Source organism: Struthio camelus, chromosome 3, assembly GCF_040807025.1.
Source record: "Struthio camelus isolate bStrCam1 chromosome 3, bStrCam1.hap1, whole genome shotgun sequence".
Lineage (NCBI taxonomy): Eukaryota > Metazoa > Chordata > Aves > Struthioniformes > Struthionidae > Struthio > Struthio camelus.
In genome coordinates this window covers 8495726-8740260 of record NC_090944.1, presented here as the reverse complement: position 1 = coordinate 8740260, position 244535 = coordinate 8495726, and the positions used below count along the sequence as shown (strand labels likewise).

General features: G+C 55.8%; 12 protein-coding genes and 1 long non-coding RNA gene across 24 annotated transcripts; 9 read left to right on the top strand and 4 right to left on the bottom strand.

Annotated features, from left to right (window-relative positions):
- Positions 1 to 1202: 1202 nt before the first annotated feature.
- Positions 1203 to 20167, top strand: EPHX2 (epoxide hydrolase 2). Of its 2 annotated transcripts, none has more exons than XM_068936704.1 (19): positions 1203 to 1410; positions 4311 to 4395; positions 4575 to 4734; positions 5795 to 5985; positions 6250 to 6372; positions 7435 to 7509; positions 7917 to 8012; positions 8376 to 8454; positions 10230 to 10264; positions 10769 to 10795; positions 15704 to 15789; positions 16059 to 16170; positions 16492 to 16566; positions 17424 to 17469; positions 17581 to 17683; positions 17999 to 18068; positions 18506 to 18586; positions 18981 to 19039; positions 19495 to 20167. In XM_068936704.1, exons 1-19 carry the CDS (start codon positions 1310 to 1312, stop codon positions 19577 to 19579), a joined length of 1689 nt encoding a protein of 562 aa, XP_068792805.1. In that variant the 5' UTR covers positions 1203 to 1309; the 3' UTR covers positions 19580 to 20167. The 2 variants fall into 2 exon arrangements, with proteins under 2 accessions (XP_068792805.1, XP_068792806.1); XM_068936705.1 differs by lacking the exon at positions 1203 to 1410 and adding an exon at positions 3749 to 3960.
- Positions 20168 to 22731: 2564 nt separating this feature from the next.
- LOC104154090 (L-gulonolactone oxidase) lies at positions 22732 to 41638 on the top strand. Its single transcript, XM_068936702.1, has 12 exons — positions 22732 to 23486; positions 24854 to 24955; positions 25640 to 25765; positions 27317 to 27411; positions 28534 to 28624; positions 29695 to 29880; positions 37905 to 38012; positions 38510 to 38586; positions 39350 to 39499; positions 39838 to 40002; positions 40701 to 40791; positions 41134 to 41638. Exons 1-12 carry the CDS (start codon positions 23484 to 23486, stop codon positions 41260 to 41262), a joined length of 1323 nt encoding a protein of 440 aa, XP_068792803.1. The 5' UTR covers positions 22732 to 23483; the 3' UTR covers positions 41263 to 41638.
- An 869-nt stretch (positions 41639 to 42507) lies between these two features.
- LOC104154091 (nuclear GTPase SLIP-GC) lies at positions 42508 to 63427 on the top strand. Its single transcript, XM_068936701.1, has 19 exons — positions 42508 to 42617; positions 42961 to 43130; positions 43688 to 43777; positions 44250 to 44364; positions 45044 to 45266; positions 45634 to 45840; positions 46419 to 46646; positions 47225 to 47400; positions 47821 to 47839; positions 49413 to 49502; positions 50011 to 50116; positions 51353 to 51486; positions 52246 to 52410; positions 54028 to 54185; positions 58801 to 58930; positions 59439 to 59547; positions 60357 to 60493; positions 61714 to 61804; positions 62174 to 63427. The coding sequence occupies exons 2-19, from the start codon at positions 43106 to 43108 to the stop codon at positions 62239 to 62241; spliced, it is 2271 nt and encodes a 756-aa protein (XP_068792802.1). The 5' UTR covers positions 42508 to 42617; positions 42961 to 43105; the 3' UTR covers positions 62242 to 63427.
- A 139-nt stretch (positions 63428 to 63566) lies between these two features.
- LOC104154092 (nuclear GTPase SLIP-GC) lies at positions 63567 to 75473 on the top strand. The gene is made up of 12 exons (XM_068936393.1): positions 63567 to 64953; positions 66649 to 66794; positions 68447 to 68539; positions 69076 to 69181; positions 69870 to 70092; positions 70460 to 70669; positions 70948 to 71172; positions 71751 to 71926; positions 72176 to 72233; positions 72619 to 72727; positions 73328 to 73464; positions 74514 to 75473. The coding sequence occupies exons 2-12, from the start codon at positions 66779 to 66781 to the stop codon at positions 74703 to 74705; spliced, it is 1545 nt and encodes a 514-aa protein (XP_068792494.1). The 5' UTR covers positions 63567 to 64953; positions 66649 to 66778; the 3' UTR covers positions 74706 to 75473.
- Positions 75474 to 77451: 1978 nt separating this feature from the next.
- SCARA5 (scavenger receptor class A member 5) lies at positions 77452 to 113975 on the top strand. 4 transcript variants are annotated; one of them, XM_068936697.1, is made up of 9 exons: positions 77452 to 77657; positions 79093 to 79211; positions 80464 to 80592; positions 85784 to 86458; positions 93037 to 93117; positions 96678 to 96776; positions 104355 to 104402; positions 112212 to 112406; positions 113451 to 113975. In XM_068936697.1, exons 2-9 carry the CDS (start codon positions 79100 to 79102, stop codon positions 113585 to 113587), a joined length of 1476 nt encoding a protein of 491 aa, XP_068792798.1. In that variant the 5' UTR covers positions 77452 to 77657; positions 79093 to 79099; the 3' UTR covers positions 113588 to 113975. The 4 variants fall into 4 exon arrangements, with proteins under 4 accessions (XP_068792798.1, XP_068792800.1, XP_068792799.1 ...); XM_068936699.1 differs by having other exon boundaries at positions 77462 to 77657; positions 112215 to 112406; positions 113451 to 113885; XM_068936698.1 differs by having other exon boundaries at positions 77462 to 77657; positions 79090 to 79211; positions 112215 to 112406; positions 113451 to 113885.
- Positions 113976 to 116053: 2078 nt separating this feature from the next.
- Positions 116054 to 127076, top strand: PBK (PDZ binding kinase). The gene is made up of 8 exons (XM_068936696.1): positions 116054 to 116163; positions 117431 to 117500; positions 118026 to 118116; positions 118852 to 118994; positions 120543 to 120712; positions 122202 to 122331; positions 124273 to 124449; positions 126383 to 127076. The coding sequence occupies exons 2-8, from the start codon at positions 117452 to 117454 to the stop codon at positions 126586 to 126588; spliced, it is 966 nt and encodes a 321-aa protein (XP_068792797.1). The 5' UTR covers positions 116054 to 116163; positions 117431 to 117451; the 3' UTR covers positions 126589 to 127076.
- On the bottom strand, positions 127067 to 148796 carry ESCO2 (establishment of sister chromatid cohesion N-acetyltransferase 2). 2 transcript variants are annotated; one of them, XM_068936694.1, is made up of 11 exons: positions 148719 to 148796; positions 145275 to 145343; positions 143006 to 144035; positions 140663 to 140756; positions 137581 to 137641; positions 133758 to 133887; positions 131898 to 132029; positions 131486 to 131575; positions 130264 to 130407; positions 129738 to 129919; positions 127067 to 128590 (listed from the first exon to the last, which is right to left on the bottom strand). In XM_068936694.1, exons 2-11 carry the CDS (start codon positions 145325 to 145327, stop codon positions 128428 to 128430), a joined length of 2079 nt encoding a protein of 692 aa, XP_068792795.1. In that variant the 5' UTR covers positions 145328 to 145343; positions 148719 to 148796; the 3' UTR covers positions 127067 to 128427. The 2 variants fall into 2 exon arrangements, with proteins under 2 accessions (XP_068792795.1, XP_009688591.2); XM_009690296.2 differs by lacking the exon at positions 148719 to 148796 and adding an exon at positions 145776 to 145853.
- Positions 148797 to 152454: 3658 nt separating this feature from the next.
- On the top strand, positions 152455 to 155848 carry LOC138066653 (uncharacterized). The gene is made up of 3 exons (XR_011139940.1): positions 152455 to 152562; positions 154330 to 154540; positions 155480 to 155848. It is a non-coding gene; the product is annotated as an uncharacterized lncRNA (long non-coding RNA).
- Positions 155849 to 157502: 1654 nt separating this feature from the next.
- CCDC25 (coiled-coil domain containing 25) lies at positions 157503 to 170621 on the top strand. Of its 4 annotated transcripts, XM_068936692.1 has the most exons (10): positions 157576 to 157713; positions 160051 to 160146; positions 160676 to 160723; positions 161614 to 161653; positions 164501 to 164552; positions 165088 to 165163; positions 165790 to 165893; positions 167056 to 167258; positions 168359 to 168404; positions 169683 to 170621. In XM_068936692.1, exons 3-10 carry the CDS (start codon positions 160702 to 160704, stop codon positions 169710 to 169712), a joined length of 573 nt encoding a protein of 190 aa, XP_068792793.1. In that variant the 5' UTR covers positions 157576 to 157713; positions 160051 to 160146; positions 160676 to 160701; the 3' UTR covers positions 169713 to 170621. The 4 variants fall into 4 exon arrangements, with proteins under 4 accessions (XP_068792791.1, XP_068792793.1, XP_068792792.1 ...); XM_068936690.1 differs by lacking the exon at positions 160051 to 160146 and having other exon boundaries at positions 157503 to 157713; XM_068936693.1 differs by lacking the exon at positions 160051 to 160146 and having other exon boundaries at positions 157578 to 157856.
- A 3376-nt stretch (positions 170622 to 173997) lies between these two features.
- SCARA3 (scavenger receptor class A member 3) lies at positions 173998 to 178380 on the bottom strand. 3 transcript variants are annotated; one of them, XM_068936688.1, is made up of 6 exons: positions 178302 to 178380; positions 177762 to 177824; positions 177548 to 177667; positions 176680 to 176778; positions 175063 to 176106; positions 173998 to 174713 (listed from the first exon to the last, which is right to left on the bottom strand). In XM_068936688.1, the coding sequence occupies exons 1-6, from the start codon at positions 178306 to 178308 to the stop codon at positions 174283 to 174285; spliced, it is 1764 nt and encodes a 587-aa protein (XP_068792789.1). In that variant the 5' UTR covers positions 178309 to 178380; the 3' UTR covers positions 173998 to 174282. The 3 variants fall into 3 exon arrangements, with proteins under 3 accessions (XP_068792789.1, XP_068792790.1, XP_068792788.1); XM_068936689.1 differs by having other exon boundaries at positions 177762 to 177900; positions 178302 to 178357; XM_068936687.1 differs by having other exon boundaries at positions 177762 to 177900; positions 178276 to 178321.
- A 5618-nt stretch (positions 178381 to 183998) lies between these two features.
- CLU (clusterin) lies at positions 183999 to 192516 on the top strand. Of its 2 annotated transcripts, none has more exons than XM_068936684.1 (9): positions 183999 to 184022; positions 187980 to 188101; positions 188790 to 188938; positions 189017 to 189187; positions 189279 to 189606; positions 189876 to 189989; positions 190126 to 190352; positions 191338 to 191519; positions 192331 to 192516. In XM_068936684.1, exons 2-9 carry the CDS (start codon positions 188017 to 188019, stop codon positions 192335 to 192337), a joined length of 1263 nt encoding a protein of 420 aa, XP_068792785.1. In that variant the 5' UTR covers positions 183999 to 184022; positions 187980 to 188016; the 3' UTR covers positions 192338 to 192516. The 2 variants fall into 2 exon arrangements, with proteins under 2 accessions (XP_068792785.1, XP_068792784.1); XM_068936683.1 differs by lacking the exon at positions 183999 to 184022 and adding an exon at positions 185468 to 185798.
- SLC35F6 (solute carrier family 35 member F6) lies at positions 192510 to 199013 on the bottom strand. Its single transcript, XM_068936685.1, has 6 exons — positions 198846 to 199013; positions 195819 to 195891; positions 194647 to 194818; positions 194132 to 194344; positions 193849 to 193959; positions 192510 to 193524 (listed from the first exon to the last, which is right to left on the bottom strand). The coding sequence occupies exons 1-6, from the start codon at positions 198920 to 198922 to the stop codon at positions 193043 to 193045; spliced, it is 1128 nt and encodes a 375-aa protein (XP_068792786.1). The 5' UTR covers positions 198923 to 199013; the 3' UTR covers positions 192510 to 193042.
- A 9171-nt stretch (positions 199014 to 208184) lies between these two features.
- Positions 208185 to 224771, bottom strand: KCNK3 (potassium two pore domain channel subfamily K member 3). The gene is made up of 2 exons (XM_068936682.1): positions 224452 to 224771; positions 208185 to 209438 (listed from the first exon to the last, which is right to left on the bottom strand). Exons 1-2 carry the CDS (start codon positions 224732 to 224734, stop codon positions 208528 to 208530), a joined length of 1194 nt encoding a protein of 397 aa, XP_068792783.1. The 5' UTR covers positions 224735 to 224771; the 3' UTR covers positions 208185 to 208527.
- Positions 224772 to 244535: the final 19764 nt, after the last annotated feature.

Below are 244535 nucleotides of genomic sequence, written 5' to 3'. Positions count from 1 at the left end.
GTGCATGCATTGTGTGAGTGCGTGCCTGTGTGCATGCCTCTGTGTATGCATTCATGTTATGTGCACGTGCATGTGTTGTGTGCGTGCATGTATGCGTTTGTGTTGTGTGCATGCATGCACGTGCGCTCTCATGTGTTGTGCGCGTGCATGTGTTGTGCACATGCATGTGTGTGTGCGTGTGGTGTGTGCATGCATGTGCACGTGCATGTGTTGTGTGTGTGTGGATGTGTGCATGCCTGTGTTGTGTGCATGCCTGCATGTGTGCACGCATGTGTTGTGTGCGTGCACATGTTGTGTGCATGCATTCATGTGTGTGTGTGCTCATGTGTTGTGCATGTGTGCGTGCGTATGTCGTGTGCATGCATGTGTGCGTGTGTGTGGTGTGTGCATGCATGTGTGCATGTGTTCTCTGTGCGCATGTGTTGTGTGCATGTGTGTGCATGCATTGCGTGCGTGTGTGCACGCCTGCACGCCTGTGTTGTGTGCATGCCTGCATGTGTACGTGCACGTTTTGTGTGCATGCACGTGTGCATGTGTTGTGTGCGTTCGTGCAGGTGTGCGTGCATGCATGCGCATGGCCCAATCCCTCGTGCATCCCTCTCCCATTTAGCTTTCAGCCTCACTGGAGGCTGCTCGATAGAGCAACAGCTTTCTCAAAAACAGTGAATTTCATGGAAAGCACCAGCTCAGCTGCCTCCAGGACCCCCGAGAACCCCCCCCAGGAGAAGGTTCGTGGGCAGGAGGGAGCGGCGACCAAGGCAGGCCTGGACGGGTCTGCTGGGAGCCAGGGGCGAATTTCGTTTTTATTGTAGAAATAGGCAGAAAGGAGGAAGAACGACCAGCCGGCCCCTCGTTAGCGGAGCGACGAAGCATGCCGATCGCGTTAGGGTGCTGCTGCATCCTGGCGTGCGGGCGGAGGGCACCGCAGGCGGCCAGGGGCTCACCAGAAATAGGGGAAAATGAGATTATGGGGGAAAAAAACTGCCAGGGTGGGCGGAGAGGCTGGGAGGTGGGGATGGAAATGGGGAGGGGTCCCACAACCCCTATATGTGGGGTCCGCGGGGCCGCGGCGGGAGCTGCTGGTGGGACCCAGGAGTCTGGAGGAGTGGGGTGCCTGCGAAGGGCAGCGGAGAGGACGGCTCTAGGACCCAGGGCGGCGAAATCGGGGCGGAGGGGCGTGGCCTCGTCCTGGGGGCGTGGCCCGCCGCCCTTGGGGGCGGGGCCGGCGGCGCGGCCGAGGGGCCGCGACGGCGGCGGTTCCCGGGGGTCACAGGTTCGAGTCCCGGTGTCGGTCCCGCTGCGGGCGGCCATGGCGCGGCGGGCCGTGCTGTTCGACCTGGGCGGCGTGCTCTTCGGGCCCAGCTTGCAGCACTTCTTGGGCTCCTGCGAGCGGGATTCCGCCCTGCCCAGGTACGGCCCGGCCCGGATTGCGCGGTCCGGTCCGGCGCGGCCCGGCCCGGCGCAGCAGGGCCTCACCGCCCGCCCGCGCGGTCGCTGGCCGCAGCCCCGCCGGAGACACGTGGGGACGAAGCGGCAATGCTGTGTGTGCGGTGGCCGCCCGCGCGGGTTGTGCTGGCCCGGCTGCCCCCCACGGCAGGGCTGGGACGGGGCGGAGGTGGGGGGGCAGCGACCCCGGGGGACATAGGGAGCCCGGGGGTGGGTCGGGGCTGCCGGCCTGGGGTCCGCGGCCTGGGGCGGGGGGGCAGGTTAAGGGGTGCAGGTCTGGGTGTGGGGTGCAGATTTGGGGGTGCAAGGCTGGGTGTGGGGTGCAGGTTGGGGGGACGCGGGGCAGATTGGGGGTGCAGGTCCTGGTGTGGGGTGCAGGTTAGTGGGGTGCAGGGCTGGGTGTGGGGTGCAGATTTGGGGGTGCAAGGCTGGGTGGGGGGTGCAGGTTGGGGGGGTGCAGGGCAGATTGGGGGGTGCAGGTCCTGGTGTGGGGTGCAGGTTGGGGGGGGAAAGGGTTGGGTGGAGGGTTCAGGTTAGCAGGGTGCAGGGCTGGGTGTGGGGTGCAGATATGGGTGTGGGGAGCAGGTTTCGGAGGTCAAGGGCAGGTTGGGGGGCGCAGGGCTGGGTGTGGGGTGCAGGTTGGGGGGTGCAGGGCTGGATTTAGGTGCAGGTTGGGGGGCGCAGGGCTGGGTGTGGGGTGCAGGTTGGGGGGTGCAGGGCTGGGTATGGGGTGCAGATTGGGGGGGTGCAGGTCTAGGTCTGGGGAGCAGGTTGGGGGGTGCAGATCTACATCGGGGTGCAGGGGGTGCAGGTTGGGGGGGTCGAGGGCTGGGTGTGGGGTGCAGGTTGGGGGGTGAAGGGCTGGGTATGGGGTGCAGATTGGGGGGGTGCAGGTCTAGGTCTGGGGTGCAGGTTGGGGGGTCGAGGGCTGGGTGTGGGGTGCAGGTTGGGGGGTGAAGGGCTGGGTATGGGGTGCAGATTGGGGGGGTGCAGGTCTAGGTCTGGGGTGCAGGTTGGGGGGTCGAGGGCTGGGTGTGGGGTGCAGGTTGGGGGGTGCAGGGCTGGGTGTGGGGTGCAGGTTGGGGGGTGCAGGGCTGGGTGTGGGGAGCACGTTGGGGGGTGCAGATCTGTGTCGGGGGTGCAGGTTGGGGAGATCGAGGGCTAAGTGTAGGGTGCAGGTTGGGGGGTGCAGGGCTGGGTATGGGGTGCAGATTGGGGGGGTGCAGGTCTAGGTCTGGGGTGCAGGTTGGGGGGGTTGAGGGCTGGGTGAGGGGTGCAGGTTGGATATCCAGGTCTAGGTCTGGGGTGCAGATTTGGGAGGTCCGGGCCTGAGTCTGGGGTACGCATTGGAGGGGTCCGAAGCCTGGCCGCAGGGTGCAGATTTGGGGGTCCCAGCCTGGGTTTGGCGCGGGGGTTGGCGGTCCCCTGCCAGGGTTTGGGGCTCGAGCTCCAGGCCTGGCTTTGGGGTGCAGGTTAGGGGGCTCCTGCACCCCATCCTTTCCAGGGGGCGTGGGGGGGCCAGGAGCGCCCTGCCGGCCCCTTTGCCAGCCCCCCCCGACGCACGTCGGGGGCGTTTAGTCCCTTCCCTTTATATATAATAATATACATATATATGCTATATAAATAATAATATAAAAATATATATTTTAATAGGCGCAGCTAGGAACTGGCTGCTTAAACTTGTTCTCAGCAGCCCGCGTTGGTTTTGGGGGCATCGCTCCCTAAAGCACATCCCTGGCCGGCCTCAAGCTGGGGACCCTGGTACCCGCTGAGCCGGTATTAGTGCATCCCGGGCTCTGATCGCCCTGGGGTTTTGGGGAAGCGGGTGCACGCCTGGCTTGTTTGGGCCGTCCGAGCAGACGATCCCCAGGTCCGGATCTCGGGGCTCTTGCAGGCGAACCGGGGAACGCTTTGCACCCGCGGCTCCGCCGGGGCCAGCTTGGGTGACTTGGCAGAGATGAAGCCAAGGAAGGAGTTAAAAAATAAATAAATAAAAATGCCGGAGGATATGGAGCGGATGGAGCAATAAATTCTTAGATTATCAGGCGATAAAACACTTTTTGCTTCGTGTTGTAAAAAAAGGCGACAACAATCTCGTTGGAACATGTAAAGCCGCTTTATTTTTAAACAAGCTGCGTTTCTGTCGACTTGGAGGAGTGCTTTGTGCTAACGCCAGTAACTATAATCTTGTTTTATTGCTGCCTGAGAATGCCTTCTGTGATCCTGTGATAGGGTGAATTATTTTTCCTTAGCTAGAGCCCACAAAATACCTTGCTCTTCGCTTTTTTTTTTTTCCCTCCCTCTGCCAAATCTCGCTGTTTGTGTATTTGAGAGGCTTCTGCAGAGCAAAGTAATTGGGCTGCCATAGGAAATAAATGGACAGAGCCGAGACAAACGTCTCCTGGTTCTTTTAATGAAGTGCTATGCTGAACTCTTACAACGAAGCCGGGAGCTGGGCTGACTTCTGCTGCTGGTGAGAAGTCCAGCCCTGACGCATGAAGCTAGACAGGAAAGGTACTGCTCCAACTAACAAGTTGTTAAATACCTATTTAAATAACAGCATTTTAAGGACTGTCTCATAGGCGTGGGTCTGCGCACCCATGCCTACATCCAGGAGGTGCAAGGGGTACTCCGTGCTCTTGGGCTCCCTCACCCCAGAAGGTGGAGGAGGTCCACCACCAGAAGGTGGGCACCGAAGCGCGGGCAGGAACGTGCACATGGTTAAAGCTTTTCAGAGCGGTGGCACGGTGCGGCGTCGGGCACTTCCTTCCTCCCCACCCGCCCGGCGGGCTTTGCGGGATACCCCTGCCTTCCCCGGGGCAGCAGCAGCCGCCCCGGCCAACCTCTCTGTCCTCGCTTTCTAGGAACTTCTTGCAAAAGGTGATGTTCGACGGCGGCACCGGCAGCCCGTACGCCAAGGTGATGAGGGGGCAGATCAGCTTGTCCCAGGTGAGAAGGCGGCTCGGGGAGAGCCCCGGTGGGGCCTCGCGAGCATGGCCCGCGTCTTGGATGGAGCTCGGACTCGGCCACAGCCGGGGAGGGAGCCGGGCACCCGGGGCGGTCTCTGCGCGCCTCGTTATTTTTAGGGTCGCCCGCTTCGTCCGAACGACTCTTTGTGTGTTTCCAAGCTGTTCGCGGAGCTGGAAGAGGGCTGCAGGAAGCACGCCGCCGCCTCGGGGGTCCCGCTCCCGAAGACGTTCTCCGTCACCCAGGCCTTTGAGAGCATGGCAGCCGAAGGGGAGATCAACGCGCCCCTCCTGCAGGCCGCGAGGGCGCTCCGGAGGAACGGTGGGTGGCTTTGGGAAAGGGATGCTGAAAAGCGGCCTCTCGCCTCCTGAGCGGGCACCGAGGGGTCCCGTCTTGGTCCCCCCCTTGGTGGTCCGCAATAATTCCCGCTCCGAGACCGAAATCTGTGCGCCTCCATGTTGCGATGCCCTCAAGTTTCCCGTGCTCCAGCGACTGGTACCGAATAAATCAGGCGTGTTGTCACCGAGCCAGCAATTAGCAGACCGTTGTAGCTATTCGCCACGCTCCGAATCCCGCGGGAGAGCGTCGACCAGCAGATAATACAGCCGCAGAGGAAGGGAGGCTAGTTCATTAACTGAGGCTAGAGCCGGGGCTCCTTGATGTGCACGAGCTCTGCCTCGCGCCCTGCCCATGCTGGGAAGGTTGAGCCCTTGTTCTCCTAGCAGAGCAAATTTGGACTAAGCACAAGAGCAAAAGCGAAAGAGATCTGCGTCCCACTTCACCTAAAACTAGAGGTTTGGTTTTCAGCAGCATCTCGAGTCTTGCTGATTTTTGCCCGCTCTGCGGCTAAAACCAGAGAGGCCAGGCAGGCAGACCGCAGTCTGGTGGTGCCTGTAGGTTGTTTGGGTGTTGGGGCTCTTGCTTTGTTAAAGCTGAGCTCTTCGCCCCGAAGCATGCAACCTCATCTGCTGTTTCCCTTTGAAGATCGCTGAGGACGATAACTTCTTAAAACGGCTCCCACTGGAGCTGCGTAGCGCGGCTGTTTGTGCCCTCCGCCGGCTGCTGTGTCCCCCCCCCGTCTGCAAGCTCATTGGGGCAATGAATGGATGAGAAGTCGTTCAGCTGTGTCCCGGCTCGCGCTGGGCATCCTCACCGCCTTGCCGGCCGCAGTGTCAGGGTCTGTGGTGCAAAACCGAGACTTGCAAGCTGGAGTCTTTAGGCTGAGAAGCTCTGAGCAAAGCATCTGCTTTTGCCCCAGAGAAATGAGAGGTGATATCAAACGCTCGCTTGAGAGCCAACGTGGGAAAAGCAGCAAGGTTTCTCCCAAACCCTCCCGCTATTAATAGCCCGCCAGCCTGTTCAATGCTCTGCCTCCTCCTAGGATTTAAGACCTGCGTCTTCACAAATAACTGGATTGATGACAGCGCTGGGAGGCTCTTCACGGCCACCTTGATGAATGTCTTGCGGAGACACTTTGACCTGGTCATCGAGTCGTGCCGAGTTGGAATGCAGAAGCCGGACCCGGAGATCTACACCTACGCGCTGGAGGCGCTGCAGGCAAAGCCGCAGGAGGTAGGGCCGCCACTCGCGCCGGCAGCGGGCAACGCCGGGGGATTTCAAGAAGGGGCTCTGGTTGGGCGCCCCAGCGGGCGCCTGGCTTCCGCTCCTCCCCGTGAAGGGGCTCCAGCCACCTGCCCTGAAAACGGCACGAGGGAGCCTCTCAAGCGTGAGAAGTTGTCACCCAAAGTCTTTAATCACCGTTGAAATGTCGCGGTGCAACCCAGCTGCAGCTCTTCCCGTGGATGCTGACCCCGATTCTCTCTGGCTTAACTCCAGGTGATCTTCCTGGATGACATTGGTGAGAACTTGAAGCCGGCCCGGCAAATGGGCATGGCCACCATCCTCGTCAGGGACACGGAAACCGTCCTGAAGGAACTGCAGGATCTCTCTGGAGTCCAGGCAGGTAGTGGGGATGGGTGCCCTGCTCCTGCCTGCCTCCTGTCCGCTGCTTTCCTGATGGGTGCCTCTTCACCTGCATCCTGTTCCTGGGGGGGTATCGGTTCTCCAAAGCCAGGAGCAATGACCTTAGAGTCTGCTTTATCGAGTTTGGGGAGGTTTTGTGTACCTTTGCGTGGCTGTAGCCAAGTAGAAAGGTGAGGAGGAACTGAACAAGTCCTTCTATAAACGTGGCCTTGCCTCCAAACCTGCTTCAGCATAGCAGAGGCAGCAGAGCTCGTCTCAGTATGTGGAAGAGCTGTAAGTATATCACAGCAGCTAGTAATCAGCCCAGAGCAGATCCCTGGTGTGAGTGGCTTGGCGATCGCTCCGCAACCTTTAGTCTCACTGTTCCTGGATGGACCAGGGAGATAAAAATACAAACACAGCATAAAACCGCTCGCTGCTTGCAAGCTGCTGCAACGTCAGTGAGATACAAAGTGCAGCACACGTGTGGGCTGTGTTTCCCCAGCGCAGCATTTCCAGGAGCTCCGGCGCTTTGGTGGCTGGGCGCACGCGGCAGCCGCGTGAGCGCAGGCTTGTTGCTGACCGATGCTCCGGCTGTTATCTAGGGCTCCCTGCCACCTGCCTCTCGTCCCTGCCTGTTGTTTTCTGCTTTATTGCTGTCCTGAAGGATCTTGGGTTGGTTGTTACTGCGTGTAACGTGAGGCAGCCCTGCCTCATGATTGGGCTTCTGGGTCTTGCCATGATATAGCGCTGCTGATGCAGGGCTTTCGGATAGGCACGGGTCCTCTGTGGCACCCGGAGCCAATGGGACTGGGACTCTGAACTAGCTGTAAACTCTGGCAAACCCTACCAGAACCCCGATAACCTCATCCTATGTGCAAGTGATGGCCTAGACCGGCTGGGTCACGTCCGTCGCAAAGGCACAGGCATCCCGGTGGAAGCAGGGTTTGCTCCGCAGGCAGAGAAGTCCTGCTCCGGTGCAAATATCATGCGCTTGCTGTGCTCCAGAGCAGGCGCGATGTTTGCCCTGCAATTCAGCTTGCTTTCTTTGCCCCGTAGCTTCTGGGCCAAGAAGAGATGCTGCCGACAGCCTGCGATCCGATCAACATAAGCCATGGATATGTGCCAATCAGGGTAGGGTGGAGGGAGCTGCCTTGGTGCTGGGCTGTTTGAGCGCTCTGGGGGGCGAGGGGTGAAGGAGCTGGGCATGAAGGGGAGGGTGTTGGGTCCCACGGGAGGATAATGCAGCAGGAGTTGGTTGAAAGTGCTGTTGGGTTGTCTACCCTCATGCACGGTCCTCTCTCTTCACGCGAGCTGCTCCCGGAGAGGTTGTGCAGAGCCATCCAATCGTTCACATGTTCCCCATCCCCTCTGGTGCCAAAATCTGCTGGTGTGGCTCGGGGGAGGCAGGAGCCACCAGCCGGCAGCGGGGTCACGGGCTCTCAAACCTTGTGGTTGAGCTATGTGCAAATGGTGGGTTGGGAGCGCGGGATTAAGCTGAGCTGTGTGCTGCTGCTAAGGGCTCTTTGTCCCCTCTCCAGCCCGGGGTCCAGCTGCACTTCGTGGAGATGGGGCAAGGCCCCGTCGTGTGCCTGTGTCACGGCTTTCCTGAATCCTGGCTCTCCTGGAGGTATCAGGTAAGGGGTGGTGTGATCCTCTGGCACGCTGGCTCCTCTCAAGGAACTGGCAGCGTGATGCCCTGCGAGTGCGAGGGAGAGGGGCTGGTGCCACGCAGCCGTTGCTCCCGTGCAGCCCTGGGATTTCCTGGGGTGCTCTTCCACCCTGGCTTGAGCTTTGAAGGACACGGGACACAGCCCTGGCATACTCCTCCCCGTGCTACATCCTCAGCAGCCCATGCTTGGGCTTAAAACCCTTTAGAGGACATCTGTTCTGGGCGTTACTAGTGCACTGTTATGTGGACAAAAGTAGCTAACTCTGGCTCAAGGGGAGAGGGAAGTCCTCGGGGTTGTGTTTTCTGAAGGTGCGCGTTGCTTTCCTAGATCCCTGCTTTGGCTGATGCTGGCTTCCGGGTCGTTGCTTTGGAGATGAAGGGCTACGGAGACTCCACGGCTCCGCCGGGTGAGTTGGGTCTGCCGTCTTCTCTGGGGTGTCTCCGCTGGGGAAAGGAAAAGGATGGGAAGATCTTCGCCAGGTGTCTCAGACCTGTTGCAGGCCTGGGCCATAGCTGGCAGTCAGGTGGCCAGGGTGAACGAGGAGATATTCGGGCTGAGTACGGAGAAGCTTTCTGTTAAGAGGACTGGAGGTGGAGGGCTGGCACAAGCTTTGCAAGGGAGATCACCCCGTCTTCTTGTAAATCCGGGGCGTTTAGATCAATGTAACGTACCGCAACGTGCTTCCTTCTGGTGAAGTGAATGGGGTGACGCAGTTTCTGTTCTGAGCCGAAGGCAAAACTTCGCTGTGAACTTCTGAGTCCCTTTGCTAACCCAGGGCTGCGGCATCTCTGTTTGCTCCAACTACACCCGCTCTGGTCTTGTCCTCTGCTGGTTCGAAGGGAGTTCATTCGGGAAGTCTCTCTGCTGCCTTGGGTGCATCCAGGGAGCAGCTGAGATTTTACCAGCCCTTGTGAATCTGGGAGGCTTCTGGCCTGAGACAGACCGTGACAAACCCTCTTGCGGCATCCAAATGAAGCATGTTTCGGTCCGGCTGTTTTGGCCGAGGCCCCGCTGTGACAAGCCTCTGGGGGCCGCCCGGGGTCAGGCCCTGGGTCTCTCGAGCAGAGCCGCGCAGCGCTGCTCGCCGGCTGGGCGGTGAGGTGCCTTCTCCGGAGGTGACCTCCGGAGATCCCCCAGCGAGTGGCGGCTCTGGGAGCCCGCGGGTGCGAGTCGCCCCTTCCCCGCTGGGTCCCGGCTCCGTCCCTTGCTCAGAGCCACGACGGGGTCACGGCGACGCTGACCCACGCTGTCCCTTTTGCAGCCTCCTCCCCTTCTGCTTTGCTTGAGGCTTTCGTGTGGCTCTGACCCAGCGGTCGAGAGTCCGCTCACGGCATCAGCCTTGCAGGCTGCAAGTACAAGCCTGGCTTTGCCGGAGGCTCAAGACCGCACCGTCAATCATGTAACGTCCAAGTCGCACGCCGCGGATTTCTTTTGTCCAAGTGGCTCCTCAGGCTTCGGGGCACTTGCGCATCACTCGGGCACTGAACCTCAGGGAGAAATGTCAGCGCTAAACAGCGATGGGGGCGGCTGCTTAAAGCCCTTTGGCTGGGGGCTCAGCCGTCCTTAGCGGACTACCCTTTCATTAGCTGTGCGGCGCTGTCAAGGACAAGACATTGGGCCGGGCTTGCTGGAGTGAGACAGGCACCCCAGAGCTAGCGGGTGGCTTTTGCAACGTGCCTGGCAAATGAGTTGTCTTGCACGCGACGGTCGTTTCCCGGGGTTGTCCCCAGAGCCCTGCTGTGTCTGCCTGTGCTCCAGCAAGACTGCACCGGACCGTGAGGAGCAGCTGAGTGCCCTGGTCGCAGGTTGACCTGGCGAGCAGCTTGTCCCATGGCTGCATGGTTGGGGAGCCACCTCCATCGAGCCACTGCTTCTCTCCTCTTCTCCCTCCTGCTTGCAGAGGGCTTTACCCCCAGCCAGGGCAGGTTTGCCTCCTTATGTTACCTTGCATGAGGGCAATCACTCGCGTCTCTGCAGTCTGAGTGAGTTTGATAGCATGGAAGCAGGGGGGAGTTGGGCACTTCCACCGATACCAGCAGTAGCATCCTCCGCTTATCTAGAGGTTAGATGTTACCTTAGGTGTGACTGGGGCAATAGGAGACAGTGAAGGCAATCTGGCAGTTTTAGCCTCTTTAGAAATGTATGAATGCTAAAGTGATGCAAATTATATCTTTCTTGCAGACATAAAGGAATATTCCCAGGAGGAAATATGCAAGGTGAGAAGCCGTGGCAGAATTACATGGCCAAAAGGCGTTGGTGCGTGTTGGGAAACTGGCTGGAGTCCCAGAGTGAAAGGCTTAGACCGTGCATCCCTGGGAGCGGTGGGAAAGGATTTGAGGGAAGGTGGGGGAGACGCAGGGGAAGCCTTTGGGCTGCTTTTATCCCTGGGCCAGGTAATTCGCCTAGCCCAGACAGCAGAATAAGTGCCGTTCTGCTAGAGCCGCGGTCCAGGGGAGGCTTGCAGGGTCTCCTGAGCAGGTGGTGCTTGGAGGATGAGTTGCCCCTATCCCGTTCCCTGAATCCCAGCCTGGCACCTTCCTTTCCATCCCTTCCCTTCCGCTCTATCCTAAAGGTGCCTGGCTCTGTGGTGTCCTGGGGAGGTGGAGGGGTCTGGGGCAGTGTGGGCGCCCTGGGCGTGCTGCAAAGGCAGTGTTGGGGCATGGCCCTGGAGAAGAGCTCTGTTTGACTCCTCCTTTCCTCTCTTCTCTTCCTTTGCACAGGATCTGGCAGTTTTCCTGGACAAACTGGTGAGGAATCCCCTGTGATCTGTCCTTCCCTCTTGCCAAGGTTTGGGTGCGCATCTTTGCCCGCCTGCCCTTACAGCTTGTTCCTTCCCCGCGTGAGGAGCAAGTGGTTAATGAAGCACTGCAAATTGGCTGCTTCATTCAGTGACCTGGCAATGTTCAGGGCAGAAGGAAATAGGAAGCAGATGCTCACTTTTCTCCTTTGCTTCCCTCCTGGATCCTATCCAGGTAGCAGCCCCCTTCTTTCCTTGCCACGTGGGTGTCGTTGGGGTCCGGCTTTGGTGGAGCAGATCCTAAGCTCTCTGATTCTGCATGCAGCAGAGATTTTATGGTAACTTTGGTCAAAAACCTTGATGTAACTACAGTTGTAGCACCAGCGCAGGTACTTAAGTCCTAGCATGTGTCTCTGTCACCTCACCTGCGTTTTTAAAGCCAAAATGCAATGAGTGCCATGTGTCTTTAATGTGGACACAGGCGTGCACAGAGGACTCCAGCTCAGGGTCCACCAGCTGGGAGGGCTCTTGGTACCTGGCAGCTGTGAACGGAGCAAAGCCGTGGCTTTCTGTTGGTCATAGATGGGATTTTCTAGGGTAGGGGTATTTGTACAGCTCAAGGTCCGTGGTGAGAACCACGCTAGGCATCCTTGGGAAGAGGCTACATTAGGTCCTGCACTGAGATGCCTTCTCAAGGATCTCCTGTCCTTGCTGAGGACAGGGAAATCAGCTGGCTAGGGCTATAGCTCGGTCGTGTTTTTGTAAACCAGCAAGATGTTTGCAGAGCAGGGAAGAAAGAAGGGGACTCTGAGCCAGTTCCTGGTGCTTCTAGATTGTGTGATGGGATTTTTTTTCCCCCCTCTTTTTGCATTTCTCTTGGACAAAATTGGATAGGAGTTCCCTGTCAGTTCATGGAGACAGAAAAGCTCTTCTGCTATTAGACAAATATCTGACGGCTGTGCATTGACTGCGCTCTGAACCGGTTGCATTGCTGTGCGTGTGCCTTCCTCCATGGGATCGTTGTCCCGAGCAGTCCGGCTGCAGGGACAACATGGCCCTGGTGATCTGTGTAGCTCTCTCGTCTCTCATCCCCTTTGAAAGCATGACTGTATAAAAGGCAGCTCCCAAGTGATTCGCAGAGCAGCTGCGGCAGACACGGGGATTAATTCTGTCTCTTGGCAAAGATCAAATCTGGTGTCGGTGCAGTGTCTGAGGCATCCTCTGTTGAAGGCCAGTACAGCTGCATTTGCATGAGAAATGGAGATGACGATCTCGATCTCTTCGCTCTTCCTCCAGCAATTATCCTATCGAGACCGCAACGAGCGCACGTGGCTTCTGGGGCTCCGGTTTGTAATTCACTGAAGCAGGGCTGGTTCCCAGGGGCTGGTGAAGAGGGCAAAGCGCAGAGGTGACCTGTGAAGTGAAGGGGAGGGGGTCAATGGGACGCGCCATCGGCGGCGTCCCGGGAACGGGACCCTCGCCACAAGTGTGTGCGGCCCTCGGTCCCCCCCCGCTGTCCCCCCCGGGGACTTGCAGCGATAGGACCTGGCACGCGCCGGGTGGCCCCTGCAGAGCGGAAAACGTGCCCGAGCCTCCTCCAGACCTGGCTGTTCAGCACTGGGGTGCAGCACTGAAACCACTGCTCCCCGTTGAGCACCTTGACCTGCAACATGTGAAGTCGGCACCCCGTTTCGCCCGGGCAGCGATGCCGCCGGCTTATCGGCGGCCGTTTGCAAGCCGGCGCGTTTCCGCAAGCCTCTGCCGCTCGCTGGGATGCGGTACCCGCTGGTGACCCCCATCCTAGCCCACGAGCTGGTGGCTTTAATAAAACCCGGGTTACACCCGGCTCGGTGGAGGCTGGCGGCTTCTTGTGGCGCGCTAGGAAGATGCCTCCCTGCGTGCGCCGGCTGCGTGCAACGCGGCATGGGGTGCTCAGCCCCGCTGCGCCCGTCTCTCTTATTGGGGTTTTAAATCTCGTGCCCTTTTTTTGGGTTTTTTTCCCCAGCACCGTGGTTTTTTTTCCCCCCCCCCTCTCCCCGCAGCCCCCTGATGAACGGGGCCATTGGGCAGCGAGCCAGATGACAAGGTCGACCGAGCACGTTGCATCCTTCCAGTTGCATCCTTCCACTGCCCCTTCCCCGGCCGTTCCTCTGCCTTTGACAGCATCATTAGGGCGGCTGCAAGCACCCGATTGATCTCTGCGCCTTTGCAAAGATGAAGGGCGTGCGATGCGGGGAGGGAGGAAAGCACTGCCAGCACATGCCAAGATCTGCAGGGTTTTTTTTTCCCCTTGCTACGTCGCGAAATGGCTTCCAAGGGAAGGAGTCCAGCTCTTAAAGATGGGCCCTTCAGAAAACGCTCTGCTACGCTTTAAAAAAAAAAAAAAACACAAAAACCCCCAAGAAACAACAACAGAAAAAAAAACCCTCTCAGACCTGGTTTGCCAAGGGCTGCTCGCTCAGCCAGTGTTTGTTCTTTTTGTGCTGACATCGGAGCCGGGCAAAACGTTTCCAGCCCTCCTCCTCCCTTGTTTGTGGTTGGAAACGGGACTTTTGGTGGCCTGAGCAAAGCGGTGATGGATTTGCGCGATGTTTTCAAGCGCGTGTGGGAGGGGCGGCGCGAAAACGGGCCGAGTTTGCCTTGCGTCTTCAAACAGAAGCAGCTCGGGGTGAAGGAGGCTCCGCTGGCGCAAAAGGTTTTCGCTCGGGAAACTCTTGACTTCGTAGAAAAGAAGAACGATGCCCGTCCGGTGAGGTAGCCTGGGGCTCTCCTGCCCAGTTATCCTGACAGCGAAAACGCTGCTTTCTTCCAGCTGAGACCAGCCTTGACGCCCACTCCCTGGCCGCATCCTGCCCGGTCGGCAAGGGAAGAGAGCCCCTGGGATCGCGTCTCTCCCTGGGCTCCTTCTCGGATGTTGTGCTGTGGGTACCCGTGCCGCTCGCGGAGAGATGCCTCCTGGGGCGGCACGGGCAGGCAAAGCTCTCCAAAGCCTCTCTGTTGGCTCTGGGTTGAGCCTGAAGGCACTGAATGGTGCTTAGGATGCCTTTTTTTTTTTCTTCAGGGATTTCCTCCTGGCTTGCTCTTAGCGATGACTTGAACCTCCCTACAAGTAGTTGCTTCGCTCCTAGTTGAGTTTGCCTGGGTTTTGTTTCTGTATCTGTTCTCATAGTGCCGCTCTGTACAAGATTAAAGATTTAAACCTCTCCTTGGTACCTGGCTTTCTCTCCCTGTTAGATGCTGGGACCACGTAATCAAGTCTTGTCTTGCTTCTCTTCTGGAGAAGCTGAGGAGATGAGACGCTGAGATCCCCGCGCGGCGCATCCTTCCCTTGTTGCCTGGACCGCAGGCGAGCGGCTGCGGCGCTGGGTTGCCCCAGGCTGCGTGGGCAGGAGGGTCCATCCCGCGGCGCCTGGGGGGCTCAGCCCCCGGCGGGTCCCGAGGGATGGGTGTCTGGTGGCAACATCGTAGGGTCTCTGAGGGCTTCCTTGGGGATATGGGTGCGTGAATTGTGGGTCCCGTTTCTCCTCGGGCGTGGGGAGAACATGCAGGGGCAGCCCTGGCTTGAAGGAGCCGGGGTGGCTGGTGAGAGCTCGTGGTGCGATGGGGGAAGCTGCTCCCCTGTGCCAGGTGCCCACATCTTCTTTATTCCTTGTGCCTTTTGAGATGTGACTCTGGGGACGGGTACAGCGCCGTGCGTGGCGAGGTTGGACTCCTCTGCGGGCGTGAGGACAGTCTCGGTGGCCAGTGGCTCCTGACCTCCTCCTTGAAGGACCAGCACTAGCATTGCAGACCAGCCTAGCTGGGGTGAGGGCTCTGATCTGGGACGTGTCTTGGGCATCTACGTGACCTCAGTGTGCCATAAACAGACTGTCCTGGACTTGGAGAAGGGACATCTCAGGCTTTTGCAGTGCTCCTCCTCGGTGCATCTGGACCAAGCATCCCACCAGGCTGCGCTGCTGCACCTCGTCCCCTTTCCCCTCGTGCTGCGTCGCCCGTCGAGCCAGGGCCTCGGGCAGTAGCATCCTGCTCGAGCACCTCAAAGCAGCAGGTGACGATAAGTCACCGTTCAGCTTCATCCTTTGGGGTCTCCCATGACATAGCCGAATTCACGGGGATGCAGCTGTGAGCGGGGGTGACGGGCTGGGTCCTCCAACAATTTTGGGAGAAGCCAGGTGGGCTCGTGGCTTTGAGAAGATGCTGGAGCCATTGGCTGCTGCATCAGACCCTCCTCTTCCCTGGTAGCTCCCATCCGGGACGTGGCTTAGCCACCAGCTCTGCTCCCGTCGGGGCTTCCCGACCCGGGAAAGACTAGGAAGTGCGCGACTGTCATTTTTGTTGTCTGTCCCCCCTTCGAAGGCGACGTTTGCTCGGAAAGAGCATCCGCAGGGAGGGGGACCACCGTGCCGGCTTTGCCCGCGGCCGGGGGGGCTCGGCACAAGGACGGAGCGGGGTCGGGCCGCTGCTCCACGGGGGACGGCTCGCCAAGCCGGGGACCCGAAACGTCCTTCCTTGCACGGGCCGTGATGCGTTAGCAGGATGGCAGGTTTTTGGCCCGCTCTAGCCCCGCTTAGACGCCCGGGCCCCGCGTCCGGACCTTCGGGTCGTGCGTCCCGAGAGCCGCCAGCGGTTGGTGCAGGAGCTTCTCCTGCGAGCCGGCCCGTGCCGGGGTGGGGGGGATTGTCCACCCGCCGGGCAAACAGTACCCGCGCCGGCTGCATCCCCGGGGAGAGGACCTGTCACGTTGACGCGGGGAAGACAGGCAGCTCTGCAGCCATCCATCCCCCGGTCCTCGAGAGGCCCCAGGTCCTCGAAACGGGTTCATCCGCTGCCTCCGTGGATGACGTCGAGACGCTCCGACTTTTTAATTTGAGGTCGGGGCGGGGGATACGGGAGCTGACGCCGCCTCTCGCCCCGGCAGGGCATCGCCCAGGCTGTGCTCGTCGGCCACGACTGGGGAGGCGCCGTGGCCTGGAACATGGCCCTCTTCTACCCGGAGAGAGTGAGGTGGGTCGCGAGCATCCCACGAGCATCGCGAGCTCCGCGTCCGTCTCCCTCCGAGGCCTCGCTGCCGCCCACTTTGCCCTATCCCGGCCTCGAGAAATTACAGGGACCGAATCCCCCGTCCCCGAGTTAACGCGGTCTTTTGCCCCAAACCCCACCGCAACCCGGGTCCCGCGAAGCCGACGGCACCACCCGGCTCGCTCGGGCGTCCCCGACCTCCGCGCGCGGCGTGTCTCCTCCGCGGGGCTCACTCGTGTCTCCGTGCGTCCTAGAGCCGTGGCTTCGCTGAATACCCCTTACCAGCCTGCGGACCCCAGCGTGGACATAGTGGAGAAGATGAGAAGCCTTCCCACCTTCGATTATCAGTTCTACTTCCAGGAGCTGGTGAGTCCTTGCTGCGCCGGGGCTCGGCTCTTTGCCTCCGCAGCAGCCGTAGCGAGGCGGACCAGTGCCTCAGTTTACCCGCGTGTTACGGAGGGACGCGAGCGCTCTTCCAGCCGAACGACGACTGCCTCGGGCAACGCTTAATTTAAATTACTGGTGCCTCCCGGCTGCGAGGCCCGAATGGGTTTCTCCCTCCCTGCTCGAGAGCTGGAGGGCACGTGGCGGAGGTCTGTGCCCAGCCCCTGTGCAGGACGCGGCCCTCGCGATGGGGTTGGCTCAGGACGAGCGTCGGCGACGCCTGCCGCGGTTCCCCTCTTGCAGGGCGTCGCGGAGGCAGAGCTCGAGAAGGACGTCGGCAGGACCCTGAAGGTCCTGATCCGCTCCGTCCGCCAGGAGGTAGGTGCGGGGCTGGGGCCGGCGATGGTGCAGGGCGTTGCGGCCTGGCAGGGAGGTGTAGACGGGCCAGCTGGGCAGGCAGGGTTTGAAGCTGGGGTGGGGGGCCAGGGACACCTGAGTGTTGGCAGCAAAGCCTGCATTTAGACAGCCACCAGTAGGGACCAGAGTGAACACATCCTTATGAGCGGCGCAGGCCCCACTCGCACCTATCCGGGACTCTTAGTTGAACGTGAGTGCGGACCCGTAAGACCGGGCAGAGGAGGAACAGCCCATCACCGTGAACAGCGCGTAGATTTTGCACTTTGAGCCCACGGCACCGCGTGGAAGGTGCTGCTGGGAGCGCACCGGGCCCTTGCTGCCCTTCCGCCCCGGTGGCGTCGCCTCTGCAAATCGCTTCATTAACCTCCTGCTCAGCCTGGAAACGTGAACGTGTCGCTTCAGGGTAAAAACCTTTGGAGTTTAAAATAACAGGGGCCGGGAGCCTGCAAGGCAAGCGCTCCGTCCCCGCAGGGGCTGGTTTTGCAATTCCCGCTTGGCTGCTCCGCGGCTCCGTGACCTGGGGCTGCCGGAGCCATGAGATTGCTGAAAATGGATGGTTTTTACATCTCTGAATCCAGAAATGCTCAGTGTGGGTTTCTGAGCTCCTTGGGCAGCCCAGGAAAGAGCCCGGCCAGGAGCCATAAGGCCCCGCAAGCTAGAGCCGGGCTCGCGCCCCGAGGGATTTCTCCCCTGGCCGCCGTGCCGCCCGGCGCGCCCTCGCTCTCTGCCCTGGGTTATCTGCTCCATCCTTGGCAGGGAGGGGATGGCTGGGGAGTTACGGATGTGCTGTTAATAGAGCTGCTTCCCTCTCCTCCCAGGACCGCCTGCCGCTCACCTTCAGCTTGCACGGCGTCCAGGAGCGAGGTAAGGGCGCGAGCCGCCAGGAGGGCAGAGCTTCGCAGCCCGCTGCAGCCGGCCGAGCTGGCAGCGGACCGTGCCGACAGCCCTGGACCTTTTTGCTGTCCCCTCTCGCAGGAGGGCTGCTGGTCGGCTTCCCAGAAAACCCTCCGGCGAGCCAGCTCCTCGGTGGCCCCACGCTGCAATATTACATCCAGCAGTTCAGAAAGTCCGGCTTTAGGTAAGAGCTCGGCTCCGGGCAGGAGCTGCAGTGCTGGTGGCGGGAGTGAAGTGGACCCAACTGGAGATACCCCCTGCAGAAGACACCCCAAACGCACCCACCCTTTCCTTCCTAAGCGCCCGCTGCCTCCAAAGCAGAGGCTCCGCCGCTCGCAGGGTCATCGCACGAGCGGCGTCCAGCCCGCGGCACGGGCTGAGGGAACCGCCAGCTGGGCGCGGAGCCGGCGCCGCGCCGCTCTCCCGCGGACGGCTGCGTGGTCTCCGCAGAGGTCCCCTTCCTCCAGCTCTTCATCTTTCTCCTCTCCCCGTTTCCTAGAGGACCGCTGAACTGGTACCGGAACATGCGACCCAACTGGCACTGGGCTCTCTCTGCCAAGGACAGGAAGGTAAGGGCTGCTCCTGCCCGCTCGCCGTCGCCCCGGGGCAAAGCTGAGCTCGCGTTGCCTCTTCCAGAGCCCTGGAGCACCCAGGCTGTGTCTGCACCAGTATGTTAAATAGAGCCAGGGCCTGGGTATGGTTAGGACGAGCCTTGCACGGGTGGGAGAGACGGGAACCTGGGGCCAGGAGAGCCGGGGCAGGAGGTGGGACTGTCCCTCCGGGTGTCCTCCTCCGTGCCAGCCCTGCCGAGCTGGGCGCAGGGCAGCTCCTCGCCAACGGCTCCGGAAACACCCTCCATCCCGGGGGGGAAATAGAGGCCCAGAGAGAGAAAACAGCCTTTCAGGCCAGGAAGGCCTCCAAGCGCATGGCGCGAGCGCAAAGGAGCGTTTGCAAACCCGTCACCTTCCTCTTCCCTTTCCCACGTTGCCGCCCGTCTGCCCCGCAGATCACGGTGCCAGCGCTGATGGTCACTGCTGGAAAGGATCCCGTCCTCCGTCCCAGCATGAGCAGAGGCATGGAGGAGTGGGTAAGCGAATATATTCCCAACTCAATAAAACTGCCCAAAGAGACCCCCGGCCCGGCCGCTGCGCCCTTGGCCGGTACAGCCTTGTCGGCATGTAGAGATGAGACACGACCGAGATGAGATGTCCCACCACGGGAAGATCTCCGGGGCTCTTCCCCGTGGCGGGTAGACGGAGCGATTCCTGCGGCCGCTCTTAGCCCGGGGCCGCGTTCAGCCTGGCTGCGGGCACGACGCTCGGCAAGGGGGAGAGGGCCGGTGTTTGCCTTCTCCACGGCTGCGCGCAGAGGTCAGGAGCTCCCGAATCGGCGAGGCGGAGGAGAGCTGCCTTCGCCCGAAGCCCGGCCCCGGGAGCGGGGCCCCGAATAACCTCCCTGCGCCCTCGCGCGTCGTTTCGTAGATCCCGCAGCTGAGCCGGGAGCACATCGAGGAGTGCGGACACTGGACGCAGATGGAGAGGTACCGGTACCCGTGCGCGCGGCTGGGGTGGGAAAAGTTGGGAGGAAAAAAAAAAAACACGGGTAAATGATCCTCCCGGATAAGGAGAGAGAATAAAATGCAACAGGGATGCTCTGTGCCGGGACGTTCGGAGCAGGGTTCGGCCCCTCGCAGGAGCGCCGTGCTGGGCCAGGGAGGCATCCGAGGGGTCGGCGAGGTGTTTCCCAGGGATGTCTGAGCTATCCCAGTGCTCCCTCAGCTGCGGCCGCGGTGGTCTGCAGCTCTCTCCCGGCCGCTTGCGGCCTGGGTGCTGAGCAGGACGCTTGGAGAGATGCAACCTAGGAGGTCATCTCCCCTCCCCGAACGGGGTGAAGCTGGCGTGGGTGAGCGCCACGGGTCCCGGGAGCAGCTCTGGAGGAGGAGACGGGGACAAGGCAGGGGCGCAATCTAACGCAAGGTTTGTGTTTTCCTCCCAGGCCGGCGACGCTCAACAGGATCCTCCTCGAGTGGCTGGAGAAGCTTCCCAACGGCACGTCCCTGCCGAAGATCTCCAGGCTCTGAACCGAGCCGGGCCGCAGCCGTGTCCCCCGCCAGCGCCAGCGGGGTGGCCAGAGCCCGGCCGTCACTGTCTGCGGTGTGGCTTCCTTCCGCCGGGGCTTTAATTTTGGCCTTTCGGGTTTTAATTTTGTAGATCGGTAGGTGGAAATCAGGGGTGGGCTGGATTGCGCCGCAGCGCCCCGACGAGCTCGGGCCGTTCCTCGCTCGGTGGGCTGTCGCGGCAGCTGCCGGCTCGCGGCCCCCTGCGCTGCCTGGCTGGGTTTCGGGGTGGAGGCTTTAATACGCTAATAACACTTGAATGCTGCCTTGGAAATCACTTGCTGCCTTTTTAACGCCCCAGAAAAGGCCTTTGAAAGGAGCTGCGCGGCAGCGCCGTCCGACGCGGGCAGAGGCTGGCGGGGAAGCTCGCCGAAGGCTGCTCTTATTTTTTTTTAAGGAGAGGCGGTCTGCGCCGTGCCTGCTCTATAAATCCCAACGCTCACCTTAAAGAGCAGGAAAAATTAATAGCCAGAAACCGTTACAGAGCGTAACGGAGGCTCAGCAGCTCTGAGCGGCAGAGGTTCTGGCGAAGAATAAATCCATCCGGACGAACCCGCTGGCTTTGCTGATGGGATGCCGCGAGGGCTGGGCGGGAGGCGGGTGCAGCGGCTGCACCGTCTGCGGGCCGCTCGTGCCCGTCGCCCCAGGGCTCGCCCTGCGGCCGGTGCCCGTAGCCGCTGTTTACCCCTTTCCAGCTGCGAAACAGCTGGATGGGATGCGGGGCGAGGGCAGGCCCTGGGGATGCGGCTGGTGGGCTGCAAACGCGGCGGCGGGGGGGGGGGGGGGGTTGAGCCGGCGTTTCCGAAGACGGAGGCGAGGCGGGTGGGGGGGGGGGGGTTAAAATTACGGCTTCGTTTGATTTGCACCGACGCTGGAGCGCGAAGGCCCAGCGGGAGCCTTCGGGGACCGCGCGCCCTGTGGGTAAGGAAGCAGCAAGCTGCCCATCCCCAGCTGGCTCAGCCCTAGCCGAAGCCTACCTGTGCTCACGGGTGCAACGAGTTCGCCCAGCCTCAGCCTCCCCCTCTCCCGTGGCAGCGGGTTTCTCCCTCGGGTCGGAGCCCCGGGGTGGGGGGGTTTGGGCCAGGGGTGCGATGAGCCTCCCCCACCCCCCAACCTTGGAAAGGGCTCGACCACGCGCCCTTAAACTTGCAGCGCGAGCCCCTCGGCAGAGCCGAAGGATGCTCGGTTGTTTCAGCCCTGCCGGGCTTCTCCGAGTGGCTCGAGGGGGCCGTGGGCAGCCGAACCGCCGGCAGCTTCCCCTCCCTCCCTTCTCTGCCCGACAAAGTCCTTCCTTCCTCCTTCCTTTGTTCGCTGTTCCCGGTTTCGGAGGGGAAGCAATTAACCCTGATAAAGAGAAAAAGAGAGATGGGGGCAAAAAAAAAAAAAAAAAAGCCCTCGGAGATGTAGAGGCGAGAAATAAAGAATAAAAGCTGCCCGTAATTTCATCCGTTTTATTTTTTTAAATAGAGAAGAAAGAACAAAAAAAAAAAAGAAAAAGAAAACCCCCAACCCTTCTGCTTGCTGCCTGGCAGGAGCCAGCGCTCAAACCGCTCCCGAGTGCCAGGCGGGCCCAGAGCTGGAGCCTCAGTTTCCCCATCCGCAGCCCCAGCGGTGCCATCGCTTGCCCCCCCCGAGACGCAGCCAGCCCTGGGCGCCGGGCGAAGAGGGGAGCCGAGATCTGCCGGGTCTCGCTCTGCGGCCGAGAGCTGGCCCAAAGGCGAAGCTGCAGGACCTGGCGCGAACTGCATGTTGCAATTCGTTTGGGAAGGCGTTGCGATTTGGGAACGCTTTGCATTTGGGGAACGCGTTGCAATGCGTTTGGGAAGGCGTTGTGATTTGGGAACGCACGTTGCGACCTGGGAACGCTTTGCATTTGGGGAAGGCGCCGTTGCAGTTTCGGCGTGCACTGACCACTTGTAGCCCAGATACGGCAGCGAGGTCGGCAGTTCCCACGGATTTCATGAAAATAGGCAATTGGAGAGAAACCCGGAGCAGGACCCCAGAGATGCTGCTGATACGAGGGCTGCGGGTGGCCCAGCTGTGTATAATGGCTTAATCACCCCAGAAAGCACATAAAGCCTCATTAGGCTGCTCATTAGCAGCCTGGGGACCTCAGAAAGCTCCTGGACTTGGTCCCATCAGCCAAGGGAAGAGATGGGAGCAGGCTGCAATTTCCCCTCCTGTTTGGGCTCTTTCCCCGGAGACCCGTGGCTACGCTGGGCGCGCAGGGTGGGTAGCCCCGTGACTTAAAGGCGTCCCTCCAAAATGCACTGGGGGAGCAGCAAACCCCCGTTGGCTGCATCCCGGGGCCTGGAGCCCTCTTCAGCCCTCCTTTCTCACCGCAGCCCATCCGGCCTCGGAAAAGCCGAGCGCAGGAGAGGGCCGCGTCCTCGAGCCGGCAGCTCTCCTGCGGGCGCTCGAGCGGTGTCGCTGGTTTAAGCCGCCTGCGGTCCGGCTTGCGGAGCTGTGAACCCCAGCGCTCATTAATGAGTAACCCCCTGGGCTGTACCTTGCCCTCCCCAGGGGTGTGAAAGCTGTCACGGGGGAGCAGGGCTTTTTTGGGGGAGATTTTGATGACCTTTGGGCTTGTTTGTGCAATATGCTGACCCTAAGCTCTTAGCTGGGAAGACACGGAGGTGTCCAAACCCGATAAGCTGGCCCTGTTGGCACCTTTCTGGGCTTGAAGGCATCTTGGGTGATTATTCATTAATTTGCTGCAATGCAGCTGGGAAAAGACCAGCAGGGTTTAAGGAGGGCTGTTGGATGTCAGCAGGCCAAGGAGCTTTGGAAGCGGCCGTGAAGACGGGTAGAAAAGCTGGCAGCAGTGCTGCTAGAGATGTAAGGTCCTTCCCCGGGCCACCAAACTCCTGCTCTGCCCTTAAGAAGCAACCACCTTGGTGCTCTTGGTGGCCCATCTGCAATGGCACGGCCAGCCCTCTGCGCCCAGGAGGCTTCCGGGTGTCCTCGAGGTGGCACCTCCCGGAGCTCCTGGGGGTCACCTTGCCCGCGTTAGCCGGCTCCGGAGGCAACATCGTTATCATCCCTTCCTTAACGAGGGACTGAGGAGGGGGTGGGCTCGCTTATCACCAAAGCGCAGCCACGGCGCGCTGCAGAGCTCTTGCAAATTGTTCCTCCTTGCCCGTCCTTCAGCTGAGATGGGAAGCGCAGAGCTGTTACCAGCCCCTTCACCCGGCCGGGTGGCTCCGGGCTCCGCAGCAGCGGCCGTGCATGGTCCCCTGTCCCCATCTGCCCCTTTGGGGGCAGGGGGAAAGTTTGGGGTTAAATTCCTCGCAGCACCGAGGAGCGCGTCAGGCTCGGTGCGTTTCCCCGCTGCCCGCGCTGGCATCCAGCGGCGTGCAAAGCCCTCCGGCTCCTGCTTGGCACGGGGCGCCGTGACGAGACATCCCGTGGTGAGAGGTCCCATCGCGGAGGCATCCCGTGAAACGGCGATGCTCGGGGGCCGTCGCCTCCCTGCGCCCTGCGGTGCCCAAACCCCCGTGGGCGCTGCCGAGTGTCACCCCTAGACCTGCTTCAGTGCCCGGCTCGCCTGGCACGTGCCGCCGTTTCGGGGTACCGGCTCCACGCAAGGAGCGGCCAAAGGCAGCGACTTCTTGCAGAGTTTGCAGCTTTCCCCCCCTCCCCCGAGATAAAAGCGGCATCCGGATCCCTTTCCGACCCCCCCCCCCCCGCCCCGAAGCCGGGAGCAAAGGGCTCAGCCCCTCTCCACCCCCGGAGGAGCGGGGCCGCTTGCAAGGCCCGCGGCCAAGGAGGGCTGTTATTCATTACCCATCCCGGGTTGGCCAAGGGGCTATTTGACCCGCACTGCAGGATCCGGCCAGGCCTTGCTCCGAGCCCCAGCACCGGCGGGATGGTGAGCAAAAGCACCGGGCAGGGAAACTCGAGAGCCGCCGGGTGGGAAGCAGGGTCCGGGGCGGGCGGGGGGACCGTCGGGCCGGGCAGGGGCTCTTGCGACTGTCGGCGTTTATGAAATAACCATTTTAGGAAAAGCCAAGGAAAAAAAAAAAAAAAAGGAAATTTTGGAAAAAATTTAGGAAAGCCCAAAAATTGCTGCTTTCAAATAAGGTCGGGCGCTGGCTTCTGAACAGGAATGTTTTCCAACCCGGAGAATTTTTGCTTTTACCAAGCAGCCATTTCTTTCCCTAATTTTTTTTTTTCCTTGCCTTTGTCATTCCCCCGCTACCCCCCTCCTCCCCAGCGCTTTCTGTCGGATAAACTGGTTTCGCTGCCTTTGTGTCCTGGGGCGCCGAGTGAAAGGCTGTGATTTAACCATGTTCATCGGGGTGGGGGGGGGGAAGGGATCCGTGTCGGGCAGCCAGCGAGGCAGCCCCGACCTCCCCCCTGCCCTGGGGGCTCCAAAGCTGCTGGTCTTTCCCTCCCCCCCCACCCCATCCCGGGCAGGGTGCTGAGGAAGGGGATCGAGCCGCTCCCCTCGCCCGCCCTGTGATGGGAGCCAGTGGGATGCAGGTCGGTGGGGAGCGCGTGGGAGCCGGACCTGCCTGGGGGCGGAGGGGATTGTTCACCCCCTGCTCTGGGGGCTCGGTGCCTCAATCCGTGCCAGGTCCTTCCTTGCCTCAAGCCCTACCCAGGAAATCCATCCCTTCACCCCAAAACCAAGGCCTTCCCAAATTTCCCCAGCGATGCCCCAAGGTAACTCTCACTCCTGCCCTGGGGTTCGGTTGGGGCCGGGCGCTTTGGCCCCTCCATGCCAGGCCTGGGGGCAGCAGCTTGGGTTGAGGGCTGAGGTTGGAGGGAGGTTGCAATCAGAGCCTCATGGTGAGGCCATCTGGGGACACTGGGTCAGGAGGCCGTGTCTGTGGGACACGGCCTAGGTATGGGTGCTGAGACGGGGGTCTGAGCAGAGACCAGAGCAGGGCAGAGGAGTCCGTGTGAGCTGAGAGGGCATGGTTAGACCCCAGCATATGAAGGAAGGGATGGGCTCTTTCCAGGAGATGTCTCACCCGGATCGGGGAATCTTCCCGCTTCTCCCTACTGACTTCAAAGAGAGCCCAAGCTCTCTTCCTCAGATGGAAACACCTCTGCTCTAGGGTTTAAAGAGGGAGAGATGAACCATCTGTGTCCATAAATGTCTAATCCCTTTGGAAATCTGGCTCTCCAAGGCTCCCTGGGGCAGTGGATTTGACAGACAAAAGATGGCCTGTGCAGAAAATCAGGGCAAGTGTTTCCTTTCCTCTGCTTTAACTCTTGTTTTTGACCTAGGTTCACGGCCAAGGAGGAGTCAAGTTCCAGAACTGGGCCAAGACTTATGGCTCCTCTCCAGAGCTGTACTTCCAGCCTACGTCAGTGGAGGAGATCCGAGAGGTAAGGCAGGCGTTTGAAGGAAACGAAGAGAAATTAGAAATCAAGAGAAAGAAAGGCCAGGAAGGGCTCTGCTGCTCCATCGCATTCAGTCTTGAAGACCAGTGATGACTACACCATCAGGCCTTCCCTCAGCCCCAGGATATGGTCCATCCTACCAAACCGCCTCTCAACAGGTGCTCTAGCAGATGTGTCAAACGTCTGAAAGGTGCAGAAAACCAACATCCCATCCCTGCGTTAGGGGCAGGGTTTAACCCAGGGAAATTTGGGCATCTCCAGGGAAATTCTGATGGTGCCTGGGAAGTTTCTTGCAAGTCCTGTGTCACTTCCGTCAGCCCTGGGGATGCTTTGGTCACTCAGGGGTGTCTCGGATGGGCATCACCTCTTCTGGGCTGATCCTAATGGCTGTGTTAGGAGATGTCTGGCCTCCAGCAGTGGTTTTAGCCCCAGGCGATGGGTGTAAAGCAGGTGCCAAAGATGGGTGGAATTTGTTATCCGCTTGAGACATTAGTCTCTCACGCTTGACTGCAGAAAGAGCCTGAGGGATTAGACAGGATTAATCACTAGAGGGCTAAAAGCCTGCAAGAGAAACCCAAGATCCCCAAGTCTCAGTCCCTCTGGCGCCTCCTTCAGCACACGGCTTTGAGAGGGATGCTGGGCATTCAGGGCCTTGTGTTGTCTCTGCAGATCCTGGATATGGCCAGGCAGAGGGCCAAGAGGGTGAAGGTGGTGGGGGGTGGCCACTCCCCTTCAGACATTGCCTGCACCGATGACTTCATGATCCAGATGGGGAAGATGAACAGGATCCTCAAGGTGAGCTCTGCTTCTGGAAACGCGGTGGCACTCCTGCCTGCGGCCACTGCAGACTGGGAGGCATTGCACCACCATCATCATAGCTGGAGTGGGGGAAGAAGGGACGGGGAGGCTTTCTTCTCCTCAGAGCCAGGGTTTTTCCCCAAACCAAATGCTGAAATGCTAGTGCAAGACTGGAGATTTATTTTTTCCCCTGTGCAAAAAGGATCGCTTTGGAAGTAGAGGGAGCAGCTATAAAAATGCAATGAAGTGATGTCTTGCCAGTGTGCGTTTGATGAGGAACATGGTCCATGTGGCCATAACCCACAGCCCCTGCCCCTCAGAGCAGAGTTTTTTAGGACAGGTGCTGGAGTGGAGCGTGGAGAGGAGAAGCAGTGGTAATGTTCCCCCTTGAGATGAAGGATCCTCTTGAGATGGGAAGAGATGGTGCCTGTCTTGAGGATCCTGTTTTTTCATCTCTGTAGATCCTACTGAGCTTAGTCTTTGCTGGTGTAGGTGGAAGGGCTTAACCTTTGCATGATGCCCTTATCACAGCATGGATGAAGAGGAGATATCTGGCAGGACTACCTTTCTCAGGATGCTCTGGGAAATGCAATGTGGCTTAATGCAAACATGCAAATGTGCCTTAAAGAACAGTGGCCTAGCAAAGGCCTGGCGGAGCGTTTCATGTGGATGTCCGTGGTCTGTGGTTTCTTCCTGTGTACAGTGGGAAATGTCCCCACGGCAGGGAGGAGAACTGGTCCATTCCAGTTTCCTATGCTTGACACTGTGCAGGAGAAAGCTCTTGCTGGTTGCCTTTGGATCGTATGCTAACCAGCTGGTGGAGAAGGAGAGCTGCTGGGAGTGAGGGGTTTTCTGGTGCCCTGGTTTGCATCCAGGGTGCGGGGAGAGACTGGGCCCTTACTGGGGCTGCACGGCTGGGCAGTTAAAAATGCACTGAGAGGACTGCCCGCGTGTTGTGTGTGTGGCTGTGCGCACACACACGTGTGTGCACACATGTTTGTGCATATGCATGCATGTGTTTTTTATGTAAGGTGCACTTGTATGCGTGTACGAACATGTGCATAGTGAAGATGAAGCGCTCCGGACTGCAGCAGTAAATCCTGAGAGCTAGGTCATTAATGGTAATTAACAGCAATAAGTGATTAAAGAACAGCTCCTTCCTTGACAGCTCTGTCTGTCAGAAGTGGGATGAATAGCTCCTGATGAGCAGCCCTTGCAGCAGGAGCTGACCAAAGTTGGCCAAGCAAGGCGAGGGGCAGAGCTTTGCTGGGGGAGCCTGTTCCCATCTCGCACGTTTGGTCCATTAGGAGAACGTGCAGCTCTTGCGTTGCATGATGTGCAGCGTACTGTGGATGTTAGCGATGTGCAGCGTACTGTGGAGACAGGTTAGGGTTGGAGAGGGGTGGCAGCTCCAGATGGAGCAATGCCGCACGGTGCCCAGCTCTCCTGGATAAATGTTATCTGCTGAGCAAATGCACTTGTGCATGGGCCTCTTCCCTGCTGAGCTCTGTGAACTTGCCCTCCCATTTTGCATCCGATCCTTGGCAGGTGGATAAGGAGAAGCAGCAAGTGACGGTGGAAGGTGGGATTTTCCTCTCGGATCTGAATGTCGAGCTGAGCAAGCACGGGCTGGCCCTGGCCAAGTGAGTGAGACGTGTCCCTGGGGCCCTTTCTTGGCTTTCCCCCGGTTGTCCACCATTGCCCCATGCTACGTGCTGGGACATGGCAACACACAAACGTTTGAGGAGCTTTTACTGCAAAATAGGGGTGTTAACTTCAGGATTTGGTCATTCACTGGGGGGGTGTGCAGACCACAGGTCAAAACCACCGGATGGGATAGCTGGTCCTGCCTCGGAGCCGGGGGCTGGGTGAGGGAGCCTTCATCCCTGTACCGACTCCACTGCACCCACCAGGCCGGTGCTTTTTTTGTCACAAATGAAAGCTTTGCTCTCCCTGGCCCTGGCCCTCCTCGGGATGCATTGCACGAGGCAGAGGCTGACAGCAGACAGCTCTTTATCTGGCAGTAAAAGCAGGCTGACGGCAGATGAAATCAGGCTCGAAATGAGTTTCTTTAATGGCAAAGGGTAATTAGCCACTGGAAAGAGTTAGCGAGAGGCGTGGGAGGGCCTTTGCTCAGCGTTGCTTTGGGATGCCTGTTGTCACTGGGGGTGGGAGTGACAGGCAGTGGGTCCCTGTGCTGTCCCCGAGCGGATCACAGCCTCCTGCAGCCTTGAACCCACCTGATCCTCCTTCACTGGGGGCATCTCCCAAGGGGCTCGGAGATGCATTTGGCAAGGGCTTTGCAAAGGGAACGGCAGCTGTGGAAGGAAGGCCTTTCTCGCACGCTTTCTCATATGTTTGCTCATCCCAGGGGAAAGAAACACTCTTTAATTGCAGGCTAGCTCAGTGCTACGTGTTCCTTGGTCATATGAGCGATCAGCTTGTTAGAGGCCTGGCCAAAGCTGGGATGAGGGTTTGGAAGGAGAAACCCTACCTGAGCAGGCAGCTCAGGGCACTTTGGGGTGAGCAGACGGGTTTACAGCAGAGAAATCTGCTGAGAAGGTTGCAACGGACACCGAAACCCCGTCTGGTTCAGGAAGTCTCTGAACATCTGCCGCTGGAAGCAGGAAGGGCATTGGAGCAAATTGCTCCGTTTGCTTCCACCTCCTGCCTTGCCCACGTGGCTGGAGAGTTGTCCCCCAGGTCGCCCCCGGTGCAGACCTCACGTAGCGGGATCCTCACCCAGCCCACTCGTCTGCCCGCAGCTTGGGTGCCGTTTCCGAGGTGGCAGCGGCCGGGGTGATCGGCACGGGGACCCACAACACCGGCATTGAGCACGGCATCCTCCCCACCCAGGTAAGGCCAGGACCACCGGGCTGCTCCTCGTCTTGGTGCAGGGATGCGTGTCGGGGTGCACATCGATGCATCGACCTCGGCGTCTGCCCTGCGAGGCAGATGTCCCAGCGCACGATCAAAATGCTGGGGCACCCGGCCCTGGGGTTGATGGAGGACCTCGGCCAGCCTGGCTTGCCCCACGTGCATGCTGGAAGCCACGTGCGGTCGTGCACCCCATGCAGCATTGCCAGTGCTTTATGCTCCTGCCTAACGCCAGCCCTTGGCCCCTTGGTTGCTGGCTGGATTAATCCCCGATGGGGAGTGAAGGGTCAGAGTAACCTGGGTCTGCTGATGTCTTGCAAAACTTCATCAGCCAGCCAAGGCGTTCCAGCCCCAAAACGCCTGTCCCTGGGCTTTTTGTCTTATAACCCGATGAATAGCCTCTGTATCAAAAGAAAACCATTTCTTCTCGTAACCGAGCTCCCCCTGAAACCAAATCTCTTTGGAGCTCAGGTCTGTTTTTAAATAGTTAAGAAAATCCTTCAATCTGAACTCAAATCCTGCATGGCGATTCCACTTATGACTACAGAGAAGTGAAAAAGTTTGGGGGAGATTTGCTTCTTTAATTGATGGCTCTTCCTAGCATCTACCAGAGAGAGAAGGATCCTTTTATGCTGGAAAATCCATGGTGGGAGGAGAGAGAGGGGCTGGTGGAGCCCAGCTCATCTGAAAGCCCCCTGTGATGCTGGTCATGGTGTCAGGGTCTCCCTGCTCAGCCCTCAACCCCATGGTTGGGGGTTGCAGGGACCCAGCGCAGCGTGGAAATGGGACCTGAGGCCCTTCCCAGCAGCAGGTTCAGAGGGGCCTGGGGTTTTCCAGCTGATTGCATTCCTCAGGGTGTGGGACATAGATCTGGAGTAACTCCTAAGAGGCATTCAAGATCAATTAGCACTGCCCTATTTTATACTCTTTTATACTTCTGTTTTTCCGATACTGTCTGATTTTTTTTTTCTCTGCATGAAGGGGAAAGAGAAGACAGTTCCCTGGCAGGGCATGCTCTTGGGGATGACGCTTTCCTCTCCTCTCGTCAGGTCGTGGCGTTGACACTGCTGACGGCTTCAGGGGAGATCCTGGAGTGCTCGGAGTCGGTCAACGCGGACGTCTTCCAGGCTGCCCGCCTGCACCTGGGCTGCCTGGGCGTCGTGCTCACGGTCACCTTCCAGTGCGTCCCCCAGTTCCACCTGCATGAGGTGGCCTTCCCATCCACCCTCACCGAGGTACCACCATGGCTTTTGAAGCCTCCTTGGGGAAAAGCAAAGTTCTCTGCAGGGCGAAATGGCCTGGGAAGGGGCTATACTTTGGTAGCAAATCCCACAAATGCCTGAGGGTTATAGTCCTTGTGCATCTCCACGGTGTCTTCCAGCTTGAGACCACATCTGTCCTTTAAGCTGGAAACGTCTCCTGGGTGACAAAGCAGAGAACTTTGCTTCTTGGGAAAGCCATTTTAATCTCCCACGGGTGGGAAGAGCATCTGCTGGGATCGGAGTGGCGCAGGGGGTAGGTGGGGAGGAGAAGCGCTTGTCGATGCCACCTCCTCGCCACGTTGGGCGGGTGGCAGGTTGGGACCCGCAGCTAGAGGTGCGTTGCGTGGTGCACCCGTGACGTGCTGAGGAGCGGAGCAAGGTTTGGGAGCGCAGCCCGTGTTGCGAGGCCACAGGCTGAAGGGACGGTGCTGGAGCCTCCGAGCTGCTGTGGAAGGTGTGATAGGGACGGTTGCTTGCAGAGAAGTGCGACAGGGCTCTTCCTCCAGGATGACGCAGGGCTGTGGTTATGGGTGCACCTGGGAGCTCGTGGCAGCCCTGTGGTGACTGGGTGCCAGGTCTGCATGGGTGCGCTAGCTCCGGAGAAGGTCGTGAACCTGAGTCTGCTTTAACCTCTGCAAAAGAGCAGGTGGGAACTCGGCACCTCACCTGGGCAGCAGAGGAGGTAGAAACACCTCTGCTGTGACCCCCCTCTGTGCACGGCCTGTGGGAGCGGGACACGAGGGAAGTCTGCAAGGAAAGGCACTGGAAAGAAAGCGGTTTTCTTCATTTGCCTGGTCGCTTTTGAGAACCGCAAGGCTGTGGTCTCTGTGAGAGGTCATATGCGTTCCCAGTTGCTTTCAGCACGGAGTCCGTCCCTGGGCAGGTCAGAGGGCTGGAGGTGAAGTGAAAACTCAGCTCTTTTCTTCTTGCCACCAAGTGTCTCACCCTTGAGCTGCTCCCAGGGTCCTCTCAAAGCTAGGTTGGATTGAGTGTGACTTTTTTTTTTTTTTTTTTTGCATTTCTCCAGATTGAGATGAGAGTAGCTGATTTTAGCGGCCCTGACTAGCCCCATTTCAGCGCTCGGTGCAGACCTGGAGCAGCTGAGGGTTGCAGGCTTCAGATGTACTTGGGAACACATTGAAGACTCTTTTATTTTCACCATGGGCTCCCGAGAGTGCTCCTTGAGCTGGGATGTGGTGGTGTCCCTTGGGAACATCCCCCTCTCCGTAACGAACAGCACAAGGGCTGTCCCTGCCCTGAGCCCCAGCCGTGCTGGCCGCAGCCGGGGGTTTCTTCCCCCATCTGAGGCCTGTCCAAACTGCCTCGGGGATGAGTCAGTGCTAAACTAAAGGGCAACATCCAGCTCAGGAGCTTAGATCCTCGGGTTGAGGGAGTTTGCTCTCAAAGGGAGTTGTGCCATCTCGCGGATAATCCTGTGTGGATGGTGCAGAATCGGCTCTGGGAGAGGCTCGGCACAGGTGTCCCATCAGAGCTGTTGCGCTCCCATCATGGGAAGCCCTGCAAGCAGCATTTCAGAGGTGGCTCTGCACCACCTGGGCCAGGTCACTGCAGAAGGGAAGGATGGGTCCGCTGAGCTGCAGGAGGCTCGTGGGGCCGAGGGGTCCGGCTGCTCCTCCGCAGGCTGGGCTGCAGGAGGCTGGAGAGCAGGTCCGCGCTCCGGCCTGGGGTGCAGCCGTTGCTGTTTCGGCTGTTGCCATTCACCGGATGGGAGTTTGTGGCAGGACCGCTCGTGTGGGCGCTCCTCATCCGCTGCACGAGAAGTCAGCCTGCAAAGCGCGGGTCGCCCGCACCTCGGCCGTGCCTTCCTGGCATTGTGTGCCAGCTGGCCAGGGCCCAGGCAGGGGAGAGGAAGGTGCTTTTGGTGGTTTCCAGATGGTGGCTTGACCCCGCTTTCGCTCCGAGTGCAGCCCGTGAGGACTAGCTGCGGCCCAGTCCTGAAAGCCCGGCTGGGCCCTTCCCAGCCGTTGGGCTGCATGAATTTCCCGCAGAGGGCAGCAGGAGTTCCCCAGCGTTGGTGGCGCGGCTGCCTCGCCGGTGATGGAGTGTGTTGCAGTTAGGGAAGGAATGGAAAGCGCCGTCTCCAGGCACTGGCAGAGCCGGTGCTGGAGCAGGAGCATGACCTCCTCGGCTCTGTTTCAGCTCCGGTTCGGGCTCGGGGTTGCCAAAGACGCCGGCTGGCTGGCAGGATGCCCTACATCCCCCTGCAGCGGCAGGGCTGGCTGCTGCTCGCCACGTGGCACCGACGCCTGTTTTGGGGGAGGTAAGCGGGACATCGTGCCCCGGAGGTTTTGCAATCTGGGCAGAAACGCCTGGGTTTGGCTCCTGATATATCAGCATGGGCCCATTTGTGGGATGTGGGATCCTTGCTTGCAGCACGGACTCCCGCTGTGCCACAGCGCTGCGCTTTGCACTTCCGGACGCTCATCCTGGAAAGCTCTGATGCCCTCGAGCACAGCTGGTGCCATCTTTGGGGAAGAGGTTGGCCTGCAAAACCCTGCTCTGGAGCTGCGTGGAGCCCTGCTTCAGTCGGCGATCAGATCAGAGAGTAACTGTGCTTGATTTCTTAATGGGAGAGAGTTTGGTCTCCTGAGCGATGGACTCTGCACGTGCAGCCTGGGCCAGAACCAGCTTCGTTGCCCCAATCAGGGAAACGCTGCCTGCAAAGCAGAAACTCGTTTGCAGCCGCCGCGGTCGGGAGTTGCTCTGGGCTCGAACCAGCCCCTGGGGTGTGCGATGCTCACGGTCCCGCAAGGCCTGTGATGGAGAGGCTGCCTTGCAGTTGCGCTTGCGTTGTCCATGGCCATCATATTCATCTGCTGGGGGCTGTCTCTGAACCATGCACCGAGGCACCAACACAATCAAGTTGCAGCTACTTAACGAGTTAGCAGGCGTCAGAGCTGCTGCGCTGCTCGCCCCATGCGCTGGCTCATAGCGGTGGAAAACGTCGGTGCAAAATGGATTAGCTGAAGCCTCCATCTGATCTCTGAGGCTTAACCTGGTGCTCGCAGAGGCTGGCAGCCTCTGCAGGCCAGCTGAGAGCTAGTAACTTGAGGTATTCATCACTAAGCCTAATGCAGATTTAATGTTACAGCTGGAGAAAATTGTCCCTGCTAGAAATCCAGGACTGGGCTGGCAAACTGGTGTGATGAAGCAAAAACGAGGAGATGACCGTGCTTGCTCTGGCCTGCGTTCCCAGTGCCTGTGCAGCTCCTGGAGGAGTGGAGCAGCAGCCTGCTGAGCAAGGCTGCTCCCACGAGCTGTGTCCTCTCCTGTGAGGTGCTGTCTCCCATCCTGTTGCCTCCTGTTCCTCGGCTAGTGGAGAGCCTGGCCTCTTCCAGTGACAGATGGGCCACCTAAAATAGTCCCTGAGCATCTTGTGCTCTTGGTAATGACTTGGTCCCGTTTTGTGAGTGAGGTCTGGGTGTTTTCCAGGATGCGCTGTCCTTCTCCCGGCATGAAGGTTGGGTTTAACTCTTTTTTGAGTTGAACTTGGGATGAACTGTGCTGAGGATGAGAATTGGTTTTATGCGTCACATATTTCAAGGGCTAGACTGAGTAAATCCCACATCAGGACCAATCCACAGAGATGCATTTGAGTAGCGTGGTGGAAAATTCCGTTTAAATTGGTCTTGCTTGTCTCTGTCTTGCTAAAGGTCCTTCTTGCCTAAACCAGGGTGTATGGTGTTAGTGACTTGCCTGATGTGGGACATGTCCAAGGGATGTGACTTCCTAAGGAGGGTCTCTGGCCTTCATAGATCAGGATCTTGTGTGGCTCTAAAGACTTCATATGCTGTCATCCCCTTGGTGAGTTCTCCACCTGTCCTGCTGTCCATCTTCTCCCAGTTGCCGCAGCCGCCACCACCTCCTCTTTGTGGCCATGTCCCTCCTGAAGTCCTGCATCTTGCATGTAGTCCACAAGACCTGAGATAGCTGATCACAGAGCAGGAGGATGGTGTGAGCTAGGCATGGGCTTCCCATGACCTCTTGGGATGGTAGAGGGGAATGGCTGAATTCCCTGAAAGAGGCATGAAACACCGTTCCTCGGGGTGGTGCATCTTCTTGGCTTTACAAGCCGAGATCTCCTCATGGCCAACAACGGGTGTGATCCAGATCCCTCAGAAAGCATTTCCAAGGCCCTGTGGGCATTTCTACAGAGCAGTTTTAAGGAACATGGCCTCTTTCTCCTGGGAACAACCCTGTCTCTGCTGTTATATAAACTCCTCTTAGCTGCTGGGTACATTTCCTTGGAGCCTGCTTACCCTCATGGTGCTAGGAAGTTGGATGGAGCAAGGAGTTTGCTCAGACACAGGCAGGAGCGTGGCCTTGCCACAGCCAGGCATAGCACAACTTCTCCTGCGCTGCTGCGTTATCCTGATGCGCGACACATGGGGAAGAGGGGACGGTTGTGGCATGCAAATGGAGACACCTCCACCTCTGGCATCACCACCAGCTGCCTTCCCTGCCCGTGCTGCAGCTTGGAGGAGCTGCTTGCCATGCTGGGTGCTGGGGTGTGAGGTGTCGCTAGTGGCCAAGGACTAGCGTGGCTGTCTTCTGCTCCTGAGCTTGGGAACCTCTGCCTAAAAATGGGCTGTGGTGATTTGGCTGCATACGCATCCAAGAGCCCAGAGCTAGGTTTCTGGATGGAGAAATTGAGGGATGGAGTCCAGCAGGAGGAAGAAACCAGTGGCAGTGAAAGCCAAACTCTCCTGGTGCCTGGATCTGCTGTCAACCGCTCTTCAACCATCTTTGTCTTCCTGCGAGCTTTGACATCTCTCGCTGTGCGTAACCTTAGTGGCACCATCATCTGTTATCTCAGGATTGGTCAGCGCTCCAGCTCTAGCAAAGCTTTGAGAAATGCTGCCCTTAATTTTTTTTTAAGGATTGAATTATTGAGTACCCCTTCAGGGTGACTTGAACCGGTGCGCATTTAATACAGTTCTGCCACGTCATCTTTCTAAGTCCTGATCTGAAGCAACCCAGAAGTCTTTGCATGGTGCTGTGGGTGGCTGTGCTGGCTGGGAAGGTGGACAAAGGTCTGGGCGAATTGCCTGACCCTGTTAGCGCATCTCTGCCTAGCTGCTGTCACCCCTTTACCCATACCAAGGGCTGCACCAGGCCAGTCCAAAGCTGTTGTACTTCAGGATCTTATTTTTCCTGGGAGGAGGGAAGAGAAGACACAGGACCGAGACAAACCTGGCCGGACATTTCTCTCCCAGACTACAGCGAGCTGCATTTAGGTGTTTCTGGATGCAGAGGTTGGCTCATGAGACATATTTTGCTTAGGAACTGCCCACTGGTTTTCTGACCCAGCTCGAGCTGTGGCTTCCTCTGTACCCCCTGGCAGGCAGGTCCCCAGTCGAGATGTGCCCTGAGGTAGGATCTGCCACCTCCTCGTGGCACTGATGGCCCCTAGGTCAGGTACTGAACCGCACAGCTCACATCCATCCCACCAGACTGCTTGGACCTTCACTGCATCCTCTGGCATCTCTCATGGGCCAGATCACTTGCCTGTTTGGTTTCTCCACGTATGCAAGGACTGTTTTGCCCTGTCCCTCAGGACTGCTAGGAGAGCGAAATGGGAATGCGCTCGATAAATATTTATGCCATTATCAATTCTTGGTTGTTGCCGCTCCTCGCCCCCTTCTTGATCTCAGGCTTTCATGTCGAGTGGCCCAGTGAGGCGGAAGAGAATAATGGCAAGGGAGCCGCTTGCTTGAAATATTTAAGCCCGAGTTATCTAAGACATTGCAAATAATATATGTGTGCGAGGAGCCAGGCGTGGATTTGCAGTTATATAAGATCTGCCTGCTTTTTTTCCTGGCCTTGTGATTGTCGTCTTCACTGGAAGAAAAAAAAAAAAAACTTAAGCTGTGCCAGCTGCTGGCGGTGCCCAGGAACGAGGCACGGGACGGAGAGGGTTCACTGAAGACGAGCGGGTTTTCGGTGGAGAAGTCGGAGCAGCGAGGAGCGTGCCTGCTCCCGCTCGCTTGCGTGGAGCACCCGGCGGCACGGGGGGACCGACGCTGGGCAAGCAACCAGTTTACGCTGGGGCTGGTGTAAATCAGCAGGGCTCCACATGCGAGGGACATGCCGCACATCCCCGGACCAGGTCAGACCGCAAGATGAGATGCTTCTTCCTCCGATTACCTTGCTGGCTGCCTAGTTTGCAGCTTGGGGCCTTTCTGCGCTGGAGGAGGTTTCTATAATAAGCAATAAGCCGGTGGGTTTCTCTTCCACTAAGTTATCAGATCTGCCTGTGAACCCACCTTAACGACTGGTGGGCGCTGAAGCATTTGGGGCGCCTTGCTTTGGGTCGGAGCTGACCGCTCGCCAGCCCTCGCCCAGGACGTCCCAGCGCCTAGGACGGACCCCGCGAGCCCCGTTTCCTCGAGGCTGAGAGGTTTCTGCCGCCTGACCTCTGCCTCCACTTCAGGCGCTTGGCGGTCAGTGGCCGACATCCCCCCGGGGCTCGCGGAGCCGGCTCGCCCGCTGCTGCCGGCCCCGTTAGCCCGTAGCAGGCTAGCAGCCAGCTGAAAATAAACCTATTGCAAGGATCAAGGGGATGCATTTAGCAACTTTTCTGGCCAAAAAAAATAGGCTGTCGTCAGAAAGGTTTTAGAGGTGGTTTCCTGGCTCTTTGGGAGCAGCAGGCACCAGGCCGCTCATGCTCATCAGTCACAGGCATCGCATTTCGCCTTCCCATCCCTTCCGCTTTAACAGGCGTTACGGCGCGAAGGTCTCGCCCTCGCGGGGGTCACAGCAAAACGCTCCATGCTAAAACAGCCCAACCTGGGGCTTAATAGCTCATTAAAACAAGGCTCTCAGACGACCCAGCTGAAAGCGGGCAGCTTCAGTCAAGGTCACCCTGATCTTCCCGGGGCGGCGTTGGAGGCTCTCTGTGCCCAGCGCGCGCTTCGCCTCCGTCGAGCAAACGTCCCAAAGGAAAGCTGCTGGGTTTTCTTTAAGCCTCCCTGCAAGGCTGCAGCAGATAGCTGCATGGCTCCTCTTTAAGGAGCTGCCTCTCTTAAAGCTCTTTTCTCTGTCTTTATGAATAATTTGGCAATTTTGCATTTCTCCCGAGAGGTTGGGGGCTTCTCTGGGACCCTGGTGCTTTTGGCAGTGCTGGAAGGAGATGGGAACCGAGCAAAGAAAAGATCTCAGAGCCTCGCTACCCAGCACAGACCCCTCTCGCTTCTGGATGGAGGGCTTTATAAATATATATACATATTTATATATAAGTGACAACGCACCTCAGCAAAGCCCAGGGCAGCATCCTCCATCACGGCTGCCGCAGTTCAGCTGAGTGCAGCGAGCGCATTGGGACTCTGCATATCTCCAAGGGGCACGTGAAGGCGTTGTGGGATCATGAGGACAGGGGCTGCTGCTGGGTGCTGGCTCCTCAGGGTTTGTGTCTCCAGGGTGCTCCATGCTTTCAGGCTCAGCAAGGCGTCCCAGCTCCATGCCCACGATTGCCTCAGGGCCCCGGATCGTTGATGGCTGGAGGAAGCCCAGGATGCCCGTTGTGGCCCTGGCTGTGCTGCTTCACGCTTGGGGTATTGCTCATGGAGCAGTGTTGGGCTGGCAGTGGTTTGACTGTGGTAGGACTTGGGGTCTGTGCTTGGCCATGGGGACGCCCTGTGTACCAGGTGCTGCATGAGTGGGGAGGAGCCAGCAGTGCCTGCAAGACAGAGGTCTCTGCTACAGCCTGCTGGAGGCAGAGGAGACCATGGACATGCCCCTTTCCCCTCCTTCCCAGGAGTTGAGTCTGTGGGTCTCTTATCTCCTTCCTGCCATGGCCAGGCTGCACTGACTCCCCTCCAAACCTGGGATCACCGAGATTGCAGATGATATCCCCAGCCCTGTTCCAGCACTGGCGATGCCCAGCTCCACAGTTGGCCTGGAGGCCTCCGAGGTGCCTCCCTGCCTGCTCTGAGGGGCCATTCGCTGACCAGCTGTGGTTTCTCGGGGTGTTTCAGGTGCTGGATCATCTCAACGACCACCTGAAGAGATCCAAATACTTCCGCTTCCTGTGGTTCCCGCATAGCGAGAACGTCAGCGTCATCTACCAGGACCCCACCAGCAAGGCAGGTCCCACTGGTCCCACGTCAGGAGAGAGAGGGGCCCATGCACAGAGCCCGGGTGTCCTTCCACAGCCAGTGCTTTGGGACACCAGGCAGGGCAAGGGCTGTTGGGGGGTGGTTGATCCTGCAAACAGCACTTGGGGCTGGACAGGAGTATCCCAGGGCTGAGCTGGGAGCGGCTCAATAGTCTGGAGGTCCTGGGAGGAGGGTGGCATTGCCAGCAGCTGGGCCTGCACCTTAGCTCTAAGCTCTCCGTATCCCCATCACAAAGCCTGTTCTCCAGTCCAGCACTGTGAGGTCTGCCCCTTCCTGGGACTGGATGTGGCCCCATTTGCCCATGGGAGATGGATTGGGTGGCCCTGGGATGCCCTTCTCCAAACCCCTGCTCCCAGCCCAGCCCTGCCCAGGTGCATGCTGCCCATCTCGGTGCCTGTTGGCAAGCGAGGTGAGGAAAGCTGCAGTTCCTGGTGATCGTCACCTTCCTCTGCTTGGCTTTGCAGCCTCCCTCTTCCTCTGCCAGCTGGTTTTGGGATTACGCCATTGGCTACTATTTGCTGGAGTTTCTGCTCTGGATCAGGTAGGACCAGGCTTGGGGGAGGAGAGGGTAGGGCAGGTTTGTCCAGGGTTGCAGGCCCTTTGCTGCCCAGCTCTGTTCCCTGCATCTCTATAACTCCTGTGCTGCTTCCCTTAATGCTGGGTGCCCTAAGCAGGGGAGGGAGAGGGGGGATGATGGCATGAGGGGACTTGTCCCCAGGTCATCCTACCCTTGGGGATGAAGGACTCATCTGTTCCCCTCCAGCAAGCTCCTCTGCAGAAGGGAGTGGGTTTTGGCTCGGGGATGATATCTGGGACTGCACTGCCCTCTCGTGTGCGCAGAGTGGGAGCAACATGGGTTTGCAGCAGAGCAAAGGAGCCTTTGGGAGATGGAGTTGGCTGCAGAGGTGTCTTGAGCCCTCCCCCACGTTACCGAGGCTGGGCTGGGAAGTAGGACCCCAGTGCCCCAGGAGAGCCCGGCTGGACTCGGTGAATATGGAAAGGGGGGGACATGGCTGCTTCGAACGCTGCTAAGGGCCTCGCCCCCAAGATGCTGAGAGTGTCTCTCAAGGGCACAGGTCCCAGATTTGGTTGCAGAGAGCACAGCGGCTCCCTGCAGAGCTGCAGGTCCCCCTGGGCTCCAGGACCCTGGTAGGGGGTCTCCCTGCTTTGCTTACAGCCCCCTGAAAGGGCATCTCCTGCCCAGCATCCCCGTGCTGTGGTTGGGCGCCTTGCAGCTCCCCCCCTGCCTGTGGCAATCCCACAGCTCCGGGGTCCGGCCTCACTTCCCGCTCTTTCCCCTGCAGCACCTTCGTGCCCAGCTTGGTGTGCTGGATCAACCGCTTCTTCTTCTGGCTCCTCTTCAGCTCCCGGGTGGAGAACGTTGCCGTCAGCTACAAGATTTTCAACTATGAGTGTCGCTTCAAGCAGCATGTTCAAGACTGGGCCATCCCCATGTAAATGGCTCTGCAGACCCTCCGCGTGCTCTGCCCCCGGGGCAGTGGCGAGGTCTCCATGCAAAGGAGTCTGGCTCGCTGGCACCATGCCAACCTGCAAGCCTAGCATGGGGACCTTCTGTGTCCTGTCGTAGGCTATCAGATCCAACCTCCATGGCATGTCTTGGGACTCTGTAAACCCAAGCAATGGGAGGGATTTGCTGGGACCTACCAAGCCAAACCCTGAATTAGCACCGGGTGGGGGATGAAGCTGGGGGGACAAGGAGGGCTCCAGCCCAGCAGCAGCTGGTCATGGCCATGCTAACATTAACCGGGGCTGGGGGGCTGTTCCTGGGCAGTGAGAAGACAAAGGAGGCCCTTCTGGAGCTGAAGGCCGCCCTGGAGAACAACCCGAAGATGGTGGCTCATTACCCTGTGGAGGTGCGCTTTGTGCAGGGAGATGAGATCTGGCTGAGCCCCTGCTTCCGGCGGGATAGCTGCTACATGAACATCATCATGTACCGGTAAGCCATGGTGCTGGGTGCTCAGGGGCTGCCCAGCTCTGTTCTGCTCCTCTCCTCCTCCCCTCCGGGTCGCACCCAGAGAGCCTGCAGCAGCACGTCCACAGCTCAGACACCGCAGCCGGCTCTTGGCTGGCACTGGGGAGCCAGATTCGATGAGCTCCTGCACAGTAGCTTCCTTGCCCTGCTTGGACATTTGCAGAGCCCTCAGCGGCCAGGCAGGACCTGGGCAGCAGGGGACAGGGTGGTCTTGGGGTGCCTTGGAGTGGACCTCCCCCCGTTTCTTACCTTGACGATTTTGCCCTGCTGCCCGCTGGCATTTCCTTGGTGAAGCTTGAGCCACTTCTGGTCCTGCCTGAGCCCTCAGGCCCTGCCTGCAATGTCCCCTTCCCTGTCCCTGCCCCAAAGCCTGACTGGCAGTCTCCACATGCTGCCTGAGTTCCTGGAGAGTCAAGCTCCTGGGAAGGGGTTACAGAGGGAGGACATGCACCTGGCTCTCCCTAAGGACAGCTCTTTGCCTGGCAAGAGGGTTTTGGGGTGCCAAGAGGGCTGGCTGAGTTCCCAGAGGGTTTCCATCCCCTGGTGCTGGTAAAAGAGGCAGTCCAGGTCCCCGATGGTCGCCTCGGAGCCCTTCTCCCCCAGGAGGGGAACATGGAAGAGGTTTTCCTGGTATGCGAATGGCTCCAACTAATGCCCTCCAGGCCCTACGGGAAGAACGTCCCCCGGCTCAACTACTGGCTCACCTACGAGGGCATCATGAAGAAGCACGGCGGGAGGCCGCATTGGGCAAAGGTATCCATGGCCCTGTTGCTCCCGGGGGAGAGGGACCTGGGGCTTGGGAAGGGGGTGGCTTCCCCCTCTCTGTCCAGGCTCGTCATCTGGGGAGGGGTCATCATCCACAGAGGGTCTGAGAAGGGCACCCACATCCACCTGCTCTCACTGTGCACCACCGGGGGTGCCTCAAGGAGATGGCCTGCAGCCCTGTGCACACAGGGTTTCACCTCTTTGCTAACCACCCTTGGCATGCAGATGAGGGCAAGAAGGTGCTTCCTGCGCCACGGGGCTGGGGGTGGGGGGGGGGGATCCAGGGCCAGCGGAGCTATGGGGAGCCCCTAGCTGGTTTCTCTACTGCAGGCACACACATGCACCCGGAAGGACTTTGAGACCATGTACCCGGCCTTCCCCAAGTTCTGCGCCGTCCGGGAGAAGCTGGATCCCACGGGAATGTTCCTGAACGCCTACCTGGAAAAGGTGTTTTACTGATGATGTGGGCAAGGGGCGAGGCAGGAGGTGGAGGAAAGACTAGCCCCATTAGCCCTGGTTCTCAGGACACATCAAAGTTCATGGTCCTCCATGGCTCCAAGGTGCTGCAGCCCCAGCTCTGTCCTTGTCCTTTGTTGCAGCCAGCAGCAAGAGCTGGCCCTGTGGAAGGGGCTTGGTCTGATCTCCAGGCTCTGGCAACTCAGCTGTCCCAGGTTTAATGCCAACAGGACCTCTGCAGGGCCTGGAAATAGCTCCTGGAGACCAGGTGCTCAGGTATGCTGTGTTCTTGTCCCCCCTGAGACCTGCGCAGGCCCACGCACCTCCTGTCCAAGCTGATACCTCAATAAAGACCTTTTCTCTGAGCAAAGTCAACCTGAATGTGTGTTCCTCGCCCACGCGTGTGTCCAAAGGAGGTCCCAGCCCCAGAGATGGGAGAAGGGAGCTGTTGTCTTGGCACAGCCCCAGTGCTGGGGTCGGGGTTAGGTATGGAGAGCTGAGCCCGTTGCACAGCCCTGGGGCTGGTGCCACCTGGGTCCTCAGAGGCCAGACCAGACTCCCCTTGCAGCAGCATGTGGGCAGATTTTGGGAGGAAGAGGCTGAGCAGAGATGGGCTCAGCCTGAGGACAGGGAGGTTCCAGCATCCCACCGTGGGTGTGCCTGAAAAAATAGCTCTTGCAAGGGTGCAAATGGGTGAGAAGGAGGCTCAGAGGAGCTGAGCCCACCACAGCACCCACAGGTTCCCAATGCTGGACCAGGCAAGGAAGGGCAGCCCCCACCCTGGCCCAAGCTGCTCCCTCCCAGCTCAACCTCATCCCAGCTCACGCTGGCATAAGGGGGGCCAGGCATGGGCAGACGGGCTGAGCAAACAGCCAGGACAGACAGACAGCAAGTTGATAACCCTTCTGGAGATACGCTTTGCTTTGCTGGGAGCTGAGTGGGAGGTGGGTGGCTCGGGGAAAGCAAAGTGCTGCCAGGTGGGAGAGATGGCACCGCAGCTCTTTCATCCCACGCTCCAGGTACCTTCTCCCCAGGGTTCCTGTTAGCTGGTGGGGTTTCTACCTTCCAGCCCTTGGAGTCGGGGGGGGGGGGGGGTGGAGACACTTGGAGAAATGCAAATCCAGGAGAAGCTCTCAAATCCAGGGAAGAGCCTGAAAACACAACCTGAAAGCAATCTAAAGAGAAAGGCTGGTGGTTGTTTAAAGAGATGGCTTGGAAGCTGGCAGCGGAAGTGCCTCCTTTGTCGGCTGCTCACCCATGTCTCCGAGGGAGGAGTCGTCTACACCCACCGAGCTTGCTGCTGGCTCTAGTTTCGTTTCTGCTCTATGGGCGTTGCCGGCATCTCCACAAACCTGAAGGTAAGAACTAGAAGCTGCTTTTAACCGTTGTGTTGCACGGTAGTTTTTGTTTAAAGATGAATTTTCCATGTGCTGTTAAGTCTACGTGACTTGTCAGTCTCTCTGTCTTTTCCTCTCTGGCTTTTGCCATTCTCATGCATTTAAAATCACGTACCAATGCAGAAAATGCAGCTCATCCTATTCCCAGGGATACTTTAAGGTGAAGCCATAGTGTCCTGCAAACAAGCTAGAAGCATAAAAATTCATAAAAAAATCTTGCTGTGAAGGATGTAGTGGTGACGTCCTTTTCAAAACAAGGCAAGCCCGACTGAAAAACGTCACTGTGCTCTTCTCTCTTCCCTAGGAGGAGCTTGCAATACTTCCATCTTTTATTTTTTTCCTGAAGCCACCGCCTTACCTTCTGATCTGCATACATCCCAGTTTCCAATAAGCAGCCACAACCCATCGCTCACTTAAAGCCACCCCTCGTTCGGGGTTAGTGTGTCCCGATGGCAGAAGGAGGACCAGAACAAGGTAAACGACAACTGCGTCCCGCCGCAAGTGCCCTGATGGAGCAGGGTGACCCGGCTGCTGTAATTTTGCATTCTTCAGTTTGCACCTGATGGAGAAGAGGCCCAGATTTTCACCATTAGCATCTGCTTTCCGAGCTCTGACATGTGACCTAGCTCCCCCCACCCCCTCTGTTTTTTATTGTTCTGAAATCAGTTTCAATTATGATTTGCTCATATAGTTTTGGTTCACCCTTGGGCAGAATTTAGGGCTTGGACCACGATGGCATTTTCTGTGCTTAAGGTAAAAGGGTGGTTTAAGCTGAAGCAAATAAAGGGAGTTTGGGGATCTCTTGCATAGCCTCCTGTGGGAAAGGATAGCAGACAGCAGGTTCAGTATGAGGCTTCCTGCTCTGAGCTCATCCATTTCAGGCCCCTGGGCTTTTGTTTCTAATAGTACCAGCTAAGAGGTAAGGTGTTTAAATGGATGCTTTCCCAGTCCCCTCAGGCATGAACTTTTGGGGTTATAAAACCTCTGGAGAGAATTAAAGTACTGATGAGATTTCCCCTTTCTCTGAAAAGGTAACAATGATAGTGCAATAGAAGAGACTCCCAGGAAAAAGAGAAAGTTCATCAATTCTCAAAATGTTGAAGATGAGGCTCTGAGGAACTGTGAGTATGCATAACTGCAGCTTTTGCTGACCCTGAGGAGCACATTTGGAATAAAAACTGTTCTGCACATAAATAAAGTGACCCAGGCTCAGCCATGGCTCGTGGGACAAAACCGGTCTGTGTGAGATGGTGCCAGCTTAAATTCACACACCTGCATCTGCACTTGCCATGGAAAGAAGTCATCAGCTTAGTGTTTTTCACACCCTTCTTGTTGCCCTCCCTTAAAAGGGTGAAACCGTCCTCTGAGCCTTGAGGCTCTTCTTTGCTGGTTTCCTGGCTACCAAACCGCCCCGCAGAACCAGCAGTTCTGGGGCTGTCCGTGTTGCGAATAGCATGCAGAGTGATCTGCTTGATGCTCATGAGCTGGGTTTTGGGGGCTCTCTTGTTGAGGGCTGCCTAGCTTGGGAGGTGCCACCCTAGGACACGGGGACATGGACGCAGCTCTGATCATACAACTGTGTCCTTCTTCCAGACAAGAAGAAACAGAAGGCCCTAAGGACCATTCTGGACCAGTCCTGTAGGAAGCTGTCAGAATTTCTCTCGCTGCATAGCGTGCCTGGGACAACAGATGGGTTTGGATATATCAAGTGAGTTGTCAGACAATTTTTTGCCAAAGGGCATCTTTTGATTCTTCTGTGGAAAGAGGTGGTCCAGAGTTTTTACCACGTTCATGAGCTTTTAAGCCATCCTATATTTGTAGGGAAGAAGAGAAAGTGCTAGGCTGGGTGAGCAGCAGATATTTCAGAAAAATGTTCAGGAGTCTTGACAGTTGTGAGACACTTCCGTTTTCAGGAAAGCTCATTCCCTCAACTGCATGGCCTGTGAATGTAATTATTTTCCCAGGTAGCAATCCTTGACACCCCAGGAAGCCGCTACTGCCCAAGGAGCACCTCTGAAAATCCAGATTCAATGGCACTCTCCTCCCTGGGCCCAAGCACAGATAGAGGTCCTGGGTGCAGCCTGTTCTGGCTTTGCAGAACTTGCTGGAAATCCTTTCCAAAGACAGTAAACTCCATTTCCTGTAGAGATGAAATGCCTGTTAGAAAGTGAACATTTATAGAGCCTTGCTATGAAAATGAAGCTGATATGATGTCCACTGAGTCCCTGGGAAGCTGTCTTTGAATTGGGTATGGAGCATATGTGGGATCCCACAGCTTCCAGCTGAAAGTCTCTTTTGTATCTATAACAAAATGTGCTTCACCTTTTTCAAATACACAGATCTGATGGAGTTATTTAAATGGCCCTTTCTTCTCTCTTCCTCCTCAGGAACCGCCTTACAGGCTTGAAGCCAAATGTTTTACAGGATCCGATTTATGTTGGTCTCTTTGGCAGCACTGGGGCTGGGAAAAGCACGTTACTGAATGCCATTATAGAGAAAAAATTCTTCTTGCCAGTGTCTGGAAGCAAAACCTGCACATCTTGTGTGGTGCATATCAACACAAGCCGCAGCAAATACCATGAAGCAAAAATTCACCTTCTGGATGATGAGGCAAGGATAATATTCATATTTTTGCCCTTGAAGGAGAAAGAAAGGAGGCTGAGTCTTAGAGGGCTTCTCCAGAGGGAAGTACAGCCTTCTGAAAGGGACTTGGGGGTGGGAGAGGATGTAACACCTGATGGCCAAAGTGTCCCTGAAGAAGTGTCCCTGAAGACACTGGCAGTAGTTCCCACTGCTTTAGGTGCACAAGGAGAGAAGCAATATAACTTCTTCCTTGCTCTTCTATCCCAAAGGCCCAAGACACCTCAGCTGTGCCTGTTGTGTTGGTTGTCTTGCAGCAATCTTGCTCAGGCCCCATCCTTCCCCTCCCTCTTCCCAGCACTCAAGCGGGTTGCCTCTTCTGTGTCTGTGCCAACAGGAGTGGAAGGATGAACTCAAGGCTCTGGTGGCACTTATGGAACTGGAGGAAAATAGTGAAAATGACAACGAAAGAGATGAGGCTGCTTTGAAGATCCGTGCGATCTATGGGAGAGGAGCTGAAACTAAGACTTATAGAGAGCTGTGTGGGGCGAAACCCGTCGTCAGTATTCCCTCTTCAAGATGTATCGTTTTCAAGGAACTGCAAGTGAGTAGTCTGTGCCTTTCTGGGCCAACATGACAACTCAGTTTGTATCCTTGCAAAAAACAGCCAGGGACCTTCTCAGTTACTTCTGTCTCAATTCCAGCAAGTGGGGGAAGTCTTTGGAGCTGGCCTCTCTCCGGGAAGGATACCCAGGCTGGTGAGGCAGGTTCCTCTCCAGATCCTGTTAAATTGAATCTTTCCAGTGTGTCTATCCCAGTGTGGGTGAGAAACAGCGCCGAGCAGATTCCTGAGGAAGGTGAATCCCGGGTGCCAGCTGATCTTGGGAGCCTCCTGTTGTCCACTGGGGGTGGGAAGTGATGTCTTTTCTCCATCTGTTTGTTGCATTCGTGAGGGACATCCTCCCTACTGGGAAGGGTGGGGATTCCTGGAGTTGCCCCACCAGTGTGGACAGTGAAGGACCCTGGGGAAGTCATTTCCCTTCTTCCTATTTTTGGGTCCACACTGGAGAAAGGGGGTTCTGAATGTCACAACCAGCCATGGAAGATCATCCTAGTTTTCCTGTTATCTCTGAGGTTCTTTGCTAAGAATGGGTATTTCTTTATTCCTCTGCTGTGTCCTAGGCAGAAGAGCTTTCTGAAAAATTGGACATGTATATTCGGGCTCAGAGCATCAGTGATGACACAGAATCAGAAACAAGTGAAGAAGACATAAAGATGCAACTTTGGCCATTAATCAGAAATGTGGAAGTGACTCTCCCAAGGTCGGATGTGATTCCAGAAGGTGTCATCTTCTTGGATATTCCAGGGGCAGGCGATTTCAATAGCAAAAGGGATGCAATGTGGAAAGAGGTGACTGGCAGGGTGTCCTGTGGGGCAGGTGGGAGTACTTGTTAGCTATGGCTGGGAGCTTTTAAAAGCTGCAGAGGTGTTACTGTCCCAGAAGAATAAGTGAGAGAGAGATTTAGACTCATCAGCAGTGCAGTGGGGAACAGGGAAGCCTTTTAGCAGAAGGCCCCGAATAGCATTTCAGTGTATATTGTAGTGCACACCTGAGCTGATGAGCTTTGCAGCTTAGATACGGTGGAGTTGCTCTATTTGTGGACAGCATCAAAGGCTTGTAGTGCTTCTCCTTTGGCAGCCTTGCAGGTGCTGATCCCATATTCATCCTTCTTCCTACCTGGTGTTAAGCTGCTGCCAAATGCTCCACAAGGGTGTCCAGTCCATCAGCTCCCATCAGCTGCAGTGCTAGGTTGTAGGAATTCATGATGGGAGGCTGAGGTCTCTGGCTGGAAGTACACTCCTGCAAAGGCTGCACATCCTTTTAATTCAACCGTTTACTGGCAATTGAAAATGTTTCTGGCATTTGTTCTTTGCTAATGTTTATATCTTTTCTTTCTGGCCCTCTCTTCCCCTACTGCCCCTTGCAGAACATCAACAAATGCTCTGTCATCTGGGTAGTCAGTTCTTTTGAACGTATTCAAGGAAAAAAAATCGATGAGAACCTGCTGAATGAAGGCATGAAGGCTTTCCAGTGTGGGATGTGCAGGGACATCGCCTTGGTGGCCACCAAGTCTGACTCGCTGGACCTAGAGGAATACAAGAGGTAATGAAACAAGCTATCCCTGAAGCTATCCCAGGGGTTGCTAGAGGTACTTCTGGATATTTATAATATACCCTGTGGCTGTCACTGACTCAGCTGTGTCCTGGGGGAGCTGTGTGTACCAGGGGTGCAGCTAGACTGGAAGAGGAGAAGGAGTGAATCTCCTGCTCTCTTGTGACAGTCTCTTATTGGCTTCAGGGCATAAGGTATCTGTGGATTGAGAAAAAGGGGTGTTCTTATAAAGCATTGAGTCCTGGATACGGCTGGAGCGGGGCTCGGGGTGGGTGATGCTGGTTCTGGCCTGACCTAGCATGATTGTGGATGTGGTATCTCAGCACTGTCCTCCTCCTCTTGTGCTTGCAGGAGTACAGTCTGCTAAAATGGTTCAAATGTGTAACTTTTGTTTTGTTTTCATCTTTTCAGGGAAAGAAAAAAAGGGCAGGTGAGTATTTTTTAGACTTAAGTTTTGAAGTGTGCAAAGGGCTTAACAAGGAATACTTTGCAAGAAGTATACAGATGGCAGGTCCCTGGTTTGTATTTCGAAGAAAGATGCGGGTCCTCCATATTTCAATAGATGCTATAAGATTAAATGGGAATTAAAAGATAAATTTTTTACCTGGGGGGTCTGAGGAAGACTTATATGCCCTGAATCTGTTCTGTATCAAAGGCTCGTGTGGGCACCCCTAAGGTTTTGGGTGATTAGGATGAAACCAGTTTGGCTCTCGAGTAAGTTTAAACAACAAAACAAAAGCCCTGGGTTTTCGGCATTTGGGGAATGAGTTGATCACCACCATGAGATGAGATGACCTCCAAGCAGGCACGCCTGGTAGTGGCCCAGGAGCTAGGAGGCTTTTTCCTCCCGACTTGTCTGTCATATGCCTGTGTCCTTGGGTGATTTCTGAGAGCCCTGTGCCTTCATTTCCGTGTCGGCAAAGCAGCAGCCGCGGATATGAAGTGACCCCTGCTTGCACAGCACTGAGAAATGCAAAATGCTAACGTTCAGAAAACCGAGCAGGGCTAGAGCAAGGTGGGGTGGACTCTTCCACGAGGTTTTCCTTTTCTATGTTTATTTAAGTGCGTTTACCTATATGGGCACAATCCCGACAGTCGTTCATTAATTTGTCCTCTGTACGCTACTACAAGTTTTTGTTTCCTGTATTGACAACTGTACCACAATAAGCTACTCAGCGTCCCAGAGAAGCCTGCTGCAGGGCTAGGAATATCGTGAGGTTTGATTCCTTGAGTATCATCTGCTTTAAATGAAGATCAGTCTTTCTACTTTTATGTTTAACTTTGAACTCTGAATGAGGGATCTGGAAGCTAAGATCAAGACAAGGCTTGGTTTAGTGTTCATCCCAGGAAGTACTTGGAGGACACCATAGCATTAGATTAGCTTTCTTCCAGGTTGCAATCTAAACCAACTGTTTACTAGCATTGTCCTTGATATTCCATATAAATTGATGCCCTAAGAAACCTGGGATAGTACTTTTAATTCAGAGAGCAAATCAAAAAACTGAAAAGAAGGTTGTGTAACTATGCCAAAGTGCCACAATGCCAGTATTTTCAGAGAGCCTGTATTTTATAGCATTGTGTTGATATGAGAACTTTTCCTGCTGTACCCCCTTGTTATCAGCCGGTCTGATAAATATATCTGAACAAAGGTTACAACATGACCTCGTCAGGGTCTATAAGTATTACCTGGGGAAGAGCTGGTTTGAGCTCGCATAAGCAGAGCCAGTGTGTTCAATATTAACAAGTTACTGGAGCAGTTTACAAGGAAGTGGAATGGATTCTTCATCCCTTAAAGTCCTTTAAGAAAACTGGGGAATTTTCCATATGATCTAATGCAACCTGAACAGAATTGATTGACTTGATGGAGAAACCAAAAACCCCATGCACTTCTTTGCCTTGTATTAGGGAGAAACCACGCTGGCTCTTTGGCCTTAAAAACTTAGGGATCTATTTAGCATGTTGGGAAATGCGAGTAATAATTCCTATTGCTTTCTCAAATGTAGAAGCCGATAACAAACGAACATGATGCCATCCTAGAAAGGAATGAAACTGTGAAGCAGGAGAAGAGTAAAGTGATGAAGAAACAGCTAGAGGTAAGGACTTGGAAAACCAGGACACGGTTGGCCTGTGCTGTGAATCTCCCCTTTTTAGATTTTGATGGCATGTCTGTAGCTCATTCTTGTAATATTCATTAATAAATGTTTTCCATGAAGTCTGGTCATTATCTAGCAGCTTCTGATTATGCCAGCCAGGCTCTCCTTTATCTCTCTGTTTGGGGCTGACTGGTCTTCCTAGTCATCTCCAGTTTGCTGCCATATGCAAGAAACCTAGAAAGTAATTTGATAACCAGGATGACCCTTGATTCAGAATTTGTTTCGTAAAAAGTAAGAACCCAAATCAACTCACTCTGCTGTAGGCAGAGAAGAAAGGAGCCCAGCAACACCAATGGGATCAGCTTTGAGCTGGCCCATGGCAGGAATGTATTTGCCCAAGAATGCACCAACAATTACTATATGCTAATTAATACATGAAAACACGTGCATCTGAGCTGTTGTGCCACTAGCAGATGGCACATATAAGCTTGGTACATGTGTGTTGCAGAAGAAACTTCCCAGTCACTCCGAAGTTCTGCAAAAGGCAGATCTGGTATACACAGTCAGCGCCCGGGAGTACTGGCAGGGGAGGACGCTCAGCAAAGAAGAAACAGGTGACGTTCAGGTTTTCTCTCTGCGCGAAGCATGCAGTTGCTCTCTGAACGCTTGCTGACCCAAGCTGACTGCGGAGGAGCTGGCGCGAATCCCCGGTCCTGATGGCTGGAACAGGGGCAGTTGGTTTGGTGGATGGCATGGGGCTGCATGGCCACGGTGAAGGGAGCAATGGTGGGACAGGGCGGTGGCAGGAGGAGGGAGGCAGTGAGGGCACAAGGTGCAGGAAGAGGCACGGGAATAATGTCCTGGCTTAGACAGGCCCTCAGGAATTACCTTTTTTTCCCCCCTCCTCCTCAAGTTTATTGATTAAAAGTATCAAACAGTACGGAGCCGACCCCCTGAGCACATCCTGGCCTTGCACCACCTTAATGATCCTTCCTTAGAGGTGGTGCATTGAGTTCTTCTCTTTCCCCAGTTTATAAACCAGCCAGTATGTGCCGTGTGGCATCTATAGCGTTCTTGTTCCTGGATCTGAAGAGAATACAATGCTAAATACCTTGCATTACACCTTGGCACTTAAAGTTATCAGCCATTTTTGGAATGGCATTAAAACAACATGAAGTGACTTTGACACAATAGCTTTTCCAAAAACCCTTCTGGTTCGGCATGAGTTTTTTTTTTCCCGTTCTTTCCTTTTTGGAGGAAAAAAAGAGGGTTCCCCACCACCACTTTCACTCAGCTCGATGCTGGAGCTATAATAGGGCCTATAATTATTCTAGTACCTTTTCATCCTAATATTGACTTTGACCTGGTCCTTCAGAACTAGGGTCTATTACTATAATAAAGCTGTGGACATCAGCATGTGCCTGCACTGGCTCTGTATTTTTCTAGTCCTTTGCTTATCTACAGAAAGATTTTTCAGTGCGTTTTCACTTAGCACAACCTCCTGTCCCCTGGGCGCCCTTGCAGTGCTGTGGAGCCAATCCAGGTGGAGGTGGCCCTGCATGTGCCCCCATGTCCGCACCCCGTGCTCTGACGGACCAGCATTGTGCCTGTGCGGCTACGTGCTGAACCAGTCCAGGGAACTGATGCAACTGAAGATGAATGCTTAATGCCTTTTCTGGACACCTAGGATGTCCCGTTGGCCTTCTCAGCGCACCCAAAGGGACTGCAAGCCACAGCGTGTGAAACGTGGGCCTCCCAGAGGTTCTGCGGGAGGAAAGAGTTTCCGTGGGGTTTTTAGGAGGAGTGTCACCCTCTTGCACTTCTAACTCTTCCTATTTGCATGGTTTCAGAGATCCCAAAGCTGAGGGAGTTCCTTCGGAACTTTTATGTATCAGAGAAGAGGAAGATGCTAAAGGATTATGCAAAAGAGACTTTGGTCATTTTTGCACTGATTCAGAATCTCAGCTCCAACCAAGACAAACAGGTTTGTCGAGAACGGCTTTAGCAAATACTATGATTTTTTTTCTTTGTTTGTTTTGAAATTGCTGGGCAGGCAATACTGGCTCCAGATAGGCCTTCCTCCTTCCTTATGCCTTTGAGCGTGCAAGGCATGCCATATGCTTCTAGCATGATGCATAAGGTATATTGCAGTGGGCAGACGAAGGTGCCGATGCATGGCTGCCCCAGACGGTTGCTTGAGTGCATTTCCTGTGCCCTTCCCAATGAGGAGTGTCATGGGCCATCCTTTAGCTCCCGGTGGTAGAGGGGAAGGGTTTTACCTAGGCGCTTCTGAGCAAAATCCCTGGAGCGGGGGAAGTGTCCGGGAACCTGCCATAGGATGCCAGTGAGGCAGCACTGCTTGCAGTGACTGAGCCAGAGTGCACCTAGCGTGAACTTGACTCCTGCACTGCATTCTGGGGATAGGAAAAGTCATGCAGGGGTGGAAAAAAAACACAAAATATTCCCAAACGCTGTGCTAGCAGGTTGCCTAAACAGCCCCTCTCTACAGCCGCCTCCTGCCAACCCAGGGTTTATGGCTCAGTAACGAGTTCAGGGGAAAATCTTTCCCAGAACTCCTGATATTACCCTTTTCATCACCCTGAGGGATTTATGGACATTGCTAATCTAAGCCTAACTTATCCTGTGCCTGCCTCACAATTTCTAGGTGGAAGAGAGGCAGGGATGTTTCTGTTGCTTCCAGCATGTGTTCAGTGACTTGTTCTCTCTTGTCCTTTCATTTCAGCATTTGCAAGTGAGAAAAAATGGCTTGAAAGACTTCATTATGGGGAAGATCAGTGAACTGGAGAAAGATATTGAGAAATGTTTTACACCTATGGAACAGCATCTCAGTGAAGGTGTAAATGAAGCAAAAAGGTCCTATGAGACAATTATTAGCACGTTCCTTAAAGTGAGTATAAAGCAGTTTATTTTGAATCTTAGAATAATTTAATTAGGAAAGGACCTCTGGGGGTCTGCCGTCCAACCTCCTGATGGGTAATGTCAAAGCTAGGTCTGGTTATCCAGGGCCTTGTCCAGTCAAGTCCTGAAATCTCCAAGGAGGAAGTGTCCACAACCTCTCTCAGCCTCTGTTCCAGTGTTTCCCTGCTCACATTGCAAAATTTTTGCTTATATGTAGCAGATATTTTCTTTCCTGAAACATGTGACCACTGTCTCTCATGCTTTTTCTGCATGCCTCTGAGAAGAGTCTGTCTCCTTCTCCTCTATAATGCACTTTAGGTAGTCATAGATATCAGCAAGATCCCCATCTTGGCCTTCTTCTCTCCAGGCTGTCAGGCCCTCCATGTACGTCACATTGCCCTATCTAAGAGATTTAATAGTGTCTTTCATTCTCTGGCCAGCAGCCCACTCTGCTAGCCATTCCTCCTCTGCTGCTTGCCAACTGCTGGTAAATCCTTTGAGATCAAGGAGTGACCGACCGGTGGGTGGACAATGCTCCCAATGTGTTTAGAGCGTCCTCGAAGCTTCCTGAACACTTGCTTGTTGTTTTACAGGCTAAGCTGGTGCATAACATGCACCAGAGCAGAGACTACTCAAATATAGCTAAGGACGAAGAGATGTGCTGGGCTGGGTGGCACTGGTGTCCTTCAGACAACCAACACAGTGGGATTTCTCTTTGATCCTGGCCATATGGAGAGAGGGGTAACACAGGAGACAGGGCACCTCTGTACGCCAGGGCAGACTCCCTTTGTGACCTTGGAGGATCACTAAGGGTCACACGCAGGCAGGGACACAGAAGGAATTGAAATGCTCTATTTCCAGCATTAGGTCCTCCAAAGCCCTGTTGGGTTGCTGCTCGCGGCTCAAGGCACTGTAGCTCAAGGAGAGATTTCCTGCCAGTGCTGAACATCTGCTGCTGCATGTGCTCGCCTTGTGCTTAAGCACCAGCAAGTCATGTTACTTTGTGTGTCTCAGTAGGAAGGCTCAGGTGGGTGGTAGCTGGCCTTTGCAGTGTCTCCACATCTGGAGACCGTGACTTGTTTTCTCCTTTCTGAACCGTCTGCAATTTGAAAAGGAAAAAGGGGAACATTCAAGGTTATGTGTCCTGGTGGTATGTTGCTGAGGTCTGGAGAGAGGCATGCGTTAAGACACAGCCCGGCGTCCTTAGTACAGGGCAGCTTTGTCAATATTGTTATGATGACTCTTCTACAATATGCTGAGATACGTGATGCTTCGTACACGTTGAATTGTAACCCTGCATGCTTAGGGAGGGCTTAGTTTCCACCACAAGGCCAGTTGCTAAACACCCGACTGTAAAATGCTCAAGATAACTTTTGCTCCTTCACAGACCTAGTTTGTAAACTTTGAGGACCGCAGCTACCCCCTGGGAGAGTGGATGAAAACCTCTTCCTTCCCTCCTTTTCGCTGATAGTTTTGCGCGACAGAGACCCAGAGTATGCAATGTCCAGCATGCTGCAGCTCCAATCTCCTGGCATTACTGTAGTGCAAATCACAATCAGGCATCTGTCCTATATGCATTTTATTCCTTGTGTTTCCTCTCCTGCAGCGAGACCATGGGTACCAAGGCTTTCACAGGACACTGAAAGCCGTGTGCCTGAAGAATGGTGTGTTTGCCTCCCGGATCTTTGACCGGATAGACATCAATGAATCTCTGGCTCAGCCCATCTATGACAAAATTGACGCGACTTTTGGACAAATATTCAGGTGAGAGACTCCCTTCCCTGCTTGAAATCAAACTGTGCAGGAAGGGGCCTTGAGGTGCCATAGTTCTTTCACTGTCCTGCAGCAAGACAGCTGAGTCCACCCCATTTCAGATAGACGTTTGTTTACCTAGTCTTATATGTCTCCAGTAATGGGTATCTCATGCTCTCCCTAGGTAACCCACTCTGGTGCTCCACAAACCCTTCTATTAGAAAACTTTTCCTAACGTCTAACTTTAATGTCCTGTTATGCAGGTTAAACACCTGACTTTTTGTTTTATTCCTGAGGGTTATCACAGAATGGTTTAGGTTGGAAGGGACCTCTGGAGATCATCTAGTCCAACCTCCCTGCTCAAGCAGGGACCTCTAGAGCATATTGCCCAGGATCACATCCAGACGGGTTTTGACTATCTCCAGCGAAGGAGACTCCACTACCTCTCTGGGCAACCTGCTCCAGTGCTCAGTCACCCACACAGGAAAGAAGTTTTTTTCTCAGGTTTAGGTGGAACTTCCTGTGGTTCAGTTTCTGCCTGTTGCCTCTTGTCCTGTTGCCGGGCATCACGGAGAAGAGTCTGGCCCCATTCTCTTGACACCCTCCCTTCACATACTTACACACTTTGATCAGATCGCCTCTCAGTCTTCTCTTCTCCAGGCTGAACAGGCCCAGCTCCCCCAGCCTTTCTTCAGAGGAGAGATGCTCCAGTCCCCTCATCAACTTTGTAGCCCTCCGCTGGACTCTCTCCAGGAGTGCCACGTCTCTCTTGTCCTGGGGAGCCCAGAACTGGACACAGGACTCCAGGTGAGGCCTCCCCAGGGCTGAGGAGAGGGGCAGGATCACCTCCCTCCACCCGCTGGCAACACTCTGCCTAATGCACCCCAGGATCCCATTGGCCTTCTTGGCCACAAGGGCGTGTTGCTGCCTCATGGTCACCTTGGTGTCCACCAGCACTCCCAGGTCCTTCTCTGCAGAGCTGCTTTCCAGCAGCTCAGCCCCCAGCCTGTCCTGGTACGTGTTGCTATTCCTGCCTAGGTGCAGGACCCTGCACTTGCCTTTGTGGAACTTCAGGAGGTTCCTCTCCGCCCACCTCTCCAGCCTGTCCAGGTCCCTCTGAACGGCAGCACAGTCTTCTGGTGTGCCAGCCCCTCCTCCCAGTTTAGTATCATCAGCAAACTTGCTGAGGGTGCACTCTGTCCCTTCCTCCAGGTCATTGATGAATACATTGAACAAGACTGGACCCAGGACTGAGCCCTGGGGGATACCACTAGCTACAGGCCTCCAACTTGACTCTGCGCCATTCACCACAGCCCTCTGAGCTTGGCCATCCAGCCAGTTCTCCATCCACCTCACTGTCCACTCATCTAGCCCACACTTCCTGAGTTTACCTAGGAGGATGTGATGGGAGACAGTGTCCAAAGCCTTGCTGAAGTCCAGGGAGACAACATCCACTGCTCTGCCCTCCTCTACCCAGCCAGTCATTCCATCTGAGAAGGCTGTCAGATTGGTCAAGCATGATTTCCCTTTGGTGAATCCATGCTGACTACTCCTGATCACCTTCTTGTCCTCCAGATGCTTAGTGAGGACCTCCAGGAGGAGCTGTTCCATCACCTTTCCCGGGATGGAGGTGAGGCTGACAGGCCTGTAGTTTCCTGGCTCCTCCTTCTTGCCCTTTTTGAAGACTGGGGTGACATTGGCTTTCTTCCAGTCCTCAGGCACCTGTCCTGATCTCCAGGACTTTTCCAAGAGGATGGAGAGTGGCCTAGCGATAACATCCGCCAGCTCCCTCAGCACTCGTGGGTGCATCCCATTGGGGCCCATGGATTTATGGATGTCAGGTTTGGACAAAAGATCTCTAACCTGATCCTCCTCAACCAAGGGAGAGTCTTCCTTTCTCCAGCCTTCCTCTCTTGTCCCCAGGGTCTGGAATTCCCGAGGGCTGGCCTTAGCAGCAAAGACTGAGGCAAAGGTGGCATTCAGCAACTCTGCCTTCTCTGTCTCCTTTGTTACCAGGGCACCCGCCCCATTCAGCAGCAGGCCCGCATTTTCCCTAGTCTTCCTCTTGCTATTGATGTATTTGAAGAAGCCCTTCTTGTTGTCTTTGACATCTCTTGCCAGATTTCATTCCAACTGGGCCTTAGCCTTCCTTGTCGCATCCCTACACACTCTGACAACGTCCCTGTATTCCTCCCAAATGGCCTGTCCCCTTTTCCACATTCTGTACACTTCCTTCTTCTGCTGGAGTTTTGCCAGGAGTTCCTTGCTCATCCATGCAGGTCTCCTGCCCGCTTTGCCGGACTTCTTCCTCAGAGGGATGCACTGCTTTTGAGCCTGGAGGAAGTGACGCTTGAATATTAACCAGCTTTCTTGGACCCCTCTTCCTTCTAGGGCCCTGTCCCATGAGGTTCCCCTGAGTAGGTCCCTGAAGAGGCCAAAGTTAGCTCTCCTGAAGTCCAGCGTTGCAATCCAACTCCTTGCCCTGCTCCCTCCTCGTAGGATCCTGAACTCCAGCATCTCATGGTCACTGCAGCCAAGGCTGCCCCCAGCCTTCACATCTCCAACTAGACCTTCTTTGTTTGTTAGTACAAGGTCTAGCAATGCACCTCTCCTCGTTGGCGTCTCCACCACCTGAGTCAAGAAATTATCATCAATGCTTTGCAGGAACCTCTTTGACTGTTTGTGCCTAGCTGTGCTGTCTTCCCAACAGATGTCAGGGTGGTTGAAGCCTCCCATGAGAACCAGGGCCTGTGATCGTGAGGCTACTTCCAGCTGTCTGTAAAAGGCCTCATCGATGACTTCTTCCTGATCAGGTGGCCTATGGTAAACCCCCACCACTGTGTCGCCCATGTTAGCCTGCCGTTTAATCCTTACCCATAGGCTCTCAACTTGCTCTTCGCCCACCCCGAGGCAGAGCTCCACACAAAGCTGCCTCCCTCACACAAAGAGCAACTCCACCACCTCACCTTCCTGGCCTGTCTTTCCGAAAAAGCATGTAGGCAATAGGCTAATGCTTTTTGCTTTTTGGAGGCCTTGGTTGCATTTGAAGACTCCACTATTTCCCCTCAGTCTTCTCATTTGAACAAGTCGTTTTTCTCTGGCTTTGCTTGTCATTTTTTTTCGTGACTTCTCATTGCTCTCATTGTCCATCTCTGGGTCGTCTCCAAGCTATCTGCAGCTCTTCCCCACGCAGAATTTGTTGCTCTGACGTATGGCTCTGGCTGGTACTGCCCAGTCCAGGACTGTCTGTCCTTTTTTTGCTTACTCTCATCTTTACAGGAATAGGGATTTGGCTGTGAGTGCCTTCCAAGGAGCTGTCAGGCTCTAGCTTCTCCTCAACAAGTCCTTTGGTGCCCATTGGGCTCTTTCCTCAGCCGCTGACTCTTCTGCTCCGCTGCAAAGGGACAGACCCTCGTTGAGACTGTGGCAGAGGGTCACTTTCTGGTTCTTTCATCACGGAGCTCTGTGCCGTATCTCAACGTCGTTATTTGTACCAGGGAGCAGGGGGAATCCCCTTTGCTAAGGAGCAGCTGGATGCAGCTAGTTCAGTTTGAGACATTTGCTAGCAAATTGCGCGCATGCAGACAGGCGCGAGCACGCAGAACAGAGTGAGGTCAAGGAGGAAATAGCAATAGGATTTAATAAGAAAACAGGACAGACCAGTGACCAGGCACTGGGCTTGTCCAAACAAGTGTATTCACCAGCAGCTGCTTGCGCTTGATCAGCCTCTTTTATCCACCCTTTTTTTCCCCTTTCCCATGTTCATTCTTCCCCATTCACCTTGATCCCACTCTTTCTCTGCCCCAAATAAATTACTAACCTCTAATTATGTTTTTCCTAAGGATCCCAATTTTGCTACTTGCACACCCAAACTTTGTACTTCCCGTATACATACGTATGGTATCTTGGTCTTATACGGTATTACTGATAGTATTACCTGGGCCCTGCCGGCCTTGTAAGACTCCCCCAAAGGTCCCCAAGATGCCCTTTCAGTTATCTGCGAGGTTTGACCGTCTCACATGTACCTCCCCCTTAACCACCCGTGAGACCCAGCCATCTCCCAGGGAGCCCAGTGACAGGACAAGAGGCAACAGGCAGAAACTGAACCACAGGAAGTTCCACCTAAACCTGAGAAAAAAACTTCTTTCCTGTGCGGGTGACTGAGCACTGGAGCAGGTTGCCCAGAGAGGTAGTGGAGTCTCCTTCGCTGGAGATAGTCAAAACCCGTCTGGATGTGATCCTGGGCAATATGCTCTAGAGGACCCAGGTTGAGCAGGGAGGTTGGACTAGATGATCTCCAGAGGTCCCTTCCAACCTCAACCGTTCTGTGTGATTGTGTGTGTGACATTCTGTGTGTCACAGCACCCCAAAACCTGGGGCATGTCACCTAGCGAGTGACTTCAAGAAGAGACAAGTCATTATGTCCAGCGTTTGCTCCTATTCAAACGAAAAAGTAATTAAGGTCACACCCTCAGTCTGGACTAGGTAAAGGCAAAAGAGGTTTACTGCTTCCAGGACCATGGAAATCACCCTGTTCTGCTTGCTTTGTCCCAGCCTGCGTTACCGCAGCCTCTCCCTCGCCTCCCCTTTTTCTCTGTCATCGTCAATTAATTTATCACCCTACCAGGATCCAAATGAGCACCCGGGCCATGCTGAAGGCCAGCTTGGTTGTGTTCAGATGTGCAGTGCAGCAGAGGCTGAAGGAAAGCGAGACGAAGAAATTGGTGACCTTCAGGTTCGAGTTCCTTGAGCAGGAGGTATGCTTGCATCGGGAGGGGATGCACCTGAAACGTGCATACTCAGATCCTCCAACCTGGGTGTGAGAGTTGTCCTGCTGCCCGGCCTGCCCCGGCCCCCAGCTTGGGGGACTCCCGCGAGGGGCTGTGCAAACAAGAACAAGCTATCGGAGAAGGGAAAGGAGGCGAGCGTAGTCTTTGTAGGACCTGTGGAGGTGATTAGCTCTGTTTCAAGATCCTGGGTGGGTGAGGAAGAGGCATATATGATCAGCTCCACCTTGTCTTTGGTAAGCATGGTATTCAGGAAGGTAGGGAGTTAATGCCTTGTTCTTAAATTGTGGCATAACCTCCCCGGCTGGACATCCTCCACGTTAACTCATGGAGGTGGTGATGCCCGTTGACACCATCATCTGCTGAATGCTGGACTTTAATCTCATAAAGACAATCTAAATTAGTCTTAGGAGGTTTTAGCTTAGATAATTTATGTGATTGAAGGGACAGTGGCAAACATCTGAAGTTATTCTTGCAGACAGACTTCATCATCAATGAGATTGAAAAAGTCATCCTCCAGAGGAAGGCAGATATTTATCACTCCCTGTCAGCATCCATTCAAAAGGACCTAACACCATATTATGAAGGTAGGACCAGTAACCTTTTTTTTTTTTTTTCATTTTGTACCGAAAGTTCTTTTGATTTTTATAAAACAGTTCTAACAGGGGCTCAGAAAAAGAATCCAGGCCTGCTTATTGAAAGTCTGGGAACAGAGATCAGAAAGATCATATGTTAGTTAATCATCAAGTCAGAGAGTTTTCTGAAGTCCAAAGAGGATCATGCTCAAATATGGACAATTAGCTGCCTAATTTATTCTAATTTGCTTATTCTTGTAAACTAAAGATTTTTTCTAGCATTTTTTTCATTCTTATTTATCTGTCTTTGAAGGAAGGAGCATGAAGGATGCTAAATTAAAAATCTCATGCATTTGTTACTGCCTTCCTTTTACATCAGTAGGTGGCATACTCAGAAGATGAAAAAGTAAAAAAAACAAAGTCCAGAAATCATTCCTGTTTCCTTTAGAAAGGCTCCTAAATTATTCCATCAGTGGATTCTGAAAATGGGCTGCTGGTCTTGACACCAATAGTTAGTCACACCTAACCCTGAGTAAGAAAGTGTCCTGGAGATGGATGATCTCCAATACAGCAGCATAAAATGCTATTTTAATGGCTCATCCTGAGCCTTCTGGAAACATTTATGGAGGCCGAGAGAAGGGCGATGGAGGGAAGTCAGCTCAGTTACTACACGTCACTGGCACTAGTAGAGCCAGCTGGGCCTCTTTCTGCAGAAGCCTGTGGCTTTCACCATTTTGCTTTCCCAAATCAAACCGCCAGCCCTTCTTCCCACGTCCATCTTGAGTCTGGACATCATTGTGACTGTTCTCACTTTACCACAGAGGCTGCTAAGATAAGAGGGTCACAAGCCTATCAAAGGATGCAAAATGTCATTAATCAGGGCCTAAAGAATGAGGTGGAAAGGGGAATGTTTGAAAAAGCAAAGGAGGACATGAAAAGCGAGCTTCAGAAACTGAAGGTAAGCCATGCATCTTCCTCTTTTAAGGGGGTTTCTTTACAGGACTGGAGAGTGCTTTGGAGATAGAGGACAGTATCCCAAAAAGGACTGTCTCATGCTAAGGCTTATGGCCAAAGATATTGGAAAATGCTGCCTGGGAAACTATCCGAAAGATATTTTGATTGCACCTGTGCTAGTAACCTGAACAGAGCCAGGGAAAGGAGTTGGGATGGATTTGAAGTCCATAGGATCCATAGGATCCTGGAAGAACGACTTTGACATCTTTGTGACTTGGGCCAAATTATCCTGCCGCAAACTGTCCGCGGGCAGGCTCAGGGCTTCGCACGGGCTCCCCTCCCAAGGGGCAGTCTGGATGGGCCCCCAGTTTGAGGAGGGAGTTTCACGCAGAGAGGCCACTGCCGCTGCCGATGCCCGCGTTGGTTTTGTGGCAGGAGTCACTTGAGACTTGTCTCTGGTGGCTCCCAGAGGCATTATTAATGTTATTAATCCGTAATGGCTGCTTATGGTTATGGTTGACCACCCTTAGTGCGAGGCACTAATTGCAGGTCTGAGCCCTGTCCTCAAGAGTCTGCATAGAAGTCCTAACTTGACCGGCAGTCATCAGCCATAACTGGTAACTACAGCACTCCTTTTCCCAAATTAATCCTCCTACTTACCACTGAATAAACACTTTAGAGTAGCAAATGCTAAAAGCTACCTTCTCCACACCTGAAGGCACTGCAGTCCTGGCAGGCAGTAATAGTTTTCTAGGCTAAGCAGTTTCCCAGGTGGCAGGTCATACTTTGGAGCTGCGGAGTCAAATCCTGCAAGGGCCAGTTCTGTCCTTCAGTGTTTTGGATTAGGTGCTCTGCTCCGCTCTGAAAAGTGGATATGGAAACATTTAGCCCTTCCTCTATCAGAACAGCCATGCTCCGTTTCTGAGCCGTTGACCGGCTCTGCAAAATGCCCTTTCATGCACATCCTGACTAGCAACAGCAAACAGCCCTTGCGGATGTGGACGGTAGTGGCCGCTGTGTAACCACACTGCTTTCGGCGGTCTGGGGAGTGTGTGGCGACGGAGCGGCCTGGGTGCGACCAACTGGGGCCACGGAGGAGCCCATCTGGGGCTATGGGGCTGGGGATGCCCCCATGGGAACCAGCTGGGGCTCTGCAGGGCTGCTGGGGTGAGGAGCCCAGAGCCCTGTCCCCTGCTGACGTGCTTGGCAATGTGGCGGCTGCAGGTGGAGATCACGAGGAAGCTGGAGAAGGACTTTTCCGACATGCTCAGCCTCGCCTTCTGTCCGTGGGACGCGCTAGACGGGAAGCTGCCGGGTACGATCCGAGTTCTGCCCTCTGGGGTGCCAGGGCTGGGTGGGAGATGCCTTCACCTGGGAGTGAGCCGGCTTGGGGGACAGAGGGTGTCATGGCCCAAAGGCAGCAGGGACCGTCCATGTCTATGACCTCCAAGGATAACACAAGCTACCTGTTCTGTGGGGGCCTATGGGATGGCAATGTGTTTGGTGATAGAGCAAATACCACCTGAACATCTTCACTTACAGTTTAAGACAGCTAAGCTTGTTCCCTAACAGCTGGATGGAGGCCTGTGCCATATTGCTATAGCGTAGGCAAGGCGAGTGAGAAGTTTATGATGAATATGCAGCACCTGTCCGGTTGTCTTTAAGGTACTCGTCTTTTTTGCAGGCTTGCAGCAGGAATTCTTCTTTGTCAACATGATAGACGAGGAGCTGCAGTCAGCTGAAGATGCTTAGAGTGCTATGGGGCTTGCCTCGAATGAATTGGTTTCATTATTCGTATTGGTGCCTGCCTTTCTTTACTCTGTGGGTTCGTAAGCAATCATTCTGGGTAAATTGCTTCCTCTTACAAAAGCATATCTAAGTGAAGCATTTTGCGTGAATTTTATGATGCCATTTTTTTAGCATGAATGTTTCTCACACGTAAATGTTGCCTTTGTTGTTGTACTCCTGGGTTAGAGCAGATGGGACTGATCGTACGCTCTGTGAGGGAGCTGCAGTCTGGCGGAGGCGATGCTACCACAGCTCCATGCCCCTGTGCAGCCTGTGGCGAGGCCAAGCGGGTATTCGTGGTAGGCGCACACGAAAACACACGTATGCAACACGCACCCATGCAGACGGCCGGCCGCACGGATAGAAACGCTCACCATTTGTGCAGATACGAGCAGCATGATGGCCTTGTCTTGCTCCCCTCTCTCACTGGTGAAGATGAAGGTCCATTAGTGGGATATATATAGGTATATAAAATGTGAATCCCTCCTTAGACACGCGATCTGTCCAGCAGCTGCCCGTGGATCCGCTTGTCTCCAGGCACCTCCTGCACAGACCCACACACGCAAACAGGACGCAGGCATCCCCAGGCCCAATGCTAGCTCCAGGAGCTGGCTTAGACCTCCTGGTCCAAGACTTCCTCACCCATGGAAATAGTTAGAAATGGGGTTTAACGAGAAGACAGGAGCAACTGTGCAGATCAGACTCAGGGCGTTTCCAGACAAGTGTAGTGACCCCCAATTGCTTATACCCAACCAGCACCTTTTATCTCTCTATCTTGCTATTTTCCCATTCTAGTTCCTTCCCTAAACCACCTTGGTCTCTCCCTTTCCCCACCTTTGGTTCCTCCCCTAAACATCTCATAGTGCATCTTGTGCAATCCCAAAATGCTCTTCCCTTGCATGCCACAGTACATCCCAGATGCCCCTGGGAGTAGGAGCGAGGTTGGGGTCTGCATGTCTCTGAAGGGTTATTGGGGCTGCCCCACTTGCTCCTGTGCCTCTGTGCGCCTCCGTGTGTGGGAGGACGAGCCTTTTATCGCATCACCTAGTGTGCTCATGTACCAAATATGTTCTGATTTTTCCCTGCCAGGCTTATAGCTCTTTTGATACTTTTGATTTTACTGATAGAATAAAAAAAAATGTAGAACGAACTTGCTTCTATTTCACATGTTCCTGTGAAAGCTGTACTTGGGTGTAACTGGCCCCAAAATTGCTGCTCGGGAGGTGCTTTGCCTCTGCGAAGTGAACTGAAGGAACGGGACGGTTGTGGAAATTGATGGCTGCAAAAAGCGGGCCCTGAAGGTACTCTCTTACCCCAGGGCTGAGGAGATGACCCATGAGAAAAAGCTGAGGAAGCTGGGCCTGTTCAGCCCAGAGAAGTCTTTTTTCACCACCTAACGGGGTTACAGAGAAGACGGAGCCATGCTCTCATTGGAGGTGTGGAAAGGAAGGACCGGGGGCAATAGGGACAAGCTACAGCTTGAAATGCTGGCTAGAAATAAGAAAAAAATATTTCCCATGAGAATGGTGCAGCCCTGGGACAGGGCCCAGGGAGGCTGTGGCATCTCCATCCTTGGAGACTTGCAGAACTCACTTGGACAACCTCATCAGACTTTGAAGCTAGTCTTGCTTGTAGCAGGAGGCTACAGACCTCCGGAGGTCCTTTCCAAACAAAAGTATTGTAGGATTCAATGTGTATTTGGCCTCTTCCTTTTTCATGTATTTTCTAGGCGCTCGCAAGCAACCTGAGCAACCACTCAGCGCCAGTTTGGTCATTTGAAACTGCAGAAAATGCAAGGATGCCTGCGGCAGGAGATGCACTCTGCGCCCTGCTCTGCTGGGAAGCAGTCTCAACCTTGACACGTTCCCCGCAGAGCTGAGAGCTGCTGCACGGAGTGCCCGCCACCACATCCTGTGGATTTTGAGAGCGTGGCTCGTGCTGCTAAGTGCAAGCTAGAAGATGGCTCAGAGAGTGGTGAAACACCACTTTGCAGAGCACAAAGCATTCAGAGCAAAAGGACGACAGGAGGTATTTTGCCTATGAGTCCTGGTTGGCTGCAGGAAAAGGACAGAAGCACCACAGCTGGGAGCTACTTTTATGTCTCAGAGCTCTCTGCCCCTGGTCTGGAGAGCGGCAGATGACAAACACAAATGGTGGTGTGCACACGGATACCGGATCTTCCTTGAGTCTGACTGTACCTACCCTTTCCTTTCAGAGGGAGGAACCAGTAGAGCGTTTTGCTCTACTCTGAGCTACTTTGCAGGGTGCAGCAACTTGGAGTGTTTCTCTTACCAGTTTCAGTGTGGTACGAAACTCGCTCTTAAGAAAAGGTGCAAAGGTGTCACCAGTTCTTCTACTAACAGAGATAATCACCGTCAAAATCAAAGGTGAAACCAAAGGAAGAGGAAGTAGGAAAGCTGGCTTGGTCCCAAAGAGGAGGGCAGGAAGTATGGGGAGGTCCTTTTGCAGTTGGTTTTGTTTCTTCATTTTTCTGAGACAAAAGAGTTAACTGGAAGTCGTAGTCACAAGATTTAAATACATTTATGTTTCTTTGAGAAGAAATAGTAACTTTTAAACAATTCTAGGGTAAGATTGAGACGAAGATTTTGTTAAGCTATTGATAGCTTCTTTGCTGTTTGAACACATCTAGATTTTGGAAGTCGTTGCGGAGCACAGGTGAGAAAAGCTGCTTATTCCCTTTCCCTGGGTTTCCACGGGAGCTTTCGGTGTCTTTGAAGTTGGTTTTTCCCTCGGATCCTTGCTGGTTTATGTGTACTGATGTTTTGCTGCGTCGATTTAAGTTCCAGCTGAAGTTTATCTGAGTTAGGTCAAGGGGCTGATTGAAGGAGGTCCATAAATTGTGATAACTGAGAAGGCAAATGCTCTGGCTTTGGGTTCTCAGCGCTGATGGAAACCGGGTCGTCTTTATCTTTCTGTTGTGCGGGCGGTTCAGACCGTGGCGGCGACCGCTCTGCTCAGGGGGCTCCCGCTGTCCCCAGCTGCAGAGGCTGGTCCCTGATTCCCAATCTGTTTATCTCCTGGGGGGAAAAACAGCGCCCAGCTGCTGGGGTCTCTCTGGGGGGATGCATGCCACGCCGAGACCCCATGGGGATCTGGGGAGAGTTGCTGCATTCCTGTTCCTCCTTCCACTCTCTCCCGAAGCAGCGTGGCCCCATGGCTGCAACAGCAACTGAGAGCCTGGAAAGACAGTGGGTGCCAAGAAAGGGGAAAATGCCATTTTTGATGAACGGCCTCGTTAGGAAAGCATTACAGGTTAAGCTTTAAGCCTCTTAAGTGTCTTTGAGGGTGTATTGGCAGATAATTAACCTGTGACTGGTGATTAACCTGTGGCTGAGCATCTGTGTCAAGTTCCTTATCTGAAACCCAGGGCGACTGCTGTACAAATAAATTTATAATTACAAATAAATTTATAATTACAAATAAATTTATAATTACAAATAAATTTATAATTACAAATAAATTTATAATTACAAATAAATTTATGATTACAAATAAATAACCAGTGCCAAGGCTGGTTATAGCTGATCACACTGGGACGCCATGCCCAAGCTGGGCATTGGGGGTGCCGGCCAGCACGCTCAACCCTCTCCCAAAGCCAGGGCAAGGGACCCTTTGGGAGAGGACACAGCTCAGCAGATTGACCATGGCCAGACAGGACCAGGTGGGCTCTGGCCAAAGAATATCCCTGGGCACACTTAATCTAGCCACAGGGCTGTGGCCTTAGAGCCCTTTCTAGGCTGCAATGATAGCTCTTGTGTAAGATGGGACCAAGTGAGGAACAAGCCTCCAGGAGCTGTTTTCACTCTCCTGGCTGCCTGCTTCCGGGTGGGGCTTTGCAGCATTTGGGGCTGACCGCCTTTGCACCTTGGCCAGAGGCAAGGTAGCCAAATTGCAAGGGGGCGTGCTTGGCCAGCACCCCGAGGGTGAGCTCTGCCCGCATCCCCGGGGTGGGCTCTGCAAGTATCCCAAGGGTGGGCTCTGCTTCCCTGGCAGCTCAGGAAGCTTGGCTGTATGTCTCCTGACACTCGACCAAGCTCTCTGTCCTGGTCCACATGTAGGAGCAAATCTTTTCAGGTTTTTCATCTCACAATGCTGAATGTGTTTCAGTTTACCATCCCTCCACCTCTGTGTGTAAGGCATCTTCTCTTTAAAGACCGTTGATATAGCTGTAGTAGGGAAGGGGAGCTGTACTAGTGGCTGCCTCAGAGAAGACGCTGTTGCGTGCCACAACCAGCTTTCAACCTGCCATCAAAGGGATGGACAGCATACACTTGTCACGCTCCCGTTCCTGAACCAAGATGCAAGTGAAATTGGCTAAAAAATGTTATAATTATCCTTTTTCTCTCTCAGGTGGTTTTTGGACACTGGCATCTTTGTCGGAGTTCTTATTGCTCATGCTCAGCACAGCCTGGTTGTGAAAAGCCAGGGAAGACCCAGGGCTGCAAGGACTCACCACAGGCTCTGCGACTCGTCTGTGGACATGGCAGAGGCCCAAGGTGAGAAGGTTTCCCTTACAGTCACCCCCTGTTTCTGCAAGTGTAGGAGAAGAGATTCCCCAAGTCACCCTCCAATTTACACCAGCTGGTATAAAATTATTCTGCTTTTACTTGCATGCAAATTTCTGAAAGAGAAAACTGCTCGTGTTTAGCCAGAAATCAGGACCTGTAGAGTCACGGTGTCTCTTTAAAGTGTATTTATGAAAAGAGGAATTAACCTTTCAGAGTTTCTCCACTTTGCGTAGCAATGAAACGGGGGCAAGCTGGGGATGGGATACTTGAGTGAGGGTTCCTCCCCTAGATATACCATTCATTTTGGGGAACTACCTTTGAGGCACAGTCTCTTTCAAAATTTGAAGCTTGATAATAGCAAAAAAAACCAAAGAAAAATAAAGGAGCCAATGGAAATTTCTCTAAAGTGACATGTAATAGATGTGCAGAAGAGTCATCCAGCAGGAAGGAGATGGGAAAAGCCTCAAGAATCCTGATGCTGTTTGTGCATAAATGTTACAAATAATTTTCACTTCCCTCCTGATTTTTAAGAATTTAGGACAAATTTTGTAGTTTTTCTTGGCAATGCAAAGTCTAAACCAATCTGTCCGTCTTTCTTCTGTAATGGAAGTTCAACTTATTATTCACTAAATCAACCCAGGAGGTAGGATTTTAAGAAAAAGCACCCACAACAGAAGACCACGGCTGATGCATGATGACACCTGCAGTACCGACATCCCGATCTGAGCTGGCCAGGGATTTTCATGGGAAATCTAGGTGTCGCGGTCAGTGTAGCCTCAGGCACAGTTCCTCTCGTCTGAAGTAGTTATCCAAAATTGATCAGATGAATCACATCCTAAATATGTCCATTTCTCCCCGCTCTCTGCAGTGGGCTCTTTGGGGGACTAGTTCAGGTGGAGACTTCTGTATTACATATGTTATCTGTTAGGTAAGATGTGTCCCGACCCCAGTGCCAGCAGGCTTGTGATCTATTTGCAGGCAGTGATAGCATGTCCATCACGCCCAGTCCTGCTCTTCTCTTTCTGCTTTTTCCTTAAACATCCAACACCGAACCCAGCCAGGAACAATTTGCTTGGCTAAACAGACCTTTGGGCTACTCCAAGGTTTGCTGTAGTCTCACCACTTGGCCAAAGGCAGTCCTCTGGGATTTTGGAGGCACGGATTCAGTTCCCAGGACTGCATCAAAGCCACTTGGGGAAAGTCAGGCAGGAGAAGACTTCCAAAGTGGAGAGTTTTCTCCATCAGTGCGTCGACGCTGTCCATATGAACAGCTGAGCCAGTCGCCTCCAGGTCCTGGGATATTCTGAGCAGGTCTAATCAGACTGGCCACCAGAGTTAAGAAGCCTCATGCTCTGAAATGCACCCCCACATGGATCAGGTGAGTCACCAGCATGATTTTATGCCTGGGGATGCCTAGGCCTCAAATGGTCAAATCCACAGGCACAGGATATGATCGTTGCCCCTATAAACCATTCCAACATCAAAGCAGGCTTCAGAGATTAACTTTTGACTGTTACTTAATGGTTACTCAGTGGTTACTTAATATTAAGCCTTAAGCCTAGGTTACTTAATATTAAGCCTTGTAACTCTTTTCATTTCTTGTGAGTATGATAATGAGGATGTCCTTTCAACATGAAAAGGTGCAGAAGGAGGAAATGCAGCTGAAATAGCTCGAAAGCGACCAAGAATACATCAGGCTTTCCAGGACGATGAGCAAAAGGTTCTCAAAAAGTGTGAGTATGAGAAGCCAAGAGTGCATGTTGGCACAGGGGCAGACAGAGACATCCCTAAACACCAGGTTTTGGAGAGAGACCATAGCCCTGCCTGCCACGGAGGGGAGGTCTGGGGCTTGAGCAGACTGAAGGCTGCAGCAGCTCCTATGGATGTGGCTGCAGCGACTGTGATGGTTTCTATGGAGAATCCTGTCCCTGGATCCCAGTTGAGCGATGTCTCTAAGCAGCAAGGAACATCACATACAGGTCCCCCATGCCAGCAGCAATTCATGTGTTTTGTTCCCCAGAAGAAGGGTCCCTTGGCCCTTGGTGCCCTCCCCAGCAAACTGCATCTGGTAGAAATATCATTGGGAACTTTACAAGTGGGAGTATGGGAACTTTACAAGTCAAAGTGGCTCACAGCTGCAAAAGCCTCTTCCTGAGGCCTGCTCATTGTGTGCTGGTGCAGCCTCTGTTTTCTTTGGAGACCTCCCACTCTTGGTCAGCTTCTGAGTGCCCCACTGCAGTCTGATCCTGTAACCACATCTCCTTCCTAGATGAAAAGATTGAGTCCACGGCCAGAAAAATTCTGAGCGCATCATATGAGAAGACATCCTTCCTGTTTTGGATGGATGAGGTGCCTGACCAACTGAGATATATCAGGTGAGTCTGCATCCAAAGTGATTTAGTCAAAACTGCCTTCACTGACATAGGACTTGGGCTATGAGTTGCGTCTAGCTCCAAGGTGCTGCTGTGCTTGAAGGGTTTGGAGGAAACTTGTTTCTGGAGAGAAAAATAAAGCAAGGAAGTACCTACTTGGATCACTGCAGAGGTATGCATCAAGCAGATTTTGCTCTCTGACAGCAGCCGTAGGGATTTCTGCCCCTTTCCATTGGGGAAATAAACTGACCGTCTTGTCATCCCTTGGAAATATCGGGGAAGACATTGGAGCCAGAGGGAGAATAGCACTCATCCTGAGAGCTGACTGCAGCATTGGCATCCTCCTGATGGTGCCAGTGCGATAGGACCTCCTGGCACACAAATGCAACAGGAGTTCCTGGCACTGAAGCCAGGGGTGAGCCAAGAGCTGCATGCGGTGTGGTGAGCATGGTGCCACGTCCTTACGGAGCTCACCGGGGCTTCTCCCACACTGGAACGGACTGGAGCAGGGTTTGGAGCAGGGAACCAAGGGAAAGGTAAATATAGCAGAGAGCAGGAGCTACGCTGCAGAAAAAGCTCCCCTGTGAGGCTGTTATTAATGGAGCAATTGCATTTACAAAGGAAAAAAACTCCCCCAATATTTGCATCTGCTACAGTGGTCTACATTTCTCCTTGCTTCCTTCCTCCTCAGAGACCGCTTTGACGCGCTCCAGGCAAAGTCTACCTTCAGCCCCATCCGCATCGGTCTCTTCGGCAGCACTGGCGCAGGGAAGAGCACGCTGCTGAACACCCTTCTGGACAGGAAGTTCTTTCTGCCGGTCTCTGGGACACGGACTTGCACCTCCTGCCAGGTTCAGATCAGTACCTGCAGGATTAAACACTATGAAGCGAACATTTTTCTTCTCTCAGAGGAGGTGAGGCAGGTTTCTCTGCAGGGTTGCCAGTAGGTTTCTAAGAGGACCCTCCAGAGGGAAGCTCTTCTTTGCAGCTGGCTTTTTGGCCACACTACTGAAGTATAGGGCAGGGCTAAGTCTTGTTGTGTTTGAGATGGCTGAAAGGAAGACAGGAGAAAGCCAAAGCTTTTTCCTTTCTGCTCCAGGCAGCTGGAATTGTCTGGAGCAGGGATTGCCGGACAGGACTGCAGGCAGAGGGTGCATTGCAGCCACCAGTGCTGCTTCTTCCTGTTGCTCCTCACAACTGAATCCCAGGGCCAAACCGCTCCTACTGTAGCAAGCCTGAGCTGTCCCGTTAAATAACACCCTCTTTGCTCCACTTTGGCAGGAATGGAAGGACGAGCTGAGCAATCTCTTTGTGCTTTTGGACCCTGAGAACAGAGGCAGTGAGAGCGACGATGACGTGGAGCACGCCATTCAGAAGCTGCAGGCTCTTTACGGGGAAGGAGCAGAGAGAAGAAGTTACGAAGAGCTGCTGAGAACCAAACCTGTGATTACCATTCCTTCCTCGAGATGTATCACTCTTAGAAAAGCAGAGGTAAGCGTACCTTTCCAGGCTAGGAAGGCCAGCAGTTTCTGCTTTTGGGTCCAAATATCTCCGACGCTGAAATAGTTGCGTCAGTTTTCCTTTGCGGCCCTTCCTGTGACTCTGTTTTGAAGACTCATCTCCCCACCAGTGCTGGAGGGTTTAGAATCGCCTTTCTAAGTATGGCAACACACTAGAGAAAAAGAAGAGGAAATGGCTTGTTCTTTTTAGCCTATTTGGGGGTTTTATCTCTCTATGGGGCAAAGATTAACCTATTTGTTGTGTCCCAGGCAGAGGAGCTCTCTAAGGAGCTGGACCCATATATCCGGAGCTGGGACCATGGAGAAGGGGACAGTGAGATGGAAGAAAGGAAAGAAAAGATGCGGCTCTGGCCACTGATCAAGCATGTGGAAGTGACTCTCCCGATATCAGAGCAGATTCCCGAAGGTGTTGTCTTTGTGGATATTCCAGGGACAGGAGATTCCAACAAGAAAAGGGATGAAATGTGGAAAGAGGTGACTGGCAAGTTATGCTGTGTGGGGAAAACACATTTGGGTGGGAAACACTTCCATATTTCCATGACTCTGTCTTAGAGGGAGACCCCAAAGAGACCATATGCATATGGCAAGGGAGAGAAGGCACAGGCTGAGCAGTTGGAGGCTGGATGCTCGCTCTGCAGGGATGGCACCCAACATGCTTCCCCACTCAACATCTTTGCTCCTACTACTTCTTCTGCAGAAGCATCCAAAGCCTCTCGTGCCATTCCCTGCTTGCCTTTGTCCAGGATGGGGAGGCCTGTCCAGGCTTGGAGTCGGCCACGTGCCTTGCTGGCCCTCCCGGCACTTGGCTGTTGCAACGTGTGCCAGCAGCACTGTCGGGGCGTCCGAGCTCAATGACCCCCAAGCACAGTCCCATGTGGAGGGAGGGATTCGCCGCCTCTGGGAGCCATGTCCCAAGTCCCAAGTCCAGCACCTGCACTGATGCTGCAGATGCTTTCCGCCTGTGCCTGGCGTTGCCCCCCCCGAGGCAGTGTCCTCACTGCTCGTGGTCTCCAACGTCTTTTTCCCATTTGTTTCTCCTGCTTTCACTCAAGAGTATCCTGGAGTGTTCATCCATCTGGATTATTGCTGATGTTGAACGTGTTTTCGGGGCCAGAGGACATGACACTGTGCTACAAGAGGCAATTAAAGCTTGCCAGGCTGGAAAGTGCAATGATATCGCCTTTGTGGTGACCAAGATAGATAACATGAATACTGAAGAATACCTGAGGTAAAGACTAGCTCCATTGTGCGTTCAGGACTGTAGAGATTTGCAGTGCATTGGCCTACCTCTTCCCCCAACGTACCACCTCCCTGGCTACTTTCCAAGCCATGTTTAACCCTGGTAGCTCCAGAAGCTCTCGGTGACATGAGCAGCAGGGGCATTAAGCCTGAGATCTTAGGGTTTAAACTGAGCTGCTGCTGCCATTTAAGATAGAAGATCCTGTTAAAGCTGTAATAGCTTCTGTGCATGGTCCAGGTTCCACAAGAACAGGCTGAAAAGTGGATGCTATTTGTCTGTGACAGGATCAGATCTTGTTAGTAGTCTCTCTTACCCACTCTGCATATGGAAAATGGCATTTTCACACCATGGTTGTTTCCCAGTGACATTTTATTGCGGGGCAGGAGGGAGAATTCCTGAGCTCTTGCAAGCTGAATCACTGCAGGCCATTTGGTCTGCTGGCTAGACACCGCTGCTCACGCGAATGGCTTTAGCTGTGCAGGTGCTGCCCCGTATCTCTCGCTTTTACCTGAACTCCAGTCTTAAAACTGCCTGCATGTGCCGTCTCAGTCCTGCCTACAACCGCTGGAGTAACCCAGGTGTTCAACCTGCTCTTGTGCTTCAAAGCGTTTGTTCAGATTCTGTTTGCAATAGAGAGTTTGAAGCGAAACGAGTAAACACTTTAACATGAATTCCTGCAGACGGACATCATCATGAAAGCCCTTGAAAGAGAAATTCTTTTGAAAAAGAAGACTATCTATGAGTCCCTTGCGCTGTCGATCCAAAGCAGCCTTTCGCCGCATTACGACGGTAGGACTGGTCTTCTAATTGATTCTGCATCTGACATCGTTAGTTCACGCTCTGGCCTTGGGAGATGTTTTCCTAGCTTTTGTACAGAGTCCCGTTACAGAAGGTTTCACAGTTGCACTAACTGGAAGGCAGGAAGGAGAATGTGTAAATTTGTGCCTTTGGGCGACACGTTCAGTGGGTCACAAATGTGTCACCAGGACACATGGCTATCGTTCCAAAACCTACTGCGCAGATTTGTTTTATTGTTGATGCTGTTGTCCCACCCTTTAATCATCAAACCACATAAGCTCATCACACATCTCTTGTGAATCAATTCACAAGAGAATGTTGCTTCGTCTCCACCCGCGTGAGGGGTTGGAGAGCGGAGCCCTTGCCCAAGGTTAAAAGCTTTAGAAGACCTATAGCTTAGCTTGAGTACAGCCTGAAGCTCTGAGGAAGAACTTAGCTTGAAGGTTTTGCTTGTGGGCAAAGGAATTTTTTAGGAGGGTGAAAGTTGCTTGGGAACAGGGGGCATGCTTGGGAACATAGACACCATTCCTGGCCCCTCTTTGCAAATCTGCTTTGAGCTAGTAACAGTGATGTTTCCCACCGTTGCAATAGAGGCAGCTAGGATATGCGGGAAGCAGGCATGCGAGAACATTAAAAACAAACTGAAGAAGTCCGTTGAGGAGGAGGTGGGCAAGGAAATGTTTGAGAAAGCAAAGGAGAAGATGAAGAGCCATTTCCAGGATCTGAAGGTAAGTGCTATTTCAAGAATTGCTGTTGTGAATCCAAGCCTATGTTAGCAGCATTGTGGTAGACAAATTGATGGATGGACAAGACTCTCGAGCCCTCTGCAGTCAATCCAGTGGACACTGCAGAGCATTTTTAATGCTCAGTGAAATTTTATGAATTACGCAGCACATAGCATCTGCCTAAGATTACAGAGTGAACGCGTTGAGTTGCAAGTTGTTGTGGGATGTCACAAAAATGGCGGTCTTTGGATATCTCAAGGAGAAAATGAATTCTTTGTCGGCTTCAGCTGTCTGGACTCGCTCCAGTTAGAGTTTATTCATGCTTCAATACAGCAATTTAAATCTGTTTCAGTTCTGAGAAAAGAAAACACCAGACTGAATTTGTCTGGATTCAGTTCCCTGGTTAGCCCCCAAACCAACTTCTGTGCTGTCTTAGTTAGCAAGCAAAATTTTAGATTTCCGGGCAGCAATTTCCTAGTTTGGTCCCTTTGTTTCCTGCTTTCTGACCTCATATGACCTCTTCCAACTCATCTCCGGCTATCTGGATTCACTCATATGGGTCACCACCTAATGGGTTCAAGCTTGGATCACACAAGACTCACAGTTATTCGAGTGACGCTCCTTTATGCCGGCCAAAGATCTGGCATGCCTACTTGACCAAAGAAGATGGACAGAGTAGGTAGGCTCACCTAAAAAAAGGTCTCATCTGCTCTGGGTATTGCACGAGACCAATTTGGACGCTCCCCAGCAAGCTGCTTGGGCGTGCAAACACCAAAGCTGTTACAACCTTGGCAATCCTGGCAGATAATAGCAGTGCAAAACAGTAATTCTTGGAGTTCAATGGCTTCAGGTGGTAAAAACGCCTGTGCTCTGTGTCTTGAGGAGATTGCACTTCTCATGTGAATTGACTTTGATAAAGTCCATTCGCTTCTGTGCCGCAGTCTGCACTGGGCTCTGTGGCTTTAAACAAGGCTTCTCTCTTAAAAAAACAAACAAACAAAAAAAAAACCCAAACATCAAAACGATACGTTCATCGTCTATGATGGCCACAGGTGCAGATGACCACAAAGCTGGAGAAGAACTTTTCCAGCACGCTCAGACTCGCCTTTTGTCCGTGGGACAGGACGTGCAGGAGGCTGCCAGGTACGGTCCGAGCTCTGCCCTCCGGGATGCCTGGGCTGGGAGGGAGAGCCCTTCGCCCGGGCGCGAGCGGCCGAGGATCAGTCCTGGAAAGAAGTGACTGAAGGAGTGGGTGAGCAGGGTCCTGAGCTTGGAAAGCCCTTCGGGGTGTGCTCGCGGCCTGTGCCGGGTCAAGGCCCGGAGATTCACTCTTAACGCCGGTCGTCGGAGGCTGCTAGGCTGCAGCTCAGGGATGATAACGATTCCCCACTGCTTATTCCTGAATACATAGGCATACATTAGCTGTCCCCACCCCTTGTACCGAAGCTTTTATTCCCTTTCTGTAAAAGCAAAAAGGCGGACAACCGAGTCTCTCTCATTTTGCTCTTCTCCTTGCAGTTTTTGAGCAAGAACGCCAAGAAATCGAGAGTTTGTGCAAAAATCTCTGACAGCCACACTGACTGCGAAGGCCTGCTGGAAGACTTCCCTTCCGTTTCTCTTCTTTTAAGCAAAGTTATTTTGGGCTTTTATCTTTAATTGCATTTAACTGATTGGTTCACCGCTTTTCTGTGTTGACCACCTTCTAAGCAAGAATTTTAAAGGCCTTGTGGATTGGACTCGGTAGCCGAAACGCCGGCCTATAAGGATCTGGAAGAGCTGAGGTCTCTTGTAGGTCCTGAGCTGCGTCCGCAGCCCCTGGTGAAGGGGCATATCCCCACGCTGGCCGTTGGGCTTGTAGTGGAGGTTCAGCCATAAGGTCTTGGGTGCCTTGCTGAAGATCTTCCAGGAAATGGCACAATATATAACATGTATCCCGGTTTAATTATACTAAATGTTAGTAGCAGCTTGTGCGTAGCTTTTATACTCGTCCTGAAATGTAATAAAATATTAAGCTCTTGGGCTATTTGACTGGTATTTTTTTCAAAATGTCTCAGGATGCAAAAGGGGTAATTGGACCGCTTGGCAGGGATTTTTCTTGTATTAAGAGGAATGCTTGGAAATATTCTATAATAACTGCTGTGGCCATGGTGCTGGGTGGGGGGCAGTGAGAGTGGGGTGCTCCGGGGAGGCAGGGCTGCAGCCCTGCCCCAGCTCTCCAGCCATCTGCCGGGCATGGCTGTGGGCTGAGACCTGGCCTGGCTGGTGCATCTGCTGGAGGTCCTCGGGGCAGAACCGGGGCCTTCCTCCCAGCTCTCTGGGCCATCCTCGTCCTCGTCCTCCTCCCCCCGCTGCCTGGGGCTGGGGGGACACTAGCGCGTGCAGATGCTCCGTGCCCAGGACTGCGTGACAATGGCGTCCCTGCAAGGCACAGCTCGGTGCTGTGCATTGCACCCAAGGTGCCCGAGCAGCGGAAAAGCCCTCTGCCGCGATGCTGACGTCCGTGCTCCATGCTGCTGGCGTGCCTCACCCCGGCATGATGTGCAAGGATCCTGCCCGGGAAAGGGAGCCCGGCATGATGTGCAAGGATCCTGCCCAGGAAAGGGAGCAGGCTGGAGTCCCGGGGCAGCAGCCGTGGCGTATTGCATCTTGCCTGCAGCACAGCTTTCCCCAAGGAGAAGGACTTGCAGTGCCGGGAGCTGGGCAAAACATCAGGATGATGCCGGCCCCGAAGTGCTCCCAGGCTGCAGAGGAGAGGAGGCTGCCAGGGTGTGCAGGGGGCTGGTGACGGCATGGAGAGCTTGCGCTGGCAGCCTAGCTAGGGGACTGGGCGCAGGTAAGTGCGAGGGCGCGAGCAGGGCGGTGGATGTGTCGTATTTCCCTTTGGGGGTACAACAGCCATACCTCTGTTTCCCGGTGCGCACAGCAGGGACAAGCAGCTCTCCCATCCCCGGAGCGGCGACTGCACCCCGGGGTGGGGGGGACGGGGCTGCGAAGTGAGCTGCAACAGGGCAGCAGAGGCGACGTGGGCTGTACACGAGCTCTTCCCCTCCAACCCGAGGCAGGATGCAGCAATCCCATGCCCATGTGGCTGGGTATGGGAGGAAAAAAATGGAAAAAAGGAGGGAAAAAGGGGGGGGAAAAAGTAAAAAAAGAAAAAGAAAAAAGGGGAAAGGGAAAAAAAGGGAAAAGGGAAAAGGGGAAAAAGTTAAAAAAGGGGGGGAAGGAAACAAGGCAAAAAGAGAAAAGGGAAAAAAGAAAAAAGAGGGAAAAGGAAAAAAGGGGGAAGGAAAATGGGGAGAAGAGAAAAAAGGGGGAAAAGGAGGGGGAAGGGGTGAAAAGGGGAAAAAAGGAGGGGGAAGGAAAAAAGGAAAAAAGGGGGAAGGGGGAAAAGAAAAAAGAGGAAAAAAGGGGGAAAAGAAAAAAGGGAAAAGGGAAAAAAGGCAAAAAGGGGGGAAGGGGAAAGAAAAAAGAGAAAAAAGGGAAAAAAATAAAAAAGGAAAAAAGAGGGAAAAAGGGGGAAAGGGGGAAAGGGAGAAAAAGAGAAAAAGGGGGATAAAAGGAAAAAGAGAAGAAAAAAAGGAGAAAAAAGAAAAAGGGAAAAAGGGGGACAAAAGGAAAAAGGAAAGGGAAAAAGGAGAAAAAGGAAAAAAGGAGAAAAAGGAAAAAAGGAGAAAAAGGAAAAAAGGAGAAAAAAGGAGAAAAAAGGAGAAGAAAGAAAAGAAGGAGAAAAGGAGAAAAAGGAGAAAAAAGGAGAAAAAGGAGAAAAAATAAGAAAAAAGGAAAAAAGGGGGGAGAAGGGGGAAAAAAGGGGGGAGGGAAAGGGGGAAAAAAGAGGGAGGAAAAAGCAAAAAAAAAAAAAAAAAAAGCCCTTTGGCCGCAACCGACGCCGCGCAAAGCGCCGCGGGGATGCTCCGCGCCGGGCTAAGCCCTGCCTGCCGCACGCCGCGGGGGGCGGAGGGGCCGGGCCAGCGGCGGGGCCGGGCCGGGCCGGGCCGGGCCGAGCCGAGCCGGGCCGGGCCGGCAGCAGAGGGCGTGCGGCTGCCGGCCCGCTGCCCCGCTGCCTACAAAAGGCTGCCGACGGGGCGCGCCGGCTGCGCGCAGCCTCGCCCGGCGGCTCGGTACCCCCATGGGTGCAGCCCGGCTCCTGAGCGAGGCCGGGGAAGGGCAGACGGCAGCGGCCCGGCCTCGCCCGGCAGGTAAGTCGCTCTGCAGCGGTGGTGGTGGTGGTGGTGGTGGTCGTGGCGTGCGGGGAAACTTCAGCAACGTTTCGCCGAGAAGGTCGCCGGCAGCGGAGCGGCACCGCTGGCTCCGGCTCGGCCAGGAAAGGAGCTGGAGAGGTGGGACGAGGGGATTCAGTGGGTGCTGCCACCCTGGGCAAGGCTGGGGTGGTCTGGAAGCGGGGGTCGGTTTGCCCCATCCGCCTGGGGATGGATGCCGAGGGGGCTGCCAGCTCCCCGCAGAGCATCCTCTCACCTGGGGTCCGCAATGGGGCGATGCCTCCCATCAGTGAGGTTGGACCCCCCCCTTCCCTGGTGTTTGCTGAGTGCTCCCAGATCTGCGAGCAGCTCCCTGTGGGTCTCCCCCTCCCCTCCAACCCCTGCATCCCGGGACCCCCCACCTCAGCTCCGCTACTCTGAGCGGGGCTGGCTTTAGCTGGGAGACGCAGAGACCCCGCTGACCGAGGGGGGCCAGCAGGGGCCGGGGGTCCCCGCAGAGCGCGTCTGCCGGGATGGGCCCACCCTGTGCGGAGCAGGCAGCGCGCCGCATCCAGATGTGCTAAGAGCGAGGGGCGGCCGTGGAGGGGCTCTCTGGCTGTGCTGCAGCCAGCTGGCAAAGGGTGTGCGTGACATGAGTTTGGGGAGTGCTCAGCAGATCCCACCTGGCAAGGCCAGCAGATGGGTTTTTTTTTTTTTTTAATTCCTTTCCATGCCGGAGCCCTACTGGAGTGAGGGAGCTGAGGGCTGATTCCCTGCAGGAGTCAGTGTTATGTTGCAAAACCTCAGTGATAGCAAGGGCATAACCTTGCCAGCATGACAGTATTCCCTAGAAGCAAGGCTGGTCCTGGACAGCCCGGTCCCTGGGGCCAGCTCAACTCCGATGTCCTTATCGGAGAGGCCGTGACAACAGGATCAAGCCCATGGCCTCCAAAGGGGAAGAGCTGGCTCATCTTAGGCTCAGTGTGCCGGGGGGTCAGGAGCACTTCTGGTGACGGTGGGGGAATGGACCAGGGAAGAGCTTGCATGCACAGACCGAGCCACAGCCCCCTTGTCCAGCCTTGGAGCAGGATAGACATCCGGGGCACACCCGGAGCAGGGAGCCAGCAGGCTGCTCATCAGCTGGGCATGCGGCCAAGGGCGGCTGGGTGGTGGGAGCCCTTCCCTGGCCCAAGAGCAAGGGGTCTGTGCTGGTGGTAAGCAGGTCCCAGGAGCAGCAGCTGGTGGCCCCCTTGGTCCCTCCAGACACATGCTGAGATGTGGCAGCCAGCTTTGCTGAGGGAGAGCAGAGGACTCCCTTGGTGGCCGGTCTGTCCTCTGCACCAGATAGCACTGGGCCAAGGCGCCCAAGCTGTGCACCACTCAGGATTAGACGGGATGTGCTCTGTCTCACGTGCCTGTTCCGCTTCGCCAGCAGCAGGAGGATGGAGAACAAGGCCATGTATCTTCACACCTTCAACGAGAGGGAGAACGGCTCCATCTTTGAGGAGCCCTTTGAGGGAAGGAACCTCTCCAAGCTGAACCTCTGCGAGGACGGTGAGTCCAGGTCCTCCCGCTTGGAGACGCTCGGTCCAGGGGGCTTCGAACGTGGAGGCGGGAACCTGGGGAGCTCTTGATGGGGAACCTGGGGGTTTCACGAGCAGAGACCGAGTGGCCCTTGTCTGCGAGGGGGACGAGGCAGGGCAGCTCAGGGACTCCCACGGCAGGCAGGTTTCTCCTCTCCTCTCGCACCCCTTTCTGCTCCGACCGGTGGCTGAGCACAGCCAGGGCACTGCGAGCCCCTCGGGGTGCCCCAGGTCTCATTCAGGTCTCATCCACTGACCGAGGATGTACTCCAGGGAAAGTTTCTTTAATTGTTAAGGGTTGATTTATTTTTTTTTTTCCCCCTTCATTTTGCCTCCTGGCTCTTGTCTGTGGTCCTGCCTGGAGATGGTCCCCCCCCAGCTTGCAGTGGGGATCGTAGCATCAGGGCTGCGCAGCCGGGCACAACTGGCCCTGGGTGCGTTTTTGCAGCTCTCAGCTGACCTCTACCTCCACCATGGACTTGCCGAGCACCTTCCCTTCGCTCTTGGCCCACAAAGGGCTGCCCGTGTTTTACCAGATCCAGGCTTGGTCCTGGCACGAGCTCTTGTAACATGGACGTGGAGCCTGGTGTCGAGCCCGGCTCGAGCTGGGCGCTCCTCCGCAGCCTTGCAGACCTGCATGGACCTCCATCTCCAGCCCCAACCCAGCCAGTGGGAGAGGCACAAGCCGGACCGGCTGTTCACCAGCCCCGGGCGGGTGGGGGGAACCGGGTGACGGGGAGGGAAATGTTTGCTTTTCCCCTTGGTTATGGGCTGGGCTGCTGCAAAAACCCTGCTCCGGCAACCGCGGTGCCTCCCGCTCTCCGGAGCGGAGAGGAGTGGGTGGTTCGAGGGCTCGGCGCCAGCTCCTCCCGGAGCCTCCCGGGACCCGCTCGAAGTGTTAATGTCAGAAAAATATCGCGGCTCCGCTCCTTGTGCAACCCTGGGCTCCAGCTGCTTGGCCAGCGACGGCAGACAGGGCCCAGGGGCACGCACGAGTCGCAGGAGCGCCCCGGCGTGGGGGTCATCTCTCCACGAAGGTCCCACCTTCTGCTTGGATCCTGCACGCGCTGGGAGAAACCGGAGTCCCGCTCGCAAGGCGGACGGTGTTTAAAAGCATGCAAGGTGGTTGGCGGGATTTCTTTAAGCCCAGCACCCTGCGCAGCGCCCGGGCTGGTGCGGGGTGGAGGGAAGATGCTTCCTGACCGCCCGCTCCCATCCCTCAGGTCCCGGCAGGAGGATGAAGGCGGCCGGACGCTGCGGTCGGTTGGGCTCCCTGGCGGCGCTGAAGTACGCCGTGGTGGGGCTCTACCTCCTCGTCTTCCTCATCCTCGTCGGAGTCTTCATCCTCGCAGGTAAGAGCCGAGGCGCGGGAGGAGACCCGGAGACCATCCCTGCTCCTCCCGGGCTCTTCAGCCATTTGAAGAGGCAGCAAAAAGCGGTTTTCTAGGTATTTACATGTATATATACACTAGAATATATATATTCTAGGCAATTTTCTGGACGTTGCCTTCTGCAGGCTTCGTAGGAGGCTGGCGGCCTCGACGCGCCACTCTTGGTGGCAGACGCGGCAATGCCACCTCCGCCTGCCTTTTGCCAGGGGCAGACTGAGCTTTCCGTGGGGTGGGGAAGGGCCCCAGCAGGTTGGCCGGCGTTGCGCGGCCTCTCCTTATTTCTTCCTTGTTTTGCATTGTTTGAGTGTTGTTGTTGGCCTGAGAAAAGCCCTGAGCGAGCGATGCCATGAATTGTGCAAAGAGCCCCCGGGGCCGACGCTCGTGTCCGGGCCCATCCGCAGCTGCTTGCCCAAAAGCAGCTCCAGCGAGAGCAACGACAAGATTTGTTTTTTTTTTTTTTCCGCCATCTGGAGGTGGCGAGGAGAGCTGGAGGCCCACGACCAGGGGCGTCCTCCTCCGAGGCCTCAGCCCCTGGAGCCCCATGACCGGCAGACTTGCAGCTTCTCTTGCTTCGATGAAAACCCCAGTAGGAAGTGCCCGGCTCTCCCAGTTACGGCTGAAAACCTTGGGGAAGAAAGCAGATATCGTTACTGCTTCTTATACGTCTGGGCCTTCAAGGCAGGCCCTGGGTTTGGCCATCGTTGCCACCCAAGGGCTGGAGGTGGCCTGGCCAAGCCGCCTGGGCGTCCCCTTCGCCGGAGACGGCGAGGGGCCGAGGAGCGGGAGCGAACCTCCAGCGTCGGCGGCGGCCGCTCGGCTTCGAGAGGCGCTGGAGGAACCTGCCGGCCGAGGAAAAGCAGCGCCGTCAAGGCGGTTCAAAGACGGTCAAGCGGAGGAGCAAAGGCTGGAGCGGGGCCAGGGCAGCCGGCCAGCCCCTCTCCTCCTGGAGGGCGATAGTCCTGCTGGAGGCATTTTCGCTTGGACGGGCCCCCCCTCCGCCCAGCTCTAGTTCTTTGCGTTGGCTTGCGCCGGCCCCGGCATCGCGGCCAGCGTCCCCGGCGCGGACGGAGCCAGGTCCTCGCCCCCAGCCCTGCGCTGAGCTCCACCCTGCCGGAGCGGCCCCTCGACACCGGTGCTTTTACCTGCTCGCGATGCTGTAAGAGGAGCATCCTTCCGTTGGTGGCCATCCTCATCTTCCACCCATCGGACCTGGCCTTGCCGCCAGCCCCAGATGTGGGGATGTCCAGGAGATCGCTTCCAGAACTGCTGGTTTTGGGCAGAGGACGATGTGAAGCTCCCCCCCCCCCCCACCAGCCACTTCCCCCGAGGAGGGGACTCGTCACCGGGGGCTCTGCCCTCTGCCGACGGCCACTTTGCCTCCGAGAGACGGAGATGCTGCACCAGGATGCCCGGGACCCGCCGGGAATCGCGCAGCTGCCTCCCCTCCTGCCTGCGGGGAATGGGGCGAACCCACAAAGCATGGACGCCTGTGCAAATGCGTGTGCAAATGCATGCACGGAAACGCGCGGGCGCGTGTGCAAATGCCCGAGCTTCCACGCACCCGTGCGCGCCTGCAAGTTTTGACCAGCGCCGTTCCCCAAGACCCAAGTGCCAGGCAGAGCCGTGCTCGCCCCGCCAGCCGCTGCATCCCCCCCACCACCCCAGTGCCTCCCAGTCCCGTGCTGGGCCAAAAGACAGCGTTTTGCAAGCTGCCAGTTTACTGGCGTTCCCTGGAGTGACCTTTAAAACCAGCTTCGCCTAATTATTTTCTTGTAATTATTTTCTTTATTTCCGTCAGTCCAAAACAGAAGCCGCTTCCGCCCTCCTGCCCACGCCCCCGCACCTCCGTCTCGCAAGAAGCGACGGCCAAAAGGGTCTTGCCGTGCTGTAACCCCGGGACCGCGCGTGTAGCCGAGCTGCTCACCGCGTCCCGAACGGCCTCTGCGGGAGGCTCGAAGCGCCTTGCCCGCCGCGGCGAGCCCCTCTCTCGCCGAAGCTCGCTCGCTTGGGGCAGAAACGGGGGCAAGAGCCTTTTTCACATCTGGACGAGCTCAAACCCCGGCTTGGCTGACTGGCGTCCGTTAGTCATCATCCCCTGCAAGGGTTTCGCAAATCCAGAAACCACCCTCGCCCCCCTGCAAGGAGCTTTCGACAGAGGCCGACCCAACTCGGTGCAGCTGTGACCGCCTGTGGTGCTATCGTATTCCTTCCAGTCTTGATTTTTTTTTTTTTCTTGCCATCAGTGGAAATTCCCGGGGCCTCCTCCCTGGCCTCGGCCACCCCCTCCTCTTTGGCTTAGTCTGCGCCCAAACGAAATTACCCCTTTCGGAAGCGACTTGCCCTGCCTGGGGTTCGGGCTAAGACCGGCAGCTGCATGTTTTATCATGAGCCGGTTGCTGATGCTTTAGTTCTCGCGCAAGACGCTTGTGCGTGCAGCCACTAATGCGCTGCCCTCTGCCCCTCTTGCATGCATGTGCATATATATACACACTGTATATATATATATATATATATATATAGTATATGTAGCATGTGCATATATATATATATTCAGTAACCTCAAGGGACTTCTCCTCCGTGTACTTGTCCAGCCTTCCTGCAGCGAGGAGTTCTGCAGCTTAAGCAGAGACCACGTGGAGAAACCACCTCCTTTGGTCTGCTCAGTTTTCTGGCTTCGTTTGCAGCCTGCTAGTGTTTTCGTGGTAAATCCATTGCTAGCTCTCCGCTCCAGGCCGCTCAGCGGGTTCGCAGCCCGCTCTTGCACCCTTGCTCCGGCAGCTCTTTCCCAGCCTTGAGGCTCTTTTCTCCGGGAAGCCCCCAGCGCAGAGCACGGGGCCACGGGGGAGGCTGCTGCAGTTAGGCGCAGCGAGCAGCAGCATGTGCATCTGCCCTTTGTGCATGTGTGTGTTTGTGTGTGTGTGTGCACATCTGTGCTGCGTGCGTGCATGCGTCGCATGCATCTGCTCCGTGCCTGCATGCCCGCGCGTGCCTGCTGTGTGCCTGCATGCACATGCGTGCGCGTGCCTGCATCTGTGCTGCATGCATGCGCGTGCGCACGGCTGTGCGGTGTGCGTGTGCACATGTGCCTGCGTCCCTGCTGTGTGCAGGCGTGTGCTGCGCCGCTCTGATCCCACGCGTGGGACCTCTGCCGTGCAAAGCGGGAGCCAGCGGATGGGGGGCAGGAGAGCTGTTACACGCGTGGGCGCACGCCGGCCGGCCGAGAAACGGAGGCGCTTTCGCTCCTTGAACGTCTTCCCGGGGTGTTTTTGGCCTTGGCTCGTGGGCTGCAGGGCCGGGGCTGGGCAGAGCGGAGCAGCGGGGATGCTGAGATGAAGCTGTCGGAGGGGATTTATGCGCATGGTGGGGGAACTCCACAGGCTTTGCAGATTACCGCAGCTGCCTGGGCCTTCCTGTCCCCAGCCCTGGTTTGTAGGACTGCCTTTTCTAGGTTGTTGTGGTGGCCGCCCGGGGCTGTTTCCCACCTCGGTTCGGTCGCAGGAAAGCCAGGGTTGCACGCCTGCGCCCAAGCGGCCGCCGCAGGCGCCCTGGCTCCGAAGGCCTGGAAGGAGCATCTTTGCGCCCCCTGCATCCACGCGGGATGGCGGCGGTGGTACCCGCACCCCAGCTGGGCTCGCGGCACCTTTTCTCCAGGTCTTTCCTTCCCAGGTGTTTCCTCCTTGGGTGACTCTGGACGAGTCCCTTGGCGTCTTTCTCGGCTCCCCTCGGCTTAAGAGGGCCAGGTGCCGTCACCCTTCCTCCGGCACGTCTGGCCGAGGTGTAAAAGCCCCCCGGGGCAAGGCTCTCCCGGCGCCACGGGTGCCTTTCCCTCCCGCTCTCACCGAAGAGCATCGCAGGGTACGGTCCACCCCTGCGGCATCGGCTCCGTCCCGTAAGCGCCCTCCCGGACACCCAGCACTGCCGCTGGTGCCGGCCCCGAGCCAGGCACCCTGGAGCGCGCTGCCGACCTCACGTGTGCCTGTCTTCTCTCGCTGTATGTTTTACTCCTGCGATCTTGATGCAAACCAAACGTCCTCGCCGGGCTTTCTCCCGCGTGGAGATTTGGGGGGGGGGGGCCGAGCCCATGGCACGGCGCCAGCCGAATCCCCAACCACAGCTCCAGGAATGACAGCGGGGTTTTTAGTCTTCTTCTTCCGGCGGGTTTGGGATGCGCTCCGCCTGCATCCCAGCCAGGCTCTGCGCCCTGCTCCCCCCCGGAATGAGACCGGCCACCCCCTGGTTTTGGCCATGCTGGGAGGGGGTGTGCAAGGGGAGGTGCAGCGCGGCGTCCTGCTGCCGTGCGGTCCTTCCCTTGTCCATGCATGCGGCTCCGGCGGCCAAAACCCACCGGGACGCATGATGGAGAACAGGGAGGTGGAGGGCACGGTGGGGTCGGGGGGGGGACAGCTGGAGCTCCCGAACTGGGGTGGGTTTGCTTCCTTGCCGGGCAGCCCCCCGCCTCCGCCGCCACGATATGGTGCTCAGGAGCTCACCACGGCTCCGCAAACCGCACCCGGAGCCACAGAGACCTGCTGAGTCGACCTGCTGGTGTTAATTACAGAGCAAAGGGCGCAGCTCAGGCTTAGGGCTAGCGGCCAGGGTGGGGAACCTGATTGTTAAGCAATTAAAATCTCAGTGGGTTTTTTAAAAAACAAAAAAAGGACCAAAAAGAGGAGTTTGAGCATGCAATTTTTAGGTCTGTTTTTAGGGAAGGGAAGTGGACACTCTGAGCAGCCAGCTAACTGAAGGCAAAGGCACGGTGAGGGCTTCGTAGCATCACACCCAGGTTCCTGGCCTGCCAGACCCCCTCTTCAAGGGCAAAGCCCTTCCTGCACGTGCAGAGCTACCCTGATATCCGGAGCTGTTGTGGGCCTTTATTGTCCCTCCTGAGCAAGGTACCCGCGTAGCCACCTCCTCCAACCCTCCCAGCAGCCCACCTCGTTCTCACAGATCGTAGTGCCTGCGGAGAAAACCATGGGGCCAAATAGGGACTGATGGGATACGCGAAAGACCTTTGGCTTTCATCTCCAAGCACCGAGGAACGGTGGGGATGTCCAAGTGCTCCTTGGGAGGAAAGAGGGTTGCATGTCTCAGCTGGGCCCTCCCATCTTCACGGGGCGGTTTCTGATGCTCCCTTCCTCTCTCTCCCTTGCAGTCTCCAGGCCGCAGACTTCCCCCGAGGACTTGAAGGTGCTGATGGGGAACGTGAACCACCTGAACGAGAGTTTCCGGGACATGCAGCTGAAGCTGCTGCACCTACCTCTGAAAGGGGATGTGATGGATCACATCTGGAGGCTCCAGGACCTCCTGCAGAACCACTCAGACTCCTTGTTCCTCATGACGGGATCACTGCAGAAGCTGGAAGGGCTTCTCTGGAGTCTGCAGACCCAGGCCAGCCAAACTGACAAGGCAGTGTCCAACCTCTGGGACAGCTTGACTCAGCAGAGTGACACAGCTCAGCAGGAGATGTACAAGCTCTCCGTGGAAGGCAATAGCAGTCGGCTGCTGCTCCAGCACCATGACCACCTCCTGACCCACCTCAGTAGCAGGGTGGAGAGCTTGAGTGACCAGGTGATGGCAGCAAGTGGGGCTGTGGACACCATGAACAGGACCTTCTCCTATGACGTGAACATCCACCACACCCGCATCCAGGACCTGCAGGTGCTGATCAGCAACGCCACCGAAGACGCCCGGCAGATGCGTCTCATCCACATAGCCATGGAAGAGCAACTGAAGCGTGAGCTGGCCATCCTCAACAACGTGACGGAAGACCTGCGGCTCAAGGACTGGGAGCACTCAGTCGCTCTGAAGAACATCTCCGTGATACGGGGTAAGCTGAGCACCCTCTTGTAAGCAGCTCCTTTGCTGGCGCGTGGCGCTGTCATGAGGAAGGGGATGTCCCCAGTACTTTGGGTGGTGATGGGTGCGTGCCCCATGGCATGCAGCTGCAGCTGATGGAGCGGTGGGAACCTTGGCTATTGCTGGAACAAGTGCTTCATTTCCCCTATCCTTATAGGCTTGGTATACCTGCCTAAACCCGAGTGTCCAGCATCACTTGAGATGCTATAGGGTAGCCCCCTTGCCTCCAGCTACTATCCTGAAAGGGCTGGATTTGTCCCAGACCTTTGTATCTACCTGTCCAATGGGGATGTCTCAGGTACTCTTGGGTGTATCAAACCCACTAAGCACCTACGTTTAGGTGTCTGCAATGTTTAGGTGTCTCCATCACCTTGGACTTTCTTTGTAGTGAGTGAGGCTCTAGTCTGTTAAGGAGTTAGGAAGGGGTGACATGTTAGGTGGTCCATCCAGATGTTTCCCAGTCCATATTAGGAGGAAATCTCCCAGGGTTCCCTCACTGATGCTAGGGAGAACTATGCCAGGTCCCACCTGAACATGAGGGTGAGCCAGATGTGAGTACGGCAGAAACAATGGGTTTTTTGACCTGCTTCAAACTGCAGTGATCAAGCAGAAGGCTATCCAGCAGGTATCCTCAGTCATCATCGATCACACCATTTGTTCTACCTCATCCTTTTTTTTTTCCATATTTTCACTCCCATGTTCTTCTCCTTTACCACCTGCAACCCTTCCCAAACAATCAGCCCATCCCTGTTAGCCCATTGTCCCTAGTTTTGCTGGTATCTTTTTTTTTGGAACTTATGACATGGTTGCCTTGGTAGTCCCCCCTTAGTCATCAATCTGCTAAGCACCTACTCCCCCCTTTTTTTTTTTATTACCTATAAGGACCAGCGGTTTCTCACATCATTATCTTGTTAGTTATCTTGTTAACTATATATGGTCAGGGTTAGCCATCTGCTTGGACATTATTTCCTCTTTGATATCAAGAATTTCTACCTGTTTCTCACATTACTCTCTTGTTAGTGTAGCCATACAGTTGGGATAGGCCATTTATCTGCGTACCTCAGCGTAGTCCATGCAGCGAGTGACTAGATTTCCTTGGGTACAGAGAGCTCTGAGGTGACCAGCTCAGATGGAGATATCTGCACTGGAGAGACCTGTGTCTGCTGTGATGGATCCCGGTCAAGTTGTCTGATGTGACTGGGAAGCAGCACAATCAGGGCCCCTCCATGCTAGGTGCTCCACAAAGGGACAGGTGCTTTTTGCCTCATTAGAGACTGAAGTAGACAAGGCAGATGTGGGACAGGGAGAGGAATGAGGCTGGAAAAATAAAATAGGTAGAACGGCCTCCGGAAGCCAACGACAGAGCGAAGGGAGCTACAGCCCGTAGGAGCAACCTGGCTCCATGGGACTGTGAGGAAGGGAAAGGGCTGGGCTCTTCAGGAAAAGGGCATCTGAACAGGGCTGTGATGGGAGCCCCCAAAATCGTGAGCATCCTTATGACTTATGGCACGAGGTCAAGGAGGCACCTGATGCAATGAGAGGAAGCAAGCCAAAGACAGGCTGAAGGAAGCCCTTTTCCATACGCTGCCTTTTTCACCTGGCTGGGACTCCTTCCTGCAGGACTTTGTGGAAGCCAGAAATTTGAGCGGGCTCAAAAGGGGCTAGACAAATTCGCGCAGGACACATTCAATGGCCTGGTCAGAGTGGCTTGGGAAGTCACTTTGATCTGACTCAGTGAGGTGGGGCAATACCAATCTATCCAGCTCACGGCTTCATCCGCTACCTGCCCAGGACCACCACATCCATCTCTGTGCCTCTGAGCCGCTGCGGGTTTTCCTCCCAGGAATGATGCCCCTGTGCTGGAAGCTGCATTTAGGACTCTGGAAACAGAGCAGTGACATGTCCCCACTGCAGTTTCAGACGCATCTAGGCTTGGCTGCATGCTGGGGGCCAGTTTCTGGCCTACTTCCAGGCTATTTGTTTGCACCTACAGCATAGCAATGAGACATTGCTCTGCTACCAAACCTCTGAGTCCAGGCAGACCTTTCTCAGGTGCTTCCACTTGAAACGCCACACAGGTCACGGAGGGGTGGACACCAAAGCACTGTCTACTGGGCCAGCTGTGGGCTGCATATCTTGAGCTGCAGCCTCTACCTTCACCCACATGGGCCACATGGAGCCCTCGGGCACCGGTAGGACCCTGGGATAATTTCCCCTGGTCCTTGGGGGACGTTTGCTGCCGATGCCAGGTTCAGAGCTGCTGGGGCCGCGCCACATCCAGACCCCCAACTGGTTTGCAACTTCAGATAAAGCCACAGGGGAAGTGGGACTCACGCTGCGACTCCCCAGCTCAGCTCCCCTAGGAGCGGTGACGGCCGTCCGTGCATCACAGTCTGACACCCGTGTGCCAGGGTGCTCCAATTAGCGCGGACAGAAAGCAAACCAAATCCCTCCGAATAGGCCAGCACCTGATTTATGAGTCACCGCTCTGACGCATTCCTGGCAGCCCCGACCTATGCTCGCTCTCCTTCCCTCTTTTTCCTCTCCTCGTCTTTTCTCCCTTTCCACTTGCTGTCGGCAGCGATGGGCTGGGCAGCTTTATTTTATAAATTTTATTATAATTTATGAGTCTTATGCCCATCTGGCAGACCTACCTTCCAGGAAGGGGCTTTATCCCCAGCTCCTCACGCTCCCGGCTGAGCCAGCTGTGCTCCCAGGCGGATTTGCATGGAGCAGGGAGGTGCGGGGCTGCCTGCCTGGGTGGTGCATTTCCCTCCCCAGAGGCTACCCTGGGCTCTGGCTTCTCAAGGACGTTTTTTGTGATGAAGTCTGCCCGGGGAGGTCTCGAGGATACAGGGACTGGGATTGCCTCCAGCAGAGGCGAGGGAGGACTCGGTGCATGTGTGTGGCTGGGGTCTCACCCCACCTCGCGGCCGGCCATGCCAAGCACCCCATGCGTCTCGGAGATGGCTTAGCCTCACGGCACAGAGTGGGATCTGGATCTTAAATAACCATGTCAGCAGGAGGGATGGTGCCCAAAATCCACCACGGCTCAAGCTGCCTGTCCGGAGCCACTTGCATAACTCACTGGGTGGGATGTGCTGGCTCGCACCGCGCAGCAGGTCTGGCGGGGTAATTGCAAAGTCCCATCTGGCCTTCAGAGCTCTGCGCTTCTCTAAAGTCCACGTCCCGCCTGTTTTGAAGGGCTTTTCTCCTGTGCTGCTCCCAAAGGAGCAGCAGCAAATGCGATGTGCAGCCCAGCCCAGTGCTGTCAGCGAAGTGAAGCCGGGGGTGCAGCTGGGCTGGTGTTTTCCAGCCCAGGGTGGGGTGGGGACCAGCTTGGCAAAGTGTCTGCAGTGCTGGTCACCTCTCCTTGTCTCCGAACTGCAGCCTCTCCCAACCGCCCCTCCCAGTGCTCCTCCGTCCTCATCCCGGCTTCTCCCAGCCAGGGGGTATAGCTAGGGATGGGACCATCTCTGCTTGCCTACGGCTCATCGAGCCACGCTGCTGTAGCCAAGAGGAGATGCTCTGATGGTTTATGGACCACAAAATAGCTTTTTGGCTCGGGTGCTTCCAAGTTTGCTGCCCTTGAGGCCCATAAAAGGGGCAGGCAGATCTCTGCTGCCTGTTCAGCTGTGTATACGCCGGAATAAGAGACAAGTCCAGCATGTCTCTTCCCTGGCTTTATTCTCCCAGTCCCCAGTGCTCTGGGAGCAGAAGAGGTTGGCAGTTACCCATACGCCCATCCTTGATGAAATCTAGTCCCTGTCTTAGGCTGTGCATGCCTCCCTGACACCCTGCGGGATGGTTTTCTGCCCTTCCTTGGGTTGCTTTGCAGGACAGAGGGGCGCAGAGCTAATGGGGCTCTGCAGGCAGCACTGGAGCAGCGTCTGCTCCCAGGCCACAGGCTCACCTTGATATTGGTCTGCAGTTTGGGGGGGGGGGGGGGGGGGGGCGACTGATGTTTTGCTCGTCAAACGAGACGGCGTCTCAGGAGAGAAAATCTGCAACCTGAGGTGGTTGGGGCTGATTTTAAGTAGGGAGGACAACTCCAAACCCCTGTGAGATGTGCCCAGGGCAGGCAGTTCCCACGTCCCTTCCTGGCGTTAATGGAAATGAGGTGGGGCCCTTGTGTGGGTTATTTGCCAGTGTGCCCATAAAATCGGAGCAGATGGAAGTCTTTGGGGCTGCCCCTGCTCAGGGGAGCTCAGCCCAGCCGTGCTGGAGCCAGCGTGTGTGGGAGCAAAGCATCTGGCGTCAGCAACTGCTCTGCTCCCGTCCTGTTGGTGTGGGACCCAGGGAAGTGAAGGGTGTTTAATCAGAAAGGATATTCAGGGCAACGTGAGGGTGACAAAGGAGGCTTTTTCTCTGAGATGTTTCCAGCATTGCTTTTAGTTTTGCTTGTGGCAGGGAAGCATCTGTTATGTTTAAGCAAGTGGCTTTTTACAGCCCAACCTTTGCTCTGCTGAGGTGGAGCCGGCAAAGGAAGAACTTGGCCCAAACCCAGGAGTACGCTTGGGTCCTGCAGAGTTTCCACTGCTCACCCTGGGGGACCTGGGGCCTCAGGGCTGGAGGTACCCAGGTAGCAAACCCTGATGTCACAGAGATGCCCCTGCCTTGATGCTCCTCTACAACCCGTTAAGCTCACTGTCACTTTATGAGGATATAACGCTAGTTTGACGGGCTCTGCTTTCTGTAATGCCCCGTAGGCTGGAATTAGTGGTATCATCTTTGAAATCTTTGTGAAATTCTGCATTAGCTCTTTATTTCAGATGGGATTGAGTGGTATGGGGCAGTCTGAACATATTCCCACATTGTTTCATTTTCTCTTTAACAAATTGGCATGATGAGAACTCCCTCTTGGCCTTTCAGGACACTGAAAATCAATAGCAGTACTTAACACCGTCTATTTATGTAATCATATGCTTCCTATAATTTATTTGTCTATCCATTCAGTTTTTCAGACTCCAAGGGGTGAGTAACACAGAGAGGCTGATTTGAGAAAGGGTGGTGTTAAGAGCTGTTGTGTAACACCCTTCTTTAATACTATGGGAATGAAAACTATTTTATTAGCAGTCGCAGCCGCTTTATGCAGCCCATACCTCGCCTGGCTCCTGCCCCACGGCCCCCTTTGACGTCGACTGAACGTTGAATTGAACGTTGCTGAACCTGTGCCGCTATTGACAGTTCTGCCAGTCCCACCCAGGGCCAAGTCGCCTTCCCTGCTGCGCGTTGTCCCTTTTGTTCCTATCCTAAAACGCCTCCTTATTGTACTTAACTCTGCTGGGTATCGATTGGTCTTAGCATCCTTTTGTTTCACTAACTGATTTTCCGCACCTCAGAGCATGAGACCTGCCACGCAGGGTCGCACCAGGGTGTCCCAAGCCCCACGTCCTCTCAGAGCCCAGAGATGGACATCTAGTCCATCCATCTTTCCAGCCTAGTCCATCTAGTCCAAGAGTAAAACCAGGGCAAGCTAACGCAAGATTTCCCGGTAGTCCTTTCGAGCCTCTGTCCATCTTCTGCTTGGGACATTTCCTGAGCCTGTTGTGGTTCATCTTCTTAGGAACCCACAGAGCACTGTTCTTAATTTCTGGATGATATTTGCAGTTCCTAATAAATCACTTATTAGGCTCACTAAGCCTCTCCCCTCTTCCTTTCCTGATTCTTTTGTATTATCACTTTGTCCATAACCCTGGCCAGTTGTTTGCTTTCTGCACAACTGTGAGTTTATGGCTTTTGGGATTTCTAGGAAAACAGTGTTTAAAAGTTTCCAATTATCACCCTGCCTTGGTAGGACAAAGACCAAATGACCCCTTAAGGCCTCTCCAAAGAGGCTGCTCCAGTGCTGCCCAATTGTCTATGATCCCATCAGTTATTTTTTCTAGTCAGATCCTGTCTTCCAATTGATTTAGTTCCTAATTGTTTTCAGCTTTGAGGAATTGGCCCTTTTCAAGCCGATGACTGTAACGCTATTATAGTTTGGACTTTCTGCTTGAATATACAGCCATGTCACAACGGTTTACACTGAAGCAACCCCCGATGGTTAGCTCTGTACTGGGTTGTTCTTAGCCAGCAGTGATGAGTTCTGCAATGCAAATCCCCTCCTAAAGGTTCATCTCAGTATTTCCAAAATGCATTTCCTTTTTCTCTAAGTAATGTCATTGGAAAAGTCACAATTTTTGGTTAAGAGGAAATTCCAAGAAACTGGAATTTCCTTTGGAGCCACGTTCAGGTGGAATCACAGGAACTGCAGGGTGAAGTTTTCTGGCATGCGAGACGGTAATTGAGAGAGTTCTTGGCCTTTAAAATGCACAGATCATGGAGCAGGGCTCCTGGCAAATTCCCTCTCTGTCACTTAGCTCCTCTGTGGTGGAGATTTGTGTTTATTAGAGGCTCCTAGATACCTGATAAACAATACAGACGGCAAAGGAGTCATCTCTGTGTGTGTGTGTGTGTGTGTGTGTGTGTGCGCGCGCGTGCGTGCATCTGCTGAATGGCTGCTCTGCAGGTGGAGAATCACTGAACTCTGTACCCGTTGTATTTCAGGGCCTCCAGGACCCAAAGGAGACCAAGGCAATGAAGGAATGGAAGGTGAACCTGGTCTTCCCGGCCTCCCTGGGCTGCGAGGTAAGGAACAACATGTCCAGAGAACAGAAAACTCAGCCAAGCTTGACCCAGAGTGCACAGTGTCAACAGGACCGTTCCCAGTGACTTCTCTAGGGTCCCAGTCTGACCCTTGGGACCTTGCTGGCACTGTACAAAGATTAAATAATGTTAGGGTGAACCTGCTGTCTCATCGCCTGCCAAATTGCTGGGGCTGTTCTTTGCCACAGATTCCTCTATCTCTTGGCCTCCTTTCACACTTCAGTGACTCAAATCATGATGAGTCCTCCACATCCCATAGACTGATCTGTCATCTGAGATCACCACATCTACCTTAAGCCTAGCTTATCTCTTTGCTAGCTATATTGCACCCAATTAGTTTCCCTGCATGCATGAGACTCGAGGTAATTTTCCAGAGCCTGCTGTCCTCTCTGGAAGCCCTTCTTCTCGTGGTAAGGGTGTAGGGTGGGTAGGACCCAGCTTGCAGTGCCTAGTCACAGCTCTGACACTGATTAGCTATGAGACCTTGGAAACTGCTCCCCGTTAGTAGGCTTGGGGGTATTAGTACCAATCCTCTCTGATATGGCATCCTGATGATCTTTGAAAGCTCTTAGGTCTTCTGGTCCCTGTTGTATCTCCTTGCATCATCCTGTTTCATTCCCTTCTTACATCCAAGATTCTCTCTTCCCTGTCCATGCTGACATCGTTTCCAATACTGCATGGCAGTCCTTCTCTTCCTCTGGCTACTTAGCAGCTGTCCCTTCCTGAAGTCCAATATTTGGAGGGTTTGAGTGATCCCATATCCCATAGGTTTCAGGAGGACCTTCAGGCCAGTGTGCACCCCCTGTTCCCACCACTAGCAGGGCGAATCTGTGGTGCTCAGTACCGCAATGCCTGGGCTGACCCAGTGCTGGGAATGAGACACCAAGCCTGGAGAGGCTTCTGCTTGGACCACACTGTCCCTTACTCGGGTGCAGAAATGCAAGTCTTCAGGGACAAAAGTCTCTCTCATCTTCCATCTTGTTCCCTTGGCCTCCTGCCTTCCCCCTGCATTACTGGAAGGACAGTGAGAGCTGTACAAGTCCATTAGCTGCCTGCAGGTTCCTTTGAAATAGCCACCCAGCAAAGGTTGATGTTTCTCAGAGCTGGAACTGGCCACAGCCCTGTGCTCACTCAAAGGGCCTTTAGGAGACACAAGGCTCCACACCAGCAGCTTGCAACCAAAGGTAGGGAAGAGAGACCGAGCACAGAGCCAGCCTGTGAGAGGGGACCCCAGGCATCGGCGAGGCTGGGAAAGCTGAGGCTTTGAGGGGTTTTGTAGGATACTTCTTCAATTTCAAGAATGCATTAGTTTTTTCTTCTTAATTCAAATCATTGTTTTTACCATAAATTCAGTTTAAGAAGCAACAAATCCCCATCCCCAGGAAAACATGTTTTTCTGGCTAACAAGAAACCTGTTCTGTCACATCAGAAAGAGCCAGGGGAAAAAGCCAGGATTCCCCTTCCGCTACGATGGCGCAGCCGAGGGCTCTGGCCAAGTGAACCCTGACCACAGATATTCTGGGCATGCCTGGCCCTCTGGATGCGTGCTCAGCTTGAGCCTGTTTCTAATTTTAAGCCAATCCTGGAACTACTGGGTTTACACCCAAGACACGGACATGGTGCAGAGCTTGCTGGAGGATCCCTCTTGGTGAAGACCTTCTGCAGTCTGGTGGCTTCTGTCCCCTACAGGCTCTTTCCTGTCAAGGTGACAGGATCCTTCCTATCTGGGATGTGGTGTCGCAGCCCTCCTTCTCCATCGTCTTACATCCTGGAGGAGAAATCTGCCTGCCTCTGGATCTGACCATCAACCTCATATCATGCCAGGGAATTAAACCATGGCAATCCCAGCAGGCAGCACCTTGGGGTGCCGTGGGGCAATGTCCCACCCTGGCACTAATTAATTAACCAGTGAAGATGTGACCTGGGATCACAAGGGGTGCTGGAGCTGGAGTGGGTGGGTTTGAGCCCCCACACCCCTGGATCCGAGCTGCCAATACTGGGCTGGCATTAAAACCACACATTTCTGGTGCTCCCTTTTCCCTCATTCCTAGGAGGATGGCAGGACTGGCCAAATTCAGCAAAGCCAGCCGGGAAACCCGATCGCTGTCTGAAAACCCTTGTCAGTGCTGGCTGCCCATGCTTATTTCACGGACAGCTATTTTTTTGCGTTGACAGATTCATGGATGTTTTTCTTGGGTGTAGTAAGCATAAGAAATACATCGTCTGGTTTCTTTCCTTTTTTTTTTTGTTGTTTAAACAAAAAGCAAAGCAGTCCCTGGAGGGTTCACCTATGGGAAGAGCTGCTGAAATAACCACAATTTATTGCGCTTTGTCCATCTCACTTTCCCTGGTGCTTTTCCAGATGGGGTCACAGCACGTGGGGTTCAGAAAGCTCAGGTTCAGGTGTGGCCAGCATTTCAAAGCATATCTCGTAAATTTGCATTACCCTTCACATACTAGATGTGCCTCTCTGCACTTCCTTCTTTCCCCTGGGGCTTCTGCCCAAATATGAATCTGGCCCTGACCCAGCGCTTCCCCTGGGGAGAGAAGCAAGGCCTTAGCTGAGCACAGCAGACGAAGGGTTAAGCCCCAGACTGTGTCCACTGGAGCTGGTGTCCAAATTCCTCCCGACTGCTTTGGCTGCAGAGCTGAGCCTCAAGGGGAGAAATGTGTCCACGTACAGAGCGACCCTTGGCAAGCGGGGTGCGCAGCCCTCTGCTCCAGAGGTGTTTCTCCCTGAGGGACCTGGCTGGAAGCAGATGCAACAGAGAAGACCTGGCTCTTGTGGCTGTACAGCACTTGCATTGTGGATGGTAGAAGGAGCTGGTTCAAACCATAGGAAAATATTGACTAAGGCTGGAAAAGCCCAGTCCAGGAGGGACACAATGCTCAGTGCAAGGGGAACTCAGGTCTCCTTCAACACTCACATGTGGGCATGGGAGATCAGCAGCATCATGCTGGGCAGATGGCTGAGCTCAGATGCTGGAGGAGCTGTTCTCTCTCTGAGGGCTTCTCCCTAAGGAGGTTCTGCTCTGGCATGGGCTCAGGACACAGCTGGGGTCCATGCTGCAGGGCAGCCGCTAGTCATGTGTCCCACTTAGCCAATACACATGGATGCAAGGGGTGCACAACCCCCAGCTCTTCCCACAGCACCTCACGGCTCCTTGTGGTCTTTGTTCCCCCCGGCTCCTCCATCTTGTTCCTTGGTCTCCAACCTTGGGGTCTGGCTGTTACATTGCTCTGAGCCCTAAGATGCTCAGACCCTTATTAGCACCAGCCCAGGTCTGACTGAAATCCAGCCTGTATCTAAGGGCAGATACAAAAAGAAGTTATGGGCTAGACTCTCAGGTGTGTCCTTCTGATGGTCCTTGACTGCTGGCAAAAGGCCACAGACCAACTAGCATGTCTGCTGGCAAGCAAAACGTGCATGTGTGTGTATGTGTCTGTGTGTGGGCACACGTGTGCATGCTTGTGGGAGCAAAGCTGGTTTATATAGGTTCCCACTGCAATAGGACCATTTTGTCTCGTTGTCCCTACTCTAGGGCTACCTGGGGAGAGAGGACCACCAGGACCACGTGGCTTGAAAGGGGACCAAGGAGACCTTGGCCCTCCAGGTCCACCAGGGTTGCGGGGATTCAGAGGTAAGGACCAGCTTCGGTGCACAAGTTCCTGGTTGGGTCACTGATTCTAGCTGGGCTTCCTGCAACAAACTGGCTCTGGAGACCAGTGTCAAGAGGGCAGAGACACTGGTTAGCGGGTGTGAGAGTGGCAGGGCCCAGGGCCCATCTGCCCTGGCTCGTGACCTACCTGGAGCCTCCCAGGCAGAGAGGAAATCTCACTGAGCTTGGAGTGTGCCCGCTTGCACCTTTGCATGAATAACATCTCCACTGAGTCCTTTCCACCAAGGGACAGCGGCAGAGAGAGTCCAGAGCTTGGAGGCAGAGGTTAAAACACTTGTTATGGTCGTGCTCCATCCAGCCGCAGTCTAGGAGTCCCTGGCTCCTGCAGCTCGATGAGGCTTGGCCAGGGGCTGGCATGGGTGGCAGCGCTGCCTGGGCTGGGCGCTCACGGCCCTGCTGGCCTCTCCAAGGCCACGTGAGTGCTTGCCAGGCTGTCCTCCCACCCTCCCACGCGTGGCTTGGGCAGGGTTTTAGGCACAGCATGGAGTTCAGACTTTGTTTTTTCTGGTCACCCTTTCTGGCTCCCTGTGGTTTTGCAGAGCCTCACCACACCCAGGTTAAGAGCAGAGACAAATTCTGGGTGCGGAAAGTGTCTGTACACCTACTTAGCAGGATGGATTAGTCCCAGGAGACCTTCTAAAAAAGTACCATGCTGCGACTAAAACAGAACCAATAATCCCAGTTTCCAAAACAAGCTTTTTTTAACCTCAAAACACCTTGGGCGGCAGGGGCATGGGGGAGGCAGGAAGAGCCCAGCCCAACAGAAGTGGTGCCTCCCTAAGCAGAGTGGCGGGTGTCTGCAGCCTGCCCTGGCGATTGGGAGCCCCTTTGGGAGACAGCCTGGTGCATGGCAGTAGAGAGGGTGGGAGGTGCCGCGCCTTCAAATAGTGCACGCAGCAGAAAGCCGTCCATCCGTCCACGTTCTTCTCGTCCCTTGCTTGTGTGTGACGTTGACCTGGGACGTGGCCACGCTGGCCCCCGTGGATGCGTGATTGTGGCCAGGGAAAAGGGAAGTACGGGACAGTGAGCATGCCTGGAATAACACCCTGAGTTCTGGGAATGGGGTGGTGTTGTCCCTTCTCGTGGAGGTCCCGTATGTTATATGTCTTACAGCCTCTCGCTGTCAACGGTACTACACAGTGAGTTCTTCTGATGAATTGCACATGTGAAAGCTAAAGGAAAATGTTCTCTTTAAGCACATCTCTCTCCTATATCTGCAAACTTGGCATCACACTGAAAAGATGGCCGGAGAGTTAGCTTCCAGTTTTCCTGTACATCCTTTGCAGTGTTTGGTGCCAGTCATTGCCAGAGGCAGGGATCCAGGGGAGACCTCTGTGTCCAGTCTGGTCGTCCTTCCTTCATTTGTGGCTAGCCGCAACTGTGTCCATCTCTTGCACCAGGCACACTAACCAAAAGCCCTACTGTACCTAGGGGCAGGACCAGATCGTCCATCCCTTCTTCGTTTTGTAGTGTCTTTGTGCAAAGGACCTTTTGTAGGGACATGCCGTCCTCCTCCCACAGTGTTGGTTCCTGAACGTGCAGACACAGAAGGCTTTAGCTCCAGGTGGAAAGGAGACGTAGGAGAATAGACACTTCCTGTGGCATAGCACGAGAGCAAAGTAAAGCTCTCAGAGCTGCAGCCCAAGGCAAGAAGCTCTTTTGCAGAATTAGTGCAATCTCTCTTAACGCAGCGATGCGATACGCGTTTGCTCTTCTCCGACTCTAATCTCTGTCATTTAGCACATCTCAGGCTAGCTGACTCAGCTTTGCATGCTGCATTCCTGTTCAGCAGGCAACAGGGGCTAATTCTGGGGACTCCTTCCCTTTGACGGGTTCATGTCCCCCTTCAGAGGTCCAAGGAGGCCGTGGGCACTGCCACAGCAAAGAAGCATTGCCCTGTCTATCAGTTGCGGAGGGCTGGCGTGGTTCACAGCAGAGCTGCATCCATGCAGCAGAAGCGGGTGAGAAGGTAAGATAGGGAGTGGGTGTGCAGAAAGGAGGTCCCAAGCAACGCAGCACATGTTCTGGGTGGTGTATGAGGAACGGCTGCGCTACGCAGCAGCCTTCGCCCGTCTGCAGCCCAGCTGCATCCAGCCGGTGGATTATCAGCGTCTGGGATTTGGATGCTTTCTGGCCCCCGTGCTGCTCTGCAGGGTGGGAGATGCCAGGAGCTCAGTCTCCTCCAGATGGGAAGCTCCAGTCCAAATCAGGCTGGGCTGCATTGCAGTCCATGCTATCAGGCAACAGCAAAGCACGAGCAAGATGCATTCCTGCTTCTCACCAACAGCTCTGATGGCAGCCTCCACAGTTCACCTCGTTCTTCTCATAGCAAACATTGCTACAGTGCTGGAGGGGTTTCAGAAAGAATTACCATCACTCCTGCTAATGACTGATCCTATTTCCCTGGAGCCATTACTGCTGTAATCACCTGGCTTACTGCTATGACAGCTCTATTCATCCCGTTGGTCTCCCAGTCATCCCAGTCTGGACACTAGCTGACCTTCCAAGACCTGTTTACTGATGGAGATGGCTCTCCAGGCCACACAGCTGGTTAGAAGATATTTGTGCAGTGCTTTGTGGTCTAGAAGCACTCAACACAGCAAGATACTATTTCTACCACCCCTTCTCATCCAGCAGAAGGAAGCACAGTGTTTCTGAGCTGGTGGAGCCTTGGCTGCCAGGCTGCATCCACCCCGTGCTAATCAAAGCAGAGGCCTCTGTCAGAGCAAAGAGCCTTACATGGCACATGCTGTGAGGATGAAAGAACAAAGAAACTGCAGTATTTCAAATCTGTTTTCCTATTTTCCAATATCCTCTCTTGGCCTTTTTTGGAGATAACTCTGGCCCTTTAGGTCTGCAGTTTCCCACCAATGATATGGGTGTCCCAGGTGCGGGACTCTTTCCCAGCCGTGAAGAGCTAAGGCAGGAACTGTAGGGTAAAAATGTCCGGCCTGGTCTTGCAGGAGGTCACAAAACCCCCTTGAAATGGGCGCTGGCAATAGCCTTGCAAATCCATGAGCGCTGCAGGGCCTCGCACTAACGTGAGGGAGGTGGTGACTCCGCAAGCAATCAGTGGCTAAGATGTTCCTGGCAGCAAATCAAACAACTGCTGCGTTGAGATTCGCCAACCAAAACCACAATGTACTTCGGGTCTGTGGTTTCCTTTCTTTCCTTGGAGCAGAGGAAGGTAGGCTTTTCTCACTGGCTGATGCCAAGCAATGAATTGACAAGGAAATTATACTGAGAAGCATGGGCGAATTAAACTGTACTTCAGGCTCAGCCAACACTCCCCCTCTCACTCTTGAAGCTGGTTGTTAAATGCATTTTTGTTTTTCCCTGAACACCAGTGCCCCGTGCGTGTGTCAGGAAGTGCTGGAGGCTTTGGCCTCATAAATGTTGGTCTCTCGGGATGAGAGGCTGATCAGGACCAAACCCTGACACCAGATTTGCCCGGCAAAACAAGCCCTGGGAGGAGATGACTCTTCTGGATGGAGGACATTGATGAAGTCATGCTTCAAGCTGGGGACTGCCTAGACTGCAAGGATAGAGCCCCTCCAAGACCCAGGTCCCTGCAAGCATCCAGGAGCACGTCACCTCCCTTGCTTTTCCTTGACCGCCTGCACTGTCTCCTGCCGCTAGCACGGTGACTGGGCAATATTTACAATCTTTTCCCCATCCCGTGTTTGCTGCTGGTCCCACCAGTGCCGTCCGCAGCAAGGGATCCCTCCCTCCGCGTCCCCTTTCCGACCCACCTGGGCAAAGGTGGCCACCAAAGCCCAGGGTTGGACGTGTCTTGTCCCAAGTGAGTCCCGGCTCCCAAACTCCCCCAGGTCAGGGGTGCTCGGGCAAAGGGGCCTCATCCCAACTGTTCTCCAATAAATAGCGAAAAGCTCTGGCAGCAAGCGCTGAATTTCTCTGGTTTATGGGATTCTCTGCAATTTATAGGAAACAGACACGGAGTGGGGCAACGGTCCAAGCCTCGGCTTTAAGGAAAGGCCTGTTTTCCCGCAGCGCTAGGCTTGTACTTCTATAACGGCTTTCTTCTGAGTCTACGATAACCATCAGTGCGCTGGGAAACGCAGCCGCTTCGGGGGGAAGGGACGTCGAGGCGGGCGAGCCTCCTCGCCGAAAACGCGAGGGTCGCTTATCCCGAGAGCCCCGCGGGAGCGTTTCCGGCGGGTCTGGGTTGGCTCGCAGGGATGGGCCGATGCGCTCTCGCCGTGACCGCTGCGCGCCAGCCCTTTCGCCTCCCGCGGCGCTGCGGCTCTTCCTCTCTGCCACCGAGCAGCCGTTCCCCATCCTTTTCCTTTTGCTGCTCTCCTGTCCTTCAGAATTACCCCAGGGAAGTATTGTTTTCCTTGTTTGCAAACAGGGACAATTTTTATGGAAAGTGACTATAAATCAGCCTGCTTTAGCCTTCCTCGGGGAACGTTGTACAGGGCACGCGTTTACGAGGAAACAGCAGTAAATTCGCCACGGCAATGGTTGCTTACCTAGGGGTGAATTCATGGCAAATGAGAGAAATCCTCTTCCTAAATCCCACGTGCAGGTAGAGAGGGATTTGCTCGCGTGTTGCTGCAAACAGAAGACATTTCTGCGTGCGAGCGGTCGAGTGAGATTACCTCTGCATTAAGAAGGGAGCGGCAAATACGTCTGAGGTACGCCGGTCAATGCACCTTCAAAACGTTCCCTTTTAGACCAGAGATTTCCATACCCAGCATTATTAGAAGAAAAATATTATACTTTGTCTCCTGTAATTTAACCTCCATCCTACTGCGACTGGAAGGGGGATTTAGCACAGATTTCACGTCTTCTGCAGGCAAAAATTCCCAACAGCGGCTGGACATGACCCTGCAGAGCCAATGCAGGGCTCAGTCTGGTGTCTTCTGAACAACATCATCCCTCTCCCCACCTGGATCCGGCACAGAAATTTTCCTGCCCAAGGGATGGGACTTTGCTGACGGCACGGCAGGTTTGCAATTGCCTCTGGGGCTCGCTCGGGGCCGTTGGTGCAGACCAGAGACCAGCAGCATCTGGTCGTGCTTCTCCACCACATCCTGCACACCTGGACTCGTTTGTCCAGAAAAAAACAGGAACAAAACCTAGACTCAGCTGTGCTGATGTACTTGCAGTGAGAAATTGCCAAGATAGTCACTGAGTGAAGGCACCAGCCGTCCCTCCTGGTGGGACCAACAGTGACACCAGCACCAGGGCTTCCCTCCTGGTCTTGCTGGATCTGCCCAGCTCCTGCGGCTCCCTCATTTCCAGCTGGTGCCAGGCCTTGCCCTCAGCTGGGGATGCTCCTGAGACCCATCTGGGGCCCAGCAGCTCAGAGAGCTGGGCCTGAACCGAAGGAACAGGTGCCAAATCGGATGGGAGCTGTGCTGCAAAGGGGCTGTCCTCTGCTCACTGGTGAGCTTGTTTAGAAGAAAAGAGAGAAGAGAAGAAGGGAAAACCAAGGAATGAAGGAAACCAAGCAACCGAGGTCGAAGGGGAGGGATGGGAAATGAGGAGCAGAAGAAGCAGAGGAGCTGCCCTCCAAGGAGGCCCTGGCACCTGCATTTTGGGGAGGAGAAGGTTCAGCGTTTTTGCAAAGCGTTTGAGATGTGCCGATGGAGAGCAGCTACATGCTAACGCTGATGTCTTCACCCTGCTGAGAGATGCGAGAGCAGAAGCAATGGGAAGGTGGTTCGGGGGGGAGCCACGAGTGAGTACGCAGCGATGCACGGGGGAGAAGCCACTCTCTAAGCCTCTCTGGGGTCGGGGCCTGAAACGACTCTTGGTCACAAGCGCACTGAAAGCGTCTGAGCACAGCCAGCCCCCCAGCCAGGCAAACGCTGGGGAAGGAAGAGAGAGGCAACGGGAATTACTCCCCCCCGGCAGCTGCTGGAAGCGGGATGTTGGAAGCCCCAGAGCCATGGGCTGAGCCGGGGCGGCCACGCTGCGCTCTTCCCTCCCTGCAAAGAGATTTCCTCCCGCTGCCGCGTGGGTATTGCAGAGGCTGCGGTCGTTTTCCCAGGTCTCCTCGTCCTACATGATCGCTGTTTTATTTGCTTGCACCCTAGCAGTAGGTCACTGGGACTAAGGTCTTCCTGTGCCAGATGTATCTGAAGCTAAAACAAAAAACAGCTTAAAGCAGCTCCTAATGCAATAGCGCAGGTCTGAGACAGGGAGCAAATGCATACGTGGATTTTTTTTGGGGGGGGGGAGGTGGTGTATTTATCAGCTTTGGCACGCTCCAGGTCTGATCTGGAGCCCATCACAAGGAATTTCCCCGGCATCGGCGTGCCTTGGTTGCCCGAGCTGCGTGCCCAGCTCTGCCTGGCCCCGGCTTGGGGCAGCTGCGTTTTGACGATGCAGCTCATCCTCTGCCCTGCTCCGTTTTGCCCGAGTAGAGGCTTTGGCCCTTGCAGGGGCCGACGGCAACTCGAGACCTCTCTCCTTGCAACGGCCGATTATGGTTTTAGGATGAGTTTGCGCCGAAGCTGATGCTCGTGGCCATCCTTCTCGGCCAGATCCGGCTTCTCCTTCCCAAAGGATGCCTTTTCCCGGCCTTGGGCGTTGGGTTTTTTTTTTTTTTTAAAGCATCCTGGCCTCTTAGCCTTGGCCTTTCTCCTAAGCCTTTCTGAGACGAACAAGACGTTAGTGTTGTTGCGTGATATAATGACGCATAACACATTAGTGCGTTAATATATTATTGCATTATAGACTGCGGCTCCGATTTGCCCCCGTTGCGGTTTCCACCCCAACGGGACGATAACGCAGCTGAGCTCGCGCCGCAGGGGAATTTTGCTTTAGCAAAGGGAGGCCGGGTGCACGCCGGAGCTGGGAAGCCGGTCAGTTTTTTGGGGAGAAACGCAAAAGAATCGCGATGGCGTCTTTACGGTTTCTTGCCGGGGAAGGGTGGCGGGGGGGGGAGGCGTCGGCGCTCGCGTGCGCGGAGAGGGGCCGGGAGAGCATCACGTGCCGCCGAGCCGCATCCCTGGCCCCTCTCCCGCCGCTCTCCGGCCTCGTGTCATCTGGTTCCCATCACGGAGCCGGCTCCAGGCAGCTTTCCTCTATCTGCCGCAGCTGAGGCTGCCCGGGGGAGCAATCCCGGCTTCCCAGAGCCTCCGAGTTAAAGGGCAAGAATTTCCTGCACGCTCGCTCGCTTGCTTTTTTTTCTTAATGAGAAATTTCAGCATGCATGTGTGTGTGCGTGTGCGGTGTTTCTCGACGTTACACGGAGACAAAAGAGGCGCGTACGTCAAAGCAGGACCCCCAAAAACCACCCGGCTGTACCTCGGTGGCGCAGCTGGCCGGGGGCTGGCGGCAAGTGGCCGCGCAGTGCCGTCCCCGGCTCCCTGCCAACCTCGGGGACCGGCGGCATCGACAACCCCAGGCCGAGACCCACTTTCCTTCCCCTCTCATCTTTTTCTGTGCGTTGCAAACCCATCTCTCCCGCGCTGGGCTGGCAGGAGCCTCAGCGCCGATGCCCGCAGGGCAAGCTCTGCCGCCAGCGTTTTCGGAGCCCTGCCTGACGCCCTTTGCTCTTTGCAGGTGACCGAGGCCCGAAGGGAGAGAAAGGGGACCGCGGTGGCGACGCAGGTAAGCGGGTACCGCCCCGGGGCTGTCCCCGTCGGGCCCCTCGGCGCGGGGTCTCGGCGGCGCGTGCCCCCGCCGTGGGTAAACACTGGCTGCAAAGAGTGGAAGGGGGCCAAGCTTGAGCTCTCCCAGCGCCGGTTTTCCCTCCCTGTACAACGAGTCCGAGCTGCCATCGTAAATCAGTGAGGAGATCTGGACGCTCAGTGAGGAGGAGGGCGGCGCGCGAGGGAGCAGGGCTGGGGCACGGGGAGGGCAGAGCGGGACGCGGCTGGGTGCCGGAGTCCTGCTTCCTCGCCGCCTCCGGCGAGTGTCTCCTCTGGGACCAAAAGCAGCACATGCCCATCGATCCGCAGCATCCCAGCGCTGGGTTTTCCGGGCTGGCAGCCCGAGACACGGCTGTGCCTCGGCTGGGGAGGAAGCCGGCTCACACACCAGAGGGCTGTGTTGCCATTCAGAGGGACCTGGACAGGCTGGAGAGCTGGGCAGAGAGGAACCTCATGAAGTCCAACAAAGGCCAGTGCAGGGTCCTGCACCTAGGCAGGAATAACCCCATGCACCAGGACAGGCTGGGGGCTGAGCTGCTGGAAAGCAGCTCTGCAGAGAAGGAGCTGGGAGTGCTGGTGGACACCAAGTTAAACATGAGCCAGCAGTGTGCCCTTGTGGCCAAGAAGGCCAATGGGATCCTGGGGTGCATTAGGCAGAGTGTTGCCAGCAGGTGGAGGGAGGTGATCCTGCCCCTCTCCTCAGCCCTGGTGAGGCCTCACGTGGAGTCCTGTGTCCAGTTCTGGGCTCCCCAGGACAAGAGAGACATGGCACTCCTGGAGAGAGTCCAGCAGAGGGCTACCAAGAGGATTAGAGGGCTGGAGCATCTCTCCTATGAAGAAAGACTGCAAGAGCTGGGCCTGTTCAGCCTGCAGAAGAGAAGACTGAGAGGGGATCTCATCAACGTGTACAAGTATCTGAAGGGGGAGTGTCAAGAGGATGAGGCCAGCCTCTTCTCCGTGGTGCCCAGCAACAGGACAAGAGGCAATGGGCAGAAACTGAACCACAGGAAGTTCCATCTGAACCTGAGAAAAAACTTCTTCACTGTGAGGGTGACAGAGCATTGGCACAGGTTGCCCAGAGAGGTGGTGGAGTCTCCTTCGCTGGAGATATTCAAAAGCCGTCTGGATGTGATCCTGGGCAATATGCTCTAGAGGACCCTGCTTGAGCAGGGAGGTTGGACTAGATGATCTCCAGAGGCCCCTTCCAACCTAAACGATTCTGTGATTCTGTGATTCCTCTGAAGAAAGGCTGGGGGAGCTGGGCCTGTTCAGCCTGGAGAAGAGAAGACTGAGAGGCGATCTGATCAAAGTGTATAAGTATGTGAAGGGAGGGTGTCAAGAGAACGGGGCCAGCCTCTTCTCCGTGGTGCCCAGCAAAAGGACAAGAGGCAACGGGCAGAAACTGAACCACAGGAAGTTCCACCTAAACCTGAGAAAAAACCTTCTTTCCTGTGCGGGTGACTGAGCACTGGAGCAGGTTGCCCAGAGAGGTAGTGGAGTCTCCTTCGCTGGAGATAGTCAAAACCCGTCTGGATGTGATCCTGGGCAATATGCTCTAGAGGTCCCTGCTTGAGCAGGGAGGTTGGACTAGATGATCTCCAGAGGTCCCTTCTAACCTCAACCATTCTGTGATTTTGTTAGCCCAGGGCAGGCAGAGCTGGAGCCCGCCTGTGCTCCCTGAAACCCTGGAGACGCTCGCCGTCTCCTCCGAGCGTGGGCCATCCCTCCTTGCTTGTCCAGGACATCCCTCCATCCCCACCTCCCTGCAGGAGCAGCGCGGGAGCCGGGAAGGGGCGAGATGGCAACAGGGGGCTCAAACCGGCACCGGGGCAAGGGCAAAGCTCTGTGTACTGCAGGGAACCGAACCGGCAGGTGAAGAGGGTCTCGGCGGTGGAAAGAGACTAGGGCCCGTGCTTCGGGCGCTCTTCTCGCCCCGAGCGACGCCTGGGTGCAGTCCCGTCCCCCGCCGCGGGTGCAGGAGGGGACACGGCTCCCTGGGAACCGGGCTCTGTGCAGATGGGCGGCTCCATTGGTTTGGGATGCGCCTGGGGCAACTCGCATCCTCTGTGACACCCCAGCTCGTCAGCAAGCTCCAGCACAGCAGAAATGCCAGGAGCAGCAGCGAAGGGAACACCATGCCGCGGACACGCCAGCTGCCACCTCTCCAGACTCCAGGACGCCTCGAAGCTGCCGTTCGGCCGGCAAACCCACCGCCTGCCCCCTCGCTTGTGCTTTTTGCCCGAACATCTGTTTAATTTGCCTAGATAGGCGCCGCCTGCGCAGAGCTGGCTGGAAGAGCGTAGATCTTGGCTCCTGCACCCAAGGGACCTGCACGGTCCCAGGCTCTGGCATCTCTTGTAGCCACGGCGTGGAGGAGATCCCACCCCTCCATCCACCCACGCTCCAGCAGGACCTTCCGTTTCCTGGTCCTGGGGGACCCCCCCCCCAAAAAAAAATCTTAGCGCATCCCAGAGCTTTGAGCTGTGCGGCGCAACGGAGCAGAGCCGAGGCAGCGGAGGAGGCGGCGGGGCCGGCACGGACCTGCCCGTCCCCTCTCCCACCCGCAGGCCGCTGCCGTTGAGGTGCATCTCCGGGTCGCGCGGATCAAAGCTTTGGCCGGCGGCGCGCGGAGATGAAGGAGAAGCCGGGCGACGCTGGCGCCGAACCTTCCTCCCACGGCGAGCAGGGAGCGAGCGCCTCTGCCCCAGGGAGCCGCAGCCCCGCTTCCTTGCCCGGCAGATGGTCTCAATTACCAGGCAGGAGGAGACGATATCTCGCCACAGCTGCAAAGAATCAGGCCCTTGTTTTCTCAGCCACCAGGGTTTATTTCTCCTCTGTAGCTTTTCCTTTCTTGCTTGGCGTCGGCTTTTCGGGGTCTGGCGGGGAGCGGGCTGGGTGGGGAGATGGGAGGGTTTGGAAGTCGTTGATGCGGTGAAAAGAAGCACCGAAAATGAGAAAAAGTGGAGGGGAGAGTGAAAATCTCAGGGTTTATCGGGGTACGATGCAAAGGGAAAGTTGGAAAACCCCACGCGCCGGGGAGCTGCTCCAAGGCGGACGCAGGCAGCGCCAAGCCCAGCACCGGGCTGCGGCCGTGGCCTCGGCTTGCCCTGGTCCTGAGGGCGCCGGTCCCTTCCCCGAGCGGCTGGGAAGGGGAGGGCAGGGGAAAAAGAAGGAAAAAAAAGAAGAAGGATTCTGGGTCTGGGAAGCGAGAGCTAAAGTTCAATTAGCAACCGAACCAAAGCTCCTGGGCTTCGCTGCCCTGGTACTGGCTCTTTGCCCTGGGCAGCCGGCGTCGGGTCTGCAGCTGCAGCGCGGGATGCATTGACGTCCCCGTGCAAATGCTTCGGAGCAGCTCCTGGAGAAGGGGAAGGTGTCCGTGAGCATCGGTGCCGCTTCCAGACAGCCGGGGCAGCAGCAGGGACCGGGCTGGGACGCCCCAAGCTGCAGCGAGAGGGCTCCAGGCACGGCTGGGCTGCAGGGATCGCTGTCACAGAGCAACCGGCACCGCTTTGCTAGGAAAGCCCTGGACGCACTGGGTTTTCTCAGCTGTTTTTAGCCCTCTTACTAATGCTCGTTAGAGGCTGAACGGAAGGGCCGCGGCCAGGGTTCACGCCTGCTTTCGTAGCAGCCCTCACCCGAGTGATTAATGGGAACACCCCAGTCCCACGCGTGCTTGGAGCCGTGCCCCGGTTGCAGAGCTCTTCCCCGCCTTGGGAAAGGATACGCCGGGGCCGCGTTAGCTTCGTGCACCGGCTTCCCGCACAGCTGTCTCCCACCGCAGCGGGCACGGCGAGCCCTCTGCTCCAGCCCGCCCGCGTCCTCCGGGCTTCGTCTGCATGCAGGCGCCTTGCTGGCGCAAAGCAAATGGTCCCTTTGGCCGTGGCCGGGCTGTGCCGGGTGGGTCGGGGCCAGAGAAATGACCTGGCAGTGGGTAGTTCCCTCATGCAGATGGTGCTTCCATGCATTCAGAAACCTCCTGGGGCTCAGTCGGTGCCGGGATTATTAAGTAGGTGGTATTAAGTGCCTGGTAGCATCCTGGGGTCCTGAGCCCGCCTGCTAAGCGCTCCCCTCCCAATGCACCCAGTAATCCCTGCCCGGGGATGGGTTGGGGCTGGGTACGTTGGCCCATGCCAGACCTGGAGATACGTCCAGGGTGAGCAAGCTCAGGGCAGTGTTTGGTTCATGCACTAGCACTGCAACGTCGCCTCAGCGCCCTATGCTCCTTGCAGTCTGTAGAGAAATTGTCACCTTCAGCTTTACATCGGGGTTGGCCTGAGTCACCGTCTGTGTCTCTCCATGGACTAGCGAGGGACCCCCAAGGGACGAGGGGTAGTTAGAGCTAGGCAGGAGGACGCTGGGCTTCAGGACCCCTGCTCGAGGATGCGTTGCTGCGGCCGTGTGAGGAGCCGGGCAGCCCTTGTTGGCAGCAGTGTGCAGGTAGAAACCGTGATTTCAGATGCACGTGGACGGGATAGCCGGTACAAGCTGGAAACTGTGCAAAGGGAGGTCGGAAAAGCATAGCTTGATTCGAGAAGCAAAAAGGCTGGGAGGGGACTGGGCTGCTCTTTGTAAATGCCCAGATAAGAGGGCAGGGTCGAGGCTGTGGACGAAGTCAGAGGAGGAGGAGGAAATGAGGATGTCGTGATGAGGAACTGGTTTGGTTTGGAGGTAGAGAGAAGGCCTTGGACTGTCAGCAGCAAAGACCCCCACAAGAGGTCCCAGAGCAGCTGCGTTTCCCAGTGCCTGGAGAGCAGAAAGGGCTGTGGCCCTAAGGCATCTTGAGGTGGCTTCGCCTTCTTGCTGGACCTGGAGCTCCCACCAAGCATGACTGTGATGAGGACGTGGGCAGGGAACACCGAACACCTGGGGCATCCCTGCGGAGCCGGGAAGGTTGCGTTGTGTGGCTCACTGTCTCGGGGCAAAGAGAAGGGCCAGAAACATTCAGATCCTGGGTTTCTCTGGCAGAATCCCTCTCTCCTTGCTCGAGGGGGTTGGCTTGCTCGTTTGGAGCAGGGCGTTTGGACCAGCTTGCCAGCAGGCGACATCAGTATTGAATCAGGCACAAGCTTGGGTTGGCAGCAGCAGTTCACTTGGCAGCTCGAAGCAGCGGCCGCAGTTGCGATGCACGTGTTCAGCCGAGAAGAGTCACTCCATCCAGCCCTCAGATGACACCATCTCTGGGGCGATCCAAGGCAGCTGTTCAGCGTGGCTCAGCAAAGCTGCGCAAGGGCAGGGAGGAAATGTCCCATCTCAGACTGCAAACAAGTTTTTTACCAGGACTCGTCTGAGATGACTTGCATAATTTATGGCTCCATTGCTTGGGAAATGTCACACCAGTAGAAAGCCCTCTGACCCATTGGACCACTGCAGCATCCCAAACGAGCCTCTCCTTAACAGCTCAGCCAGCCCCAAGACACGGGGTTGTGCAAAATATCAACAAGACAATTTAGAGACAACATGAAATGTTTCCTGGCTCCTCTGTGAACCTGATGCTCTGGCCAGATCCAGAAAAACATGTTCAGGGTTTCCAGATCCATTCTTGAGCAGGTCCTGGAAGTGAGAGACCAGCGTACGCTGAAGCCAAGCAGGGCCTGTGCTTTCAGGAGGTCATGGGAAGAGGTGGCCTTGCTCCAACTCAGAGTGAGCCAGGGAAGGGTTGTATACCCAGAGACTGAAAATTTTGCGCAGGTCCCAGCCAGCTGGTAGCACCAAGTTGCTGGCAGTACCAAACGCTGCCCTGGACTCTGCAACGCCCACCTGTGTTCCTCTGCTCCAGCCCGGAAAATGTGTCATAGGCTGGGACTCAGCTAACTTTGCCATCGAAAGGCAGGTGTTTAGGCTGCTACTCAACTTCACAATCTCTGGCTTGGTTGGCCAAGTTACTTAAACAAATCTGAGCCAAACACAGAATTACAGAATCACAGAACGGTTGAGGCTGGAAGGGTTCCTCTGGAGGTCATCTAGTCCACCCGCCCTGCTCAAGCAGGGTCACCTAGAGCACGTTACCCAGGACCCTGTGCAACACATCTCCTTTGCCCTCCTAGCATGAAGGAGAAGTCTTGGCTAGCGTGCATGTTGAACAAGTGTCAAATTTCACCCAAGTCTTTTCAGCTCCCTCGGCAACGCTCATCTCTTGGCATCAAGGTCTTTTCACTTCATCATCTGCAAGACTGCCATGGTCCATGTACCAGCAAAATCACAGGGCACGAGAAGTTGTTGCTGCTGTTTGCCTGTGCTGCGAGGCTTCAGCTAGAATTAAAAAGAAAGGAATAGACTTACAAGCCAGCGAGGGGAGGCTTAGTTTAGATTTAAGGAAAGACTTTCCTGTGATCCTCCTCACGGGCAAGGGGTGGTTATGAGCAGTGGTGGAGATGGAGCTGGAGGTTGGGCAGGGATCTGGTGTTGGTGCCTCGCTGAGGGCCCTGCCAGCCGCATTTGCAGCAATTTTGGTGAAACAGTGGAAGTGGAGCGCGAGTCCCCGACCAGCTCTCTCTACCTGGGGAACTCTCTGACTCTGGCTCAAGAAGCAAAAGTTGGAATATTTATGGCAGTCAAGCTAGAGACCTTGGTCTTACTGGAAATATTTCATGCAGCAATCCAAAACCCATTCATCTTAGCATTTGAAAAGTAATGTCATTGAGCATTTCCAATGGGAATGTGTGTTTTGATAGGAAAAAAAAAAAAAAACCTTTGGCTTTGAGAAAATTTCCTTAAATAAAAATCTTCAACCAGCTGTAATATAGCCTTGTTTCTGGGGAACCCAAATTCCATCCTCAAATGCAGTCCCAGCACTCGATGAGTCACAGAGCCTGTCCATCTGCCTGAAAACTATTTTCTCCGTTCAAATCCATCCCGTGTATAATCCCAAATAATGGGATTTGTGGGATGTTCACTTCAATTTGTTTTCTCAGCCCAGAAGGAGACTTTGGCTGGGCATGGAGGAAGAACAATTGTGGTTTGATTTTGCTGTTGAGCTTTTCAGTCCTTCCCCTGTCAAATAAATCACAACTGCCCTGTGCTTCTCCCTGGCCAATGGAGAAGGAAGACTGTGTGCAATCCGACGTGGCACCAGCGGTGATGAGGAGGAGGAGGAAGAAAAAGCAAGAGAAAAGGGATTTGCGGGGGTGGGAGAGCAGAGAGCATGACGAAGAGGAGCATGTGCTCCCCCAGGTTTGGTATCTGTGACCAACTCGAGCTTCTCCTTCTCTCCACAATGTTCCCTCGAACATGAAGTCAGGGTCCACCTCAGCAAGGTGGACTTGGTGCAGGGCTCCGAGGTCTCCAGGCTGGTTGGGAATATGCACCAGGAAGAGCCAGGCTGAGCTTAGTCCTCTCCATCACCTGAAATCCTGTCTCCTAATCCTCTCTGGAAACTTTTTGCACTCTGGCTTTGCTACCGTCTTACTCCTCCTCCACGGTTTCTCGGACCTCCTTCCTCTTTTCACGCCTGAACTTCTGCCCTTGGGCTCGTTCCGCTGGCTTCGGGGTTGACTCCTGCTCCATACTGCAACCGTGTACGCCAGCAGGGGTAGGGGGGCTGGATTTGGGGTCAGCGGCATTGCCTACACGGAGGACAAACTCAGCAAACGGAGGCCAGTGGCCTTCAGTGGAGGGTGCACCCAGTGGAGGGTGCACCAAAAGCCCGCTTGGCTCTCCAAGTGATGGTGCCAGGCGCGGGCACCGTGGGGAGACACAGGGGTGGCCGGAGGTGGGTACGGGGGAGCCGGTGTCCCCGTCCTGCCCCCTCTGACGTCTCTCTTCCTCGCAGCAGCTGCAGAGGAGGGGATGATCCGGCTGGTGAACGGCTCCGGCCCCCACGAGGGCCGGGTGGAAGTCTTCTACGACCGCCGCTGGGGCACGGTGTGCGACGACGGCTGGGACAAGAAGGACGGCGACGTGGTGTGCCGCATGCTGGGCTTCCGCGGGGCCGAGGAGGTGTACCGCATGGCGAGGTTCGGCCAAGGTAAGGAGAAAATAAACCAGGGCCCTCCCCGAACGAGCCCGGTGGCATCCAGCATTTCCCCTGCGAGGAGGACAGAGGCTGGAAAGTCCTGCTGGGAGAGGGGACAGCCAGGAGGTGGGACGGCAGCCGAGCCAGGCACGGCTTTCAGGCCCCGGGACTTTCTTGAACAAAAGCTTTGGTTTTTCAGCTGGACACAACTCTCGATATCCATTTTCTCTTTAGAACAATAATAAAAACCCTTTAAAAACAGAGCGGGAATGTCAGCGCCTGCTTTGGCAGGTGGAACGATGGCCCTCGCCCCCCCCAACTATTTGGTTGCGGCGTTTCTGTTCAGGCTAGCTCTCGTTCTGGGTAGGTTTTTTAAGTGTTTTAGTTGCCTTTTGTTCCAATTGCTTGGAGTTGCCAAGGTGATGACGAATCCTGTGTTTGAGGACATGGATATTTCCCCTTGCCAGAGGCCAGATCCGAGGGTTGGGAGCTGGCACTTCCCAGCTCAGCGGCCGCCTCAGCACGCGGATGAGAGCTCGGGGTTGCTCAGAGCTAATTAGACGATGCTAATTGCATCCTAGAGATCACAGCCCTGGGGAGGTGGGAGTAGGTGGGAGATCTCGTCTTCCTCCACCTTGGCAAGAGACCGTCCGCCGCCGGCTCTCCCAAGCTGATATTTTCTCGCAAGCCCTTCTGCAAAGGTTTGGGGCCGTGCCGGATGCGGCCACGCCACTGCTTTTGGGGCTGTGCTCGGGTAACGCCTAGCTCCCCCGAAGCGCCGGGGAAAAGCTCCGTGTCGAACGAAATCCTCCTCCTCGTCCAAGGAAGGGTCCTCGATTCCCACGGCTGCTCCTCTCGCCACGGCACACGGGGATCCCCCAGATCCTGAAAGCGGTAGGAGAGGGTGGAGGTGGTGGAGACTTTCCAAAAGGATCTCCCGGGCCGGCTGAGTTTATTGACAGCAGCTACCTTGGCCTGCCCGCGGCAGGGGTGGCCGGGGCGAGCGATGCCGCGGGAAAAGCCGACCTCGGAGCTCACGGAGCCCCTGTTTTCCAGGCACGGGCAGGATCTGGATGGACGACGTCTCCTGCAAGGGCACGGAGGAGAGCCTCCTGCACTGCAGCTTCTCCAGCTGGGGCAAGACGAACTGCGGCCACGCCGAAGACGCCAGCGTCAAGTGCATCACGCCGTGAGCTGGGGCGGCCGGGCGCCCGCGGAGGGACCGGCGCCGCGGGAACGCAGCGTGGGAACGCGGGGCGTGGGAACGCGGCTTCGCCCCGCTCGCCTCCCGCACGGCTTTGCCTTCCTCCCCAGCATCGGGCCAGCCCGGCCTCTTCCTCACCCAAAGCCGAGGCGCCGCCGGAGCAGGCGGACGGACGGATGGACCCGCCGTCTCCGTATCGCCCGGCCCGGCCCGACTTGGCCAACCGCTCCCGCCTACGCTTCTTCAAATGTTTTATTAGAGAAATAAATACCTTTTTAGGATCGTTTCGTGCCGCGCTCCTGCACGCCCGTGGCGGCTCCGCGGCCGGGGATCGCGGCGAGTCCTCGGGCCCGCGCCGCGGGTTTATCCTGATTTCTAACTCAGTTTTAACTGTCTGATACGTGAGTCGGGGAATGGCTGGAAGGGTTGAGCTGAAAAATCCGCAAATGCTGCAAACCTGGAGAAAGCAGCCGGCGAGAGCCCCCGCGCGGGAAGCCCCCGCGGGCCGGGGACCCAAGCCCACCCGGGATGGGGGGACGGAGGATCGTCACCCCGTCCCCAGGGCCTGGCTGCCCGCACGACGAGGGGAGGAACGAGAGGGACACGTGGAGGCAGCAGCTCCTTCTCGGAGCTCCTGCAGCTCCAGCATCTCTCCAGCTTTGTCTTCTCGCCCGTTGTCTCCAGGGGATGGTGCTCTGGGGGCTTCTCCAGCAGGCAGCTGGGACGGGGCGGGCGGAAGGGGCTGAGCGGAGCGGAGGAGCTGGGGACGGTCTCGGTTGCTAGAGGCATCCCAAGGCTCCAGGTCAGCTCTCCCGCGGGCTGAGGTTTCGGGGTCCGGAGCCCCGGGTCGGCGTTAGGGGAGGGCAAAACGGACCGGCCGCGGCAGGGAGACGCTCTGGAGACGCTCCACGAGGTCCGCCGCAGAACTGGGCGAAACCACGGGATTTTCCGTCCCGCTGGGAAGCCGGCGATGTTGAAATCAATCCCAACCTCGCCTGAAAAGGGAAGAACGTCTCCGGGTGTTTCCTGACAGCAGCCAGCGGGCGGGCGTTTCTCGCGATGGGTTAACGCTGCGATGGGTGATTAAGCCCCCGTTACAGTCTCCGAGGGGCAGATCCTGCCCTTAAATCTGCTTTCGGGTATGTGTGTTTGGTCTCTACGGAAACCCGAATTGGGAGGCGGTCAGGTCAATGCAAACAGCAGCGCCGGCGATACCCGAAATCTAGAGAGCGCCATGCTCCCCATGGGTTTGGGGACCCCGATGCCCCCCACGCGCCCCCGCCATGGGTTTGGGGAACCCCAAGACACCTCCAAAGTCTTGGGGATGCCAGTGTCCTTCCCCATACTCCCTATGGGTTTGGGGACCCCCAAGAGACCCCCCCCAAGGCCTTGGGGCCCTGATGCCCCCCTACACCCCCCATGGCTTTGGGGACCCCCAAGAGACCCCCCCCAAGGCCTTGGGGCCCTGATGCCCCCCTGTACCCCCCTATGGGTTTGGGGACCCCAATGCCCCCCAGACCTCTCCCTGAGTTTGAGGATCCCCAAGAGACCCCTCCAAGGCCTTGGGGCCCTGATGCCTCCCCTACACTCCCTATGGGTTTGGGGACCCCGATGCCCACCATATGCCCCGCTATGGGTTTGGGGAACTGCAAGAGACCCCTCCCTCCAAAGTCTTGGGGACCCCCATGCTCCCCATACTTTCTTATGGGTATGGGGACCCCAAAGCCCCCCCCCCCATTGCCCTCTATGGGTTTTGGGACCCTGATGCTTCCCATGCTCCCCTATGGGTTTGGGGACCCCTAAGAGACTCCCCCCAAGATCTTGGGACCCTCATGCCCCCCTATACTCCTTTAAGGGTTTGGGGACCTTGATATCCTCCAGACCCCTCCCTATCGGTTTGGGGACCTCAATGCCTATGCTATACCCCCTCATTGGTTTGGGGACCCCTAAGAGATGCTCCAAAAGGACGCTTGGGGCCCCAGTGCCCCTCCTACACTCCCCTATGGGTTAGGGCACCCTGATGCACCTCCATATGCTCCCCTATAGGTTTGGGGAACCCCAAGAGACCCCCCCTCAAGGCCTTGGGGACCCCGATGGCCCTCCTATACCGCCTCCCAAGAATTTGGGGACCTCGATCCCTCCCAAGGCTTGGGGGACCCCCATGACCCCCTATATATCCTCATGGGTTTGGGGACTCTTATACCCCCCATATGGCCCCCTGAGTTTGAGGAATCCTCAGAGACCCCCCCCAAAGTCTTGGGGACCCCGATGTCCCCCCCAGACCTCCCCAAGGGTTGGGGGATCCTGGTGCCCCCCAGACCCCTCCTACGGGTTTGGGGAACCCTCCCCCCCGCTACCGCTGGGGGCTTTGCCCCGCCCTAAGCCCCACCCCTCCCAGTAAGCCCCGCCCCCCGCGCCCCCTCCCCACCTCCCAGCCCTGTCCCGCCCACCCCTTTCCGCCGCCGACTCGCCTTTCGCGCTCTTTTGTCGCCCGGTGGCCGCCGTAGCCGGAGGGGGGCGGGGTTCCGTGCGCGCGCGCCTTCGTTTGAACGGCGGCGTCGGCAGGTAACGGTCGCGGGAGGGGCCCAGGCGTCCGGGGAGGGGGGGGGGGGTCTCGCCGCCCCCAACCGCCCCAGAGCGGGGGCCCCGGCGTCCGGGGGGGGCCTCGCCGCCCCCGACCCCCCCCCCAACTCAGTGGGGGCCCCGGCGTCCGGGGGGGGCCTCGCCGCCCCCGACCCCCCCCCCCAACTCAGTGGGGGCCCCGGCGTCCGGGGGGGGCCTCGCCGCCCCCTGACCCCCCCCAACTCAGTGGGGGCCCCGGTGTCCGGGGGGGGGCCTCGCCGCCCCCTGACCCCCCCCAACTCAGTGGGGGCCCCGGTGTCCGGGGGGGGGCCTCGCCGCCCCCTGACCCCCCCCAACTCAGTGGGGGCCCCGGTGTCCGGGGGGGGGCCTCGCCGCCCCCTGACCCCCCCCAACTCAGTGGGGGCCCCGGTGTCCGGGGGGGGGCCTCGCCGCCCCCTGACCCCCCCCAACTCAGTGGGGGCCCCGGTGTCCGGGGGGGGGCCTCGCCGCCCCCTGACCCCCCCCAACTCAGTGGGGGCCCCGGCGTCTGGGAGGGGCCTCGCCGCCCCCTGACCCCCTCCTCCCAGCGGTGGTCCCGACCTCCGGGGGGAGCTTCGCCGCCCCCAATCCCCCCCAACTCAGTGGGGGCCCCAGCGTCCGGGGGGGCCTCGTCACCCTCGCCCCCCCCCTCAGCGGGGGCCCCGACCTCCGGGGGGGGCCCATCGCCTCCGACCTCCCTCTAGGCAGGCCCCCCCTGGACCCCCTTCCCCAAGGCCTTGGGACCCTGATGCTCCACTACACCCCCCCACCCGGGTTTAGGGACCCCCAGGAGACACCCCCCGCCCAGGCCCTTGGGCGTTGCTGAGCTGGAGCAGGCAGCTTTTGCGTCGCTCCGAACCCACCATCGCGGTGTCCCTGACGCTCCCTCTGCGGCTCAGGGCCGAATTCTCCGCCTGGAACGGGCTGGGTGTTTCGCAGCAAGGCGACGCACCAAAGAGAGCTTCCCCTCCCTGCAGAGCGGCGCCTGCCTGGTGCCGTCCAAGCTCCCCGGGCATCGTGAACAGCTTCCTCTAGCAGCTAAAACACTGCTCTGTGGTGCAGCGCCAGGACTTGGCCCTTAAGCTCAGCCCCAAATGCCTAACCTTCCCCTATAGCAGCTAACAGCTCTGCATATAGTACGGAAGCGCTGCAGTTTGCCCTGTGTTCTGCACCCGGGGAGGGTTTTGGGGGTGTCTTGAGTGTAACAATTCTCTGCTCCTCTCTGCCGTAGAGGTCGGGACGGTTTGCAGCCATGGAAGCCTTCAAGTCTCAGAATAACCTGAAGAACAAGGAGAAACCTGGTAAGTCGCGTTCAGATGCGAGCTCTGCCTGTCGCCAGGTAGGTTTTGCTGATCTTCTCGAGCGTTTTCTTGGGCCCCGTGCTTCGCTGCGGCGGTGGCCAGGGGGGTTAAACTGGCCAGCGCTGAGCCGGTTCTATGGGTGTTTGCTCCTGTCTACCCCCCAGACTAACAAACAAGCTGGATCTGAGATCAGGCTTGAAAATCAAACATCGCGCAACACTTCAGGAAGATTTGATCTGGGTGAGGCCACCTAGCGAGGGCGGTGAGGCGATGTCTTGGCAGGGTCTGCATTTGACTTCCCTTCCGTGAGCTGTCGAGGTGGGGAAGGAAGTTTTGAAAGGAGCTTTTCTAAAAATCGGGAATCATTCTGCACAGGGCAAAGTGAGCATGGTGTGGTTACAGACGTGATTTGTAATAAGAGCATCAGCTCCTAGCTACAGGGTGTGAAGGTGCTGCTGCTTGCTATTTCTTCTGCTTGTGTGGGCATTTATGGGGTTGGTTTTATTTTTTTCCCTTTTTTTTAAGACGTAGGGGCAGCTTCTGTCACTATTCCAGCCTCTCCCTTTATGCAAAAGCTTGGATACGGCACTGGGGTGAACGTCTACTTGATGAAAAGGTAAGCGTGAGAGCACAAACATGATGTGATGCTCAGGAACAGGACTTACACTACTCCAGGAGGAAAAGATGTCATGGGTTGGAAAGCGATTCAGTTCTGAGTTTTTAAAAAAAAAAAAAAAAAAAAGAAGAAGAAGCCACTGGCTCAACTGACCTGCAGGCTGCAATTGGGCACAGAGTCGAGGAAGGGGCGCAGGGTTCCCAGTTCGCCTGTTCACGTACACCAAAGCAGGGCTGGAGGTGTCAGTGCTGGAAAAGGGCTCATCATTTTAGAGCTGCTTTGGCGATAACCCCCGTCAGTGTTTCCCTGGACTGGAATTCAGGTGTTTGGGGACAGTTCCTGGCTCTGCTTTAGCCTGTCGAGCAAGCTGCTTCCTTCTGTGCCTCAGGTTCTCCACTGAAAAAGGATGCAAATCTCCTTTTCCTAAAGCATTTGAAAGTGTTCACTTTGCTGAAGTACTGTATTATATATATAATTATATATAATGCAATGCATTACTATGCACCTATACAGTCTGTATACATTGGCAGAATATAGTTTCTCTAATCTTAGGAGGTTGTTGGGGTTTTTTTTTTTTTGACTCCACGAATCATGCACCCCACACTCTGAAAGACAGATACTCTCAGCCCTTGGGGAACAGTTTCTTCAGTGACCTTTGAAAGCTTTAACTCTGACACTTGCAAACGGAGCAGTTCAGCGCTCCCTGATCGAGATGTGGGGGATTTTCCCATGCAGATCTCCCAAAGGTTCATCTCATTCCCCGTGGGCTGTGAAGAAAATTAATCCCAAATGCAATAAGACCCAGCAAAACATCTATCAGAAGAGACTGCATGAAGAAGCCAAGATCTTGAAAAACCTCCAGCACCCAAACATTGTGGGTAAGTTTCCAACACAGCACATGTCACGTAAATAGCAAATAAAGCGGTTGGAGCTGGCTCTGGAGCCAGCTGGTGTGACACGAGCGTGCGCAGGGGACCGTCGCTGCGTGCTTGCCCTGTTCTTACGCTTTGGAGCCGGGCTGCTGGGCTGCGTGCACCTTCGTCACACCCAGCGCAGCTTATTAAACTAAGCTGGCTGCCCAACTACTTAAGTAACCAACTTACCTTTGTTACAGGTTGTGAGTGTCTAGTGTGAAAGTCTAGGCTCTGACTGCCAAGCTCTCGGCTCTCAGTAGTAGAAATAGCTTGAGATGCTGCTCTAGTCCGTGTTTTAATTGCTGCTGTAATCTATAAAACCTCTCCTGCCAGTCAGAACAGCAACTCTCTGACTTCCTCTTTGTTTGCACTTTAAAATATCTCAGTGCTGTCACTTTTACTAGAAATGCTGTGTACTCCCAGGGAACTTTGTTTATGCTCTTAAAACAGAGTGTCAGGAATTTAATAGCAAAGAGAGTTTTGACCTCTCACATAGCAAACATTTTTTTTCATTGCCTTTTGTAAAATATGCTGTAGATCATTTACAGGATAAGGCTTTTGCTGTACTGTTATGCAAGACTTTCCCATTTATACCTCCACCTGAAAAGCAGTGTTTAAGGGCAGGAATAAAACATGGAGGAAAAATGATTAAATGACAGTCCATGTGCACATCACTCTTACCTTGTGAAACTGTGCCTGTACGATAAGAGGCTTAGCTCTCCCAAATATCCCCCAGGCCTTTGTCTCACTTATCTGGCTCCTTATCTCTTTTACTGGAAAAGCTAGTCCTAGGGATCTTCTGCCCCTTAAAGAGCAGGTCAGCCCCTCTGCTGCCCTTCCGCACTCCTCCCTCTTTTGTCCTGGTTCTCTGTCCTGAGCAGGTCGGGGTAAACCTGCCTGGGCCTCCCTTCCTCTGTCACGGGGTACAAAGCTGACCTGGAAAGCAAAAAAGGGGTGTCTGTGGGAGCTCCTGGCGGAGGGAGCTCCCTTGCTGTGGGAGGGCTTATCTCCACAAGGTCTGTGGCTTGTGTCCCTGCTGCCGGGGCGCGGGGCTCCATCGACGTTCCTATGGCTTCACCTGTCCGGGGAGCTGCCGCGTAAAACTGGCCAGAGTCATGCCACCATCCAGATTCCCTGTGATGTGAATTTTGTTCTCTTATTTATTTGGGGTTGCCAGCTGCAGCTGCCTGGAGAGCACCTGGGTAACAGCCCCAAACGGTTTGGCTCAAGAGATGTTAAAGTCGCATAGCGTTTCTGGGCTCTGCGCTGCTCAGGCCTGAGGGTGCCTTGGGCTTGCTGAGCCATCAGCCACGGTCTCAAAATTCCCACCGAGTGACTGCAGCGCCTTCTGTGATGGGTTTTAGTGTTTCCTCGTTTGCAGATTGCCATAATTAACAACGCCTTGTGAAGCGGTGAGACTCCTTTGTCAAATCGGGCGTGCGAGTATGAGGAAGTGCCTTTTCCTGCTGATGCCTGCGCCAGCTCTCTAACAAATACAGTCTTTGTCCGAAGGTTACCGTGCATTTACCGAGGCCCATGATGGAAGCATGTGTCTTGCCATGGAGTACGGAGGAGAAAAATCTCTCAATGACTTAATTGAAGAAAGAAATTCAGAACATTTGGGCCCTTTCCCTGCTGCTACAATTTTCAAAGTTGCCTTGAGCATGGCAAGGGGGCTGAAGGTATGTTTAATATAACCTTAGCTGTTCATTCTGGAATCGTATACACTGGTGACACTGGAAAAATAAATGAATTCCGTGTGTGAGAAGGCCGGGCATGGCACTCGTGTCAGCAGATGGAGAGCAGATGCTGCAATGCCTCGGTGGCTTTTCAAAAATTGACTTGGTCAGGTGGACCAGGGCTGCCTGGTAGTTGTACAAGCTAAGGTGAAAACCAGCCAATCTGAGCCCCAAAGCTAATGACCGAAGTAATATAAAAATTGATGAGACAGAGTTGTCACTAATGTCGTGCTGACTTACTGCTGCCCTCCCCTAGGGCTGCCTGCTGGCTCGCCCAGGAGGAGGTGGGCTGCCAGATCCCTGTTGGAAGAAGTCTGGCAGCACCACAGGTCGTGGGTGGTCGGAGAGTCTGGCCAGGAGAGCTGAGGAGGGAATAGAGAGAAGGCAGTGACATGTGTTAGCCTTTTGCTTCCCTCCTTGGATAAGCAGGGAGAGACTGAGAGGCAGGAGAGGCTCCTTCCAGCTACCGAAGAGCAAAAGCAGGGAGCTGGAGTGGCTCTAAGGAGAGAGCGAGAGGAGAGAAGCTTCCTCATCTCAGCTCCTTACGGTGCTGTGAGATACAGGACTGGGACACTGTGGAAAGCTAGTAGAGGCCACCACGCACCCTGACCAAACTCCATCTTTATTTCTGTGCCAGGCAGTCAGTCGCAGGAACCCGGTCTTGGCAGTGAAAATGGTTAGACGATGCCTGCGGCTGCCGGCTGGTGCCGCTTGTGTGCCTCCTCTCTCACTGACCTGCAGCAGCCGCCGCGTAGGATGTTTTTGTCGTGACCTGCCTCGTTACTGTAGGGATAAAGGGGAAAATGGTGACTTTCGCTGCTGTAAGCAGCAATACTTGGTCTAAATCACAGCACAGCCTAGAGCCCTACTGCTAGCCCTCTCCCAGGCTATGCTAGCAGTCAAAGCAAAGCACAGGTTTCCTGAGCCGTGGCAGTGAGTTTATTGCCGCCGAGGAGAGGCGGCTCCGAGCCCTTGTGATAAAAACTGATGTGTGCTTGACTGTTGGCTGATGCCCTCTCTTCCTATTCCCTCTCAAATATTTGCTGCTGTACTAGAGCTGGTATGAGGCACTTCAGGCAGCCTTTTACTAAAAGGTAGCCGTAAGCGTTGAAAACTGGGCTGACTGGAGCAACCTGTCCGTGTAGGTTGAAGCTCTGTTGTTAATAATAGTAATGTAAAATGCTTGGGGGGGAAGTGTCAGCTGCTATAAACCTCCCAAGCTCCCCAGATTTGCTTGCTTGTCTCGGACGTTTCTGTGGCTGTTAGGTATTGTTTTGTACATGTTACAGTTAAACGTAAACCTTGAGGTTTTAAGGCTGAGTATGTTAAATATTAAGAAGTTGATGCTTGGCTGTCTACATCTGATGTTTCCTCCTGCCGCTTTGTAGCTCAGTCTGTAAGCAGATGTTAACTGCCTCTCTCTGCCTCTTAGTATCTTCACAATGATAAGAAACTGCTCCACGGAGATATCAAGTCTTCAAATGTGGTGGTTAAAGGTGACTTCGAAGCCATAAAGATCTGTGATGTGGGAGTGTCCCTGCCCCTGGATGAAAACATGACTGGTAGGTTGGACTGTGAGGAAGGGACCTGAGGGTTTAGTGGTTTTCAGCATTTGGCTCCGGGAGCGGAGAGCATCTGAACGCTGATGTTCCTGATGCCTTGGAGGAAAGGACCGGCCAGCGGTCTCGTTTGTGCTGTTTTCACTGCGTGTGGGTGAAGGGGCTCTTTGGAACAAGGCCCCTTGGTCCAGCTCCGATTCCCCACACTGGTGGTGTCTGTCTCAAGAGCGGGGACTGGCGCCGGCGTGCCAGGATGCGGTTACCTTCTGAGCCTGAGGGCATCCGGCTGCGCTCGTTCTTCCTGCCTCACTGCCTCTAGCAGGGAGGCAGGACCATCTCCAGCGCAAAGGGCTGTCCATCAGCTCAGCCCTGCGCTCCTCCACGCTCACGCTTTCCCTCCCGTCGGCAGGAGTGCCATTGCACAAGGAACGCTGGATCAGGCCCTGCTGGCCGCTGTTGAGCAGATGCTCTTGCCAGAGAGTTAAGTAAATGAATCTTTCTCACAGTGTTGGAAGGAAGCATGAGCCAAATGCAAACATTATAAAGACTTCATGTAAATGAGAAGCAGATGTCTAATGGCGTCGTGGCTTGGCTGTGAACAGCAGGAATGTGTTTGGGTTAATTACAAGAACTCTCTTTTATGCTGCTTTCCACAGTGCTTGGGCCTGCAACAGCCTCATAATTTATAAAGCTGCTCTATTACATTTTTATTAGTAGCTGTTCCCTTTTATAAGGAGCGAGAGAGCTAGAGGCAACGCCCCAGAGTAATCTCTCAAAGAGGAGTGTGGTTAAAGCATCAATTTCTGGGCTGATTAAACAGGAAGAAGTCCTCTCACTTCAGCCTGATTTTTGGCGTTGCCCCCTCAAGGTCTTAAGGAGACAACATCCACCCAACCACGGAAAGGATACTAGGTCCTGATCCGTATGAAGCGTTCAGGGATTTCAGCATTCGCTTCTCCTTACAGGCGGGGTTTTTGAAGATCAGCACTGCAGGAAAGTAGTTTCTTGAACTGCTGAGATTACTGAAAGCTCAGTAATTTGTTAAGGAAAGTGAGGGGGAAATGTCCTTATGTTCCGGAGAGTCTGTCTGAAACTGTGTGCTGCCTTGGCAGGGGGCTGAGGGGGCCAGAATGGGGACAGATACAAGGAACGGAGTCACACCTGGTGCTTCCTTCATCAGGCTGGCAACAGATTGTTTGGACTCTCCCAAGGCGAGTCCTCCTTGGACTCTCCCAAGGCTCGTGGAGATGTTAAATTAAACAAAGTAGCAAGAATTTGATTTGTGCTGGAGTAAAGAAAATGAAATGACGGTGGGGCCAGCAGGAGGTACTGTGGTAGAAGGGATCGATGGAGCCTGGTCAGCCTCGGAGGACCAGGTTGGCTTTGTCCTTTGGCACCGGCTGAGCGAGCAGGTCTGGGAAGGGAAGGGAAGGGTGACCTGCAAGTGCTTCTCACCCTGATCTTGCATCCCCAGAGGTGCAAAGCTGAGAAGTGGAAATGGCTGTGTAAAACTCAGGTAGTCTCTCATCTCTTCATTGGAGGGTTCCTTATAGTAGGGGTTAAGCCACAGAGCACATCCGCTCTGGCCTCTCGCTTCAGCCGTTTGCTGCGCGTTCGGCGACATTCGCCTCAGAGGCGCTCTGACGTGCAAGTCTCTGCGCTCCCTAACGTGCGTTGCGGGGACCGCGTTCAGCAGCTCCTGCGGAGGAGAAGTGTGAGCTCTGCTGTGTCTGGCACTGCTGCTGAGCAGAGCATGTCGCCGGTTACAGGGAATTTGAGACTACGTGGATCCGTAAGAACAAACGGGCTCAGTCGCAAAGAGAGCGTGCCCTTTGGCCTGAGTATGCCTGGAGCGTCTTGACCAGCTGGTGTGGTCAGCTGTGAGCACATCTTGCCATGTTTGCGAGTCCCAGCACATAACTAAGTAATCTTGTTTCCTTCCAGTGAGCGACCCGGAGGCATGCTACATCGGCACCGAGCCCTGGAAGCCCAAGGAAGCTCTGCAAGAGGACGGCGTCATCACCGATAAGGCCGACATCTTTGCTTTTGGGCTGACTCTCTGGGAAATGATGACCCTCTCTGTGCCCCATCTCAACCTGGGAGGTGACAGTGATGATGAAGGTTTGTCTTTCTTTCTTGCTGCCTGGTTGTGAGTTGCTGGGCAGCTTCTGCTTCTAGAAGCACTTTATTCTCCTGGAGGATTTTTTAATTTTTTTTTTACAGTTCACGTTAGTACCACCAAAATAGTCAGTCTTTCATGTTTGCAAGCCCTCAGGCTGGCAACCATCACCTCTGTCCGTTCAGCCAAAAACCCGACAAAGCCAGGCGTCTGAATCCACTTGTGTTGTTCACTTCAGGGGTTCTTTGAGGAAAAGGGAGAAGCGGTAGTGAGCGCTGGGGAACAGCCCTGCCTTTTCCTGCCCGTTGACTGCAGCCCTGTGCTCCACCTTCAACCGCAGTGCAGCTGCTGCCTTTCCCAGCCCTGCCTCGCTTCCCCGGGCGTTCGCTGCGGCACAGAAGTGCTGAGCGCTGCCCCGAGGACTTTCGGCAGACCGTGTGCCTGCCAGCTTCGTTCAAGTGTTTTTGCAGGTGGCTGGGCTGCTTTCAAGTTTGTTTGGCTTTTTAACCCCAAAGGGCGAGTTGATAAATGATCATAACTAATCATAGCGCAAGCCAGCGTTCTTTGTAGGCGCTCCAGCTGCTCGTCAAACAGTTGGAGAGAACTTGAAATTCGGCTGCTCGTCCAATTCCCATCAGCACAGTTCCTAGCTCTGTCAGTATGCTTGAAAGATGTCCCCAAGCCACACTACTGTTCCTCTGAGATGCAAGCAGCAGGCTCGGGCCAGGCTCCAGGCCTCTGTCCTGCATGCTCCCCTGCTGCCATCAGGGCAGCATAGCAGTATCTGCATGCCGCAGCAGCGTGATGGATGCTGTCTAGGTAACACCGAAATGATGTGGTCAGGACAACTTAAAACGACACCATCCTGTAAGTGAAGCACAAAAATAGGTCGAGGTAGCTGAGCTTTTCAGAAAGGAGAAGCCGGAGTGCACTCGTAGTGCTCAGGCCAAGGGAGCAGGGGGCTGCACCTGGGCTGCTCAACCCCCGTTTGGCTTTTACAGATCGAAAGGTGAAGCGCGCGAGTGGCTCTGGGCAGCTCCTGCCCGCCTCGCTGGGGATTTGTGCCCTCGTTCAGAGTTCAGCAGGGCAGTTGCAGATCCCAGAGGGGGAGCGGAAGGGAGCCCGCGCGCCTGCAGGCTGGCTCGCTCCCTAACTGGAGTGTCTGTGCTGCTGGCAGGTCTTGCTTGTCTCCCAGTCTCAGCATCCAGCATGTTTGAGCTGCAGACTTCCCTTCTCAGGCCACAGGCTTGACAGGGGCGACTTGGATTTCTTCTGGTGGGAGAAGCGAGCTGGATACAGCTCTAAAATAAGCAACTTAAGTCAAAAGGAAAACTGGTGATTTATCCCAGACAGTAGTTAAAGCTAACAAAAGGGAGTACCTCGAGGTGGGCTCTGCCGGTGAGGAGCCGACGGCTGTACTGACACAGCGTTCACGTCCTGCCGGCCCTCTGCAAGGAAACGGCCTCTTGGGCGGAAAAACCTCCAGGAATGCGTCTGGCTGTTCGGGGCTCCAAACCGTGCACCTGGGTAACTGCTGGCGGCGGCTGTTTCCATGAGGCGCACGCAGCAGGGTGCAACTCGGGGCTGGTGTCGGGGACGGCGGGAGGCTTTGGCCCAGCACCCTGGTGCTTGGTGCTGGACGGCGAAGATGATTGATGCTGGTTTAAAGCAGCAGACTGTAAGTACCTGGGTGGCAGGAGCCTGGCTGTGGATGATGGATGATGGTGGCCAGGGCCTAAAGCTGTGAGGGTCAAGGGAGCAGAGCTGAGTGAAGGCCAGGGCAGCCCTGTGGAGTGAGGGCCCAAATCCAGGACCCTGTTTTCCTGCACAAAAAAGGAGGGGAAACTGAAGTTAAAGGTGTGTCAGGAGCCCTAGAGGAGGCATGCACAACAAGTCTGTTGCCATTACTGATACGTTTGAAATGTTCTTGGCCAGATGACTCTTTTGATGAAGATGACTTCGATGATGATGCATATTATGCAGCTCTGGGAACCAGGCCAGCCCTGAACATGGAGGAGCTGGACCAGTCGTACCAGCGAATGATCGAACTGTTTTCCATCTGCACCAGCGAGGAGCCACAGAAGCGCCCCTCTGCGGCTCACATCGTGGAAGTCTTGGAGACAGCTCTGCCCTGGGAGTGAGTGCCCTGCCTCCAGCACGCGGCAGCAGGTTCAGGAGCGCTTTTTGTGTGCCCCACCATGCACAGGTGCGTGTCCAGTGCACTTGAGTCGTGGTAGGTGTTGCTGAGTACTGCAGGGCCAGCTTCAGACAGAGGAGGAAAGCTATCCCTGTAGTACGTATCTTTATAGTATGTGAAACCTGTTCTGTGTATTTCAAAACAGATGCTGATTTCTTTAAGATTAGAGAACCCCTGGTTTAGCACTACGTTTTAAGGATAGGCCTGAGGTGACTGGGACTTGAAGTCCCCCTCCCGCCTGCACTTAGGTCCTTAACTGCCCCCCCACACACTCCCTGTGCAGTGCCCCGTTGGTAGGTGCTTTTAACTGTCACATTACCATTGTAAATAGAGTAACTTCCCCTGTATGTGTTTGTCTGTTAGTTCAGTCCTGTTGCTCTGTTGTTTTTTTGTGACTAAAACTTCTAAAATAAATTTCTTTCTCCACCTTGATGGGAAAGTGGTGGTGTTTTCCTAACACCTTCCCCCCCATTAGACTGCCCTTCTCACAGCCAGTGGTCCCTGGGCTGCTAATCTGTGCGAGGTGGCTCTGCAGGGCAGCGTGGCCCAGGAGATTCAGCAGGGCTGGGGGTGTTGTGCTGTTCCCTGTCCTGGAGCTCTGCTAAGATGCTCCTTTGGTTCTCCAGCTGGTCGAGGGTGTTTGTGTTCTGCAAGCAGTTCTGGGCCGCAGGACTCAGCAACAGACAGGGGTGAGCGCTGAGCACGTCATTACCCCGGACTGCCGTGAGCACTCACCACAGAGCCTGGAGACAAGACAAGGGGGAGGCTTTCTGCAACAACAGGGTGGTTTACAGGATTGTGCAAGACTAAGAGCCTGTGTAGGTTGTTCAAGGAAAAGCATTCTGGGGCATTATTAAAGAAAACACACAGCAGGATAAAGAAAGACTAGATCATAGCATTCCTTTGTCCTGTTCCCATATGCTTCTTTCAGCTGCTAGTTTTAGCCACTCTTTGAGCCTGCCTCCCTCCCTCTGCTTTCAAAGAATTAGGAGAGCTTGGGCTATTTTTCCACATCCCTTATTGTGCCCAGAAATAAGCTCAGGCAGCAAGGTTTCAACACACAGTTTATTGAACAGGCACTCCAAGTGACAGCTTCCCATACCCCACCACCCCTGAATCTGCCCCCGCAAGCAGGAGTTCCCCTCGTTACAGCTGGAACCAGGGGAAATCGTGCCTGTGAAAGTCTACGTGCCTCAGTTTTAGGATGTTTCTTGCTCGTGTTAGCTCTAGTCTCTAGTTGCCTGCTTGTACAAAGGCCCTGCAGACCAGCCCTTTACATTCATCTCCTGCGTGTTTGAAGTAGCCAGTTAGCGGCAGCTTTTTGTCAAGCCACAGGCTAGAGTTAGCAGACACAATCCTCACACATAACATAAGTTGCCCAATGCTCCCCTGCTGCTGCATTCCTGCCTACAGCAACACCAAAACACGCACACTGCAGAAGGCTAAGTACCCACGCATCAGGGGAAGACAGACATCTTTATATTAACAGAACTTTTAAAGAAATTAAGTTATTTGCAATAAAACTTAGTTTCAGAATAAACTTTTTTTTAAAAGTCTAGTTGAAATCCAAGCAAACTTTTGGCTGCTTGGTTTCACAGTATACATTAAAATATATAACAATTCTGTACAGAAAGTGACACACCTCTTTCCTCACAGCTTGATCACAAGCTGGAGAGAAGAACTAGCGCTCAGTAGGAAAATGCAGCTTGGCCCAGTAACAACACTTCACTGTTATTTTAAAAACACAAATTGTTTGAGAGGGATTAACAAATTAAGCTTTGATTCAACTTACACTAACTGATTTGACTTGATTATAACAAATAAAATTGTAAACAAGGAAGTTAGGGGTTTGGCAGTATTTAGTTGCAAACAGCTTGCCATCTGGTGTTGGGTCAGAGAAGGCGATTTCATCCGTGCTTAGGTAACACCCATACATGAACGTGTTCCTGAAAGAGAACAGAGCTATGAGTGCAGTGCAAGTAATAGGCTGTTTTATCTGACTTGTAAAACAGTCCACACTGGAGATTCTCTCCCGCCCCTTCTCCACAGGGAGCTGGTATTTCTTTTATACCCTTGCTTTCAAACCAGAGAGGACAGGTTTCAGATGCCCATTTGCTGTCTTGGATTCTGGCTTAATCAATCAGGAGGATGTTTAAGAGTAGCAAAAAGGATAATACAAGACGGAGTACAGAGAATACCACTACACCCCCTGGAATTTTATCTGGAAGCCCGGAGGTTTCAGTTTCATGTCCCAGAGCAGTTCCTGAGCGAAGCCCACCCCAGCAATGCCAGTAACCTCTCGATGCTCGGGAGACGCCTGAGGTCCATTTGTCTCATACTTCCTACGGGCCTGGAAGCGCAGGAGCCTCACTTGTTTTAAGGAGGTAGTACATCTACTGGCAAGTCAAACACTAACCACAGAATAGGAGGAAATGGAAATCAAACATTGGCTGGTGAATTTTAAGAATCCTGAGCTCAAAACAGAAGAATCTATATTTTACAAATACATAGTGAGCAGATACTATGAGCAAAGATGATGTGTATTACTAAGAGCTCAGAGACTACTAAGAAGTTAAACCTCAAGGACCCATGTTAATACACAGGGAAGTTTCTCAAAAGTATGCTTTTTAGTTTCATCAAAGCTAAATGCACTTGAAATGCTTGGAGTTTCCCACCTGGAAAAACTCAAGTTTTCAAGCACATCAACTAGTTCAATTAAAAAAATATATTCCTTTCCAACAGAAATAGTTTTTCTTTAAAAATCCAGTCAATGTAGCTCTGTGTTCATGTTACACCCAGCACTTAATAACTTGGCCCACACTTGTGTCAGATCTTGAGTTACATATTTTTAATCCATTCACTTGATACCTCTTCACTAGAGAGTGAGGATTTCAGACTTGCTTAATAATACAAATTTATACCTTTCCTTTAAGGAACAAAGCACCTAAGCTGCGTCTAAATGCTTTTTGCTGCAATCGCCACTTTCTCCTCAAGAGTAAGCATCAGCTCAAATCCCAATCCAACGCTGCTCCCTGCTTTCCTGGGCTTCCTCTCCCACACTGCAGGCGGGAGAGACTTGGCCCAGCTCTGTACCTGACCACATCCACCATGCGACGCGCGATCCCCTTCCTGCGCATCAGGCTGAACACCCAGACTCTGCTGACTCCGCAGATGGCGGGTTCGGGCTTTGCGGAGCAGCGCCAGGCTCGCTGGTGCTGCAGGGCATCCTGCCCAGGGGACTGCGCAGCTCCCGGCTCTGACAGCACCCGGAAAGCCTGGCAGGGACAAACAGAGGCATTAAGCTGCTCCTTCCTGAAAGGACGTATAGCAGCCAACGTAACTATAACCCCAACTATGTCTTCTGTTGTTTTTACAAGGCAAACCACTGCATAAAGCGGTACCCAAACCACGTTCAAATGGAAGCTCGCTATATCAGTATCAGTCCATACAAATTCCTCTCAGCAACACCTCTGACAAGAGTTCGAGCGCCAAAGTCATTTTGTCAATTTTATTTTTCCCTTTCTTACACAAGGCCAGGATTTCTGGTATAGCTTACGCTAACAACCCCAGTCATTAGCCTGCAATTTTGCCCCCCATCCATACAATTCATAACATGTACCTGTTTGATTGATTCAGCCACTAAACACCCAACAATCATCTTCTCATTGGACACAAACAGATACATTTTGGTCTTGGCTGGGCAGTTCAAAGTAACTTGCTTAAATCCTAGTTCATTATCTACAATTTCTCGCACATCATCTGCCTAAGAAAACAAAAACAGGGCCATGTTAGCAGCTAACACGCACATTCTTTGACTCGGAGTGAACCCTGCTAGAACTGGGGCTTGTTCCCCCAGTATAATTCTATGGTCACCCAAAGTAAGGCTTCACGATGTAGCTGCGAAACACTTTGCAACTCCCTACGATACCAGGGTTCTTGCTGCACATGTAGCTAGTCTGGCAGGAGACTTGCATTTCAATGCCTATTATTTAGGAACAGTCTCTTCAGAAACAGTTTTTAAAACTTTTCTTTTTTTAAAAAACAGTTTTTAAACAAGAAGCAGTCCTGTAACAGAACAGCCATCTCCTCACAGACGGGCAAATTGTGTAGGCAACAAAGTACAGATGTCCAAAACCCACTTTTCTTCAGTCAAGTCCATAGAAAAGGAGTCTCTGCAGCTAGAGAAAGCAGTTCTTTGGACAACTTAGTTAACTATCTTGCCCTGGCATCAAAAGCAGCATTTTTCAGCATTGTACTGTACTGAGCCAATGACACCAATCAGAGTAAGAGGACAGGCTCCAGCAGCGTCTTCTTACCGCTACATCTCCTGCGGGGCACGGAGCACAGCTGCCTCTCACCCCAGCCCTACGACTACTCATACCAGCCTGTTTCGTGCTGTAGCGACTTCAGTGCCAGGTAACAGTACTAGCTCACTCCAACAAAGCGCGTTTGTGTAAGAAATCCATGCCTCCTGGAGCTCATGGAACTACCCACGAAAATAAATGCTCAGGGAGAGCAAGTGGCTCGTATCTCAGCGCCAAAGAGCTAAAACAGCTGCAGATCCCTCCTCCCTGGTACAGAAGGGATCAGGTTATGTTGGTCACTTAAGAACAAGAGCTTCAGGCCTGGGAGTGGGACAGCTGTCACTCTCCAGAGGAACAGTTAGGATGTATGTCCACAGCAACCTGGATTGCTCAAGTCCAAGCTGTAATAATCCCACCCAGCTCTCCTATTCCCTCCTGTGCACTGGCAAGCAACATATGGTCATGCACGGAGGTAGTTTGTGGAGCTGAACCAGCAGAAAAGTAACCCACGACAAACCCCAAACTGAAAAACTGCACCTTCTTGACTGCGTATTTTGGGTCGTCTGGAAGAATCAATACAATTTTCCCATCCCAGAACTCTGCCACAACCCGTTCTTTCTTCCAGCCCTGCCAAGGAAAACAAAAAAAAACAAACAAAAAACCCAAAAAACAAGTTAGTGATCTAGCAAGAGAGAGGAAGTGATTCAGTGGAGACTTTGGCAGATGAAGGTGTAATTTGAACCACTTCAGTTTTCAGGAAGAAAGTCAAGTCACATTTATCAACTTTATGAACACAGACAGTTGCTGGAATTGCATGCAACTTTTATTTCAGCCTCCCCTTTGGAGGACAAAACCTCTTCTGCAGCTGTCTTGACTTTTGTACCTGAATAACATGCACTACTTCCTCCAACGTTCCTTAGCTCACATGCAAATGCAACCTTTGCCTCACCACATATCGGAGTCCCTCGAGGAATCTCTCGTGGTGCTGGATGTGTTGGGCTTCATCTTCTGGGCTAGCGGCTGCGTAGATCATGCCACACGACTTGCAAACGACAGCCCCAAAATGCTTCTGACCAGCATCCTGGTAAGAAACAGTATCAGCTAAGCATGAACATCAAGCATGCTGAACAGCTGTTCAAAAAAAAATAACCAATTTAGGAATTAAGTTAAGAATTGATCACAGTAACAATTAAAGACTCAAATATTTGGTTTCATTTGAATTCGAAAAGAAGAGGACAAACTTTTCTTTATTTGCAGAACATTTAAAACTATACATTTACTTATTCAAGGCATATGATGAATCCATTATTTGGATATGGAATAGACAGATCAGCAACATTCTCATTGAATAAACAAGCAATCTAAGAGAACACAAAAAACAAGTAACTGGTGAAAAGACTATATTGTCCTACTTAAAAAAAAAAAAAAAGGCTTGCTTTATATGTCAGGACACAGGGAGGGGAAGAGAAGGCATTAAATGTCAATTGTGCAAACAAACAGCAGGTTACTCTTTAAGTAGTAAAACAAAATGAAGCCTAGTTTTTTTGGTTTTTTTTTGTTTTTTTTTTTTTTTTCTCAATGAATGCATGTCTTATTTCCCTGCTTCGCCTGCTAACGCAGCAGCTGCTTTCCCTTCCCTGAGCGCCCAGTATGGGCTCCCCTCTCATCTCACAGCATCTACAGTCCATCCCTGCTCCCTCACGTGCCCGGCCAGCAGCTAGTTAAACAAAGCAGCCCTGCGTTGCGCTGCGGCGGGTTTAGAGCTTGAGGCTTGCCAGCCGGCCAGCCAGCCCTCGGTGAGCGAGGGCAACGGATGTACTGTGTACATACTGCAGCTTTCCTCTCAGGGCAGGCACTCACCTGGGCTCCTCTCTTTCACGTGGACCAATTTTTACAACATTCACAAGAATCTGTATCTTTGAGTACTCTGCTCTTCTTGTCAAATTTGGCAGAAATTGTCTAACAGATTGAAAAGTTGCTAGAAGGGCAAATCAATAGACAAGAATGATCACATAAACCCCATTTCCTCAGGAAACGGGCTGAAAAAAGTCATGGATGTCACTGAGTTAGAATGGTTTAATAAAAAGATTAATTAAAACTGAGGGCATATTTTCTGGAAACCCATGTACATGATGGGTATCTTGTAACTGACTGCTAATGATTTTGGGCAAAAGCAGGAAGAGATACACATCTACTGAACAGGCAACCATGAATTAACAGACCTACATTTCAGGCTAAACTCTTAGCTACAGAATGACTTTAAAAAAAAAAAAAGAGAGGGTGAGGGGGGAAAGCACATTCCTACTTCTGTACTGCCCTTGCTGACATTAGCCATTTGCTGCTGCGGTTGCAGTACTGTGCTGACTCTGCTCACACAGCAGGCCACGAAGTCGTGGGAAAGGAAAAAAAGTCAAACAAACTCACTCCTATAGTATCTGTACAGGCTTGGTTGAGTTTTTGTTTGTTTTCGGTTTTTTGTTTTTTAAACATCATGTTCCATAAAGCTCTTATTAATTTTGAAATATAAAAAAGTGTTAGTCCCAGAGAAACCATAAGAATGTATTTCCCAACTACTCCTACTATCCTAGCATCTGAACTTCTGGAAAAAGAGGTATTCAATACTTAAAATTGAGTGTAGTGCTGAATACTTCAATCACTGTCCTGTTATGGTAGTTGCAGTGTGGTTTGTTTGAGGTTTATATCTAAGGAAATCTAGTTACTGGTTAGCCTCAAGACATATTTCTCATTTCCTCACTGTCACAGTGACAGGCTACCCAAAGGATCCAGAATACCCTAAAGGGAACCTTACAATTATCATCTGATCTTTGGAGCGCTTGCAGAGTTCTTTTGTCTTCTTGTTTTTCTGCAGGTTGTGAGCCATTTTTGCAGGTGGGTTGGATCCACACGGAAGAGTCAATTCATCTAGGTTAGCCTGTGCCCTGAAAAATCGTTTCAGAGACAAATTAGTTATTCCATAAAAAGGTTAAATCGCAAGTCCGGTGCTCAGGATAAAGTAGCAACATTTATTACAGAATACCCTCAACTAAACCAGATACAGCAAAGCTAGGTTCTTGAGAGCTGTGGTGCCAAGTCCTCTGCAGGGAAGGAGGGATGCTTCAGGAAGAACAGCAATTGCATCAGAAGAGTTAAATTGACTAAGCACCTCTCTCACTTCCACAAGCACGCTATTTCAAGGACGTTAGGGCATTACCACTCGCCATAACTCAGCAGTTCCTTGAAAAGTCACAAAGAGATATACAACAAAAACTGAAAAGCAGAGGTCCAGATCCATGAAGCATGGAAACTGTCCAAGGCCAGTAGTTGCATCCTTAGACTACTGCTCAATCACGACTAGACATCCAAAACACTTCTGTGCAAGCTCAGAGCTTCAGGCAGCTTCAGGCTTGACACTCTCACACCCAAGTCCAACTGGGATCCAAAAATCAAAGTTTCTCTCAACAATCCCACAGCTATGCTCCTTATATACCCTTCAATGTCCAGTTTCTGCATAAAATTACAGCTGTAATCTCTCACCTAAACACATGGCAAGAGAGAACCCCGCTTACTACAACTGGCAAGGGGTCAGTGCCTAGTACACTCCAGGCATTCAAAACCATACCTCCCTTTTCAAGGCAAAGCACAACAAACCCAAAATCCTGGCAGAGGACTGTAGCCACTAAGTGCTGCAATACAGCCTTTAGACAATAAACCCAACACTCAGCAACAGAACAGGTCACCAAAAGCCAATGTCAGGCATTGAATCAAATCCCAGAGTCAGAAACTCTGCACCAAGGGCGCAAGTGGAAAATGCAGAGCCTACCCTTCTATTAGTTTAGGAGCCCTCTGGCTTTGTAAGGTCCCCAACTACCTAGAGGCTCAAAGAGATGAGCGCAAAGAAATAACTACAGATACCTGTGTATTTAAGCAAGACCGGCAAAGGGAACGTGTGCTTTGCTGTACAGCTGCACTGCAATCCATAATCCAACATCTTGGTCTGAGCAACTCTAAACGACTAAATTTCTGGGCAACGTGACATGAGGCAAGGATAAACGTCCTATTCTGCCAGTCTCAGCAGAAGTAGCAGCAAAGTTACAAAGCCTCAAGTATTCCCATTTTGTGAGGAAGGCTGACTGTAAGTACACAATATATCACTCACCTCCCCTTACAAAAAGAAAGGGAACAAAATGAAAAATTGAACTCCAATAACCTATGAAACATTTTCATCTAAGCATACAAGAATTTTTCACAAAGTTTTGGCCAAGATTTACCGTAGCTTGGTCTGAAGGCCACACTCCACATACTGCTGGGGTCCCAAGACCATTCTCCCACCCATTTTCTGCTTCATCATCAACAAATCAAGGACCCTCATGTTAACAACATCTTTAGACAAAAGGATCCGCAGCATTTCAGGAAAACTCCCTTGGTACTGGAGCTAAGCTCTCCACTGTAATCTACTAGGGACAGCTTCCTGACCTTTGAGGCATAATACACAGCTAACCAAGGAGGTGAGCAGACTGACGGCAAGGCCAAGAGGAATTCTTTATAGAGCTAAAGATCCAGATGAAGCCTTTATATGAATTTTTTAACTGATAACATGGGCTTGAGCTACTGGGAAGCACATGTTAGAGTTTTATTAATAATTGCCCAGTTTTTTTTCTAACATTACCTGTAGACTTTCGTATGTATGCATATGGGATTTCCTTCGCAGTCCTAAAGTGGGAAGTTCCAACGGTTGAGCAATGAACCTTACCATGGAACTAATTTAGAGATACAAGCGCCAAGCGCTTTTCTAGATTTAGATTCTAAGGAGAATTTCCAAAGCTGTGACTATAAGTAGGAAAAGTTTGCTGTCATCTCTTGGGAAGTGATGAGCACAAATCCAAGACCAATTTTTAGTTAATCACAAACACCAGAATTTTCACATATTCCAGAGTTCCATTTGCGCCACAGAAGGTATTTGAAAAGCCATATGAGGAAGCAAACTAAATTCTGTAATCAGATCTCTCAAAACTTCTCTGGGGCAGAGGACTACAGTAGTGTGACAAATTTTGGAATGTTTATTTTGGCTCTTTTAGAAGTAATTTCAAGTGGTTTTTTTATGTTAACAATAAAAACATTGTGAGCCTAATTTAACAAAATGTATCAAGAAGTCGATTCAATACGGGAGAGGGATTAGTAGCTCTGGTTCTTGTGTGAGAAAACAGAAGTCTTTCCATTATAAGTCTAAGAATACGGCAACAAATTAATTGAAGAAATAAGCTCTTTGGAAGCATGGACACCAGTTAGTACAACTGCAGAGTCCTAGTTCCTGCAAGCAATTTAAGCAAGCAGTTCATGCAAGCTTTACAGCTTGTGCTTCCTTTACATCATGCTAAATATCAAAAACTGCCCAAAAGACTTATGAAAGACCCACTGAGATAAACATGGGGAAGTGGAAGAGATGAGTGGATGCTTCAATTAATTCTTTTCACCCATTTTTATCTTAACTTCTGTCTCATTTCTGCAGCTAGATCAAATGGCAAAAGTCTTGAGCACGCTGCTATCTGCTGCTGTTGGTTTAAACTTCTCAGGAAACCAGTGCAACACGAAAAGCACCTCACTAGCGCAGCTATGTTAGATCTTTACATTTCAGGAACCTTCTGTATAGTAGTACCTCTTACAGAGATACTCCCCAGACTTGCAAACCATGAAGATGTTGGTCAGTGTTAGACACGGCACTGTAATAGTAGCAAAAACACACCTACGGAAAAGTTAATATAGAAAAGCAGTGAACCTGATGGCAGAGTGGTATCAGTTTGACACTGAATTCAAAGAAGAGTATTCCAGAATACCAGCTTAAGAAAGGTAAACAGACTGATGGGTGATGAATGTGCAGTAAATTTATGAATACATATTATGTTTACTAATTGTCTAGAGTGCAACAGGTTAAAATGCATTTACCTATGCTTTTTCAGATTCTAATGACGGAGAGTTATGCCTCAGCACTTATCGTATGCCCAGCAAGCAACGTTATACTGCACTTGCCAAACCGTCTGAATAAAGACGATTTGTTTTGACAACTCTGCTACCAAATCAGATTTGTAGCTAGAAATGTCAAGGTTCTCTGGCTAAAGAGAGATGCAGACATCTGAGGAACAGCCAGTACATACAACTCAGCTAATTTATTGCCGGTTATGAAAGCTCCAGATAGGGGGATAAATAACATCCAGGCTTTGCCGTTCTTGGTGATGAACATATCCAGAAACAGTCCCCTAGTTCTGGTGATTTTATCATGAACATTAACAACACTTAAGAGAAAAGTACTATTACTTCTTTTTCAGTCGGAAAAAAATGAGGCCCACCAGCTTAATAACAATATATCCAAATTCACAATGTACTAGAGGCAGGTAGAAAGCATGCATTTCCTTATTTTCAGGCTATCAGTGCCCTAGACCAAAGCAACGTTAATCTTTCATCTTCCTTTTTAAAAGACAGGTTCTGAAAGCTTAGAATTATTTCTTTTGTCTCAATACACTGAGACAGCAAGGTAAGCCATCATTACTTTTAGAATGAGTACTATTTTTTAAAAAATAACGACTCTGCAGATATGAAACTTCTGATCATTCTGGAAACGTTAGCAAAAATTAACATACCTTTTCCTGCTAGCAGAGGGTGCACTGAATATGGGGTAGACAACGGCAGCTGAAGAGGATACTGGAAAAAGATTAATAAAGTTATCGTGGTTTAAAATAATTTTTAGTTACAGAACATACGGATACACAGAAACAGTAATTCAGGAACCAATGAGACTTTGAAATCACGCGCAAGTATGAAACATTGGGCTCCTATATACAACAGTTTATAAAAGTACCAAGAAGTTGTTGACACTGTAGTATAATAAGATTTGTTCATGACTGGTATCCAGAAATAGTTACCTTCAACTCACTTAAATGACGTTGATCAGGCTATCCTATGCTTTACCCTCTCACACTGGAATTCTGAACAATTATATCAAGCAGAAAACCCTGCCACAATAGCGTAGCGCTTCCTTGGCTATTTACAAAGTTGTTATAACAAATAACGTTCGTTCAAGCATAGGTTTCCGTTCCTATTTTCCATTCCTTTGGCTAAGACAGCCTGACGCTACAGCTTCTTCGTCCTGGAGAAGGTGGGAAAAATCACCGACTCAACACTAGGTTAAAGCATACAAGCTGCAAGTTCTGGGATAATTTAGCAAAGCTGGTAAGGAAAGACATGTAAGTTATTAGTCAGGAATATTTTCCCTTCAAGTACAGAAAGTTTAGTTGCTGGCTGCTTTCTGCTCTTGTAACATTTTGACCGCATTTCCACATAGACAGAGACTCCTTAGCAGCTACAGAAAACATACTAATGTATATAAGCAAAAAAGCTGGTCCTAACAGCCTCCAAAACATACCATAAAGTTGAACCAGCTGTTTCTAGGAAACAGGACACCCAAAAAGAGTCTCTTGTTAGTTTCACAAATGGAAAAGAACAGGAGTCATGAGGATACTAATAAATGATAAAAAGCATAAGACTTTTATATAAATGCAGGACGTTACAAGGCCCAGACACTTCTTGGAAAAACGACGGGCAAGTGGTGTCCAACAGGCCAATACTGTCAAGCAAGCTTTTGGAATGGGATGAGGACAGCTTTTGCATACAGGTGGAGAAAACAATGAGGGAGTCTTTCAGTAAAGAGGTGGAGATAATGGAAAGAAATGTGGCTGGCAGCAAAAGAGTACACGACTCTTTGGAGCAAAAAGGGGAAGTACAGCAGAGAGATGATGACCTTCAAGAAAATAAACTTCAGTAAGTTCCAAAATCAGATAAATAAGTTCCCATGGGAAGCAAGTCTAAAGGGGAAAACAAGTGAAGGAGTGTTGGCAGTTTCTCAAGAAAAAGATTAACACCAGATGTCCAATTTACTCCAGCATGGAAGAAGTGAATTAAGAGACAAACATGGCTAAATCACAAGTTCTTCACCGACTGGGAACTCAAGGAATCACACAGGGAACAGAAATTAGGGGAAAGCATAGCAACAACATGAAGGATTGAAATCAGAAACGCCAAAATACAAAATAAGCTATAACTAGAAAGGCCACAGCAGCAAGAAAGCATTCTACAGTAGGAAGAGGAGGGCCAAGAAGCGTCTGCCACTGAAAGAGGAGGGAACACCAAAACAGACGATAGATATGACAAAATATTTAACGCCTTTTTATTTCTGCCATCAATACAATAATTAGTGGTGATCAGTTGTGATTATGTGATCATAATTAAGATACAAAGGGGGTACCAACTTGGCACGGCATAAAGAAAGATGTAAAGAGAACACTTGATTCAATTGACCATTTTCAGAGCAGCCAAGACTGAATTAACCCTAGGCTGCTGAGGCAATTTGGAGAACACATAAATGCGAGAAAAAGGAATACTACCTATCTTTAAAAGGGGAAAAAAAATGGAGAAATCAGGAAATTAGTGATCAACAATATAACCTCAATTTCTGCAAACATACAGGCTCATATTAGCACATATTTGGAGAATGAGATGGCAGGCAAAGGCCAACATATTATTCTGCCTCAATAAAATAACATAAAAGCAGCATAATTTCTTTTTATTGCCACCTGTCATTCTCCAGGAAGGATAGAAACAATAGATGCCTTAAAGGTAAATATATTAACTTCTGAAAAAGTTCTGAAAAGTTCTGAAAATCGTATTGTGTCAATAGGGAAACATGATCTAGGAGAAACCACTACAAGAAGAACAAAGTGGCGTCGGGGGAAAAAAGTCACATTCAAATAATGCCAATAATCCACTGTCAAAAGAAAAAGGATAGAGTTCTCTAGGTGACTATCAGGAATAAACAGTTTCATGAATGAAATGTATGAAGGAATAACATATACTTCTAAGTTTGTTAATAACAGCTAGCAGAGAGGAGCATTTTAAAATCTAATTTAGAAAGCATTCTTAAATTCAAAATGGTCAGAAGCAAATACTGAAATAAGGATAAGGGGAACTACTAAAGATAAAGAGGTGCAAGAATAAGAGATAGGGGCCAACTCTCTGGGCAGCAGCTGTGCATTAAACGCTTCAGTTATTGTGCATCTCCAACCAAATGCACAATGCTTCTTTGGAAATGCATACAACAGCACGGCATGTGAAACATGAACTACTCCCTTTCTGCTACTCTACGCCAGTAAGGCCTCAGATGGAGGCCTGTTTTGAAGCACGTTGCAGATATGGCTCGGTCTGACAGAAAAAAAAAAAAAAACAAACAAACAAAACAAAAACAAATCAAGATACAAAAGCAAGACTTAAAAGGAAAGCTGAAAGAATCAGGTCAATGTAGCCTGGAGAGAAAAGAATGCAGAGATAGATAATAATAGGTTTCAAATATAATAATTTCCCAAATCACATTGGGAATAGGGTAAGCAGTAACATGAAGATGGAAGATAAGTTAGACATCAGGATACAAATAAAATTTATGTATTATTCAACATTAAAACAGATTTGTCAGGGAGACTGTGGAATCTCAGGCATTACTGTCTAACCTATTAGAAAAAGAAAAAAAAGTAGACTTAGTTAGTGTTAGTGACTTAAGTAGAGTTGGTCCTATTGGGGAAAAGGAGATAATCTAGAAAGACTTTAAAATCCCTTCCACCTCACTTTCCCATGGCAACAAAGGTCATACACCGAGACATGCATAATCTTACTCACCTTTCTTATTCCCCTCACATGGAGGCTGGCTTGAAGGAATAATCTCCTGATCATCTGATTCACAGGCAGTAGAAGAACTAATTTCATCAAAATCCTATAAATTAAGAAAACTTTTTAGGGCAAAAAGATAACTCTTTATGTGATTAACTTTTCAGGTAGGTTACTTGCAACCTTGTGGACTTTAAAACATCATCAACTTATTTCTCATTTACCTGCCTTTATTATGGTAAGACCAAATTCAATTTATGACAAATCATGACCATGCTTTTTGATTCTCAGTAACACTTATGTATGGTCGATTTACCTGCTACTGCTTTTTTAATTATTATGTTTATTTATTTTTTATTAAATGCTAAATGTAGAGGTTTGTAGTACTTCTTCAGTTTAGCACTTCTGGCACTGTGCTTCATTTTCTGTCTAGAACCACGCACCTTCATAGCTTTTGGAAACCTCCTGCAAACAAAGTTTGCCAGACTCACTTTTGCCTTAAACACTGTTCTTTTGCATATGACTACGTATTATTTCCTATTTCATCAGGTAAAACTGGCTCCATCAGAAATGATCTACCAGATCAAGGCCCAAGACTGGCCTATATTGATTTTGCAATAACAAACTCCCTGTGTTTCTTTTTCATATACTCTTCTCACGATCACCCTCTCAGAAATAGTTTGCCAGCACAAAAGCTGCAATCACAGCAGACCCAAATGCTTTCAAGCTAATATTTTTCACTGCATGTGCAAGATCAGATTGCACAAGCCAACATTTGTCTTTTATTAATGCTGCATTGTAAAAACACATTGACAATCAAATCAGGAATGTGAGAGAGATACTAACACAGTACAGGTGAACAAAGAAGGCAGTAAATTTTCCTTTATTGAACCAATGTAGGAATATAAAACACATTAGTCCTATAAAAACAACTTCCCACCTTGTTCATTGTTTCTTTCCAATGCCTAATATAAATTACTAAAATGTATTCCAATGTTTCCATACATTTTAGGTGACAGAATGCAACAGCAAAATATGGCATTAAGTGTAATGAAATAGTATGAAAACCTGTTCCAATTTCATATTTTATAGCCGTTCCACTGCCACCCTTACCTTTCACACCTAGGCACTAAGTGAGAAAGAAAAATCCACACCCCAAACTAAACAATTCTCTAGCAAATCATAAAATTAAAAGTGAGGTCTGGCAAGAATTAACTGCTTGGCAATGAGCTAGACTCATTTCTAAGTTTAACCATTCCAGCACTGCTAGACATATTTGCACAGGAATTAAAAGTATGTTACAAAAATATGCTGTCACTTTTTTTTAAAATTATTATTATTATTTTGACAGAGGTTCCCTTAAAAAAAAAATCCCAGAAAACGTCTTCCCTCTCAAACACTGGAAATACGTTCACTGCAAAGTCAGCAACAGATAGAAATCGCTTGTACCTCTTCAGTAGTACACTAAGAGGTTAAAATTATTCAAATACAAACCAGCTCAGTAAACTCATTATTGGTTTGTTAAAAACATGATAAATTTGGGCTTTGTCTCACTACAGAACTAGCACACATGGTTTCTAATGAGAATATAATTGCTAAAAGATAATCTCAGACCAGATTACAGCCTATGCAATAATTTGAGTGATGCCAGCTGGCTTTACCAGCAAACAAAACTCTTATGACCCAGAAGAAATCTCTACATAAAGATAAGTTTTGCTTTCTCTGACCAACTCTTTCACTTGTTGAGAGGCTTAGGCCCAGGAAAAGCCGGGGCAGGGGAAGTGTCTTCAAGGAGTACTGCAGCAGAGCTCTCGAGAACACTTCCTTCCTCCAGTTTTAAGGACTTATCTTTTGGAAAAAAGACGGACTACCTAGGGAGTATGCCTAGGATACAAGCTCAGAACCTCCTACAAAATTCAGGAAGGTCAGACTTGGCATTTGTTACATTTATTAAAATAGAAGACAAAAAAGGACATGTTTAAGAAATTCTTTTCCAGCTTTGCCCTTGATGGTGCAAAAAAAAAAAAAAAAAAAAAAAGGATACAGATTAACTTTTGCAAAACATCATCCAAAAAGCTTTCCTTTCAGCTATCATAAATGAAATATTTCACTGCGGTGTAGCAGTAGTAACAGACAGGGATGACAGCATAAAGTTATTAAAGGTTTGCCACAGTTTTATGCCTTCATAAGGCAGGAACAAATCTGTAAAAGTTTTCTTAGTCAAAACCCACTAACATGTCTTACTAAGTACCCTATATCCGAATAACGAGAGCATGCACTACTTCCAGCTTGCTAAGCAAGCTCAGCGCATGGCACCCGAATACCTATGCCCGCTCTGGTCATACCTCTACCTACCACATTCTCTGCATCAGTATCTTCCACAGCTGGAGATTTTGAAGTACAAAACTGAATGACAGAGGTGCTTTCACTTTTCTGCAGAGATGTCTTGCCTTCACAAACTGCTTCTCTCTCTTCATTTTTGATATTTGTAAATCCCTCCCTGGTTTCTTTTTCCTTCTTCTGAGGCACAGAAATACTCCTCGATATACCACCAGCCTCAAGAATCTTTTTTGTATTAGCTGAATTAGACTGATTAGCTCTCAGAAGCCTGGGTTGATCGTTTCTTTGTGGAGAGTGGGGGGGCTCCTGGGGGGACTCCTGGGGTGACTTAGGGTCTACAGGTAGTTTTTTAGAACCAGAGTGTGATTTCTTTCTGACAGAAAAGAATGCTGCTCCTGACTGGAGTTTCAGAGCGGGTTTGACTTTCATGCTTAGGACTCTGAAAGGTGACTCCATTTTCTTTTTAATTAGACAATTAGCATTCTCTTTCTCTGCGCTGGGTTTACCAGGTGGCATATCTCCCTTTGCCTTCTTAAGCTTTTTGGGGACAGCTTTACCATGTCTGGAATTTATTGTGTGCTTTGCTGGTTTTGAGCTTATATTCCTGCTGAAGTTCACATCAGTCTTCTCAGTCCTACTGGCAGTTGGGAGATTTTCATCATTTTTCCTCTCACCAAAAGAGTAGTTCTCATTCAGTTGTTTCCTCTCAAGAGGAGTAAGGTATCGCTTTTCCTTGCTATAAAAGGACACCACGGGCACGATGGACTTGTACGAGGCAGCAGTCTTTGGGGATAGTTTAGAATTTGAGAATTCCCTACATGCAGCTGTGGGAACACTGGCTGTCTGAAGAGGAGAATTATCCAGCTTCCTTGACAGTGATGACTTCGTGGGTATAGCTTCATTTTCTTTATGCTCATCACTGGAGCAAGATAATCTTTTTATTTGAGAAGCACACCAACTATTTCTCGATTTCTTGAGCGGAGACAGATCTTCATCAAAGCTTGCCATCAGTTTTTTCACTGGCGTCTCAAACGCTAAGGATACACTACAAAAAACATTGAAAAGCAAAACACCATCTATACTATGGAAAACCTTTCCGTAACTGCTTGGCTTAAATAACAGTGAAGTTTAGTTCAGACTAGTTGCCTATATTAGTACATGTCCAGTAACAAACATGAACAGAGATCAACATAGGGCATAAGAATTTCTTGCCATTCACACCACTTCTTTTTGAAACCTCTAATCTATTTTCCTGCCTGAACTTCTTAAAGCACAGGAAAACAACGGTCATTTTACTTTCTGGAATGTTGTTGACATAATCAGTGCTGTCAATGATTAAGCAAAAGAAATGCTTGATATGTTTCAGACCAACTCTGTCAACTGAGATTTGTGCTTCTGAAAAAGCTTGTCTTTACCTTCCCCTCCCCTGTACGTCTGATTGGTAAAGCTGGAAGAAAAAAAAAAAATAGGGAAAAAAATTCCCACCTTTTTTACACCAGTTCCCAAAAGGCAAAAGTCATATACCACTCTGATGGCTATGGGAGAGCCTAGAAACTTGTCAGTTCCTCACTAATAAGTTTTGAACCCGCTAGCTAAGAATATACACAGATATACAGTTTATATAAAGGTCATTTTCAGCTGTTCCTCCTTCTGGCTGTAACATATTATATATGATTGCTCAGTTCATAACAGAGTGAGGTATTTCTTCAGTAAGTACTGAAACAGTACTTGCTTGCTCAAGTATTTGTCATTCTAATTGACCGATCAAACTTCACTCTTGGTCTCCACCCAGAAATATGTTTACGGGGGAAATACAGGACAAACATGAGAAAAGTCTGTTCAGCTAGTAGTTATGAAAGAACAAAGAACAACCTATTATTTCAGATTTAAAATTCAGTTTTTTGTCCATGGTCAATGGCTTCTCCTCCATCAGATTTAAGGGAAAAATAATAAGTACTTTTTTACACACACATATATATATATAAAAAAAGATACCTTCTTTCCATTAACACTTAGGAATATTTGTGCAGAGCTTTAAGTAATTCTCTACTGTATATCAAAATCTCTCCAAATTGGACTTTCTTCTTCTTCTGAAGTGTTACCAGAACATTGCCAGGATTTTTATTTCTTAAGTTTCCTAACAATCAGTTAACAACCACTTTCTACTGCTTTTGTGACCTGCTTAGGGCTACGTCTATGTGTAAACGGCAAAGCATCGGAGAACTGGTTTTTAATCAGAGGAAAGGAAAAAAAAAAAAAAAACACTTATGACTAGTTAACATACCCATCAGTATCAGTAGAACTATAGTTCCTTTTTCGTGGCGTAACAGTTGCCATATCTTCACCAGAGCACCTGAAAGAACACATTTTTAATAGCCTAGAAAAAAAGCTTAGTAAAGAAGGAAAAGACAGTGAAGGACTGGGAGAAACATTGAGTGAAAGCAGTTCAAGCGTGACGGAGCATTATAACTTTTGACAGAATGACAGAGACTAGAATAATTCCGGGTTATGTTTCACTTGAGTTTAAGCTGTAGCAAAGATACACACAGAAAGGATCCTCTGAGTCAAGTCCGGACCTGTCAGCATGGACAAATGCATCATATAAGTCCCTTTTCTAAAACCGAATCAGATAATTCAGAAATGAGTTTTGCTTTCTTTCTCCCATATTCTTTTTGGAAAGCTCATTCTAGACCTCACTGCTGTGGTCCCTATAAACCTCCTTGCTCTCTGCCTACATATATTCACAGTCACTTCATTTCCATGAGGGTTTTATGTTGACATTTACCTTCAAGGGGAAAGAGCTCTTTCCTTGTGTTCACACCCAACTGGTTTAGAGAAAAATCTGTTTCTCTCTCAGCTTCCATCTTGCCAGATGCAATAAAATAAGCTTTTTTAGCCTTCATTAATGAAGTAGCCATCTAAGCCCTTTTAACACTAGATACTGTTTGTTCCATTTCTTCTAGTTTGGCATAATTGCTGTATGACATTAACTTTCTTGCATGACAAGCAACACAACAGAAAAGATAACTGAAACCCTAGATTCAGTCACTCCCAATATCCTATCTCCAAGATGACTAATAGTATTCAAAAACTACTAGAACATGGTGTAAAGAATAACTTATTCAATAATCTGCCAGTAGGGGGAGGTTTTTCACAACATGCCGGTATTTATAAATTGCCGGTTTCGGGAAGCAGTGACCGAGGGGTGACCCAGGAATGACAAGCTGTTGTGAGCCATCACATAAGCATTGGCAGACAGTCAAAATCATCAGCTGTGTAGCTGTATCAAGAGCTATACAATTTCAAAATACAGCAGCACTGGCAAAGGGGAATTACAAGAAAAGGTGGGCCGTGCGACCTCATATTCGGCCAAGGGCTCTGGAAGCACAGAAGAAGAGCCTGCTGGTAGCTAGGGTATAAGATACAAACTGAGGGAAAAGGATGAGGATGCTTATAACTCGTCCACTCTTAACCTGACGATCCCACAAGCCGTTCCCTGCGAGCATCTCTCCACTGTCAGCCCCAGCCACATACAGTCCTTTCCATAACTTTTAAAAACCACCAGGCCAATTCACAGCTCTTTCCCCCAAGAGTTCCAGCACCTCTTGATGCCCTGCACATTAGCGGTGCACCAAGCTCTCGCCTTAGCCACATGCCCCCACAAGCACCCTGCACGTTAGCGTTGCACCAGAGCCCTACACCTCAGCGCCCCACAGCCTGCACACACCCTGTGTGCTGACACCCCGCACCAGGGCTTCACGAAAGCGCTCCACGGTTGACCCCTGACCCCAGGATCCCACATTGTGCAATCCCAAATACACCTTGGACTTCAGCACTACCCAGACGCTGATCCTGGCACCCCATACCGAGCACACATGCATCCTCCACCTTAACGCAGCACCAGACCCTGGCGGCAGCACCCATCTCCCCCCGGGTACACCCCCTGCCTCTCAGCCCGGCACCAAGCCCTAGCATCCCACACATACACTGCACCTTAATGCTGCATCAGGCCCTGGCCCCAGCAGCCAGCACTCCCCTGGCTCAGACCGTGCGTCTCGAAGCCATGTCAGACCCTCACCCAGCACCTCACACACCCCTCAATGCCATGTCACACCCTCAACCAGCACCCCACACCCAACACCACACCAGACCCTCACCCCTGCACCTCACACCCCTCAAAGCCATGTCACACCCTCAACCAGCACCCCACACCCCTCAACACCATACCAGACCCTCACTCAGCATCCCACACCCCTCACACACCCCTCACCGCCACACCAGACCCTCAACCCTGCACCCCTCACACTCCCCTCAGTGCCACGTCAGACCCTCACCCCTGCATCCCACACCCCTCAATGCCATGTCACACCCTCACCCAGCACCCCACACCCCCTCACACACCCCTCACCACCACACCAAACCCTCACCCCACACCCCTCACACACCCCTCAATATCACACCAAACCCTCACACACCCTCAACCTCACACCCTCACCCACCACTCCACACACCCTCAACACCCCACCAGACCCTCACCCACCACCCCACACCCCTCAGACACCCTCAACACCCCACCAGACCCTCACCCACCACCCCACACCCCTCAGACACCCTCAACACCCCACCAGACCCTCACCCACCACCCCACACCCCTCAGACACCCTCAACACCCCACCAGACCCTCACCCACCACCCCACACCCCTCAGACACCCTCAACACCCCACCAGACCCTCACCCACCACCCCACACCCCCCAATGCCACACCAGATCCTCACTGAACACCCCACAGCCCCTCACATACCCTCAACACACCAGACCCTCACCCAGCACCCCACACCCCTCACCGCCACACCAGACCCTCACCCCTGCACCCCACACCCCTCACACACCCCTCACCGCCACACCAGACCCTCACCCCTGCACCCCACACCCCTCACACACCCCTCACCGACACGCCAGACCCTCACCCAGCACCCCACACCCCTCACACACCCCTCACCGCCACGCCAGACCCTCACCCACCACCCCACACACCCCTCACCGCCACGCCAGACCCTCACCCAGCACCCCACACCCCTCACACACCCCTCACCGCCACACCAGACCCTCACCCACCACCCCACACCCCTCACACACCCCTCACCGCCACGCCAGACCCTCACCCACCACCCCACACCCCTCACACACCCCTCACCGCCACACCAGACCCTCACCCCTGCACCCCATACCCCTCACACACCCCTCACCGCCACACCAGACCCTCACCCCTGCACCCCATACCCCTCACACACCCCTCACCGCCACACCAGACCCTCACCCCTGCACCCCACACCGCCACACCAGACCCTCAACCCTGCACCCCACACACACCCCTCACCGCCACGCCAGACTCTCACCCCTGCACCCCACACCCCTCACCGCCACGCCAGACCCTCACCCCTGCACCCCACACCCCTCACCGCCACGCCAGACCCTCACCCCTGCACCCCACACCCCTCAACACCCCACACCAGACCCTCACCCAGCACCCCACACCCCTCACACACCCCACACCAGACCCTCACCCCTGCACCCCACACCCCTCACACGCCCCACACCAGACCCTCACCCACCACGCCTCACCGCCACACCAGACACTCATCCAGCACCCCACACCCCCCCGGGCAGCCCCCCTGCCCGGCCCCAGCCCCGGCAGCCCCCGGCCCGCAGCGAGCCGCGCGCGCTCACCTCAGCGCCGCCTCAACCGCCAACGGTCCCGCGCCTTCGAAAGCGCGCGGGCTCTCCCGCCCGTCACGCTCCCCCCCCGCCCTCTTCCTCCCATTAGCCAAGCGGGCTGTCACTCATCCGGAACTTCCTCGGCATTGGCCTACAGGACGCGGGCCCCTTTAGGCCCGCCCCACCCATTCTCCCGCCCATGGGTTCGCGCGCAGCTGGCCACACACGCCCGGCGAGACTGCAACTCCCGGCGTGCCTCGCGCATACCGAGCAGCCGCCAGGCGGGCGCGGGGCGCAGAGCTTGCTGGGAGCTGTGGTTACCCCGGGGCACAAGCCGCGCGCGGGGCATGCTGGGGCTTGTAGGCGGGGGTGGGGGGGGCTCTGGGGGGGCTATGGCGGACATCTTCACGCAGCTCGTCTGCCAGAGAGCCCGGCCTGTCCTCCAGCGCCGGCCGCCCTAGCCGGGAGAACCACCAGCGCTCGGAGGAGAGCGACAGCTTTCCAAACAGCCTGCTTTTTGGTGGCAGGCGTCTTCTTTCCCCCCCCTCATCTGTCAGCCGGCTGCTTTTTCGGTCTGCCAGGGGCCATGCGTACCAGAAGAGGACTGGGAGCAGCAACAAAATATTCCCTCAGTGCCAGAAGCCCTGGGAAAGCGCGCCTGCCATGAAGACTTGTGCCAGTGCCAAGACGGGCAGGTGCGCGTGAGCTCTCCGAGTGCAGATATTGAAACTAGGGCAAGGACGTGAGAGAGGGAAGATAATCTCGATGCAGAGCGCGGCTTTGCAGCAATGCAGCCAAGCAACTTCAATCTGTAAACACAGATTGTGTTCTCACATAATAAGGTATATAAGAGAGGACGGACTATGAAATAAACAGCCTTGCTTCACCACGCGCAAGGTTCGTGCCTTCAGTCCCCACAGGTGGTGGCCCCAACAGGGGCGTGAAGAGGGAAATCCGGTGGGGGAGCCCAGCTGAACTCGCGCGGCATTTTTTAACCGCGGCCTTCACGGAAGGTAAGCAGCTGGGAACGTGGGGAATTCTGTATCAGCAGAATATAAATCTGCCTACAAGGCTATGCAGCGTTTTCTAGAGAAACGGCAAGTAGCTGTAAAGGCAGAACAATGGAAGGAGCTTTTAATTTGGATCTCCGCGCACGTTGAAGAAGCTGATACAAGTAACGTATACAGTAAGGGGACTTGGGATACCATTGGGGCGTGTTTGTGGAACGCCGCCACCTCGGATGATCCCGTCGCCCCTTCCTTGTTAACGACCTGGCGACTTGTATTTGACGCGTTAGATCAGAATCACCAGGAAAGCATGCAGGAGGCGGCTGAGACACCTTCTGCTCCTCTTGCGTGGGCCAGTGAATCGGCAGACCCATTTGACCCTGGCCCTGTAGACCCTGAAAAAGAACCAGACTTATTTCCTCCGCAAACTCCTGAACCTGCTATATCAATGCCGGTTGTTACGCCTGTACCTCCAGTAGATCGGTGGAAAGACGTGCGAGCTCAGGCGATGGCAGGAGACCTTGAGTGCCTTCAAGCCCTCCCGATGCCTGTCCTCCTGCGCGAAGGTCAAGCCCCCACCTGGGAAGGTTTTAATTTTAGTTTAATAAAGGAACTGCGAAAAAGTATCAAGGACTCTGGACTTAACTCTCCCTATGCACAAGGCTTGATACAAGCGGTTTTTAATAATATGATTTTAACACCTAATGACTGCCGTACGCTGGCTCAGCTTTTGTTGACCCCCACACAGTATATGTTACGGCAACAAGCGTGGCGGAATAATTGCGATCAAGCGGCTACAGCTAATTTAGATCGTCAACAAGGGGATCCACTGTATGCAGTGGGTCCCGCAGTCCTTTTGGGAGAGGGTCCCTATTGGGAAGAGACAGCGCGGCTGCGTCTTGCTTGAGAGGCGTTGGCGCAAAGCCAAGGAGAGGCATTAAGAGCCTTGTTAAACCTCCCTGATGAAAATGGGAAAGGATTTAAGTCGTTTGCGACGGTCAAGCAGGGCGCTACTGAAAGCTATATGCAGTTCGTGGACCGCCTTAGTACTGCATTAGAAAGGCAAGTGGACAATTCAGAGGCTCGTGCAATTCTGTTAAAACAAATGGCAATTGCAAATGCTAACGTAGATTGCAAGAAAGTGCTTGATGCTCTGTGAGCGGCGAAACCCACTGCAGGAATTCCAGAAATGGTAGAAGCGTGTAATGTTGTGGGAACACAGACTTATCAAATGGCAGCTTTGTGTACCGCCTTTGCAGCGCTGAATGCTGGGATTAAGTGTTTTTCGTGTGGTAATGTCGGACATATGAAAAAATTTTGCCCCCAAACTCCTCCAAACTGCCCTCGCTGTAAGAGGGGCCGACATTACACTAATCAGTGTCGATCTAAATATGATAAAGACGGTACGCCACTCAGACCTCCACAACAATCGGGAAACGGGAAGAGGAGTGCCAGGGGCAGGGGTGCTCCGACAGCAAATCCCTCCTCAACACCGGGAACCTGGGTCGGCAAGAGCAATGTCTTTGCTCTGCCTTGCGAGCCGGCACCAGCGGGAGTGCCGGCTGGGACTTGGCCACCTCCCAATCTGTTCACCGCGTAGACACAAAACCTGTAGCGGTTTCTACGGGGGTGTTTGGACCTTTACCAGAAGGGAATGCTCTTCTTTTAGGGTGATCATCCACTACTCTGATGGGAGTTTTTTGTCTTGCCAGGGGTTATTGATGCTGATTATACAGGGGAGATTAAAATTATAATGTGGACCCCTAATCCTCCTTGTTTTATTCCTGAAAAAACCCGCATCACTCAATTAGTGTTTTTTCCCACCATTTATAATTCAGCAAGGCACGAGCCCGTTAAAAAGGATCGGGGAACAGCAGGCTTTGGATCCACCGGACTTCCTCAAATTTTCTGGGCTTCTACTATAACATCTCGACGGCCGATAATTCAGCGTCAGATACAGTATTCATCTACACAGCAAGTGACTTCTATCCAAGGTCTACTTGGCACAGGGGCGGACGTTACTATTATTGCAGAAACCGATTGGCCTACTGACTGGACATTGTCTCCTGCGGTAATGACGGTAACTGGTGTCGGCGGCCCGATAACCCCACGGCAGAGTACCGAATTTGTCACTATATCCGGCCCCAAACAGAGAACAGCAAATGTCAAACCTTATGTGTTACCTGTACCAATTACACTATGGGGTCGGGATGTTGAAACACAATGGGGGATGGTTTTGCAAAATTGTATTTGTGGGTCAGTGGCCCCTAACACGGGAAAAGCTGCACCATTTAAAAGAATTGGTTGATGAGCAATTACGGTTAGGCCATATAGTCCCTTCTCATAGTCCATGGAATACCCCGGTGTTTGTGATAAAATAGAAATCCTGTAAATGGCGTCTACTCCAGGATTTACGGGCGATTAATGCTGTATTAGAAGATATGGCACCTTTACAACAAGGTGTCCCTTCCCCTGCGACCATTCCAAGAGAATGGCCTCTAATGGTTATGGATTTAAAAGACTGGTTTTTTACCATTCCAATCCATCCTGCCGATGCGGCTCATTTTGCTTTTTCTGTCCCTTCCCTCAATATGAGCGAACCTAGTCAGAGGTTTCATTGGACAGTTTTGCCACAGGGTATGAAAAATAGTCCCACAATCTATCAGTGGTATGTAGCTCGGGCCCTTGCCCCGGTAAGAAAGAAATTTGGCAACTCCTTTATTTATCATTACATGGATGATATTTTATTGGCAGCTTCAAATGTTACTCTTTTACGCTTATTGTCTCAACAGGTTCAAAAAAGTCTAGCAGAACGCTCTTTGGTTATTGCTCCAGAGAAAATACAAACAGTAAGTCCGTGGCACTATTTGGAGTGGATCGTGGATAACACTACTGCTAGGCCTCAACCTGTTATCCTCAAAACCAATATTAATACTTTACATGATTTGCAGTGTTTGTTAGGCACGATTAACTGGGTACGCCCGGCTTTAGGAATCTCTACTGCAGATCTTAGTCCGTCATTTAAATTGCTAAAAGATGATCCCAACCCTGCGTCCACACGAAAGTTGACAGGCGAAGCTTATAAATCCTTACAATTAGTTACAGCAAAGCTCCAGATAAACACTGTTGATCGCTTCGTATTAAATTTGCCAATTTTGTTCTTTGTTTTCACTAAACAGAAACCCTTTTCTGCTCTTATTGGCCAGTTGGCAGAGACTCAACTGTGTAAACTCGAATGGATATTTCTCCCACATAATGCTACAAAAACCCTTCTCCCATTAGATGAACAATTAGCTCTGCTCATAGGGAAAGGTCGTGTCCGTACCTGACAACTATTAGGACAGGATCCTGATAGAATTTACTTATGCATGACTACCGTATATTTACAACATTTGTTACAGTTCAGTGATGCCTTTGCTAGTGCTTTGGCAGGTTTTACAGGCCAAATTCAATTACACTGGCCTAAAAATGTTCTTTTGCAGTTTTTTGATTCTGTATCCCTTCTACAATGACCACTACTCAGTCTTATGCCGTTACCGCACGCTTTAACGGTCTTTACAGACGCCTCGGGGAAGACCGGCTAGGCTGTTGTTGTGTGGCAGGACAACGCACAGTGGCATTCTGATGTGCATCATGTTGAAGGCTCGACTCAAATAGTTGAGCTGTCTGCTGTAGTACGTGCTTTTTCTTTATGGCCCTCACAAGAGTTAAATATAGCAATCAATTCTCGCATATACTCCCTTTTCTCCTTTTTACTCAATCTCTTGTCGAGGCACAAACATTCATATTTTATCATGCATTTGCAGGCCCATACTTCATTGCAGGGTCCTCTTGTTGAGGGCAATCAAAGAGCTGACGCCTTAACAGCGCCGGCGCTAAGGCCTAATACTCTACAACAGGCCCAACTTTCACATGATTTTTATCATCAGAATGCCACGGCGTTACAACGCCAATTTCACCTTACGACAGAACAGGCTCACTCTCTTGTTCGGTCCTGTCCTTCTTGTCAACATCATTTTTTACAGCCCTTGTACGGTACTAATCCTCGAGGTCTATTCTCTCAAGATTTGTGGCAGACAGATATTACTCACATTGCAGACTTTGGTGTTTTTCGCTTTGTCCATGTTTCTCTGCATACCTATTCTAACTTACTGTTTGCCAGTGTTTATCGCGGAGAGCGCGCTCGGGATGTCTGCGCTCACTGGACGCAAGCTTTTGCTTTTATGGGTGTTTCTCGCACAATTAAGACTGATAATGGTCCCGCATATGTCTCTGTGTAAATTCGCTCTTTTCTTCAAGCCTGGGGAATCCAACATCTAACTGGTATTCCACACGACCCTACCTGGCAAGCTTCAATTGAACGTGCCCATAGTACTTTGAAACAGATGCTCTCTGAACAAAAAGGGGGAACCGAGGGGTATGGGACTCCTATGTTCTTAACTTTTTGAATCGGGTCCGTGATGAGCAGACCCCTGTTGCCTCCCATTTTAGCTCTTTTTCACGCCTTTTTCCTTCAGGAAAAGCACAGGTTATGGTCTGTGATCTGGACTCTGGCCAATGGAAAGGACCTTTTTCTCTGATAACTTGGGGGAGGGGTTATGCTTGTGTTTCTACAGGTACCCAGCCTCGTTGGTTCCCTACTCGGTGTGTTAAGCCCTACGAGGTACGACGCCAGTTTCGTAGCGGAGAATCTGAAGAAGTCGTGGCGTAGTTCTGGGAAATAATATGTTATTTTCTGCGATAATATGCCTCTGTGTTATGTCTGCAGAAACAACAGACGTAGGCAGAGGGATGCGGCCCTCTGTCTCCGAACGACCTAATCTTTGGGTAACTATAGGCAATGCCGCAGGACAGGACACTGTTTGCCTGTCTGTGGCTTCGGCTGCTAACCCTTTTCAAACCTGTCTGGTGGGTCTTCCGACAGACGGAAAAGTATATCAAGTTTGTAATGGTACCCCTGCCGCCCTAATGGGCTGTGGTCGGTGGGGCGACGTTTGGGATGGTTGGATGCCCTACCTGCCGGTGTTACCTGGGGAACCACAAGAAATAGAGTTATTAGGTTCTGTGCAGAGGAATCAGTGTATATATTTCAATTATACAGGATGAAATTCCTCTCGAAGGGGAATCACTGTTGTTAATGCTACTTTAGCTGTTTATCGCAACACAACTTTATGCTGTAATGTAACATTGGGAATGTATTTGCCCATTTCTACAGTGATTCTACAAAAACGATGAAATCGCATTAGACGATCTACACATCTTTTTCAAAAAGACTGTAGAGATGATTTTACCTTCTGGAACCCAGGAGAGATTATTATGGCATCCATTTTACTCCTGGGGTCGCTGCTGCAAATGCTGTAGCAACCTTAAATAAATTAGGATGTTGGCTTGCCAAGCAAACTAATAATACTGCAGCAGCACTGTCAGGGCTGCTTACTGATGTTGATTCTATAAGACGTGCTACATTGCAGAATCGTGCAGCTATAGATTTTTTATTATTGGCACATGGCCACAGGTGTGAGATTGTGGAAGGAATGTGCTGTATGAATTTGTCAGATCACTCGGAATCTATTCACGACAGTATATTAAGATTGAAAGCGAAGCTGAGGCTAGACGACAATGACTGGCTGGAATGATTGTTCTCAGGATGGGGGATCACAGGGTGGTTATTAACTATTGTGAAGAGCGGCTTGATTATGTCACTGATGATCTTAGTCTGTTTGTGTCTGTTTCCCTGTCTTCTACAATGCATGCGACGAATGATAGATGGCGCCTTCAATCAACAAGCATATGCAGTTTTGTTAAAACAAAAAGGGAGAGATGTCGGGGGCCATGCGTACCAGAAGAGGACTGGGAGCAGCAACAAAGTATTCTCTCAGTGCCAGAAGCCCTGGGAAAGCGCGCCTAACATGAAGACTTGTGCCAGTGCCAAGACGGGCAGGTGCGCGTGAGCTCTCCGAGTGCAGATATTGAAACTAGGGCAAGGACGTGAGAGAGGGAAGATAATCTCGATGCAGAGCGCGGCTTGTAGTAATGTAGCAAAGCAACTTTAATCTGTAAACACAGCTGTATTCTCACATAATAAAGTATATAAGAGAGGACGAAATATGAAATAAACAGTCTTGCTTCACTACACGCAAGGTTCGTGCTTCAGTCCCCACATCTGTCTGTTTGTGCGAGATAGGCGAAGAGCCGGGTAGATCAGGTGGGGTCCTGTGATGCAGATAGGACCACTCGGGAATCCTGCTTCTGGGAGGAGAGGATAATGGCTGCGCCATCAAGAAGGTTATTTAGCAGGTTCTCTCCCCAGGGGGGATACTTGTTAATTATCTGAGCACCAAAAGAAATATCCTTGGACCCAGGAAAAGGAGGGATGAGCAGGCAGAACCTGACGGGGAAGAACTCCAAAAGGGGAACTCTGAGGCTGGGGGCAAGAGGAGGTTTATGAAGGGGTAAAGTGATCCGAGAGGAATTCACACAGCTTAAGCCATGCTTGGGGGTACTAAGGGTGTGCTGAGTACTGGCTTTGCTTTTAAATGGGCCGTCTGAGCCCTGCTGTTAAGAACATCTTCCACAAACGATGGTTACTTGCAACTGAAAAGCAAAACTCACAACCCACAACAAGTTGGGAGGTACCAAAAGGAGCTGGATGTGGCAGTGATGATGACTCTGCAGCACTTCTATGGCAGGGGCATACAGAATGCGCTATGAAATCTAATTACAACAGATCTTCTCTATCTTCTCAATCTCCTAAAGGGGTAAATGTAAATTCCAGCGTTTCCTCTGCTGATCGACAATGTAACAGGGCAGATCTGACAGCATCTCGCTGCACAGCACTGACCGACCCTGCTGTCACTCAGAAACTGCCCAGAGACTTAGACCTAAAGTCCAAGGAAACTAACTATACTATACTGAGATGCAGGACATAAAAGATTGTGCCACGAGCCAGTCAAAGTTTACCGGGCTCAAGGAGCGAGTGGACGGGTTCACGTAATGGAAACCCACCATTATAAGGCTTTGTCTTATAATGGCCTCAGGAGGCCCCAGAGCCAGACGGCTGATGGCTCATTGCTACCTACCGCTCTTCTTAAACTCTTCCCTCCGCCTCTGCTCTCGACCATTGCTCCTGCTTTTAAAACTTTCCCCTCAGTTCAAAGCCTGTAAGGAGGGAAAGGCCAGTGAAAGCAAAGGCAGCAGCGACCACAATCGTTCACGAAGCCGGGTGAGATTTCTGCTTCTCCTGAATGACAAACCGTGCTTTCCCCTTCTCTGAGGGAGATCCTGTAACCACATGGGCTCCACCCGGTTTAGTTCCCTGCCCGTGACACCCCTCGGGGAGGGCTGCGGCCCCTACGCCCTCAGGAGGGCCCTGAGGGGTCACCAGGGCTCCGCTCGGGCACAGCGGCTCCATAGGGGCAGCCCACTGAGGCCCGGACGCCTTCTAATGGTAATTTAAGCACATTCAGGAGCAAAAGCTGCCTCTGAGCCCAAATTTTCCCCGTCCCTCAGCGTCCCCCCCACCGCTCCCCACAGGCGGGCACACGCCGCCTCACACAGACCGGGGACGGGGGGGAGGGGAAGGGCTTTCCCGCATGCGCACAAGGCACGGGGCGGGAGCGCCCCTGAGAGCTGCGCATGCGCAACGTCACGCGCCCGCGCGGCCGGGGAGGGAGGAGACGAGGCGCATGCGCAGCTCTCCGTCTGCCCTGACCGCGTAGGGAATGGGGCGCATGCGCAGCCCTCCTTCTGCCTTCACCGCGCAGCGAAGAAGCGCATGCGCCTAGGCGGGAAGAAGCGCGGCGGCGTTCTGCGCATGTGCGCCACGCGCGGGCCCCGCCTCCCTGCCTTCAGCGCGCATGCGCCTCGCTTCACTTCCGCTGAGCATCTACCGGGAGCGGGGCGGCGGCAGCGGAGCGGAGCCCCAGGCCGGGCCGGGCCAGGCCGCGCCGGTGGCCTGAGGGGCCCCGACGCCGCCATGGTGTTTTACTTCACCTCCAGCGGTGAGAGGCGAGGGCGGAGCGGCTAGAGGCCTTTCCTCACCCATCGGCGGGGTGCGGGGCCTTGCGGCAGGCCTTGTCCAACCGGGCCGGGCCGGGCAGCGACACAGCCCCTTCGCGGTCCCACCTTGCCCTTCCCCACGCAGGTGTGAGCCCGGGGCTGCGTCTCTGAGAGCCGCCGGGCTGGGAGCGGTGTGAGGGTAAAGAGAAATCGGCCAATCGGCCAGTGCTTAAAGTCACGTCAGCGAGCGGGGGGGCGGGGGGGGGTTCCCTGAGCTGAGGAGCCCCTCGGCGCTCGCTGACAGCCCGAGGTGGGCGGCAGTGGTGGTGAGTGGCCTCTGAAGCTGTCGGAGGTTTGAGGAAAGGGATAACGCGTAGAGCGCCTCGTTTTGTTTTTTTTTTTTGTCTGAACAGAGACATGTTCTTTGCTTGCCCCCGCGAAAGAAAGTTAGCTGCTTCTGAAGCATCTGGAGTCTCTGGTTTGGTGCAGTATTATGGGCTGATGCGATGGTAAACAGTGTAGGAACATTCTCCCCCTCCTTTTTTTTTTTTTTTTTTTAACCAATTCATTTCACCAGTATATAACCTACTTGTCTAAGTTCCCATGCGATTTTTTTCACCTTACGCACCGTATTCACAAGCTGGTACTTTCATGGTGTTGTCCTCCTCAGTTCTGGAGCTGAAGATCTTTAATGAGAAGCACTTGAGTATCTGACTACCTCATCTTCCTTGGACGAGGCAAGACGCGCTGGTCTTGTTGATGTTTCTTACATAAACTTGTTTTTGGGATCAGTTTACAAACACTTCTCTGGTGTGGAAAGTAGAGCCTTTTATGTGCTTGCAAGCAAGTGTACGGACGATACGTGCTGATCATTTAATCTGATACTGTAACGTAAGCACTTGCTGCTGATGGGCAGGTTGCTAGTGAGAAACTCAAAGACTGCTGTTTCCTGGCCTTCAGGACATGTTTTTTGGGGAATGAGGAGGAGAGGAAAAAGGGCACGGGCACTTGCAGACAAGTGGGATGGCTTGGATGGTATTAGAAGCAGACAAGCTGCAGTACTGTAGCAGTTACATGGGCTAAAGATATAAATGATATCCTTTGTGTTTAAATGATAGCTCTGTGAAGGGTTTGTGACACTTTTAGTTGATTAGGTTGCCAGAGAGAGGGCTATAATAATAAGGCTGTTGCAGTTTGCTTAAAGCATGTTGTACTGTTGCTGAAATGTGTCAGATCATATGGATTGGAAATAATGTCCTGCTATATTATTATATTATTGTATCATTCCTCCATTCTTTTGACAGGATGGGCTTCGTCTTCATGAAACCATCCTTTATGCCTCTTTATTTTTGAGCATTGAGTTCTAGACTTATGTTGTGCCTTTAAGCATGATGAACTCCTATGCTTTGGACTTTCGCGCCTATGCATTCAAGGTGGATTTTTTTCTGCTCTTTAACTCCTAGAGTCGTATAACCCTTACATTCACTCATGAGGTAATAAGAAATGGAAATTCAAAAATATGAAATTAAAATAGTAATAGATTTCTTTTGAAAAGTGTTACTTGGGCTTCATGCTCCTGCTATTAGATTTTGAATGAAAACACCCTGAGAAAGGTGTGAGTGAGTATGTAATCTGGGATCCAAGTCATTTGGCTATCAGAGTTGCAGCATATAAGTGAATAGTGTCTACTATTTTAGTGACTTTGAAAATATAAGATTAGAGTCTATATTTCCAAAGGATGCTTTTTTGAGGCAGTTTTGGTCATCTGCATTTTATTTGTTTCCTCTTCATCTGTGTAGCTAGGTGATGTCTTTAATCTGTGAATACTATCACTGGCTGACTTTGGAAGCCTCATGCTGAATCCTGTTTGGTGTGCAATAGTGTACTGAAAATGCAATATATGCTGCTGTACCAGGTTACTTCAGCCACTGGATGTTACCATGTGAAACTATTTGCTGAAAACAGGTGCTCAGTAATCATTCATGCTGAAATGTGCAGATGTTTTCAGTCTTTATGAATAAAAGCTAAAATTTAGTGCAACGTTGAAGTTTGTTGCTATGGCTGGTTGTAGGTACTGTTTACTCGTGCACAACATAATTGTTACTCAGGCATTGTGGAAGCTGGAAACATGACATGATTGGGTAGATAGTTTTCTGTTGCTGTGAAGTTGGTATTTTCCTGTCGCCATATGTAAAAGCACTTTTTTGTTTGGTTAAGGCAGTTGCTCAGTGGTCTCTATACTCAAACTTCCTTGACTGTAGCACCCTCTTACTGCTTTGTGTCAGTCTTCCAGCTGTACTGGCACGAGGCACTGAGAGGCAAGTTTTTCGGTTTTCCAGAAACAGAAATGTGTCTTTACTGCGTTGTGGAATGAGCCCTGAAGAAGGCATTGTTCATAGTGCCCCCAAAACAGCATAAACAGGACTAACAAATCGGTAACTGGTATTTTATATAGCTTTGGCCTTTCAGCTGTCTTGCAAATCTCAATCTTCCTAAGCTATCTGAGGTAGGTTAGCGTTGTCCTTCTGGCCCTTTGGGGAAAGTAAGGCCAGGAAAACAAGCTCTTTTACGTAAGGCTGCACAGGGAGCTAGTATCAAACTGCAAATACAATGTTGGCATTTCTGGCTCACAGACCTGCTTAATTGAACAGATTGCGTCTGTCTGGTTGTATAATTTGAACCACATGGATGTGCAAGGGTGTTTTGCTCAGAAAGCCATTCCTTACTGGATAATTTTCCATGGAAAGTGGGTGGTAACACCACTGATAAAGTCCTCCGAAACATGCTGAATGAAGCCTGGAGGAAATGCAAAACAATCTTTCTTTGGCCCCCAGGAGGGAAGTGGGATGGATCAGATGTTTTTCATTCTAATTTCCATGACCAAGACTGGTATGTTTGTCAATACCTCCTTGCACAATTTGTCCAAAACCCCCTTTGATTTGTTTTCCTCTTTCTGTCCCTCAGTTGTTCCTTCTGTTTACACCATTTACATGGGAAAAGATAAATATGAAAGTAAGTATATCAATATATTTGGGAAGATGCCTAGCAGATGGGGTTAAGATTTGTCGGGTTTTGGTATTGTTTGAAAGGATGTCTTTTTATGTGTTGAATTCATATATTGTTTAAAAATACTTTGTCTTTGCAAGTTATTATGACCTACCCCTGTGAAGTTCATAGTGTTAGTTTTAACAAGGACAGCTAAAGCTTTGTGATCCTCCTAGCAACATAAATACTTCAGATAAAAATGATTTAAATTAACTGAAAAATCTGTCTAGGGAGAAATACTGCTTTTCAGTTTGTGTCCAGTTCTGTGCTTAGTCTGTATTTCTCCACTCTCCAATGAGTGTTTACACCCCATAGGTTTTCTGTTCCTGTCCTTTCCCATGAGCTGAAGGTTATGTTTTGCTGCATCTCCTGTTTCCAGATCAGTAGCTGATGTGAAACCAGGATATCTCACTCTAAGTGAAAAGAGTTAGTATTGCTGTCTTGAAGACTTTCCCTGAAAGAAACTTTGTCTCCGTTAGATAGATACCTGAAGAAACATATTTTCACTTAAAATTTTCAAAATAACGCGATGGAGGTGTGTCAGAGAGGGAGAAATGGATGGAAATTAGATGTATTCAGAGTTTTGGTTAGATCTCTTGCTTGCCAAAGCCACTGTGTGTTTTTGAAATTGTGGTTCCTTTCCTAGCATGTGTATGATGCAGGTGTTTTGGTCTAGTGCAGTCTGCTACCGTGTTAAGGCCCTATTCTGTTTCTATTTAACCACTGTAGAGTGGCTAACCAAGTTCGAAGCTGGTCTCTAGCAGTTGACTTCTGCTCTCGTCAAGATCCTGACAAGTAATTTGGTCTGTTGTTGATGAGGTCCTTTGCCTTGCTCACTGCTTCTTTTATTCTTGCAGATGAAGACCTAATAAAATACGGCTGGCCTGAAGATATCTGGTAGGTACTGGAACGCTCTTCTGTGCGTGCTTCTGCTTGTGAAACAAATTGCCTCCCCTGAAGCAACCAAGTTGAATGGTTGTGTCAGCCGTCTTGTTTCCGTAGGTGCTCTAGAGTCTCCCTTTCCCAAGCACTTAGCAGTTTAAATGCAATCCCAGGGTTGGAGGTGAGTTGCAGCAGACTCAGGTGCAAATGTTAGGATCCCAGTTATTCTGAACTCATTTTCCTACCCCCTCGCTCCTCCGCCCCACCCTTGTTCATCACAAGAGCTGGCCCCTTTGTGAAGCTCTTTGTGGTTCGTCTGTGCATGGAGCTGTTGGAGTAGCAATACCTTGAATAACTCCATACATAGATATTTGTGTTTCAGAATACAGACGCTTGCTTGGTGTTGCTCTTAGTGTGTTTGGGAAACAGGCAGAGTTAAACAAGAAGTCACCTTGGTGTTTGTAAGACAGCACCTCCTGAGTCAAGCAAGTGTAGCAGTTCCTGAATATTGCCGTGTACAGACTAGCATAACCAGCTAAAATAAAAGGCTGCCAGAGGACTGAGAGAGTAGAAGCACAAACAGAAGAAGACTTAACTGAAGTCATGCAGGGGTCAGCATAGGGCCTGCGGATGGAGGCAGAAGTCTTTGAGCAACAGTAAATCCCATGCCTAAAGAAAACTGTCTGTCTCCACATACTTTTTCCTGTGTGCATGTGCATAGCGTCACCCTTGTGTGTACTGTGGATGTGTTGTCCTGTCCAGTAAAGTAGCCCTTGCTTTCTCAGGTGTTTTGAGCCAGTGAGCAGGAGTGGAGGAGTTTCACATTTGGAATCCTGTGAAGCAAAAGCCACGTCTGCTCTAAGCAGGTCCGCTGGAACTGCGTGGTCAGGCTGGCAAAAGGAAGTACTCTGACATGTGTTAATCAGTTTTAGCTCTCATCAGAGAACAAAAACAAGAGTAGGGTAGTTCCTGCTGCTGTTAGCAGCAGGTGACGGCATCTGTGCTGGCTAGGTTAGTCCATGAGTTTTGCAGATTGGTAAGGTATGAGAGAAGCTTATAAAATGGTTAGCTTGCTTCCAGGCATTCTTCCACAGGCTGGAGGCATCACGGTTGCTGCTCTCTCCTTTGGTAATAGTTGTAGGCAAGAATCACCATAAGGATTGTGCACTTTCTCGTTCTTCAAGGTGGCCTTTTCCAGGATGAATTGAGGCATTTTGGTAGAAGTGGAGCTGCTACCTCTGCTTGTGCATGCCCTCTGTATTGAATATGTATTAGCTAATACGCTCTGTGCAGGATATTCTGTCACCAGTAGGTTAACCGGCAAGGGTATATTTCTTCTTTTTTAACAGAAGATGTTAACTTCAATTGAATAACATTTTGTTATAGCAATATCAGATTAATTTTTCTGTCTCATGCTTGTCCTATTACTAGATACTAATTTAAGTTTGTCTACATTGTTATTTAGGAGTGACTTTGAGACTAGTCCTCAATTTGCCTGAACCATGAAGGTTTCCCTTCTCCATCTTGTAGTTCACATCAACATCATCTGTGCTGTTTTTTTTTTTTTTTTTTATATCCTAGCACCATCTGAAGAAAGTATTATAAGATCCCCTCTAGCGCTTCTTGGGAAATGTTCTCCAAACAGTGTCTAGCAGCTTGTAGGTTTAACTTTTGCTTAACAGGGGTCCAGGTGGAATGGAGGGGCAGCTCAAAAGGTAGAAGTGAGTGTTCAGATATTGGTGCTAGAGGGTTTTTTATTTTGCAACAAGAGGAAAAACTTGCTATTATGTTAAAAATAAAATGGTGGAAGGAAAGATTGGGAGCAGATATGAAACTCCAGTCACCTTCCCAATGGAAGGTGAAATGAATTCAGTGCCTCTTCCATCCTTGAAAGTTAAGTAGAGTTGTAGTGGGTGATATCAGGACAGGGCCTTACAAAATAGGTAGCCATGGTAAAGACACAGTGGAGTTAGGCGAGGTCTGGAGAAGAGCAACTGATGTATTCAAGGAGATGGAACAGCTGTGCTGGGGGGAGAGACTAAAGAAGCAAGCCCTCTTCAGTTTGGAAAGGGCTGAGGAGGGAGGCGAGCAAAGTTTGCAGAATGAAGGCAGTGGATGAGGTGAAGTGGTGTTCACCAGCTCTTGCAATACTAAAGCTGGTATCCATTGAATCTACAGATCAGTTTAAAAGAAAAACTCTTTACATAGCGAGTTGGGAACTTCACAGCCTCCTGCAGTGACAAGTTTCTGGAGAGAGTCAACAGGTTCAAAAAGACAAGCAGCAGGATGTGCCCCATGACAGCCCTAATCCAGTGATGGTAGGTGCTGTGGACCATGAAGGAGATGGACTGCAGAAAATAGCCAGCCTTACATGTGCTTCCCAAATAACATCACCTCTTGCCACTGTTGGAGGCAGAGTACTGGGCTCAATGGACCGTTACACTGACCCAGTAGGAAATTTGGTTGTGTTTTTTTTTGCCACAGGAGCTTGAGACAAGTCATATAAGTGATATAACTAGCAGTGCCTGCTAAGGAGTTCATTAGTTTGCTGTTTCTCTTAAGAATATATAGAAAGACCAAAACGCTACATGTGTAGGCTTATCCTGTGAGTGTCGTGTGCATTTACTATGTTACTTAAAAACGAGGAGGGAAGGTTTATTTGTTTGGTCTCCTCCTAAAGATGATGTTTCTTGAAAGACAAGCTCCAGCTCCCTTACGTGTTTCTAAATAGGCATACCATGAAACGTTTCTGCAGTTTAGTTGTCCATGGAGCGGCCGTTACGTCGCTTGTTAGGAAGTAAACTTTTCAGAACAGATTGCCATCTTGCATCCTGTATTAAATGTGCTTTTTTTATTCTGTAGGTTTCATGTGGATAAGCTCTCCTCTGCACATGTGTATCTTCGGTTACACAAGGTAATCCTGTGACATGTATGTTTAAACAAGTCCTAGTTAACATTCACCTGCGTAAGAATTGCAAGCTCCTGTTCTGCAGTGAGCCCTGTACACGAGCACCTCTTTGCCCGTATGGAGCGCTAAAGTCAGTGGGGCTCTCTAAGGATGCAGGTAACTACCAGTGCAGGGAGACTGAATTTGCAGCCTCCGTTACCAAATAACGTGGGGAGGAGCCGAAAATGTAATGTGGCCCAGCACTTTAGAGCAAATGATTTCTGGCTGGACCCCAGGCGTGTGTCTAGGAACAATCACCGCACTAAAATGGGGGAGAATACCTGTGAGAAAAGCAGAATGCAAGTCACTTTGGTGCTTTGAGCCTCCTTACAAGTGCTGTGGAGACTCTAGTCCTGTAAAGCGTGGAGTATAGGACATCCTGGGTGTGTTTGCAGAGTATATCCTCCTTCCTGGCCGTGGTTGGCTGTGGTGCGCTCATCAGTCCCTAAAGCCCCCTCGCGCTTGCACAGCAAGCTGCTCACGTTGCGTTGCTCTGTCACAGGGGCAGACGGTGGATGACATTCCCAAAGAAGTTTTGATAGACTGTGCCCATCTAGTGAAGGCTAATAGCATTCAAGGTAATACTAATTGTTGATACTGGGAGATGTTTACTGCTACTGGGACATCTGTTGGGATGAAGAGCTGTGTGTAAGGTGTTTGGTGAGTGGATTTGGCCTATGCGAGTAATGTGTTTTTTGGATCAAGCGTTTGCAAGGTTTCTGCTATGTTGTTCTCTGTTAAGTCTGCGCCTGATGGCCTTATGGGAAGCAGATGTTGCTTGCAGCTGCTGGGGCTGCCCATTACACTTTCGTAAGGAGGAATTTTAAATCTCTTACATTCCTGGTTGTGCCTCCATATGGCTGTGTGAGCCAAAGAGGCCTTGCAGTCTCTTCTTTTACACCACCTTGGGGCCCCCTTCTGTAGTAATCGCTTTTCTGGCAAAGGCAGTCTCCATCTGGAGTTCGTTAACACTGCTGCAGCGCTCATATTACTGCAGAAAATGATGTAGTGGCGTTACTCAGTTTCTCTGTAATACTGGAAGGACTTGTCCTTTTTACTTCTTTCTTACCTAGTTAGTAATGTTTGTGACATGAATCACTCAGGGTTTCCGTTCACACAGAAGACTAAGACATCTTTCAGCAGGGAGAGAACAGAAATGTTTCCCTTCCTTTTTTTTTTTTTTTTTTTCCCTCCTGCTTCCTAGGTTGCAAGATGAACAACGTCAATGTGGTGTACACGCCGTGGACTAACCTGAAGAAGACTGCAGACATGGATGTGGGGCAGATCGGATTTCACAGGCAAAAGGATGTAAGTGTTTGCTGCATTGCCAGTGAAGGTGACCTCCTGGCAGACTGTGAGCTTTCCTTTCCTGTAACAGTTCTGTGGTAGGAGCTGGGTAAATTATCGTCAGCGTTTGGCCTGAGGCAGGGGAATCGCTCACTCCTGACGCTTGAGAGATACCCCATGGGGTGTGTTTGGATTTACCTAAAAATGAGTTGAAAGCCTGTGGCTTGAGTGTCAGTATGTATCAGAATCAGCATGCGTTTCTAAACTGCTGCGCTGTGCAGGTGATGAATGTTTGCTAATGCAGGATGATATCAAGTGTTAGTCTATGCTATCTGCTTGACTTTCTCTGTTGAAATTATCCATTAACTTGCTACAGCCAAAGAGCCCTCATGTGAGCGATCGCTTTGGATTCAGCTAGCGGGCAGCAGTGTAATCACTTGTCTGGAAGGGCTCAGGACTTGAACCTGCTGTTGAGAGGAGGGCCGCGCAGGGTCCTTAGGATGTCTGTCGCTATGTTGGCTTTACCATCTCTGCTGCAAGAGCTGTGTCAGCTCAGCGCTACCTCTAAATTTGTTAAACCTACTGAGAGGCAGAGCTGCTTAGCTTTGGTGTAGGGTCAGGCCAAAGTACTAAGCTATTCCCAAGCCTGAGCTAGTGTCCCCATATGGTGTTATGGTTAAATTGGTAGTGATGCGGCTTGGCTGCTCGGAGAGAAAGCTCTCTAGAGGTGCAACTGTTAGATTTAAAACAGGTCTGTACTAGGGTATGACATGCTGAAAAACAGAACAACAAAGCCCCTGCGGTCTACAGAACAAGCAGCACGTGAGCTTCCCTTACCAAAATGGTCTGCAGAGATCTGCTACCACCTCTGTAGGAATCAGTAGAGACCGGTGCTAGTCTCCTGGCCTCTGTTGAGACTTGCACTAAGAAACCAAATTAGAAATGCTTATGTACTTAGTAGTGCTTACGCTTGTTAGATTTGTGCTCATGGGTGTTGGGAGTGGGTCTCTTTGCTGTTACGCAACCTGCTGAATAGGCTGAGGTGGCAGGGATTTTTCTTAGCATCTGTTTTTGTGGGTTTCAGTCATGCGTAAAGTAGAAATAGGGTGTTTTCTTTCCGTAGAGAATGTGCCAGAATAAAAGTATTTTTTTTATAAGGATCATAGTTCTTTGCACTCCAAAGGTGAAAATGCTGACAGTGGAGAAAAAGGTGAATGAGATATTGAACCGGCTAGAGAAGACGAAAGTGGAACGCTTCCCAGATCTGGCTGCTGAGAAGGAAGCCAGGGACAGAGAGGAAAGGAATGAGAAAAAAGCCCAGATCCAAGAGATGAAGCGGAAGGAAAAGGAAGAGATGAAGAAGAAGAAAGAGCTGGAAGAACTTAGGTGAGTAATGCATCGCAGTGCCAACCTCTAACTTCTGCAGTTTTCATCAGCCCTGGGAGAGAGTCATGGGTCAGCAGTTTTTGTTTAATAGTCAGACTAATGCTATTCAGTACTCAGCTGACCTATTCTAATACAGAAGTCTGCACGGCCTAGTGATTTCCTTTGTCTTTACAGTGAATGTGCTTTCCCAGTTTCTCCTAAAATAAACTGGATGTTAAACCATTGTTAAAAGAAAGAACTGTTTCTTTTCACATTTGTCCCTAACTTGGGTGAAATTTGGCGAGATGCTTAACTCTTTCTGTCTGTGGGATGGAAGCAGTCTCTCCAGCTTTGTGGGAGACTTGGAAAGCGCTGAGCGCTAGGTAGAGTTTTTCAGCCTCATGTCGCACCAAGATGTTAACTAAAACATGTATGAGTCCTCAATTTTCCATGAGCAATTGCATAGTGCTTTAAACAAAGAATGAGGAATGGTGTTTTGAAAGGTAGTGTGGACCTTTCTGTCATCTGACAACAAAACATGCAGCAACATGTGTGGGTTTATTCTTCAGTACTGACTACCCTTGTAGAGAACGGAATGTACTAGCTGACAGGCCCCAAAAGCTTGCTTTTAAGCATGTGAAATTATTTTATTGTAGTAAGTCATGTTTATCTGTAAATGATGGTGGAAGTAGAATTTGAAAAACTCCTGGGATTTCCCGAGTGATTCAACACGTGCAGAGATCAGAAAGAGGAAGACTTAAGCAAGCTAAACTCGAGAGAAGTTACCAGCAGGCATATCTGTGTTACAGCATTAGGTATCTGCCTTCCTGCTTAACTTTTTCCCGGAGCTGCCTCTTGGCTGTCCCCCCCAAATAAAGGGTTTTCTACCTCCTGGGGTTATCTAGTTGGTAGTTCCCGAACAAAGCTATGGAGAATGACCGAAGAAAGCTCAGATGCATGCAGCACATCCAAAGAGTGTGCGATGTGCGAGCATTGGTCCAGCCTGTCTGAATTTCGAAAGGCAGAATGCTTTTCTGGTACTTGATCCTGTTTTATCAAAATGCTCCTCTGTTGGCGACTTCTAAAACTTGTAACGCAAGATAACGTAACTTCCCTTTCAGGAGCTACTCGTCACTAATGAAGGCTGAGAACATGTCCTCCAATCAGGTAAGCTCTGGTTGGGGCCCACAGAAACCTTTGGGAGACGAGTGAAATTCGGTGCAGGATTGCGATCAAACAGTTCCCAGCCTTGCAGTCTGTTTTTAGGGGACTCCTGCATGATGCAGCACATTTCCTTTGCCTCTTTTCATTCAAGGACATTGCCACTCTGCTCTGCTTTTGGAGACAATCCTGTCGCTTGTGTGTTGTCCAGCTGGAGTTTGTGCTGCTTGTAATGTGTGCGCTAAGTTCTCCCATCTAGCTGAAAGAACAGGTAGAGCTTTAAGCGGGGCTCTGGACTTTACTGTCCTTGTGAACTGCTTGGGCAAAATTGGACTTGTTCTGCGAGCAGAGGAGGTCCCTCTAAAGGCAGAGATGAACTGCATACGCATGCTGTTGCTTCGAGGGAGGGAAAAATGCATGCTTTTAACAAGAAATAAATTGGAGGTGCGAGGACACCAGTCCAAGGAGAGATGGATGTAGATGCTGAGGGGCAGAAGAGAAAGCTTGGAGGGGTACGTTGGTCAGAGGAAGCAGTTGTCACCCTGGGAAGGGAGCAGTGTGCCGTGGCTGCGATCTGAAAGTAGAAAAGGAAAGAATTGGAGCCAAACCAGAGAGGAGCGTGAGCAAGCAGGAGGGAGAAGAGGAGATGGATTGCATGAGGTCTGGGGGCCGAAGTTCAGAAGAGGTCCTGATGTACACACGATGCATCTGTGCTTTGCCTGAGGTCTGGCATGTCTGCAGCTTCCTCCTTGGGTGGACCTTTCGCAAGCAGAACTTGGAGCTCATTGGAGTGACCCTCGGTTTATAATCTCTCTTGCATCAAATTCCTTGATTAACTGTTAAGAGGAGTGCCTGATTTTTGTGAATCCTTGATTTGCTGCTGGCTGGCTGGCAGATCCCCTCTGAGATTTATGTGGTGAACTTGTGTTGCAGTAGGAGAGCCTCCTGAGGTGCGTAAGCAGGCTGTGCCTGATCAGTGACACGTGCTGGGGAGAGAGACGGTGGAAAGCGCTGTGCAGGGCAGGCTTTTCTCTTTCTTCTGCATCTTTCTTCAGCAAGAGCTGACCCAAGCAAGTGCTGTTTCATGATGCGGTGCCTCACTCGGGGCTGTTCCCACTCCAGACCTGTTGTTGTGTGTCTGTCTGGTCCGATTTCGTGGTGTTTGTACTGAAATGGCAGGAAACTAGAATGAATGCTATATTCAGCAGAATTGCAGATTTGCCATTTCACCACTTTCCATTTTAGTGTGCACGTTGATCCTGATTTGTCTGTTTTTTCCTGCAGGATGGCAACGATTCAGATGACTTTATGTAAATAAGGTCTCTCTCCTTTCTCAACCGTGAGGTGATTTGGGATGTCTGAATGTGTGACCATCAGTAAGAATGCCAAAAAAAAAAAAGCCAACTGACTTCATTTCCTCAGAACCTAGTTGGTTCTGTTGGCAGTCTGACCAGCTCTGTGCCCCGGACGACTTTTGAACAGAGATCATCTGTATGCCTGCACAAACATCTCATGGGTGGAAGAAAAAAGAATTGCAGTTCTACAAAGACAGTGATATTTATTATGGGAAAGGTGTTGGTGTAGCTTTTGATCCAATGAGATTTTAAAAAAGAAAACAAACTGTGCTGTCTCATTGCTGTCCTGTCAGAGTGACTCCAAAAGCGTTGCCATCACCTTTGTGTCACTGGCATGCGTGCAAGCCCAAAAGCGCCACTGCTGACTGCATAACTCCTCTCTTCACGTGAGTGATAGTCAACAAAAGGGGAGGATATCTATAAAAATGGGGTGCCTGATCTCTGACCAGCTAACAGCTGCTTTGCAGACCTACCCGGCCCTTGCCGCTAGTAAATCTAGCAGTTTGTAGCTACTCACTGAACACAGAGGTGCAGAGCATGAAGACTCTGAGCTTGGCTGACGTTGCAGCCTAGCTGAGCAAATTAGCAGAGGCTGTGATGCGCGCCCCTAGCATGAGATGAGAATGGTCCCCCGTTGCCTTTTTTAAATTGCATTTGATTTCTGGGCTGTTCCTTGGAAATCGTTTTTGGAGAGAGAAGCTCGCGAAGAGCTGAGTTTTGCACAGCGTCTAGGGCTGTTCGGTTCAGAGTTCTTGACTGAGCGCTCTGTAAGGTATTGTGGATGAACCTCTATGAAATGATCATGGTAATTATTGCAGCCCCTGTATATACGTCACAATTAAATTCATACCACGCTGGTAAAACGTGCTATTACGGTAGATGCTTGTACGGCGTTGACACCTGAAAATGAGCAGAGCTGGACGCGTCGGTGGAGCCGCTCCTTCAGGCAGCGCGAAGCTGGCCGACGCCAGCGGGCGCTAACGCAGAGCACGGTTGCAACGAGGAGGAGCAGGGCAAGGTGGGTCTTTCTTCCCATCCGGCTTCCCGCGCGTCCGGGTTTGTGACCTACCTGGGCTGCCCGACCACCCGGTGCTGTTGGTGGGGTTTGGTGGCACGTGGCCTCCAGCGCTCTGCTGCTGCTGGGCAGCTTGGAGGAGAAGAGAGAGGCCCCAGCCTTTGGGTGGTAACTACGTTTTTGAAGTCCTAAGGCTGTCTCGAGGCTTCCTGCTCCTCCAGCTCCATCGTGGAGGGGGAATTTCACCTCTGGCTGGGAAGGGGCTGAGAGGTCCCCGGGGGGGTCTCTGTTCCTGCTTGCTCTGAGCAGTGATGGAGCTCATCCTCCAGGCTCGGCCCAAGAGCGAGCCCGTCTCTCGGGGAAGGGGGGCTCTGAAGGCGCTTGGGCCAGCCTGGGAGAGCTGCGCTTTCACCTGCGGCCACCGCAGCCGGGGAGGGAACGGCGCGCCGCTCCGCGCTACCCTTCGCTCTCCGCCTTTCCCGGCCGTAGGTTACGCATCTCTGCCCTCCCTCGTAGCCCTGTTTTATCTTTCCGCTCTTGCCACGCGAGGGTATAAAAACGCCCGGGGGCTCGCGCCGAAGCTCCTCGTCCGTGTCCTGCTCCATGACAGCCGCGCGAGCTGGAGGTGGTGCCTCTCACCCTTGCAAACCCGGGGCTCGCCCCCCCCCCCCCGACTTTTCCAACTTATAGGTGAAGCCAAGACTTTATTGTTAGCAGGATGGAGGTGGTGAGGGTCTAAGCGGAGACTTCCCAGGGGGCCGGTTTGAATGTCCAGGGGGGGTTCGGCTGCCCCGCAGCCGCTCCTCGCCTCCGGCCCGGCAGCCGCTAGATGGAAGCAAAGAATAACCGTTGTTCGGCGGCGAGTCCGGCTCTGGCCCCCCCCCCCCCCCCCCAAAACCCCACCGGGGCCGGACATGGGCTTAGCACCAAAGGGTGTCTTCCTCCTCCTCCTCCTCCTCCTCCTCGCTGCAGGCAATGGGCCGTTTCACAGGGCGCCTGCTGAGACCGCCGACCTCAACACTCATCACACGCCAGCCCAGCATGGCCCTGGCCGGTCAGGCTTGGGGCTGCCACTGCCGTCCCTCCCCTCTCGGTATCCCTACGGCGAGACTGGGGCTTATCGGTGTGACGAGTTGCCGGGTCTCTGCCCACGGCTCGCCCCGCTGCCCGAGCGCCGCGCGGAGGCGGCAGGCGACGGCCTTCGCCCGCTTTCGTAACTGGCCTTTCGGCAGTCGCCGCCGCTTCCCAGCCGAAAACAGGAAGCACCTTTGCCAACAGCAATAAACCGCTGGGCGAGGCGGCTGCCGCAGGGCGACGCTGGGGGGGGGGGGGAATGGCCTGTACCGGCACCCCGGGGGCACCCGTCTCGGCCCTGGGCACGTGTGCATGCACATGTGCACACGCGTGTCTGTGCATGTGCACGCCCTAGTGCTGGCATGCAGGCACATGTGTGCATGCCCATGTGCACACGTGTGCATGTGCACGCCCTGGTGCTGACACACAGCCAAGCAGGCACGTGTGTGCACGCACGGGTGCACGTGCATGCCCCAGTGCAGGCACGTGTGTGCATGCGTGTGTGCACACGTGTGTTTGTGTGCATGCCCTGGTGCCAGCGCACAGCCAAGTGGGCACATGTGTGCATGCACATGTGCACACATGTGTGCCTTTGCACGCCCCGGTGCTGGCGCACAGCCAAGCAGGTACGTATGTGTGTGCATGCCCCGATGCTGGCGCACAGCCAAGCGGGCACGTGTGTGCGTGCACGTGTGCACATGTGTGCATGTGCATGCCCCAGTGGCAGCGCACAGCCAAGCGGGCACGTGTGTGCATGCACGTGTGCACACGTGTGTGTGCGTGTGCATGCCCTGGTGCCAGCACACAGCCAAGCGGGCACGTGTGTGCGTGCATGTGTGCACACGTGTGTGTGTGTGTGTGCACGCCCCAGTGCTGGTACAGAGCCAAGCGGGCACGTGTGAGTGTGCACACGTGCACACGTGTGTATGTGTGCACACCCCAGTGCTGGCACACAGCCAAGCAGGCACATGGGTGCATGCACATATGCACGTGTGTGTGTGTGCACACCCTGGTGCCAATGCACAGCCAAGCAGGCACGTGTGTGCGTGCACGTGTGCACATGTGTGTGTGAGTGTGCACGCCCCAGTGCCAGCGCACAGCCAAGCAGGCACGTGTGTGCATGCACGTGTGCACATGTGTGCACACCCCAGTGCCAGCGCACAGCCAAGCAGGCACGTGTGTGCATGCACGTGTGCACATGTGTGCACACCCCAGTGCCAGCGCACAGCCAAGCAGGCACGTGTGTGCATGCACATGTGCACACGTGTGTGTGTGTGCACGCCCCAGTGCCAGTGCACAGCCAAGTGGGCACGTGTGTGCATGCACACGTGCACACGTGTGTGTGTGTGTGCACACCCCAGTGCTGGCACACAGCCAAGCAGGCACATGGGTGCATGCACATATGCACGTGTGTGTGTGTGCACACCCTGGTGCCAATGCACAGCCAAGCAGGCACGTGTGTGCGTGCACGTGTGCACACATGTGTGTGTGTGTGCACGCCCCAGTGGCTGCAGACAGCCAAGCAGGCACGTGTGTGCATGCACGTGTGCACGTGTGTGTGCACGCCCCAGTGCCAGTGCACAGCCAAGCAGGCACGTGTGTGCATGCACATGTGCACACGTGTGTGTGTGTGCACACCCCAGTGCCAGTGCACAGCCAAGTGGGCACATGTGTGCATGCACACGTGCACACGTGTGTGTGTGTGCACACCCCAGTGCTGGCACACAGCCAAGCAGGCACATGGGTGCATGCACATATGCACGTGTGTGTGTGTGCACACCCTGGTGCCAATGCACAGCCAAGCAGGCACGTGTGTGTGTGCATGTGTGCACACATGTGTGTGTGTGTGCACGCCCCAGTGGCTGCAGACAGCCAAGCAGGCACGTGTGTGCATGCACGTGTGCACACGTGTGTGTGTGCGCGTGCACCCCGGTGCCAGCGCACAGCCCAGGGGCGTGCATGCACGTGCGCACACGCGTGATGTGTGTGCGTGCCCCGGTGCATGGCAGGGCCGGGAGCAGCGAGCCGGGCTGTTTTCCCCCAGCACCGTGTTGCTCTTGGCACCGGGGCCGCGGAGCCGGTAGCCGGTGGCCGGCAGAGCTGGAGCGCGCCGCACAGCCCACGCCTTTTCCCCCAGGCAGCCGAGGCCGGCACATGCACCGAGTTGCCCTGAGGCCGGCGGCACCCCTTTGCCGACGTGCCCGCCGGACCCGGCCCCGGCCGCCGGGACCCCGTACAGCTTTTATTGCGCCAGGAGTACATTGCCAGAGGGAAACGACGGCGTGCAGCCGGCCCGCGGCCCGCGCGCGCCCCCTCCCACCGCAGCGATGCCGGGCCGGGGAGCAGCGGCGGGATGCTCCGGGCAAGGGGCACCCGCAGCCACCCTGCGAGCTGGGGACCAGCCCCCTATGGGCACCCCGACCCTGGCGAGGAGGATGCGCTACTGTCCCGGGGGACCCGGGGGACCCGGAGGACCAGGCACGCCGGGGTCCCCCTTGGGTCCCGCCGGCCCCGCGCGGCCCGGCGCCCCGGCTTTCCCGGGTATGCCCGGTTTGCCTTGCGGTCCGACCGGTCCCGCCGGTCCTGGCGCCCCATCCGGCCCCGGGGCTCCGAGGTCTCCTTTGGGTCCCATCTGTCCCGCGACGCCGCCTTGCCCGAAGCCGCCCTTGGCGCCCTTGAGGCCGGGGACGCCTTGGGCGCCCAGGGGACCCCTCTCGCCCCGGGGGCCGGGGTCACCCGGGGCACCAGGGCTACCCGGCGCGCCCGGCGAGCCCAAACTCCCCGCGTCGCCCTTCTCGCCCTCGCTGCCCGCGGGGCCCTTGACGCCCCCGTCGCCTTTGGGGCCGCGGGGGCCCGGGAGTCCCGGAGCACCTGCGGAGCAAAAGGGAGAGCGGGTGAGCGCGAAGCCCGGCGTGCAGCACTGGGGCGGGGGGGAGATGTCCCCCCCCCACCCTGGGGGCTCAGGGGCCCTGCAAATCCACCGGGTCACTGGAGAGGTCCTCAGGCCACCGGAGTCGGTGGGAGAAGCTTTGGGCGCCCTGCTCTCCCCTTCCCCCAGCTCGGGAAGCTCCTGAGGTGCTCAGCTCCCGGACCCTGCGTTAGCCCTCGGCATGGCGTCCCCGGGGCTACGCGGGCTACGCTACATCGGTCCCTAGCCGATGTGGAGGGTCACGATACGACCGGGGTGGGGACATGTTGCAGACACCAGCATGCACCACACCTCGTAAGATGGTGATGTTTTTCAGCATCTCTCCGTGCCGGACGTCCACCACTTTCATCTCCTCCATGATCATGGACAGGTTGCGGATGTCAAAGTCCAACCGGGCATTGAGCAGGCTGAAGCGTTCCCGCAGCAGGTCCGTGGTGCCCTGGGCCAGGCTGAGGGACTTGTTCAGGTAGTAGAGCTCCTCGGCGTGGGTGTGGAAGCCCAGGGTGCAGGAGAGCCGCACGTCGTCCAGGTATCGCAGCATGCTGTGGACGTGGCTGTCGGTGGCGTTGATGTTGGCGAAAATGGTGCTGATCTCGATCTCGTGGGAGGTCATGCGGCCTTCCAGGGTCTCGAAGCGCTCGGCCGTGCGGTTCTGCGTGTACCTAGTGTGGTAGCGCAGGTCGTTCATGTTCTCCTCGTGGTCATCCAGGAAGGAGGAGATGTTGTCCAGCTGCAGCTGGAGGCCCATCACTTGCAGCACCAGGTCGTGCATGCTCTCCGAGTTCTGGCTGACCTGCTGGGCCGCAGAGCTGACGCTGCCTTGGATGCTCTTGACCAGCTCGCTGGTCTTGGAGGATGCGGCCCGCAGGCCGCTGAAGAGACGGGTGTAGTTCTGCCACTCAGTCACGATCTTCTGCAGCGTCAGCGTCTCCTCGTCCGTCTTCCTCTGGATGACGTGGATCCAGTCGGAGGTCTGCCCCAGGGTGAAGTTCATCTGCTGCATGGCCGCCCTGACGTCGTAGCGCTCCTGCACCAGCCCCTTGAGAGAGCTGTCTAGCTCGGAGGTGACCGCTTGCCAGCCCCCAACCTGGGCAAGGAATTGCCCCAAGCTTTGGTTGACCTGCCGGATGGAGAAGGAGCAGTTGTCCACCTCATTGGCAATCTTGTCGCTGGTGGATGAGAGCAAGTCGTGGGTCTGGGAGGCCCGGTTGAGCAGGATCTCCTGAACCAAGAGCATCTTCTGGATCTCCTCCAGCTCGCCCTGCAGCTTGGTGATCTCCTGCCCCAGCTGCCCCGTCTCGTGGCAGAGGGAGCAGTTCCCCAAGGCCTTCTGATCTGAACGGAGGACAGAGGTCTGCGTTACCCCAGCCGCCACCCCGGTGCCTCCTGGATCAGCTGCTGGGCCTGGAAACACCCCTGCTGAGGACCAGAGCCAGAGGAAGGAGCCTCACCACAGTCTGGCCCTGCCAGGCACCGCAGATGGGAACAGCTGGGACAACCACCCAGCCCACCAGCCTGCGCGGTCCCAGCCCAGGACGAGGAGCCACGAGCGCCGGGGCTCATCCTGCTCCTTGGGAACGTCACCTACCACCTCCATGCAGCAGGTGCCCCCAAAGGCACCACGCTACCGCCCTCCCCGTGGGGTTTTAGTCTCCCCTCCGCGAAGGTGGGCAGCAGGGAAGGAGACTACTGCATAGGACTGTCTCCTCTAGCTCAGCCCCAGAAACCCTGGGAGATAAGTGAGGTTTTGGCCCTGGGGGACCCGAAAGGTGGAGATGCTCCTGTCCCTGGCTACCTTCTCCTCCACGCTGAGGCCCGCTCAGCTGGAGGGATGCAGGGTGCCAGATCCTGGAGAAAGCCTCCCGCCTGGGGAGAAAGCGGTTGAGGGGTGCAGGACAGGACGCTCACCCAGCTCCTGGAGGTCTTGCTGGATGGATACGATCTTCTTCTCGTAATAAATCTGGGCTGAGCTGATGTCACTGGAGATGGAGTCGACTTTCTTGAACACTGCAGAGAAAAGCCGGGCGGTGGGAGGGCACGAGCGGCCGCCGGACCCAGCCCAGGGCTTGCAACCATCTTCCGTGGCGCAAGCCAGCGGCCCGGCGGCAGGACGGACGTGACCTGCCGCGGAGCCGGGAGGCTGCCACAGAGCAGCAGGAGCCCCGGTCCCGCCGCGACGCCGGCCGGCCCGGGCCGCCCCTCCGCAGGATGCGTCTCCTGAACGCCTTTTTTTTTTTTTTTAAACCTCAAATATATCGCTGGGCCCGAGCGCAAGGGGAGCAAAGCCGTAAACGCCCGGGGGAGCTGCGTAGGGCCGGGAGGGAAGGAAGGGAGGAAGGAGGGAGGGAAGGAAATAGGGAGGGAAGGAGAGAAGGAAATAGGGAAGGAAGGAGGGAGGGAAGGAGGGAGAGAAGGAAGGAGGGAAGGGAGGAAGGAAGGAGGGATGGGAGGAAGGAAATAGGGAAAGAAGGAGGGAGGGAAGGAAACAGGGAAGGAAATAGGGAAGGAAGGAGGGAGGGAAGGAAATAGGGAAGGAAGGAGGGAGGGAAGGAGGGAGAGAAGGAAGGAGGGAAGGGAGGAAGGAAGGAGGGATGGGAGGAAGGAAGGAGGGAAGGAAATAGGGAAGAAAAGGAGGGAGGGAAGGAAGAAAAAGGAGGGAAGAACCAAAGCGGGGAAGGAAGGAAGGAGGGAAGGGAGGAAGGCAGGCGAGAAGGAAGGAAGGAGGGAGGCAGGGCAGCAAGGACGGCGGCTGTCCGCGAGCCCTGCCCCTACGCACCCAGGGAGGCCAGCACGGTGACGGCGACGACCAGGAGGACGGCGAAGACGTAGAGCCCGCGGACGGACGCCCGCAGCGACAGGTTCCTCCGGCAGCGGCTGCAGCTGCTGGGGCTCCTGCCTGCGGGCCGGGAGGAAGGCTCAGGCCCGGGCCGCGGCCGAGGCCGGCGCGGGGCGCCCCGCCGACCCTGGGTGGGGGGGGTTTCGACCCTTACCGTCGGGCCCGTAGCGGGAAGACGGCGGCATCTCTTCTTCCTCCCCGGCGGCCAGCTCGTCTTCTGGAAGGCGACGCCAGAGGGATGGGAGCGCTCGTGGCCTCCGCGTCACCGCGGCCTCTCCGTCCTCACCGGCGCCCTTGGCGTTAGCCGCGGGTATCCCGAAAAGCGCCCCGCGTGCTGCCAGCCCTGCGCCCCGGTGCGCACCGCGAGCGGGCGACGCCGGGAACGGGGGTTTCCTTCGGGGCCGGGATGTTGCTCCCCTTCCACCTCCCCAATTCCCCCCCACCACACACACCCACGACCCTTCCCCCCTTCCTCCCTTCCCCCTACCCCTTCCTAAATTTGGCTTTCCTGCTCCGTGCAATCCGCAAATACCGGCGCAGAGGGAGGCCGAGAGCCGCGGCCGGCCAGCCGGGACGGGAGACAGCGATGCGCTACGGCCGGAGCCCCCGTCGCTTGCGCCTCCTTCCCTCCCCACCCGCCCCCCCCCTCAACCCCGGGCGCCCCTCACCGTGGCCTCGCGCCGCCCGCCCTCACCTCTCATCGCCCGCCGCCGCTGCAGGGGCCCTGCGGGCGCGGGGAGGGGGCCGTGCAGCGCCGTGCGCCCGCCCGCCGCGCCGCGCCGCCCCCGCAGCCACTTCCTGGGCAAGGAGGCGGCCGGAGCAGCCGCGGCGGCGCGCAGGGGGCCCCGGCGTCGTCCCCCCCCCCCCCACTCCGCCTCCCCCAGCCACCTCCCCCGCCCCCCGTTCCCGTCCCGTCCCCAGCCCGGCCAACCCCGGCCGCGGCCATCGCCCGGCGCGTCGGGGCGGCCCCGCTGCGCGCCGCCCTCCGTCGGCGGCGGGAGGGTTGGGCTTCGGGTCCGGCCCGTGTCCCCTGGCCCGTGTCGCCGGGCTGCTTCGGGGCTGCGGGAGCTGCAAGGCCGGGGACGGGCTCGGGCATCCCGGCCGGGGTGCAGGATGAGGGGTACGAGCGGCGGGTTCGGGTGCCGGGTCGGGGGCTGCGGCGGGCGCTGGTGCTGTGCGATGCCCCGCACCCTGCCGTGCCGGGCTGCTGCTGCCCTCTGCCGAGACCCGGCCGGCCGGGCTCTCCCCACCGCCCCAGCCTCCCTCCTCGCGTTTTCTCCCCGTTTTCCCATCCTTTTTTTTCCCCTTTTCCCTGCCGAAGGTGGCCCTTCCCCACTTTTGCTCGCGCTCTCCCTCCGCTGCCCGCCTTGCACCGGGGCCGGTTCCCGCCGGCGGCAGCCTCCCGTCCCCAGCTACTCCCAGCTTCCCCAGGCCCAGCGCCCGCTGCTCTTCCCCAATCCGGGATTTCTCCCCGCCAGCTGCTTTTCCTACCATTTCCCAGGTCTCGGCTAATTTGTTTCCCCGTCCCCAGGTTTCCTGCTGTCGGCGCGGGAAGGACGCGGGCAGCGTGTGAGCTGCACGGAGTAATCGCAGTGCGGACGTCTGTGCAAGCACGGCACTGTATTTTTGGGGTCGATCATAATGACTCTTTGGGGCTCGCCCGCTGCGCCCACCTGGTCGTCCCCGCGGTGCTTTACGTCGCCTCCCTCCTCCCGGGCGCCGCTGCGGTCCAGCCGGCTACTCCAGGTCGGGGCCCGGCTGCGGGGCGCCTCGCCGCTCAGGTCTTCTCCTGAGGTCTTGAGCCGAGGTGCTCCTCAGTTGGCACCGGTGCACCCACTTCCCCTCCGGCCCCTTGTCGATCCGGTACGTGGTGGGGCCAGCAATGTCGATGATGGAAAACGGACCTTCCCACTTGACCTCCAGGCCATGCTCTGCTTTTTCCACCTTGAGGTACATGACTTGGTCCTCTGCCTGCCAGAGCCGGGCAGCTGCAGGCTGCCAGGCACCCGGCTGCGGGCAGGCCTGCAGCAGCGCCTCTTCGATCCGGTGCTTGTACTCCATCTGGTCCTCTGGCAGCTGGTTTAGCCAGGAGAGGACATTGTCTCCTTGGGAGAGCTTGCCCTTGCCATGAAACGGATTTACCCGCAATTCCATCGGGAAACCAAAAATAATTGGGTAAGGCGTTAACGCTGTCCCCAGCCGGGCTACAGATCTGATTCCTGCCAGGATCAGTGGCAGCTTTTTCACCCAATCCTTCCCGGTACTCTGGGCCACTCGCTTTAGGTTTACTTTAATCCCTTCCAGCTGGCCAGGAGACTGGAGGGGACATAAGATGTCCCACTTTTGCTCCACCCTCAAAGCTCGCATGACTCCCTGGAAAAAGTGTGGTTCTAGGTCTGAAGTGATGGTGGCCGGCATCCCATAGCGCAAAACAATTTCCTTAAACACCACCTTAGCCATAGCCTCCGCTGTACGCTCACGCAGGGGGAAGGCCTCCACCCATCCCGAAAACACATCCAGCACCACCAGGAGGGCCTGGTGGCCCTCTTCGGCTTGGGGGAGGCCGTTGACGTAGCTTACCTGGAGCTGAGACCACGGGCCGTCCGCCCGCTGCGGCTTCAGGGGTAGCGCTTTGCCCGCGGCCGTAGCGCACCGCAAGCAGTTCTGCACCCACTCTGCTACTTGCTCCTCGTCGCCTTCCCACCGCGCCACCCGCCTCGCCCTGGCCAGGCTCCCCTCTACCCCCTCGTGCAACCAGCCGTGACACTGCGCGACTATCTCCTGTTTCTCGTGCCTCGACGGCTCCCAGTCCTGCGGGCTCCTCGCTGTCCCCGTTTTGACTCGCCCGGGCATTTCCCTGGCCCTTTTGCCCACTCTCAGGTTCCACTCGTGCTCCTCCGGGTCCTCGCTCCCGTGTCCGGCGACGTGCCTGACGTGCAGCACCCCCGGGTTGGAGCGAATCCAGCGCCAGATGCTCGGCCACGAGGCCCCGTTGGCGCACGTCTCGCCGCCGGTGGTCTCCAGCAGGCCCTCGGCACCCTCCTCCTGCAGCTTCTTCACCAAGGACTTGGAGTCGGAGTACAAATAGAGGGGCAAAGCGCTCCCGTGGCCGCGCAGGACCTGCTCCACGGCAGCCAGCTCCGCGGTCTGCGCCGAGCCGCTCTCCCGCATCCCGAGGAGCCACCGTTCTTCCAGGCTGGCGGCTGCAAAGACGAAATAGTCCACGTCGTGGTGGAGCACGCTGCCGACGGTGAACCACACGTTGCCCGCGGGGACGTGCGAGGGCAAGAGCCGCAGCGGGGGCGCGGTGGGCACCACCGAGCCCGCAGGGTGCCCGCAGGGAAGGGGGTTCCCGTTGGGGACCGTCTCCCCTGGGACCCCCCTGTTCACCAGCAACAGAGCCCACTGGGCCGGGTGGGCGCTTGACGTGTGAGCTCCCGTCGCCATCCCCCAAAGGAGGTATTTCAAAGGCGAATGTGGCATTTGGATAACGACAGGAGCCGGCCCCGTGAGAGCCCTGAAGGCCTGCACGGCTTGTACTGCCACCAAGCACTCCTTCTCGCGTGGTGAATAGGAGACCTCGTGGTCCTTCAGCAGCTGGGAATGGTATGCCACTGGGACCAGCTGGCTCTGCTCGTCCTCCTGCAGCAGGGCAGCCCCCGTGGCGTGCTCGCTCGTCGTCAGCCTGATGACAAAGGGCTGGGACCGGTCGGGGAAGCGCAGCGCGGGCGCCCTAAGGATCGCGTCCTTCAGGCGGCTCAGGGCCTCCTCGTGCTCAGGTCCCCACTCCCATCTCTCCGGCTTCCTCATTAAGCGGTAGAGCGGCTGGGCAATCTCCGAGTAGCCCTCAACGTGCTCTTGCATGGACCTGAACCATCCCAGCAAGCCCTGGAGCTCGCGCACATCCCGCGGGTGGCGCTTCTTGTCCACGGCCTTCAGCTTGCTCTCCTGTATCTCCCTCCCCTTTGGCCCTATCGTGATCCCCAGGTAATTGACCTTGGGCTGCACTAGTTGGGCCTTTTCTAACTTGGCTTTAAAGCCAGTTTTCTGGATCAGCTCCAGGACTCTCCTCGTCCGGGCTCTGGTCTCCTCTTGGGTTTTCCCAGCGATGATGATATCATCGACGTATGAAAGCACCTCCTCTTTGTCTTCGTCGGGCAGCTGGGCTAACATCTGAGCCACCCGCTGGTGCACGATGGTGGTGGTGTTGTGGAGGCCCTGGGGCAGCCTGGTGAAGAGGTACTGCCGGCCTCTGAACGTGAAGGCAAAGCGGGCTCTGCAGGCTGGTGCCAGCGGGATGGCAAAGGAGCAATTCGACAAGTCGAGCACGGAGAAGTACTTGCTCTTGGGACTCAGGGCCGTGACGATCTTCGTCCTGTCCAGGACCACCGGGGCTATCCTGGCGGTGGCCCTGTTGACAGCTCGATAATCCACCGTTAGACGCCACTCTTTCTTGTTGGCCTTCTTCACGGGCCATAAAGGGCTGTTGGACGGAGATGTCCCTTCTACCACCACTCCTTGAGCCAGCAGGTCTTCAAGGATGTTAGCCACTGCGTTTTCCGCCTCCTCCAAATACGCATATTGCTTTTGGAATGGCACTGGTCCCCCTGTGATATTTTCCTCCCCAGAGACCAAACCACAGTCCATCTTGTACCTTGTCCACACATCTGGGAATTCCTCCCTCCATGGCTCTTGACTTGGAGCCAGCAGCATTAGGGTCCTGCAGACCTGCAGCGAGGGTCTAGGAAGGACTGGTGGACCTGCCTGCTCCAACAGGTTGTCTTCAGAGACTTCCCAAATCTTCCTGTTAGCCAGGTCCAGCTGCCACCGGTGAGCCGTTAGGAAGTCGCTTCCCAAAACGCACAGCTCCGGCATGGCGGGGAGGTGCTGCACATCCCCGTAGTACACCGTCCCGCCGATGGAGAAGGGGACATCATAGCACATGGCACCTCCCAGCCCTGCAGTGCGGTCCTGCACCCCGTCTCCTCCCAGCTGAGGGCACAGCTGCACCGCACTGACGTCCGCGTTGACGTCCACCAGGGCGTCCACCTCCTCGGAGCCCGCTATCCTGACTGGCACAAACACCCTGCCCTCGTTGTCCACGCGGAGAGTGTTCACGTGCCTCCAGCGGACACCCGGCCGGGCTGGCGCGGGGGGCTGCAAGCCGCCCTCGCTGACCCCTGCCATGGGGTACACCGCCGTGTCGGTCTGCAGGATCCGCTTGACCAGCTGGGTGGCCAGGTCTCTCGTGGACCTCTTGCTCCACGTGGCCATGTCCTCCCCCAGCTGCTGCAGCTTCTCCCACACTTGCTCCTTCCTGCACGCTTCCGCCGGCTCCAACTCCTGCCCGTTTGCCCCATTCCCATGGCAGTTGGTGGCCACGTCCTCCGGGTCCGGGTGCTGCGCTGCTGCTGAGCCGCTTGCACCCGGCGTCACCGTCTCCTGCAGCGCCGCCGCCTCCGCGCCCTGCGCCGCCCGGCTCGCCTGCTCTTCTGGCCACCTGGCACGCTTCTGCTGGGCGTCCCGCAGCTGCGCTTGCAGCCCCGCGCGCTCCTTGCTTGCGTCCGCCAGCTCCGCGCGCAGCTCTATGCACTCGCTCTGGGCATCCTGCAGCTGCGCTTGCAGCCCCGCGCGCTCCTTGCTTGCGTCCGCCAGCTCCGCGCGCAGCTCTATGCACTCGCTCTGGGCATCCTGCAGCTGCGCTTGCAACCCCGCGCGCTCCTTGCTTGTGTCCGCCAGCTCCGCGCGCAGCCCCGCGCACTTGCTCCGGGCATCCTGCAGCTGCGCTTGCAACCCCGCGCGCTCCTTGCTTGCGTCCGCCAGCTCCGCGCGCAGCTCTATGCACTCGCTCTGGGCATCCTGCAGCTGCGCTTGCAGCCCCGCGCGCTCCTTGCTTGCGTCCGCCAGCTCCGCGCGCAGCTCTATGCACTCGCTCTGGGCATCCTGCAGCTGCGCTTGCAGCCCCGCGCGCTCCTTGCTTGCGTCCGCCAGCTCCGCGCGCAGCTCTGTGCACTCGCTCTGGGCATCCTGCAGCTGCGCTTGCAACCCCGCGCGCTCCTTGCTTGCGTCCGCCAGCTCTGCAGGCAGGCAGCCCGACTCGGCGAAGGCCGCCTCCGGCTCCTCGAGCGTCGCCGGCGGCCCCGGGAGGCCACTTACCCCCCAGGCGCTGAGTTTGCTCTCCTGCACCAGGGCGCACTCGGCCGGGGAGCGGGGCGCTGGCAGGGGATGCCGCGGGCGCTTGTTCTTCTTACACCAGAAACACGCCATGATGGCCCCAAAAAAAGGAGAGAGATGAGGAAACGGAGCAAGGAAACGGAAGTGGCAGCGAGGGCGGCGCGCAGGCGTCGTGCTACCGCATCGGCTCAGCACAGAGGTGCCCACGGTGCCGCCGCAAAAGCGGCCGGGACCCAACCGGGTGGGCAAAAGTGTGCGAGAAAGATGGAGGGGGGGGTCACGGCGGTGGCCGGTCCCACAGCCGCGTCCCGTCAGCCCATGCACAGCAGCTCCGCCGCGGCGCCGGCTGCCACCGGGGCCCTTGTCCGCCGTCGCGGCATGCCGGGATGCTGGTGGGACGCTGCCGGGGCTGCGGGAGGGGAGCGGGAGTGTGAAAGTTGTGTGTGGGGGGGGGGGTGAGCGTGGGAGCGGGGGCCTGAGGCTGTGGGGAACACACACCGCCGTGCACACGCGTGTCCCGCACACGGCCCCCGGGGGAACACACACCGCCGTGCACACGCGTGTCCTGCACACGGCCCCCGGGGGAACACACACCGCCGTGCACACGCGTGTCCTGCACACGGCCCCCGGGGGAACACACACCGCCGTGCACACGCGTGTCCTGCACACGGCCCCCGGGGGAACACACACCGCCGTGCACACGCGTGTCCTGCACACGGCCCCCGGGGGAACACACACTGCCGTGCACACGCGTGTCCTGCACACGGCCCCCGGGGGAACACACACCGCCGTGCACACGCGTGTCCTGCACACGGCCCTGGGGGAACACACACCGCCGTGCACACGCGTGTCCCGCACACGGCCCCCGGGGGAACACACACCGCCGTGCACACGCGTGTCCTGCACACGGCCCCGGGCGAACACGCACCCCCACGCACACGCGTGCCCCGGCAGCCGCCCCCGCTCTCCGGGCCGCGTTTCGGCCGCGCTCGGCTCTCAGGCCGCCCTCGCCCCTGCGGCGCCTCCTCTCCCCGCCTCCCTCCTGCCGCTGCTCCTCCTCCGCCCGCCGCCTTTGCCGGAGGGGGCAGCTCCGGGCAGGCAAATAACCAGGCAACTCCCCCCCCCGCCCCCCCCAAACCAACCCCGTGCTGAGGCCTTGCAAAGTTAGCGCATGCAATATTGGCCAGCTTACCAGCCGCATGGACGCAGCTGGGCCAAGGGGCTGGAGCGGGGGGGGGGGGGGGGACATGTTCTCGGGGCACCCTCGGATGCCAGGACGACCCCCCCCCCCGCCTTTGGCCGCCGGATGCCCGTCTGTGCCTCAGTTTCCCCCGCTGCTGCGGGTGCTGCCGCCGAGGGGGCCGGGGGACAGGACGGGGACACCCGATGGGCCGCCACCGCCGCTCTCCGAACCGAGCGACGCCGGGGACGGAAACGAGCAGCCGTGAAGTTGGCCGCCAAAACCAAACCCTACGCTTCCGAGAAAAGACAGGCTGGAGGCAAAAATAATAATTGTAATAATAACAAAAATCCCCGCCGCCTGCTGAATCACGCTGCTAAAGCCGAAATCCCCAGCGGGGGTTGGGGGGGGGGGGTGGGAAACGACACCTCGGACCGCCTGCCAAATAAACGCTCGCGGTTTTTTCCACGCCGTGCGCGCTGGGGAGCGCTGAGCCCCCTCTCGGCGAAGGAGGGAGGGAAAGCAGGCAGGATGGGGCCCTTGCAGCGCTCGGATTTTGGGTGCATGGAAGGGGGGGGTGGTAATGCCCCCCCACACACCGTTCCCCCAAGGGCGATGCCCTGGGGACGAAGCGGATGTGCCCATCCCCGTGGCGCCAGGGCGCCCCCCCCCCCCCCCGCAGGCCGGGCCAGGCCCTCCGGTTCCAGAAAGCTCCGGGGCCGGGAGCGGAGCCGGGAGCGGGGCGGACCCGGAGCGCCGCGGCCGCGATAAATAGGGGCAGGCGGGGGCGGGCGGCTGCGGCGTAGCTCGCCAGGACAGCCGGAGTGCCAACCGCAGGTACCGCTCCCTTCCCTTCCCTTCCCTTCCCTTCCCTTCCCTTCCCTTCCCTTCCCTTCCCTTCCCTTCCCTTCCCTTCCCTTCCCTTCCCTTCCCTTCCCTTCCCTTCCCTTCCCTTCCCTTCCCTTCCCTTCCCTTCCCTTCCCTTCCCTTCCCTTCCCTTCCCTTCCCCATTCCCTTCCCCATTCCCTTCCCTTCCCCATTCCCTTCCCTTCCCTTCCCTTCCCTTCCCTTCCCTTCCCCATTCCCTTCCCCCTTCCCTTCCCCTTCCCTTCCCCATTCCCTTCCCTTCCCCTTCCCTTCCCTTCCCTTCCCCATTCCCTTCCCTTCCCCATTTTCCCTTCCCCATTCCCTTCCCTTCCCCATTCCCTTCCCTTCCCCATTCCCTTCCCTTCCCTTCCCCATTCCATTCCCTTCCCTTCCCTTCCCTTCCCTTCCCCATTCCCTTCCCCCTTCCCTTCCCCATTCCCTTCCCTTCCCTTCCCCATTCCCTTCCCTTCCCTTCCCTTCCCTTCCCTTCCCTTCCCTTCCCTTCCCCATTCCCTTCCCTTCCCCATTCCCTTCCCTTCCCTTCCCCATTCCCTTCCCTTCCCCATTCCCTTCCCCCTTCCCTTCCCCCTTCCCTTCCCCATTCCCTTCCCCATTCCCTTCCCCATTCCCTTCCCTTCCCCATTCCCTTCCCCATTCCCTTCCCCATTCCCTTCCCCATTCCCTTCCCCATTCCCTTCCCCATTCCCTTCCCCATTCCCTTCCCCATTCCCTTCCCCATTCCCTTCCCTTCCCCATTCCCTTCCCCATTCCCTTCCCCATTCCCTTCCCCATTCCCTTCCCCATTCCCTTCCCCATTCCCTTCCCCATTCCCTTCCCTTCCCCATTCCCTTCCCCATTCCCTTCCCCATTCCCTTCCCCATTCCCTTCCCTTCCCCATTCCCTTCCCCATTCCCTTCCCTTCCCTTCCCCATTCCCTTCCCCATTCCCTTCCCTTCCCCATTCCCTTCCCTTCCCCATTCCCTTCCCTTCCCTTCCCTTCCCTTCCCTTCCCTTCCCTTCCCTTCCCTTCCCTTCCCTTCCCCATTCCCTTCCCCATTCCCTTCCCTTCCCTATTCCACCCCACCCTGCAATAAGCTGATCGGGTCTCAGCAGGTGCTGCCAGTGGAACCCCCCTCGGGGTGTCCCCCGCGGGCAGTTTTGGGGAGGGGGAGGAGGAAGGAGCTGCTCCCAGCAGGAGTTTCCCACAATGCCGTGGGCCGGCGCGGGGATGGGGCGGACGCCGCGGGGGGGGGGGCAGTATTTGGGGTAGCAGCAGGGCCGGGTGCAGCGCCGGGCGCCCGCGGCCACCCCTGCAGCAGCTCCTGCCGCGCCGCCGGGCACGGGGCCAGGGACGCAGCGCGCGGGCCGGGGCCGGCGGCCCCCCTGCAGCCAGCCCGTTGCGCATCGGGGGATGGCTGGCCCGCTGCACAGGGGGCTAGTAGCCCCGCGGGGGCCAGCCCACTGTGCGGTGCTGGCTGCGGGGTGGGGGGGGCTAGTAGCCACTGTACAACTAGCCCCTTGCAAGGTGCTGGGAGGGGGCAGCAGCCCCCGTGCAGCTGGGCTATTGGCCAATATTTGGGGAGGGGGGAGTGGGTATCGCAGCGCAGCTGGACAATTGCCCAATATTTGGGGAGGGGGCAGTTGGTAGCACAGCGCAGCTGGACAATTGCCCAATATTTGGGGGGGGGAGTGGGTAGCCCAGTGCAGCTAGACTATTGCACAACATTTGGGGGGGGGGGCAGTTGGTAGCCCAGTGCAGCTGGACATTTGCCCAGTATTTGGTGGGGGGGAGTGAGTAGCCCAGTGCAGCTGGGCTATTGCACAACATTTGGGGGGGGCAGTTGGTAGCCCAGTGCAGCTGGACATTTGCCCAGTATTTGGTGGGGGGGGAGTGGGTAGCCCAGTGCAGCTGGACATTTGCCCAGTGTTTGGAGGGGGGCAGTTGGTAGCCCAGTGCAGCTGGACAATTGCCCAGTATTTGGTGGGGGGGGAGTGGGTAGCCCAGTGCAGCTGGGCTATTGCACAACATTTGGGGGGGGGCAGTTGGTAGCCCAGTGCAGCTGGGCCATGGTGCAGGGCCGGCAGCGGGGGGGGCCGAGCGGTCGCGCCGGGCTGACGGGTGCTCTGTCCCCCTCCCGCTTCCCTCGGCAGCCGGGCTCGGCGCGCGGCCGGCGACGGACAGAGGACCATGGCGCCGCTAGCGCTCTCGCTGCTGGCCGCCTTGCTCGCCTGCGGCGGCGGCCGAGCCCTCGTCCCCCCCGGCGAGCTCAAGCGTAAGCGGGGCCGCGGCGGGTGGGCACCCCGCGGGCGCCTCGGCTCCAGACCTGCGGCGCGTTAGCCAGTGGGATTTTTGGGGAGGAGATGGGTTGTGGTGGTGATGGTGGTGATGGTGGTGGTGGTGGTGATGGGTAATGGTGGTGGTGGTGATGGGTGATGGGGGGTGGTGGTGGTGATGGTGGTTGTGGTGGTGGTAGTGGGTGGTGGTGGTGATGGGTGGTGATGGTGGTGGTGATGGGTGGTGATGGTGGTGCTGGTGATGATGGTAGTGGTGGTGGAGGTGGTGGTAATGGGTGGTGGTGGTGATGGGTGGTGGTGATGGTGCTGGGTGATGGTGGTGGTGCTGGTGGTGCTGGTGATGATGGTAGTGGTGGTGGAGGTGATGGTAACGGGTGGTGGTGGTGGTGGTTGGTGGTGGTGATGTTGCTGGGTGGTGATGGTGGTGCTGGTGCTGGTGGTGGCGGTGATGATGGTGGTGATGGTGGTGGTGCTGGTGATGGTGGTGATGGTGCTGGGTGACGATGGTGGTGATGGTGGTGGTAGTGATGATGATGGTGGTGGTGGTGATGATGGTGGTGGTGGTGGGCTGGTGCGTTCCTCCCCGCCGCCAGCCCCCACTCCGCCGGCGAACGGCGCGGGGCGCGGGCCACGGCGCTCCGCCCGAGTCCTCTCGCCGCCCCGCAGAGATGTCGGTGGCTGGCAGCGAGCGCATCGGCGCCGAGCTGGAGGCCGCCGTTGACGGCGTGAAGCGCATGAAGACCCTCATGGAGCGCAGCAGCCGAGAGCACCGGGCCGTGCTGCACGCCCTGCAGGAGACCAAGAGGAGGAAGGAGGTGAGAGAGGAAGAGGAGGGAGGGCCAGGACCGGAGAGCGGGCTGGCTGGGCTGCTGCTCACCCGCTTGGCGCCGCAGGAAGCGGTGCGGGCGGCGCGGGCGGCCGAGCGGCGGCTGGCCGAGGAGCGGGAGCCCTGCAACGACACCATGTTGGCGCTCTGGGACGAGTGCAAGCCCTGCCTCAAGCGGACCTGCATGCGCCTCTACTCCAAGACGTGTCACAGCGGCTCGGGGCTGCTGGGCCGCCAGGTGAGATGGTGGTGACCACGGTTGGTGGTGGCGGCGGTGGTGGCATCTAGGAGGTGCCCGGATACCCACGCCGCCGCCCTGCCGCCCGCAGCTCGAGGAGCTCCTCAACCGCTCGTCGCCTTCGTCGCTGTGGGCGGACGGCGAGCGGGTGGCCGCGTTGCTCGAGCGCGACCGCTGGCAGGAGCGGCGCTTCGAGGACCTGCAGGAACGCTTCGGCCGCCTGGAAGACGGCGTCGACCGCGTCTTCCGGCGGAGCGCGCCTGTCGGCCGGGCGGCCCGCGACCTGCACCCTTTCGTCCTGCCGCCCCACCTCGCCTTCCACCGCCTCTTCCAGCCCTTGCTGGAGATGACGCAGCGCGTCTTCGAGGACGCCCAACGCGACTTCTGGCGGCACCCGTTCGAGTCCTTTGCGCCGCCGGGTAGGCAGGGCCACCCACTCGGCCGCGCTTTCCGTGCCGGCTCCGGCCGCCTGCCCGCTAGCCGGCGGCTGGCCGTCACGCGCGCGCGCCCGCCCGCGCTCAACCCTGCTACGAGACATCCGAGAATCCACCGCCGAGTCGGCGCGACCAACGCTTGGCTTGCATAAAACCGGCTGTGATTTTTTTCTTTTTTTTTTGGGGGGGGGGGGAGTCAGTAGCCCGGCGGGGGGGGGTCTCCTGAGCCCGCCACCGCCTCTGCCTCTCCGCAGGGTCCCGCAACGCCAGCGACGAGCGCATGGTGTGCCGCGAGATCCGGCGCCACTCCGCCGGCTGCCTGCGCATGAGCGACGAGTGCGAGAAGTGCCGGGAGATCCTGGCGGCGGGTGAGTGCCGGGTACCCGGCTGGGCGCCGCCGGCTGGAGATGGTGGTGGTTTGGGGCGGGGGGGGGGGAAATGCAAAATTTGCAAGGGTTGGGGGTGGTTGTGCGGTGCCCGACGCCCTGCCGGGTTCCCCCGCAGACTGCTGGCAGGCGGACCCGGAGCAGAGCCAGCTGCGGGAGCAGTTCGAGGACGCCGTGCGCCTGGCCGAACGCTTCAGCCGCCGCTACGACGACCTGCTCGGCACCTTCCAGGCCGACGTGCTCAATGTCACCGGCCTCCTGGAGGAGCTCCACCGCCGGTTTGGCTGGCTTTCGCGCCTGGCCAACGTCACGCAGCACGACGACGGCTTCCTCCAGGTCACCACGGTGCGTGCCGCCGGCGGCCAGCCCGGCCGGGTCCCCCCGGCTTTGTGCCAGGCCAGTGCTTCGCGCAGCCCCTACCGTGCGGGGCTCTTGCACGGGGCTTTGCATGAGACTTTGCACAAGGCTTTGTACAGCCTCTGCATGGGACCCTGCACAGGGCTCTGCACAGGGCTCTGCACAGTGCTCTGCACAAGGCTTTGCAAGGGGCTTTGCATGGGGCTCTGCACGAAGCTTTTGCGCAGGGCTTTGCACAACCTCTGCCTGAGACTCTGCACGGGGCTTTGCACAGTGCTCTACACAAGGCTTTGCACGGGGCTTTGCACGAGACTCTGCACAAGGGTTTGCACAGGGCTTTGCACAACCTCTGCCCGAGACTCTGCACGGGGCTTTGCACAATGCTCTACACAAGGCTTTGCACAGGGCTTTGCACGAGACTCTGCACAAGGCTCTGCACGAGACTCTGCACAAGGCTCTGCACGGGGCTTTGCACAAGACTCTGCACAAGGCTTTGCACAGGGCTTTGCACAGCCTCTGCACGGGGCTTTGCACGAGACTGCACAGTGCTTTGCACAGCCGCTGCACAAGGCTCTGCACGGGGCTTTGCAAAGGGCTCTGCACGGGGCTTTGCAAGACGGACCAGCTTTTTTCGAAGGGGCTTTATTCGCCCTCGGAGCGACCCCGCTGCTCCCCCGTGGCCGCTCGCTGGCGGTGCCAGGCCGCCCTGCGGGGTCCGGGCAGAGCGGGACCCCCCCGCCGCCGCCAGCGCCAGCCCCTGCCAGCACGGGGCTGGCGAGGAGGGAAAGTGGGTCAGGGGGAGAAAGAGGCGATTGTGCGCCGCACAAGAGCGCTTCTCCGCGCCCGAGAGCTGCCCGCCGGGCTCTGCCGGCCCCGCACAATAGCCGGCCCCGGGGCGCCGCCGGGGCAGGGGGCCGGGGCTGGCCGGGGGGCTCGCGTGGGGGCTAGCCGGGCTCTCTGCGCTCCTTCCCAGGTGCTCTCCAAGGCCCCCAACCCGCAGGACCCGTCGGCGCCGCCGGACACGCAGGTGACAGTGCAGCTCTTCGACTCGGAGCCGCTGGTCCTCACCGTGCCGGGGGACATCGCCTGGGACGACCCGCGCTTCATGGAGCTGGTGGCCGAGCAGGCGCTGCAGCACTACAAGCAGAACGCCATGTGAGTCCCGCGGCCGGCGCGGGCTGCGGGCCGAGGAACGGCGCCCTCCGAAACGGTCCCGCCGCCTTCTGCCGCACGTCCAGCCTTGGGGACCGCCAGCCTCCCGCGGGCCGGCTGCGTCCCGCATAGCATCCTCCTTGGGGCAGCGCAGCATCCTCCCCTGGCCCCATGCGGCATCCTCCCCGGGTGGGCGGTGCAGAATACCCCCCGGATGCCACGCAACATCCTCCCCGGGCACCATGCAGCATCCCCGCCTGTGCAGCATCCTCCCTGGGGCTGGCGACACAGCATCCTCCCCTGGCCCCGTGCAGCATCCTCCCTGGGGCTGGCGACACAGCATCCTCCCCTGGCCCCGTGCAGCATCCTCCCTGGGGCTGGGGACACAGCATCCTCCCCTGGCCCCATGCAGCATCCTCGCTGGGGCTGGCGGTGCAGCTTCCCGCCCCGGGCGGGCAGCACAGCATCCTCCCCAGAGCTGGTGACGCAGCATCCCTCCCCAGTGCAGCATCCTCCCCAGAGCCAGTGACACATCCCCCCGGTGCAGCCTCCCCCCTGGGCCCCATGCAGCATCCTCCCCATGCCCCATGCAGCTTCCTCCCTGGGTGGCTGGCACAGCATCCTCCCCACCGGGTGGGCAGTGCAGCATCCCTCCCCAGGCCAGCTGCGCTCAGACCCCCCCAGCAGCCTGCCCAGGAGGGATCGGGATCGGGGAGCCAGGGTGCTCCATTATGGGACCGTCCCGCGCCCCGGGGAGCCGCTGGCAGGGCTGAGCTGCCACCGACCTCCCGCCTCTGCCTCCTTCCTCCGACAGCGAATAGCCGCCCAGCACCGTTGCTGCCGCGGGCTCCAGCCCAGCCCTCTCCGCCGCTCCGGCTCGGCGCGCCGCAGCGCCCACGGCCCGCGCTCGGGCCAGCTCCGCGCTAGCGAGTCAAACGCTGTACCGCTCGCTCCCCGCTGCTGGGGCCCGAAACAGAAAATAAAGGTAGAGTCCAACCCCGAGCTGCCTCTTTTCTCCCGCCGCGGGCGGCACGGCCGCAGGGGACCCAGCGGCTCCGGGGCCGAGCGCCGGGAAACTTAGCAAAAACGCAGCCCCAACGCGTCCGAGTCTGCAAAAATGCAGGCAAGAAGCAGCCCAGCGGCACCCGTCGTCCCCCCGGTGAAACCCTCCCGGGGCGGGCACCCGCTGCCGCAGCCTGCCCGGGGGGGACGCACCCTCCGGCGGCGACCCCGCGGCCGGCACGCAGCCCCTCCAGAGCGGATGCACTTTATTGGGCAGAAGACACGTGTCGGGGCCAGCCCCGACCCCAGCCCCGCGGCCGAGCGCCTGACCCCCACCCCGGCCCAAGGACCGTCGCAACGCCCGCAGCCTGCGCGGCGCCCGGCGGCTCTCTTTCCAGCGGGGCAGCCCGGCGGCGAGGCAGCGGAGAGGTTTCGCCGCCACCGGCACGGCCACCACCTCGTTCCCTGCCTCCCGTCCTTCGGGGACGGAGCGAGGTGGCGGAGGGAGGGCGCGGGGCGCCGGCTCAGCGCTCGCCGTTGACGGGCGAGCTCTCGCCGCGCAGCAAGGCCTCCCTCTCCGGCGCGCCGGCGGCCTGCCCCGGCGGGCGGCCGCGCTGGCGCAGCCGGGCGAGCAGCGGCCGGTGCAGGCCGTTGTAGAAGGCAGCGCCGGCCAGTAGGACCAGGAAGCCCAGGATCTCCAAGCCGTGGAAGGTCTCCCAACCTACGGCCAGGCTGACGGCCCAGACGACCACGGTGCGCAGGCTGTCCAGCACCATGCGGGTGGTGGCGCTGATCTCCTTGGTGACGCTGATGCCGGCGAAGTTGAAGAAGGCGATGCTGCTGATGTTGCCCAGCAGGGCCACGGCGATGAGGGGCCGGTGGCCGAGCTGGCAGAAGGCGTCCAGCGCGTCTTCCAATGTCCGCCGGGGGTTCCCGCTGAAGCTGCCCGCCGGGATGTAGTACATGGGCACCAGCAGCAGGGCCAGGATGACGAAGCCGAAGAAGCCTGAGAAGCGAGCGGGTGGTAGGGCATGAGACGGGCACCAGCTCCAAGCACTGCAACGGCCGGGGGCTACTGGTTCCCCAGCGCTAACCAGCCCTGCCCCATTGCCGAGGGGCTGGGGGAGAGTCCAGCAGCCATCCAGCCCCCGCTTGGCAGCCCACGGTACGCCCCGTGCCGTGGCACCCGAGCCGGGTGTGCGGGATCCAGCCCCATCCCGAACTCAACCTGTCCCCTCGAGCACTTCGAGGCCACCCCAGCCCCCTCCCCGGCCAGCGGCCGAGCTCCCGGCCCTGGCGCCCGTCCCGCCGCCCCGAGGTCACGGCAGACCTTCGGTGCCGACAGCCCGCAGCGGGTGCACGTCGTGCTTGTAGATGAATTTCTCCTCCAGCACCATCTGGATGGCAACGATCACCTGCGCCATGATGATGAGCAAGTCGCCTGGGGGGAAGAGGATAACACAGAGCCCTCGTAGTCCTGAACGGGGAGCGTGGCCGGCACGGAGCAGCGCTTCTCCTGCCACCGGCAGAGCTCGGCACGCAGCGCTGCGGGGGCTGTCTCAGCCCCACCGTCCCATCACCACCCTGCTCCTGCCGTGACAGCCCTCACGTACCGGTTATCACCTCGCTGAGCTTGTGCTTCTGGTCGTGGGAGCTGTGCAGGTCAGCCAGCCCCACCACCACCAGCCCCACGATGGTGATCAGGATACCCAGCCACTGGCTCAGCTCCAGTTTCCGGCCCAGGAAGGCCACGGAGAGGAGCCCGGTGAAGATGATCACGGACCCTCGCAGCATCTGGAAGCTGGAGGCGCTGGTCATGTTCAGGGCTGCGCACGGAAAAAGGGACCCGTGAGCCGCGCGCGTGCTCCTGGAGCTGCCCGCCAGCAGCCCAGCGCCAGGGCAGGGGCTCACGCCACTGTCCCTCTGCTTAAAGATCTGCTGCAGTAATTAAGGGCAGATCGGTGATTAACCAGAGGAAGGGGCCACGAGGCTGTCCACGGCGCTCACTCGCTATTTAAAGCTGTCAGCAGGCCGTGAGGAGGAGGACTCGTGTGCCAAGACGCAGCCCCGCGCCCCTGCTCCACGGGCCTCAGGTGCGGCCGTCCCCTTCCCCGTCCGCAGCACTTACCCACGTACATGATGCTGGTCCCCGTCATGTCACACAGCGCGGGGGGCAGGAAGAGCAGCGGGTTGAAGGGCTGCGACGGGGCCATGGTGGGCTCCGGTCTGCGCCGGTCCCTCCACACCAGCAGGTAAAACACCCCCAGGCAGGAAAACTCACCCAGGAACATCCCTACTGCCTGCAAGAGATGTAGGTAAGGGACGCTGGGCCTGGTGGCAACCCCTACCACAGCCGTGAGGGTTCCCCTGAGCACCGTATCCAGGTTTTAACCCCCCGATACAGTTGTGAACCTCCACTTAGTGGTGGCCTACAGGCCCAGCAGCTTTAGTCTCTCCTCTGCAGGAGGCTGTGATATCCCACCGTGACGGTGTGCTTCCCCCCACCCCAACCTGCCCTTCCACCCATAACCCTGCTCAGCAAGAACCACCAGTAGCGGCTGTGATGCCCGCATCCGGACAGATAACAGCACAATCATCTTACTCCATAAACAGGCGGCAGCCGAGAGCCCGCTGAGCTCTCCTGCACGGCAGCGGGCTGCATGCCAGGATCTCCCCACGAGCAGGGACGCCTCTCAAGGTTACTCCTCAAGGTTAGGAGATTCCTTACCCGCCACAGATCCTCCCTAAGGGACTAACAGCGCGCTGAAACTTTGCAAACTTTGCTAAGAGGCATCTCGGATGGGTTGTGCTCATAATCTTCTAGACATATACTGCTGACCAAGTCTGGGACTAAGATTGGATCCAGCCACATCCTGACTCCTGTGAGAAGTTTGGGAAGCAAGGGGGGCCACCCTGAACCTCGTGACCTGATGGGAGGATCTCCTTGATGATCTCGTCTGACCCTGCCCTCCATGCAGTAAAAAACCGAGTGTACCTTGCCATCGAATCTCGTTAAACCACTGTCTTATTTACCACCGAACCCTGTTAAATCCCTGTCTTATCTCAATAAAACATATCGCTGCTTCTCTCTTACGAGTGAAGAGCATCTGCTCATCTCCTAGCACCTCGTCTGGCCAAGAAGGCGAAGGCCAGGACCAGCCACCAAACCCAGCCATGGGTGCTCCTGCTGGGCGGAGGTTACGGGGAATCTCCGCCGCGCTGCGAGCCACCACGGGGCCGTCCCGTCTCCAAGGGAGCGCCCAGGGCACGCGTGCCAGCCGCTCCGCGCTTGGGTCTCACCTGCAGGAAGGGGTGCTCGAAGTCGTGCTCCTCCGTCCCGCCGCAGCCGGCGGCGCTGAAGGTGTCGGCCCACCTGAGAGGCAGAGGAGACGGTCGGGGTTAGACACGGGGGGGGTCACGGAGCTGAAGCACACCTGGAGAGCAAACCCGGGGCTGTCTTCGCTCTCCCACTGCCCAGAGAAGCACCTGGTCCCAGCGACCAAGAAAGGGCACCTCCATCTACCAGGGGACATTAGAGGACATTAGCCATCTATCGGGGTGCCTGGAAGAGGCAGAGAAGGGGAATCCAGCTCGCCGCTCTCTGCGACACCTTGGGGGCGCCCAGGCCTGTCGAGAGCTCGCTGGTCTCCGCAGCAGGAGCTGAAGGCCTGCAGCAGTCGTCCCCGTCCCCCAGCACCCGTTTCCAGACACGCGCCGAGGCGAGACACCTCCGCAGCTGCCCCGACCTGCCCACGGCTCCGCGAGCGGCTCCTGGCCTGGCTCCCGCGCGTCCCCGGGCCCTGAGCGACAGGCAGGGAAACAGACACCACCGTGTCGTGCAACACAGCGATCCGGTGTCCCCGCGCCCGCCGCGAGACCTGGCAGGGCACCCTGCCTGCAAGGCAGCGCCGGGACGCCGGCCGGGGAAGGTCACCAGCCTTTAACACGAGCGGAGCCACCTTGGAGCTATCGGACGGACGGACCACCGGGACCCCGCTCTGGAAGAGGCAGCCGCTCCCGGCCACCCAAACACCCAGCCACAGTGTTTTGCGGCAGGGGTTGGGTACCAAAACACCTCTCTTTCGGGTCTCCCAGGCCGAGAGGCGGCATTAAGAGCGACGCAGCTGCAACAAGGTAAAACAGGAAGAGCTCGGGATGGCCGTGCCCGAGTGATGCTAAGTCCGGAGAGACACAGAGGCTGCAGCGCAGGTCCTCCCAGCCCCGTGGCCCTTTTCGGAGAGGGTGGGTTTTGCGGGGCAGGTGGGAGCTCAGCACCGTTTCCTGGCTCAGCTCTTCCCTGCCCCAGCCCATGCTGCGGTGATGCTGTGCCTCAGTTTCCCCATCCGGCATCGCCAGCGTGGCGGGACGCCGAGGACCTGTGGCGAGTCAGGGATCCCCAACCCGCCGCGACGCTGGGGACCAGCCAGAGCCCGGCCACGTGGGCCAGGGCTGAGGCTGACATTTCTCCCCGCTAGCATCAGGCCAGGCTGGCCCAGCAGGTCCGTCTTGCCCGGGCAGCTTTTGGGAATGTCATCCATGCTGCGAGGAACGGGAGCACCCTAGGGTGCCCTGGAGCTCCAATTTCTCCTCCAGGAGGCAGATCAGTCCTGAAAGTGGGTGGCTTGTTTTCTCTTTCGGAGCGAGTTGGGGAGCAGGACTGGGGGCAGGGAGCGGGAAAGGGGGACGCGAGTGGCACGCAGCACCTCCGGGCTGGGGCACTGCTCCCACAGCAGGAGACCAGCCCTCTTGGCTGGCCGGCACCCCTTGGCAGCACCCACGAGCCTTGGAGACCCCCTCGGCGCCATGCACCCCCCCCCCCCCATTTCTCCCCATCGCCAAGACCTGAGGCCCCTCACTGCAGCAGCAGCCCCAGTTAAGATCCCCAAGCCCAAGGGTGGCAGGTCCCCAGGGCACAAAAGGGGACCCTAAGGCCACCCTAGGATGCAAGAGGGGGGCCCAGGGCCCAAAGTGGGGACCCTAGGGTCACCATAGGCCCAAAGGGGGCACCATAGGGACCAAAGAAGGCAACCCAGGGCTCAGAGGGGGTAACCCAGGGCCACCCCAGGCCCAAAGGGGGTACCTCAGGGTCACACTAGGCCCACAGGGGACACTGCAGGGACTAAGGGGGCACCCCTAGGCCACCCTAGGTCCAAAGGGAACACTGCAGGGACCAAAGGGGGCACCCTAGGGCCACCCCAGGTGCACAGGGGACACTGCAGGGACCAAAGAGGGAACCCCTGGGCCACCCTAGGCCCAAAGGGGGGACCACAGGGACCAAAGGGGGGGACTCCAGGACCATCCTAGGCCCAAAGGGGACACTGCAGGGACCAAGGGGGGCACCCCTGGGCCACCCTAGGCCCAAAGAGGGGACCCCAAGGCCATAAGAGGGGACCCCAGGGACACCCTAGGCCCACAAGAGGGACCCCAGGGCCCAAAGAGGGGACCCCAGGGCCACCATAGGCCAAAGAGGAGACCCCAGGGACCAAAGAGGGGACCCCAGGGACACCCTAGGCCCACAGGGGGGATCCCAGGGCCATTAGAGGGGACCCTAGGGCCATAAGAGGGGACCCCAGGGTCGCCCTAGGCCCATAGGGGGGATTCCAGGGACCAAAGGGGGCACCCTAGGGCCACCCTAGGCCCACAGGAGGGACTCCAGGGCCCCCTAGGCCAAAGGGGGGACCCCAGGGACCAAAGGGGGCACCTCAAAGTCACCCTAAGCCCAAAGGGGTCACCCCAGGGACCAAAGAGGGGACCCCAGGGCCACCCTAGGCCCACAGGGGGGCCCCCAGGGACCAAAGGGGACACCCCTGGGCCACCCTAGGCCCACAGGGGGGACTCCAGAACCATCCTAGGCCCAAAGGGGGGGACCAAAGCGGGGACTCCAGGACCATCCGAGGCCCACAGGAGGGACCCCAGGACCCAAAGAGGGGACCCCAGGGCCCAAGGGGAGCACCCCAGGGCCACCCTAGGCCCACAGAGGGGACCCCAGAGCCCAAAGAGGGGACCTCAGGGCCACCCTAGGCCCAAAGGGGGGAGCACAGGACCCAAATGGGGGCTTTATGCCCACCCCACGGACCTTTGGGGACCCCAGGCCCACCTCAGGGCCCGAAGAGGGGCCCCAGGGCCGGGCAGGGATCCCCAAGCCCAAAGTGGGGACCCCAACCCCCCCCCCCCTCGGGTGAAAGGTGGGAGGCGGACGACTCCAGGGCCCAAACGGAGGGGCACCACAGGCCCCTCCGGGGGTGAGGGGTGGGGGGTGGCCAGCCGGGCCCCCGGGGCGGCAAGGAGGAGCCCGGGGGGCAGGCCCGGCCCGCCGCCGGCACTCACTTGGCGGCCAGGGTGTTGATGGAGCCGGTGAGCAGCATGAGGGCGGCCAGGCCCAGCTGGTACCGGATCCAGGCCATGGCCCCGCCGCCGCGGCCACCGCGCCGGGCCGAGTCCTCCCGGGCTGCACCGAGCGCCGCCGCCGCCGCCGCCGGCCACGCCCCCTGCCTCCTGGCCACGCCCCCTCAACCCAGCATGGCCCCCGCCCGCCCCTGGCCCCGCCCCCTCCTGCCCGCCCCGTCAATCCAGCATGGCCCCCGCCCGCCCGGCCCCGCCCCCTTCTGCCTGACACCGCTCATCAGCCCTCCGAGCCCCGCCCCCTCCGGCTCAGCCACGCCCCCCGCATCCTGGCCCCGCCCCTGCCCCTCCCGGCCCCGCCCCCCCGGGCCAGCCCCTACCCGTGGGGCGCCCGCCCGCCCCCTCGCCGCGTGTCCCGGCCGAGGCGGTGGCAGCGCAGCCCCCGAGTCCCCGCGTCCAGGAGCGGGATCCCGGCGCGCCCATCCTTGTGTCCCTGTGTCCCCATGTCCCTATGTCCCTGAGTCCCAGAGTGGGATCTCGGTGCCGCCGTCCTCCTGTCCCCGAGTCCCCGTGTCCCCGTGTCCCCATGTCCCGGAGCGGGATCCTAGTGCCTCCATCCCTGTGTCCCATGTCCCAGAATGGGATCCCAGTGCTGCCATCCCCACGTCCCTACGCCCCCACGTCTCCATGTCCTGGAGCAGGACCCCAGTGCCACCGTCCTTATGTCCCCATGTTCTCACGTCCCCATGTCCCAGAGCGGGATCCCGGTACTGCCATGCCCGTGTCCCCACGTCTCCATGTCCTGGAGTGGGATCCTGGTGCTGCTGTCCCCACATCCCCATGTCCCGATGTCCCCGTGTCCCCATGTCCCAGAGCAGGATCCCAGTGCTGCCGTTCCCATGTCCCCATGTCCCCATGTCCCAGAGCGGGATCCTGGTGCTACTGTCCCTGCATCCCAGAGTGGGATCCCAGTGCCACCATCCCTGTGTCCCAGAGCGGGATCCCGGTCCCACCATCCCCATGTCCCCATGTCCCAGTGCGGGATCCCAATGCCGCCATCCCCATGTCCCCATCTCCCAGTGTGGCATCCTGGAGCCGCGTTTCCAGCCCCGCATCCCCATGTTGCGGTGCCAGCCCTGCGGTCCCTGCACTCATGTCCCTGTACCATCTTGTCCCCATGCTCCTGTGGTGTCCCCATGACCCCCTAGGTCCCCCGTCCCTGTGGTGGCCCATCTCCCCATGTTCCTACAGTGTCCCCATGTCCCTGTAGCATCCCCCTATCCCCACAGTATCCCCGTGCCCCCGTGTCCTTGCGGTGTCCCTGTGCCCCCATGATGTCCCCCAGTCCCCACAGTGTCCCCTGCCCCCTCAATGTCCCCATGTCCCCCTGTGTCTGAGGTGTCCCCATATGCCTTTGATGTCACCGTGTCTCCCCCTCCACCATCACTGAGGTGTCCATGTGTCCCCTCGATGTCCCCGTGTCCCTATGTCCCCCAGTCCCCACGGTGTCCCCTGCCCCTTGATGTCCCCCTGTGCCTGACGTGTCCCTGTGCCCCTCGATGTCCCCGTGTCCCCATGGTGTCCTCTGCCCCCTCGATGTCCCTGGGTCCCCCCGTCCCTGAGGTGTCCCCATACCCCCTTGATGTCACCGTGTCCCCCGTCCCTGTGGTGCCCACGTGCTCCCTCGATGTCCCCATATCCCCCAGTCCCCACGGTGTCCCCTGTCCCCTCGATGTCCCCATGTCCCCCTATCCCTGAGGTGTCCCCTGTGCCTGAGGCGTCCCCTATCCCCTCGATGTCCCCGTGTCCCCATGCCTCCCAGTCCCCAAGGTGTCCCATACCCCCTCGATGTCCCCGTATCCCACTGTCCCCACGATGTCCCCGTGTCGCCCCGCTCTCCCCCGCCGCTGCCGCCAGATGGCGCTGGCGCTGCAGGGTTGCGCCGGATCGGGGGCAGCGGCGAGAGCCGGGGGGGGGGGAAACCTGTGCAACACCCGGTGGCACACGCATGCACCCCCCCCCCACGCAATTGCATGCACGCATACACGTGCAACCCACAGCTGCCCACGCGTGCACACGCGTGCACACCAGTGCGGGCCCCCCCCCCACGCAATACCCTCCCCCCGCACAACGCACCCGACCGCGCATACACCCGCTTACACGCAAGCGCCCCTGCACACACGGATGCAGCGCTGCATCGCCCACAGCAGTGCACACGCGTGCAAGTGCGTGCACACGCACCTGCACCACACAGCTGCACGCGCACGTGCTTCCACGCCTGCCTGCACAACACACCTTGCACACGTGCACGCTTGCACACACGCACACTGGTGCCCGCCCTCGCCGGCTGGTTTGGGGCTCCTCCTGCCCCTCTCCTTCCGCAGAGGCGAGCGCCCCCGCTCACGGAGGAAGGGGGCACACGGGGTGCTGCGGCGGGGCATGGAAGGGCACCCAAAGCGCCTGCCCGGGATGGGGTGCTGGGAAGGCACCCAGTGCCCCCAGGCCACTGCAGAGGAGTAGGGACAGGCCAGCAGGGCAGGGACGGTGGCATCTTATGCACGCACATGCACGTGCGCATGAAGCGTATTTACACGTGCACACACGCACACGCTCAGGTATGGATGCAGGTGTGTCCCTGGGCTCCGCGCGGCACTGCAAAACCTGCTGCAGTACTGCTGGCTGCAAAACTGGCCGCAATACTGCCGGCTGCAAAACCTGCTGCAACACTGTCAGCTGCAAAACCAGCTGCAACAGTGGCAGGTGCAAAACCTGCTGCAATGCTGCCGGCTGCAAAACCAGCTGCAACACTGCCAGCTGCAAAATCAGCTGCAATGCTGCCAGCTGCAAAACCCGCTACAACGCTGCCAGCTGCAAAACCAGCTGCAACGCTACCAGCTGCAAAATCAGCTGCAACGCTGCCAGCTGCAAAACCTGCTGCTGGCTGCTGGCTGCAAAACCAGCCATAAAATGGTTTTGTCCCAGGCTCCTGTAGCGCCAGCTCTGAGCTGAGCTGCTTGCTGGGGAGCAGCGTGCCTGCGGGGCCCTTCCTCAGTTTCCCCTGTATCCCAGCATCTCTGATTGCACCTCACTGGCGTTTTTCCTTTCACACACAATTTTTACCCCAAATCTGGCTCAGAAAACACATTTCTCCTCTAAATTGCCCCTTTTAAACACTGCGGGCGGCAGTGGGAGAGTAGGGAAAACCCCTGGGCGTTGCGTTTGCCCCTGGTGCTTCGGTTCCCACGCGGGGAGACTCCGCGACCGTGATGCCGTCTCTCCGCAAAGGCTGAGGACCACCGACGCCGGCTTGGGAGCAGGATCCGGGCTGAGCCCCCGCCGTCCCCTTTGGGAGCATGTGTTCCGGGTGCAACACTCTCCGCCAGCACTCGTCCATCCTCCCCGACAGCTCCTCCCCAGACCCATCCACCGGGTTTCGGCTCCCAGCTCCGGTGAGCGGTGGCCGGGGTGGCCCCTCTGCCGCGTCCCTCGAGCGAAAGCTGAGGCCGCCCGTGAGATTTCAGCCTTGAGAAGGCCCCCGCGTCCTGGCCAGCTGGCGGAAACGCAGGTCGGGGCTGGCGTTCTGCTGCGGCAACGCGCGAGACGGTGGCAGGAGACCGTCAGGTCCTCTTCGGTCTGCAACAAAAAAGCGACTTTTCTGCCCAGAAGTGTCTGGATGAGATTTTTACAGCTTTTAATAAGCTAAGAACTGAAAACAGAGGCATTTAATGAGGCTTTTGCTTTTTTTTTTTTTTAAGTTAAAACCATATTTACTGAAAATGACCTTAAAAACCAGAGCAGGATTGGTATGCTTTCCTCTCTCTCTCTCTTTCTCTCTCTCTCTCTCTCTCTCCTTTTTTTTTTTAATTAAAAGAAAACCCCAGCGTTGTTTTCCCCGGTGCCCCCTCCAAGCCCAGCGAGGAGGGACCAGGAGCAGGATTTCTCCTCGGCACCATGGTGTCATCCCATGACACCCAAGGACACGTGGGGATGGACCCTCGGCATCACCTACAGCACGAATCCCCCCACCCTGGAGCAGGTGGACGGAGGTGCCACCACGAGGGGTGGCCTTGCTCCTGGCATCTTTGCCCCAGGGTTGACACTTTGCTTGGTGCTGGGGGTTGTCGCTTTGGGGGCCGTTGCATCGGCCAGAGGATGAAACGAGAGGCACCTGGCTGCGGCACTAATGAGACCGCCCAGGGCTGCACTGGGTGCAGGAGACGCCTCTCCCCATCGCGAATGGGGCCCGCAGCGCCCTGGCTGCTGGTGCCGATGGGCTCGGCCTCGGCTGCAGCTGCTCTCCCGGCCCCCACAGTCCTGCTGCTCCCCCGGGGACCAGCTCTTTCCCAGAAACCCAGAACCGATGAGGTGGGAGGGTACCTCGGGAGATCGTCTAGTCCAACCCCACTGCTCAAGTAGGGTCACCTCCAGCATGTTGCCCAGGACTGTGTCCTGGGTTTTGAGTATCTCCAAGGATGGAGACTCCACTACCTCTCTGGGCAACCTGTTCCAATGCTCTGTTACCCTCACAGTCAAGAAGTTTTTCCTCATGTTCACATGGAACTTCCTGTGGTTCAGTTTGTGCCGGTTGCCTCTTGTCCTGTTGCTGGGGACTATGAAGAAGAGTCTGGTGCCATCCTGTTGACACCCTCCCTTCAGATATCAATACACATGGATCAGATCGCCTCTCAGTCTTCTCTTCTCCAGGCTGAACAGGCCCAGCTCCCTCAGTCTTTCCTCGTAGGAGAGATGCTCCAGGCTCTTCCTCATCTTAGGAGCCCTCCATTGGACTTGCTCCAGTATCTCCACGTCTCTCTTGTCCTGGGGAGCCCAGAACTGGACACAGGACTCCAGGTGGGGCCTCACCAGGGCTGAGGAGAGGGGCAGGATCACCTCCCTCCACCTGCTGGCAACACTGTCTAATACACCCCAGGATCCCATTGGCCTTCTTGGCCACAAGGGCGTGTTGCTGCCTCATGGTCACCTTGGTGTCCACCAGCACTCCCAGGTCCTTCTCTGCAGAGCTGCTTTCCAGCAGCTCAGCCCCCAGCCTGGTATGTGTTGCTATTCCTGCCTAGGTGCAGGACCCTGCACTGGCCTTTGTTGGACTTCATGAGGTTCCTCTCCGCCCAGCTCTCCAGCCTGCCCAGGTCCCTCTGAACAGCCACACAGCCTTCTGGGGTTTCCACCACTCCTCCCAGATCCGTACTGCGTGTGAGCTCGCCGTGAGCGCACTCTGCCCCATCAGACGCTTTCCTCCAGTTTCTCCCGCTCGGTCAGGCCCAGTGGGTCTCCACACCAAGCAGGCTGACAGCTGCGTGGAGAGGGCTGGTAGCCCAGAGTGCCAGGGCAACGCTGGGAAAGGCCATCAGGACCCGACCAGGGCTCCTGCCAGCTCGGCATCGTGTCTTCAGCAAGGGCTGGGGGAAGAGTCGCAGGGGAGTCTCAGGGACTGGGGCCAGAGCCCCTCTCTTCTGTGAAACTACCCGCTTGCTTCTGAACCCCCGTAAACTCGCATCTGCAAGATCCTGCTTAAGTGCAGCGTGAGAGGCTGAAACAGGTGAAGGGCAACAGCACCTGAGCACAACCGACCGTGTTAACAGCTCCACCCCAGGCTATGAGAGGACCAACAGAGGGACTAAACCATGGGGAAGCCCCTGGTGCCCATGTCCGCTGGGGAGCAGGAAGGTTCCCGCGTCCCCATGGGTACTTTCTCCATCTGAGCTTCTCCTCGAATAAGCCGCTCTCGCGGTAAGCTGCTGCCAAGACCGATCGGCTCGTCGCGGGGCTTAGCGTTATTAGATTAGGTGGCTGCTCTTGACTGGGTTTGAATGGAGCGTGTATTATCCACTTAAAGGCAGGAGAGGAGCCGAGGGCACCGGGGATGCTGCCGGCAGGTTGGCTGGGCACCATGCATCCCGGATGGTGGAGGTGCCTGGGCCTCATACGAGCTTCGGACCCAGGTGCCCATGCGGGCGGGTGCCATCTGAGACGCCCCAAGGTTGCAGGGCTCCGGCTCTGCCGTTTGTGCACCTCCTTGCCCTGCAAACATTTCAAGGCCCCCATCCATGTGAGTTTCCCCTGGAAGAAGGTTATGGGTACCTGGATCACAGCTACTTGCAATGGTTGAACATCTCTTGGCTGTTGCATTGAGCAAAGGGACGAGCTGGTCTCCAGCCTGGGCTATGGAGCGAAGGCTGGAGAAGACGCTGTTACGGGCTGTGGTAGGAGCAAAACGGCTCTGCTGCATTTCAGGGGTTCCCACAGGCTCCTGGGGAGACCTGGGGTGGGAAAAGCTACGGCAGGACCCCTCCAGCCTTGCACCACTGGGTCACAGTGGGGCAGGAGAGGGCCAGGGGAGCCCTGAGGGGCTCTGACCTTGCTGGCAGCCCCAGGCCCTCCTCTTCTCGGGATGAACCCATCAAACGATGCCGCTGCCCTAGAAGAATTCAAAGCCGAGCCTTTCCTTCCCCATCCCTTTTTCTCTCATCCGTGGGAAAAATCCGGAGATGGGCAAGCATGTGCTTCCCGTTAGGAAATTCTCACACTTCCCGGCCCCCAAAGTAAATAAAAGAGCAAACACGAGGGCGTGGGGACACGGAGGTGCCGGGGCAGGGAGGTCCGAGGTGCAGGGACCCTCCGCTCCCCTGCCCGCCCGTTCCCACATCCCCTGGCCTCGGCTCCCAGAGCCTTCGGGCTCCCCTTGGCCCCGGCGCCGGCACCTCGGCTTCCCCGCCGCCCCAAAAAGGAGCCGAATCCACCGCCGAGCTTGGAATCAGCCTTTATTTCTCTCTATCATGAAAGTAAATCAGCGGTACAAATATACTTTGGCATGAGAAACAGAGAAACTTTGCTGGGGGGAGTTTTGTTCCCCGTCAGTGTCTAAGGATGAGAAAGATGCTGAGAGCGAAAAGAAATTTCCCGGAGCCATCAACACGTTTCCCGCGAGACTCCTTTGCAATAGATATTTATTGATTTCTATAGATATGATTATAGCATCGTTTGTAATAAATATCCTCTCTGATTATCTAACAGTATGTACACGTCTCATCAAGTATTAGAAACACATTGTTTTTCCTTCCGTGAAAAGGTGAGGCAACAAATGCCGCACTGGGGATGGCTGCGCTCGGTCCGTCGGCCGTCCCCGCCAGTTCGGCGCGGGAAACTCCTCCCGCCGCTGGTGCCTCGCCGCCTGGGTGTCGCGGGCTGCTCCTAAAGCCAGCTCCGCCTGGCCCCTTAGGGGATGCTCCTCTTGCAGATGTTGCACCCTACAGATGTGCTCTTGGGTGCCGGGGCCTGGCGGCTATGGGGCTGTCTTCCTGCAGGCTGCGCGGGGAGATTTGGCTCTGCTGCCCTTGGCTGCGGGAGGGAGCCCCAGGGGCACATCGCAGGCTGGGGCAGGGCTGCGCTTTGCTCCCCGCTTTCTTGCTCCGCAAAATAAAAGGAGCTCCAGGCTCCAGCCCTAGCTGTGCCCCTTGCTGGGGACAAGGAGGCCGCAGGGGAGTTGACCCCGAGGACGTGCCTGCTTCTTGCATCCGGCGGCTGCGCTGCCACGCTGGCTCCCCGGGGAATCCCTCGGCCCTCGCCGGCTGCTTTCCTTGCCCGCCCTCACCGGGGAAAGGCGGCTCCTGGTTCGGGCCGGGGAAGGAGAACGGCACCACCGTCCATGGGACACGGGGTATCCCGGGAAGGGTTATTCCCGGGGACCCCTCCTCGCACAGGCGCCCTGCCCACCCCAGCGGTGCGGGGACATGGTGAGCGGGCAGGCTCAAAGCGGGACTGATGCGACAGATTTTTTTTTTTTTTTGAGGAGGAGGAATGGGTGGAAAAAAGTCCCTTAACGCTCCGGGTTGTCCCCCCGGCAAAAGGCCTTCTTTGCTGCCCTCCGCGCAGGCTGCAGCCCTGGAGGGCGATGCAGAGGGATGCTCCGAGAAGCGCCCAGCGCCTGCTCCCTGCCTGCTTCCCTGGCAAGAGCCATGCCCGGCTCCTGCGAACGCTGAGTTCACGTGCATAAACACGGCGGAAAAGGGGATCGCTTTGCATTCCCAGCCCGCCTCCGCAGGACGCCAGGAGCCTTTCGGGCGCACCAGCCCTCTCCATCGCCTCCGCTGCTGCTCCTGGGGATGCTTATGGGTGTCCGGCTGCCTCTACTGGGAAAGGTAGAGAAAAGCCTGGGTTTGGCATTCCAAAAAAAAGGGTTTTTTTTTTTAAAAAAAAGAAAGGTTAAAAAGAAAAATATTGGAGCTGATGCCCACCTCGGCAGCCCGGCGGGAGCTCTGGCCCGACCCTGCCCGAGCCACCGGAGACGTTTACGGCTGGCTACGTGACTCGCAGCTTGTTTTCTCAGCCACAGCGGCCGGATCATGCGCCCAGCAATATAAAAAGCTCCGTCTAAGCCCCTCTTAGCCTGATTTGCCCGCTGATGCGTGCGCGACTCCTCGGCAACATCCCTGGCTGCCGGGGAGCCGTCGTCCCTCCTTCGCCTCCGTCCCCCGGGGCCGTGCCGGGAGCGCGGGGATGAGCGGATGGGGAGGTGGGAGCTGGCGGTGCGGCACCGTGGCCAGAAGCAAGAGGCAGGCGAAAGGCGAGGAGGAGGCGAATGCCCTGATCCGATGCCCTCCAGGAGGTTTCCGCGCCACGCTCACCTGGCCGCGTCATCGCTCCCGGCCGGAGCAATGCCAGGAATCGTGCTGCGAGCGACGTCTCCCTGGGTGCGGAAACCGCGCCGGCAAATGCGGTTGGTCTCGCTGCCCGGCTCCTCTGCCACCTTCCCCAACATGTCCCGGAGCTGGAGCCGAGGACGGAGGAAGGGGCTGCGGGTGCTGCGGCGGGTGCAGCGATGCAGCACCCGTGGCCGGCCGGGGCGACGCTGCCCCTGCGATGTGCACGGAGCTGCACATCCTCCTCTCCCTCGGAGCCGCTGCGGGGCAGGGGCAGAGGTGGGAAATGTGCGAGGTCAGCAGCCGCACGTGCGCACTGAACGGTGCACAACCAGCAGGCCTTCGCTCTGCAAAGCCTCCGGTGTGCATGCACACCCTTGCACGCACGCACGCACACACACACACACACACAGACACATACATACACAATCACACACCCTGTTCACAGCGATGCCGTCACGTCTTCCTGCCCAGCCCCTTCTCCCGGCTGCCTCCTGGCCACGGGGCAGGTTGCAGCTGCAGCCAGGATGGGGCTCATGGGGCCGGGCAGGGTTGCATCGGGTGCAATGCAGCGAGGTGCAGCTGTGAGAGATGCAGGTGCGGGGCCCCCCCCCCCACCCACTCACCCCCCCCCCACCCTGTCCAGGGGCCTCCCCGTGTCCTCCCCTTGGCTCTCTGTCAGGTTAAAACGCTCTCCAGGTCTTCGGTTCAAGTTTCACATTTTGAGGAGTGGTTTGCAAAATAAAATAAAATAAAATAAAATAAAATAAGATAAAATAATAACATAAAATAAAATAAACCAGCGGCCCCCGCTTCCCGCTCTGGAAAGGACCAGCAAAGCCTCAGGGAGCAGGAGGAGGCGACAGCATTGCAGTACGTGGACATCCTGCACCCCGGCGGAGATGCCCAGTTGCCCCCCACCAGCTTTGCCGGTTGTAGGACAGTTTCCACCTGCTGTGACCTCCCCTTGGCCGAGGGGGCGTGTGGGGAAGGAGAGGGGTCGCGGGTGGCTACACGGAGCTGCGGCGCTTCATGAGTCCCTGGAAGGCCGAGAGGCTGTGGAGGCCCGTGGAGACGGAGCTGATGGCCGAGCGCTGGGTGTTGCAGAAGCATCTGTTGGAGGGCGTCTCTGGGTAGCGGCCAGGCGAGGATTGGCTCTGCTCCACGCACGTGTCCGAGGTGGACAGGTCCCTGGGGATGATCATGGGGATGGAGTACTGCAGCTTCTCCCGGCTCTTGTACCATAGGCACGAGCACATGGACTGGAAGTGGAGCACCTCCGCGTAGACGTTGCGAAACCCGCTGCCCCCGCCGCCCACCACCCCGCTGCCGCCCCCGCTGCCCCCCACGGTCGCCGCGGCGGATGAGGCGGTGTCCGTGGTGTGGACGCTGCTGGCCTGCCCGTTGCGGGTGAGCAGTGCCCGGTGCTCAGCATCCCGCTTCTCGTCCTCGGCATTCATGGTCATGAAGCGCAGCACCACCAGGTTGAGGAAGGCCCCGATGACCGTCAGCCCCGTAAGGATGTAGACGAAGCTGAAGGCCACGTATTGTGGCTTGTTCTGGAGGGCCTCGTCCTTCTGCAGGGCCACGTAATCCCCGAAGCCGATGGTGGTGAGGGTGATGAAGCAATAGTAATAGGCGTGGAAGAAACTCCAGTGCTCATAGTAGGAGAACGCGGCTGCCCCGATGCACAGGGTGCTGATGCAAGAGAAGAACCCAATGGTGACCATGTTGGCCATGGAGACCTCAGCCCGTCTCATGCCAAGGCACTTCTTGATGCGGTGGAGGAGGTATTTGACGAAGGTGTTGATCCGCTCGCCCAGGCTCTGGAACATGACGAGGGTGAGGGGGATCCCCAGCAGGGCGTACACCATGCAGAAGACCTTCCCGCCGTCCGTGCTGGGGGCTGCATGACCGTACCCTGGAGAGCAAAGACAGAGAGAGTTGGCTTGGTCATTGCATACCTAACATGTTTCCCTTTTTCTACTGCTCGAGGGCAGCTGGATACAGCCATGTCCTAGGGTGTAGAGCTGGCATCATCTTGGAGCAAGCTCCTGAGAGGGACAGTGAGCTGCCCAGATCTTTGAGGGCAACACTGGAAGCTTTCCTGGAGGAAGCATTCACTTTTTTCTGGAGCATCCACTGATCTCCGAGCACTTTTGGCAGGATGGTATTTGCTATCTTTAGGCTCGCCTGCTAACTCGAGGGCCTACCCTCACACTTTTCCTCTCCAATCGCTTCCCCAATCTGAGTTCCCCGGCGGTCAAACCCGGCTGCCGACCCGTGCTGCCCTCGCCCCTGAGATGCAAAGAATGATTGCAGATGGTTTTTCAGACTAAGAGGATAACAGGACCTCAGAATAAAAATAAAGGGGAGGGGGGAGAGAAGGAAGAGACAAACACGGAAAGCCCTCGGCTGGCGGCGAGAGGAGCCGGGGGGGCTGGGGCCGCCTCTACCGTGCTCCCTGGGCTGCCTCTGGGTAATGAGCCGTTGCTTCCCTGCCACCAGCCACCAAGGGCAGGTAGATGGAGCATGCGCCAGAGACCCAGCCCCAGGGCCATCTGGATTTTAATTAATCTCCTTCCTGCGCAAAACTCGTTGCAAAGGGGACTTATTCTTTCTTTGCACTGCCAGATTATTTGCTTCTGATGCAAGCCAGGGGGTTGAAGCAGAGAAGAAGCAGCTGAGACTGTGGAAATCTGCAGCTGCCTCCCCAGTTGGGTGCTCCGGTATCCTGCAAGCCCCTGCGCACACCCCAGCGCCCGTCCTGGCCCCTCTCCAGCTCCAGCACCCTCTGCATGCTGCACTGGGTACCAGAGCCAGGGCAGGCAGCAGGACGCTCCCTTGACATCCTGCCCTTGGCTCCATATTGGCATGACCTGGAGGACCCTGAGAGTGTTTTTGGAGGTGAGATTGGACCAAGACCCAAGTGTTGCAGGGTTTATCTGGCTTTCTGCTGATATGCACAAAGAGGGGGGAAAGATATAATGGTTTTTGTTTAACTCACACCACAAAGCTCAGCTCAGAGAGACCCATTTCACTTGGAAGGAGAACACAAGTAACGAAGGGCTGTTGTCCAAAGCCGCCTAATGAGGTGACATCTGGCTTTAGGAGAGGATGGCAGGGTAGGGGATCCTCTTCCTGCTCAAGGCCAGGTGAGCCCACACCTCCCAGCTGCCGGGAGAAGGCTGTAACCATCAGGTTGGATGGTCCTTCAGGTCCTACTCCAGCCCTCTTCCCAGCTGGTGAGCCCACACCTCCCTGCTGCTGGGAGAGGGCTATAACCATCAGGTTGGATGGTCCTTCAGGTCCCGCTCCAGCCCTCTCGCCAGGAAGGGGAGCGACCCCAGGTGTCCAGTGCTCCCCAAAGGTGCCCTCTCTGCCGGGCAGCTGCCGTCCCCCTCTGCCTTTCCCCTCTCCTTCCTTCCCTCTCTGCCTTGCAGCAGATCCCGAAGCCCCGTGCACCGCGTTGAGCAGCGCCAGGGCGAGGAATGGAGGCAGCTTTACCTCAAACGCCCCCGAGCCAGCTGGCCGGGGGCTGGCGGGAGCCGGCAGGGTGGGAGCGTAAGCTGCCCGCAGCCCCTGGCGCGGCCGTGGGAGCAATGCGCTTATTGCAGTGGGGCAGGGGGGGAGGCTCTGCTCCAGCCGGGGTCCAGCCAAACTGCCCTGGAGATGCGCTGCCGGCCTCACTTCATGCATTGTATTTATAGTGCCGTGCTCGTCAATTATTAAATACCTCCAAAAATATGTTCTGCGTAAAAGATTAAGCGGTCGTGCACCTACGTGTGAAAAACATGCTGACGTGATGTGATTATCAACAGATGAGGACAGCGAGTAATTTAGCATCTCTCTTTCCTCCTCGCTGCTTTTTTTTTTCTTTTTTTCCCCCTGTATAATCCCCCTCCCTGCCCCATCTAACTCGAGGTCTCCGTTGGCCTTTTCTTCACTGCCAGTAACGCTGTGAAAGCCAACCCGGTCTGGGAGCAGCTCCTGGAAGAGCAATGCAGAAAGCCCGGTGGCACGTGGCGCTCCTCTGCCCCGCGAAGGGCTTTGCAGCCCTCTCGGTTCGGTAGCTGCAACTGCCGGGTGGGCAAACTCAGCTGGAAGGCTGGGTTTGCCAAGGAAATTTCTAATTCCCTTTATTCTGGCATGCCCAGCACTACGCATGGCCCTGAAGGGATTTAGCTGGCACCCCAAGGGCTCGGTGTGCCCATGCCTGGGTGCATGGGGGCGTTGCACCCGCAGGCGCGCAGCGTGCTGCAGCTGCCAGGAGGCTGCGAGATGCCGGGGCTTGCTGTCGTATTGCTCCAGGACCGAGCGTGGCAGCTTTTTACCCCTCACCGCCAGGCCGTCCTCCCTCCGCGGGAACGCCAGAGGGAAAATCGCTCTGTCCCGGCTTTGTTTAATCCTTGCTCTGCGGAGGCAGGGAGCATTTCTCACTGTCATCCGTGCTGGCAGCCTCCGAGAGGCCAAGGATTAAGCAGTGCCGGAGCGAGGCGAAAAGTCGAGTTGTCAGATCTCCGTCCAAACCGCCTCCGAGGAGCTGGCGCGACCTTTCCCGCCTGCCGGAGCCACCGAACCCCGGGGCCGCTCATGCTGCAGAGAGCGTGGTTGCACCTGCAAAATCTTCGGGTGCAGCCTCAAATGCCTCTGTCCTCCCAGCCCCCCGCCCCGGGCTAAAAGAGCAGCAGCAGGCCCATTGCAGCACCACTCCGGGTTTCTCCAACGGGATGCCATGACCTGGAGCTGGTACATGCCCGGATCCCAAAGCCTGACTCCGAGGCGGCTGCCAGCATCCCTTTTCCTGAGGACGCCCCATAGGCAGGCTTTTCCCGGAGCCGGGGTGCTACTGCGCTGTGTCGGGTCCAGGAGCAGAGCCGGACGGTGCATTGCAAAGCCGGGTCACATCTCGCTTCCCCGGGAGGTGCTAGGGCTCAGCTCCATCCTGGCACTGCGAACCTGCTCCAGGGAACTGGTGCATTGAGGCCAGGATTTCAGGATCTGAGCCCCCGGGCTTTATTTAGCCCTATTTCCCTGGGGAGAGGAGCTGGCGCTTTCGCCGCCTGTACGTGCGCCCGTCAGTCGGCCAGCCGCCCCCCACCAACAGCGTCAGCCTGCGCTGCCTGATTGCAAACCCCCGTTGGGACAGGGTGAAGGTCGCATGGATACGAAATTCCCGTCGACCCCTCCAGCACCGGGGAGCCGAACCCCTCCTGCACCTGCACTTTAATGAGAAGCAGGCAGCGGTTGCAAACGCATGCAGCGGCAACGCGGGCGCGTTAGCCCCTGTTCGCGGGCCGGTCGAGTCCCCCGGGGACCTGCGCGAACTTCTGGGAAGTTCCTGGGAATGTGACAAAGTCTCCGCCGCTGCCAAGTGCAACAGCAGCTCTGCTTTCCCCGCGGCCCCATCAAATAAATATGCCTGATTTATTGCCGTGTCTCACCTCGCCCCCCAGCCCGCTCCGGGCTCGCGGCTCCTTTGACCGGCCTGGTCTCCCCGGGGGATGCTCGCTCTCGTGCTCCCTGCAAGAGCTTCTCGTGCTTTCTTTGCCCCGGGACCCTTGACCCCTGCGTTTCTCTCCTTGCTGCCTCCTTCCCACGCTGGGCTCCCTTCCCGGCATTCCCCCGGCCGGCCAGGGCCTGCTCCATCGCCCTTTTCCCTGGCCACCCTTGCAAAACACGCTCAGCATCCCTGCTCTGCTCTGTCGCCTCCCTCCCTCTGTCCCGGCACCCCCAGGCCTCCCGCGCGGAGGAGGTAGAGGGTGTCCGGGGCTCTCGGAGCACCGAAAGAGAGGTGCCGCAGGGTGGCCCGCGGCGTTGACCGCTTCCAAAGACACCAGACGTGGTCAGAGTTTCCGGCGCCTGCAGGGCGTCCGGGACAGCCACAATCCGGTGCTCCGGGCTCCCTCCCTGCCTGCCTCCGCGGGCGCTGCAAGCCGGCACGGAGCACAGCATGCGTCCCCCGCGGGAATATATGATATGTCCCCGAGGAACGCGGCCGGCTCGTCTCCTTTTTAGGGCTGCAGAGGAACCGGGGTGGATCTGCCTGCTATTCCCCGGCAGCAGGTGCATGTCGCAGCTGGCTCCTGGCCTGCAGTAAATCCCCGGCTGTCGGGCGCGATGGATGGCCGGGATTAGTGGGGCAGCTGTCTCCGCACAGCCAGAAGGGGCCTGCAGGGTTGCTGTCAGCAAAGCCTCGGAGGGTGTCGCTTCCCTGGGGGTGGGAGGATGGTGGAAACGTCTCAGAGGCAAGTTACTGAAAAGATGGGCAGGGAAAAGGGCTGGGAAGGCAGAGAGTCACAGACCAGGGCCCTTGGGGTGCAGGGAGGCAGGGCAGAGTGTGGGGATGCAGGGCAGAGGGTGAGAAAGCAGGGATGCAGGGGTACAGGGCAGGGTGTGGGGATGCAGGGATGAAGGGATGCAGAAAGGTGGGGCAGGATATGGGGATACAGGGATGCAGGGATGCAGAGATGCTGGGATGCAGGGCAGGGTGTAGGGTTGCAGGGATGCAGGGCAGGATATGAGGATGCAGGGATGCAGCGATGCAGGGATACAGGGTGTGGGGATGCAGGGATGCAGGGAGGCAGGGCAGGGTATGGGGGATGCAGAAATGGGTGTGGGGATGCAGGGAGCCAGAGCATGGTGAATCCCAGAGGACAACAACTACTGGGAGACGGGGCAGGGGATGAAGTGGCCAGGAAACAAGCTCCCCACCCCATTAAAGTGCTGCAGGACAGGCAGGCGCTGAGTACAAGCAAGGGCTGACAACCAGCGAGCCAGGGCTGTTGGCCAGGACACATCCGAGCAGCCGTGCAGGCTGGGGCAGGAGGGCCACGATCCCTGAAGACAGAGAAAGTGGGTGGGTGGGTGTCCGTGGCTGCAGCATCCTCCTCCGACAAGCGCCAGCCCTCCAGAAAGGCCTCAGCGGGCTGAGCCCGAGGCCGGCTCCCACCCATCCCCGTTGCTTCCAAGAACGGCCAATATCGCATCGAAAGGTTTAAAGGGAGCTTGTTTCCCCAAGTGTCCCCCTGCGTCAGTGGCGTGAGCTCAGCCAAGTTACAAACCGCGCTGGCAGTGCCAAGCTCTCTCCACTGACCATGGCCAAGAGAAACACGGGCTGCGTCTAGACCCGTGAATTAAGCAGTGTCAGGACTCAGTGAGGAGACCTCGGCTGTCCCCCAGGGCTGGCGCAGGGGGTCCGACCCCATCGCTGCCGGCGGGGCCGGGGGCAACGCGGAGCAGGGGGTTTGCACGGCGCGGGCAGGTATATACGACACAGCTGGGCATCCGTCTCGCCCCGGCACGGGGCCGGCAGCACCCCCTCGGAGAGCAGGCTGCGCCCCTCCGGGAAACGCCCCGGCTTTGCAAGGCTGAGCAAACACGCCGGCAGATAGCGGCTGGGAAAGGCGGCATGTGGCACCGGCACAAGCGCCGCTCAGCCCCCCCCTGAGCAAACACAGCCCTGGGAGCCTGGCACAAAGGGACGCACATCTGTCACCGCGCGGCATGCTGCTGGGGTCTGCCCCCCGGCCGGGGCGCTTTTCCCAGCTCTGCACCAGGCACGGGAGCAGGCCCTCGGCTCCGGGGCAGCATGGTGCCCCAGCTGGGGCTGGTCTCTTGGGCTGCGACTCATCCCCAGCCTCGATGCTGCCCCGATAAGTGTAGGCAGGAGTGATGGCCACCTGCCTTCACCGGGGCCAGGTGTGCATGCCTAGAGCCCAGGGATGCTGGAGCATGCGTGCACCAGCAGGAGGAGGTGGGCAGGGGTTGTGAGGTTCATGTCAAACCTATGGGGTCGGCATCTCTAGCACCAGGGTGCCCAGTGGATGCATGAGCAAGGCACACTTGGTGCTGTGCAAAGTCATGTCTTCCTTGGCTGCAGAGCGCGGCCCTACCTGGGCAGCTCTCACAGGTGCTTGTGGAATATGAGCATGTCTCATCTGTGTCCATTCACCCATGCATGCTCCCACATGTGTCCTTCTCCATCCACCCATCCACCCATCCACCCATCCATCCCACCTCACAGACAGCTATCTATCCATCTGTCCATCTATCTAAGCAGGCATCCATTCATCCATCCAACCAGCCATCCATCATCCTCACACACTACTATGCCGCCATGCACCTGTCCCTGCATGCATGCATGCCTCCACCCATCTGTGCATGCCTCCATCCATCCGTGCATGCCTCCATCCATCCATGCATGTCTCCATCCATCTGTGCATGCCTCCATCCATCCATGCATGCCTCCATCCTTCTGTGCATGTCTGCATCCATCCATGCACGTCACCATCCATCCATGCATGCCTCCATTCATGCATGCCTGCCTCCATTCATCCATGCATGTCTCCACCCATGCATGCATGCCTCCATCCATCCGTGCATGCCTCCATCCATCCATGCATGCCTCCATGCATCTGTGCATGTCTGCACCCATCCATGCATGCCTCCATCCATCCATGCATGCCTCCATCCATGCATAATGCATGCCTCCATCCATGCATCTGTGCATGCCTCCATCCATGCATCTGTGCATGCCTCCATCCATCCATGCATGCCTCCATGCATCTGTGCATGTCTGCACCCATCCATGCATGCCTCCATCCATGCATCATGCATGCCTCCATCCATGCATGTCTCCATCCATCCTGACACAGATCTCTGCCCATCTTCCCACTCACCTCTCCTCAGCCACGTCTTTCTGTGTCTGTCCTCACATCCATCTCTACACACCCATCCATCCATCCATCCATCCTCACATTCATCCATCTCTCCTTTTCTCTTGTGACTCCTACTACCTGAAAATGCAGCCGTGCTCTGCTTGCGCCATGCCCCAGCCTGGCCCTGGTAAGCAGCAGATTGCCGAGAGCCCCGGCAGGAGGGACAGGAGGGCTCATTGCGTCCATCCCTCGATAGCTGCTCATCTCAGAGACACCAACTTCCTTGGTCCCTTCCTCTTCCCCTGTCGCTTCCCCCCACCATCCCTCGCGGACAGCAGCAGGCACACACAGCCCGACCCACCACCAGTCCCAGTGTCACCGTGACCCCCTTTGCCCTGCCAGGCTTGTCCCACCCGAGCACCCCGGGGGGCTCAGAGTGTCCCGCGGGATGTGCCAGGGAGGGAGGATGGAGGAGGGAGACCTCTAACTCCCCTCTCCCCCCCCGCTTGCATGCAGAAGGGAGGCTCAAGGGAGAGGGGACAGAGCACAGACCAGGCTTGTGGGGGGAGCAAAGCTGCTGCCCCCCTGCCCGCGGCTCTGCCCCAGGGCGGGAGAGCATCTCCGTCCGGCTCCGCCACGGGAGCTGCTCCCCCGCCTGCGGCGCGGCCGAGCCTTTCCCTAGCGGGGGGCCGAGCGCGCGCCAGGGTGGATGGTGTCATGGAAAATCCGCACGCCGGCCAACGGCCGTGTTTGCGCCGACAAGAAAGCGGCGATTTCGCGCTCCGCCTTGGGACGCCGCCAGACCGGCTGCTCCGGGCTCCTTCCAGCTCGGCCGCCTCCATCCCTTCCCCTCCTCCTGCCCGGGGGCCTCTCCCCCTCGCTCCCGCCGGCTCCGTGGGCTCCCGGTGCCCCCCTGGCTGGCAGGAGACGGGATGGACGGAGAAGGCTGGCTGCTGTGGGACGGTCTCTTATTTCGGATACTTAAACCCCCTTTCATTCCTGTCGGAAGCCGCGGGAGCGTGAACGCACTGCGTTAGTGCCTGCACCCCGGGAACATCACTGCACCCCGTTAATGCACCCACCCCAGTGTGCAGCACCCACCAGCACACTTTTTGCAAGCCCAGCATGGCTCTCTTCCTACGATGGGCAGCAGGTCCCCTCGCTTCCCATGCCAAAAAAATATCACCCGGGCCAGGGGCTTGTTTCCTACACGTGCATAGGGCTCTGGACCCCGTGGAGGTGCTGGAAAGGCCCTGTCTCAGGCTGTGCTCAGCTGCCTGAGGCCCCTTGCAGGCTGCCCTGCTCCTCCCTCCTCCTGGGTGCGGACGCGGAGGCCTGCGAGCTCGCCTAGCGTCTTCCCGGGGGGGCTACAGCCTCGCCGCAGTCAGCTCCTGCCCTGCTTTTTTGGTCGGACAGAGGGACTAGCTCTCGATGTCCTCACCGCAAGGCTGCTGAGGGTGCCGCCGGCCGCGGCGCCGTGCCCGCTCCGGCGCGTTCTCCTGGCAGCTGGCTGGGAGGCGCTCACCGCTCCTCTTTTACCTAAAACGGGGACGTTCTCCAAAATTTATGCACTGAGGTGCATCGCTCCGAGTGCTTCCTACCGGTGGGACCGCTTTCCCCCTGAAAAATTATCCAGAAAAACTCCTGTAGCCTCTGGCCAGCATCCGCTGAGCTCAGCAGGGGCCAGGAGGCCTCTGCGATGTCCCTGCAACTCTCGCGGCCAAGGAGAGAGTGGGTCAAGGTGGCCGCTCACTGGTGGCCGCAGCTGGTACGAGGAAGGGGGGGGGGGGGGGCTCAGCCCTTAATAGACACCGGAGAATCTCCCCAGCCCCTCGGCACGGGCACAGCGCCATCCCCAATGTGACTGGTCCCCCTCGTCTCCCCCCCCGTCCCCACAACCCTTCCCGCCGTGATTTATTCGAGGTGGCGACGCCTGCCAGAAACCCTCCGGCCCCCGCAGCCGCTTCGGCCCGAAAGCTGCCCCACGAATAGTGAAGGCGGCTCATAAATCACGGCGCGGGAGGAGCAGGCGCTCCCATGGCTCCAGCGCGGCTCCAGCCTCCGGCACCGGCCCCGCTCCCGGCAACGCCAGGCCCGGGAAAGAAAGAAATGAGCTTCTCGCTGATTCCTTTGCACCGGGCCCCCGGGGCAAAAAATGGCCCTGGCCTCCGAGCATCTCCCCTCCGGCAAATGCTGTTTGTGCCTTGCTCTGAGTCAGGCTTTCGCTGGAGTTTAATTGAGGCATCAGCTGGGAGAGGCCAGGCGGGGAGGAGGCAGGGAAGACACAGTTATTCATTGCTGTTATCTCTCCGGGATGGAGAGGAGACATGTTATAGCCTGGGCGGCGGGGGAGGAGGGAGAAACGAGAGGGTGGGAGCGGGGCTGGAGCGGGGATCGCCCAGGCTATCCCTCCGGAGCACGCTGCGGAGGGGCATGCCGTGGAGGGGGTCCCGAGCGCTGCAGGCACGCGGCCCAGAGCTCGTAGCGTGTGAGAGAGGTTGGAAACTCGCTCTCGGCCCTTGGGATACGGTCGGGATGTTCCCTGCGAAAGGGAGCAGCTGCAGTGGTGCTGCTGGTGAACATCCCACAGAGATGCCCTCATTAGGTTTCAGAGTGAACACCCTAGATTAATCCCAGGATACCACAGGCAAAGGTGGCCGGGGGCGGCCTTATGTCTAACCGGAGAGGGAAGGAAAGCTGTCCTGCTCTCCCCTATCCCTCTCCAAACCCTGCGGTGCCGGAGTCTCCACGGCCCCGGGATTCCCATCCTGGCTCCCGGCCGGGCAGTGGGAACACCGGCCAGCGACAGGCTGGCGACGCGCCGGTGACGTGCTGCTGGGACGTCCTCTGGGGCCAGAGCACAGCCCTATGCTCAGCGAGGGCCCCAAGACATCCAGCCCTATGGGAGGGGGAACTAAGTCCTCCAAACCAGGAGCGCTCAGAGCCCCCTTCCCGAGGTGCCGAGACCGACCAGCTGTTGCAACATGCTCCCTTGTCCCAGCAGCGGGCAAAACCCCGTCTCGGGCCGGTGGTTTTGGGCTGTTTGCCCACCCTGCGTGAGAGCCCGCGCCGCCTGCGGGCTGGATCCTCCTCCCTGCCGCAAGCATGAAATCAATAGCCCTGGGGTCCGGCGGCCCTTGCTGCATCCCAGCTCCTGCCCGTACCCGACTGTGGTGGCTCGTGCGGGGCTGGGCTATCCCGGCACTCCAGCAGCAGCGATTTCAGTGACCGGACCGGCCCAACAAGCCACAGGGGTGGCGTGAGTAGCCCTGCTGTAGCGTCTGAGAGAGACTGCTGCAATTTTTTTCCCTCCAGCATGTTAACTCTGAAGCCTACCAAAGGCATGTTTATGGGTGCTTGCCCTCATTGCCACCACTGATTGGTCACAGTAGGCACAGCTAGCGCAGAATGAGACCAAAAAGGGTCCCAGGAGCCCGGAGAGCCCAGGTGCTCCATTCCTGGCCATCATCTCCCCTGACCAGCTTCACCGCAGCCAGCTGGGCCTGACACTGCCCTGACCGGCTCCTCACTGGCAGTGAGAGCAGCTCCCCGTCCCCCGCAGCAGGCTCCTCTCCCTGCACCTGAAGCTGCCTCCCCCGAGGCAGGTGGTTGCTGCTACCTCCCATCTCGAAGCCCATCGCTGTCCCCTTGCCCGCAGCCCCCCTCGATGTCCCTTCCCCGGGGCCGCACGAGCCGCTCAGGAGCGGGGGAAACAAAATTGAATCAGGGATGAAAATAGCACCAGGGCACAAAGCACGGAGTGCATTATTCATCGCTGGCTTGGGTTCAGTCCGGACCTGGCAGCTTGGCCGCCGGCTGCCCGCCGAGCTTCTGGCCCGCGGCGGGGAAGAGATGCTGGAGAGGAAGAGCAATGGCGACGAAGGGCACGCGGGGCTGGAGGGGGGGGGTGCTGGGCTGCAGACAGGGGAGCCGCAGGGCTGCTCGGGGTATCGGTACCCAGCGCCTCGGTGGTCTTTGCAGCCCTGGAGGACGTGAGCATCCTCTGATGACCCGGCAAGGATGAGGGCCGGGATGAGATTTGCAGCCTCCTTGTCACCGCTGGCTCCCTCCTCTCCGGTGTCAAGCTAAAGCCACCGGGACCCGGACCTGCTCTGCATTTCGGGATCTCTTTCCGCTCCGGATGCAGCCACCCCAGCTCCCGCTCTCGCATCGGCGCTGCATTGAGGCCGTGTCCTCGCTGGCGATTTTACCCCCGAAACAGCCAGGAAAGCGGGGCCAGGGAGCACCTTGCGGCAAGCAGGGCTCGGTGGGACCTCCCGAGCAGCGCTGGCAGCCTCAGCGTGCGTCGCCTGTCGGCTCTTTTCCCGGTCTTGGGGGAAAAAAACCCCCCCAACAACCCAAACAACAGAACAGAAGAAAAACTTGCCGAATGGCACTCGCTGACCTCGGCGCTTTCGCCCCTTCCAGCTTTAAAGCTGGCCTCGGTGTAGAGAGCCCGGCCTTGAGCAGTGCCGGCACCCAGGCGTCCCCCCCCCGCTCCCTCCCGAGTGCGGAGCGATGCCGGGGTGACGGCCGCCGCAGACCGTCTCGAGGGAGCCCTGGTGCCCCTCGGGCCACGAGAAGCAAGGCAACGCCGGTGCGAGCGGGAGCAGGAAAGACCGCGCCGTGGTAAAAACGGGATTTTTTTTTTTCTTCCCCCTCGTCGCTGACGGGAGTTTGTGGCTTTGGGCGATTTCGCTTGCACGGCTCTCAGAAACCGGCCTGTTTCAGAAACCCCCTTTCTAAGGACGCTAACGTCTCCCCTAGACGTTCCCAGCATTTGATGAAAGCAAGCCTAGGAGCTGCGGGCGCACGTCTTCGTGCGCCCATCAGGCGCTCTGAGACGTCGCGGGACGGTCGAAACCGCTGCGAGAGAAGGGCTTGAGCGCCGCCGAGCAGTAACACCGGCAGGCGGGCGGACTCCCCCCGCCTGTCCCCTTCCGCTCCGCGGTGGCCGAACGCACATTTTCCGACTCCGAGCTCCTGCCGCCGGCGAGCGCTCCGGCTGCAACCTGCCGCCCCAGCCCGGGAAGAGGGGGGGTGGCTGGTGGGATGCTCTGTGGGGCGTCACGCTTGGCGTCGGGGCTCAGCCCCCTTGCCGCCCGTGGCAAACGTTAAGCTGCTCGTCCCAGCTTCCAAAGCCTTTCGCAGCGGTTTCCCCCAGTGGCCCGGCTGCCGTCGCCTCCCGACCCTGCCAGGGCCGTCGGCCCCGTGGTCAGGATGCCTGCGGCGGTGTTCCTGCGCTCGGCACAACAGGGTTGTGCTGGTGCACCACTGGCACAACAGGGCTGCACTTGTGCGCCCCCGGCACAACCCCGGCTCTGCTTGTGCACCCCTGGCACAACAGGGCTCCGCTTGTGCACCCACAGCAACCCCAGCTCTGCTTGTGCACCCCCAGCACAACAGGGCTGCACTTGTGCACCCCCGGCACAACCTCGGCTCCGCTTGTGCACCCCCAGCAACCCCGGCTCTGCTTGTGCACCCCCAGCACAACAGGGCTGCACTTGTGCACCCCCGGCACAACCCCGGCTCTGCTTGTGCACCCCTGGCACAACAGGGCTGCACTTGTGCACCCCCGGCACAACCTCGGCTCCGCTTGTGCACCCCTGGCACAACAGGGCTCCACTTGTGCACCCACAGCAACCCCGGCTCTGCTTGTGCACCCCCAGCACAACAGCATTGTGCTTGTGCACCCCCGGCACAACAGGGCTCCGCTTGTGCACCCCCAGCAACCCCGGCTCTACTTGTGCACCCCCGGCACAACACAGCTCTGCTTGTGCACCCCCGGCACAACTTCCTCTCCCTCCAGGGGACCCCCCCTGGCACCCCCCCCCCAGAAAGGGAAGGGAAGGATTTGCCGGGGAGCCTTGTCCCCAGGGGACCTTCCTCCACTTCCTCCCCTCCCGGGAGGGGGGGCCAGTCCCCCAAAACCAGCTGAACAACGGGGAAGGGACACCAGGGCAGGAGATGTCCCCGGCCCCCACGTTGGGCCGGTCTCACCAGTGGGGTCTCCGTTACAGGGACAGGAGCTGCCGTGGAGGGGGGCACAGCGTGAGGGGACACAGTGTGTCCCCCCGGTCCCCTCCCTGGCTGTCGCACCGTCACCGATGGACATGTCCCACTGCAGGCTCTCGCCCTGCCCCAGACAAGGGTCCGACCCCCCTGGCCCGAGGGTGCTGTCACCCCCTCGGCTGTGAAAGGGGGATTTGGGGTGGGGAGGCTGTGGAGGGGGAGCTGGGAGAGACCCTGGGGCCGTGGGGGCGGGGAGCCCGGGGCTGCAGGGACAGGAGCGGCGGGGTGAGCCGTGACTAGGGGGCCCGGGATGTCGGAGAGACCAGAGACCACGGGGATGGGCACGGAGGGTAAGCCCGAGGACGAGGGAGCCCGGCCAGCGGGGATCCCCCGATGCCGCGGGGATGGGCGGAGGTCCGGAGAGGGGCTTCCCGGTGGCGGGAGAGCTGGCCAGGCGGGTAGTCCCGATGCCGCGGGGATGGGTGGAGGTCCGGATAGGGGGTTCCCAGTGGCAGGGGAGCCAGCCGGGCTGGTAGCCCTGGTGCCGCGGGGATGGGAGCTGCGGGGAGGGTCGGGGCGGGGGATTTCTGGGGACAGCGCAGCCGAGTCGGCAAGTAGCCCCGAAACCGCCGAACTGGGGGCTTTCCGGAGGGTCGAGCAGAGTTTCCCGGGGGCAGGGGAACCTGGCGGGCGGGTAGCCCCGACGCCGCGGGGATGGGAGCTCTGGGCACAGCCGGAGCGGGGATCCGGGGGACAGCGGAGCCGGTGCCGCGGGGCTGGGAGCTCTGGGCACAGCCGGGGCAGGGGGTCCGGGGGGGAGCGGAGCCGGTGCCGCGGGGCTGGGAGCTCTGGGCACAGCCGGGGTGGGGGGTCCGGGGGGGAGCGGAGCCGGTGCCGCGGGGCTGGGAGCTCTGGGCACAGCCGGGGTGGGGGGTCCGGGGGGGAGCGGAGCCGGTGCCGCGGGGCTGGGAGCTCTGGGCACAGCCGGGGTGGGGGGTCCGGGGGACACCGGAGCCCCGATGCCGCGGGGCTGGGAGCTCTGGGCACAGCCGGGGCAGGGGGTCCGGGGGACACCGGAGCCCCGATGCCGCGGGGCTGGGAGCTCTGGGCACAGCCGGGGTGGGGGATCCGGGGGACACCGGAGCCCCGATGCCGCGGGGATGGGAGCTCTGGGCACAGCCGGAGCGGGGATCCGGGGGACAGCGGAGCCGGTGCCGCGGGGCTGGGAGCTCTGGGCACAGCCGGGGCGGGGGGTCCGGGGGGGAGCGGAGCCGGTGCCGCGGGGCTGGGAGCTCTGGGCACAGCCGGGGTGGGGGGTCCGGGGGGGAGCGGAGCCGGTGCCGCGGGGCTGGGAGCTCTGGGCACAGCCGGGGTGGGGGGTCCGGGGGACACCGGAGCCCCGATGCCGCGGGGCTGGGAGCTCTGGGCACAGCCGGGGCAGGGGGTCCGGGGGACACCGGAGCCCCGATGCCGCGGGGCTGGGAGCTCTGGGCACAGCCGGGGTGGGGGATCCGGGGGACACCGGAGCCCCGATGCCGCGGGGATGGGAGCTCTGGGCACAGCCGGAGCGGGGATCCGGGGGACAGCGGAGCCGGTGCCGCGGGGCTGGGAGCTCTGGGCACAGCCGGGGCGGGGGGTCCGGGGGGGAGCGGAGCCGGTGCCGCGGGGCTGGGAGCTCTGGGCACAGCCGGGGTGGGGGGTCCGGGGGGGAGCGGAGCCGGTGCCGCGGGGCTGGGAGCTCTGGGCACAGCCGGGGCAGGGGGTCCGGGGGACACCGGAGCCCCGATGCCGCGGGGCTGGGAGCTCTGGGCACAGCCGGGGTGGGGGATCCGGGGGACACCGGAGCCCCGATGCCGCGGGGCTGGGAGCTCTGGGCACAGCCGGGGTGGGGGATCCGGGGGACACCGGAGCCCCGATGCCGCGGGGCTGGGAGCTCTGGGCACAGCCGGAGCGGGGATCCGGGGGACACCGGAGCCCCGATGCCGCGGGGCTGGGAGCTCTGGGCACAGCCGGGGCAGGGGGTCCGGGGGGGAGCGGAGCCGGTGCCGCGGGGCTGGGAGCTCTGGGCACAGCCGGGGCGGGGGGTCCGGGGGGGAGCGGAGCCGGTGCCGCGGGGCTGGGAGCTCTGGGCACAGCCGGGGCGGGGGGTCCGGGGGGGAGCGGAGCCGGTGCCGCGGGGCTGGGAGCTCTGGGCACAGCCGGAGCAAGGGGTGCGGGGAGCAGCGGCGGGGGTGTCGCGGCGTGGCGGCGGGCAGCCGGTACCTATGGTGGTGATGACGGTGATGGCGAAGTAGAAGGAGCCGGCGAATTTCCACTGCACGCCGGCCTTGTGCGGCTTGAGCTTGAGCACGACCCACTCGAGCTCGCGGTAGCTCTCGGCGCTGAGGTTGTACTTGCTCTTGAGCTCGAGGCGCTTCGCCTCCAGCCGCCGCCGCTCCGCCGTCTCCTCCTCGGACTCGAGCGCGTCGAAGACGGCGGCGCCCACCAGCAGGTAGGTGAAGGTGCACATGATGAGCGCCAGCGTCCGCACGTTCTGCCGCTTCATGGTGCGCGGCCGGCGGCGGCGGCGGCGGCGGCGGCGGGCGCCGTCTGGGGCATGGCGGCGGCGGCGGCGGCGGCGGCGGCGGCGGCGGTAGCAGCGGCAGCGGCGGCGGCGGCGGCGGCGGCGGCGGCGGGGGCGGGCGGCGGCGGCGGCGGCGGGGGCGGAGCTGTCCTTCAGCACCACCGCCTGCCCCGCCCCCGGTCCGGCCCGCCCCGGTCCGGTCCGCATCGACTGCCGCCACGCGACGGCGCCGCTACCGCACCGGTAGCGGCATCCGCACCCACCGCCTGCACCGGCACCGGCACCCCGGCCCGTACCAGCACCTCCACGGATGCCGCCCCCCCCCCCCACCTGCATCTGCACCGGTACTGGCACCGGCACCCCCGCCTGCACCGGCACCTCCACATATGCATGCCCTCACCTGCATCTACACCCGTACCGGCACCGGCACCGACATCCTCGCCTGCACCGGCACCTCCACGTATGCATATCCTCACCTGCATCTGCACTGGTACTGGCACCGGCACCGGCACCCCTGCCGGCATCGGCACCTCCACTTACCCGCACTCCCACATGCACCAGCACCAGCACCTGTACCAGCACCTGCACCAGCACTGGCACCTGCACCGGCACCTCCACGTACCCACACTCCCATCTGCACCGGCACCCACACCAGCACCTGCACTGGCACTGGCACCAGCACCAGCACCAGCACCTGCACCAGCACCGGCACCTGCACCCACACCGGCACCTGCACTGGCACCAGCACCGGCACGAGCACTGGCACCTGCACCAGCACCAGCACCTGCACCCACACCAGCACCTGCACTGGCACCAGCACTGGCACCAGCACCGGCACCTGCACCAGCACCGGCATCGGCACCTCCATGTACCTGCACCTCCACCTGCACCGGCACCAGCACCTCCACATACCTGCTCCCCCATCCACACCTGCACCTGCACCCACAGAGGCACCAGCAGCAGAACCCACACCAGTACCTGTACCCCCACCGGCACCAGCACCTCCACACACGTCCTCCCCCACTTGCACCCGCACTCACACCCGCACCTGCACCCTCTCCTCCATGCATTGGCACTAGCATCCACACCTGCACCGACACCAGCACTGGCACCTGCACCGGCACCCACAAGTGCATTGGCCTCTGCACGCACCAGGTCCGGCACCAGCACCCTCACCCGCATTGGCACTGGCACCCGCACCAGCACCTGCACCAGCACTGGCACTGGCACCAGCACCCTCACCTGCACCAGCATCTGCACCAGCACCCACACTCACACTGGCACCCATACCAGTACTGCCCACTGCACCCCCCACACCCACACCGGCACCGACACCAGCACTGGCCACTGCACTGACACCAGCACCTACACCCGCAGCAGCACCTGGACCTACACTCGCACTGGCCACCGCATTCACTCGCACCGGCCACCGCATTCACTCGCACCAGCACCAGTACCCACACTGGTCACCACATCCCCACGCCCGCACCAGCCACGGCACACACCAGCACACTGACACACTGACACACAACCCACAGCAGCACTCCCCAACGCACACCCTGCACAGGCACACCGAGACACCGGCACACCCGGCACAGCCAGGGTATGCACCAGCCATGGCGCACACCGCACACTCGCACCGGCGTACACCAGCACATTGACATACACCCCACACCAGCACATAGCACACCAAGACAGCAACACATTGACACGCCAACACCCCCCCTGCACTAACACACTGATGCACCAACACACACACACACCCTGCACCAACGCACCGCCACGCAGCACCCGGCACAGGGCATACCACCCACACCCTACAATGACACGTGGCACACTGACACACACCCTGCACCAACACACCGACACACACCCCGCACGCACAAACAGCACGCAACTTGCACCAACGCATGGCACGCAGACGCAGCAACACACGCCCCACACCGTTACACACCCTGTTGCAACACACCAGCACACTCCTTGCATTGAAACACCCCATGCAGTGACACACCAATACCAACAGGCACCTTGCACTAACGCACGGCACGGTGACACGCTGACACGCCAACACCCGCCCTGTACCAGCATACTGACAGGCCAACAGACGCCCTGTGCTGACACACGCCGCACTGACACACACCCCGCGCCGACATACTGGCACACTGACACACAACCTGCACCAACACCCCGCCCTGACACATCAGCACGCACCCCGCACTGGCACACAGAGACACCGACACACGCACCCATGCACACTCCCCCAACGGTTGCACACCCGCACGTACACTCCCCTACTTGCACGTGCACGCACCCCTCCGCGCACACCCGCACCCGTCTGCCCTGGACGCGCGCACAGCCGGCGTGCAGCGACCCCCGCTGCACGGATGCTCCCCGGGGCGGTGCGCACACGCACCGCTGCGGTGCCTCTTCCGGGCACCGGACCGCGCATGGCCCCACGCGGGCTGCAGGAGCTGCTGCAGCAGGACCTGCTCGCTCCCCGTGCACCGGCACGGGATGCAGCCGAAGCCACCCAAAACGGCTGGCCGGGGGCTTTGCCTGACTCCCCAGAGGTGCCAGCGCCCTGGCACAGGCCCCGCTTGCAACACCCCGCGCGCACACCGCGTCAGAGCTCTTTGGGACAAACCATCCCGGCCTGCAAACGTGGCCCCAGGACACGGTCCGGCAGCTGCTGCCACCCGAACTGAGAAGCAATTACGCTTTGCACGTGTGCCGGCCACTTGGGCAAGCAGCTGGCAAACAGTGGCACGTGTCGCAGCGGTAGGACTCCTGGGTCCCACCGGTGCCCGGGCGGGTTCCTACTGCGGCGGCACTGCGGGCACCGCGGGGACCCAGGGGCTCCTGCTGCCGGGCTGCTGCGCCGAGCGGAAGCCGGGCGCGCCGCGGAGGGGAAGCAAATCTTGCCTGAGCTGGGCTCAGCTGCAAGCACGGGCTGCCGCGAACGCGCGAGAGGGCTGGCGGGGATGTGAGAACCGGAGAATTATCGACTGTCATCAGCCGCTGCTGCTCTGCCGCAGGGCACCGGGAAGGAGGATGCTGCAACGGTCACGCTAAATTAGCTGTCAGCGGCAGCTTCCCTTGGGGACCTGCCCACGTGCCAGGAGGTAACAGTTACCTCCTTCCCAGCTCACAACCTGTTTTTTTTCCCTCCCTACCAGGAACATTTCATTTATTTTGCAACTTGGAGCTGGGGCTCCTCGCCGTGCTGGGACAAGGACGAGCGCGGGGCGCTTGCTCCGGGGCATGCTGGAGGTTTGGCTGCCCTGCAGGTCCGGCAGAGCAGATGAAACGGTTTGCATCCAGCAACGGCAAAAGGAGGAGAAAGCAAAGATTTTTTTTTTTTTTAGGGAGGTGCAATGTGTAAAAAGAGGAAATAATACTGCTGTAGGAGGCAGAGATGTGATGTCTTTGGCGCCGGCGGCGTGTTCCCCAGAGCTGAGATTTCTTGGAGCTTTGTGTGCGTTTGACCAACAGGTCTTCCAAAAGGCAGAGCTGTTTCTCATCCAGAAAATGCAAACTGACTTTGGGGAAATTTTATGTTTGAGTTTGGAAGGAGCTACCCAAGAAGAAGGAGATGCAGCTTCCCAGGACAGCTGAGCACTGCTAAACCTGCTTGCTGGAGGTCCCGGGCTGAGACACCCGGACCTCGCGCGGCCCCGAGGCGCCGGCACCGGGGGGCAGGAACAAGGAATAAGTCTGGGGAAGCCGAACGCAGCCAGATGAAGCGATGCGCTGAATCAGCAGCCGTGATATTAAGCAGGCAATAATGAAGGATTAATATTTGCTATCGATATTACGCCTGCATTGGCTTCTCCCTTTCCCGTTCTCCACATTGGTCCGTGACCTGTCCCGTTCACAAACCCAGTAGGATCCACTGCGGGCAGATGGACCAAGACCGGGCTCAGGTCTTGGTGCCTGGAGCTGGAGGCAGACGCTCAAATGAGCCATGCGGTGCTCATGACCAGCAGTGGATATGGTGGTGGTGGTGGTGGGGGGGGGATGGAGAGGTTCAGCCCTTCGAAGGGAAACGTGCAGCACCGGGCGCACCGCTCTGACGCCTGGGCAGCCCCAGCGCCTGGCTGCTAGCAGCTGGCTGGCTCGCAAAACAGCGGAGGGGACCCCCCTCCTCCTGGCGCAAGACCCCAGCGGCTCGGTGTTTTCCCCCAAGCTCGCTGCGTCCTGCTGGGAAGGAGCCCGTGAGAAGAGCTGCGGGGTTTTGAGGGTGCTTTGAAAAAGGGCTGGAGGACCGGCAGGAGACGCAGCCCGGCACGAAGCTCTCACTCTTCCCCTGCCCGTTGCTGGCTGCATCGTGCTTCCCCCCGCCGGGGACCAGCTGCAGAGCGAGGCCCCATCCCTGCATGCCTGCTCCCCGGGACGAGCCCTCCCTCCGGTGCCCACGGCTGCTGCTCGGTTCCCCCGGGAGAGTCCAGGTCGCCCCGGGATGGGCAGAGTTAAGGGTACGCAGCTGAGGTCTGCGGCGGCTCCGACCGCAGGCCTGCGTGGCCTCTGCGAGGAGCTCGTTCAGCTCTGCAGAGATGGCAGCGGGTATTTTTTCGACTGGTCTGGACGGGCCGGTTGGCGCTGCCTGAACCGCCCTTTTACCTCCTCCTTTGCCCCCACCCCGAGCCGGGCATGCAGCGAGCGGCCCGTGCTCTGCTATTCTCTGCAAACAGCAGGCTGAGCAGCCTGGAAGAGCCAAACCCGTTGAGGAAAGGATGGGACCTGGAAACCCACGGCACAACCGGTACCGCGGAGCCAGCTCCTTGCACCAGGCCGCCGGACGCCTGGTCCCGCTCCGTCCGCCCCCAAGGCGTTGCCTGACCCCCCGGCTTTCCCCTCCTGCTCAGCCCAGGCCTGACGCTGCCTTTGGGTCCCGCTCGGCTTTGAGCCCGCATATAAGCCGGGGACTATCCCGTGCAGACCTTAGAGTCCGCAGCTCGACGGGACGCCCTGATCCCGTCTCCGACCCCTCACCCAGCGCATCCTGCTTTACTCCTCGGTGATGCAGAGCTCCCCACTTGCTCCTTTGGGCAGCAACTTTCCGGCAGCGTTTTGGCTGGCTCCTGCTGCCGGGGGTCCGCGGGAAGGAGCCGCGGGAGCCTGGCGGCCGCTGAGCAGGAAGGTTCCCACGATGCATAGCTGTCTCGCTGGATCGTCTGTGTGGAAAAACACCAGCGCAACGGAAATGCACCCGAAACGTCCTCTTGGTCCTTTGGAACCCGCTTGGGTCTCAGGCCGAGGGTGGAGGGTGGGCGAAAGCCTCCTGCCCAGGGCAGGGCTCCGGGGCTCTTCCTCGCGTCTCGGCTCAAACGCCCAGCTCACGTGGACACTGCTCCATCGGAGAACCGCGGCCGGGAGCCGAGCCCTCGCCGGGGTCCTCGGTTCCTGCTCCTCACTGGGAGGACATCCCTCCATCCCTCCATCCCTCCATCCCTCCATCCCTCCATCCCTCCATCCCTCCATCCCTCCGAGATCTTCTTGAAGTGTGGGCCTCGACCAGCAGTCTGCGCTGGTCCAGGACGCCTGTCTAGGCGCTTCTCCCACGCCAGCGATCCCGAACTTGGTGCTCCCCGGCGGGAAGCAGCTCTTGGTGCCCCTGGAGTTGGCTTGGTGACCATGGAGGGGGGGCGAGCGGAGCCGGGGTTTGAACCTGGGTTTCGCACGCCCTGCCCTACGCACCCTCCCTGTGCGCTCGGCCCTGCTCTTTCTGCCTCAGCCACTATTTATTTAGCACCGGTCCGGCGGGAGACGTGGGCGGCAGGAAGGGCTCCTGCAAGGGAGGGGAGACCCAAAAGCTGCGACCTCAACGTGGGCCGTCTCCGCTGGCTGCATCCTGCTCGTTCCCGGCTTTGCCGTTCCAGTCCCACCACCATCCAAGACACCGGCTCAGGCAAATGCAAATTTTGGAGGTGGGGGGGAGCCTAGCTTGCATTTGGACGGGTTATTCCCCTGAGAAAATCCCGAGCGGCCCGTAACGCCCCACGTTTCGGAGAGGGGCTTGCAGCGCAGGGCGCACACCGCCACCGCTGCTGCCTAATGCACCAGCCTGCCCAGCCCAACTCCATTTAGCTCCGGTAAATGGGCTTAGTTTCCTGCTCTGACTTTTCTTTTTTTGTTTTCCCGACGTGCAGCCGCTCCTGAGCTGAGAGCTGCTCTGCCCTCCGCGCCGGGCTGGCCGGACGCCGTCCCCGAGGCCGTGACGCTCGTCCGCGGAGGTGAGCAGGAGGAGAAGGAGGCGAGCGCCCGGGTTGCACCCCGGCCCCTCTCCCCTCCCCGAGCAAACCCCATGTGCCACACGGGGTGCAAGGACCCCCCCCCCCAAAAAAAAACCCACCCCTGACCCAGCAAGAGCCGCGTGATCCCTTAAAAACCCAAGGAAAACGCCAAAGCGGTCGTTCGTGCCATCTGCAGCGAAAGAAAATGGAATTTTAATTAAAAACTCATGAGCTGGTTGCTATAAATACATCATCTTGCTGTAAGTTATTCACCCACCAGGAACACAAAGGTCTGATCCCGGGCGCAGCCAAAGGAGCAGGGTTGTTTTTTCATTACTGTGCATGGGTTTTTTTTTGTCTTTTTTTTTTGTTTTTTTTTGTTTTTTTCCCATTCAGTTCAGCTTGCCCCAGAGCCCCCGGTGAGCGGCGGCAGCATCTGCGGCGCGGCGCACGGGCATTTCAGGGAGCCTCCCACCTTGCCGCGGCTGAGCCCTCTCGGGGCAGAGGGCTGGCGCCTGGTGGACCTTGGCAGCCCTCCTGCAGGGCTTTGGACCGCTGGACCTCCCCGTGCCAGCCACCGGGAGCACCTCTCTGAACGCTTTGGGGCCTCTTCTTCCTTCTTTCCCAAAGCTGGGACCACCCAGATCTTTTGGCAGCTGCTGGGGCGAAGCAGCAAGGTTTCGATACGGAGCCCAAACTGCCAGCCGTGCCTCTCCCCCAAAACAGCCACCCCCCGCTCCAAAGGAGACCGGGTTTCCCTGTCTGGCCGTGCCCGCAGTTGCCGCAGCTTCGTCCAAAGAGGGGCTCAAAGTCCCTGTGCGTGCTGCAGGGGGGGAGGTCTGTTAACTCTGGAGTCTAATGACTGACATGGAGAAGCAGCACGAGAGGGAAAGCTTCCTGAGAACGGCACTGATTGCAGTTTATTCCGAGCCAGGATCTTGTTTGTGGAGAACGGGGGCAGCCCAAGAGCAGGCCATGCGCACAACGGCCCTACCCCTCTCTGCAGCCCTCCGCCTTCAGGAGTTTGCACCTTTCCCAAAGTCAAATCCGCATCTGAACTGCTGTGTTAAACAGTCATGGATGGAGCTTTGTAGCCTGAATTTGCCCGCTCCCTTTTTGGCTGCCACAGCGTCGTCGTGTGACAAGGGGTCCCACCAACTAATTAGGCACCACGTGGAAAATTCCTCCCAAGAGCTTGTTTTAAATTGAATTCAGTGACCAAAGGTGGTCTGGGACCCAAATTCTGGATTACTTGGAGCCGCTACATATCCAGATGCTGAAATAAGGCGTAATTCTATATCCTCACACAGGTACTAAAATGCAGCAGCAGTTCCTCACACAAGGTGGTAGGCTCAAGCCTGCTTGTCCGTGGGGTAAGGTCCACTCCAACTCCACCGGGCAAAAGTTCACACAGAGCAAATCTCCTAAAAAAAAGAGCACAGCTGCTTATGCCCTAGGTCCCCTGCGAGGAATTGCTCCATGGGATGATGCTAGACCCCGTCACTGCCCAGCTCCTGGGCCAAAATGCTCGGGATTCACGTCCTCTCCAAGGCCATTGCCCGAGAAAGGGACAGCGAGGACAGCACAGTGGGTTTTGGTGGCCGTAATGTCGTAGCAACCTACGCAAAAAAAGTGCTGGGGAGCAAGTAATGTGGAGCATTTGATTTCGGAGGGCCAGAGCAGCTGCTGTGTTATTAAATCCTGGTGTTGCAGCCCCAAAAGGCTGTTGGGGGACACCAGGAGCTGGGTGACCCAGTGACCCCCAAAGGAAATCCTGGACAAGGGAAAGGAGCTGCTGACGTAGGACTCGGCTGACGGGAAAGGAAAGCTCCGGATATAATTCACGGTTTTATAGACCAAGGGCCCTGTCGAAGTGGCTTGATTCCACGCTGGGGTAAGGTGACCACGGGGGTGAAAAGTGAGCACAAAGATGCAATGAACTGTTTTTAATAGTTTTATAGGCAAAACTTTTCTCTTGGCACAACCTTGTGTGTGTCTGCGTTCATTTACGAGCGCTGCTGAGAAAATATTGAGCTTCTGCTGCTCTGGTGACCCCAGTTCTCTGGGCACTTCAGACCTTTCTGGCTATGGGCCTGCAGGAACATGGAGGCTCCAGACGGATGTTGTCTTCTGGATCCAACTGTGCTGTGGAAATGGGCCCTGCTTGCAGCTACATAGACCTTCCCGTCTCCAGGAGGTTATTGCCCTGTTGGAGCGCTCCCAAACCCACTTCCCTCAGGAGAAGCTCAGCCACGATTCAGCACATCCTCAGAGAGGTGTTTTTAAAACAGGATGAGATGGACCACCTCTAAGGTGGTGATTTCTCACCATAGATTATACAGTTGCTAGACTCCAAATAGATGTAAAACGTTTAGCTGGCTACAAGGAGATGACAAGAAAGCAACTATCACTGCTTAAGTAGATCAAGCTAATCTAAGTTATTCAGCTTAAAATGGGATGAGGAAGGACTCATTGGAGATGAGATGAAGCTTCTTCCAGTCCCATGTTATGGCGGGTCCAGAGAGCAAACGAATTCTGTTTAGTGACTGCCTTTTTTTAAGAGCACACACACTGGCAAGATGAGACCAAAAAAAATCGAACGGAACAGAAAACTGGAAGCCACCAGAAAACTTTCCCAAACGCATGTTTTGATTCATTTGAGGTGCACATTTTTGCTGTCACAGGGAGAAAAAACCAAGAATGCTAATAAAATAAAAGCAATGTAAATATAGAGCAATGCAGTCAAAACAAAGAAAAACAACTTTTGCAGTGATTTTAAGTGACACACAGGGCACCAACCCTGCACTCCAAAGCGTAGCAAGGGATTGGAAGGGAGAGATTTGCAAGCAGCCGATAGCCCTGCCGCGGGGATAGCATTTTTCTTTTTCTTTTTTTTTTTTTTTGCCTTAACAACATCATAGGCTGATTGGAAGCAGGTTTCCCAGACTGAAACGCATCGGTGCAGTTTTCAAGACCAAAACACAATATTTGTATTCTCTGATCCAAAAGCCCAAGCCCAGTTTCCTACAGTGCCACGTGCACGGTCAGAAAAGGACACAGGAGAGTTGGCAGAGCCTGGGCTACCTCTGGCAGACGGGTCTCCCGTTGCGCGTCGCCGAGAGGCTGGAGGGGAGCACGCACGTGGCCCTGTGTGCCCGAGCACACCTGATGTGCTGGCGTCCGTGTGCACGCAGCTCTCCAGACACTTCATTGTGCCGTGCACCAAAAATAGCCGGAGTGCTGTCGTTTCTGCTCATGAAGTTGCCAGTGCCAGGGCTTCTTCTCCAGCTCTGAGCTCCTGGACCAGGTTGGCTGTGTCCAGGCTGGAAAACTCTCCCCTCCATCCAGGGTCTGTCCAAACTGCCCTGTGATGTCCTGCCCTGGGCTAATTCTGCTCAGGGTGGGTTGGGGTTGGGCATGTTGGCCTAGACCCCCTGGGCCAGGCCTGGGGCACGTCCCAGGATGGGTGTGCATGGGGCAATGGTGGGTTTGGCTGTGATTATACCCAGGTGTAGGTGCACCCATAGACCTTGGCTCCAGCAGGGTTGCACAGGCTCTCCAAACCACCCACCCACCTCAACACTCCTCCGCTTGTGCAGTTTTCTACTTTTTTCTGTTCTGGGACAGTGAACGTGATATCTTCTGGCAGGGGCCATCTGATCCTTGCCCACGCATGGCAGGAGCAGCTGGCTCGGCTGCCTCTCCACGTCGTGGCCAGGTGTCCCGTGCTCACTCCAGGAGAGCTCAGCCCAGTGTTCCCCAGCCTCCCACTCTCCCAGCAAGAGCGGGGTTGCAGCACAGCCCGAGTTGAATGACCTGCTGCCGAAGAGCATGGTGCTGGGCTTCAGCAAACCGCCCCGGTGTCCTCCTGCAGAGGGTGCCGGGAGCTGCCTCTGCGCCAGCGAGTCCGTCAGCCTCCCCGCTGCCTCCTCATGCCAGGAAGATTTCTCCCAAGGTCTTGCAAGTCTTATGTAAAACACAACAAGCTGCAATAACAACAGGAATATTTGGCGGGCTGAGGTCTAGCCGAGCCGCGAGATGTTGCCAATGTCTTTTTCCTCTGCCAAACACACAATCCACAGGCTTTCGGCACCTGCTCGGAGCAGAACGAAATCCTCCCTCGCTTCTGGGCTCCGGCCCCGTTCTTCAAGCAGCGGCTGAGCCTGGGTCAGCTGAGGAATCACAACCAGCTTGCGCCAGGCTGAGGAGAAATCTCTGCGCCTTGGGAAAACTCCTGGCTTACACATGGAAGGGACTAAATGTCTGTGCTGGGACAGACCAGACCAGTTCCCTTAGCACAGGCTCCGACAGTGACTGTTACTGGATGTCTCCGGAAGGTGCTTCCCAAAAGCGCGAGCCTTGAACAAGGCTCCCAGCTGCCAGCAATGAGCAGGTTATATATTGCCTCGCAACTTCCACCAGATAAAGCATTTCTGTTACCCTCTGTCACTTGCGGAAGCTAAAACTGGGCCCCTTCTTGCTTGCAGGCTTAAAGGCTGGGAGGAGCCGAAGTCCTTTCCAGAGCATCTGCTATGTCCTGCCCCAGACTGGAGTCTTTGACCAGGCTTGAGCCTCTGCAAGGTGACGGCTCCAAACACAGGGTCTTCATCTGGCCTGAGTCACGGCCCACGGACAGATCCCTGCCTGGGTCTGCCGTCTCCCTGGGACATATCCCCTGCTCTTCTCCCCCAGCATCACTTGTTCTGTGCTCTCCAGGCAAGCGCGGGGAACTTCATCTGAGATGTGCTGGAGTTGTTACTCCATCGTGTTTGGCTAAGACAGGGACGAACACACAACAGGGAAACGAAAGGAACAGCTAAGGCAGATGACACAGGTCCCATGTCCTGGGCTGACGTTTCCTTGGCACTGATGGCTGGAAAAACACGCGGTGAGCTCTTCTTTGCTGTTCTGAGACCTGGCAAACTCCAGGCACTGATGGGCTGAGTGAGATGCTGCCTCTAGCTGCCCCTCTGGCCACAGCATAAAAGAAGAGGACCATCCTGGCCATGCTGACTACTGTCTTATGAGGCTGATGGCAAAAATGAGGCAGGAAAGAAGAAAAACGAAGGAGGATTAAAAAAATAGCATATGAGAGAGTAGCACAGAAATAGGATGACACTGGTTGCTCTCTACAGCCCAGTCTGGTCCAGTTATCTCTGGGGCAGCAGATAATGACAGCTGATGGGATCGCAACAGTCTGGCTTCCCACGAAATACTGGGGAGCGCAGCCACAATAGTAAAGCTCCCCCTGACCCACCATCCCTGGGGGAAGTGCCAAAGAAGAGGTTGCAGACTCTTCCCATAAAGTTCAGCAGTAAAATGCATCGTGCTGCTTGCAGAGCTGAGCATTTTAATCCTATTTCTCAAATCTCTTCATTTGTTGTCACGACAACCTGGGATTTCAGCTCCCTTTGCAGAGTTTTCTTGACTGAGCCCCCTCCCATGTGGGCCAGTCTGGCTCCAGCTCTGGCTGACTTTAATAAATGACCTTGTGGAGCAAATTGCGTTGGATTCCTGCTGCCTTGGACAGCGCAGCCTTCTGCTCGCCACACACCCTGGAGGCCTGACCAGCGCTTGCTGCTTTGTGACGGCTGGGCTTTCACACATCTCCTCTCGCTGAGAACTGGTGGGGAGAAGGTTTCCTGTGAAAGCTCATACGGGCACAAACACTGGAAACCCTCCCAGAAGGAACAGGTCGCCGGTTCGTCCTTTGCACCACTCAAGACCATCTTCAAGATCTCCAGAGAGCCTACTGCTAGGACGTGATTCCCAAAACAACACTCACCTTGTCCCACTGGCAAATTTTAGTCCAGATTGGGATTGCCGCTTGCCAGGCCTGGCATGGGTGAGTGCCCACCAACACACCTAGCCCCAACCCGTCCCTGGGCAGGGTCAAGAGTTAGCTTGGGGCAGAACATACCCCTGGTGCTTTGGATGGGTGCCAGTTGAGGGGAGAGTTTCCCAGGACGTAGGGCCCTGGTGATGGTAAGTTCAGTAGGAGAGATGAAACCTTCCCGTTGTGCTTATGGGACCATTTGTGCGCTGGATCCTACACATTTGTTCTGCAGAGAAGAGAAAAGTCCTAAGAGGAAAGAGGGTGTGATGGGCCCCAGAGATCCCTGCAGAGGTGGCTAAGGTACCAGGAGGAAAGTCCCTGAACACCTCACCGAAAAGGCACTCGTATCACCACTTCAAGGAAAATCTGTGGCTCCACTGAAGTGAAGAAAGACAAAGAGCAGCTCTGGTTTCTTTCTTTTGAGGCAGGAAAGTGGATGTGGCAGTTTCACAAGGCAGAAGCCCTCTTCTCCTTTCCCACAGGTGTCCAAGAAAGTCCTTTGGGGAAGAAGCCAACCCAGGGACAGAGCTGAAATATTCCCTTCCTACAGAGGAGCAGGGGCCACTGCTCTGGGGCCATTGCTCAGGTTCCCTTTTGTGTTTTCCTAAAAGGACTCTCTTTTCTGAGAGCTGAGCATGCCTGGACTGCCAGAAGACATAAGGTTTTTGAGGACTCTGGGGCTGGACTAAGCTGTATGTAGCGTGGAAAACTGTGGGGAGCAGGATCTTGCAGTGAAGGAACCTCCGTCATGGGAGACAAAACCTCTAAACACCAGGGTCTCAGGGTCCTGGAGTGGGCAAGCAGCATCTCAAGGGCAGTTCTTCTGAAAATCAGCTATGGCCATGGTTTTGCATTTGGGACTCCTGAGCTGCTAGGAAGGATGAAAGGATGGAGCTGCTCTACTAAAATCTGTAGTTTTTCCTTCTAGCAAAGGGCTGACCCTTTGCTATCTATATCCGTGCTGGACAGGCCACCCACTGGCTTGGATTCAGTTTTGGAGGCTGTGTCCCAGGAACGCAGCCCCGGCTCTGGGTAGACCCAGGACCAGCCTGTTCTTGGGATGTTCTCATGTCCCATTCAGGAATCCAGAGGGCTCGGTCCTTGGGACGTTATGACCCAGATTACATTCCTTCTCTCGACAAGACATGTTCTGTAGTCCAAGGCTGTGTGAGAGCCTTTGCCGGAAATATAGCAGCTTCTATGTTAGTCTGAGCATTCGCTGACCTTCATGATTCGGATCACCAAATGCTGGCATTAGAGGAGCTATGCAAATTGACACCAGTTGCAAATCTGGCCTGGGCATTTAACTCTGCTCGGGTATGAAAGGCAAAACCCCAATTCAGCTCTCTTCCAACCAGCCTGAAACTAGGCATCGGTCCACACAGTTGGCTGTGTTTCATCCTTGCTCACGCAGCCAAATATTGCTCTAGAAATGCTGGGAATGAGCAACGAATACAGGACAATTGCTGGGCTGAGATCGTAAGGATCCCTTACCTTTTGCAGGCCCTGGCAGCAACTCATGTGCAAGCTGGATAATTCCAACAGAAAACTGCCCACAGCTCCCTGTAGCACCTGGGCCACTTTCTGGCATTTGCATTCTGAACAACAAAGTGCAACAGGCGTTGTAAGTGATTCACAGATACAGACGTATGGGGAAATATTAAATTGAAATCTTAAATCTGCTTGTCCTGCTGAGGTCTGTGGCTGGGATCTACAGCCTACCACTAGGAAATTTAAACATTTTTTCCCCTTCAAAAAAGGAGGAGAAAATAAAGAAAAAGGGATTATCCAAGGATGTAGTGTGAATCACAAGGTACAACTGTAGATTGCTTTTCTTGAGGCCAGAAGAGAAAAGCCATGAGTTAAAATACAAACCATAATGCCTTGAAAAATGGGAAGGCAGATGTACTTATCGCTACAGCTTTGCTCAGGATCTGTGGGACATGTAGCTCTGAGCAAGGCCAAAGTGAGGTAGATGTGGTATGGATTTGGCAGTGCCTGTTTGGACATGCCTCAAGAATACGTGATTTGAGGAGCTTTTGCTCTTTCTGCTGCCTGGATTTCAGCATGTGAAAATCAAGTCAATCATAGTTTCCCTAAACATGCTGCCTGTGCCTGAACTGAGAACTGAAGATCAGGCTTAAGGGTGAATGCAAGCTCACCAAGACCTGTGTCTGGTGCTCTTTCCTTGGGTGTTAGTTGGCTATTGCTCAGAAACTGGATAAGTTCAAGGGAGCATTTTCTGACCAAAATTAGGTACTTATATCCCTGACCCTTGAGGGGTGATCCAGATGCCCAAAGGCAGGTGTCTAGTGTCATTCACGATGCCCTCAGGTACCCACCTGCTGATCCAGAAGGCCATGGATTTCCCATACTTTTGTCATCTCAGTGAGCCCCTTTGGGATATCTTGTGTACCCTCTTAGGTGCCATGGGTACTTCAGAGGGATCTGGCCACCTGTGTTTAGGTGATTGATGTGATTTTCTGGCAACAGACAAAGTAGTTCATACTCCCTTTTTGCTCAAAGGGCTTTTCTGCAGAGCGGTTCATCTCAGTTGATTGCAGTCCAACAAACTCATCTCGTTGTACACAGGAATTCTTACTTTTCTCCAGGGCTCTGAAATGAATTTGAGCGTGCACAGCTTGGGTGGAAATGTGCGAAGCTGAGTGTGGCAGCTGCTGAACTGCCAAGCTCAAGACATTGTTTGGAGGACTAGAGTGGTTGTTCAGGTTTGCATATCCTCCCTTCTCCCTGACCAACATGAATTTGGACCAGCCCCATTAGTGCTAAGGACCCTTTGGGTCTTCCTTCAAACATCTCTGGAGCCAGACCTGCACTTATGTTTGTGGGTAAGGAACAGAGACAAAGGGAGAGCTTGGACTTCAGAGGAAACTCAATCTCATGTTTAAATGACTGCAGACAAGCTCGTAGGAGCACAGACAAAGCCTTCAACCGTAAGTTTGAGGTATCACAGCTATTTACTACAGCAGCCACAGCCAGGAAAGAGCTGGGACTGTGTTTGCACCTACATGCAACTTCACAGCTGGCTAATGGGACGTGGTGCCTTTCCTGGGAAATGTATTTATGTACACCACCGGGCACAACGATGGGTGCCTTGGGTCCTGCTGTAGTCTCAGCTTTTCAGCAGTCTAGCTGGGACCTCTGCAAGCAGTTCTGATCAGGAGGCAGCATTGAGGAGAATGGAGCGAATGAAGCTGAGCTGTTGTCTGTCAGGAGGATTGTATCCTGTATGAGTCTGCAAATTGACTCAGTAGCTGGGGTGAAACTAGTTAGGGCACCTACACACACTGCGGAGAAAAGTAAGCTGGAAGAGCCTTTGAGAGGCGGTACAGCCCACCGTAACTCCTCTGGTGGTCACTGGGCTGTACAAGACGGTGCAGGAGGTAGCCCATAGGATGACTGCAAAAGAATGACAAAACCAGCTACCCAGACAGATTCTTAAAGCTGTTCTTAAAAATGTACCATGATGAAGACTCCACCCTGACCTTGGATGGTCCAGACCAGCACTTTACTCTTCTTTCTAGAAAGATTTTCCCTAACTTCCATCTCCTTTACCGCATTTCAAGCCTGGGCTTTCCTATCTGCCCATCAGCACACAGGAGATTTTGCCTTCCTATGTGCTGACACATTTTATGGATTTATAATACATGGCCATGTCTCCCTGACACTACCTCTGCTCTACACTAGAGCAGTTCCCATTCCTCCTGACTGCTGTTGCAGGTCATATTTTCTGGGCCGCCAGAAACAATCAGAATGAAAGCACCAGTGAAACAACGTGAGATCTCGGGGATCTGCATTGGCTGTGGTGCCGAGCACAGGGGAATAAGAGAGTCTGTGCATCACGAAGACAACTAAGCTTTTTGCTACTGCACCAACAATTGTTTGAAGCTAGAACAGAAGAGTGTCAGAGACTGGATAGAGACATGAAAGCCACAAGCACCTGATATGACAGCAGAGGAACGAAATCAGAGAAAATCCAATTTCTACCGGAGAGCAAAAATAAACTCTGACAAGTGAGCAGAGGAAGAGAACAGCGTGTTCCTGAAACCGCTGCTTTCCCGGGCAACGCGCACAACCAAATGCAACGGGCACTAGCATGCATCCAGCAGGCCTTTCTCTAGGGGTAACGGCGAACCCCAGAAATGATGGGGACATCCCCTGCAAATCCAGCCCGGGCAGCAATGTGAGCTCTTCCCTTCCTGAGGCTGCAGTCCCAGTGGAGCTTGTTACCTGGGGCACGGTGCCGTTAACGAAACCCTTGGGGATTGGGGGCACAGCAGGGAAAGGTGCCCGAGAGGCAGCGCCTGAGCTAATGAGCCCTGATGGATTCGGGCTGGATCCCAGCCTAGCGATGGTGGGGAGGACCTCAGTGGGGACCTCGGCAAGGGGAGCTCTCGTGCTTCAGCCGAAAACAACATGCTGGTTGTGCGGGGTGGTGTTTAGCTGTGTGGGAGCTCATGTCCTGCCAGTATCAGGCAAATTGTTGTTAAAAAAGGGTGCGTTATAGACTGCTGATGGCATCCTCCGATTTCAAGGGATGGGCTGCTCTGGGTGGGAAGGAGGTTGCAGAGAGGTGCGTAATGCACTAAACCCGTGTCACTACTGACCCCCAAGGAGCAAGGAGTTACAGTGGGAAAACACCTTCCCTGGCCATCCCCTTCAGCCCTGTGCTGAGTTCCCGAGGCAATATTCAGCTTTTCCCTGGCTTGCCTCAGACTTTCTCCAGCATGAAGGAGTGCATCTGAGCACACAGAGAGCCCTGTGGCTCCTGGAGCAGCCTGGGCATCAAGCCGTTGGGTACATGTTAGGTTGGTCTGCTGTTTGCAGGAGGGCATGAGTTCCCCTTTCCCTCTGAACTGCAACATCCCCCTCCCCAGTTGCAGTGACTACCTGGCTTTTGCAAGCCCTGGAGCTCCTGCAGGCAGGCTGGTGTGTTCAGAGACGAATCGCGGGTGAAACAAGGCTGAAAACTCTCTCCCCTCAGCCAGCCAGCTCTGCTTTTAAGTGACAAGGCTGGCTCCTGCAGAGCCGGTGCGAATGTACAAACGAATCTCTTCTGGGAGATGAGCACAGCGAGGCCCGAGAGGCAGATGCCAAACGGTCCTGCCACAGCGCTCTCCCTCTCTCTTTCCCTTTGCTAAAGCTGCCTTTTCACAGAGACCCACCTTGTATTTCCCACTGGGCTCTCAGGGCTTCGAGTGGCCAGTTTTCTAGCTCTTGTTTGTCTGCAAAAAGAGAAAACCTGTTTGCTTCAGTTCCATCCATGACCTAAAGTGAGCTGGAAAGATAAACATCAGCAGCAGTTAATTCCTTGGTGATGCTCTGGGAGCGAGATAGCTGCTGGATGGGAGTCTAACGGCATCAGTCCCTTCCCCAAAGGCTTTGCAGTGCAAATATCACTGCGGGTCGACAGCCTCACGTCTAAGAGACGTGTTGGAGGTGTCATGGCAAGCCAGGCTCTGTAGGGTTTTCTCCGGCAGGTTTCTCAGTGAGGGCAGCTGGCTCTCAGCCCCAGCCAGACCTGCGTTTTTCAAAAAGCCCTTCCATTTCCTAGCAGCTATTTCGGTTCGCTAGCGAATAAATAAAACACGAAGTCTCTTTCAGCTCCTTGGGAGGAAACATCAAATGTTGTCAAGTTTTGTCTCCTCTCTCGTCCTCATGGCATATTTTTAGCTTGTATGGTACCTTTTAAATCGAACGTGGAAAATTGGATTCCAGTGGAGCCTGAGCACAGGAGCCCAGCTGCGTTTCAGGGAGCACCAGGGGAGCCTGGGCAAAGCTGACTGCGTTACGCCACGGACGGCCCTCGCAAGGAGCCATCTGGGGAGCAGGGAGAGGCGTCAATGGACCAGGTGGCATGGAGCCAGCGTGCAGGACCCTAGCCAGACCCTGGCCGAGGACACTTTGTCCGGGTGTCCACCCGCTCAGGGATGCCCCAGCTGTGCATGTGTTTTAGGTCCCTGTTTCCCAGCTCTGGGGAGAGGGATGGACCCGGGCACCCTAAGGAGAATCACTTCCACCCCACTACTGTCCTCTCTTGCACCCTCTTCCCATCAGACTCCTCCCCTGGAGATCAGGATGGGGCACTTTTTCCTTGCGAGGGGCTGGATTCCTGCTCCTGTGGTTGAAGATGGCCTGCAGGTGCTCTGCCTTCCCAAAGCGCTTATCACACGGGTAGCATAGTACTTTCCCAGGGAATATTGGTGAGATGGGGCGATGGCCGTTCATGGACAATTACTTGCATGTGTTCACTGAGTATTTCATTACCAGCTTTTTTAATCCATGTGTTTTCTTAGCATGCCCGCAAAGCTTACACTGTAATTTTGTGTTTCCCCATCTAATTATATGACTAACTGAACAAAAATCAGCACCCAGCAGGTAGTGGGCAGCATGACTGCGAAAAAACAATTCTGTCAAAGCTCTCTCACCATTAGAAACCGTATTTCAGTGCCTTTATTTGTTTGCATAATTATTTACTGTGAGAGGTACCCATCTCCCTCGGGCAAGTTTTGATGTTTAGAGAGCAGGAAATGGGTCAATTTCTTCAAAACAAGCTATTTCTCCTCAAAGTAAAAGCACCGTCCTGGGAGCCTTTGTGTGGCAGACCACAACACTAAGATACTTTTGGAGACCTGACCCTCAAATGCGGGTCCTCTGGACTTGCTGGGTGACCTGCTCTCTGCAGCCTCTCTCTTACTCCGTGACCTGACATGCTGCTGGCAGCTGGGTTGCAGATCACAGCAAACATCTCTGTCTGGTGCGTGGAGACCTGGAGCAGGAGAGAGACCTTGCAAGAAGTTTCACGCTGCAGGACCAAGAGACAGTAGTGCTTGTGAGAGTTTCAGGCTCCATTTGTCTGGCAACTGGGTCCTGGAGCCATGTGATGCTTTTTAGAGATTTTACTGAATCATTTATTATTACCGTTTTCAGAGCAGGTGTCTATCTGACTTTGCAGACAAATGTGGAAAAGTCGTATTTTGCCTAATAAACAGCCTGCTGGACCAGGCCAGCCTTGCCTCATTGAGGCTGCAGAAGGAGGCAAGCACTGAGAGCCCCGTTGTCCCCCGGGTCTCTCCCAGAGACCTTGCAAACCTCCCATCCCCTCCACCGCAATTCTCCAGAGCCAGGCCTGGATCTCGCACCCGGGCCACCGCACTGCAGCTTGTCTCCCTCTCTAGGACACCCCGTGCTGAGGCTACCGATGTCCTGGTGCCCGCCATCACCCTCCTGGGGTGCTCAGCTCTCCCATGTGCAGAAGACCTCCCTCCTCAGCTGCATGCCGGTGCCGCAGCCCCTGCTGCATCATGTCCCTTGATGCATGGATTATCCCATACAGATGTAGAGGTTGCTTTGAGGGGGCAAGGCGTATCCCCAGCCTGTGGCAGGGCAGGGGGCTCCTCTTGCAAAGCCAAGCTGCATGGGAGCAAACAGGCTGTTTTGGGGGCTCTGGCCATCCAACGAAGCCCCAGAGCCCAGCCTGGCTGCGGCTGAGGGCCGCTGCCCAGTGAAGGCAGGGAGAGCAAACCCTGCGTCTGTGACTGCTCGGGGGGAGGCCAGCAGCTGCCTTGTCCGAGCCCATCGAGGCCGGGATGCTTTCGGGCTTACCTCGCCGGAGCTGCGTGATACAGCGCTCGTTAGCGGTGCTGAAGCTCTATGGGAAGGGCAACACCGAGCGGTGCAGCAGGACAGCTCT

Coding starts and splice junctions, on each gene's coding strand:
- EPHX2 (XM_068936704.1), top strand. CDS start 1,310: ATGGCGCGGCGGGCCGTGCTGTTCGACCTGGGCGGCGTGCTCTTCGGG. Junction 8,013..8,375: donor GGCTCTCCTGGAGGTATCAG/GTAAGGGGTGGT, acceptor TTGCTTTCCTAG/ATCCCTGCTTTGGCTGATGC. Junction 10,265..10,768: donor CCCAGGAGGAAATATGCAAG/GTGAGAAGCCGT, acceptor TCCTTTGCACAG/GATCTGGCAGTTTTCCTGGA.
- LOC104154090 (XM_068936702.1), top strand. Junction 24,956..25,639: donor CAGTGGAGGAGATCCGAGAG/GTAAGGCAGGCG, acceptor TTGTCTCTGCAG/ATCCTGGATATGGCCAGGCA. Junction 29,881..37,904: donor TCCCATCCACCCTCACCGAG/GTACCACCATGG, acceptor GGGGTGTTTCAG/GTGCTGGATCATCTCAACGA.
- LOC104154091 (XM_068936701.1), top strand. CDS start 43,106: ATGGCAGAAGGAGGACCAGAACAAG. Junction 43,778..44,249: donor AGATGAGGCTCTGAGGAACT/GTGAGTATGCAT, acceptor TCCTTCTTCCAG/ACAAGAAGAAACAGAAGGCC. Junction 49,503..50,010: donor TGATGAAGAAACAGCTAGAG/GTAAGGACTTGG, acceptor TGTGTGTTGCAG/AAGAAACTTCCCAGTCACTC.
- LOC104154092 (XM_068936393.1), top strand. Junction 70,670..70,947: donor TCACTCTTAGAAAAGCAGAG/GTAAGCGTACCT, acceptor GTTGTGTCCCAG/GCAGAGGAGCTCTCTAAGGA. Junction 72,728..73,327: donor CCTTTCGCCGCATTACGACG/GTAGGACTGGTC, acceptor CCGTTGCAATAG/AGGCAGCTAGGATATGCGGG.
- SCARA5 (XM_068936697.1), top strand. CDS start 79,100: ATGGAGAACAAGGCCATGTATCTTCACACCTTCAACGAGAGGGAGAAC. Junction 86,459..93,036: donor GAACATCTCCGTGATACGGG/GTAAGCTGAGCA, acceptor GTTGTATTTCAG/GGCCTCCAGGACCCAAAGGA. Junction 96,777..104,354: donor AGGGTTGCGGGGATTCAGAG/GTAAGGACCAGC, acceptor TGCTCTTTGCAG/GTGACCGAGGCCCGAAGGGA.
- PBK (XM_068936696.1), top strand. CDS start 117,452: ATGGAAGCCTTCAAGTCTCAGAATAACCTGAAGAACAAGGAGAAACCT. Junction 118,995..120,542: donor CCAGCACCCAAACATTGTGG/GTAAGTTTCCAA, acceptor CTTTGTCCGAAG/GTTACCGTGCATTTACCGAG. Junction 120,713..122,201: donor GCATGGCAAGGGGGCTGAAG/GTATGTTTAATA, acceptor TCTGCCTCTTAG/TATCTTCACAATGATAAGAA.
- ESCO2 (XM_068936694.1), bottom strand. CDS start 145,327: ATGGCAACTGTTACGCCACGAAAAAGGAACTATAGTTCTACTGATACT. Junction 132,030..133,757: donor CCAAAGATCAGATGATAATT/GTAAGGTTCCCT, acceptor GTTTCTTACCAG/GATGCTGGTCAGAAGCATTT. Junction 130,408..131,485: donor CAAAATACGCAGTCAAGAAG/GTGCAGTTTTTC, acceptor TTGTTTTCTTAG/GCAGATGATGTGCGAGAAAT.
- CCDC25 (XM_068936690.1), top strand. CDS start 157,527: ATGTGCGCCACGCGCGGGCCCCGCCTCCCTGCCTTCAGCGCGCATGCG. Junction 164,553..165,087: donor TGTATCTTCGGTTACACAAG/GTAATCCTGTGA, acceptor GCTCTGTCACAG/GGGCAGACGGTGGATGACAT. Junction 167,259..168,358: donor AAAGAGCTGGAAGAACTTAG/GTGAGTAATGCA, acceptor CTTCCCTTTCAG/GAGCTACTCGTCACTAATGA.
- SCARA3 (XM_068936687.1), bottom strand. CDS start 178,308: ATGAGAGGTGAGGGCGGGCGGCGCGAGGCCACG. Junction 177,901..178,275: donor GCGGGCGGCGCGAGGCCACG/GTGAGGGGCGCC, acceptor GCTAACGCCAAG/GGCGCCGGTGAGGACGGAGA. Junction 177,668..177,761: donor TTCCCGCTACGGGCCCGACG/GTAAGGGTCGAA, acceptor CCCGGCCCGCAG/GCAGGAGCCCCAGCAGCTGC.
- CLU (XM_068936684.1), top strand. CDS start 188,017: ATGGCGCCGCTAGCGCTCTCGCTGCTGGCCGCCTTGCTCGCCTGCGGC. Junction 188,102..188,789: donor CCCCCCCGGCGAGCTCAAGC/GTAAGCGGGGCC, acceptor GCCGCCCCGCAG/AGATGTCGGTGGCTGGCAGC. Junction 190,353..191,337: donor GCTTCCTCCAGGTCACCACG/GTGCGTGCCGCC, acceptor GCTCCTTCCCAG/GTGCTCTCCAAGGCCCCCAA.
- SLC35F6 (XM_068936685.1), bottom strand. CDS start 198,922: ATGGCCTGGATCCGGTACCAGCTGGGCCTGGCCGCCCTCATGCTGCTC. Junction 193,960..194,131: donor GCTCAGCGAGGTGATAACCG/GTACGTGAGGGC, acceptor TCTTCCCCCCAG/GCGACTTGCTCATCATCATG. Junction 193,525..193,848: donor GCGGGCTGTCGGCACCGAAG/GTCTGCCGTGAC, acceptor CTCGCTTCTCAG/GCTTCTTCGGCTTCGTCATC.
- KCNK3 (XM_068936682.1), bottom strand. CDS start 224,734: ATGAAGCGGCAGAACGTGCGGACGCTGGCGCTCATCATGTGCACCTTC. Junction 209,439..224,451: donor CACCGTCATCACCACCATAG/GTACCGGCTGCC, acceptor TTTGCTCTCCAG/GGTACGGTCATGCAGCCCCC.